The sequence below is a fragment of the Neopsephotus bourkii genome, unplaced genomic scaffold (assembly GCF_033783945.1).
Source record: "Neopsephotus bourkii isolate Nb327-2 ecotype Australia unplaced genomic scaffold, CSIRO-AGI_Nbou_v1 NB_30, whole genome shotgun sequence".
Classification (NCBI taxonomy): Eukaryota; Metazoa; Chordata; class Aves; order Psittaciformes; family Psittacidae; genus Neopsephotus; species Neopsephotus bourkii.
The window spans coordinates 503,102-791,459 of record NW_026900547.1 but is presented as its reverse complement, the minus strand read 5'-3'; the positions used below and the strand labels follow the sequence as shown (position 1 = coordinate 791,459).

At 38.5% G+C, this 288,358-nt stretch overlaps 3 protein-coding genes and 1 long non-coding RNA gene across 7 annotated transcripts; all 4 read right to left on the bottom strand.

The window, feature by feature from the left end:
- Positions 1-37,754: 37,754 nt before the first annotated feature.
- LOC133224709 (uncharacterized) lies at positions 37,755-42,753 on the bottom strand. 2 transcript variants are annotated; one of them, XR_009728948.1, is made up of 4 exons: positions 41,949-42,753; positions 41,393-41,503; positions 38,237-38,375; positions 37,755-38,159 (listed from the first exon to the last, which is right to left on the bottom strand). It is a non-coding gene; the product is annotated as an uncharacterized LOC133224709 (long non-coding RNA). The 2 variants fall into 2 exon arrangements; XR_009728942.1 differs by having other exon boundaries at positions 37,755-38,375.
- Positions 42,754-94,805: 52,052 nt separating this feature from the next.
- On the bottom strand, positions 94,806-100,531 carry CTXN3 (cortexin 3). The gene is made up of 2 exons (XM_061376398.1): positions 100,028-100,531; positions 94,806-95,546 (listed from the first exon to the last, which is right to left on the bottom strand). Exon 2 carries the CDS (start codon positions 95,500-95,502, stop codon positions 95,260-95,262), a length of 243 nt encoding a protein of 80 aa, XP_061232382.1. The 5' UTR covers positions 95,503-95,546; positions 100,028-100,531; the 3' UTR covers positions 94,806-95,259.
- Positions 100,532-129,952: 29,421 nt separating this feature from the next.
- PRRC1 (proline rich coiled-coil 1) lies at positions 129,953-158,217 on the bottom strand. 2 transcript variants are annotated; one of them, XM_061377120.1, is made up of 9 exons: positions 152,454-153,111; positions 150,612-150,740; positions 149,111-149,218; positions 146,706-146,848; positions 142,786-142,888; positions 139,856-140,019; positions 138,421-138,524; positions 136,303-136,405; positions 129,953-132,306 (listed from the first exon to the last, which is right to left on the bottom strand). In XM_061377120.1, exons 2-9 carry the CDS (start codon positions 150,718-150,720, stop codon positions 132,097-132,099), a joined length of 1,044 nt encoding a protein of 347 aa, XP_061233104.1. In that variant the 5' UTR covers positions 150,721-150,740; positions 152,454-153,111; the 3' UTR covers positions 129,953-132,096. The 2 variants fall into 2 exon arrangements, with proteins under 2 accessions (XP_061233104.1, XP_061233192.1); XM_061377208.1 differs by lacking the exons at positions 149,111-149,218; positions 152,454-153,111 and adding an exon at positions 158,079-158,217.
- Positions 158,218-163,665: 5,448 nt separating this feature from the next.
- On the bottom strand, positions 163,666-261,460 carry MEGF10 (multiple EGF like domains 10). 2 transcript variants are annotated; one of them, XM_061377409.1, is made up of 25 exons: positions 261,339-261,460; positions 235,082-235,213; positions 232,456-232,557; positions 230,940-231,040; positions 224,021-224,113; positions 211,395-211,641; positions 210,661-210,781; positions 208,654-208,790; positions 205,017-205,229; positions 199,152-199,326; positions 198,210-198,330; positions 195,615-195,778; positions 193,204-193,306; positions 183,266-183,412; positions 180,946-181,080; positions 180,448-180,576; positions 177,335-177,463; positions 175,552-175,680; positions 173,445-173,573; positions 172,679-172,915; positions 171,132-171,259; positions 170,859-170,982; positions 169,763-169,807; positions 165,714-165,920; positions 163,666-164,748 (listed from the first exon to the last, which is right to left on the bottom strand). In XM_061377409.1, exons 2-25 carry the CDS (start codon positions 235,195-235,197, stop codon positions 164,588-164,590), a joined length of 3,393 nt encoding a protein of 1,130 aa, XP_061233393.1. In that variant the 5' UTR covers positions 235,198-235,213; positions 261,339-261,460; the 3' UTR covers positions 163,666-164,587. The 2 variants fall into 2 exon arrangements, with proteins under 2 accessions (XP_061233393.1, XP_061233314.1); XM_061377330.1 differs by having other exon boundaries at positions 261,335-261,451.
- Between the last annotated feature and the right edge of the window lie 26,898 nt (positions 261,461-288,358).

Genomic DNA, 288,358 nt, shown 5'->3' with positions numbered 1-288,358 from the left:
ATATTATCTATGAGACGATTCTGGAGGTGTGAGGAGAGGAGGGAAGGGTGTGCTTCTCTCTGTCCCTGTTTCTTTGAGATGGAAAGCTCCAAAGCAATACTTTTCAATTTGGAAGCTTTATGGTGTTCTACATAGCATTTATAGTCAGAGGTTAAACATTCCCACTTTTTTCCTAAAGACAGCTTGGGTTTCATCTTCAGAGTAGTCTTCCTTCTTAGGAAAAAGGTTCTGGTGGTCTCAAGGCCACTAGGTGAACAGTGAAGTCAGGATGGGAAGCCCAGCACATAGAAAAGTCAGCATGTTTACCTAAGCTTCAGCTCAGACACTAGCCAAGCATTTCCCTATGTTAACTTTTCCACTTTGATAATGGGATGTTTCCACAGGCAGCAGATATTTTCAGAAGCAAATCACAAATCATTTCCCACTGAAAAACAGTGGAAAATTCATAGAGGATTTTTATTTCGTCATAGTAATAATAACATTAATGGTAAAATGTAAGCATATAATACATGCAGGTATCAGTCCAATTAAATGAGTATTCACGTTTAAAAGAAGCAATAGACCTGAAGTTAAAAGGTTGAAAAATGCTATTCTTGGGTTTTGGCAAGAAAATCTTATACAGCTATTTTTACTTGGAACATAGCACAGAAATTTCAGTCTCAGCAAGGGGTTAGGGGGACAGAGGGAAGCTAAGGTATTTTGTCGAAATGCATGTTTTGTCTTCTGAACATCATGAATGGTTAAAATATTTTTCATTCATGTCCCATGCATTCAAGCATGTATAAAGCCAGAAAATCCATAATTTCTAATATGCCCTCAGATTTGGGGAAAGAAGGTTATAATCAGTTACAAATAATACGGTGTTCAATAGGGTGGAGCACCATCTTACTGAGTTTAGCCTTCAGAGGGTTTTCCCTCCTTCAGACGAAAACCTTTGATTACACATTAATACACTGATCACTTATAGTTTTTGGCATATATTAAGGTGTTTTTTTTTTTATAAAAATGTAATAACACTCTCTTTGTAACTCAGATATTTTCTCCTTTCTTCAGAACCAAGGAATATTTTAAATTTATGGGATATTGGCTTAGTCTTTCCACTATCGTTCAAAAAAAAAACCCACAAAAAATCAACCAAAAAAAAACCCCCACCGCACAAACAAAAGACCTTTGAATTCTTGTGTATAGTTACACCAAGAGTGTCCAGTCATTAATTAGTCTCACGTTGCACGAACATGACATGAAGAAGCAATACAGACAGTCCTTGCTGCAAAGCTGACAGTGGGAGATGGTTGACTAGAAAATACATGTGTTTAAATAAGGCTGGACTGGCTCAGGAAGAATACAGTTAAGGTAAGCAGGGTTTTTCTGTATTTATAGCAAATGCAAGTACTCTGTATTCAATTTAATGCACCTCATGCAACGAAAGAATAAAACAACATACTACAAGAGGGAAAAATACTGTGTAATAAACAGATTACCTATTAACAGAGGTTATCTTGATCACAATCATCTATAACTTTTGTTAATAAACCTCTGTAAAGTATTTCTTAATGCCAGATTATTTTGAAGCTAAATGACATTGTTCACAGCTGCATATACTTTATCACCTAAATGAATATTAAAGCAGATTTGAAAGCATCATTATGAATAATGCATTGTTTTCAAGGAACAAAATGAATGATGTAGTTAGCCTGTATAAACCTGGAACAGGAAATTTTTCAATCAGTTGTACCATTCTTCACAAAAACAAAGGACAACAGTTTCTTGAGATGGAGAGAGGTTGTGACTATGAATGGGTTCAATTCCTTAAAGGCTGCCAACCAGATACAAGGAGGGGAGAACACTTAAAATTTTTGTGGAACTTTCTCAGGTGGCACTGTGACTGCATTGTCATGCAGACTACATCTTCATAAGTGTCATTCTTAGTCAAGGATCAGCAAAAATGGGAAATGAAGTAAAACTAATGATAAAGTTGAAATAAAGACACAGAAAATTTAATTTTCACAATTTTCTATTCCAGAAAGTCTTTCCATTGTCTTCATAAACCTTTTTACTATATAAGAATTTTTGAAATAAACACCCTCCAAAAATCCAGTCTGAGTTTGTATTGGTGGTCCTGTGTTTGCTGCATTTAGAGGTTCAATAACACCTTGAATATTAGAACTCTGGATATTCTATGAATAGTATCTTCCTTTTAACATTCGCATCTAAGAAATATTTATTTTCTATGTGAATCTTCAGTCTTCTGTCAGGGAAAAGTCTATTTTATACCTAGAATAAAACAAGTTTATTTAAATAATGTTAGTGGATTAGGTCCTTCCGTTTGAAAATACTATGCTTATGTGTGTGTAATTCTAAAGCAAACATATATAATATAAATATATTAATTATATATTTGTGCAAGTGCATTTCTTTCATGTATACAACAATATGTCTAGCTACATACATACCTATATGTTTATATAGAACTTATGTATAATCCATATATGTTACGGTATAGTGACTAGCATATTAGAAATAAGACCTTAAAAGTGTCTTTTGCAATCACAGTCGCGCAGTGTATATTGTAATGAAATCGTTTGACCAATGTGAATGATGTGAATGATGTAAAATTCTATGCATAGTTTCAGTTGTTTTTCAAATAATCTAGAGGTCTGTAGTCTGCAGAATAGACATTCCATCCCTGTGGCAAAAGTAACTGTGCCACAATATTCTTCAGGCATCTGAAAAACAACCAGCACAATAATACTGATTTGCTCTGAAACAAGATACTCTTTTCGTTTCAAAGCCAATAGTTTTTGAAACAATACAGCTTGAGGTAGCTTCGTTAAAATTCTGCATCAACATACCCAATGCCCTGCTGTAATTTAGAGAAGTATCGTGTGCTACAAATCACATCAGTATCTACCATGTCATTGATCAGTCAATGATCTATGTTAGTAATAATGTCCTTAGACCTTTTCTGTGAACTCTGAAATTGATGGCTGATTGCATAACTGCTAGAGAATAATAACTAAATATTCTTGTCCCAGGCACAGCTACAGGTTGAGCAGAAAAGTGATTTAGAGCAGCCATGAAGAGAAGGACTTGGGAGTGTTGGTCGATGAGTAACTGAACATGAGTCGGCTTCAGCATGCGCTCACAGCCCAGAAAGCCAAATGTATCCTGGGCTGCATCAAAAAGAGTGTGACCAGCAGGTTGAAGGAGGTGATCCTGCCCCTCTGCACTCGTGAGACCCCACGGGGAGTACTGTTTGCAGTTGTGGTGTCCTCAACATAAGGACATGGAGTTGTTGGAACAAGTCCAGAGGAGGAGCATGAGGATGATCAGGGGTCTGGGAGCACCTCTTGTACGAAGACAGGCTGAGAAAGTTGGGGCTGTTCAGCCTGAAGAAGAGAAGGCTGCATGGAGAGTCATAGCAAGTCATAGCAGCCTTCCAGTGTCTGAAGAGGGCCTACAAGGATGCTGGGGATGGACTCTTCATCAGGGACTGTAGTGATAGGACAAGGGGTAATGGGCTTGAACTTAAATGGGAGAAGCTCAGGTTAGCTATAAGGAAGAAGTTCTTTACTGTAAGGATGGTGAGGCACTGGAATGGGTTGCCCAATTGAAGTGGTAAATGCTCCATCCTTGGCAGTGTTCAAGGCCAGGCTGGACAGAGCCTTGGGCAGCATGGTCTAGTGTGAGACGTCCCTATTTGTGAGAAGCTGCAACTAGATGATCTGAAGTTTTTTTTGTAACACTAATTGTTCTATGATTTTATGGTTTTATGATTTTATGATTATTGTCTAAAACTTTTATGTTAAATAGTTAAACCAAAGAGAAAGGATTACTGTCTAAATACCTAAGGCCATGAGGGCCAAGTCCTGGAGTACTGCATAAGCTCAGAAAAAAACCACCTTTCGTAGACCTATGCAAAGGACATTTAATCTTATCACCCTGCTGTTTCTGAGATAAAGGGGTTTTGTATATACAAAAGTTATGCTATGAAGTGTGATAGCTTAACCATGTGTCATGCACCTGGTCCAATATTTGCAGTTCTCATGGCTAAATATGATGAGTGTTTTTAGAATATAAAATTTCATAAATTCAGGGGCTGAGATGTTGGCAGTTGGAGTCTAACAGGGTGTGTTTATGTGAAGAGATGAAAGAAGACTTCATAAACACTGTTTAAGGAAGTGGAAAATACATTGTTGTGGGGTTTTTATTTTTTAATCTTCATATCATACTTATCAAGATCCAGATCCAAGGACACAGGCTTTTGTGTTTCCCTCTTTTATGTTTTCTGTAAATCACTGGAGATTAAAACTTCCCCCCTATCTTGCTCTCTTTTTTTTTTTTTTTTTTTTTGTAAGGGGATGTTAGTATTCTTTAGAAATCACCAATTGTTCTTCCACTCACAAAGGCTGTTGTGCCAATTTGGGAAGTTGTGCTGAAGAAAAGACTAATGGCTTCTGTCTGTTCTTTAGAAACACTTAACAAGTAGTTTCACTAGATTGGTTTTCACTGTACTTGGTAAATTTATGGGCCATACAAAGTGAATGAGGTTTGTGGTTCTGAAACAGGTCAGGCATAGACCTATCCAAGTTTACCCCAGATTTTGATCTCCCTTTATGCACACCTTATCCTCTCTCTCTCTGCCTCTTCCTCTCTGTCTCCCTCTATGCCCTCTCTCCCTCTCTCCTTCCCCCCCCAACTTTTTACCCATTTGGTATGCCAAGGCATCAGTGCACATTTATTTCTAGGGAAAACTAAGTAAAGATTTCAGGTTCTGCCTAGGATCATCTTTATTTCAAATGTCAAAGCTTTAGAAATTATTGATCCATGTGTTATTAGGTACCACAAAACAGATTTTTTTTTTTTTCATGTATAAAAGGGAACAGATTTTCCTTATATTTTTAAATTTTAATTGTAACTACTTAAGTTAGGGTGGGTTTTTTTCAGCTTCCTCTTTGCTTTTAAAAGAAAACAGGTGTTATTTAATGATGTCAATGATAAGTCAGTGTTCCCTACTCCTCCATATCCAGTAACTCGGAACAAAAATTCTACAGTCGCCATGTTCTTTTATAATTGAGCTCTCCCTGAACTCTTTGTAATCTACAGGATACTTTGCCTATGATATCCACTATTAACATGATGGACAGGTGTAGAGCAGTTGATGTCATCTACCTGGACTTGTGTAAAGAGCTCGACACTGTCCTACATGACATCCTGGTCTCTAAATTGGACATCAGTTTGATAGGTGGACTACTTGGTGGATAAAGAACTGGCTGGATGGCTGCACACAAAGAGTTGTGGTCAATGGCTCAATGTCCAGCTGGAGACCAGTAATGAGTGGTGTCCGTCAGGGATCGGTGTTGGGACCGGTCTTGTTTAACATCTGTGTTGGTGACATGGACAGTGGGATTGAGTGCACCCTCAGCAAGTTTGCCAATGACACCAAGCTGTGTGGTTCGGTTGATACTCTGGAGTGAAGGAATGCCACCCAGAGGGACCTTGACAAGCTTGTGAGGTGGGCTGATGCTAATCTTGTGAAGTTTAACCATGCCATGTGCAAGGTCCTACACCTGGGTCGGAGCAACCCCAGGCACAGCTACAGGCTGGGCAGAGAAGAGATTGAGAACAGCCCAGCAAAGAAGGACTTGGGGGTGTTGGTCAATGGGAAAATAAACATGAGCCAGCTTCAGTGTGCGCTTGCAGCCCAGAAAGCCAACCATATCCTGGACTGCATCAAAAGAAGCATGACCAACAGGTTGAAGGAGGTGATCCTGCCCCTCTACTTTGCCCTCGTGAGACCTCACTTGGAATATTGCGTGCAGTTCTGGTGTCCTCAACATAAAAAGGACATGGAACTGTTGGAACAAGTCCAGAGGAGGGCCATGAGTATGATCAGGGGACTGGAGCACCTCCCATATGAAGACAGGCTGAGAAAGTTGGGGCTGTTCAGCCTGGAGAAAAGGAGGCTGCATGGAAACCTCATACAAGCCTTCCAGTGTCTGAAGGGGGCCTACAAGGATGCTGGGGAGGGACTCTTCTCTAGGGACTGTAGTGGTAAGACAAGGGGTAATGAGTTCAAACTCAAACAGGGGAAGTTTAGATTGGATATAAGAAGTTCTTTACTACGACGGCAGTGAAGCACTGGAATGGGTTGCCCAGGGAAGTTGTGAATGCTCCATCCCTGGCAGTGTTCAAGGCCAGGTTAGACAGAGCCTTGGGTGGCATGGTTTATTGTGAGGTGTCCCTGCCCATGGCTGGGGGATTGGAACTAGATGGTCTTAAGGTCCTTTTCAACTGTAACTATTCTGTGTTTCTGTGATTCTAACCTAGCTCTTTTGACCAGTGCAGATCTTTTTTTGGTGTTGTTTTCCTGAATAATTTTGTATAAACATTCTCATTTAAAGATGCAGTTTGGAAGCTTGATTAAAAAATAGTATCTTCCCACCTTTATCCATGGCATCATTTTAGAATCAGCAGTATAGTGCTCTCTGGACACTTGAAATCATAATATGGGAAAAAAAAAAATTTCCAGCTATGGTTTGAGAGTATTTGTGTTTGTTTACTGTCACCTGCTGCCATCTGAGTTTTTCATTCACATATTAAAAACAGTTCCCAGGAGTGTTTGGCCAAACAATCATTAGTTAAATCTCTGCTGTTCTGAGAACTTTTACCCTAAGTATAAATATTTTTGCTGATAAAACTGTTATCTTTCATATGTCCAGTGTTGAGCTGGACACCTCAAGTACAATATATCAGGTCCAGGAGACCGAAATTTTCCAAGAGCTTATTAGGTCTTTATTTTTCAACAGCAAGTGGCATTTCTTTATCACATTCAGCAGTAATCGGGCTTGTCCTAAGATTTTTGACCATCTGAGAGAAGCATTCAACAGAAAAATGTGGTTTTTTAATGAGAATAGTCTTTTTACTTGTTAAGCAAAGTTTGATCAAAATACGCCTCCATGGTTCGGTTATGTTCTTAGGTATGACCAGACTGTCCACATGGTACCTACTCACCCCAGACTCCCTCTTGCTCTATAAACTCTTCCACTGAGTGCCATTATGCCTGTTGCATAGAGACAAGTTGGTCAGAACTCAGGCTTCCTCAGTGCTTCTGAACTCAGTCAACAACCCAGTCATAACTCCAGCAAATATTACTGCTTCTCCAGCAAATGTTACTGCTGCTCCTGGCCAAGGCAACCTTAAAAAATGCAACCCAGGACTCCTGGAACAAATGTTAATAAAATCACTACTTAAACCCTTCTCTCAATGTCACGGGGAAATCTGGTTTTTGTTTTCATATGAGCTAATGTTTGCCATCAAAAATGTACTTCTTCCCCTCCTGTTCCTAAAGTACAGGAACCAAAGCAACTGCTTTAGGAAATTACAACTGTTAATCAAAACATTTAAGCCCTTGTTTAAATGCCATTAAAACCAATGTGAAATAGCTACATGTCTTCAAAAATCCAATCCATAGTGATTGTATTACAGTCAACACTTTGCTCTTTTCTAGGCCTTTGTTCATAAAGCAGTTAGTATTTGTCGGACTTCCGTCTCAGAGAAAACACACCAAGTTTCTTCTTTTCTCCTCTTCACTTGTATCATCCTTATATTTGGATTGGGTGTGGCACCATCAGTCTTTATAAATCAGGAGAACACATTTAACCCTTTCTCACCATTGTCAATGCCTCAAAATTGGTGGCTGGTTCAGCTAATCACTGATAGTTTTTGCAAACTCAAAGTAAGTACTGAATTTCAGATATGAAATTAAAACTTATGGGTAATATGACCACCTCTCCTTTAGGTTTTGCCCTTCACAACTTCCTTTAAGTTGGCCCTATATCCTTTAATGAGCCCAGGACTTGGGATGTAAGATTTCTGAGTTCATATTGTTTAATTACAATACACAAATATAAGTTTAAAATTCACATTGCTTATGCTGTCATGCTGTAGTTCTTTTTAGGCCTTTGCCCTATAAAAATAGGAGCTTGTGTTGAGGTTTCTTTAGTTTGATGCCTATTTTATTGAAAAACAACCAATGCAATTCACATGTTTATTTCATTGTCTGCGTTAGTTCTAAGATATTGAAGCTTAGATAGACAATTCTTACAGTCTACTTAGATCATATTTTGTCTCATAATCACCTTAAAGCTTTTATAAAATAACCTTGGTTTTTCCGTTTGGTAAAGAATGGGGTTTTTTTTGGTTGCTTTTGGGGATTTTTGTGTGTGTTTTGTGGTTTGTTTGTTTTGGGTTTTTTTGTGAACTGCTCTTGACATTCACCAGATATCAAAGGCAAATATACATGATTCTGTCAGCTTTCCCATTACCTGGGAATACACAGGACAGGAACCCGTTGCAAACAGGTTCAACTTCACCTACTTTAGTTACAACCTGGTTTAGCTAAAGAGAACTATGCTTGTCTGTCTATTCTTCACAACGATGAGCAAGAAGACATCCAGACACCAAAATCACATGCAAAGTCCTACAGTTCTTCCATTAAATGAGTGAAAATTTTCAATTTTCACATGGCAGCTCTAGATCTAAAATATCCTAGCACAAAAATTTGATTCTCTGTTTAGATAATAAAGATAACTGAGGGTTGCTATCAATTTCCTCATGTACCAATTTTAAACTAACATCACCTCTTTTCTCCTTTCTTACCAATGGAATGATTCATTACCTTAGAATTCATTTTATTGAAATCTCTTATAAAAAAATAAAAGCAGGCATTAATATTATTTTTTGCTTTCTTTTTCTTCTTTAAAAGAGAACTCAGTTTCAGAAGCTGTTATAATCTGTCCAGTGAAGATGAGCTTTTTTTCTAATTATAAATTTGCATTGAACAGAATGTATTCTAGATTTCAATTGAATTTACAAAGGAATAACTACTTTTTGGAATGAAGGGCCACCTGAACAAGAACTAGTTCAAATGATACAGCTAATTTAAACATCACAGAAGAGAAAGGTAACTTTGCTTCCTATTCACTGTGGAAAATGGTAACTGACATTTCTTTCCTGCTTCAATTTCATATAGGAAATACTGAAAACCTTAAAAGCTTCTATCTTTGTCAAGTTTCTAACTCTGCTCTCCATTTTTTTAATAGGTGCCAACTCAGACTCCAAATCTGTTCAAGGCCTACCCAAACAAGGGATTTCAGACTTCTGTGAAGCAGCTACATTCTAGTTCCTTTTCAGCATCAGAAAACTGTGACAGTGAAGACTTTCATAATAATTTTGGAGTTCTTTAAAAGGAGTCTTTTAAAGTCCTGCTTTACTCCCCCAGAACCTAGAATAATAAGCACTTGGATACTCTCTGGATTTTTGAAACATTATTTCACTAGTAAACATAAAAAGGGTTTGGTTTTGGTTGTTTGGTTTGGGAGTTTTTTGGGTTCTTGGGTTTTTTTCCAAAGAAAATAAATTTTTGAAAGGAGGAGGCTTGTGTCTCTTGTCTTCAACACTCAGAACTGTCTTTCAGCTCGAGAGAGCAGGTGTCTTCCCTACAACTCATCCCACCTTCTGGTGGGGACCAATATCCAAACCTTGGAGTACAGTGCTTTCACCTTTCTTCAGGTCTTGAGAATTAGTGGTTTGGAAGACTAGATCAGATGATTCAACAGCTGTTATTTTTCCCTCAGTTCCCGTGTAAAAGCATTGCTATAAAGTAAGCAAAAGGAATTGCTGTCCTGTGCAAAACAAATATTCTAATGTAGATTTATCAGTTTCTTACTATGGTAACACTTCTTTTCTGGATCGCGTTTTACTGTGGTGCTGTACTATCTAGCTTCTTGATTGACAAGATTTTTTTAGGGGTGGGAGGCAACTGAATAAACTGGGGGAATTTCAAGTACATTCCCTAAGGTCTTAGTCCCTAACTCTTGTTCTGTGCCATGAGTGCAAGACGGTTATCACAGCTGGGTCAGATGGAGTTTGATACAATCCATGCTTTTCCTCTGGGAGAGCTCCTGCAAAAACTGCAAAAACAAGAACACAATTAAGTTTCCTTTCTAAAAAAGCAGAGCTATAATATTTCTTCTACTCTAAGAGAACCTAAGGAATAGCAAGTTCAAGAATCTTGTATATTGCGCACCCTCACCTGTTCTCTCTCTTGGATGATCTGCAACCAAGTGGATAGCAGACATTGTAACAGCATACTTTTGAGATTTTGAGCCAGTGTGGACAACTTCTACCTTTAAAACATGTGTAAGACAAAACAGATTACAAAAAAACAAAGTGTCCAGGGGAAAATCGCAGCACCATCCAGTTCAGGGACTGATGGAACCATTCTGCTCACCTATACTATTAGTCTGTCTAAACACCCCACCATTCTGAGCTGAACAATGTGCCCTCTCCAAAACCCTGAATTTTCTGTCCAGATAAATATCTACACAACATATTAAAAAAGTGAAAAGCTAGGAATTTTCTCCCTGAACCTATTAAAAGAACACATTGCATCGGAGAAGAAGCTGTTTCTAACACCACTGAACGCTGCAGAAGTCCCAAGAAGAAATTCAGCAAACAAGAAAGTTGGACTGCACATGTTCAAGCAGTTGTACTGCCATGTCAGGGCTTTATTTTGACTACATAAGATAGTAAAGCCTGTCTTTCGGAGAAGAAACCTATATAGTGCTTCAGAACCAGCCACAGACTGAAAATTAAATAGCAGAGGTAGGGGAAATATAAATGTTCTAAAATTCAAGGACTACATCAGTGTGGGCAAAGGGCAGTTCTTAGATACTTGGATACACAAGTAAGACTGTATTTTCAAATCTGGAGAAAAGCTTGTATGCCCACAAGTTTGAGTACTTTTTCTATCTCTACTAACTAGCTAGACCAACTAATCTAATAAAGATACCACCTTACCAAGAAATTTTGCTCTGCCACATACTCTGACAGCATCATGGCTACAACAGCTGTCTCACTAAATAGATGTTATTCAAACCAATCACTTCATTTGTGCTCAAGGAAGAGTTCTATCTTTCCTCTCTAAAGGAAAAGTGGTTAGTGCAAACTGACAACACAAACATGCATTTAGATTAAACATATCTGTATCTGAGGGTAAACAGAAAATTCTCCTGCCTTGATTTCTTCCTCAACTTGAAAAATCCCCAGTAGCAGTTTCCTGAAATTCTCCTGTGTCTGAACAGCATCATCAGCGATGAGAAGAGGGAGAGAAAAGTGCCTGTCCCTGTCAGATTTGCCAATTTTCCACAATGTAGGTCCAGATAAACAATAGAGAGATGACAGCCTGCCCAACATATCTAATGCTATACTGGTGCTAGAGCAGTACTACAGAAATTACAGGAAAACCCCAACAAGCACAGATTCTAAATGATGAAGACTTCATAGTTTTTGTATTATCTAAGAACAAGTGGGATGAAGGCAGAAGAAATGGTAGAGATAAACAGAGCAGGAGCCAGTCAGCTGTCTCCTTGTCACAGATGAGGGCCACAAGCTCAGGAAAAATGGCAGGAGCAGCAGGTAGTTCTGAAAATCTTTCTGCCACTTTCCCACTGTCACTTGCTTGCTAGATCATTCTGTATGAAACAATAAAATACCTTCACAGTTTACAAGAAACACAAGTGTTCTAATGAAATAACCTGTACTAGCCACAAATCGTTTTGCTTTGAGACTTGAAAGACTTGACCTAAGACATGGAGGAGATAACCGCAATGTTTCCAGTGATTCTGTGGGCTTTGAATCAGCTTCATAAACTGTGGGAAAGAAGTGCACAGAAGAAATATCACCCAATGGCCTGCCTGGGAATCTACTCTCCCAAGCACTATGATTGTCACTGACCTTCACAGGGGCAAGCAACAAACCAAGTTGTCATACATCTGGTTTTGGTTGATCTGTTTTCGGTTAATTTACTTTTCTTGAGGGCAGACCTCTTGCAAAATAATAAAAGCAAAATGTGTGAGAGACTCACACAGGAGAAAGAGATTTCTGTAAGAATCACATATATGAAAAACTGTATTCATGTAACTGTGAAAAAAAAAAAAAAAGTGCATTCTGAAGTTAATTGGGAAAGTAGACAACTTCAAATTGTCTCAGCTGTAAGCTTGCAGGCTTACAGGCCACCCATAAGCAAATGTGACAGAGAAATTGTCTGCCTGCTTTGTCTCCCTACCTGGGCAATCAGATCATACCTAAATTTCTATGAGCAGATGGGCTCCTTGTAAAGAACAAATCATCTGGGAAAAATCAGGATCTAAATAATGGGGACACAGACTCTGCTGCCTGAGGCAGTTTCTTGTGTTGTCATATCAACAGCATGTTGCTTCTGCTTTTGCCAGGTAGACCTATGTACAAATTGAATTTTGTAGTTCACTGAAATCACTTTCTATTGCCTTTGTTTTTGTGTGCTTTACTCTAAATCCTCTCCTAATAGAACAAAGCAATTATAAATAAATATAGTTAAAATATAATCCAGAGTAATAATTATGAAGAAAATAAAGACAACATGTTGTGGTTTAAGCTCAGCCGTAAATCATGCAGTCCCTCTCTCACTCCCCCCCCTTTCCTTCCCCCACTCCCAGAGGGATGGGGAGGAGAATCAAAAGAATGTAACTCCCGTGGGTTGAGATAAGAGCAGTCCAGTAACTAAGGTACAACACGAACCACTGCTGCTACCACCAGTAATAGTAATGATAAGGGAAATAACAAGGGAAGAGAATACAACCGCTCACCACCCGCTGACCGATACCCAGCCCAACACAAGCAGTGATCTAGTCCTTCTGGGTAACTGCCCCCAGTTTACATAGTGGGCATGATGTGCTGTGGTATGCAATACCTCTTTGGTCAGTTTGGGTCAGGTGCCCTGTCTCTTCTTCCTTCCAGCTTCCCCTCCTCCCTGGCAGAGCATGAGACTCAGAAAGTCCTTGGTCAGACTAAATATTTAAGCAGTAACTAAAAACATCGGTGTTATCAGCGCTGTTCCCAGACTGAAAGTCAAAAACACAGCATTGCACCAGCTACTAAGAAGCAGAAAAAATGACTGCTACTGCTGAACCCAGGACACAGCAGAACCAACATAATGCTAGTTCTCAGAGAAAAACAGATTTGTGTTTTTTCTGAGACACAAGGAAAAGAGAGACAGCTCTTTCTATGATTTATAAATGCCAGTGAGAAGTTTGAGTATTTTCAAATGCGTGTATTACATTGTCAACATCATACATATATTTTTAGTTTTATAAATAAATTCTCAGAGTGCACCCTATAGTATATTAGCTAATATGTAGAGCACCAATTTACCAGCAGACATTTACAAAGATCTTCTGGACTCTTTCATAACTGAAAAACTGAATGAAAAATTTAAACTTTTAACTAATGTCTTTCTTTCATTCCATTTTATCAAGCAACCCTGCTAGAGGACCTAAAATAATAAGCACTGCATAAATGTCTGTACAAGGAAAGTGGACTCTGTTGGCAAAAAAGGCAAATTACTCTGTTATTTTCTTTAGCATGCTGTTACAGCACATTATTTTCTATCACACGAATATATAGAAATCCTGCTGACACTTATAGCTCTTTATGCATAAAAGGACAACATATACTACATTTTCAATCAAATGGTTTATGTAATACTCAGAACTAACATCTGTTGGTATAGTATAAAATAAATAAATATTAGGAAATTAATGGAATCATTCATGACTTTTTGCATTTTCATTGATAACATCTGTTCTCCAAAAATATTTCTACCTATTGTAAATAATAATTCAATCTAGCACTTTTTCCCTTCTTTCTAGCTGTTTTTTCCAAGTTCACATGTTGATCATGTCTTAATGCCATATTGAAGTGCTGTCAAAACAACTGTCTTGTCACAAGCAAATTACTTACCTTAGCCAAAAAAATGAGAACGAGGACAATTAATTTCTGAATACCAAAAGTTTCATTTTAAGTATATTTCCAGTAATGGACATTAGATTATTTTAAAATTCTATATTTCAAAAATTTCTCTGATGTAAACCTTTTCCAATATCATGCACTGGACCAGCTGTGCCCTCAATTATACCAGCACAGTCCTCTAGAAATCAGTATCATTACAGCATTGTAAAGCTAGGATGAGATCTGGTGTGGCCCTTCTTACTCTTTTTGACTGTATTACAAGACCTTCTGTTTCTTTCCTTCCTTCCTTCATTTTTCTTTTTTTTTTTCTTTTTTTTTTTTTTTTCCTTTAAACTCAGCTTCAAGTTTTTCTAAGCTCATTTTGCCCCGGGCTTAAGTTCAGTTTGGACAGTCTGATCTGAGAAATAAAAGCAAAACAAACACTGTTTGTCTCCTTTGGAAAGTTATTCAGGCACCAGGGGCTAGGTCTTGATTAATACCCTCTTTTGAAGCCATTGTTATCTAAGGTCTTATACAATTTGTTTTGGAATTTTCCTTGTGTTCAAAAGTTCTGTTGAAAACCTAATGAAGTTAACACAAAGAACTACTGTAATGAGGTAAGACTGTGTCCCTACTAACAAAAGGGTTAAAATGAAATATTTCATATCCTGCCAGTGACAATCAGTGTTAAGGGAACATATGAACACTGAAAGTTTGATTCAGTTGCCTAAACACAGGCATCTAGTGACATTTGAGATGCCCTACTACTTCCCACATGGCATTCATACGCAAATGCTAAAGGCACAGGCTTTCATTGTTTTCTTGGGTATTGTATCTGACAAGCCTATGCAAACTCTCCAGTGTCTGAAATGACATGAAGGAATTTTGCTGAGGCAATTGAATCAAGCACTAAGTGTCTGTGTATTCTGTCACTAAGTCACTGCCACAAAAAATTAGCTTTCACTTTGTTGATAAAGGACACACCTGCTAAATGCTTTGAACATACTTTGGAAAATCTGCTCAATATGAATTTTACATAGTCTGCAAAGCATGAACATGAGAATAGGGAAGTCCCAGTACCTTTATGCTCCATACTTTGTTCTCTTGGCTGGCAAATTATAGCACATTCCCATGGAGAAAAATCCAACCATGTTGTGGAATCTTAGTGAACCGTGGAAAAACCAGAAGGCCAAATCATCTGCTGCATAATTAGATACTTTGCAAATGACATTTGAAAAAGACATTTGCAAAGTTGCTCCTGTTTCATGTCATGGTGAGTTGGAAGGTAGTGAATTGATTTGGGTTTTAATACAGTTACTGAATGTAGGTATTACAGGTTTTGGTTCCATCAACATCTGCAAGATCAGAGCACAGCCATATCATAAACTGCTTCCCAACCATATGTATTGTAGAATGTTTACACACTGAAGTGAAATATTCTGAACAATTTAGTTTATATTATGAAAAATATTTTTGATTTAGATATATCATCTAATGCTCAGCTAACCTTGCTCTACCATTTGTTATGAATATTAGGAATTCATTTTGCCCTAGTCTTTCAGAATGAGTTTCAAGTGGTCTGTTTCCATTTAGTGTATGAGAAAGCTTCTTGCGAGACAGTGTTTGCAATACATAGAAAAAACACAGTGTCTTGCTCTGTAGCTGTCACTACTATAAAGGCTTCAACCATTTAATATGGATAGCAGATTCATTATGTATAGCAAGCTCTGTCTTCTTGTCTAAGTTGCTATGACAAGCAGTTTTTTTAGCTTATTTTCTGGTTAGTTTCCTTGTCCATAACCAGCTTGCTTTCACCTCAGCTAATGACTCCCTCCGTACTTAATACCTTACAAGAGCTGGCACGCTCTTCACTGCTCACTGCACCAGCCAGCCTGTTTTTGGAGACACTCCACCCCAAGCTGATCAATTCATTCCTTTCCTGCCTCTTTGCTACAAAGAACTCTCAGAGCTCCCATTCTATTTGACGTTATGTCCTGATGTACAATGATGGCTTGTAATTACAATAATTATTAGTAACATTCAGCATGGGTTTAGCAGGGTCACCTAAGGACAGACTATAATCTAAGTGCAAACTCCTTTCTATAGTTGTTTTATTTTATTCTCAATGTTACTTCAACTTAGATTTCTCTGTGGTAGTGTTACTATGACTATACTGACCTCTAGGGGTTTCCTTTCCATCACAGAGTCTTGTTGCCTACAGAATAGCGAGGTCTGTTGCCTGTTGGAGTTGTGCCAGTGGAATTATGTTCATTTTTTTTTTTTTTTTTTTTTTTGCACATCGCAGTTTGTTTAAAAAGTAAGACAGAAATGAAATGAACACTACAGTGACAAGACAGAAAAGCAGACAAGACAGAGATGCAACACTTTTATTTTCAGAGATGAAACAAGCCTTGGACGAAATTGGTACACTTTCAAGGCTTGCCAGATGCAATGTCTTGTAAATATAACAAAAGCAAATTTATTCTTAAATCTTTAATTGTAGCTCACAGTCATCCTGCTATGCTTATAAGATTAACACCGATACTTTTTGTTCCATAGACCTTGTTCCTTCTAAGAATCATTAACAAAATTTTTAGGAAGAAGGACTTGGATAGTCTTCAATGACAATTCACCTTTGTCAAAGATGGTCATTTGTCAAACTGGCTGCTCTGAATGATACAAAAATGACTTCTGAACTATGAGACTGATTCTTTATATCAAAATGCTTCATTCTAATAGTACAAATCTTTCTAAAAGTAATTCTGGTATATATATTTAATATTGTCTAGTAGTGTGCATAAACAACAGGGGTATTCAGCAAAAATATTATAGCCTTAGCACCTCTCAGTAGCATGAGTTTTCCTAGAAAAATGTCCATAACGTGAATGCTAGAGCAGTAAGATTTCATTTAAACACTATAGGTCAGCAAATGCAGAAGTGAATGTTTCCTACTGCTTGTAAATGTACTGAGTCTTAATTACAGGATTGCATATAGATGCATACAATTCTATGTTTTTAACATGGACACAATCTCTTCCTTAGCGTACTCTACTTCATATCTGCCCAAATAAACAGTCAGTTCACAACTCACCAAAACTATTAGTCATGAGTTAAAAACAAATTTCAAGCCATCATCACTTTTAACAAAACAGAAATGAGTTCTGAAAAACCTTAATGAATTCTAATTCTCACTGAATCTAAGTCTCATTGTTTTAATAAACAGTAAAGCAACTTTGACTCTTACAATTAGTGCCCACTTATAATCAGAACAGAGGCCAAAAAGCTATTGTCTAAATCTGGAAAACATACTGGCTTTGTGCCCAAAATAAAGCACTACCAATTTCTGCTTTTGCTTAGACATCTGGAATCACCAGATAATCAGGAAATCCGCAGAAAGAAAATGGGAAATCCTATATTCTTCATCTGCAAGAAAGGGGAATTCCACTGTGGAAAACCGTATCAGCTATGAACAGGACTAGATTTAGTATATAAAAATAACATTAAAAATTATACTTAAACTTGTATTTAAACTAGGAAGCTTAAGTAAAGGACAGAAACATAACAAGAAGGCATTTCTTAGCTGTCAGTTAACTTTGAATTTATTATAGTGTAGTATGACAAAATTCGTAGCTGTTTTATAAATCCCATGTAAAACAGCCTCAAGCAGTTATATCAGGGAACATTACACCTGGAGAGAAATGCTGAATTTCAGTCAAGGACTGGACATGTATAATTTTGTTCGTTAAATTTAAGTTCCTGGTTCTTCTTCTTTAGAATCTTTCAATGCTGTTTTAAGTTTTTGTTCTGTTTCCTCAAAACCTATGTAAACTTTGTATACTGATTAATTTTCCTTTAAATTTCATCTGGGAGCTTCTATTCCAGGCCTGTATTTACACAGCCTTTTCCTCCCCTGCCCCTGAGTTCTCTGTATTGAATTATTTTATATTATACTTGGGATGATTCAGGCCCCAGATTTGCATGGTTGGCAAATCCTTAATCTTTTTTTTTTGTTGTTGTTGTTGCAGACAGACTCACTTGTGGTAGGAAAACAAAGCACAAACAATAATTCTATACAAGCCAATATCTATACACGAATATCTATACACAAACTGTGATTTCTGATTTCTTCTGTTGAACACCAAGGTGTCCATGCATCCTATTTAAATTACAGCCTTTGAAATTCAGAATAATTCAGAATCATCCTTTTTTACTACCAGTGATCAATACAAGCTCCAATACTGCGTACCTTTTTGGTAGAATGTCTTATAGAAATAGATACCTGAAGAAGTAAATTCTGTCAAATTTTCGCCATGTCATCCTATGAATGAGGTGGATGTTAATTTTTCAGGAAAAGAGCTACAAACCTTGTGGCTCCTACAAGAATCTTCCTGATGCTGTCAAGTTTAGAAGCTTCTTTTAGAGAGCTGCTCTGTAACAGCCTACTACCAAAAAACCAGGGTTAGTAGGTAAATAAAAAAGATATTTCCTGATCTAAAATGGGCTGCAGAAGGAGTAATTCTGTTTAGACCTCATAGTGCATTGGAGCAGCCTAGAAATGAAAAAATAAAAATTAAAAAAGGCACAGTGATGGATGAACTGAAAGGCAGCATTGTAGAATCACAGACTGGTTTGTGTTGGAAGGAGCCTGGAAGATCATCTAGTTCAAGCTAGACCACAAAGCAGGCTAAAAGAAATAATACTGTTCTTAGCTGAGGCTTCATATTTTGGCATCCTTAGTAAGATATGATAGGTCTTGATAGGCAAGTGGAAGCAAACTTCATTAACAAAAAAAAAAAAAAATATAGAAAGAAAAAGAAAAAAACCTCGAAACCTGTGTGATTCTGTGAATGAAATTTAAACTTATATGGGAAAGGATTTTAGTGCTCTGGTGCTGTTTGCTTTGGCTACTATTACAGAAAATATTCCAGTGGTGAAATCAAAGGTTAAATGCAACTGGCAGGAAGTTATAAACGTGAATTGCATAAGATGTTGCTGAATAACAGGAGTTTGCAACTCCAGCTATTTCTTCTGTTCAGAGTGCTTGGAGGGGTTGTAAATAGTTGTATGTAAAGGACAGATTTTAGATTTTAGTGTGATAGATTTTTCAGATTGAAATGATACACATTTACAGTAGTAATTTTCATTTAAAAGTGTAAATGGAGGCATTTGATCAGTGTAAACAAGAGGGTATTGTATGTTGTTTTTTCTAGACTTGAGTTTCTTTTAAGGTCCTCATGTTAAAGCAGTTTGGGGAACAACTGAAGGAACTTGAATATGGCTAGTACAACTTGTTGAAATTGTGGAATGAAATAGCTAAGCAAATTTATTGATGCTGCTATATCTCTGTAGTTTGCATAATGGATATGTAGGACTGTTATTTTCCATAGACTTCTGTATAAAACAGTCTAGAGTTTAGTCAACAATAATTCAAATAATGAATTTTCCACATACGAAAAATGCCATGAGTATATTCTGAATCTTTGCTTTTATTATATAATGTGAATACAACATGACATTTTAAATGTATCTTTGTGAAGCGTTTTCAAATTAAGTGCACACAGTTAAATTTCTGTTTTCTGACATAAGACACATCACATTCAGAATTGTGGCCCAGTGTATGGGAAGAGGAAAGGAAAAGGGATAATCAGGTCACATTACTTTGGAAAAGGCAAAGGTGACAGGTTATAGCTTAGCACTGCCATCTCAAGAATGGAAGCCCTCACTGTATAACTCTCCTTTCAGTATGATATAGTGTAGCACTGCTTTGTGACCTGGCTATTCCATGTGACTCAGCTCAGGGTTAGTTAGTGGATCACTGATCAGGCCACATTGCGTGTAGCTTTGTTGAAAGGAGGCCACCACTTGTTTCTGAAGGTGACTGAGCCAGCTAATGGGCAGTGGTAAGCTGAAAAGCCACTACCTCTGTGAGCTGCAATCTCAGTATGTGAGATACATTAAGCTTGCATGACAAAGTAATTAAAAAAAATCAAAAAAACAAAAAAACCATGCAGAGATCACACTGTTAAAAGGAGCACCTTTCTATGCTATTAAATGCAAAATTGCACCTTTTGAGATGTCTGACAGCTATTAAAGAGCTTAGAAAAAGTAAGGGAAGATTTACCACTGAAATCAGTAAAAGGAATTCTAATAATTAAAAGTAGGGATGCAATATTACCACTGTTTAGCATCTGGTTTAATTCCAGCTATCATGGGCAGCTTTAGTCTATTGCATTTAACACCTTTTTTAACACTAAGGCTTTGCAAATCCTCCAGCAAAACAGTGAAACAACCCTTCTTAGCATGAGAGATCACACTGTGGTAGTATTAAGATAGACATAACCATGCAAATACTACATTTCCTATAGGATTCTTCTTTCAAATTCTAAGCACATTGGGTTTTCAACTTCTCTCAGAGACTAATACAGACTTCGTGACTATAGAACAACCATTTTATAATAAGCAAGACAAGAGCAATTTAAAAAGTCCATACAGAAGTAATTGTAAATAGTTACAATGAAAATTATCAAATAAGGTTGTCTCACAATTGTTAGTTCAAGTGCATCATAATTTTAAGTGTCCTAAATGTCTTTTGATGCATTCATTTATATAAATTTCACATGGGCAGAATGAAACTAAGTTTCATGTCAGTTCCAGTGATGATATTACCATAGCTGCACTGTCAGGAATTAAAATTTCATTTAACAAGCTCAGATTCTAGAGAGGACCCTTCATTTAGAAACTACATAGTGGATGCAATTTCATTTAGAATACCGCATTTGTCTCCTGACAGGATTGTTTCTTATTCATTTCTTTAAAAAAAAAGCCCAAAACCTCAACAACAAAATAACCCCAAACAGACAAAAAAACAACAAAGAAACCTCCAGCAAACAACAAAACTAACAGTTGTTAGTTGTACAGAATTTAAATGCATACATTGCTGTATCAAAGCATGACTTGCTGGAGACTGAGTACTGAAAGGAGGGCTGGAATAACAGACATTTTGTAACTAAAGAAACACGCAGTGAAATAATTCTCAAGACAGTCATTGTCCATTCTTTTTTCCCACATTACATATTCTATATGTACGTTCATTAAGCTAAATGTGTTCAGAACTGGCATTTATCAACAGTCATTAACTAGAAGAGCTGGCTGGTAAGTACTTACCATATGCAGTCTGCTTACATAGCAAAGTGTGGAATATGAAAATATAATTTAGCTACTCAAACAAAACTGATATTTATAATATTATATATTTGGTACACAGATCTTATAGAAATATTTTTATTGTGTTTAGAATCATAAGGTTTTGTTCCTTATTCTGTTTTATTCCATTATCACCATGACTACCTTCTAGTTTTCTGCAAATGTATAGCCCACTTTGTAAAGGTGAAGCTGTGAAAGCACACACTTCCTTCATTTAGCTCCCCAGGCAGTGTCAGAGAACAGATTCCAGGCTGTTCATTAAATAGTGTCTGCTTATTACTAATTCTAATTTGGACCACAGCAACACAGAGTTTTAGGCAGCACCTATTAACATAATGCTTAGAAATACTGACTAAATTCCTCCTGTGCCTACAGGAAGAGTAAAAAATACCTATGCAAATCAATTCTGAGTGTGCAGTATTTGTGCTACTTTCTACTTCAGCCTTTGGATAAGCACAAGAGTATGCTATATGTAGTTACATACAAGTATGCATACAAGTTACATATTATAAAAGCAGGTCTAGTAGGCCTATCAAATAAAGATTCTGCATGGCTGTGTCATTTTTTCCTACGTTATGTACTGTAAACCATAGAAAAGTTGCAATCATTGAGAAGTTGAATACATCTGCAGGTCCTGAGAGAACTGGCAGATGAAGTGGATAAGCCATTCTCCATCATATGTGAAATGTGGCAGTCCACTGAAGTTCCCAGTGACTACAAAAGTGGATCTGATGGATGGACCACTCAGTGGATAAGGAGTTGGCTGGATGGTCACGAACAACAGCTTGATGTCCAAGTGGAGACTGGTGATGAGTGGTGTCCCTCAAGGGTCTGACACTGTTTAGCATCTTTGTTGGTGACATGAACTGAAGGACTGAGTACACCGTCAGCATGTTTGCCAACACCAAGTTGTGTGATGCAGTCAACATACTGGAGGGAAGGGATGCCACCCAGAGGGATTTTGACAAATATGAGAGGTCCAAACCTCATGAAGTTCAACAAAGCCAAAAGCAAGGTCTTGAACCTGGGTCAGGGCAATCCCAAGCACAAATATGGGCAGAGACTGGATTGTGAGCAGTCCTGAGGAGAAGGACTTGGGGTGTTGGTCAATATGAACCCCAACATGACTCAGCAATGTGCTCTTGCAGCCCAGAAAGCCAGCTGTATGCTGGGCTGCAACAAAACTATTACAACCAGCAGGTTGAGGGAGGTGATTCACCCCCTCTACTCCCCTGTCTGGAGTACTGCTCTGATGCCCCCAACATAAAAAAGACATGGACCTGATGGAGCAAGTTCAGAGGAGGACCACAGAGATGGTCAGAGAGCTGGAGCACCTGTTCTATGAAAAGAGGCTGAGAGAGCTGGGGTTGTCAGCCTGGAGAAGGCTCCAGGGAAACCCTGTAACAATCTTCTAGTACCTAAAGGGGGCCTACGAGAAATCTGGGGAAATCACAACAAGGGCATGTGGAGATAGGACAAGGGGGAATACCTTTAAACTGACAGAGGGTAGATTTAGATTAGATATTAGGAACAAATTCTTCCCTGTGAGGGTGGTGAGGCGCTGGCGCGGGTTGCCCAGAGAAGCTGTGGCTGCCCCATTCCTGGAAGTGCTCAAGACCGGGTTGAACGGGGCTTGAAGCACCCTGGTCTAGTAGATGTCCCTGCCTCTGTCAGGGGAGCTGGAACTAGATGGTCTCTCAGGTTTTTTCCAATCCTGTTCTGTGATTCTATGATGCTGCATTTCAGTTCATTCATCTACTGGACATTCTGCAATTGAATGACTTTGAACTCTGAAACTTGAAATTGGCAGTTTATTAATCTGATTTGCTTTTGCTTAATTACTGCATGTACGATTTTAGAAAGATTCATTAACCTCCTGAAATGAATGAGAGCATACTTAAACATGTGTTGTTGTTTAACCCCAGCCAGCACCTAACCACCACACAGGCACTCATTCACTTCTGTCTGACCCCAGTGGGATGGGGGAGAGAATTGGAAGGGTAAAAGTGAGAAAACTCATTGGGTTGAGATAAAAACATTTATTAATTAAAAAAGTCATAATAATAAATAAACACCAAGAAAGAAAATTAGTGCAGATAAAACCAGTTGCCCATGACCAGCTGACCAATGCCCAGCCAGAGCAGTGATCTCCCTGCCAACCTCCCCAGTAGTGTTATTGCTGAGCATGATGTCATATAATACGTAATATACCTCTGGTCAGTTGAGGTCAGCTGTGTCCTCTCCTAGCTCCTTGTGCACTGTTAGCCTATTCATTGGTAGAGTGGTGTGGGAGGCAGAAAATGCTTAGACTGTGTAGAAGTACTGCTCAGCAAAAACTAACACATCCCTGAGTTATCAACACTGCTTCCAGCACAAATCCAAAGCATAGGCCTATACTAGCTACTATGAGGAAAATCAACTCTATCGCAGCCAAAACCAGCACAATTTGCATACATTGTTGAATCAAGGTTGAACTAAAGTGTATGAAATGAAAAAGGTTTAGTTCTGATCATCTGAAAGACATCTGTGTGATCTCCCTGAGCTACTTCAGTTTGAACTAATTGCTTCTTTACCTGGAATTAGAAAGGACTGCTTTGCAATGTGTTCTTTGCCAGTTCAGCAGAGCCCAGGCTGGATATACTTTGACTACTTACGTAAACCAAGGGCCTTCCCTAAACAGTGCTGGAAAGCCCTTCAGCAGGCATCTTGCTTAAGGATGGAATACAGTATGAACTAACACATTTGTGTTGCATATTTTAGAGTTCTATGATGCCAGTGGCACTTAGAAGTATGTATTGTCTCAGAAATTGATCTCTGACAATTTGTCTACTGTGCTGCAGTAACAACACATTTGGGCCAATTTTACAATTCTACAATTAGAAAATTCTTACTGAATTCATTGTGAAATTATATATGTCCCAAAAGGTAGTGAATGAGAATGAAGGCTTCCATAGTGTTAGCACTTGGCTCTTCTTTTCTTCTGTGCTTTAAACAGAGCTAGAACCAACAGATAGTAAAGAAAACTCTTTTCCTACCTTAGCAAAATCTTTTTGACATTTTTGGAAGCATCTGACATGTAAGTCAATCATTCCAGGTCACAACTGTGGCAAAATGAGCAAGTTCCACTTTTAAAGTCTCTCGTGCTGATGAGGGGAATAGTATTTTTTTCCAAGAAATACAAAGCCCTTCATCAGTAGCCTCATAATTGCTTGGGCGGCATTCTTTGTACTACTTGAGGGATATGAATCTAGCATAAGTTAACTGAAACCCTATTAGAAGGGATGTCATATCAAAAACTCTGACTGTTAAGATAGAAAAACAAGTCTGCATGAGGTACCTACAATCTGTGTAGGACCCTGAGTCTGAGTGACTGAAACTGTTTTGCTTAGACAACGAAGAACTATTGAACTACTTTGCTGAACTGATGTTATCAAACAACTCAGTGAATGGTAGGAGTCAGGAGGGGGAAATCAGAACCAATTTACATGTGGTTTAACCTATAATTATTGTTAGAGTTCATACTTTGTTTATAAATTTTTTATAGAAGAAGGGAAGGAAATTACTATAAATTCATCTCTCCTGTTCATAAACTATGATCGGCCTCAGAGTTGGGTTTTTTTGCTTCCCTTTTTCACTCAAACTGCCCACACTCACAGGCCATTTTTAGAACTTCACATTAATTAGCCAAAGGGTAAAGGACATGAAAACAAACCCTCTATGAGTGTATAATGGCACAACTAAATTAATGCCTAGGTTAAAAACATCTAGTGCCTTTTCAGCTGGAGGGAAAACTAACCTGAAAAGGTCAGGTCACTGATAAAGGTTGTTGCATAATTGTGTACATTCCTGTTCTAATGAAAGATTTGATCTATCTTTGCTTGTCTGGGTCCAGCATGGAAAGTAACAAGCCAGGCAGTGTTGATGATACTTTGCAGCCAAACAAGTTCTCCTAGCCTCACCTAATTCTTTTACAGTGGTTTTTTTTTTTTTTTTTAGAAGCAGGAGGGTTATATACCAACTCTGTTCATAACTCTTTCCCATCTGCATGACACTTTAAAATTTGTTAAGGCTCAGAAGATTTTAAGTCTAGTCCCTCATCAGAATAATAAATACAAACTAAACTCCAATGTTGAAGTCATGTCTATGGTAGACTCTCTGTGACACCCAGACTTTACTATTAATATAACTAATTAAAAAGTGTCATGTCATTCGGCTTTATTTTTATTTGATAGGTCTTATTATACAGTATGATATAGAGCAGTGGGAGGATTGTGGTGTTATACTACTGGCAAAGAACCATCTTATAATGGTCTTGGTTTAGTAGAGAAACATAAAGCATTATTAATCTTATTTAACAAATCCCTTAAACATGTAAGTATAGAACAAATTTCCAAAACCACCCATAAAGACACTACTCTCTGCATTTAAGCCTGTCTTTAATCAGGCTGTGTTACAGTGAAGTGAGCAGAAGGGTACAGAAACCACCCTTGTACCCATTTTATTCATAACTTCAGTGCTGGTTCTTGTAATAATAGCTATTCCTGAAATTGAATGTAATCTTTTGCATATAGTAAGCACTGATGCAGATCAAGGCAAGTAATGATTTGTGGCAAAGTTTAAGTCTACTGTCACAAGACAAAAAGGGCTTTGATCTGATTTATTCCTGCTTTCTTTGAGACTGAAGAACTTCCCGAACAGAGGAATAGGAGCAAACAGAAGGAGGTTCAAAAGCAGGAGTGATGGTAGTTTAGCGGATACATTTCTGGGATGGATGGGGAATAGAGGCTTTCCTTATTCTTTAAAGTTAGCAGAGTAAAAGTACACAGTACAATCCAGTAAAGTACTTTAGCATGTGTAGCACTTTAAGAATGTAAATAGTTTAAATTGATGGAGCTTGCGTTCTTCAGATGACACAAATGCATAAGGACTTTCCTGGAGTAAAGAAGATGTTGATTATTTTTCATGTTGACAAAGAGAAAAGTTATGATTGTCTCAAACAGCAAAAATGCTAACCTCGCGCTTTAGTCAACAATGGAAAAGTCATGGCAGTGTTGCGCTTAAACTGCACACTAAAAGACATTTATGTCAACTTGAATATTTTTGCTTGCAACAGATTTCAATCCAAGTAGTATTTAGCATAGTACTATCGCAAATCCTTACTCAAGCTTCTATGCACTTTGAACTGTGATAAAGTCATGTTTATGTCCATTGAATTCTACTTTGTTGGGAATGGAGTAGAAAACAAGAACTTCTAAGTAAATAATTCCCAAATGTATGGTCCTCTGTGCTGAAAAAAGACAAAAGATCCAGTATATAGATATTATACAATTGGACATAGAGAACTAAGTTGGGCTAGCCTCTAGGCCAGGTTAGGACATCAAGAAAAAATTGGGCAATAAAGGTGGAAAAGAGTCCTAGTGCCACGCTTTAATAATTGGGCAACTTAAAAAAAAAAAAATAGAAAATTGCTAATGGTCTCTTCCTAGTTAAAAAACAGATCTCTTCCCAGTTAAATCAGCAGAAGAGTCTCAATGATTTCAAAGGCAACTGGGCCAATCTCTTTCCTAAAATCTTGCAGGATTTTTTTTTTTTTTATTCATGCTGTTACACCACTAGACCAGCTCAGGCTAGCTCCTATGATTTTGTTGCTGGCAATTTTTTCCAGACATTCAATGCTATTGAATATCTGCCAAGAAGAAACTTCACATAAAAATTAATGCTTGAGTCAGACTTAAGGAAAAAGAGTGAAGGCCAGGTATTTTATTAACACTGTATTGTAGCTCTTTAGATTTAACAAGTCATGGGGTGCAGATCCTACCTCTGAGATCCCTGCTACTACCAGCAATTGCCCCAACACATAATATGTATGTTAACTCACTTAAATGAGATGTTAACTCTGACTTTTTTTGCTGCAGTTTGGAATAGTCACCTGCACCCACAACCTTAACTTTGAAAATTCAGAATTCCCTTACATTTAGTAAAACATATAAAATATTTTTAGCTACCCTTACAGTTAGTAATTAACTGTGGTTGTTTCGATTGCTTGATTTTTTTTTTTGTTTTCAATTATAAAAAAATCAAGTGGGCTGCTCAAAAGGAAGAACCTGTAAAGGTCACAGATACTTCACCATCCTGTTCTGACAGTGCTAGCTTTTAATTGTAAAGTGGGGTTTTCCTACTATAGGTAAAGTTCCCACATTTACATAAGTCAATATATGTATACTATATGCAGTCCCAGTGAAATGAGCTTAATTGTGCAGGCATCAATATATCTGCACAAAGATTAATTTTATTTCAAATAAAACTGTTTTCTTCCACCATTCTCCTTTCTTGCACTGGCAGAACCAAACAGTGGTTAAAGCTGTTGCATGATAAAAATTTCCTACTATTCACATTGCTCACTGTTTGCTCAGCTGTGGTGCTAGCTAACAAAAGATAGTCATTGTAATCTGTGATCCAATGAGAGTCTATGGGAATAACTTTTTCATTCTGTTGATACTGTTGGAGATCTTGCCCTTTTGTTTTTCCACTGCCAAATAAAACTCTCATATCCAGATGAAGTAGCATTGCAAACTGGGCTGACTGGTCTCACTGGCTGTATGACACAGTGGTTTCTTGCTTTAACTCTGCCAAATGTGCAGTAAAGATGCACCATAAACCCTTCAGATAAACAGATTTTAAGCGCCTTCCCAGTTTCCCTGTCTTCAACAAAGCAAAAAGCTTCTCTGACCAGTATTTGAAAAATAATCATGAACAAATCATCTTACTAAAGTGTGGACATCTATACTGTATGCTGCATATGGTAGTGACATACATTCCATAGAGTAAACTATGTAATCTGATAACTCAGGCTTGGCTTTTGTGTAATTTACAGCTTTGAAAAATTTTCTAAGTATTAGCTGCCTGCAGTAACACTGAAGCATTCAAATGTTTCAGCCTCAAGCACTCACTATTAGACAGGTGCATATTTACTGCAGTGATTAAATTGCATTTGCAATACCCTCGGTGTCAAATGACGAAGGGCTGAGGGCTGTTGTACACAGCCCCTCCAAACTCTAACAAAAGTGTTGCTCAAAATCAAATGTCAGCAGTACTACAAGTATGTGTAATATGACTGTTTTACAATAGCATGCCTCTGTCTTCAAGCAAGACAGAAATGGCTTGGCAACAACCTGACAGCCAAACCAGACTCTTTGGAATTTCCTTGTTACAGCATCATAGCTCTTTATATTTAACAAGTCATGGGCTGCAGCTCCACATCTGAAAACAAATGGAATTTTTTAAGCAAACTCTAGCACAAAAGGGGGTGTGTTAGACACAAGAGAAGTACATAACCAAAGCCTGAAATCAGAAATCTTAGCACTAAATTATATTCTATACTTTTTTCTCCAGTAAGCTTTCCACAGGCTGAAACTTTGCTTTTCTTCCCAAAGAGGTACTTCTATGGCAGGAGGTACTTCTAGGGCTACATAAGCTACTTCCCATAAAAAGCTTGTGGAGATAAGGCTGTAGGTTTTGACACAACATAGGTAGGTCAGTTCAATAATTAATGCAGATATTATGTTGGATATAATGTTGAAATTGCCCATTTATATCAAGGTAACATGACTGCTCTACCTTCAGAAAAATCCTAGTGGATTTTAACAATTCTTGTAAATTACATCATCACAAGAAAATTTGTTAAAAGCACGTTGATCAGTTACATAGGTTTCCCTTCCACTAGGAGCATGTATGTTTTGGAGTCAAGAAAGAGTTCATATATTTTGAAAGAAATTGCGTATAGTGTCAGTCGGGACAGAAAGTGGCCTAGTGTATTATATGTATCTCTTTGTCTCATATACTTGCTTAATGACCAGCGGAGATACGAAAGTATTAACGATATGCAGCACTCTACATGTATAATTATACCATCTTCTGAGCATTTCTGCATGACTGTTGTTCTGGCATGACAGTGGTATTAGTGCTCTACTAATTAAGAGTAACTTGTCTAGTGAAATGACCAAAGAGTCACAAATAAACACTGTTTTACTAATTGCACAATAGACTACCATACAAACCCCATCAAATAATAGCAAAAGTAAGGCTCACATTAGTTCTGCATGAGAGCTCTTTACAGAGATCTTTTTAGAGAAAATGAGTTCCTAGGTCTCACTCAGCATGGTCTAACAAACAGATAGATGGTAAGAAAGCCACACAGCTGCGTTGTAGGCCAAAGCAATTTGAACAAAAACAGACTGAAGAACTTTTCAGTAAGGAAGATAATTGTCTGGATCTTTTCCCAAGAAATATACCAGTATTTTTCTTGCTTGTCTTAACATATAGACGCTTAATGCATGACAGGAAATGGTGGTATAAAGATAATCCTATGCATATAAACTCGACTGGAGGGTGTATTCATTCCCTACCTTATCTGACTCGTGTTTTGGAAGTAGTTAGTTTGCTTTCTTTTTGTTATGAATGTGCTTAAAGTGAAGTAACAAAAGCATGAAGTGCATATCAAGTTTTCTCTCCTTCAAGCATGGGTTTTGAGAGTCAGGCCACAGATCTGACTTCTGCTTTCTAAGAGTACCTGATCAGAGCAGGCTGGTAACTAAAGCTGTTGGAAAAGCCAGTTGTATATCCACACCTGTCTTTTTTATTCTTATTACTATCATAGCAGATTGAAGTAATAGTACCTAACCTTGATTATTGCCATGGTACTACACAAATGCAGAACCAAAATCAACTACTACTTTCTATTTAAATTAGAAAAGCAATATCTACTGACTTCATCTGTGGGCAAGAAGTATTTTTCAGGGTGTCTGGTACAACCTAAATAAGCTTTTTATCTGAGACAAGCTTGTATTTGTATTCTTTACATACAGTTTTGCATTCAGACCCTCTAGGCTCATACTCTTTCTCTACTAGGGTAGACAAAATAATGCAAAAGCCAGACTTCTAATTGTCGCAGTTGCAATGTCCCTTTGTTCTAAAAACAAACATTCCCCTTTTCCCCAAGTAGTCCACTGTACAATTTTTACTTCCTGCTGGGCAGGATTCCTTTGGCTGCCATTGAATCTAGTTTAAAAATCGATGCCCAGAACTTTGACTATTTCCTGAAGTTCTGGGGTCTTTAGATTTGGATATCAATGAGATGGGCAATTCTGTCCATCACGGCTTCCAGCATTTGGTATTAAAAACCTTGTCTTCTCTATAAAGTTACAAGGTCAGCAGTGGGTTATTTGGTCTAGCCACACTCTAAAAAAGAGCAAATGCATGGCATAACCTCTGTTTATGAAAACATTACAGTATGAAAAAAAAATAATCAAAACTTTTATGTATGTTAAGGTACTAAAGGAGACAAAAGGATGCATTTGTAAGCACTTTTCCATTTTGGAAGCTAAAACAAATGGCAGTGATTTCACACACAGATACCTGAGCTAGTGGCTAAAAGTCCCCTTCCTTGCCACCAATCCACAAGAATTACAAAGCAGCACAGCAGAGAAACTTGACCTTCACAGAAGAGTGGTTGAGAAAAGGATGTTGCTAGGAAGGTGAGTTCTGCATATTGTTAGCATATGAATTTTCATATGCATTCGAATTTAATGCAAGCAAAACAGATTATTTATAGAGCATTGAAGCAGTATCCAGGTCTCTAGAGATTATATAGAAAAGGGAGAAAAATGACTGGATACAAAGAAGACTTGTTTCTCTGAAAGTCAGTTCCGAAAGTCTAAGCTTTCCATTTGAAATTATGGAGCAGCTGCAATAGTGCAGTTTGAGGGTTTTTTGACCACTGATAGAAGTCATATTTGCTAGTCTGGAAGTTTGCTGAAACAAATACGCTTTGTTTCACTTTGACATTATTCTGTCTACATGAGCTTCTACAGTGCTTCTGTCAAAAAATAGTTCAAATTCTGTATTTGCCTATTCTTCTCTTTTAAAGTTAATATTCCTTACCCGTCTCTTCTATACTGTGGCATGCAATGACAATTAGGCCAAAGAGGCATTGTAATGCAGTATGAAAACAATAGGCACACAGAGAACCCTTTTTAGTGGATTTTTCACAAGACAGTTTTGATACCGTTCTGATGTAAAACCAGTTATTAGTGCTCTAGACCTGCACAGCTCTGAGAATTCTCTTACGGTTCTCCTTGTTGAGCACTCAGTGAAAAATATGAAGTTAATTTCCTTGTAAGACAGAAAAGGAATTTGCCCTCAGGACCTCAAAAGAATTTTAGATGTGACAAAAGGCCACGCAGGTACAATCTACAAACATATCAAAGTGTCATTCCTCTCAGCCAAAACATATTTCTCTCTCTGAAGTGACAAATTCTGTGAAAAATGTCTTACCCTTATATCTCAGAATAGCATACTTTCATTTATCTTCTGGACAATACCGCATGGAAATGAAAGACTACCTGCATTTCAGGATAACAGAGATGACCTTTATAGTTTGCATTAAAAAGCCCTGCCATTCAGACTTTGATGCTTTTCATTTAGGAGTTTCTATATGGTAGAATTTAAAAAATGTGGGCTACTGTCATATTATACCAATGTATTTGATGGCTTGGGCTTATCATCCAGAAAGTTTAGTTTAAAATTTAGTGTTTGATGATTTCGTTAGTGACTAACATTACAGAACAGTTGAGCATGAGTAAAACCATACAGGAAGAGAAACTTCAGAATATGGAATATAATGGAAATAAAAATTCATTACCTTGAGCTGGTGTGCACTGATATAATCACTTTGCCCTCAGTTTTTATATTAAATTTTAGCTACCATAAAAATTGTAACTGTAGATTGCAAACACACAGAATAATTCAATTTTACAATTTTAAATTTCTGTATAGTAAAAAACTCACAAAACTATATTGTTATTACAATTATGAAAATGTTATAACTACAGGGATGTACAACTCTACACTCTAAAACAAAAAATCCCCAAAATTATTATCAAAATGTAGGGGCTAAGATATAAGGCATTTACAAGGGAGAATAAGAACTATATTTTCATATATAGGCATCTTGAATTAAGAAACTAAAATCTACTGTTCAGCACTGAAATATATGCTGTAATTTTAAATGCCATGTATTTGAAGCTGCTGTTTGATTTTAATGAGTCTTCTTCTATCTTTTACTAGCAAGATCAGAACCAGTTTCAACGGTATGCTCTTAAAAATGCTTCAGGACTCAGGCAGCTTCGATGCCATGAAATTCAATGGGAAAATTCTCCCATCTTTTTCAGGGAAGGAACACTAAGTTTAGAGTATTTCTAGTTTTCTACCTAGGGATTGCCAAATACAGGCAATAGAAGTAAAGACATACCTCATAAAGATTATAACGTGGCAGTGCAAAGCAGTATATTGCTGCAACCAAAGCAACTTCAACCCATCCTTAGCCTCTTCTTTATATACATTACTTACTGGTCTGTAAGCATCCTCTTTTCCCACCTTGCAAGTGGAAAGCAAAAGCCCTAAACTTGGTGTCCTCTTTGTGAAGATAAGCAATACTGCTCTGAATAGAAAATTAATTTTCTCCTCTTTACACTTACTAAAACTTGAAAAGTTTGGATTTTCTTCTGCTTGTATGCTTTAGAAATCATCTAGTTATTTACCAGAGCTGAATAAATGGTAAGAAGAATTTGAATACTTAGTTTAAGTTGGAAATGTAATTCCACTGTGTACATGACCTTTAAAGACTTCTAATTTGTAAGAGGTTATATCAGGGTGTATGAGAGAAAACAGATTCTTATAGTTTTTGTGTTAAGTTTAAATCATGATTTTCAGCGTTAGTCCAATGCAAATTTGAATGAAAACTTTAAAAATAGTTATTCAATGCTCTAAACATTCATTATTCATACAATCAGAATTTATTTGGATTACTTAAAAGTTTTAAAGCTTTTTAAAGTATTGCACCAATTATTGTGAAAAGACCAGTTCTTCCCCGATTCTCCTGTTCATCTACTGTTATGTTTTTCATTTCTAGGATCACTAAGGTTTCTTAATGCCAAGTAGATTTCTACTTTCAAAAGCTATGAGACTAAAACGTAAACCAGTTTTCTCTGCTAAGGCAGGAAATCTTTCCAGGATATAAATGAGAAAAAAATGTGAGGATAAAAAGATCCCAGTTCTTTTATACAGTGACATTGCACTGTTTACACAATACATGATCTTTGAATACACATACAGTAAGGAAAGCAGTAAGTGTTTATGGTCACAATAAAACTTCAAAGTGTGTTTTGCATCAAACACTTTAACATTTGAGACTGTTTGAAGTATGGAATCTTTTATAACCAGAGATGATTCCCAGAGACATATTGATAGAATTACAGATTTTGGTGGCTAGATAAGGTTTCAGCTCTTGTAAATTTTCCTTTAAAATTCATGAGCATTAAAAAGAGTATTTAAACAAAGAAGAAATGTTGATTTAGGACCTGACACAACCTTCACTAGGTCTGATAACCACTCAATTTGCAATGACATTGTGAGCAAGTTACTCAGTGCTGAGAGACTTCCAGTACTTTCTCCTGCTGGGAGCTCATGACAACAGAGAAATATCCCACAATAAATTCGTAAAGAGTTACAGATAGCTTATAATGCCATGAAGAAAAGGCGTATGTCCTAATATCATAGGACAAACTATTCAACATGTTAATAAAATATCTGAGAAGACCAGTGATACTGAAGTGGCAAAGTTTTCTGCTTAAACTACAGTTATCCAGGAGAATAAAAATAAGCTATAAGGAAGTAGAGAAGGAAAAGGGTCACTGGGTAATAAAATAGCAGAGGAAATGCGGTTTAGATAAAAGCAAAGTGAGGCACAGGAAAAATATAATCCTAAATTTACATGTACAGCATGTGACTGAAAGTTGAGTAATAACAATCAGGATTGGGATTTTAAGTTTATGATAGGTTATATAGTTCTGTGAAAACATTACGTCAGTTCTTGATGATAGAAAAACAAAGCAGGGAACAGAACAGAAAAATCTCACAGTTTTACCATATATAAACACAGTATTACAATACCTACCATTTGAACATTGTGTGTATTTCTTATGATTTGAAGATGTTAACCATCTTTAAAGGATATAGTAGAACCAAATATTATAGAGAATTGGGCAAAAGAATGACCAAAGATAAGGAACAGTTTTCTATGTAAATATATCATCTTGGAAAACAAATAACTAAGGAGGGGTATAATTAAAGAGTATAAATACATGCATTAAACAGAAAAAGCAAATAGAGGATAATAATTTAATGTATTTCCTAACGTAAGAGTGAGCGTGCAATAAAAGCAATTATTAAGTACTTAATAAAAAAGAAGCAGGTAGGTTTTTTACACAGCATGCAGTGGAACTCATTGCCACAAGATGTTGCACCACCCATCTCATATTAGTCTGAAAGACATTAGACAAATGGACAGGAAATATCTCTCAAGGACAATTAAAGAAAAGATATCACCTTTTATAGTGCATCTGAACAAATGCCACTTGAATTAGCTGTTACCACTAGCTGGGAAATATTGGAGAACTGTGGCTACAGTATGCTGTCATACTTTTCCCAAATATTTCTCAGATTGTGGATACTGAACATAGGACTCTGGGCTAGATGAGCCATATGTCAGAGTGCAGACATTTCTTGTTCTAACAGTGATGACAATACCAGTAAGAACACAATGACTTCCATACAGCTTTGCAATGTGGCAGACCACAGCTGTCCAAGCTTAGTGGCACATGACCTAAGTTAATGCAGCAATGAAGACAGCCCGAGAATCTGATGAAAGCTTCATCCAAGAACTGCCATAAAGTATCAGCTTACATATACAAGGTCAGCTGAGAACTTTAATAACAAGGCAGTAATGTTATAAAGTGCACATTATATAGCACTGCTGTTTGATTTTAAATCAATTATAGATAATCAAAAGATAGTGTCAACAGAATGGTTGATGGTTCCAGAGGCTAACTGAATGCTATTATTTTCTCATAATATCATAAAACAACCCTATTCTGCTCTTAAAAAATTATCAGAACAGCCAACACTAACCTCCAGCAACACAAAGGCAGGAACTTTGTACAGTATGTTCTGAAATGATAGCAGCCTTCCAGTATCTGAAGGGGACCTATAAGGATGCTGGGGAGGGACTCTTCATTAGGGACTGTAGTGATACGGCAAGAGGTAATGGGTTAAAACTTAAACAGAGGAAGTTTGGATTTGATATAAGGAGGAAATTCTTCACTGTGAGGGTGATGAGGCACCGGAATGGGTTGCTCAAGGAAGTTGTGAATGCTTCATCCCTGGCAGTGTTCAAGGCCAGGGTGGACAGAGCCTTGGGTGACATGGTTTAGTGTGAGATGTCCCTGTCCAAGGCAGGGGGGTTGTAACTAGATGATCTTAAGGTCCTTTCCAACCCTAACTGTTCTATGATTTTATGATTATGTGATATGTCACAAAAGCCTCTCACCATAATGTGAGCCAAAACAGTCACTTTTAATCCCAGGTACAACTCTGATGTATTTTTAAGAATGATATTGCCATAACAGTAGAGAGACTAGACATAATCATTCACAATTCTGCTACATCTTAGGTTAGCAAGAAATTTGGTGCAACAGGATTCAAGCAGTAACTCAAAGGTGCTGCTGCTGAGATCCCCAACCCTCAACACGGTGAAGCTTACAAGTTTTACTTTACACTAAACTTACTCTGCCCCTCTGAACTTAACATTCACAATGCCCATACAGCCTAAAGCTGCACAAAGTTGTTGCTTTGAATCTGACATCCCCATTAAAGGCTGGTGTGCATCTTGAGCACAACTTACAGTTTAGGTCACAGTATCACAGTATCACAGTATGTTAGAGATTGGAAGGGACCTCAAAAGATCATCTAGTCCAATCCCCCTGCCGGAGCAGGAACACCTAGATAAGGTTACACAGGAACGTGTCCAGGCGGGTTTTGAATGTCTCCAGAGAAGGAGACTCCACAACCTCCCTGGGCAGCCTGTTCCAGTGTTCTGTCACTCTCACTGAGAAGAAGTTTCTTCTCAAGTTTAAGTGGAACTTCTTGTGTTCCAGTTTGTACCCATTTCCCCTTGTCCTATCATTGTTTGCCACTGAGAAGAGCCTGGCTCCATCCTTGTGACACTCCCCCTTTATATATTTATATACACTAATAAGGTCACCCCTCAATCTCCTCTTCTCCAAACTATAGAGACCCAGTTCCCTCAGTCTTTCCTCATAAGGGAGATGCTTCATTCCCCTAATCATCCTAGTTGCCCTGCGCTGGACTCTCTCCAGCAGGTCCCTGTCCTTCTTAAACTGAGGGTCCCTCTGAAAAGACTTGCTGTTTGTGCATACCAGAGCCACTTGTGAAACAAATTGGTGTGTAGTGTAGGTGGCTACAGCTAGCGAATTCTCTTTATTACTGCTCCACTCTTAACAGTCTGTAATACAGAGAATTCTTTAACTGCTCATGAAAACCAGTTAAGGAATTTTATTGGTTAAGTATGAGAGAATCAAAGAATTGTTGATGGTGGAAAGGTGAAGGTCTCCTTTCCAAAACCCCTGCTCCAGCAACTCCATGTACAGCTGCTTACTTGGGACTTTGTCTACATGCTTACTGAGTATCTCTAAGGTTGGAGACTCACAACCTCCCTGGGCAACCTATTTGAGTCCTCGGTGACCCTTACAGCAAAAAAGTGTTTTCCACTGCTCATATGGAACACCCCGTGTTTCACTTAGTGCCCATTGCCCCTGTCCTGTCACTGTGCACCACTGGAATGAACCTGACTGTCTTTTTTGCAACCTTTCTTCAGGTATTTATAAATATTAATATGAATCCCCAAGGAGCCTTCTCTTCCCCAGGCTAAACAGCCTCAGTTTGCTCAGCCTTTCCTCATATGTGAGTTGCCCCTGTCCCTTAATTATCCTTGTGACCCTTTGTTGAACTCTTTCCAATATGTACTTGTACTGGTGAGCCCGGAACTGGACATAGCTCTACAGGTATGATCTCACCAAAGCTGAATAAAATGGAAGGATTACCACCCTTGACCTGGCAACACTTTGTCTAACGCAGCCATGGATACCATTCTTCACAGCAGAGACATATTGCTGGCTCACATTCACCCTAGTGTTCACCAGAACTTCAGGGCCTTTTTTGACAAGCTGCTTTCCAGCTACATGCCCTCAGCATATATTGATACATGTGGTTGTTCCTCCCCATGTGCAGGACTTTGCATTTCTCTTTCTTGAACCTTCCTGTCAGCTCATTTCTCCAGCCTGTCAAGGACCTTCTGAATGGCAGCACAACCTTCTGGCATATCAGCCACCCCTCCCAGTTTGGTGTCATCTGCGGGCTTGCTGAGGGTACACTGCCCCATCATCTATCTCATTAATGAAGATGCAAAACAGGTCTGAACACAGTATTAACCCCTAGGGTACAGTACTAGTCACTGGCCTCCAACTAGAGTTTGCTTTGCTGTTCACCACCCTCTGGGTCTGGCCATTCAGCCAACTTTCCATCCACTCCACCATCTGCTCATCCAGCCTGTATGTCAACACCTTGTCTATGAGGAGCTTATGAGGCATAGTGTTGTAGGCTTTTTTTCCTGTCCCTTCATCTATGAGGCCAGTTACTTCATCACACACTTTTATCAAGTTGTTCAAGTATGACTTCCTCATTTTGTGTTTGAGTTTGCTCAGGAGCTACTTTTTTTGTCTAAAAAGGACATCTGGCTTTTTTTGCCTGGGTTCTAATTTGTTGGGATGGAGTTTTCTTGAGCTTGGGGAGGTGATCTTTGAATATTAACCAGCTTTCCTGGGCTTTTATTCCCTCTAGGGCCTTATTCCACAGGACTCTTGCAAGCATATCCCTGAATACACCAAAGTCTGCTCTCCTGAAGTCCATGGCTGTGATCACACTTTTTGCCCTGCTCACTCCTTCCTCTCTGGGTCCTAAATTCCATCATTTCATGGTCACTGCAGCTAAGCTACTCCTTGTTGTTGAGTCCATCACAGCACCTGTCCTTGTTGGGTCCTCAATCACTTTGAGTAAGTTATCGTCAATGCACTCCTGGAACTTCCTGGTTTGCTTATGTCCTGCTGTATTGTCCCTCCCGATATTAGGGTGGTTGAAGTCCCCAGTAGGACCACCTGTGAATGTGAGGCTGTTACTATTTGTCTGTAGAAGGCTTCACCCACTTCTTTCTGTCTAGATAGCAGAAACCTACTATGCTGTCACATTTGGCTGTCTTTTCTCTGATCCTAACCTATAAACTCTCCAACAGCTCCTTTTCCATCTTCAGGCAGAGCTTCGTACACTCCAGGTGTACACTCACATAAAGGGCAAATCTCCCCCCTCTTCCTTTCCTGTAACAAAAATGATCATAAAATTGTTATGATGCAAGAAAGTTCAATAGCCTCAGCCTATACTTTCAGAAATACCTGCAGCTCTCAGGAGCTTATATTTTCAGATGGCAGCTGTTGTCTTCAGACAAAAAAGGGAGTAACAGCACAAAATATGATTCTTGTCACTGTTTTATTATGCATCTTCTTCCTTGTTCTGGAGTTTCCAGTACATGACCAATCTGGTGAGAAAAGAGTTCCTTCTATAGGTTACATGATGAATCTGCTCTTGGTTTGGGTTTTTTTTTTTTTTTTAACTCAACATGGTTATGAAAAGCCACCTTGCTTCCTGCTGCCTGTAAGTACTTTGCTGTACTTACAGGCAAGGTTTGGTTTTGTGGGGGTTTTGTGGGTTTTTTATTTCCTGAGCTGCCAACTGCCCATGCATGAAACTCAGGATATTTGAAGATAAGACTACAGAAATTCCTAGCTATTTTGTCTGTACATTTCTTCTTTTTTTTTTTTCAGCTTTCAAGACAATGCTGCATTGCTCAGGGGAAAGATGTTTACAAAACTGTATTGATGACTAAAATGATAGCCAAGGCTGCTGGATGAGAAGGGAGTTATAAATAGGTGTCCCTGAAGAAAAGCAAAAAAAAAAAAAAGAACTTTGTGTACCAAATTCCGTTCTTTTCTGTGCCACATGACTCTTGAGCTATTAGACTGATTTCTGTGGCATTCCTCCAAGCTTGAACCAATATAGCCTGATCAGACTTCACCTCACACTAATTAACTGGTTTTCTTTAAATGTCATGTTCTAGGGAATGCAATCAGATGAATACGCAGTTATTTTCCCAATTCTTTTACGCCAGTTTTCAAGAAATATATAATCTATGAAACCTATGGTATTATAGTTTTCCAATAAGGCATGTGTGAAATATTTTGTACTGTCATATTTAATATCACATATCCTCATGTCATATTAAACTTTCATTTGTTGAAAACCAAGGGGTGATGTCAGGCCAGAAACTTAATAACATAATATCTCTTGAGATCTCTACTATATATTTATCTTGCAGAAAGTTTTGTTTGGGAAAAAAAAAAAAAAAGATAAAGAAAGGAGGAAGTGGTCAAGGAAATTCTTTTTTAACCGCTGAAGTACTATTAATGATATGGAAAATTTTTCCATCTCCCCCTTGACAGACAAAGGTTGCTGTAGTAAATAAACATCTCTTTCCAACTCTCATGTGCATGTGTTTTTTCTATGTCCAGTCACAGCCATCACATAAGTTAATGAAAGTCATATTCTGCCTAAGATTCTGCAACTGTCACAATTAAGCCAGTTCTCTAAAGTTTCCTTTTTGCTGCAATTAATAAGCAATACTTTTTTGTTTGCTCACAGTGAGAAGCATCTTTAGTTTCTAGTTTTATTACCATCCCAAAAAGAGTGCACTGCCCGTTCTTATTCTGTAGGTAGCAAGATATATTTTACCTTGGGCTTTAAATCAATTGTTTTTCATTTTTAACTTACTGTTTAAATTCAGAAATTAAACTGAAAAGGCTTTATGCTTCTCTGAATCTAAGGACTGGCTTTTTAAGGAATTTATATCCCAGTTAATTACGTACCTTGATTTAAAGCAAGCTGTCTGCTTATTTCGACTAAGATTCAGCATACAATTAAGTTTGCAGTATAAAGGATCTGATTTGATTCTCATTAATGCCAGCAGTAGTGACTGGCTGGTATCAATGAAAACACACACTGATTCTGCAGAAAGGAGTAGTTTTAAAAAGAGTGTGATTTATTCATTGTTATGTCACAAAAGATCAACTCTATTTACAGTATTGAAGTAATGAAGACTTCAGTATTTTTTATATTTATATGTAGATTATTAGATAATTTAAAAGAAAAAGAAAACTTATATGATCTTCAAACTCTTCCCATGAAATTTTCAGTTCATTTTATCGCTTTATATACTGAAAAGACAGCAAGTCAAATATTGACTTCATGCTGAACAATGACTTTTACATCTGTATATATTTTAGATAATTCAACTGTATGCTTGCCATGGCACCTTACAATTAAATGGACACATTGTATTTCTTGAAGTTTTATGTCCCTTTGCATTGTGTGTAGTTTCACTGTGAGAACTACTTTATGCTTGAAGATCCCCAGAGACTTTTAAGTACTATTCCAGCTTTACAGATGGGCAAATTGAAGTCAGAGCTGCTAAAATTATGCTAAAACCATACTAAAACCATACAAATACTAATCAGCAGAGCAAGAGCTAGAACATACTGGTCTTGACTGCCAGACTTCTCCTCAAACTAGAGAGAATGATACAAAAACCAGATTGAAAATAATAAGCTAGAACAAAAAGGCAGAAAATAATCTGAATAGATGAGTAGTAGCACTATTGACCGGGTAAATTATATTGTACATGCACAGCCAGAAATCAGTATGTGCAATGAATGAGTTTATCAAACAGACAGAACAATCCATTGTGGTATGTCTTGATTGTTAGTGGTGCTGGCAGCTCAGCTGAACCTTACAGGGTAATTAGCTAAGGATAAATTAATCTGTTCTCAAATGCAGGCAGCTGATCTTTCCCAGGTTGTGAGCCTTGCTGAAAAGCATGTTTGTTGGGTTTGGTTTTTTTCTTTCTTTTAATGATTCATTTAGTCTTCCTTAGAACTTGAGTAAATAGTTGCATCTGCAGCTATGAAATATTACTTTAACATTTTAAAAGATTTTTTCTGAGTAAAAAAGCTGCATAAGTTGGATTAATGTCAGACCATTTTCCAGTTAATACCGGATCTTTAGATTCTTTGTGCTGCAGGAAATATCACATAGCTAGTCTCAAGGAAGACAAATATTTAGTTTTTGCAATACTGTCCTTAAATGGCTACATGTAGCTTAGGCAAAAATGATTTGGCACAAATTTCTTTATTTTACTCAAGCTGCCATAAATGAGGTTTATTCACAGTTCTCTGGTTTTTTGAAAGTTGAGATCTTGTTTCTTTTAAGCTGTCCGGGAACATACCTGTTTTCTGGCATATGTTTCTGTTTCAATGGTTCTGTTTTAAAGGAAGCTATTTCCAAGTACTCTTTGTGACACCAGCTCTTCTAGCTCTGCCTTATTAGAGCTGACAGGCTAAAAATATAATTGATATTTTAACTTTCTGCAAAGTATTTTTAAAAGAATAGGAAAAAAAAAAAAGAGAAGGGAAAACCACATTCAAGATACTTATTTTCTTTTAAAACCTATTGAAATCACTCACTACTAATCCAAACCAGAAATGATGCTGTTCTGCACAAAGAACTAGTATAACTGCCACCCTCTTTCCCCCCTTCATTAAAAATTAAGGTTTATTTAAACTAATAAACATTTAAGCTGATTTTTTTTTCACCCCATGAATTCTGTTGTGCATCCCATAGAAACCAGATTTTCAAGTATTTCAATTCTTAAATATGGGCTATTTTATTTGAATTGAATACACACTATACACATAACCTGCTGGAGATACACCTCCTGTTATGTGTCTGATGATGGTGGATGTAGGACAGAGGAGATTGACCTTTCCTGTAGTGCTTCATACCTTGGGATGAAGATTGTTCATGGTTGAGGAAAACTGAGGAGGGGCGCATCAGGGCCTGGCCTCACAGAGGAGTACACCATCTCACCTGTAGTCGGAGCAACTCCCAGCTGCACAAGGCTGTCAAACAGAAGAAAGAGAAGTAAAAGCACCCTGAACTGATTCTCTCACCTTGCATTCCAGACCAAGTCTTTTCTTGTGGCTTGTTCAAGTCCAGCCGCTCAGGGGCTGGCTGGATTGTGGCAGATTCAGTGCCGCTGCAGCCAGGTGCCCATGGCTGTCTCCTCTCCCCTCTGAGGCACCTGGCTGTGTACCTGCTTCTTCCTCCTTCCTGTGGGTTGGCCAGCTTTGCTGTGCCTCAGGGCTCACTCCTCACTTGGTCATTTCCTCACAGTAGTCCCCCCAGCCCCTCTGCCAACCCCTTACACAATGCTCCCCCAGGAGGAGGGCTCAGCCCCTTGCTCCATCAGGAGCCTTCGACCTTCGCAGCAAGGACAAGCCGAGCCTATGGCCTCCTCTACTGACAACCCACAACCCTGGACAGGAACACAACAGGCTACATGAAAGAAATGGCGAACAAACAAAATAACAGATACAGTCTTTCACAGCTGATAACTCTTGTGGGAACTGCAGCACCAAGGGGCCAGGGGGTGGGAGAAATTCTGAGGTGAGACAAATACCCCCAGGCCTCAGCTGCTGTCCCCACTGCCCTGGCAGGCAGTGGTGGCTCCGTGGTGCTGGTTAGCAATGAGCTGTGGGGAGGAAGGCATGTCTGGACACTAAGATGTCCATCTCTGTGTGTGCTACAGCAGACCCTGTGGGTGCTACAGCTATGGGACTGGAGCACCTCCCATATGAAGATAGGCTGAGAAAGTTGGGGCTGTTCAGCCTGGAGAAGAGAAGGCTGCGTGGAGACCTCATAGCAGCCTTCCAGTATCTGAAGGGGGCCTACAAGGATGATGGGGAGGGACTATTCATTAGGGACTGTAGTGGTAGGACAAGGGGTCATGGGTTAAAACTTAAACAGGAGAAGTTTAGATTGGATATAAGGAGGAAATTCTTTCCTGTTAGGGTGGTGAGGCACTGGAATGGGTTGCCCAGGGAGGTTGTGAATGCTCCATCCCTGGCAGTGTTCAAGGCCAGGTTGGAAGAGGCCTTGGGTGATATGGTTTAGTGCAAGGTGTCCCTTCCCATAGCAGGGGGGTTGGAACTTGATATTAAGATCCTTTCCAACCCTAACTATTCTATGATTCTATTACTTCAGCCGCCTTTGGGAAACCTGTCAGAGTATGCCTGTATGATTCAGAAGACCACCCCAGCTCCCCTTGCAGCACCTCGTCCCTCACCTCAGGTGTGGGTGAGATGGGTCTCATGGCAGGACACCTGAGCCAGAACAAGCAGGACATCACCATCAGTGGCTTTTGCACAGGTACCCCACCTCTGCTCTTGGGTAGGGGAAGAGCCCTCCACACTGCCTGATTTGAGAGAGGCTTTGCACATGCTCATCCAGATTTTTAGAAGTTGTCCATTATTCACAAGTAGCTTTCTGGAGTTGTAGCTCAAGCCCTGAGATCCGTAGGTAATTTTGCTCATTGATTTTGCTGTAAGATAGATGGTGCAATAGTTTCCAGCTCCCCTGAGCAGTGTGCACAAATCAGACATCATGTTTTTTTCACGGAAACCAAAACTTAAATGAAAGCTACTAGTGAGTTGCAGGCTTGGAAACTTACCTCGCCACTGGTGGTATGTCTGCCTGAATGACCCCTGAGTATCTCCTTCAAATAATTCACATTTTTATTAAGTTTACCATAGCCCATTAACAGCTTCCTAGCAAGGCACATGGCTAGGCTGTTGTCAGCCACAAAACTGGTTTTCTTTGAAGTTTGTGTTTGTTCTGACAGATCAGCTTGATTAATGGTGGCCCACTGTCACTGAACATGGCAAGGCCAGGAAAGGCAACATGCTCCTTTGGTTCAGGTTTGACTGATGAATGAGAAAAAGCTGCAGTGAATGTGATTTTCCTTTTACATGGGGCTTGCAGTCAAAACTGTTTCAATGCATATTGACTAATAGCAGCAGGTCAGGCAGTTAATAAAACCTTTGCATCAGAGGAGAGATTGGATTAGAAAACAATAGCACAACCTTAGTTTTCTTAGCCTGCAAAACCACTGCGAAGCTCCTTTCATATATCACTCAAGATCTGTGAACTGAGATATTAAGCATAATCAACAAGGAAAACTAGATATGTGACTTGTAATCAGGATCTTCTACAACAAGACTTATGAGATTTATTTTTTCTAAGATATGAAAAGGGTTTATTTAGAAATGTTTAGTTAGTAATATGAGTTTACTATTATTTCTTAATAATTATTATTTCTTAAATAGAATCATCATGGTGACATCGGGTAAGAGGGTAAAAGGTTAATTCAAGCTGGGAGGGAGCTTTAGAGGTCTCTGTTCCAATGTGCTGCTTAGAGCCATAGTCGGATCAGGCTGCTCAGGGCTTTTTCCAGCTGGAATACATAACCCTCTGAGGACGGAGGGAACCTACACAATTCCCTTGAGCAGCTGGTGACACTGATTGCCTGGGCTTCTAATGGAAGGGCTTTCTTACTAGTCTTCACTTTTCTTGCCACTCACCCTCCCACCATGCCCTTCTAAGAAAAGCCCAGCTTCATCTCCCCTGTAGCCCCTCACAGGCAACTGTTAGGTTGTTACCTGAACCAGCCCTTCTCAAGGCTGAATCAGCCCCGTCTTTCCTGTACTGGGGCCTCAGAATGGACCACAGTATTTCAGTGTGCTCTAGTGAGGGCTGACGAGATGAGGAGTTTCCCCTGTTAACTGACTGGCCATGTTCCTGTTCATACAGTCTGGGACACATTTGGCCTCTGTACCTGCCAGAGCACACCGCTGGCTTATGTCCTGCTTGATGTCCGTCCTGACCCCTGGGACATTTTTATCAGAGCTGCTCCCCAACCTGGCAGTCCCTAGGCTATATCACTGCAAGGGGTTATTCAATCCTAGATCAGGACTGTGTGTCTGTTCCTGTTGATTTTGTAAGGTTCTTGTTGGCCATAACTCCATCTTGTTTAGGCCCTCTAAGTGGCAACTCTTGAAATAGAACTTGGTTCAGGGCTACTGAAAGCTAAGAAAATTAAGTGTCCCTTGCTGTAAGAGGATTTTAGCAACATTTAATGAAGATTATGACTTAAAGAGTGTATGGGCCTCCTGGAATTGAGCTTTAATTCACAAAAGCTCAGAAACCATTTTGGATACAATTTCTTTAAACTGAAAATCAATCTTTGTGCAGTAATACAAGCAGATCAATGTCACCTCTGTTCAAAAGCTTTTTAAATTTAGAATAATAGGAATAATTAACCTGTAAAGAGATCAATAAATACATAACATTGTATTTCTTAGCCTATGAAACATTAGGTTGCTCGGAAATGAGAGACAGAGTATTCTTTCTCATAGTTGCATTTTTCCTTTAATTTTGGAGACATTACCACATCTTAATGTGATAAGCTGTTTGATATTTATATTCCCTTTGATCTGCACAATGATGCAAGTCTGTAAATATCCTCAGGTACCGAAGAAGGACCAAATCATTAAAGAACAAAGAAGAATATTTAGGTATCGAGTTCCTTTTTATTTTGCGAAACAATTTTGATAATTTTCTTCATTGTTGGCAGACAAAAATCTGGTCTGTACTGTGTCTTCAAAATCAGATAAAGAGAAGGCTCCAGGCAAGTCTGGAAGATCTTACACCACAGGGAGGGAGCGGATGACTTCTGAGACAAATACAAGTCTCAGCTAAATCATACAGAGTTCACAAATCTTACCTAGGGTTATGTTACAGTAGTAACTACCCGTGCTGTTGGCAGTGTAACAAATAAAAGAATTTAAAAAATACTGGTTGAACCCCTGCATAGAATAGGTATTTCCAGACACAGAAATATGTAGAGTTAGTCAAACTAATTTAGGTGTTATGCCTAATTTATGAAAACAGCAAAAAAATATTTCTTTCCCTTCCTTCCTCTTGTCTTCCTCCCCACTTTCTTTCCTCAGCAAGCTGCTTTTAATTTCCTAGATGTTTTAGGTTCAAATGCTTCAAAGTAAAAAAGGACAAAGTGCAATCTAATCAAAAGCTGTCATGCAAGGCACAGTTTCCGTTAATTCCACTGATAGCTGAATATTGTTTGTGTTTTGGCTAAGCATGAACAAGTCAAAGAATCATTGTGGAAATAATTTTAGTAGCTTCTAGCCTTTACTTGTGCCTTTGAGAGACATAATAAAATTTCTAATCACTCCAAATGGATGCCTACATCAGGAATCCCAAAAGTCAGAATCTAGAAACCAATGCAGCCAAGACAAGATCATCTGTATTTCTTTCTCCACCATGATTATTTTCAAAGAGATTTTTTTTTTTATTACCGTATATGTTATTTCTGTTATACTGAATAAGAAGTTTTGACTGCCTGTCCACTTTCTATTTTGTCTCTCCCACAGTCCTCTGTGTTACTTGTTCTTTCATGGAGGTCTCTTCTGTATCTTAAGTGTTATAATTTATAAATGGAAATCTCTATAGGGTTCTCATTATAAAAAACATTCTTGGCAAAGTATTTTTAATGGTGAGTGTGGCAAAGTTGCGTAGTATCCTGAAGGAAACTGTATCTCTGTGTTAGATCTACCTGAAGTGCATTAGTTCACCCACATGGAAACAAGGACATCTCTTACCTTGAGCACTGAACACATATCTTCCTAAATTTGCACCAGGGGAAAAGATGACAATACTCCAAGTGGTAATATTGCTAGTATAAGAAGATTCAATGGTACTGGTCTCTGTCAAACATTACGTTTTACTTTGCATTAGCCAACCTAGAGAAACATTCCTGCAGTGTGAATATGCTTACTGTATGAACCTGCATACTGTATGAACCTGCATACTGTGCCTGAAATACTAGATTCCCTTACCCTGTGTCTTCTTAAGAAAAACCCTAAAACTAACATTATTTGTCTGTGTTCTGTTATCACCCCAGTTACTGAATCTTAGCACAGGATTATTCTCACTTGCACCATATGACCAGTTGCTACCTGGTTTAAAAATCAAATTCTGTCTCTGTTTATAATCAGCAAAGACAAGTCCTTAATAGTAAAAACAGAGTAAGATGATTGGACTTTTGGTTCCATCTGGATCTTTCCATTGACTGCAGATGGAAACTACATAGATAATATGAACTTTCATATCTACCTTTCAGGCAGCTGAAGTTAGGTGAGATTGTCTTAATTGATTTCTCAGTGGATTAGTCAGTTTTTTAATCTGTAAAAACTGTAGTTAGAGTTTCTGTTTTATTAATAAACCTTGTTTTATATAATCAGCCTTTTTAGGTGTATGACTACTAAATGAAGTTAGACTTACTTGCTAAAACTCATCTCTATGAATCAGGTAGGTACCCGAAAGATTATTTTCTTTAGTCATTCCACTCTGAGTCACATGTCTGTGGCTTGTGTTTTAGTCCTATTTATGCAATATAGGTAAATGTTAACACGTCTGCAATACCTTAAGAACAGTTGTATGTGATGGAAGTCTCTCAATGCAAGTGAAAAAACAGTATTATTCTGAAATAAATGCTAAATCACTGTTTATTAAGCATTACAGGATGTTGTGTTCTAGATCAGCTTTCAGATCAACATCAAAACTATGATACTTATTATTTATGGACATTTAAGTTCTTACTGTTATCTTTTTTTCAGAGCTATAAGGTACGCGTATGTATATCCTGGTCTGTCATCATTCTATCTCATTCTATTTGCTAAAATTACTTTTCTAGTTCTAGTAACATGTCTCAATTGCTATTATGTAGCATACAAGACACTGAAATTATGCAACAGCTGACTGCATACAGTGAAGTGATATTTAATTCTTGTAGATGTTATAAAGATAAATCGGTAGTTTTATGATTCTGTCTTTACTGCGGCCTTTTGCCTTAAAATGATCTGTGTCTACCTAGCCACCATGCCCTGATGTCTAGGGCAGACCTCAAATTACTGTTCCTGAATACTGATAGCAAAAGATAATCACTGTGAAAATGTGCAGACACAGCAACCACAAAACCTGATAACTTATTTTCCTCCCAACCCTTCCATAAGTTTCTCCAAGTGGATGCCCTCAAACACATGGTCCTCACATCTTGCCGTACTCTGATTCATCCTAGCTTGCCAGCAGACCTTAAGTTCACCATTGTCAGTCCTGTCACCATCTGTCAGTTTCTCTGCTTGCACTCTTCTGTCTGTTATTGAGTAAAACAGAACTGATACTCTGCCTCAACTAAAAAAAGCCATTGATCTGGATTTTTTTTCACGTAAAAAGGAAGATTGTATCAGAATCTAGGTCAAGCACTAGCCTGATATGAAGACTTTAATTCTTTACGGAGAAATTCTGAACTGTACAGTGTTGTGTCAGTGTAGCAGGAACTGGTAACAGGATCAATCAAACCAGCCGGCAATGCACAGAAGTGACAAAAAAGCCAAGGATGACAGTAAGTGATCAGGTGCTACCACGCTGATCTGCCTTTTCCTGACAGTCTGATCAATGTGGGCACCTTCAAAGGGTTGTCACACATCTCCAACCAAGAGGTCTCCTTGCTTCTCCTTATAACCCCGCGGTCTCTTATACATTTGGTACCAGACAAACCAACAGATACAGCTCTGGTAATAGCTGCCATTTGGTAAAGGCAGTCAGATAACTGCTGCCTAAAAGTTTAGTAGATGTCAGTTCTTTAGGGAAGAGCAGATCTCAATAGTAACTGTTTAACAGAACACAGTCACAGCAGATTTTCAGTCTAAAGTCAGTTAAAATAGAGCCTGAGGGTCAGCTTTAGCCTTTTGTCTGATTGTCTCCAGCCACGCACCTTTCAGCAAGAGAAGGAAAACAGCTGTTTAGGCAGGTAACAGGCCTTCCTCTTTCTACTTGTCACCCTCTGTACTGAGAGAAGCAAGACCCCATTGCCTGTGTGATTCCCAGCCAAACTGACCGTTGCCATGGGGATATGGCATTCCACAGCAAGAGTGGAATATCTTTGGCTGTTGAGAGCAGAGCCATTCTGCTCTAGAGCATTTGTTTCTTTAATCTCTTGATTTGACAGGCAGGATAGTTCATCATCTGCAGAAATGCATGGAATAATACAATGATTTGCTGGTTTAGAAATCCTGAAATATGCTGCCTGTTCTACTGATCACAACCAAAGGTCAATGGCTACATGGGGAATGACACCAACATACTTACATGTAGTTCTGTTGCTGCATGTTGAATCACTACATACAAACTGGCAGTTAGTTACTTATGACTATCCTCATTTCCTATGAGGATAGAGCCTACATACCCCTCTGAAAAATTTCAGATGGAAGATGATATAAATTATTTGTTCAACTGCAAAAATCTGCAGGAAAATAGAAAGAAACATAAACTATACTGTGTGTTGAAAGCACAAGCGTATCTGTGTGCACCATTCACACCACTGAAAGCATGACATTTAAGATTAAGCAAAGCCGTTGGTTATGTAATTAGTTAGCAGAGGCAAACATCCTGCCTGGAAAAACAAGAACAAAAGCTGATCTGTTATATCTTTGCTATTCTCTTTAAGCCAGCATGCTGCTCCAAATACAGCCCTGCTGTACCAGTGTTCGTGTTCCTTCCTCACTAACAAAGCTGAAGTCATGCTGCAGAACAATTCTCTTGTAGTGACATCAGATACAAATGGGCTGAGAAGTAACATATTCGTTTGAAGAAAGTCCCAGATGCTAAAATTAGCTGTACAACTGCATTTACCATGAAAGAGATTTTGTGATTCTGTGAGCAGCCAGGTTATGACACCAAATTTAAGTGCGTGTTCAGGCACAACTAGCTGTAGAGATGAAATTTCACTTTTGATTGCATGCACTTTCACATATAAACACTGCTGCTAAGGCTACCTTACCTTCAAATAAACTTCTCATTAGATCCAGTGTTCTATTTAAACACTAAAACACAATAGCCAGTGCATATTTGGGCAATCATTGCATGCACTGCATGATGTTTAACCACCCATCAAGTACAATAATCTCCTAGAAATGTGTCAGCTGAAATACTGTATTGCTTTTATAGACCTGAAATCACAAAGAAATAGAGGGAAAACAGTTTACATGGGCACTGGTCTGAATAGGGTACATCCAAGCACAAATTGCTGTTTATAGGAAGTATTCTGGAGCCATTACACAATTGGATGAAGTGTCTGAGGTATGCTCAGTTAACCTCCCTATGCAGGGCTAGTTCAGCAATATAAGATTATGGCACAGTGTGTTAGGCTTTCAGTATTTAACTACAAATCTAATCAGTCTGTATTTATATGGATTCCATAATCATGTGGAAAGATCTGCAATAGGGAGCTATATTTGCAGGAGTCTGGGAGAGACAGCCTGGTTTAAATGTGGAGACAATTTGTTATTGCTAAAGTTACTTTTTTTTTTTCTTATAAACTCAAATTGCATCATGAATTCAGATCAGCAAAAGAGGAGAAAGGAGTGATCCTACTCAGATGTCAATAGGGACTTGACCTTGAATTTCACCATTGTTTATATTGACACAGAAAGAACAGTCAACATAATTCAAAGGAAAAATCAGTTGAACAGCTCACAAATCAGGCAGTTCTCAAGTTACTACTGAAAAAGAGTTCTCTGTGTTTGTATTCATTTGAACTAGCAATAAGCTCAAACTTTTAAAAAAAATAGTCTTGGGTTGAAAAAGACACAATAGAGAAGTACTAGATAAATATGGGCTACAGTTGTCATACTGATAATACACATGTATGTGGGCATATTGATAGCCTTTAATGAATTACATACATTCCACATGTAGATATTACTGCCTTGTATCTGTTACCTTGTACCAGGGCCTTGGTTAAGACTTCAGCAGTCTGATGCAGGTCCAAATTCATGATAAAATCAGAGATAAAGAAGATTCCATCATTACTTTTCTTATCATTTACCTTCTGTTTGACAGTGGTCAAAAATTAACAGGGAAAAGAACCTTCTTGGATGTACTTTCTGAGGCTCACAAACAGAAAAGAATTTATTGGAACTGGGTCTGCTTAGATCCATTAGACACAGGCTGGAAACAAAGTGGATGATACAACCCCATGCTATTTAGTCATTCTGAAGGAAGATATATATCTTGGTAAGAAATCATTCCCCTCATTCTTTTTATTATCTTGCCCTTCACTAGAGGTGAATTATTGGCCTATTAAAAAAAATCAAACAACAAACAAATGGCAAAACAAAACAAAAACCACTTTTAGTTTGGTTTGGACATTTTCATAAACATTAATGTTAATTAAGAGTGAACAGGTACACAGGACCAGCTGCCTACAATAGCATGACGTATTTTAGTTACAACCTCTATTCTACATTTGGCAGAGTTTTACAAGTATAAAACAGTAGAAGGATTTCAGGACTAGGACACATGCTATTCCAGGCTTTCTTTTTCCTGGGAAAATGTACTCCCAAAGAGATAGTCCCTTTATTTTCCTCCTCAGGCTGTCCATCAAGATTAGAGCTCCAACTACTTCTCTCACCAAATTGCTTTTACGTGGGAAATATCTGATGAGACAATGCTGCAGTTTACTAGATTCAGACCCAAATAATATAAGGAAGTTATCAACATGCTATCAAAGACCTTTAACAATTTTTTTTTTTGAGGAATAATACTTGTGTGTATATTAGCAATGTAGAAATAAATATTAGAAATATTTAAACAAGTATCAATTATGGGTACAGATTGTTGTTTCTAAGATAATTATCCTGTTTCTTGTTGTCTGCCTTTTATATGATAGCATTTCACCTTTTATTACTTAGCAATCCAAAATATAAGTGAGCCCTTCTGGCAAGAAGTGCACTCAGAAATGCACAAGGAAAAAAGGCAAAATACTCTTTTTTAGTGTGACTTAAGTTTGAGTTTAGAGAAAAAGCACAGAGGTTATAAGCTGTGCAGAAACAGTCACATAGTACTTATTCTTTGCATTCGTTCTCTGCTGAATGGAAAAAATGGGACACTTGCTTAAAATCCTCAAGAGCTCTTCTCTCACCACTTCTACAATGACTCACAAAGACTTCACTACCTAATTATACCTCTGAAAATGCCTTAGTGGCAGCAGGACCCATTCTGTCATTTTAGAGAACCCAAGGGTAACACCGGATGTAATGCTCAGATCAGTAGGTCATTTCTGATCTGAATTAGACTAACAAGGCTGAGATCAGAATTTGGGATTATGTAATAGTAATGTCTCTACAGTGGTGTAAAATTAATGTGAGGAGAATTGAGCTCATTGATTTCAACAGAGCTTCTCATCAGAATAAAGCCATCAGGATTGACCCTGGGAATCTTGTGACACAATGTTCCAGGAAGCAGCCTTTGTTTGCACACACTGTGCCTCTTATTTATTAATATGCAAGTCCAACAATGACTTTTGTCTCTTTTCATATTAGAATGTTGTCACATGAACAGTTCAAGTGACACCAAGGATTGCAAAGCGAAGACAAGTGGTTCTATCTGGATACAACTGGAAGTCCTGTATATTTGAATATATTAATACTCAACAAATAACCCTTCAGATTAAATCAGTCACAGGTTTGGAGTTCTTTTAATTAAAATCTACACAAACAAAGGAAGTTTACCCACCTTAACGAAGCAAGATTCTATTACAAAAAACCAGGCACAGTAACTATATTTTAAAAAAATACTTAACTGCATGATCCGAGTACCTGAAATTAGGTTACAGGTAATTTAGTATGATAAAATTCTGAAAATACCCACTTTGTTCCTGTGCCACTTGGAAATTTTAAGTGCAGAAGTATAATTTTCATGAGCAGTTTTGTTTTGCTGTTTGTAAGACTCATCATTTTTGTCCTCTTCTCATTAGTACAGTTTAGTTGTATAAAATCAAAAGCCTGTAAAATATTTAATCTTATTTACATAAAATGTTTAACTTTATTTATATAAACCCTGTTATGTATGGTTTCATTAGTTTCTTCACTCCATAAACTTAGAACAATTCTTTCTTTTTTTGACTTACAATTGCCGCTTTCTCCCCATATTTTAAGTGAATCAGTTTTGCATAACTGCATCTATTATTCTGTTCAAGAAAGATATGAGGACTCCTGCAAATCGTATCAGGCTAACTTGAAAATAATACAGCTAAGCCTTCATCTAGTGTAATGGTGCAAGGAGTAACTGGGCTCCTATACATTTCAGGATGGAATAAATGAAGAATAACAAAAAGGAGACAATGAAATACAGAAGAATTATATCTGGATTGTATTTGAGACTATCTAAACCATTGACATACACTCAGGAAATACTCTGTCCTGGGAAAGATAGGAGCAAGTACATAGAAAGTATTTTCAGAAATGTTGAAGTACATTCCCTTTTGTAAAAAATTATTAGACACATAGACTCCAATTGCCATATAGTCCCCAGACACTGCTATTTCAATAGCAGTCATACACCAATTATTTTTTTTTAATCTAAACCCTGAAAGCCTAAACCATATTTTTTATACTAAAGGCTAGATTCAGAAAGTATCTTAGACTTAAAAATTGAATGGAATCATATCAAACCAAATGGAATTGAATGGAATGGAAAAGCTATGTCCAACATTACCATGCCACTGAAAATTTTGAAATCCATTACGCTTGCCTTTTAACTCTAGTGTTCCTGCATTTCTGGCAGGAATGTATAGAACTTCCCAAACATCCAATATCACCAGACCATTTGCTCTAAACCCTAGTAAGCAAGAGAGACAGGACAGAGGAGTGTATGGAAGATCTCTTTTTCAATGGCTATTCTTTTTATTCAAATTAGATCAAATTCAGTTAACTGTTACAGAAATACAGCCCAGCAATAAGAACACTAGTTCTGTATGGGTATTACCTTGCTTTATATAAACAGATGCTTTTGAGTGGGCTGAGGCACCCATCTACTTTTGAGAGTTGAGACGTTTCGTCAGTATTTTTTGTGGAGTCTTCTTTTCTGGAGGTGTTCAAGTGCCATCTTGATAAAATCCTGGGTAATGTACTCTAGGTAATTGTGCTCAAACAGCGAGGTTGGACTAAATGACCTCTGGTGGCCCCTTCCAGCCTCAGCCATTCTATGATTCCCAAAGCCAAATTTAAGCAACCTTCTACTCATTTTATTTACTTCTGTGAACCAGTTCTCAGTTGAAGTCTCCTTGCTGTGTCTGTTGCAGATGTTTATGTATCTAGCTTGGGATAGATAATTGCTTTACACACAGGATCCCCAAACGCTGGACTTGTCAATGCCCAGTAAGTTCTGGATGTAACTATCTCCCATTGACCTTAAAGCATTTAAAAATCCTAATATTAAGTTTCTCAGGCATTTAAAAATCTTTGCAAATCTAGCCTTACATTGCTTAGTTGCTAAGGTACTTCTGAACATTGTATTTCTAGTTTTGCTGTACTATTTAGATAATATTGCATAACATACAGATCCAGAAAAGATCTCTCAAATACCAAAGGAATTTAGCATTAACTAGATTTTAAAAACTTAGGACAATGCTCTCCCTTTCCCTTTCATGACCTCGGGGTCTGTGGAGACAGAGAAAGGCAAGGCATAGAGCCAGGAAACAGCTTATCTAAGTACTCTGAGTCTTTCATAAATCAACAGTATTACCACTGGAGAATGAAACCGAGTGAAGAATAATGCCAGCATGACTAAATTGCAGCCACTGTGCATCCTCCTTGATGGGGGAGGTAGTATTGATGCAGGGCAAATACTGCAGCTTAGAATGAATAGAAAGCAGAATTTCAGTTTCTAGTGGATCTTCTGAAATGTACATCTCTCTGAGTGAAAGGAGAACTTATAGCTTCACTATACATATGAAGAACTGTTTTCTAAGAGCATGTGGTTCTCTTAAGCTGAGCAGAGGATTTATCATTATTTTCTCAGGAATTCAGGACCAGTGAATTAATTTTTTTATATACCAAACACTCTCTAACTTCTTTCCTAGAAGCTGCTACTGCCAAAAAACATGTACAGCAATGGAATAAAATTCCACAGATTTTGTTGCCTACCATATTTTATAATAATTATGCAACAGGCATATCTCTGTTGAAGGGCCATGTTCTTTTACATTCTCATCACGTGCTGTTGAAGTTTTTTTGAGCTTTGCCACTGACTGAATGGGCTCTGGATCATGTCTTTGCTGCTAAAATATGTCTGCAGTGATAGCAAGATAGATGGCAAGGAAGAACAGTGGCACCCAGTGGTGATTTGCTTTTCTTTTCAAAATACTTTCTCTTGAAAGGCCTTTTCTTTAGCTTTTTAAGCTGGTGCCCCTACATAAAGTATAACCTAGTTTATACAAGTTTATACTTTATGCAGCTGTTATACAACAGTATACCTACATGCACATGCTGTAATTCATAAAGTAAAGGTGCCTTTTATAATTATAATGTAATTATAGTTTTATTTTTAAAAGAAATAACCAAATTAATTGCACTTTAGAAAAAAATCCCTTCATGTAAACTATTTAGTATGACTTTACTTGTTTAAGGGTAATGCCTTTTCTGCAGCAGTTAAAGAAACTGTCCTAATGAAATATTAAAAATTAATACAAGTTGAATATTTAAGTGTAGGCATCTACCCTTTATCTTTTACCTTATTACAATACATAAGTGGTGAACATGCCGTCACTTACTCTGGGTGCCAGCTTCCATTTCTGCTTTTCTTTTCTCCAAACTTCGCAAATTTTGCGAAGAGTTGTATGCAGCTTCTTGTAACAGTGCAATACTTGTTTAAAAAAAAAAAAAAAAAAAAAGTAATCTTCTTTGGCAGTGATTCATACTCCAGGTTTTTAACTATTCAGTACAAACTATGTTCATTTGCTAGCCACTTAGAAAATTGAAAATTGTTCTTTGGTCTCAGCTACTGTAGCCAAACCAAACTTCTCCAGAATATTACCTAGTTTCTGCCTGCATTCACATGGTGTACTGCAGGAGGCGCTGGGTTGTCTACATTTTTTGTTACATGGTCATCACATTAATGTTATTTGTGGAGGCTGAAGTATGAAAAAAATGAGAAGCCCTGGAGCAGAAAGCTCTAGACTGGTAAAAAGATAGAATAAATTGTTTGACCCTTGGTTGAGAGATAGAGCTGTAAGTATCAAAAAGCCAATGTAATATTTAATTTTAATTTTGTGTTCTGTTATAGTTGCAGCCGTTTGCTTAAAAATCCCATGGGTAATAACATGGAGAAGATATATTTTTGAAAGAGTGCATAAAGTGCATAAACTAATCTATCAGGGGGAACAGCAAATTGACTAGCACTTAACTTCACCAGTACATTGCAAAATCAAAGAGGAAGAGGAGCAGCTGCCTGGACTGGACACACAACAGCTCATAGCACTGGGTCAGATGCAGCTTATTTGGTCTTTTGCCATCCAGCAAGATAGATAATAGAACCCTGAGATTTGATACCTACATTTTGTAACTGGGGCATTACTAGAAGAGGAGGAGGGGAGCAGACAGCTGTCCAAGTAGATTCATGACCAAGATTTCAGAGGGCAGAGTTTAGGAAAAGAGGTGGCACGCCGCTTTGCTTTTATAAAGCTAGTATTGTAAAAGATGTAACTATTTTTTAATGGTTTAATAATGACGGTTTGTAGTTAACTGACCACCAAGACAGTCTTTCAATTTTCTAGCAGTTTCAGAAGAGGAGGCTCAGCTGCTGTTTGTCAGAAGCCCTTCACTGAAAATTGTCAGACCCTATTGAATAAAGTACTCATTGAATGAGTAGACCGCTAGCAAAGTAAATTTATGTGATTTCTTTGGCAAAATTCTATGAATTCGATATCAGCTTTTTAAATGTTGATTATGTTAGTAAGAAAAGCAACCCTTTGTAAAATGTTAAACTGTTGTAACATTTTCTGCCTCATATGCCAAAAGCTGCTATGTTCTGCAGCATAGATAAAGTACATCAGTTCAGTGAGACATTGTTTATTTGAAATGCTAGGCTTATTGTCTAAACAGCAGCACATAAGGAAAATACCAGATTTGAGTAGGACATGCTATGTCACATACGTATTTTCAATCGCAGTCTTACAAGACCTGGTTCTTTTACTTACACAGTACTACAGACCTGCACAATATCTGTTACTCCACTGTGCAGAATACCAAATGCTAGGTAATTGTGCTGACAGCTTGTAAGAAGGCAGTGCTGTTGACTCACTACAATCTGATTAAGAAGCAAACAAAATGAAATTCACTTACAATCTAAAATTTGTAATCTCCTGTCAGTGTGAATTAACTGATGCCAGCCATTCTGGCTAAGGCTGCTGTAAAGCATTCATGTTCAACCCAGAAAAACCTCTTTATGAACCTCAAAAATGAATCTTAAACCTCTTTATGTAACATTAAACTTGTCATCCTGACACTGGCTTGGTAGGTTGGGATTTCTCATACCTTAATAACATACAGCATTCAAAAACAATAAAATGTCCAAAAATATGCAAAAAAAAAAAAAAAAAAAAGTAAAAATGGCAAGCTTGAAGGATGTATGATAGACACCTAATCTCGATAGTAAAAAAAAAAACAAACCAAAAAACAACAAACAAAAAACAAACCACTTGAAAGTAAGATACCTTCTAACCTAAAAGATCTTATTAGAAAAATCTGAATATTCCTCTGGTTCTCTTGGGCTTTCTCACAGCCAGTTACATATTTAAGAGTTTCATTATGCTCAGACAGAATTCCAGCTTCCAAGAAAGCCATGAGCTGCTCTTCTTTCATTGCTGCTGGGGATAGCTAGCTTTAGTTGACTCCCCTACATCCACTAAATACAAACAAATCAGTACTACTAGTAAGGACTCACAGTGAAGAACATCAGCCCTACAGAGAATTATTTTCCAAGCCAAGTGCAATGTCAGACCCGTGGACAGAAAGACTTACCTAGCCAAAATCATATCTAAAGGACCTAAGCTATCAGTTTGCCAGATGCCAGTGTCTGAAGTTTCTTTCTTCAATGAGACAAAATATTTAGATATTGGTGTGTTTAAACCTTCTGAATGCCTCCTGAATATAATTATCCATGAGTTCACAGCTTCTTCCCAGAAATAATTAGGAATACAGAATACATTTTTGAAGGAATGTAAACAACATGGAAGTTTATGAAATAGGTAAGGCATTAAATATTACAGAATGATCTTCTAGGAACACATGCAGTAATTTTGTATTACTTGCTGCTGTATTAGTAAATATTGAATAAAACTTGATTTAAAAAATCTATTAAATGCAAGGATTATGCATAAAAAATAACTCAGTAACATACAGCATACATTCTAAATGAAAATTTCATACCTTGCTACAAGATAGAATGATAGAATTATAAAATTGTCTGGGTTGGAGTGGACCTTCAAAGATCATTTGGTCCAACACCCCTCACCATAAGCAGGAACATTTCTCACTAGACCAGGTTTCTTAAAGGTCCCTCCAACTTGACACTGAATATATCCAATAACGGGATATTCATGACTTCTCTGGGCAACCTGCTCCAGTTTCTCACCACCCTCATCATAAAAAAGTCTTTCTTCTGTCAACTCTCAACTTATGCTCTTTCATTTTAAACCATTGCCCCTTGTTCTGTCACTACAGACACTGGCAAAATGTCTCTCTCATACGCTTTCCCATAAACTCCCTTTATACACTGAAAGGACACAATAAAGTCTTCCTCGAGTCTTCTCTCCCACAGGCTGAACAACAGCAGCTCTTTCACCTTTCTTCACAGGAAGGGTGTTCTAGCCCTCAACAGGAATACATAATATCCATTAACTTTTTTCTTTAAAATTAAGATAAGTGGAAAGATTGATGTTTTCACAGCTAAATTTTTGAGTTTATAGGACTAAATTGCTTTAGGAATTGAAGCATATATATTAATAAAATCAGACAATAAATTTTCAAAGTTTAAATTCATCAACTATGTAGGAATATGTACACACTGACTCTCAGTTCAAAACATCCAAAGTCTGAGATGTTCAGGTCAGCCCCTGAATTATTCAGATCTCTCATTAATAAAGTAGATTTAGCAAATATAGAGCATGGGCCTCATCAGTGCAGAACAGAAGCAATACTCCAGAGCTGGCAAATCAACACGGTATTTGAAAATACATGCATAAGCCAAACCAAAACCATGGGAAGCTTAAAGGTTACTGAAAACATTCCCTAAGGGACTTCACATCACTAAGGGATTTAAAGACTGTCAGTTCTGTAAAGGGTGGCCAGCTGAAAGTTTGTAACAGTAAAATACCCTTTCTAGTCCTTTTAAGACGGCACCTATCAGTAATTTCAGCAAAGGAGGCAAGAAGATGGAATGTACTTTCACATCAAAGGAATTCTATTGATCTAGGAATCAGATGAGGTGGAAGGAATTTGGCTGCATTTGAATGACACACTCAGAAACTCCATGTTTCAGTGAAGAAACAATGCGCAGAGTGGAATAAATTTGGCCTCTTTACAGGATTATGGACAAAATCAAAGGATTCACAGGATTCAAATAGACTTGTTGTGTATAATATTGTCACAACATTGTTGTCCTCCTGCTCAAATTTTTCACAGAGCTGGGACAGTTAACTCCATGTGGAGAAATATATTTCAATGTTATCAAAGCACAAATACCCATTATCACATATGCAAAAAGAGTGAAATTCTTCATGCTTGGTAGAACATGCTGAAGAAGAGTTGAACTGAATCAAATAAAGGGGGAAAAAAAGAAGAAATAATAGAAGTTACACATTTTAAGGCATAAAACGTTTGGAAAAATTATGACCCAGGAACAGAAGAAAGATTAGAAATGAGCCATAAATGAAGCACCTGAACTGCCTTGATTGCACTGTGGCAAAGATGGGCTTCACTGGGAGTAGGAACCCTCATTTCAAGAAAAAGTTAAGGATCCTCAAATCTCCCCAGTTAATCCCTGTAATTTCCTCAACAAATAAAATAGAAAACTAATATAACATTCCTCATTATTCTTCTTCTCTGGAGTTCTCCATTGTTGTCCCTCTAGCCCCTCCCTACCTCTCCAAGAAAATAATGTGCGTACTGCTATCTTGTCTACCATATTAAATGTTATAGTCATTGTAGTTAGAGGGTATTTTGCCTTCTGTAAGTCATTAAACAGTAGACAGTTTGTTCGACAGATCCTCTCTGGCTGATAAAGATGTTGACAGAATATGCTTAAAACTCTTGATGCTGATACTTTAAATTCTTGAAGCTGTACAACTTCTTAATACAAGGCAGTCTAAAATATAAAAGGCTGTACAGGACAGAGATGGAACATACTGCTCTAATATAACTTTCATTGTTAGTGAAGAACAATTCACTATTGACAGTGTTTCTGTTGAATTAAGACCTATATTGTCTTGGGACTGTTGTTAAATTTCTTACCAATAATAGAGTACATTTTTTTGTTGATAAACTCTGTCTCTCAAAAGCAACTCTCTTCATACAGCTGAATAGAAAATGTCTATATTTGGAGACAAGGGACATAAACTGCTGTTATTACATGATGAATTATACCCTCATCAGAAGATCATTAAAGGAACTAAGAAAAGCTTGCAGAACTGAGTGTGGGAGCTCTGTATCACATAGTATTCATATTATTCAGGTATTTCTGTTCTTTAAGGTACCTATATACCTGACTATCCTGAATAATGAAGAGCTAACTATAGTCTCTTTATCACAGAATCACAGAATCCCAAGGGTTGGAAGGGACCTCAAGAGATCATCTGGTCCAACCCCCCTGCAAGAGCAGGGTAACCTAGAGTACATCACACAGGAACTTGTCCAGGCAGGCCTTGAATATCTCCAATGTGGGAGACTCCACAACCCCCCCTGGGCAACCTGTTCCAGTGCTCTGTCACTCTCACAGTAAAGCAGTTCTTCCTGATGTTAACGTGGAACCTTCTATGCTCCAGTTTACACCCATTGCCCCTTGTCCTATCACTGGATATCACTGAAAAAAGCCTAGCTCCATCATCATGACACTCACCCTTTACATATTTGTAAACACTGATGAGGTCACCCCTCAGTCTCCTCTTCTCCAAGCTGAAGAGACCCAGCTCCCTCAGCCTCTCCTCATAAGGGAGGTGTTCCACTCCCTTAATCATCTTTGTGGCTCTGCGCTGGACTCTTTCAAGCAGTTCCCTGTCCTTCTTGAACTGAGGGGCCCAGAACTGGATGCAATATTCCAGATGTGGCCTAACCAAGGCAGAATAGAGGGGGAGGAGAACCTCTCTTGACCTACTAACCATACCCTTTCTAATGCACCCCAGGATGCCATTTGCCCTCTTGGCCACAAGGGCACATTGCTGGCTCATGGTCACCCTCCTATCCACCAGGATCCCCAGGTCCCTTTCCCCTTCGCTACTTTCCATCAGGTCAGTCCCCAGCCTGTACTGGTACATGGGGTTGTTCTTCACCAGATGCAAGCCTCTACACTTGCCCTTGTTGAATTTTATCAAATTTCTCCCTGCCCAACTCTCCAGCCTGTCCAGGTCTCATTGAATGGCAACACAGCCTTTTGGTGTGTCAGCCACTCCTCCCAGTTTAGTGTCATCAGCAAACTTGCTGAGAGTACACTCAGTTCCCTCATCCAGGTCATTGATGAAAACATTAAATAGCACTGGTCCCAGCACCGACCCCTGAGGCACTCCACTAGTCACAGACCTCCAGCCAGATTCTGCACCATTGACCACAACTCTCTGCCTTCTTCCTTCCAACCAGTTCTTGATCCACCTCACTACCTGATCGTCAAGCCCACACTTCCTTAGCTTATCTATGAGGATGCTGTGGGAGACAGTACCAAATGCCTTACTGAAATCAAGAAAAACCACATCTAGCTGCTCTACCATCATCCCTTCACCTAGTCACTTCCTCATAGAAGGCTATAAGGTTGGTCAAACATGACTTCCCCCTCATAAACCATGTTGGCTGTTCTTAATAACCCACTTATCCTCGATATGCCTAGAAATGGAGTCAAGAATAAGTTGTTCCGTCACCTTTCCAGGGACGGAGGTAAGACTGACCGGTCTATAATTACCCGGGTCCTCCTTCTTGCCCTTCTTATAGACTGGTGTGACATTTGCCATCCTCCAATCCTCAGGCACCTCTCCCGTTTCCCACGACTTACCAAAGATGATGGAGAGTGGCCTAGCAATGACCTCCGCCAGCTCCCTCAGCACCTGTGGGTGCATTCCATCCAGACCCATCGATTTATAGATGTCCAGATTGTATAGCTGATCCCTAACCCAATCCTCATCTACCAAAGCAGACTCCTCCTTTGCCCTGACTCCTTCTGGGGCAATAGGAATCTGGGGGCCCCAGGGAGAGTCTGCAGGAGTAAAGACAGAGGCAAAGAAGGCATTCAGCACCTTTGCCTTCTTTATATCCTCTGTCTCCAGGGCACCCACCTCATTCAGCAGTGGGCCTATATTGCCTCTTGTGTTAGTTTTATTTGCTATGTATTTGAAGAAACCCTTTCTATTGTCCTTAACCCGACTAGCAAGATTAAGTTCCAAGGAGGCCTTAGCTGTCCTAATTGCCTCCCTACATCCTCTAACAACTGTTCTATATTCCTTCCAAGCGGCCAGCCCCTGTTTCCATAATCCATAGATTCTCCTTTTCCACTTTATTGTCTTTCTCTATTTCTCCAGTCATCAGGGTCACCAAGAAATTTATGCCTTCTTTCCAATTTCTCTTGCTGGGGATAGAAAAACTCAATTCCTTCAAAAATGTATATTCCAAATGTCTTCTGACACAACTATCCTAACATTTTCTCAATGTCGAACTCTTTATACAATGTCTTAAGCTGGAATTGTATGTAGCCAAGACATTGCCAGAACAAAGCGTTGTAACCCTTCACACCTTCCAGGTAGCAATACTGTTAATACACAGGAAATGTCACCTCTTTTTTAACTAACACTTTTCATATTTAGGCTCAATTTTTTTAGTAATCCACTATGTCCTGCACGTTCTTTCCTGTGGCACTTCTACCTAGGCAGTTGTTTTTCATTTTCCAAGAGTGCTTCCTAATTATAGTATTGTACATTATGTATATTCAGCTTCTTTTATTAATATCACCTACCTGATTTTAGAGCAATTTGTAGTCAATCTCTGCCTTAATTACACTGTGCTTGTGACTCCATGTATCTTAGTTGCTCAGAGATCATAAATGCACTCCTCTGTCATTGCAGCAGTTAGTAACACCATGAACATGACGTGAAAAAAAAAAAAAGAATTGTCTTCCAACTGATCAGACTGTCGCCAAAATCTATATATCCCTATAAACCTGAGATGTCCCCCAGTCTGACAGGAAATAATTAAAAATTTGCTGAAATGCTCTTTTACAATGAGGTATAGTTCTGGTGTATCGTAATTTCATTTTATTTTAATCTTCTTAGTTTATCAGGAAAATGTCATCAAAAACCCTGTTATAAGTCTTACTAAATTCAAGGCAGATTTTCTCTTATTGTCTTGGGTAAATTTTTCACCAAGAAGAGCACTGACTATGATTTTTTATTTTATTTTTTTTTTAATACAAGTATGTTGACTATCTTTTATGCCTTTATTATTCCCTAAATGTTTGCAAACTGATTCATATCTTTCCAGTGTATTTCTGGGTAGCTAAACTGATTGGCTTGTCATTCCCAAGATATTTATTCTCTTCTCAAAGTGTACTGTTTGTCCTTCTTTCATTCAGGGGCAGCTTTCTCTGACTTTCCTGAGTCTGGAATGTCTCATCCAGTTCTTTAAATTTTCTGACATAAATTTTGTGTAATCTTTCCTTTTGCTTTTTTTCTCACTTTTCTTATTTTTGCCTATATCTCCATTGAAGATTATGCAAACGTTAAGCTTTCGTCCTAACCTACATTTTTAAAGACACATCATAAATTGTTACATTTTTATTAGATAAATTTTATTTAGGCAAATCTGAATGATACATTAGACTACATGTAATAGTAGATCAGATACCTTATCATAAATGTGATTGTATTGAAAATGTTTACAAGCAGAATTTTAAAAAACCAAGCTGTAGACGGTAACTACTACAGTGGCTAACTACTGTCCCATATCTAGACTTGCAAAACCAGTTCCCTGCCTCCTCACTTGCCTTTTCTTTTTCTAAAGGTCACTCAGATGGTCACAGTCAGCCAGAATCAGGACACAGAAATATTTCTGACTTATTAATCTCTTTTGGCTATCTTTCCCAGTCATGTTATTCTTCCATCCCTTTCCTAGTACAATCAAAGTGTAGGCAGCTGGGTAACACAATCAGCATCCACAAATACACAGGGAACTTAGCTCAGAGGACCATATGACAAAGACAAGTTTTGTTATGTGTTTGTGAATGCTTGCATTTTGGTCTAGCAGTGGGCACAAGGACCTAATTTTTGGAACAGATACACTTCTTTCAAGCATTTCATTGAAAAGTATCTAAAGCAGGAGGAATAAAAAAATTTTGTGTTTGTTCAGCTGATGGAATTACAAATATCTTCTTCAATAAATCCCCTTTTTTCTCTGCTACTATTCTTAAATCATTAAGAGTTTGGCTAGAGCTAAAAAATCAAGTCATTACTTTGTGAAAAAATGTTCCTGGCAAAATAAACTGTAAATGAACAGCTTACGTAATTTGAGATAATGAAGGTTTATACTTACTTATTATTCCACTTATACATTTTTTCCACACTTTCATGTCATTTAAATGCAACATTCTTTATAGAATCTGATGAGTTGAAAGTTAGCACTGCTTCACACAAACCAGTGACTCTTTGTAACTTTAGAAATCATATGATAGGATTACTTTTTGATAAGTTGTATGAACTATGAAGGGAGAATTTTCACCTGATCAGGAAGTAGTGGAAGAATATCACTAAGCAGAATTCATCTGTAACACACAGTTGTGTCAACCGCAAAGGTACACAATTGATGGATAATTCTTTTAAATGGGAATCATCCTTTCCTTCTTCATATGCCAATAGGAACAACAAAAGAAATATCTTTTAACCATCAAAAATCTGTCTGCACACCCATTTATACAGAAAAAATACTATAGCAACTCAAAGTCAGTGATTTAAGGATAGACTCGTTTCCTGTATTTGCCTTGTTTCTCACTCTCATACAGTAATCCCAGCAATTCAAATCATTAAAGTTTAAGCTGAGTAAGTGTCTAGATACAGGCTGCTATATGGCAGGTCTATACAAGAAATGTCATTACTTGGCTACTACCTAGAGCAAAAAGGAGGATGTACCCACAGTGACCGTAGCCTCAAGACTGCCACCATATGATGTACTTGAGCATGATAGAACAGTAATATATTTCTGAAAACCCATGTGTTCTAAGCAGTGTGCATGCATTTGACACATTACCTTGTATAACATTAAGCGCAAAACTAGCTGTTTATAGCATCCATCACACTGAGCTTGCAATGGTGAGTTTCCAAGTATTTTTGTCAGAGAATTTAGAACAAAAATTTTTTCTTTCTTCAGTAGTATGCACAAAAAGTCAGCATTGAGACTGAATAACAAAGAGGATTAGTTTATAATGGGTCTGGTCCAAAATAAATAAATTTCAGTAAGATGCTTTATTTACCTTCCACAGTCTTTGGATGAAGTCTGCTAGACCACTAGACAAATGAAATTTGTTTTTCTCTGTTGCCTTGTTGTAGTTAGCAGCTGTATCTAAGGAGGGTTCTTCCCACTGGTGTCATAATCCCTTTTTAAGATAGAAACTATTTTGTTTAGATTTCCTAGACTGTTCTATGTCCATTGTATTTATGTGACTCTATTACTCAAGACTTCAGGTTTTAAAACACACTAAAATTTAGCATTGTTGCCTGAAATCGTATACTTAAGGGCATTTTTGTAATTAGTTATAGCAAAGCATCATAATTAGGTAAAACACCTATCAACTTTCTTCTGGCATCTTATTTTTATGGGGCAAAGAGTATTTAATCTATTCATTGCTTTACTTTAGTATAATTTATGGAAGCAGTACTTGTATTATATTGACATACCCAGAGTTCCCCTATAAAAGCCTAACTTGCACTGTTAAATTATGTGGGTTTTTTGTTTTTTTTTTTTTGTATGGTAGATTGTGCTACCTTTGAACTTCATATCTACAAAAATGTTCCTTAAGTAACTGAATAGTGTGAAATTCTTTTAAACTTCAATTTTTTTTTTCCCAGTTGTTCTCTCTACTCTCCATCCCTTTCCTGTGAAATGATAGACAGTGGACCTGAAAGAAAGCTCGAACTATTTTAATCCTGGAAAGTAATTTTGGCTTTTTTCTTTGGGCATCCACAAAACTAGAGCGATGAACTATAGAATTTCTCTTACTACTTTTAAACAGTAAATCTCCCCACAAAAGGATTTAGATCTCTCCCCACTCTTTTGTGTTCTTTTTCACTTACCTTCAAACAACCACTCTGAATTACATAAATACAGCACTTACAGCATATGCACTAATCTCTGAACTTTCTGGGGCATTTCTTTGAAAACTAATTTTTTTCAGAAGTTTAATTTTCTTCATTTTCTTGAATTTTGTGCTTTAATGTTCAAACAGTAAACTGTTTACTACAAATTCAACTGTTATAATAGAAACAGGAATGAAAATAACTGGAAGATAAATGTAAAATTCAAGAGAAAATAGAATAAATCCCAGAAACTTTTTTGGTTCTGTTTTTGTTTTGATTGTTGGCAGGTTTTTTTTGTCAAAAGAAGTTTTCTTTCAGGGTTACATATATAATTCTGATGCCATGGAGTGAAGGGTGAGATATGCCACATATTCTCTAACATCTAGATAAGACTAGACGCCAGTTTATTGGTGTGCCACATTCCGTTTCAAGTAGGTAATGGGAATCAGATTTATTTTGTCCTTAATAAAGACATTACTGTCTTTGGGTCTGTCAGATCATTAGTGTACTCTGAGTGGATCTTTCCTCTTCTAAGCAATATGGAATAAAGTAAAACTATAGAAAATGGTGGCGATGGTTATTGTTAAACCATTATCACTTCACCTTTAGAAGACCACACAATTGAGCTACACAAGAAAATTGAGAGATTTGGAAAGCATTGTGGATAGCGACTGAGAGCCATTCTTAAACATGCCACGACTGATTATTAGACTCTCTAATGGTATAACAAACAACCCCTTGAAATCCAGCCACTTCACAACACAACAACAGCAACAACAACAACAAATCATGACCACCCAGTCCTGGGTTATGTAAAGCACCTATAGCAGGCATGCTGGGCCTAACTCTTGGTTGTATTTTGTGTTCAAATGCAGAAGGCAAAGGAATCTTTTGATGACAGCTAAGGTATGTTACGGACCCACAGCTGTTTCCTCTCTCTGTAAGTAGCAAATTTCACACAGGGAGCTCCAACTGCCAAGCAGCTAGTTCTGACAGTATGTGAAGGAGAAGAGAGATAGCACTTATAATGGCTAGAAGTAGAAAACAGTGGTCTTCAAGACATACTGATTCTATACCTAACAAACAACAAAACTCAAGATCTTCCAGCAGTCTATGAGACGCACATAGGCCAAATACTGATTAAAGCAGGACATTACACTCTAAGGAAAACTTAAAGGTAAAAAATTTAGCTATGTCAGTCAGTTCTGTTCTCTGGGAACCAACAGAGCTATGTCAGCTCTGCAGCAGCAAGGAGCTAGCTCTAAAACTTTATTATTATATTTAGTATTACATTAAAAGCTAGATTTCCCATAAACTCCAGTGGTCTGGTTGTCACAAAGCTATCCATTTTGACTTTTTCCCATGAGAACAATTTATTTGTGCAGATTGTTTACAAGGCAGGACAGTATTTCAGACAGGAACACGGAGTATGGGAGCAATGACTGTCCTCAGAAGACAGTGTTCACTTTCAAATTGAGCGAAAGCGGAGAAGACATGCCAGAAGGCAGCTCTTAAATAAGTTACAGGCTGTGAAGTGTGAAGTAAGACAAGTGACTTTTCAGAAGTCTCAAATATCATATACTGAACATATGTCCTGTTATTTTTGTCTCCTTCACACTAGCTACTGTAGCATGATCACTGGCCTTGACTTATTATCCATATTGGAGAAGGGCGGACTGATTCTTAAGGACAAAGATATTATGGCAGTACTACATGCTTTTAAGTGAGGGGGTTTGCCTTTAAAAGTTGAATTCCATTCCTTATCTTAATGAATAGAGTATGAGGTCAAAAAAATGCAACATATCTCAGTTTATCTATCCCATGAGTTCCCTCGTTTAAAGAGATGTCAGTTCAATAAGAAAAATAAATATATTTGAACTTCTTTTTTTGCTGATATATGCACAATTTGTACCATCAAAACTTACTCATGCGTTTCCCTGCAATTTCAATGGCTTTATAAAATTTCATATATTACCTGATACCAACAGTGTACCAACGATTACAATCGATTTAGCCTGTGACCTTCCAGGGTAAAAATAAAGACCACCCTTTATACCTATCTGCAAGAGCCAATTGACAAAGAGAAAAATTCAGGTTAAACCTTTTGAAATGTATGAAAACATTTCATCTTTATGTAATACATGCTTTCAAAATATAAAGCAATTCTACCAGTCTCTGTTCAGCCCTGAAAAACATAACTGTTAGAGCAGCAGATTAGGATGAATCTTTTCGCAGACCAACTCCACTGCTTCTTGAAATTGGCTAATATCAATCTGACTCAATTTAGATCAAATGAGGAGGTAGAGACATTTATTGTAATTATGTAATAAGGAGCATTTGCTGTCCAAAGAGTCTCTAACAAACCTTTTTCCATTGTTCAGTAGCCTGATTACTCCAAGTATCTAGGATATTATTTCTTAATTTTAAATTATTAGAAGGGTCATATGCCAAATTAAAAGGTGGTGAGGGATAGTACACTGAGGTGATATTTCATATTCATGTTCCTGAGCTGAACTTGCCTTGCCTATGCATAAAGCAGTAACCTCTGTAAAAGGACTTAATCAGTTAAATATTCAGATTTAAAATTCCATCTCAGACAAAGACTTAAGATATCCCAAATGAACCAAAGGGTCAGAGAGTATAGAGGTCTCTATAATTTGTCTTCATAGTTTAATTATCCTTCAGCGTACAGCTGTTCAACCTCCTGGAGAAAAGCAGAAGGCAAAAAGCAGAAGTGAAAAGCAGAAACTTTCAGAGAAGACATGCATTTGAAAAGTTATTTCAGTCCTAGGATTTTTCTGCCCTTAGGTTTAGAGGACTTCCTCAGATAATTTTTTACTGCTTTAGTGGGCTAGTGAAAAAAATACCCTGTAACTTTTAAGGATTTTTCCTCTGTTCATGGACTGTGGGAATATCACAAGACAATAGAATGGCACTGGCATGAGTGCATGAAATATTGTTTCCCATGGGTTGCTGGGTGAACAAGGACCATGCTGCTTTAGCCAAATACCCTGTAAGCATACACATTATTGCATCACATGGATATTTGCTAGTGGTTTACTGTTCCAGCAGCAGCTTGCATGTTTTAACTCGCTTTCATGCACAAATCTTATCAATCTATAATATAAACATTACATAAATACTGGCTGTGTTAATTTATTCTGTCCTTGTGAAGCACTCCCTAACTGGGAAATACTTAAGACTATAATCTTACAAACACTTTGCTGCAGACTGCCTGTGGCTTACTTAAGATGGGTTTGGGTTTTTTTGTTGTTTGGTGGCAGAAAATTAAATGCAGCATCAGTTCAGAAGGGAGCAAAGCCACCACACTGCTCACAGAAAGTCAGCAGGGCCCTAGGATGCCGGTTTGGGGGTTTTGTTCTATTTGTGTTATTGTAGTCCATAAACAAAACATTGACAAGTTTATTGAACACTTCTTAATACTAAGACTTTTCAGAATTTTTCCTTTGATAGATACCCTCTTCTACTTATTTCTTCCAAGAGAACTGCTGCAAGAATGATGCTTTCTCTGGAAAAAACAGCTTTTTTGGTGAACGCTTCAGTAGCAAAGTCAAAACATATTTTCTTTCAGATTTTCTTAAAAAAAATCTATCTATATCTCTGTTGACTCTGAATCTTCATAATATGTACTTGAACTTGTACTTGAACAAATCACTTTAGTGATTTGTATATTTTTCTTCAAAGATCTGGATAAATAACACTGCAAAATTTGAGCAGCTGTAAAATGATTTTTTAAGTTTGGGGTTGTTTGCATCTTAATAAGCAGATTGAATTCAAACTAATTTGAACTGAAAAAGTGAAAGTTTGTATAATAGATTCACATGGAAAAAATAAGGATTTGAGAGGCTTTTTACTTTATCCCTGCCCCTAAGCAGGATTATACCTAAACTATTTTTAACCTGTATAGAAATGAAAATTACTGGGAAACCATTGCTGGAGGCACACTTTTTACAAAGTATTTTTCAAGTTATCACACTTCTCTGAGCTTTCTGAATCAAGTCTTTAGCAGTTTCAAAGTATTTCTTGTGCTGGTCTGAGTCAACACAACTGGGTAGGCTACAGGGATTCACTTGTTTGCAAGTCATTGCCTAAATTTATAGCTCCATCAAAATAATGTTAAAGGGAGACAAGCATTTTCTCAGGTAGACTTAGTTCAGTTAATTGCTAAGAGGGTAATTTGAAAAAATTCCACACTAGAAGCAATAGCAACTAATTTCCCCTTCTTATTTCACTTCCATATTAAATAAGTTTCCTTTCAGGTACTCAGAATTAGTTTATTATCAAGTCATTTTAGGCAAAGACTTTTACTTTTTGCATGTGTTCAATGCAGGATATGCTTCCCTATCTGTTAAACGTGTGTTTGTTTGGTTTTTAAAAACCCACATCCTTACAATGTTGTGTACATGCACTTGTCTGTTGTGGACCAATTTTAAGTAATTAACTGGTTTGCTTTATACATGGAGTATCTACAACAGTTCAAATGAAATAATATTTTCAGATAAATGAAAGACGATAGAAAATAAAGCAGAACTTAAATGCATCCAAGTAAAAAACCTAATGCATCCACTAATTCTTAAACTCTCTTTCTGCAACTAATATTGAATCTATCCATAGCTTACCATCCTCAGGAAGGCAGCAGATCAAATTTAGTGACAGTTTTGTCTTTCTAAATCAGGGTAGCAGTGAGGTCTTGGCAACACCTTGAAGACATTTAATTCCTTTACCCAAAGGTTGTAAACATTTTTCTCTCTTAGAAGTGCACTCCACATATTATGGAAAAACTTCTGTAAAGAAAGAGGTACTAAAAAATTGTTTGCATGCTACTTCAACTGCTGCAAAAGACTGCTATGAAACTAGATTTGTGCATGTGAAGGGCTTACTTTTAGCTAGGCATTGCTCTACACAGAGAGGCAGATGGACAGGAGCAGGATTTTATTTGCTTGTAAATAGCAAGGTCTATTTAGAGCCATAGCAGAGATGTCTTTTCCTCAAATAGAATTGGCAGATGTTGTAGTAGCCTATGCTTCAAACAGCCCTCAGGTTAAAAATGTGAGATTTTACGATATTCTTTCATGTTAAATATTAAGAAGTTGCAAGAATTGACAAATATGAATTTACCTGAATTGTACTCTAAAATAAACCTGGGACTGAACTAGAAAACAATCTTAGTCTACAGCTTAGACCAAGCATAGAGAAAATCACCTAGTATTTTCCCTGAAATCTAGATACCTATAAGGATAGGTATCTAGACACCATCATTTAAAGCTTCTAAAAGAACCAGTCTCCAAATCTGAAATTAGATTTTCTAAAGATTTACCCTCCTGTTCATGTTCTGGAATAAGCGACAAGATTTCTCAAGAGAGAGGTATCTGGCATTTGGTCACTATATTAGGTCATATAAGGAAACTCGGTAAGACCTGGGCTTCAGGAAGCTCGCTGAAAGTTCCAGACAAAGATCTTAATTGCAGTAAACAATTAAACCATATTGGGGGAAGAGTTGGTTGGGAGAGGGGAACATTTTGTCTTTGTAACTGACAATGACAGCACAGTACTAAGTGTGCTATTTAGCTGCCAGAGCAAGTAGAAGAACATGGGATGATGATTGGTCATTATTCACACCACCTCCAGGCAGCCCCTGAAATTCATATTTAACTGACCTGGTATGCCACAGCTAAGATGAAAATATGCTTTTACAGAGTGTAAATAAGCACAGAAATAGAGAAATACAGTGTTCCTTTTGTCAGCAACTGAATCCCAAATAAACTTAAACAATAGCTTCTTTGAAATTTGGCTAATGCCTGTGAAGAAAAAGAGGAATGCAAGACCAAAACATCCATCCACAGTCTCACAAGCTGATAATTAAAATCATACTTGTTTACCATTCCAAACTGGTTAACCTTTTTGTTTTGCTTACCCCTCCAGACTCCCACATATTTTATTGTAAATACTGCTCATTACAAAGCTGATATATTAATTTAGATTTACATGGTTCTACCACCTTTGAACTCAATATAAAATTTTCCATTTCATTCAGTGAGGGCAGGATTTTCCCTAAATCTGAGCTATCTTCCTTAAAATGTGATTTTTATGTGTGAATATATATATTTATGCAGTAACACATAGCCACATTCCATTGTTTTTTTTCCAATCTAAATACGTAAAAAAACTGTCCCTTAAGCTAATATTACAGGAAGTCAGACATATATATTGCACTTGGTGGTGCCCAGTGTAAACATGACTGAGGTTGTCCACTGAGGTGACTGAGAAAATATTTCATTTCTCAGAAGAAATTGAATTATATATAGACATTCTGAACTTCCTCACCATGTTTCTTCTCCTCTCTGAATGAATAAATTCATACTAACTTCAATGAAATCTTAAAGAGACTAAGAATTCACCTTTTCAAATATACTTCCAGACAACATATGATGTGTAATTGCTGTGTAATATTTTTTTTAAGAAAGAAGTGATAGAATTAAAATTGTGTATGAAATGGATATATCCACACTTTCAGCAAAGTCTGTAATGTAGTTGAAGGCTCTTGATCCAAAAGTTAGATTCCTAGTGAGTTACCGTTTCTCAATTTTACCCTAGTACAAGCAGCCCAAGTAAATAGTAAAATAGAATTCCTTCATATATTAAAAGGCTCAGGAACCCATTATAACTCTGCCTTGGCTGGCACAAATTTCAGGGACTTTGAGTTGGAATCTATTTATATGAGATGGGTATAAACCTGAAAGCAACATCTGCTGGGTGGTAAATGATCATCTGAAAAATGGTTCATTTCTCATCTGCTAGTGCACAGCCTTCAACATGCACAAGTAAGGCAAGACAAGCTGCAATTTTGACAGATAGATCTAATTGGAGCGTTATAAAATAGCTTCACTGAAAAAAGGATAAGATAATAGCACACTCCAAAATTAGCCAGAAAGACTGAAAGAAACTGAAGAACAATTTAATGAAATCAAAATTGACTATTATTATGCCAGTGAGCAGAACTTCAGGCAAACAGCTGAAACTATTACATTTTCTGCTTGAAATTAATAATTATCTAGATGTGATTGGTAGATGGCTTGTTTATGCTGAGAGATAGCACTTTAGCACAACCATAAATTACTAACATTAAAAATAAAGTATACTGAACACAGCAAAATAAAATAGAAGTTTAAATGATTGATTCAGAAAAGCTGCATTTTGGGCTTTTTTTTAATCTCTTACTGTAAAATGTTATTCTGTTATCATTTGCAATAGGTGTTTTAACTTCTTTTCATATATTTTACTATCATGATGAAAGTAATTTCCCTTTCCAGTTAAAATTAATTTACCAAATCTGTGAATTGGAATCTTCTTATACAAACTGTTTTAATGAGCTTTTTATCTTGTCTTCTGTAAAAGAAGAGTAAAATATGAGACCGATGTAGTTCCAGGTTTTGAAGGGATAATTATGAAGGGTATTTTACTTTCTTCATTTTAATAATAATCTTTTGTGTTCAAGAATAGTATAGCTATGGCCACAGAAGCCTTCTGCCAGTGAAGTAAATGAGGAATATTGCACCATGGATTGTAATATTTTTGATGGGTTTTGGATAAAGCCCTCATTTAGCTGAACAACCTCATAGCCTGTTCCTAGAAAAATAGGCTATTTTAGTAGGATGAAATCAATGGTCATTTGCACTGTCACAGCTACAAGCCAAAAAGATCACTGAAAAGACCTATTTTATTAAAACGATACTTTGCAAAATGTGAAACAGTTGGATTCTTGAAAAATTATTTCATTAGTGCTCACAACCTGACAGCATGACAATTCCCAGAGGAATTAGAGCTCACCAACTCTTTGACAGAACCTGATTTTATATACAACACATTATGTGCACATTACAGGTATCTAAGATAATGCTTTACCTCTTGGGTCTCCTATAACAAGAAGCTAAAAGGACACTCTTATAAATATTTACCATATCTGAGATACTGGACAGTGGCATATTATCTGAACAATGACTTTGTTAGAATGTTAAGCGAAACATTCTCAAACGAAAGGAAGGTTCAATCTTTTAACTATTTTATAATCATCTCCTCTTGCTTTCTGATCAGGGCTTTGCTTTTGGTGTCTGCGTTTTTGCTATCACGGTGACCTTGCAATTAACAGCCTGTTATCATTGGAACTGCAGCTCCCATGCAATATAGCCAGACATGTCTGGTTAACAAGTCACCTTTGCTTTTAATTCATTGTTGTTTCAGAGTGTTATGGTAGTTTCTGATCTCCTAGTGGACACCCAAGGGAAGACAGCAACTGTTACGCAGCCAATGCAGGGTTCAGGTTCTTAACAGTTAAATGTTTAGTAAGAAAAATGTCTTTCACAGTTCTGGGAGACTCAGCGTTTCCTACAGAAAAAAAACCAAAACCAACCAACAACCAAAACCAAGCAAACAACCCCCCAAAAAAACCAAACAAACAAATCCAACAACAAGTAAACAAACAAAATGAACAAACAAACAAAAAAGAAACACAGCCCAAAAATGTTATTTCCTTGTTTAATGATCATTCTCCAATCCTTCTGGCTACTGGAGGTGAAGTTTTCTTCATTTATCTCAGGATATTGTAATTTTAAAACTCAATGCAAATTGTCCTCAATGGGTGATAAGATTATGATTTTAAACCAAGCAATACTTTGCATGAATCTTTTCCCTGTGAATCTGGGCAGAAACTATCTCCCATCTGTTCAGAAACAGAAAGGAATCAACTGAGGCTATGGCTTTCAACCTAGCAGATGTCTCAGCTCCTCTCTTTCTAATGCGTTGCAAAGGGTAAGATAATAACTAGGCCAATTGGAAAGGTATTCTTATTCCACCTGGGTAATGAAAACCAACTTCTTTCCTATGTGGTGGAAATAAATTGGAAGGATAAGCAGAAACTGCTGTGTATTACAAATGCATAGTACCTCCGTGGAGTAAGTCATCCTGAAAAGGATTAGGAGAAAAGGTATCATGAGTCAGAAATATAGCCCCAAAGGCAACCTGAAATTCAGGCAAATGCTAATAGCCAAATTGACTCCAAAACACGATTTATTTAAAAATCAACCCATGGGAATAATATGCCAAAAGTGATTGTTTCCCCACAGTAGGTACTGAGGGAACATGAATTTTCATGAAGCAAAATATTTCTTTAGAACTGTTTTGAGCTTTCATAACAATGAGAAGAACTGTCATGACTCAACCCACACACACTCATAGATGGCAAAGCTCCTGAAGACATTCAGCTTCAGTATTATACCATTTTGCTTTCAGGGACAACATACTTAGGACTGAATATTTAATTTTGGCTGATCAGAGCCATGTGTCTTTGTTTGATTCAGTCACTGATCTGCAGCATATGAATTCTCAAAATATCTTAAAATGAAAAAGCAATGTATCTGTTTCCAGGCGTGTTTCCAGACAGAAAATTTTTCATCATAGGTCTGAGGTATCTCCTCCTTCAAATAAATTATGTAGATATGTTAAATTTTTATAGAATTGGGGTGTATTTTTGTATATTTTGTGTTTTGAAAAACCTTTTTTAATATTCATTTCTATTTCCTGAATACACTTTTTAAAAATTGTGCAGCTACAGTCTAAAAAAAACTGTAGTCCAAAATCTCACCTATCTTTAGGTTGCCTATTCCATCAGTTCTGGGACAAATTATATGCAAACAATCTACCTTAAGAATGCTGTTGTGGAAAATCATATTCTACCTTCTGTTGCTGTGGAAACTTATTTGTAAGTTTTTTTGTCCCATTTTGAATTTCATTGAAAATTTAAATCTGATTTGAAAAGTCAAGGGACAGGGATAATTTAACTGCAAAAGCTTAGTTTCTTAGCTTAAGGTTTCTGCAATAATCAGGTGTATTCAGTCAAAACACTCTCCAAATGGCAAGCAGCCATTCTGGTTGTGAAACCTGGATTAAGCAATGTGTTAGCTCAACAGAAAACTTTTTTTCTGAGTTTCTGTCTAAGGAGAGAATTCTGGCAAGTATGTGTGATGGGCATAGTGTTTTTTCCATGTCTTCATAGAAATTTCTAAGAATACAACATTATTTTGTTTCCCACCCTTTCCTACCCCTTTTTGGTTGACTTCTCAGGGGGTTTGTTGACATTTTAAGGAATTAATATTTCATTGACTTATACATAGTTAGGCTCTATTATATTGTTCTCTCTAATTAATAGTTTCTCCCTCCAGCTTCAAGGAAACCAGACTGAAGTTCATTTTTAAAACAGGAGTTTATGTAATAAATTGCATAAAACACAGGCAATTTATATAATTTATCTGAACAGTTAGTGTCTTGATCAGCAATTCTTTCAGTCAGGTTGCCTTCCTGACCTACCTAGAACACAGGGTTCCCAAAGGTTCCTCACATGCAGGCTTCTTTTTACTTCACTTGAAGCAAATCTACGGTCTTAGCTAAAAAGTATCAGCATTCTTACCTAGATTACAGGTAAAGAAGCACAGCCATTTAATTGCCTGCTTTGATGGCTGATTTTCTTAAATGACTGGAAAGAAATTATAGCAATAAAACCAATGAAGTCTAGTGATACAAAGGAAGCAAGCTGTTGTTTCACTTGGTAAGGACAAAAGCAGCACTTACCTCCTTCCTCTTTTTCTATGTCATTGTATTACAAACTTTTCAAAATCAGGTTTTCAGTAGCTAAACCACAACCTCTTACAGCAGCAAAACTGAGATTGAGCCTGCAATGACAAGTTCACAATTTCTTTGCAACAGACAGGCATTTATAATATGCTTTCACAGCATTATTATTATTGCCTTTTCAACTTTAGAAAACAAGTTTGGCAAAGTAATTTTACCTGCGGAATTTTACATACGAACAGAGTTCATGTGAAAAGTAGTCAAAACACCAGGTGACAGATAGAGCTTTAGCATGGCAGTCTTCATTGCTACATAACACTACTTTAACTATTGTTGAGATACAGCTCCAGTGATTCATTGCTTTTCCATTTCCCTAACAAGTATATTTACGAAAACTATAAGCACACGTTTGCAAAGCACAAACAGATTACAGGCCATATGGATGGGCATTCAATGAACCACCCTCCATGATGGTTAAAAAAATCACCTAAAAACTTTACTAATTTCAGTAGGTAAAGAGCCCAGAAGAAATGGTTTTACAATCAAGCATTAGTGTTTATATTTTTTTATTGAAAGGCTTAGAAAATTATGTGTCCTCTTAGACTAGCTCGTATGCATAGAAACCCTCTAATTTAAAAATGGCCCTTATTGTTTGCAAATCAAGCAGGGATTTAAAATGTTTGTTCATTCATACCCCACCCTTGGAATTAATTATTTAAGCTCTCTAGAGAAGCATCCTAACATGAATTATAAAAGTTCTTTGGCTCTTCATTTTAGTTTCATATTTTGGAATAGAGGAAGACCAATAGTTAGTTACCACACAAACACACTCACTCACATACACCAGTTTTGCCTGTCCATAGGACAACATAAATAAACTGGGAACTCTGAGATGGAGAGTTAGGCACAGTAAGATTGAAGCAATTTTGTTTGCTTCAATCTTACTCTAGTGCTTTCAAGCTGCAAAAAAAATCTCAGACAAATGTATATACATATGTGCCCAGAATCCTGCCTGTTCCTGATGGCTGTGGTCAGAAGGACCATTTTCCCCTCCAGCTTTACCTATTTAAGATTTACATAACTTATTAAGAAGTGAAGGAAAAGGATGGTCTCAGGAGCTTTATGTAGAAACCTGACGATAGAAGTTATACCCAGTAAAAGGTCCATATATGGCACATTCCTTTGACCCAAATGCAGAATTCCACAAATGTGAAGTTCAGTGCTAAAAATGGCTTAACAATTACTACTAATAGTTCATTAAATAAAATTAAATATGTGAAGGGAAAGATAGATTTTGTTTTAAAATACTATTTGTGCTCACATCATCCTGTTGTATCTTCTGACATCTTTAGGCACATTCCTTGCTGAAAGCTCTCTTTAGGTGATTTGCAACATTCCAGCATCTAGGTGACATTCAACATTTCAGCATGTCCAGTAGAATATGCATGTGATACATCTATTTTCTTTTAGCATCCTCATGAAAAAAGGATGCCCCATCAAATTCTTTATCACTCAGCTTTCAATCTGAGGAAGATAGAAGAAGGATTATGTAGGTAGATAAATATTCAATGTTAAAAGAGTAGAAAATCTCTACAAATGTTTTAAACACAAAGAGGCACTTCTATAGTAATCACAATAAAAGTTAAAAAACAGCTTGAAGACAAGCAACAGGACACTGCTTGAAGAAGACAGAATAGAACAAGTATTTAATAGAATAATAAAATGAGAGAAGTTGTAATACACCACATAAGAGAAATATTGTACATTTAAACTGAAGCACAGTGTAGAAACCAGTGTTGAACAGGACCAAGTAAAAACCTCAGCAGACACTCCTGAGTAAAAGTCATAGCAGAGGCACCATAAATGATCTTCTACAAGATTGTCTGCTAGTAATCATGGTAAGAATGTTGTGCTAAACAAAGCGTGAAAGTTGTAAGTCGATTAAAAAAGCTAGAGACCTATTCAGTTGTGAAGAAAATCATAGAATCATAGAATAGCAAAAATGGAGACTGTGGGCAGGTAAAAGAAGAATAAAATAGCATGGAGCACTACCCATGCACATCACTTTTCTACCCCTAAACCAACTGGGATTCGCACTGTTCTCATCTTTAAGGATAATTTTCACTGTTTAACAAGTGTTCACAGCTCAGTGGGGGATCAGCCACTCTTCCCCCCCTAGTAAGTTCTTTTCTGTGGGGTTTATTACTCTGCCAACTGCATTGTAGTTATGTGCTCCAACAAAGATCTTTCTAAATCATCACCTACAGAAACTGTCTAGCTTTTCAGTAATTTGAGACAGGCTATTGCGAAAAATGTAGCATCCTTGTATAACAGAGAATACTCCTCACATAGAGGAAACAAGGATTCATTGCAGACAAGGCAGAAGAACAATAGAATCACTGTTGAAGAAAGGCATAAATAATTGAGAACGTCTGCGAAGGGACTAAGTTCTGAAAGAAACTGGCTTTTAGCCACTTGTAAATTAATTGTGCAGCACACAGAAGTAGGAGGCAAGCAAACCTGAAATAGTTAGGCAAAGAGCAGCCAAATACTAGTCTTGATCAAGCAGTCAGCATGTTAGCCCTAGCGGTATGTAAGGCACAGCAGACATTTTGTATGAGTTTGTAACTGCAGGCTACAGTCTTGTTTCACTGCATGACCTAAGTATCCATGACCTAAGTACATGCATGTGAATACATACACACACAAACGCATGTGCACACAGATGTATACATATAATCAGGTACACTAAAGAATCTGTACATCAGTACAGGACACTACTTATGGTCTCCAGATGGGTGAATGCCAAAATGTCCTACCTAAAGGAACACACCTCACAACATACATTCAGTATTCAGAGTTCCTTAACATAATGCAAACCCTCAAGGTCCCATAGCCTTTTTCTTCCAAAAGCTGCAACTTGCCTAGTCTCTAACGCAAGGAACCATTTGCCGGGACTTTCATCACCTTAAGCTACAGCAAATACAGGACTGTCATTTCTCCTGGAGTTTATACCTCTTTTGCTGATGCTATGAAAATAAAACCAAACAAGTGTAGATCAGTTCTACATTTCTCAGGAAGATTCTTTGAGTGGGCAAGTCCATAAGCACTTTCATTTGTCCTTGTTCTGCCTCCCCATGTGGGAGGGAGGAGGAGGAAAAAGAAAAAAAAGCAGTCTCTGCCATCTCTGGGGTGACATATCCATTCTGTCTGTGGACCACAGTCCTGCTACAGATGCTGAGCTTCTATTTTACAAGAGCAGGTGGAGCTGCAATGATGAGAGTGATCTTGCAGTGTAACAGCACAGTTTCCTATCGGTTTTTTTGTATAGAGGTATACTTCTTTTTTTGTGCGTATACGTCTCAGATTTGGTCCTGTTGCACACTTCTTTGTGTGTAAGGTTGATTGTTTCCCTTTTCTTTCAAGCTACATTTTGTTTCTGTTTTTTGGGTTTGGTGGTTTTTTTCCTGACATAATGACATGGACTTTTTGGCTTCTGTCTATCACTTTCCAAAACTTTGTAGTCCTTACTTCTTGAAGACAGGACACTCACCCCAGTGTGTCATTCTGATGATGCTCACGTTCCAAGTATGATTGCAGGAATTGCTAGCACTGTTCTCTGGGTTGTGACTGGGAAAATAAACATTTCTTCTTTTTTCTTCAGCTTACCTTATGTGACATATTTACGTGCCCCCAGAAGAGATCATGTCAGAGAATTAACCATTTTCCTAAAAGCAACTCTGAGCAAAGGACTATCCTTCTCCTGGGGTTTCTAGTATACTCCAGCCAGCCAGGAGGCAATCTGTGGCAACATTGTTCCCCTTGCACCCAGGAAATGTATGGTTTCAAATTAATCAGCCTCCTGTCAACACACAGAAATCTATTTCACACACTGCTATGCATCTGCACCAGAACCTAACTAGTTCAGCATCTCATTGTTTAATAGAAATGCATGCTTCTGAAGTGCTACAGACAAGACTAGCATCATTGTTTAGGAGGATACTCCCATTCACTTACTAAGTTCAGCCACCTTTACCATCAGTAAAGCCTAAGTAGTACTTCCAGGAAAGGTCACCAAACCAATCTGCATGAGCCTAACTTTTTCCTCTTTGCATCCCACACCTAACCTACTGCCAAGAGTAATTTAGGTGACAGTTACACTAGCAAGTAATTGCACCACTTTACACTGATGTATCTATCTTTCTATTTCTTAATTCATTATTGCAACCTTTTACTGAATCATAAGTTGAGCCAATTGTTGTGTTTTTATTGAAATTACTGTACTGCTGATGTAACTATTTGGGTTTGAATACGGAATCTTCTGCTCAGGAAAGACTGAATATTAGTTAATCTCATAAATGTCGATGACAGGCAAAGAAATTTTGTCTAAAAAAGAGCATTAAATGTCTCATACTTACAGTCTAGATGTAGCATCATCAGTTTTATATTTTGTAAGAAGAGGCTGAAAAACAAGGAGAACATGAGGAGAAATCGTCCAATAATAGCACATATACAATACATCCACCCCAGACAGCATAACTACCTGTGGCAGCTGATGCCTGCTGCCTTGTCCCTCAGGCCAAGGTTTCCCTTCAGTGATTTTGTTTTATCTTATCCTCAATAAGCTTAAAAAGATAATAAAAAGCTCAGCGTGAACTCAGAGTATAGGAAACAAATGTTCAGAGAAATTGCTGACATAAACACACAGAAACTATTCTCCATGGCACAGTGCTACACTCCTTTCTGCAGCAGTTAGCAGCAAGGCAACATGCCTGCTCTGCCCTCCCAGCTGCTCTGCTCTCCTGTCAGCTGAGTAATTCTAACCTGTTCCTGCAGGTCTTTCCTCCCTTTCTTCAGGCCATGTTTTCAAGTGCGTCCTTTCTCTAGCAGGGGCCATGCAGAGGAATACTAGTAGCAGCTGTGAGCCTCCTGGGCCTGATCCAGGCATGACACATTTGATTCACCACTTCACTGCAGCATTCCCTTCACATGGGAGGATTAAGTGGGCGTATGGGCTCTAGCCATTTTCCTCATAGCCTCAAGGGGAAGGTGTGTGTCTGACAGTGAGGCACAGCTGACGCAGTATAGCATATGCTGTTCCAGCTACTTCTGACTGACAAAATTGTTCCTTGGGGCTATAGAGAGCTGCAGAGAAACTGAGGCAATCTACCTGCACTCCTGTGCACCAAAAGAGACACCAGCTAGTTCCACTATTAGAAAGATACAAGAAAAGTCTTAAATCACTGGTATTTTCCAACCCAGGTCTTAAAATATTTCTAGTTTCAAAGGATAAATCTGGAGCTGTTAAAAAAAATACTGTACTCAGGGACTCGGGGACTTTACTGCATAGTTAGCAAGAACAGGGAAGCAACTCTCAAGGAAATAAGAAAGGGAGTCAGTCATGAAATAACAGTGTCACAGAACAGCCTTAACATTTACACCAAGTGAGGTGAGAGCCTCCTCAGAAGTCAACTGGGAGACAACAGATGATGGTTGCAGCACCCTCATGTCTGTTATAAGTGTGTATTTAGTTTTTCAAAGTCTGTCCCAAACCCAAATATGATCCCACAATCAGAAAAAAAAAAACAAAACCAAACCACCACTCAACTTTGAAAACCAGCACTGTGAAGATTGAAAGTTGGGCAACATTTATAGATTTATAGACCTATATTTTCCAATTTTTGCACAATATTCTAAAGATAGAAGTTAGTCACATATAAGAACATTGAACTTTTTTTTCTATTTCAGCTTCAATTTTACATTATCTAATTAGAATGGGTATATATAGCACACCAAACTAAACATTGCAGAGGTGAAATATTCCAATGTGGAGGGGAAATGCATAAACTAACTGACAACATCATGTGAAATAGTTAAATGGTTCAGATATACTGGAAGTTTGGGGTTTTTTTTCATCTTGTTTTCCAAGTTATCACCAATGTCAAAAGAGCTGTATTATTTGTAAATTTTTAGAAGCAGGAAAAATCAAATTACTGGGTAATAACTTACACATTTTAGCCACCTAAAGTGATTCATTATGGCTGATACTAACTTTGATCTTCCCTGTTTACTTTCCACACAGAATTATTACAGTAGAAATTGTTTAGCTTGAGATTCATTATATACTGCATGTCAATTCAGCTAATCATGTATGTTAAACAAGTGTGATATAACAGTGTTAAGAAAATAAACTGTACTTTGAACTGAATTGTTAGACAAGAACAGGAATGATTTCCACAAATTATAAGCTTTTTTTCTGCACGATTTTTACTAGTAAACTGAATAAAAATAGATGGTCTGAAATGGATTCCACTGAATGTGGAATGATCCCATTAATTTTAAATAAAACAGACAGTTGTTTTTTTTAAATTACACTTTATATTCTGATTCCATCAAATATTAGCACTGTAATGAAGTGTCAAAGGCAACTGTATGTTCCTGAAGTCTTAGGTCAGCTAAGAGCAAATAGTTCCCTTTTCAAAGGTTGAGTATTGCATTCAACACCAACAGTTCTCTGGGATGTACCAGGTTGTATTGATCCCTGATGCTTAACACCTCTGTAATGTCCATTGTGTGTAGGAAGCAAGAGTCAGTATTTGCCTCTGTCTTTCTCATTTGTATATGCACGTCAGAAGAGGTTTTCAATTGTTTCACAGAATATTTTTCATCCTGATTCATGCTGCTTCTGATATGTCTGCTTTAAGTTGGCAGTTTGATAACACACTCCAGTAGAGCTCTGAAATCATGGTTTATTGATATAAAGCTGGTAAAAACAAGCAATCAAATAATTGATACTTTGCAGTTATGAAGATGAAAAAACGATTGCTTGATCTGGTATTGAAAGTTGAAGAAAGGGGTTTTGCCTTAACAGTAATGCTTAGCTGCTTCAAATGATACAAAGCCTTAATTACCAAGTTCCCAGCTGCTTTTGTAGGCCAGCAGTTTGTATTGCCCTCTATTCTATCATTAAGCACAGACAGATATTTGTGGAGTCCAATTTTGTTTTATTGTACGTAACTCAAAGGAACAGATGTGCGAACAAACAGAACAGAATATCAGTGTTCCCACCTCTACAATAACCCTGACAGAAAACACATGGAAAGCTCTACTGTATAAAAGCCTGAAAGTATCATAAACGTCTTGGCTCTACAAAAGAGTAACCCTTGGCCACTTTTTAGAAGATAGGCAATCCTATCTGAAAGAAACACGGTACTCATGTCTTAGAGTCCCTCTTAGGCTTTGTATGTCCTATGAATTTCAGGTCTGTAACTCCCAGCATGTCCAGCTCTTGAGCCTGTATCAAGCAGGGCTCAGCTGGCAGAAGGTGCATTTTATTCACCAGCTATCTTGGGTAAGTTGCTTACATTCTCCCTTCTCTGCACATAGTCTCCAAGATGGGAGTTCAGCCTCTAAAACTACAATTTGTATTCAGTGTGTCACTGCCTGAAGCTGAGGGCATTCAGCCTTAGCCACTCATAACTGATCTTATGTGAACTTTCTTTACCCATAATATAACCGCATTAGTTATATTATTAAAAATCAGTCAAAATCAGATATAGCAAAAATCAGACATAGTCCTGAAATAAGCAAAGTCAAAATACAGACCTTAAAGACTCTTACTGATTTTGGAGCCAAATTTTGACAGTTAGAAACTTTTTAAAAATTGTCCAATGGTCTAGATCAACAATAACAGTTAAAAAAATAAGCTTAATAAAATTACATCAGCAGTCCACAGCTCATGAGCAGACCACACGCTATTAGCAGATTCTGCTTCACAGTGTATTTGCTTAGCTTATTGATTTTCCTATGATTCTACAGAGATTACATTTTCTTGTCAATGGTGGGCTTGCAGATTTCAAAATTCCTTTCCCAGTGAAATAATGGATTTTTACAACCAATGAGGGAGAAGGTGGGTCCTAACTGAGACATCTCTCTTCAGCCCTGTTCTCAAACCCATGACGGATTTGAGAAATACCCATCTCTTTTCTCTTCCCCTCCTATTCCAAATTTTTGGAAGAAAAATAGCAGAAAATGACAGCTGCTCAATAAAATACATTGTTTTCTCTGACAAAAAATGCATGCTGGAAATCCATAGAGCAAAACCAATTAATTCTCCTAAAACTCAGGTATGTGGACCTAGCTTCACTTAGCACAAATCTTTCTTCCTAGTAAATCTGCTATTAGAACTATAGATGGTAGCTGTATTTCTTCACATTCAAGAAATGGCACTTTCTCTGGGTGCATAGAATCTTTGACAGGGTGGGGAAAACAGCTTTATGGTTACTTCTAGGTGGATTTACATTCCAGCAGAGATAATGACTTGTCATTAATCCTTGCTCTCAAAATCTAACTCCTGAAATGCAAAGGTACATAGGCAACACCCATAAAATCATTACATGGGAGACTCTGCTATTCTGCTGTGGAAAAGATCACTTCTGTCATCAGTTGCTATGTAATACCTTGGCATTTGATAGCTTTAATGTTGTTTATGACAAAATGGTCTAAGCATGTGCGGAAGAATACAGAAAGAGGTAATAAGCTATACTAAAGTAACATAGTAAAGTACTCAAGTTTTTTGAAAGAATTTAGCCAATAGCTTTATGAAGAGGGAGTAAACTATGAATCAGTCCTCCTCCCTTTTTCAGCTACCAATACTAAGATAAGAACTATTTTTGCATGCCCACATGGTCATGGCAATTGATTGCAGAAAAGATACTTTGTTGGTTGTTGTTGGAATTCTTTCTGTGTTTTGTTGGTTGTTTTTTTTTTAAATGGGTAAGGACTGCAAGGAAGATTTGAAAGAGACTGTAAGTAAAAATGAAATATATTTATTTTCTTACTGCCATTATCAAATCATCAAATAAGTTCTGCAGTACTTTTCCACAAAGAGAAAATCAGAGAATTTAGATTACCTACAATTGTTTCTCTGGATTTATAATTTGAAAACTTGTACATGAAAATTTCAAAGAAAAAATCCACCTACTATTTCATTTTGCCTGTGTGAAAAAATAAAACCTACCCAGAAAATAATCTCCATGACAGCAGACCACAGGCAGTTGAACTTCTAGTGTGATCCTTGCACTGCAAGGAAATGCACTTGAAATTACAGAACGGTGTTGCTGTGAAGAAAACATAAGCCATCATTGTGCTCTTATGGTGAAGGCAGCAAACCACATCCTGGGCTGTATTAGTAGGGGGGCAGTCAGCAGGTCCAGGGCACTGATATTTCTCTATTCTGCACTCTAGGGAGACCATGTCTGGTGAACTGTGTCCAGTTTGAGGCTTCCCAGGAATGGCTATACCGGAGCAAGTCCAGCAGACTCCAAGCTGATCAGAGGGCTGGAGCACTTGGCGTGTGAGAAGAGGCTAAAGGAGCAATTTGTTCAGCCTGGAGGAGGGAAAGCTCAGCTGCTTACAGCTGACGCCCCTGGTGGATGCAGACAATGGAGGCACACAATTGAAGTTTGATAGATGGTAACACACATTTCAGCATGGAAAATTCCAACAGGATTTCTCATTTTGTTTTGATTTGTTTTTTAACCTGAGGACTATCAAATAATTACATGATTCTAATCGGTCAGGTTGCCCAGAGAGGCCTTGGGAACTCCATCTTTGGAGGTACTAAAAAACCAGCTGGAGACAACCCTGAGCAATGTGGTATAGCCAGACCTTCCCTTGTTCTTTTTTAAACTTTTGTGATTATGTAACTCTGCATGTTTGCCAACAATTTCTGCTAATGCTGCTACTGACATTATACATATAAAAATCCTTGCTTGATCTCCTGTATTGATGCATCCTTTGTATGTTAGCATAACTCTGTAATTCTCAGACCCTCTTTTTGTTCTGTGAGGAGAATGAATGGATCTTTTCAAGGTTTTGTTTGTTTGTTTTTACATAATGGCAGTCATCCAAATATACAACTATCACGGAGTGAAGGCACAGAGATATTTTACTCTGAGAGTTACGTGGACTAAGGCGATTACTACAGTCCAGAGCGATGGGGATGCTTGTGAGGTTTATCCCATTTAACTGCAAACTCTGTGTCTTGGTTAACAGTATCAAATAATGACAAAACGCTTAGGAAGGCCTGCTGAACCTATTCATGATCTGTTCAGAGCTGAGACAAAACACAGCTTTTTAGTGCTGTGGCTGGGCTACTGGAAGTATTTGAGCTTGTTACTCCGGAGTGTAGCTGTGTTTTCCTACACAAACTGCAAGCACAGTAGACATACTATATAAGTCTATGTAATGCAGGTATAGATACAAACTCCACAATGAAGAGAAGAGGAGAGATTTCAAGTAGATATACTGAGGTAGCAGGCATTGTGCTTGTTTACATTAGGATTTTATGCTGTTCACTACCTTCTTAGAGAAACATAGAATCATAGAATAGTTAGGGTTGGAAAGGACCTTAAGATCATCAAGTTCCAACCCCCCTGCCATAGCGGTGGTTGCTTCAGGTAATACTGTCACATGTTTAGTTACATGTGATTAACCATGTCTTTCTTCATGTAAACACAATGGATTCTTTTTTGCATTTATGCAATCAGAAAAATTTAGTCTTTCAGTAGTGAGTTTGAACAGATTAAGAATTTCAATATGCGTAAACTAATTTCAGCCCATTGATGTCAATGGAGTGCTTACATACCCAAGATGATAACAGTGTTTTTTTTAATGTAGTAACTAGCAATTGTGAATAATTATTTTCTAAACACACAGCAGACAGCCTAGTCTTGATATGTCATTCTATATGGTATTTCTATATAATCCATTTGTTTTAGGCAAGAACTTTCTCAGTCCATGTCTTAATCTCCAGGCTATATTTAGCACATTGTGATTTTGTTTATTATTTCTGTGTCTGCTGATATGTAACGAGCAACACATGCACCAACCAGTACTTATTGTCAATTAAATTTCACAAAATTCTACATTGTACTCATCTCAAAGCTTTCATTTTAATTGTTGTATACATAAGCAGTGTCCTACTTTAATCACATCCATTTTCCATATGGACTAGAGAAAAGCTCCAGAAATGTTGGAAACATTGCGTCATATGGCAGCTTTACCCTGTTCATTGCTAGTGAGTTATGTAGGGACTACATATTATAACACTTCAGGGGAAGAAGCTACATTTTTGTACAGAACCCACCATCTTGCCTTCTGAAGTTAAGAATTAATGGAAGTTGTCAGTCAGTGTTCATGGTAAGAGCTATAATGGCTAAAAAGAACACACTTTACCAGGTAGCCCATAAGCTAGGTCATGATGATATGGAAGACAGAGATAAAAATCACAATTCTTCAACTGTTTTAAAGCTCTGATTGATTGCTGCAATTTTTTCACTGTATATTTTGTTACCTTTGCCACTGCGGCATGACTTCTTGTTTAATTACACCTGGCAATGACCCCTTCTGGGAGAAGTAAAGCTTTAGCAAGAAGCAGACAGAGGCATCTAAGCTTGGAATCCCAAACAGAATGAAGAACAGGAAAAAAAAAAACAACACTAAGGCAGAAGAAATCTGAAATGACAAGGTAGGAAGAGAAAAACTTATGCCACTCATTTGTAAGAAAGAGAAACATCAATGTGTAATGCAGACTGTTGGCATAAAGAAATACAGATGGTAAAAAGACGTCTCATTTCACACAACTGCCACAGGACTTGGGTGATATGGTTTAGTGTGAGGTGTCCCTGACCATGGCAAGGGGATTGGAACTAGATGATCTTAAGGTCCTTTCCAACCCTAACTATTCTATAATTCTATGATTCTATATACACAGTAATGTTTTAAGGCAACTCCTTTCTGGTTATCAATCTTGGCACTCTGTCATTCAACATAAAAACAAAACACAGAAAGTTTCAGCAATTTTTTGCTTGTAACAGATAAGATTTAAACAGGTGTGACGTTTTGTATATATCCAAATTGATTAGAAGGCAGTATTATGTTCTAATAACCTTAAATCAGGATTCTACAGGAAACAGAACAATTTTTAAGTCTCTGCCAAAAACTTTCCAAAGTGTAAAGAAATAAAATGCAAACCAAACATCTCAACCAGCTGTAAAACTTAACCAAAAATAGAGTGAAAGAATAGAAATGGTGTTATCAATGGTAAATTCAATGTCTGCTTTATGAGACTTTGCCTTTAATTAGCACTCAGACACCAAGAACAAAGATATGTTCTGACACATCAGGAAGCCCTCTCCGTATTAATGCTGTGGCAGTTATAGGACCTGTTAAAGCTTAACAACCAATGATGTTGCTACTAAAAATTAGTTAAAAAATAAGTAATAAATTGACGGCACATGTATTAAGCATCAGTGCAGCACTACCAATTCTTTGATGCAGCTGTATGAATTTAGAAATTTGGGGTCTGATTCTTAGTTACACTGGTGTAAATCTAAAGTAATGCAGCTGAAGTCTACTGTATAAAGCCAAAGCCATAGAGAATCAGCTCTTAAGAAGGTGACCCTCCAACTACAAAAACTTCATAAATACACTTACTTTTCCTGTTGTAAGGTTACTGTGGCTAATGTCACATGATTAAAGTCCTTTAGGTCTGCTCTGATTTACACTAGAGTCTGAAATGATTGCCAGCATTAACTATGGAACTAGGAAGATAAGGAGCGTCATTATGTCTGAGTCTTTAGACTGTCTCAGGCTGGGGCTTATTAAACATACTTTAAGACGTAGTCCCCCAGATGTTCTGACTCTGGACTTTGTTGTTTTTTCCTCATATGGAACAAGTAGTCAAAAATATTAGTTTGGTTTGGTTAGTTTTGGTGGGGGTTTTTTGCCATGGCTTCATTGTGTAATTCTGAGTATCACTTTTCTGTATTCAAAACTGTAATACCAATTGTAAAAGGCAAGTGAAGAGTTTAAAGCAACGCATATAAAAGTAGAGAATCTCTCTGAAAATCAAATCAGTAAGACAGAAGTACATTCTCGCCCAAGCACTGGTTATGAAGTTGGTGGGATAGCAGCACTGCACCAAATCCCCCAGTTCCCTTGGAGAACTTGCACTGGTCTAAACAGCAGGTTGGGTGCATCTGCCTCACCACCAGCTCTCCTACAATAAAACAGCACTCATACAAAGTAGAAGGAAGTGTGACAGGACTTACTATATTATAAATTTATACCAGAAGTGAAAGATGCATTTTCTACTCCTGTGTTAACTAGCACAGTGATCTCAACACAGGACACAAGCCTATGCTTCACAGATACTACCTTAGCACTGATAACTTCAGAGATGAAATCTCCTTTGTCTCTGCCTCCAAAATGACCTTTCACTCTTTGCTGTGCCTTCTCATGAAGTTAACAATGCATGCAGCACATGATGGGGATTGATTAGTTATCATGCCAAGAGGGAAAAAAGAAAAATTATTATAGTGTCAGCTGCTTTTATTGTGATCCTGACAAAAGAAGAGCCATGACAACCTCACATATCAATGCCGCAGAAATGATATCAAATGTATAAAAAAAGAAAACAGTCCAAAACTTTGCTGCAGAAATCCAGAAGCACTGAAAACAGGCTGCAATATGTGGGAAATCAATAGCTTTATCTTCACACAAATTACATCAGTATGAGTAGACACTTGCCACATTTTACAGACTAATCATATTTCAATAAATCAGGATCAAAAACTGAAATATTTTATGTTGGAGAAAATTCCAGTCATGGCCACAGACCCAGTCATGCTGTAGATTAAGGGATTTCAGTTTCTTTTCTGCAGTTTTGGAGGTTTTCAGGCTGCTTCTCAATGGTCACTGACATAGGCATGTTTGTTGACCTTTGAACCAGGTGGAGTATAAATTCCTACCAAATAGTCTACAGATCAGAACAGAGGTTGCAACACCTAGGCTAGACTTCTTGCAAGTGTCCTAAAAGACCACATCTGAGACATGTAGGCCTAGTATCTCTATGTAGAGCCACAAACCTACAAAACCCCTGTGTAACAATCTTATTAGACTCACAGGGCCATGGAGCCACACATCAGATACCTCCAGGCATTCTGGGGGCATTGCAAGGGGTAATGGATTAAAACTTAAACAGGGGAAGGTTAGATTGGATATAAGGAGGAAATTCTTTCCTGTTAGGGTTGTGAGGCACTGGAGTAGGTTGCCCAGGGAGGTTGTGATTGCTCCATCCCTGGCAGTGCTCAAGGCCAGGTTGGACGAGGCCTTGGGTGATATGGTTTAGAGCAAGGTGTCCCTGCCCATGGCAGGGGGGTTGGAACTTGATGATCTTAAGGTCCTTTCCAACCATAACTATTCTATGATTCTATGTGTGGTAAAAGCTGACTATGCTATGCTCCACAGAAGGCTCTCTCAAAAACAAGCACTACACATTTGCTCAGAATACATAGCAGGCAGAAAAAAAAAAAAAAAAAAAAAGAAGTAAAACCAAGGTGAGTTTCTATTTACATTTCCTCTTATGTACACAAAAAATCCTCCTCTTGGAAACTTTAAACTCCATTCAACTGTATAAGCCCCATCTCTAGCAAGTGAGAAATTTGCTCTGCTGCCAACTGCATCAGTTGGTTGGTGGTTCTTTTTCTCTCTCAGCACAGCTGTACTGCTGGATCCCAACTTCACCTGCCTTTAAAAGAGAGCCCAGATCCTGCTAGTTGCATGGCAATGACAAATAAATTTCACTGGAGGTCCAGCACGTGTGTACATATCCAGCAGTAACCCCTACATGGCTCTTGCAATGTGCACAGAACTATGAATTTCTGTGGCTGTTTCATTCCTGACACCCCAGCTAATCTAAAGATAGTTCATGTTTGCACAAGTTGTACACAAACCTTTGATTGCAGTGGAGAAGCCGTGTTGGGGCTGTTCTTGCACATGTGCACCCCAGATGTCACTGAGAACAGACTCCCAACTCAACTCTGTGCTGTTAGGTCAGCACTTTCATATAAAGGTCGTGTCTAAGATAAAAAAGTCTTGAAATCCCCATTGGAGTAAAACAGCTTTAGTCTCTGACGTCTACCAATAGAGTCTTATCTCTGTCCTTATTAGGCTTTATCTCTCCCCAGTAGCCCTTCGATTTAAACTCCTTGTAGCTAGATTGAACAAACTAACATAAATGTATTTATTAAAAAAATACACATATTCCTTCTTTCAGTGCAGTATGTAAGAGTGTATTTGCTTAAAATATATCAAGAAATATTCTTTTGAAAGCATTTTTAAAGACTGTACAGGATTTTCTGCAGAAACTGATATATAAAAGCCTATACTAGAGTGATACACAGCTGCAGGGCTGACTGAGCCGATCTGCATTAGCACACAGACCCTCCCTTTCCAGGCTCATTAATATTTCAGCTCACTCCACAGTCAATACATGTTTTTCTGAGGCACAGTGATATGCCATAAGCTACATTGTGGACTGGAATAATAGTCTTTCCATTTGAAGTCTGGTCTGGTCTCTCCAAGCAAATGAAAAGTGAGCTATCTCGAAACTAAATCACCATCATGTCTTTAGGAATCATCTGTTAGCCTTTGCGAGAGCAAAGGAAAAAGTCTACTGCAGGGGGAAACTGGTGTGAACTTCCTATCTTTGCTATAGTCAATTTAGCAATATCCCCAGATAGGCTGACTTAAAGTGACTCCCCAGCAGTATTAAATTCCCCTTAACGAACTGACTTACCCCAGTGGTTTACAAAAATATCTCCCTGGAATGCCTCCAAACATACCAGAGATGCTGGCTGGCTAAGTATCCAAAATAGTCCTCAGTTAGCAACTTCCAAACTCCACACAAGAATCAAATTGCTTCGTATTACATTCCCTTGATCAAAGTCATCATCTCCCTCTTTGGGTGCAATTAGGGAGGAAAGTCTTTTTCTTTTACTAGAAAATAAAATTTATGGAGTCTTCAACAGACCCTGACACAAGAGAGAAAGAACCACAGAATCATAGAATACATACCCTTTCAGTGTGGCCTCATACTCAAATTCTTATAGGATCATAGAGTACTTAGGGTTGGAAAGGACCTTAAGATCCTCTCGTTCCAACCCCCCTGTCACGGGCAGGGACACCTCACACTACACCATGTCACCCAAGGCCCTCTCCAAACTGGCCTTGAACACTGCCACGGATGGAGAATTTACCACTTCTTTGGGCAACCCATTCCAGTGCCTCACCACCCTCACAGTAAAGAACTTCTACCTTATACCTAACCTGAACTTCCCCTGTTCTAGTTTAAACCCATTGCCCCTTGTCCTACTGCTACAGTGCCTGACGAATAATTCCTCTCCATCATCCTTCCCAGGTCATACACATAAACGCAGTTTCTGATGCTTCATAAATACTGACAGCACACTTAGAGACCACTGGTGCAATAGGAACCTGTCGTTACCTTTGGGAAGTCATCTGAAAGTTTGATTTTGCTTTGATCTAGGTGCCATAGGACTGTAGATGAGTAGCTAAAGCTGATACCTCATGGCTTCTAGAGAACACAGCTGTGATCCTGGTCCCTTCTGCCCAGCCTACCTCAAAGGTTACCACCCCTGAAGCTGCACTTGCATTTCAGCAGTGACAGAGCACAGCCAGTTTCCTTCTGTGAACTGGTCAGGGAGCTGTGTTGGGGGATATGGTTGCCCTCCTGTGAACTGTGATAACCAGTGTGCAGAGCCACCCCTCCTTCCACTGCCTCTACTACAAATAGCTGCAACCTTTAACCAGTGGACAGGACAAGCAGCAAAGGGAAACAAACAGCTCACAGCTAGAGTCAGAGCCTCAGCTCAGATGAGTCAGCACAGTCCCAGCTGTATTAGCTATGGGCTGGCTTTGTTTCTCCACTTACAGGCTGCAAGCCAAAGCACAAAGGAAACTTCTCAACTGCTTGTCGTATTACAGTACAAGTAAAAGAGCTAAATCTAAAGCCTTATCTGAAAACAGGCAGCATGCACCTTCCCTTCCTCACTCCATGAGATGTTTAAGAAGCCTGGCAGCACTAGACTTTTTTCAAGACTCTTCTCTGTTCAGAAGCGTGGCCTTTTCCCTCCTGGCAGTACATCAAATGTTCTTGCCACTATAATATTTCAATGCTGCTAAACAATGCTTGCAAGCATGCACTTGGACTCCAAGCAGCTCTACCAAGTTTTGTGTAATCTTTAAAATCTTTCTTTCCTTGATCAATCACATAGGTAGGTTTTTGTTTACACTGACTTCTAGGCATGGATTTTCATTGTACAGATAAAGACACAGGGTAAAGAGGGTGCTGGCTATTTATTGATTCTTAGCACCAATGTTTCAGTGAGCCAATTAGAAAACAAAACCAGGCAGTGTAACCTACATACCAAGTAAATAGACTGAGTGAATGCTGGAAATCATAGCATCATAGAATCATAGAATAATTTGGGTTTGAAGGGACCTTCAAAGGAAATGCAGGGTGTGAAATACATGCAAGACTGAAACCTGTTTGCAAAAGCTGTTGTAAGAACAATGCAAAAACCTACCTTAATAGAAATTAGTTTTAGCACAAAAAGACAAAGAAAAGGCAAAATCATTACATATTTTATTTCCAACAAAGATTACAGTCAGTTATTTCTCAGTATTAAGATGTTTAAGCACTGGTTAATGCTATGAAAGGTCATCTTATTGAATATCTGGGAAAACATGGAGGAATTTCTTTCTCCTGAAGTTCTCCAGCTCTTTCAATCTTATGGTATGGGAAACTTCCTCATTTGTCTTTAGAGCAAAGGACATAGAGTAAGAAGAGTCTTGTGGAGCTTGAAAAGCTAATTTACCACATTCAGATCATAAAAACACATTCTTACATCCTTTGTAAGACATGTTCCTCCACAGACTCGTGTTAATGATAAAAAGGCTATGAAGGAGAAGATGTGCTCTTGTGTCTTACACTACATATTGTTCCAATGAATTCTGAAGAAAAGTTCTGCTAGTGCAGCCTTCATCTTTTTTCCGAGGGAAGAGATCCAAAAATTTAATTTTCCTTGGTATTTAATTAAAATAAAAATCATTACGTGCACATTTGTATGTTGCAACTCCTGTAATATTTAAAAACTACAAACCATTAAAAAAATACAGACATTCCTGGATTTTTTTTTTCTTTATCAGAGTGATAAATAAGCCTACATACTTCTAAGTCTCTAAGCAAGAGCATAGTCAAACTGGCATTTCTCCAGTCCATCAAGTCCCTCAGTTCAGGTTGAGGTTGGCATACTCCTGTAGGGGTCAAGGAGAATACGGAAGCAGCGAGCAGTGAGGATTCCCAAGAAAATAAATAATAAAATCACAAAGGCAAACGTTGTTTTCTGTTCCAGGGTCATGCTGGAATTTGGTGTCATGTTCCCAGATGGCACAAAAGTGGCAGTGAATACCTCTCCATCAATCATTAAGAGAAGATGAAATGAATAATCCCACAGTTGCCTTCTTTTCATCATCATTTTGCTGAGGTCAGAGTAGAAGCCATTTAGATGCACTCTGCTATCTGTAGGGCAAAAGGGAAGCAATGTTAACTGCAAATAGCCCTTTTGTTTATTTACTTCAATACAACTTTCTCATAATGAAGAAAAATTAGATGAAAAGAACTTGAGAGCAGGGTCTGTTTGCCTCTGTGTCATATTTGAGACAAGTTTGAAATCCTGCAATGTTCTGTTGGCAGTACAGAATCCAGCAACAAATCTTAAATGTCACCCGACCAGAGCTGGCAGTAACTTCTCTCTAACCTACCATGTAATTTGGACTGGAGCAGAACGTTTGTTTCCTGCAAGGGGAAAAATGAGGGATTTAACCACAGTGGATAGCACAGAGAAGAGACAAATTTCAAGCCTTGCTGCAGGACAGGCGAGCTGTAGTTGATGCTACTCTAAGGTGGGTGAGAGGGGTCTAAAAAACACAATCAGTTATGGTTTTACACAATGACCAAAAATGTTTTGAGGTGGGATGGACCAGGACAAGCCAACAAAATGTGTGTGTCCCCACAACAGAAAGCAGCAATCATTCAATGCCTGAAAATATTGTAGCACTGATGAAGAAAAGCCATAAATAATTTGTGTTTCAGAGATTTAGAAAGGCAGCTTGAAGTAAGTCAGGTAGAAATTTATCTCAAGGGCAAACATTTCTAAATGTTTTCTGATGTAAAATCAGAATCAATCTTACAAACACAGTTAGGAAGAAAATGTTTTTTGTGTTAGCAGCTCTGCCACATCAAAAGAAATGCCAGGACTGGGGATTTGTTCCTAGACAGCAGCATATATGCTGTGCTACTTCCTGCCTGGCACATCTGCTCCCTTGACTGTCTATCTGGGTGTCTGTCTACCATTATTTCCTCCTCCTTTGCACACTGGATTTTCCTTCCAGCAGGAGGGAAACTGGATGCCACAACTTAAGCCTGGTCATCAAAATCACTGAAATTACCTGTGAAGTGTCCTTAGGAAAAGAAAGGCTTCAAAACTGGTTGAAAGACAGCACTGTATTGGCTGAACGCATTGAGTTAATGGAAAGGGAAAGAAAAAGAAATAGAAGAACATAAGCAGTATGTAGCACACACAGAAAAAAAAACTTCACATCATTATAGCCTTCATATCAAATATGCTTCATATCATTTTATAGATGGAATCATTATACTGATTCCATCACTGGACTGGGATCAGTAATTAGGTGTAAGTAGATTAAGAAAACATGGCAACACTGGGATATTTCTAGGATTATCCTAAAAACTGTACCTTAAACAAAATAAAGTATTAAAGCAACAAAAAATTGGAACTGTATAGCTGTTATTGACTGGTGTAACTTATGATGGAAAAGATAGCAAGATCAAAACTGTTACCTTCGTCTTGAAAATGTGTCTCAACTACCAGCTGATAAAAAGGTGATACAGAGGGCTGTAACAGAGAGAGCTAAAACTTAGGAACAACTGGTTTAATAAAGCCAACACACATTTGGGGGTGGGGAGGGAGTAATATCTGGTGAAGGAAATAATGAATTCTGGCAATAAATAATGTGACTGTAAAAAAGAAGAAACATATAAACTGAGACAGAGTGTACCACTGTGGCACTGATGCTGCAGTGGAGGCCAAAGGTGATGGTGTCCCATTCTAAAAGACCTTTGGCATTCTGATTTTGGAAAGCTTTTCTGTACATACATTATGTCATAGTTTTTAATGTTTAAGCATATGTCCTCAGCTAAACACATATTATACACATGTAACTTTAGTCTTTCCTAAAACTGTAATTACACAATACAGTAATTATGCTTGCTTTTACAGTTCAGAGTGTTTTAGGAAAGGTTTTCCTGACATTTTTCTAGGCATTACCTGAATACTGTTAGCAACCATGGGAGAAAATGAAAAAGATGGAAAATCTGTGAGTGTCAGGAAAGATGAACTTTTGATACACTGGTTTTAAATGCCAAATCTTAGAACAGACAAAGTATTATGTACACAGTTTTGAAGGAACTTGATTTTGAAAATGGATGAGCTTATTAACCACTTCTTTTATGAGAAAATTATGTTTAAATATCCCACGGATATAAGCACATGAGCACTTGAAAGGAGAAGTTAACTAACTAAATGCGTTAATTGGGCATATCTACAGAAATAAGTAATAAGGCTTGGAAGCATTTTGGCCACACTCCTGGCTTCTGGTCATTCACCTGGAGCAACTGGTATAAGGGAGTCCACAGGTCCCATATCTTTCTCCCTGCCCATCATTTTCTATTGTGTCAGCAGATCTGCCCTGGCACTAAGCATGGGAGTTTCTGTCCAACTGGAAACATTCCCTGTACCATGCACACTGTACATGGCAAACTGTATTTTCTTGTATGAGAACCTCTGCACACCTTGCAAGAGTTCCTCCATCCTGCCTGAGCTCCATCCTGCCTTGATGGTACTTATAGCAGGCTGACAGGGAGGGCAGGAGCCTGGAAAAGGGTGTTGAGGAGCTGCAGAGGGAGGCAGAAAGGCTCTTCCCCATAGCATGAGAGAGATTTCTGCTACAGCTCTAATGCAGATCCCAAGAGGCCAGAGACAATAGCATGAGTGAGATGCACACTATAAATATCCCCATTACAGCACAAAAGTATCCATGCAGCCAAAACAAATAAATAAAAAATACAGATCGTAACAAGCAAAGTGGTAGAAAACAAATAATAGTAATAATAACACCACAACCTGACTGTGTTTCTTTTCAGCTTGTTCCAATCACTAAATGCTGAGCCAAGTTACAACAGGAGTGGTAGCACCTCAAGCTTGTTTAAAAATTCATTGATGTAATCAAGATTCCTGTAGGTGCAGACCTGCTGCTTTCTTTCTGATTTCACATCTCATGTAAAATCATAACTGACAGAAAAAACAGGTTATCCTTCATTTAAATGTCTAGCCCTGATTTTATTTCTTGTTTGTTTGTAGTTTTTGTTTAAGGAAGATGTGCCCCCTTCAGTTAGTTTCTGTAACGGATGCCTTGCAGATGTGTTTAATCCTTTGTTTAATGAGTAAACAGTTGCACATTACTCCATCCACATCAGGTGGTTAATATAATTTCTCCTTGCTAGTGTGCACACTTCCATTAGTTAGTTCAATTATAGCTCTCCTTGAGGTGGTGCTTACAGTCTAATATAGTAAATTTATAAGGAAATAAAGAAACAGAGTAAAACTTTCATATCATTAATGGTGTTAAATTGACAGATTAGCCTTTGGCACATCCTAAACCTTTATAGCCTTCACAAAGTTTCAGGTATTCACCTGTAGCCCTGTAGCTGAACTATGACCACAGGGCCTGGGCAAATGCCACCAAAACATAACTTTTCTGGCCAAGCTACTAAGATATTTGAAGTTAAAATATCACCAGATTAATTAGTTGATAGAGCTATCTGCACATTCATCTGAAAGATACAAATTGACAGGACCCTGAATAGTTTATTCAAAGATCCTTTAACTGGTTTTTCAGTTCTTTTTTTAGCATTTATTTTGTTTCAAAGTTGACTTTAATTGAAAATTGTTGTACATTAAAAGGATTTCCTCAGGGCTCACAGTTTAAAGCTTCTCACTTTGAGAACAATAGGACCAGCCTTTAAGATCTGTACCTCTAGGAATAACATATTTACAGTTAAATGTGGTTTTGTTCTGCTGTTTAAACTGCTCCCTTTTTATAACCATGTACAACATAAATTGAATTTTGCATTAATACCCATATGTTTATGTTCTTACTATAAGAGATTTGCATGTTGGTGACTAGTCACAGCCAAAGAGACTGTAGGAAACCACACCCCAGTTTGCTGAATAGAATCTTACTTCTATCCATTTTGCCAGGTTCTGTATCCTACCTGCTCATAAACTTGCATATCATCCCATCCCTGTAGCTGCAGTACTCTGAGACACAGAGCAGCTCTGGAGCTGACCTTCAGCTGCTGTAAATTGTTCCAAAACAGATGGAGATATACACAGATTAGAATTATTGGCCTTTTGTCTTTCAAAATACTGAGGAACTGGTAATTCAAGAAACCACTGATGACTTCCAGGCTGAACTGTGACATCCACAATCTATGTGTACATTGATTCAAAGCAAATGTTTTAACTAAAAATATTAACAATCAAAACACCATATAGAATGATGGAATCTGTTTACTGCTATTTCTTGACAAATCGTTCACTCTCTTCCATGTAAATCACATAAAACAAATAGAAAAGCCTCTGAAACAAGCAAGGTCAAAGGACTAATTTAACTAGCAGAAAACTCTTTGACTCACAGAGGCCTGCAGCCTTAATAACTAGACACAAGGCCAAGTTTCCTGCTACTGCAGCAAGCTATGCTGTTCTGTCAACTTAATCACCATCTTTCCTACTTAAACCTTTGGTCCTGCAAAATTTGCTTGATAAAAATTATAGTTAGGCAACAAACAGCAAGACATTAAAGATCAAGACATTTAAAGAGATTAAAAAAGATATTTTTATCTGTCTTTTAAGTCAATACCCAGGGATTTTCTTTCGCCCTTCTTGTTCACTCAGGATTTACTGACCTGATCTGTAAGGTCCTGTGACTTAACTGGGTGCTTCACCCCATATGCCTGATATGCAGGTATCCTATATTAGTGGAGCAATTGGTTTTCCATTATGAAATATCTCATGGAATGTAGCAAGCAGACAGCTGTGCCAAGACCATGTGCATGATTTTCCTATACCACCCATACTAGTTTCACTGATTACTCACTTCCTTAGCTACAAAAACACATGGCAAGTTTCTTCAGGCTCAAACATCTGTACACACAATATTTGAGAAAAGATATTTCCATGCACTCACAGCTCAGTTGCTGTGATTGACATTTTAAACCTACCTTAAATAAATAAAATTTGATTACAAAAAGTACCAGGCTAGCAGATTAAATTCCACGTGCAGTTCTCTTGTACCCTAATGCTTGTTAGGTTCCTTCATACCGTATCCTGTACTGTCGCTTGCTGCACCAGAGTCTCTTTCCAACTGTATATATTGGATATATTAGCAATGCCTTTTTCACCTATACTTCATCTTTTTTTCTCACAAATTTGATACCAAGATGCCATTGGCCTTTCCCTGCACACACATATACTCATCATCTCTCAACGGCTTTTAAGGACAGATCTTTGAGTGCAAAGAGCCCCGTGGTGCATTATTCAGTGGTTAACATTGCTAAAGCAAGTTGGCAGGGTTAATTTTAGCAATAAAAAATCCTAGAAAGGGACCTGTTACTTTGTTCCATAGACCCTCTCTAATACCATGCACATCACTTTTACTTAATGCACCATGAAATGTTTAAAATGCAAGCTCACCTTTAATGTGCTAATGTACACAAATAATATTTTGAATTCTTCTACATAAGCTAAGGATGATTTATACAAAAAAAAGGTCAAAATTATTCTAAAAACTTGAATTACTCACTGCATTTTCTAGAGTAATTGCTAGCTTTTCAGCAGTTACTGAAGGCATGAATCTGTGAAACATCAATATATTTACACCATTCAGGGATATGTGAAATTGTTTAAATATGCACCCAACAGACTGTTCTCCTTCCTCAGTATACATTCTTCTTTCAAAAAGAGGGTGTACAGATACAGAGGCAACAGTAATGCAGCCCTTCTCCACAGTGAATATTTTAAAGGCATAGCAGTAACAAGCTAACCAAAAATGCTAAAGCTTGTAAAGCCAATAACATGGCTAATATCCTTATGGGCTGCATCTTACATGAATCAGCAAGTTGAAAAATTGTCATCATAACAATCATAAATCCGTACCAAAAGAAATATTTCCAGCTCAAAATGACAAGAAGTGGTTTTTATACTAGCCTGACATCAGTAAAACATGAAATGTAATATACTTTTCAGAAAGTAAATAGGAATACATAACAACATAGTTACTATATAGTAATATAATTATTGTTATGTCAGTATTCCTGACCTGGTATGGAGGACGTAATAGAGAATATTAGCCAGTTGTATGCAATATAAAGATTATAGCTTTAGTAAATAAATGAAGAAAATTAGACAGTCAATTTCTGTGAAACAAATACCTTCATCTAGAGAGGAGGAACTTGATCCATTTCCCACTGCAGCAGTTACAGGTTGTTACAAGTATCTTTAGTTTCCATTCTTCTGCACCTTTCTTGTATTTCTAAGCATAAAGGATCAGGGATGGCCAAGAAACTAGCGAATGCCCAAGTTCAAAAGCTGCTGTTTGAAGGCTTAGAATTTTACATGAAAAACCACAAACTCGACTGAGAATCCTATTTGTGTGTTAGAAGCAACAGCTGGAGACCAGTAACGAGTGGTGTCCTTCAGGGATTGGTGTTGGGACCGGTCTTGTTCAACATCTTTGTTGGTGACATGGACAGTGGGATTGAATGCACCCTCAGCAAGTTTGCCAATGACACCAAGCTGTGTGGTTCGGTTGATACGCTGGAGGGAAGGAATGCCATCCAGAGGGACCTTGACACACTTGTGAGGTGGCCTGATGCCAACATCATGAAGCTTAACCATGCCAAGTGCAAGGTCCTACACCTGGGTCGGAGCAATCCCAGGCACAGCTACAGGCTGGGCAGAGAAGAGATTCAGAGCAGCCCTGCAGAGAAGGACTTGGGGGTGTTGGTTGATGAGAAAATGAACATGAACCAGCTTCAGTGTGAGCTTGCAGCCCAGAAAGCCAACTGTATCCTGGGCTGCATCAAAAGGAGTGTGACCAGCAGATCAAAGGAGGTGATCTTGCCCCTGCTCTACTGAGACTTCACTTGGAGTATTGTGTGCAGTTCTGGTGTCTTCAACATAAAAAGGACATGGATCTGTTGGAACAAGTCCAGAGGAGGGCCATGAGGATGGATCAGCGGACTGGAGCACCTCCCAAATGGAGATAGGCTGAGAAAGTTGGGGCTGTTCAGCCTGGAGAAGAGAAGGCTGCATGGAGATCTCATAGCAGCCTTCCAGTATCTGAAAGGGGCCTATAGGGATGCTGGGGAGGGACTCTTCATTAGGGACTGTAGTGACAGGACAAGGGGTAATGGATTAAAACTTAAACAGGGGAAGTTTAGATTGGATATAAGGAGGAAATTCTTTCCTGTTAGGGTGGTGAGGCACTGGAATGGGTTGACCAGGGAAGTTGTGAATGCTCCATCCCTGGCAGTGTTCAAGGCCAGGTTGGACAAGGCCTTGGGTGATATGTTTTAGTGCGAGGTGTCCCTGCCCATGGCAGGGGGGTTGGAACTTGATGATCTTAAGGCCCTTTCCAACCCTAACTATTCTATGATTCTATGATTCTAAGTAATTAGCTGACAGTACTAATGTATTTTTTTTTTAAAGTGAGGCTATAATTTCAGCTCTGCCTCAGAAACGCTTCAATGGATTCTGCTTGGCTGAGTACAGCAGTCGCCTTGCAGCCTGTCTGAAACCATCTTCAGCAGAACATTAACATTCAAAAGGTGTGCCAAAAAATAAAACAAACAAAAAAACCCTTACAGGATACTCCCATGCCTTTGCAAAGTCAGACCTATAATCTGCTAGTGCTTCTTTCTTCTCTATAGATTGTTGTCACTAATGTGCCTTTTTAACTCCAATTAACACCCTTTTTTCAGTCATCCCAAATAATGATTATAATATCTTAATATTATGATATCTTAACCCTTCATACATCTCAAAATGTAGTGGATTCTATGAAGGCCGGTGGTATACTTTCTTTAGAAACTAAACTGACATTGCAATGGGAGAGGATATAGTCAGTAACATTTAATGCTTAACTTATGAACTTGTATCTAGGGATTTTTGCCCTGGGAGTTGTACTTGTTTCCACATACTAAAGCTGCCCTTGATATAGTTGCTTTTTATTTTGAGGGAAAATATCTAACTAAAGCAAGAAGGTTCCTGTTTTCCTTTCCCATGAGAAAAATGAAGTCAGTTTTAGAATGTCAGTCAGATAGGCTGATTAAAAAGTGTAAGGGTTGTTTTTCTGAGAGTTTTTACTCCAAAACAAGCAGGAACACACAGGCATACATCCACACCAAGACCCCCAACCATTTTAGTGTGACAGAATGCCATTTGTTTTGATTTCTTACAGGGAACTTTAGTTTTCAGATATCCCGTATTTTCATACACCAGAAAAAGAATATGGGATATTATTCTGCTCTCGTATTTCCTTCAGGCTTCTGTTATGGACAATAGATTTAAAGCTCACGAGAATTATCTTCCTTTCTCTACCCCTTGAGAATTTTCCTGTGCAAACATCTTTTATCTTAAAACATTAACCTTGCCAACCACATTGTCTTTGGCAGGGTCAACACTGCGGTTCATGAGGCTATCATTATGTGCATGTAGTAGGACAAAATATGCTTGCAGGGATGAAGCAAAGCTGTCAGCCAGATTACCACAATGCAGAGATGGTTATTTTGTAGACACCCATGCAGGCAGCCAGAGACATCTGTGCACCCTGGGGGTGGCCTGCCTTAAACCCATTGACAGTCTGGCTTTTCACGCCTTACGACCAAAAAGAAAGAAGGAAGCACCTCCTCTTGCTGTCACATAAAAGTCTCCATCCAGGGCTCCCTCAGCACCTCTCTCATTGCAGGGTAAGCAGGTAACAAGGGTTATCCAGGGACTTAGGACTGGCACACACAAATATTCTGTATGTGGCAATTAGTTGCCAGCAGGTTGCTTTGCAGAGTAGCTATACCTCAGGATAAGCCACAAGCCAGCCTGCAGTATGAATGCATTATGCTCACACCAGGGTGCACCTCTGCCACTGCAGGAAAACATTTCAGGAAGGTATTTTCACCTCCTTGTTCTCCTTTGCACACATGGGCACAGGTCAGCCTGATGCTGTGTTCTTCACCCTCCAAATCCCTCAGGATCTATTCCCCTAGACAAGCTTTAAAAGGGTGTCCTAGAACCCCTTCTTACACTTCTTTTAGTCCTGTCAGCATCTCTTGTTCTGTGACTTTAAAGAGCCAACTTGTAATGTCCCTTTTCAAATCTTTGGGGATTTTCCACTTTCCAAACTTGAGCTCCACACAGCTAGATTAGATCCACCCCATTACTGTACTCTGCAACTTTTGGAATAATTGACAAGGTTTAGTAACCCCTCCTTGTCTGGAATACTCACGACAAGACTTGGCAAAAGAGGCTGGATTAGATTTCCAGAAGTTTTCTGGTGTAGGAATTTCATAACATCTGCCAGAAACTTTATATTTTGTGTGTAAGTACTCTCAAATCAACCAAAGTCTTACAGACCCAGTAGCACATTACTGCAGCAGCAGTGATCTGTGATCAAGGCAAGCTGGTGTGCTTTCTTGAGGTGTACCTTTTGTCATGAAGAAACTCTTCATCACACTTTTCCCTTTAAACAATTCTTATTTTAATAGAAGTTGTCATCCACTCAGCTCCCAGAAACTGAGCAACTGTGCAAGAAAAGAAGGAATGATTCATTTCTTAGAAGAAGACAGATCATTAGAGTGTGAATCTGTAATTCAGCAATAAGGGAATTCCCACAGAAGGGGAGGTTTTCTCCTATCACTCTATATGCATTTTATGTTAAGTAGACATTAGATAAAAAAAAACACAACACCTGAACCTCAGAATAATCCACCTAGGTTAACACATAAAAGCTCAATGCTCAGTGCTGTTGCCACACTGTGTGAGTTGGATTCCAGAAGAGGCATATGCACTGTTTTTGCTAGGTTTTGGTCCCAGTAAGGTTAAAGCAGGAGCCAAGAATTAAGTGGAAAAGCTTAGGCATGTCTCTGACCAAGTCAGTCAGGGAGGGAAGACAGGAGGACATCCTAGTAGGGCAGCTATTAGCCAGGGACTGCTTTGAATGTAAAGTTTCAGAATTAGGTTTTGGTAGTCCCCTTAATGGTGCTTTAGGCAGCTTAAGTTTTTGGGTATGACTTTCAGTTTAATGGATGCTACAGGGTCAGTTCTTGTAGGGCTTGCAACGAGTGCATCATATCCTGGCTTCCAACCCTAGAGGTTGGAATGGTATGCTTCACATGTGCCTTTGAATGTAAGTGATGTAAAATTCTAAATAAATATCAGAAATACATTGGTATTTCAGCTAATTTCCTACAGCACTAGTAATGGAATGAATTTGTATCTCCAGCTATTTAATAGGGAAGTTCCTTTAATTCTCTTCATAGGGAGTGTTTCTCAGCCAGTATCATTAAAATATTTTCCACAGCCTTGGCTTGCTTTGCTGTAGGTTTGTGTTTTAACAACTTTTTGAAACAGGAAATATGAATATAATTATATATAATATTTAGTGCTTCAGTTCCAAAATTGCTGTCAACTTCAGAAAGTGTAAATAAGGGCAGCCTTTCAGAAAAATATCAGGTTTTGATTAAAAGCCATGAAGGCAATCCTGAGACATTCACTGCAATTCAAAAGAGACTCCTGCTGACTTTTTTGTGTGCTTCTATTTTTGTCTACTCACAGGTCTGTTACCTACTTTTGAGAGGTGGAGATGGGGACCCTGAAGTCCTGCACTGTACAAAGTCCATCATTATACAAAGCAGTGACATGCCACATTCTCAGTAGCAGACGTCTGTCTTGCAGGTCTTCTGCCACCATATTTAACACAGATGGAAAAGGATAGTGCGGACTTTTTCCTACGGTTTGCTCTCACAGATTATACTGAGCTCCTATAAACCTCACAGCTAATGCCAAGAACTGACTTTCTGAGTCAGGTCTGTAGAGATAAATTAAGGTAGAAAGATTTCAGCTGATTCAACAGGATTTGCAGCCCAGCACAGCTTCCTCTTCTCTCCTGAAGAAAAGTGCGGTAGGCCACGCATGTTTGGGCCAAGGGTCATGTGTTATATTGCTTAATACACTGAATCTTTATTTTCCCCTACAGGTGAATTTAATTGCCACCAAATTCTGGAGGCATCCTTCCCTATGACATGCATTCGGCTGGAAGTATGGGCTGATTCTAGCAGGTACTGTGAACATTCTGACCACAGAGTCAGATCAGGCATCTCTTAAGCAACATAGAGTCTCCCATTCCCACTTTCTCTCTCAGGCCCTGCAGTTTTACCACTGGCACTCCACCACCTCCATCATGAAAGACATCCTGCAAAAAAAGCCCATTTACTATATTCATGCCCCCACTGAAACCACACTGTGTTTTCGGGTAACTCCAATGATTTTCTTGCTTTCTTTGGCAGTCATGTGACAGTGCCTGAGTATCCTTCTTAACACAGGTCATTCAAAATAACAATGTAGTTTAGATATCTTCTGAGAGCAGTAGGGAAGCAACATGACTGCTAACTTCTTCCAAGTAAAGCTATCTGGAGAGCACATGGGTTCCTTATAGTAATCTCAGAAGAAGACTTTGGCATGGCACAATCTGTTTCCCTGCCTTCTCTATTTAGTACAATTCTACACTGCAATTTCGTCTCTGTGAACCAAGTATTAGCCAGCGTTTTCCATAGCAATTACTTGAGCTCTCACACATATGTTTCATTTGGCACATCATTAAAACTATTTTTGTGGGATCAAATAAACTGAAAAAAATAAAATCCTGGAACATTTCTAAATGGTGCCTCAGCCTAGACAGCAGGTATTTACCATTGCCAGGGCAAAGCAGGAAGCATAAAATGCTGGGGAGGGTGAAATATTCAGATGTCTGAAGGAAAAGTGGTATTATAAATGAGATTTACTTTGGAGACTGTGTGGCTTCCCTGCTTTCCTGTCTTAACATAAGTGGTTATCTCATGTTTGCATCTATTGCTGTAAACTTTAGCAACAATGGGTGCACAAACCGATGAGGCTGGAATCCTGGCTTGGCCAGAAAAAGCAATGAGAGATTTTGTTTTGCATTCAGTGTAAGTATTGTACATATTCTGATGGTCGACGCTGACAAGTTTTATGATCCTAACTTAAAGAGACTTCTAAAATCTGGGTAATAACAAAGTGAAAATAACAAATGCTGAGACAGGGAGGGCTGTTGTATGTGGAGAATGGAGAGAGAAAAGGGAACAAGGATAAGTTGTGGGCTGACAGCACCTTCCCTGGAGAAATCTAAAGAATCCTAAAAAAGTAACAGATTCCTAAAAGGAATCTAAAGTATGATACAGATAGCTCTAAATCGAAAGCTCTCACATTCCTATTTGTGTTGTTTACTTGTATGCAACCGTGGTCATAGTACTCATTTCAGGCATTTCATCCTGAGCATCTCCATCATTATTATACTCTGTTTGATTTGATGAACTTATGGGTCTTTTCCAACCTAGTTGATTCTAACTGACATTGAAGGATGCAGGAATGGGGATCAGCAGAGTGCAGCAATAATACCTATAAAGTGCAATATGCCATCAACTTAAACCAGAGGTGGCATTCACTTCATTAACTCATTGATATTTAGTACCTCAGAGCTGTTTGCAAGTTATATTGCATTAATATTGATTTTTTATTTGTAATTCTGGTGTGCACCACAGCAATACCAAAATAGGGGAAAATCCCTAACAAAATTTGCATAATTCACCATAAAAGCCAAGATTTCAAAATGAATTTACCTTCTCTGCATTTTTCACTACTTCCCATTTTTCTCTTAATACAGCCTAGATGTGATACCTAACATAACACGACAGCACTTCTGCCAAAACATAAAGGTTTGCAACAACTTCTATTTCTCTTCCTACAGCTGATTTATGCAGGCAGCTGTGTAAAATTCAGATGGTGTCTGAACAAAAGAAAGTACAAGATGTCTTGTGACTGGCAGCTCCATAAGAACACTGATTTTTTTAAACAGCTCCATAGGAACACTGATTTTTAAACTTAAACATTACATGGACACAGGAGAATAAAAGTATATGGATAGTTACAACTTTAGTTAAATCTATGGTTATATTTTTAATCCATAGGTTTATTATTCATTAAATAAGTGACGTGCGAATTTACTGCTATAATGCTGAAGATTAAGAGACTGGATTAAGATGCCTTTCAAAAGACATCAGTGCATTGTGGTTTGGTGTAATGCAGTTCAGTAATGTCAGTTAAGGCACATTTTATGTCTAAGTATCATTAAAAAAAACCCTGGTAGAGTAACATCACTGAACAGATTTTATTGTTTAAGAAATTATAAAAGCTACCTAACATTCCCATTCCCACATTTGCTAGCTCACCTTAAGAGTCACCTCAGAATAATGTAAAGAAATTTAGAACAAGGAATATGAAGAGATATGTGAGAACTTAATGAGCAAGCTGCTGGCTCTCTTGCTGCTTGATTTTGTCCTGATTTTCAATAACTTTGCAGAACTGAGAGCTACTGCTGAGAGGGAGACAGGATTGTCTGAGCAGAGAGGTTGAATGTACAGGGATATAACTGCTGACCTTTAGAGCAATTTGGGATGGTGAGTATGTTTTTCCCTTTCAAGAGCTCTGCTTCCTTTGTAAAAGCTGCCTCTTTTTCAAAATTATGTCAGCCTTTGAGAGTGTGTCATGAAAGGAAGAGGTAGATCCCTTAAATAAACCCATACAGTTAAAATTTCTATACGTGTTACAGAATTCCAGCCAAGGAAGCTGGTAACGCCCAAGTGATTCTTATCCTCTGTTTTGGTTAAATTAGGGCCTTAAAGGAATGAAAGTCATCTTGTTGGCTAACCCAGAAATGCCAAAGGCAGCAGTGCTTTTTCAGTAAAAACCACAGAAGTTCCATAATGAATGTTTTACACACCCAGAAGTGCAACAGGTCACACTGACACAACCAACATGGAACTTTTTTCCCCACACCTAAATGTTGCCATTGATCTAATATTATACACAGAAGTTATGTATTTGCATCAGAAAATAGCAGAACATATTATCAGGTAATTTAAGGAAATGTTCATAAAAGCAGTTATTTAATGCAAGATTATTTAATATTATTAGCCCTTGCGCAAAGGCTGGAAACAATACGTTTCAAATATGAGCATAATGATTTCATGTGACAAAAGATTAGTTACGCAATTCTCTTTTCCAAACAGCATAATAACTAGCATATTGTAATGCTACCTCTTGCTGTCCTGTCTCATGGAATTTATAATCCTCAAAAAATAAAATTGGTCTCCTTAGTTAAAGCTAAAAGCATGTGAGACCATCTGAAAAGACAGACAATAGAGCTACTGAATAGTGCAGTTACTTTACATTCAAGCTATGTTCACATTTTACAGGATCGGGGCAACTCATTTAATCCTATTTTAAAAGGTGGTAACAAATATAATGGGCTTCATTTGAAAGACCCTTAGCACATCAATTAAAATTAATCTGAAGGATTCTGTACAAAAGGTAGCATGCTTTTGACCTGTGACAAACCAGGCAGGAGTATGCCAGGTCCTCAAATGTGCATAGAAAAAGGTAATTCGAAAGCATGAAAGCTCCCCAAAGTAGTTCTGCTACATTTTTTTCATGTCAACAAATTTGTCATTTCCTAATAGAAATATACCTAAACGTTCATAACCTTTAATTTGAACCAATCTATATTTTTATTTTGGAAAGTGATCGGTTATATAGCCTTCACTTTTTTTATGCTGATATTTCACAAATCATGAACTCAAATTACACTGGGTTGGGTTTTTTTTCAGCCTCTTTCCTTAGTTCTGAAACATTAAGGAAACATTATCGGAATCACAAACAGAATCTAAGTTATTGTAGACTGCTTTTGGACAGGCAGCAGTGAAAGGGAGTTAACCCTCCTCCTTTACACGCCCTCCTACATTCTCATTCAGGTTGCACATACCCCTTGGCACTTTCTTCCTCTAGCCACCAGCTATGAAGAACTGATGACCGTTTCTCCTGGGAAAATCTGTAGCCAGCCATTTATCTCCCTACTTCTTGATTCAAGAGAGACTTTTCATACTGCAGCGAAGTCAGTGTGTGAGCTACTGCCAAAAAGGGGCAAACCTGCACATCCCCACTTTCCAGCCCTGAAAGTTGCCACCCCTCCCTTTGCATCAGACACAGCTATTGTGCAACTACAGCGTAAATCAGGTGTGGAAAAATCCATTTGGGGGATAAAAAATTAAACAAAACAAAAAAAGTTCTTAATCAGATCAGTTAGCATCTCAAGAGAGATGGGCACAGAGCGGGGAACCTGAAAGCAGAGGAGCAGGGCTGCCTCTTTCAGCAGTAGCTTATTATTAGATTGGCTTAGCCACAGCTTGAAACTGCATCCTAAACTTATCTGCAAAACTGAGGAGGAAAATCACTATGCAGTCATCTCTCCCTAGAGACAGACAAAGGGAAAGATTAAAATACATGGGAGGGACCGCGGGTGTGCCACAGCTGTGGTTACCTCGAGGAGCAGATATGCAAATAGAACTGTAACAGATAAAGGTTGAAAGGGAGGTGGTTACAGATGGACCGGGGTGATTTCAGCAGTTCACATTTAGGCTGCACATATAAGGAGAGGTGAAAGCATCTGTAGAGGGAGATAGGGAGAAACTGTAGGAAAGAAGGCTGAAAAGAGGGAAGATTTGAAGGACAGCTAATTGCAAAATTATGGTTTCAGTTAAGTGCACATGAAAGCAAAGAGAACAGTCTAATGACCGAAAAGAGGGAACAGGATTTTTCTGCATAACAACATACTGGGAAAGAAACCACAAGACAACATCAGCTAATAGGATGTGTGCATACATGCAAACACAAATATATATTGAGGTATTCAGATTGTAATCATACCATAAACTGAAGACATTTCTGGTAAAGGAGCAGAATTCTTATGGCAAACTACAAGACCCCCAGCCATCCGTGCCCACACTTCTCTACACTATTTCTACCTGCCCTGTCAGCACCAGCTCTCATATTGCCAACTGTAAAGTGCCCTGGTCCTGGTGGAGCTGTCTGTACACCAGTTGTCATGCAAAAGAGTGATAAGATGGAAATTCACCTTCTCCAAAGGCCCTGTTTTAATTATATTCTCATTGTAAGGTCACAAATACAAAAGTGAGGGGAAATCTCCAGTTTTTTTGGGAGTTGGCTTCTCTATCACATACCTTCAGAGTGAAAAATGGGATGTTTCTTAATTTAGTATGCTAAATCTAAAGCTAAAGAAGGTTACTTTATCCATTTGAAGAAAACTAAAAGGTATACCCAAAGGTTTTCTTCATTTCTCTATCCTTCTTCAATTACTTTAATAGGAAATGGAAACCGTTCCATCTGAAAATGAGTAAGAATTTTTCTACAGTGAGAACAATCAACAACCTCCCCATGGACATGGTGGAGTTCCCATTGCTGGGGGTTTTCAAGATGTGCTTGAACAGGGTGCTGGATCATCTCAATACTCCCTTTCCCATAAAAGGATACACCAGATAAGTTTCTAAGGTCCCTTCCAACCTGGGCTAGTCTGTGATTCTGATTCGTTCAACACGCCTGAGGTGTCAAAGATGTAAAACAAAGTTTAAAAGAGAGAGACAAGCCTTGTTCTGAGATATTGCAGTACACATCATAAAGCTATAAAAATACCCACAATATTTTTTAAATCTTTTCTATGATTTTAAATTATTCTCATTAATCTCAACCACTGCAAGATATAGTATTTTGAAAACCAACTCCCAGCATCTGGGCGTTCAGCCTTATCAGAGGCAGACTGCAGTATCATTAAAGGCAAGCACAGGAAAGGTACTGGGGTGATTTCTAACTGCAGATTGCAGCAATGAACACTGAAAGTGCTACCAAAACAGCATGTCATTGCCCTCATGAGCACAGCCTTCGTGAGTACAAGCATTTGTCAATAAACCTTTCTGGTGACATTAGGCCTGTATAGCCCTTAAGGCTTTCCAGATGATAAAACCCCATTTAAAATGCATTGAATTTAAACCTAAGATATAACAGTAAAACAATTGTAAAGCTTGTGAATAAAGGTGGCTTAACAGAACTGGAGGCTGTGACCTTTTGTCTCTCAGGCTCTGCAATGGTATGACAGTATCTCTCCCATGCTGCCTAACAAGGTAACTTTGCTCTGGTTTCATGGGACATCCAATGGAAACAAAATAAATTAATACTGATTCTTTAACTCTAATTCACTCTTTATTGACAGCAAACAGTGAGACAAATGAGATAATGTGCAAAATCCTTCTGTGACTTCTAATAGAGACTTCTGGCTTTTTGTTTAAAACAAAACGTTCATTGGGATACATACTGTATAACTAATACCATGAATGTCAGAAGGCAGTACTGCTACAACACTAATCATCCAGTTTGTTCTACAAATTTAGTCTTTTGTCTGCTAACACAAATTCCTTGAGATATCCTTCTAAAGGGGTGAGCAATAGAAACTAACAACTTAGCTGTGCCTGGTCACATACCATAGCCTCTTCTCCTAGACTGAAAGCACAGTCAGAGGCAGTACTTCTCTACCTTCTCTGAATAGTCTACATGCTCTGAGATCATTCCTCCACGGGTTTTGTAATTACTCATTCAAAGCAACAAACCTATTGCTTTCCATTTTCTCCTTTTCCCCAGTCATTCTGAAAATCTGCGTGCTAGACATCTTGTCTCATCCTGCTATCACACCTTCCCTGCCATCTCAGAAGCACTGCCTGGTACAAGTCCTATAAGAAAGCACTGACAAAGCTGCCATCCTTTACAGCAGTTTGCCACTCACAATTGCATCTTCTTCTAGTCAGCAGAGACACCTTAGCACCCTCTTAATTTATACTTCTAGTACAGAATCTGTGCTAATTAGCTGGACTAGAGTAATAATTTTCAAGTTAAGCTTAGCATGACAGAGAGCAGCCATCATGTAAAACAACCAATCTGCTATTTGTTCGTCAGTATTGCACTAGGATGTGTGAGGCAATGAGGATGTCTTTGCAGGACTGACATGGCAATCCTTCTTGCAGTGTTACTTGAACTTTCCCAGGAAATGCACCTAAGGAGCTAGGACAGCTACTGCACTGGTTGCACTTCACCTGAACTATGACTGTCTGCTTTTTAGCAATGCGGTGCTCTTATACCACTAAATACAGCCTTTCTTTGCTACAGCTGTAATAATTTTAGATATTAGAAACAGCTGAAAAAAAAACCATTAATTTCTGTTGTTTATCCTTCTGCGTTGCTTCCCTAAGTGTCTTTCATTTCAGTGAATTCTGACTACCCGCATATGTTCTCTTTGACTTAAATTTAATTTCTTTAAGTTTCATCCAATTACCCATCACAGCTGAAAGAACATGTTATTACATTCTTTCTGATTGTTTTTCAGCTGTAGTTCAGAAAAATCTGCTGCACGTTTCTTGGTAGACTTCAGCAATTTCATTTTTCTGCAAATGATACTAGCAGAATGTTACAGAGAGAAGGCCTCTTCAGTAAGAAGAGGAGGAGATTCTATTTAGTCAGATATTTATAATGACAAAATATAGGGAGGGAAGTGATACTGCTTGAAAGAAAGGAGAGCCCACCCTGAAGCAGTCTGAGAAGGATCCCAGGTCAGACAGAATTCATCAAAGAGCAGGTATGTGGGCTGGAAACCTTTACTTCTCCAGAAAGGACATCGTTCTTTGATGGAAAGCTGGCTTGTTTGGGCATCACACCTTGGTTCTGCATCAGACTCAGACTTACTGCACAGTTCTGGGCCAGCAGCCTTTTTTCTGTTTTGGTTTTCTGTCCCATGTGACCACCTGCTTAGTTTCCTTTTCCAGTCTATTGAAATCCACCAGGTATTTTGATCCTTTCAACATCCTGGACAGGACCCAAAGTTCCCAACACTGGAGAGCCCTCCAGGTATTTGTCTCTGCTCACACCCCAGCTAAAGAAGATATATCAAGATGACAGAGTCCTGCCCTGCCAAATCGTGACCCAAGAAAGACAGTATCTTGCCTTTGTCATTAGTCAAAGGTGAAAGGATGATCCTGTGTTCTGTGGAGTCTACTCCAAGATCACATGTAGATTACATCAGAAGTTATAGATCTATTTTTATCTTTAGCTCAGCTATCACATCCCCGTGGACCTCTTGTTTGGTCACTGCTGATGCAGTCAGAAGACATAAGATATTCTTTTATTGTGGCAGCAAATGTGGGAGCCCAGGAGTCACAGGGATTCAGCCAGTAACAGAGAATTGGCACCTACAACACAGTCAGTCAGCACTGATAAACCGTTCAAGGCAGGAATAGGTGGGACTTGGTTCCCCTTTCTCCAGGAAACACTGTTTACAAAGAAATTCTTTTGAGCCATGAGGAGAGAGCTGTGGCTGGCATTGGCTCTGCTGCCTTTTCCCAATGGACAATGCCCTTAGAGTCTTGTGTGTGTGCAGAGATGCAGAGCGCCCCTGTGCCATGCAGGCTCAGTGGAGAGCCCATGGGGAGCTGCCACTGAGTTCTTCCTCCGACCCTCGCTGTCCCTTGCCAGAGAGTTGGGGTGGGCTCAGAAAGGTATTCAGAGATGACCGAAAGATGGGAGGCAGAGCCTGCTACACACCTGGGCTTCTTGACTTGATGGGCCTTCCTGCATTTTTGCAGTTCCTGTCTTCTTCCGTCTTTCCTCTTTTATTTTCTCCTTGGCATTGCCTCTTCCTCTGACCAGGCCTCTTGTCTTTTTCTTCTGTTTTCATTTTGCTGGGGGGATCCTGCAAACCTTCCCATCCTGGAGTGTGACCAGAAAGGTAAAGCCAGGATTGACTGGAATGCATGGATTTAGCCACAGCTGACCCGTTTCACCTTCTTTCCTCTGAAAGGCTCTTTGACACATTCCAGCGAGCCTGTCCTGCTCTTGAGGGTGGTGGGAGGCAAAGCAGCGGATGCCTAAACCAGAGACACTGGTGTCAGCAGGTGGCTGGGGATGCACTGGGGTGCTAAGTGATGGTTTGCCAAATTGCTGCGTCAGCTCTACAGAGAAGAGCCCTTTGGCTGCTTTGAACAGCCCTTTCTCCCGAGGATGGGCCTGGCTTTGGCACACTGTGTGCACACAGCGGGGTGATGCTCCATTCCTTGGTGGGGGCCATTCAGCACGGAGCCTGCAGGCCCTCTCCAGGCCAGAAAAGGCCGGCACGCTCCTCTCTGCCAGGGTTTCTTCTGCTCTCCGAAGGCACAGCCCTGAGCTTACCTCTCTGGTGCAGCACCACTGCCTGTGGTGGCAGGCTTTGCTTTTGAAATCTGTGTCTTGTAGGCGCTTTGTTGGTGTTTGCTTTGGTGAAGTACATAAGTCCTATCAGTTGTCACACTGGTTTTTCCTTATTTGCTACTTCCTCAGAAGTCGATGCAGCTCTTGGAAAACACAAGATCACTGCAGGAAAGCAGCAATGCAGCATTAGGGAAGAGCCATCCTTTCTCGCTCCCAACAGTCTGTCCTAGCAGCCTCTGCTTAATAAATTAATTAGTTTATTTTTTCCAGTTTTACCTATGAAATTGGTTGAAATTCAGATTGTCATAATTTTAATACATTAAAAATAAGCTAATGTAAAATTTAAGATGAGATGAAGATTGGTGCATTCTGATTTTATACTCATTACTGTAATCAACGGTTGAGAGATCGAAAATTCTGTGATGTCATCATGCTAGGTATAGATAATTTGCTGTTGCATACTGATTCTTTTTTTCTTTAAGATTCTTTTAAAAAAGTTTCATTTTCATATTTCCCTATTTCAAAGTATTGGAATACTTCCTGTTTAGCATTTCTTACCATTACTTTTATGAAACTGTGATATCCAAATTCTAATGACAAACTGAAGAAATATCCAAAAGGGAGTAGGCTGAATTCTTCGTAATGTTGTTTCTGGGCTGAAAGAAAGTGTGCGTGACAGGGGATATACAGGTTTGCTACTGGAGATATATAACCAGCAGTAGAATGAATCAACTCATGGTACAAATTTCTGTCAGAATAGGAAATTTGTCACAAAATTCCTCTGCCTTCATGTATTTCACTTTTATTTTGGAAGATTGCTGTGAAATATATTCTTCTTCCAAAACTTCCCTCTGTGGAGAATTCAGAGTCTTTGGTTTCCATTCCTATCCAAGACAACATGAGATTCTAACTTGAAAAAATGCACTGGGGTAGGATGTGATTCCCATCTTCCTTCTCCCATCTTCCTCTGCATTCCAACAAGGACACATGAATCTAAAAAAAAAAAAATTAAAAAAAGGCCAAAATTTAGCATGTACTTAAATTGTGTGTGTTGGGCATGGGTGTTCCCAATGGAGAGATCCATTCTCAAGCACATGATCACCGGCATTTTCCCATAAGGATGGTGTTAGGAATAAGGTTTCCTCGCAACCGCTCTGGGATCAGGCAGCACCTCAATGTTTGTCGGGAATGGACAAGAGCCGCGTACTTCCTTGCTGGCTGTGCTTGGATCCAGGTGTTTCCCCTTGTTCAATGACTGTATTGTGACTTTTCGTTAGCCATAGCTTTTATTTCCATGCAGTGACAGGATGGGAATAAATGCCACAGATAGCGCCGAACCATTCATTTTTGTGTTGTTTCCCAAGAGTCCCAGTCCACATTGAAGGAAGTGGAAGTTTTGTATCAAAGTGTGCATTCCTGAGCATGAATAGGCATGGGGTCAATAGCAACAGAAAACCCAACATTTACTTTCTGATAAACAGAGAAATAATTAGCCTAGGCTAATGACTAAGCTCTGAATAACATTACCAGATACATCTGTCAAATGAAATGAATGGGCTGTCTGTAAGCTAAATGCACACTATCTATCTAAATATCCTTGCAAACAGCCTCAACACTAAGTAGACTTGCTTTTTCCCATACATGTTTCTTAAAAATACTGAAAATTATGGTATTTTCTTTTCTATCTAGTTCACAGTCTAAGAAAATAAAGTCCCTGTTGTAGGAGAGAGGAGAGTTTTGCAAATTTCTGTGTATTATTTCACTTACAGGAGAATCACTGCTCATGTAGTGAGCCTGCCATTGTCATAGCAGTTTGGAAAAGAAAGAAGCAATACTGATCAATATGGTAAATATGATATATGATAAATATGGTTAGGGGAAGTAATGGGCATGAATTTTGTCTGCTACAAAATCTATTTAAGAGCTCCCACTAAATAAGCCTTATCTCCAGCAGTTTCTCCAGAAGCCTGAAATGATGGGCTATATACTCTGTTGCTGTAGATTAGTTATGCTTTCCTAACTTCATGCATATAAATTTCCTAAGGTTCTACAAGGCAGTACTTTGGAATGGATTAAATCTGAAAAACAGAGGGCTATTAAAAACAGCCTTTAAAAATTAATTTCTTTAATTTAAAAATGCCTGTCTACCACTGTTGACACAGTGTGAGTTTAATTCTTTGAAACTACATGTTAAAAATTAAAAAAAAAAAAAAAATCCAAGAAGAAAAAAGGGCAAGCAAAAAAACTTCCGAGGCCTTGAAAACAGCTGAATGTTTCACTTGAAGCAATTGACAGAAAAAAGATTCCCTCGTGGAAGGAAGGGTAAGAGACTGAAAGATTTCCTACAGGAGGGAAGTTGTATCATCTTTGGGGAATGATCTTTTTCATTTATTTAAATAAAGGAAAAAAAAATCAGAGGTTTTGGGTTTGTACAGTTATAAAGCAAAACTGACTGAACACCCCCAGTTTTACTTATAAAACCTTCATGCCCAAATGATAATTATCTGACCAAATACTTTAAGTATGTTAATGTATCTTCTCAGTAAAACTTACTCTCTGGGCATTTCCAACACATTTAAGAGAAACATTCCATAGGGTTTTACTACATTCCCCTCAAACTGCAAGAGTACTTTTTACAAGCAGTTGATCTTGGTTCCAAGCTGAAGGAAAGGGTGTAGATACCTGAGTTAGCTTCAGGGTAATGTTTCAGGGGGCAACAACTCCAGTGGGAAACAACTTTTGAACACATGAAAATCTTAGGCAAATGTTACTGTAGTGCTAGCATTAAAAGAGGTTAAATTTACTTTTCTGTTACCATTATGGAGCATTTCTGTTCATATTCGTGACTGACCAAGGAGATCTCAAGCTTTTAAGGCATGGTTAGCATACATTTGTCACATTGCAGACAGCTCTTCGCCTTACTAGCTGGTTAATTAAAGTTGTTCATGCTTCACAGGGCAAGACCCTGCTGTCCACTGACATCTAGTGCCATCATGTGGAGACATGAACTGTTACTCTCTGACTGCCAAGATCATTGAGGTGTGTTTGTCCAAAGGCCTGCTGCTTTGGGTTGTAGATGCAGAGATCCTTAAGAAGCATATTTGTGTATGGCACACCTCTCAGATGTATCTTTATTACTAGCCAAGACCCCAGGACAAAGTAATACATCTACTTAGAAACTTCTCTTTGCAAAATGAAAGCAAGGTGGGTGGGGAGGGAAGTTGGGGGAAGGGGGGAGTGTTCACATTAGTAAAATACTGGGCAATTAGGATCTTCCTTGACTATTAAGATCATCCTTAAGCCTAGAGATCTGTTCAGCTAGCTGCCATATCTTCCCTCTAGATTAAACTACAACAATCCTTTCTCAAATGAAGATGGAGTCTCTTTTGCTCTAATTGTTTAAAACAGTGTGAAAGCATCATCCTCTGGAGTTTACTGGGTACTACACTTTTCAGTGGCTTTCCTCAAGGACAAGGCTACAGATTCCTTTCTCAATAAGAAAAACACAAATCAGTTTTATCTTTCATTTGTATATAAATATACACACATATATACATATGTATGCATACATAAACACCCATGAAAAAAATATTTAACCTTCAAACAGAATTTAAGGGAGATGCTGGTCTTCTTGTGATGACCAGCCATTTCACTCAGACTTTCCTGAGCCAGGATTTCAGCCTGTGTGGGTTCCAGAATAAATGGTGGCCTAAAAACATATCCATATGAAAAAGTAGAACTAAACTAGTAGGAGAACTAAAATAGTTTATGCTCACTTCTAAATTGTCATAAGTTTTAAATGATCAGCTGAAGTGCTAACAAATACAGGTACAGTTGAGTGTCCTATTAGCAAATGTCAGACACTGCTGTAGACTGACTCTTTTTGGCCCATGTGTTTTCTGGCAAAGAACATACACCTTTGGCTGATAGCAAAGATTTCTAGGGAGGTCAAACTGACCTCCAGACAAGCAAGATACCAGTATTTCTTTAAAGTAGATCCAAGATGGGTTTTCCTGTCAGAATCCACTACTGAGAATAGCAACAACACATTAACTCTATTCAAGCCAATAGTCTGTGGTCTGCCTCCCTACTATGTTTCAAACATTCAATTTGAATATATAAAACAAAGAAAATGAGTAGCTGTTTCATCATGTGTCAAACGCCCTGAAGATAACCCTGATTTGCCATGTGGTTTTAGCAAGAGTTCTTTCAATTAACTAGGGACTGAATTAGGGTCCAATCCATATGTTGGGAAAAATGAAATACTAAATTCTTGCTGCAGTGCTTTACGCTCCCCCAAGTGCATACAGCTGCTACGCAGAACATGGTGTTTGCTGAGGGACACCACTTGTCCCTGGTCTCCTGCCATTTTTGCCCCATTTCCTTCTAGTCAGGACACAACACTCCTGCGTGGAGCAGGTGATCCTTTAATATCAACCAGCAGCCTTGGACTCCTCTGCCCTCCAGGTCTCTATCCCACAGGACCCTACTGAGCAGGTTCCTGAAGAGGCCAAAGTCTGCTCTATTGAAGTCCAGGTCAGTGAGCTTGCTGCACGCTCTTCTCACTGTCCTGAGGATCTCAAACTCGACCATCTCATGATCACTACAATGAAGGCTGCCCTGAAGCGTCACATTTTCAACCAGCCCTTCCCTGTTGGTGAGCAGGAAGTCAAGCATGGCACCTCTCCTTGTTGGCTCCTCTATCACTTGCATCACTTCCTGATGAGAATACAGTTTCTGCTCTGTTTTGCCTAAGCTTCTATCAGTTGGGCAGTTATAGCTTTTTCATTTGTTGGGCCAGTTTAAACCAGGCCAGTAACTACCAGTTGCCAAGGGCTGTGTCAGTGGTAAATAGATTGAGAGGATTCTCTGTTAAAGAAGCATCGGTAAACTTGTCTGTAGGCAACAGTTGTATTAGTAAATAAGCAGAATTGAGGAAGATGTTCAAGCACAGCCCTGCAATGAGTTTAACCCCTAGAACACCCACAGACATCACTGGGTTATGCCATACAGTGCTCTGCCTCATGATGCCTGGCACAGTTTATATCTAACACATGGGAGCCAAAGCAAAGAGAATTTTTGTGTGGATGAGTTTCATCGATGAACACTCTGTGTCCTGTTGCCTGCAGGAGGCAATCCTGCCCTACTCATTTTGTTGTGGAGAGGAATAATTTGAGCCCATAACACTAGAACAACTCAGCAAATAATGATGCTTCTCATGCTAATACCTCCAATTATCTGACAGATACAGTTTAAAGATACTGTTGTATCTGTATCTTTGTGATTAATGGCATTTTGTACTCCTCCATTAGTCTCCTTTTGACCCGAATTATACTTGCGGATTTACTACATGATTTAGGTCACAAAGGACTATTTGTTTTGACTGCAGCTGATATGTATGGCTGTTAGTCCTGCTGGCTACTCAACAACAAAACAAAACCGCAATTTTTCCCTTTGTCTCACCCTTATTTTTCAAGAATGGTACAAGAATCCCCCAGGAAATAACAATAGTTTTTCTGCTTATGTTTATGATATAAAGGACACCGTTCAAAAAAAACCATCTAGAGAAAGACATACATGCGTCTGCTCTGGACATCCTCAGGTTTTATCTTCCTGCTCACTTGGCAGGTTTGAAGCATGGAAGCCAAATGCAAGTAGAAAATGGGTGAACGTAGTAAAAACTTTCAAAATATTACTTTTTTAAATGAAATACATGTCTTCGACTAGAGCCTCATACTATCTCCTATGCATACTCTGCTTTGTGGTTACACCCTGAACAACACTGCCCTCCTCTATATGAAATCACAACTCCTTAGGTGTATGTCCCACTCTTGCTTTAAGCAAGTGATAGTGGTTCCTTAAAGACCTCCCCATGTAGATGACAAAAAAACCCAAACAAATAAGCAAACATCACACAGGAAAACAACATCAGGACAACCTGAAGCTCTATTTGTGACTGTCAGATCAAACCTCCTCATTGGTGTTATAAGATAAAGGCAAAGGCAGAGGGCCAATAGAGCATGAAGCTTTGAGTTGAGTTGCTCCCCAAGGTATAAGGGTACAGTAAAGCATTGTCAAAGATTGAAGGAATCAGAAAATCACTAACAGCATCCAAGGAGAGGATGAGGTATACCACAGCATTAGGACTTCCCTAAAATGGAAGAAAGCCAATAAAACTAGAATTAAAAGAGAATTAAAAGAAGAAATGGAGGTGAGGTAAGGAGCTCCAATGAACCAGACTAGACTGAGGAGAAATCAACAGAAAGATAAGTATGTTTGGGTACTGAAACACAATAGGATGAGTATAAATAAATATATGGCAGATACAACTTCTCTTTGTTCTGATAATTTTGGAAGCAACAGTCACTTTTATATAGCTACCTAGGTAGACTGTGCAAAACCAGATGGTGTTTGTGATTGCTGACAGACAACTGTTATGTTTTCTGCCTCTGAGCTGTTTTCCTACAGTTCCTACTGCACTGCAGATGCGAAGGATATGCAATTAAATTCTTTACCAAGAAATGTTTTCACCTGACTATACAAACCTAAATAAATAAAAAGATTTGCACTGAAACTATATTACTGTAACTGTTTTGTTCATACCAGCCTAGTAGGAATTTGATCGAATTTCCTCTACAAGCAGCAATTTTGTGACTGGTGACTTAAATGGCTTCAAAACATTCAACAGAAATATGCCTTTCTCTTAAAAACTGAATTTAAACATAATTAGGAAACCTCACAGTTAGAAGGGTATTAATGTTGGTAGAGGCAGGATGTTCTGCTCAACACTGACTGGAGACACCTGCCCTCACAACTCTCTGAGTGTTTATTCAGCTCTACTTTTTAATGCCAGATGAGTTCAGCTAGCAGTAACTAGAAGGGTGGTTTTGATCACAGCCAGTGAGTAGGCAGATTCATTTCTGAGGCTGCAAAATAATAGCCAGAACATGAACTCTCTTCAGTTTCAAAAACTATGAAACATTTGCAATCTTAGATTTCTCTGGGCTTCATCTGACTTCTTGATCTGTGGATTCAAATGCACTTTGTTTTGGTTTTGTCATAACACAAAAGTAAAAAAAAAAAAAAAAAAAAACCCACCAAAACAAAACCAACCAGCCAAAAAAAAAAAACCACAAACAAACAAAAAAACCACTGCAAAGAGAACGTTTTTCCTATTCAATTATATGTATGGAAGCAATAGTTTGGTATTACTGAGTTCTGCGGAACTCTGGCAAAAGTATCTTAGAACCTGCCATCTTCCAGCAAAACCAAATCAAAATCATGAAAATGGGGTGCTGTTTCACCAACCTGCATGAACTGATATGTTTCCACTTATGTTAAGAAAACAATATTGGTTTAAACTAGCAAAGCATTGAGAGTTTGACTAAACCCTGCTCATGCAGGGGCTTCCAAAGTTGTTTTGAATAGGCACAGCAGCAAGAGAAGATAAGGCATCATCACGAGTGGCTGGATTTTGCATCAGCTCTGACCCCCATGCTTACACTTTAAACTCAGTTCCGAAAATACATCTTCAGCTCCTCATCCTTACTGTTTTAATTTGGCTTATATTCCTCCTTCTTTCCTCAGTTTTATGCCACGTGCTTCATCATCAGCTAGGTCTTTGGCAGCTTCCTATGGCAAAAGTACTGTTCCCACCTTGGATGGATTGCTATAGAGCTACTGTGAACTAGAAACAAACTCTGAAATCTACCTGAAGAGAGCCATGGCATCCACAGGAATCACCTTTTGTATCTTACTTGCACTTAAGAAAGTAGAAAACCAAAAGAAACTGGGAGCTCACTCCCAAGTTTACAGCCATTCAGAGCTGCTCACTTACTAATTTGGCTGTCACTGGCAGTAACAGAACCTGCTCATACAGATTCATGGGATTTGTAGCACTTAAAAAAAAACCCAAACCAAAAGACCTTATCCCTAGTAATAACTTTAATGTCTTAGATTTACCAATTTAAGAGACCAAATTGCATATGTGTGGTATTACTGAGTTCCAATGTCCAAGAAAATAAGCTCTGAAGATACAAAGGATTGCATCTATAGGACATAAAGAACCCATAATGCTCACAACCTTCTAAGTACGGGTATGTGCATTTTTATCAATACTCTGAGATTCACAGATTAAAAGACCCATGTAACAGTGGGTTATTAATTTAATTATTAAGCTATTAATTACAGTAGCTCCCATTACATTAAAACCAAATATTCTCCTGTCCTGTCCTCTTCAGGCACATTTTGTATACTTTGCTTTGCTCTTAACGCATTTTATGGAAAACAAATTGCAGTGTGTGACTTACATGTGCATAACTGTACTCATTCATCCCACCACAATATATCTCAAGTATGCTGTAGATTGCAGGATAACTGGCCTATCTGGAAACACTTTCTAAACCTGTTGCTCTACAAGATACTGGGGTTTATTCCTGTTGGGTGGCATAGCTATTTGAAAATCCCACTACTGGTCAAAGCACTCTTCCTTACACAAGCTAAAAATTCCTGAACTTTTCCAAGAACTCATGGAACAATCACCACCTGCTTGCGATAGTTGTTCCTGCAGCTGTAATGAAAATGATCCCTAAGTACTATGAGTTCATGTGTGGTTTATTGCAAAAGCAAACAGAATAGCTCTCTGTTTCATATCTGAGGAAGAAACGAATTAGGGTGGTTCTCACTGCAGTTAAATGCTGTTCTCTTCACGGCCTGTCCCAGGTTGACCGATTTGCCAGTCAGGGGAGTTTAATTAAGTCTATATCTCTTATCTACTAATTTTCTCACCAGAAGACAGACTTTTTCCATTTTCAGCATAAAGCAGGGTTACAGCTATAGCCTTTTTTGTTACCAAGCTGATAAAAGAGACCCCCAAGTTCCCTCTAGTATCCTGTTAGGTAAAGTGTTTTCTTCCATTAGGAGATAGGCCTATAACATTCAAAGTAGAATTGACTCAGGTGCTCACTATGGAAGTCATAAACATACAGACACTGAACTATGCAAAGTGAAAACTTAAAACTCAGAGATTTTGATAGAATACAAGAGAAAATTGAGGGCAGAATTTGACTTAGTGGTTCAATGCATTGCTCAGAACAAAGCTACTAGTTAGTTAATTTTAAGTTTGGTCTTTACCAAATACATGTTGTTTGCATTGATCTGACAAAAATAAAGAAGCCTGAAAGTCTTGATGCATAATTTCTAGCACCAGATCTCCATTAAAAGAAAAACAAAGAAAAATATAACATTCACTCCTGTTGTGGGGAATACTTTTACACGAAGCATGGTTTTGTGATTAATAAAAAACTCCAAAACCCAAACATTATATAGAATTCTATGTAATTTTCTATTAAAGAAAGCCGACATAACTTTGGAAAGCCAACTCATCTGCTCTCTCCCCTACTATATGAGGTACTTCCCTATTTTACAGAGAAGTCCATGGGTATGTTCACTCACACTTGTAGAATGCAAACAGCTGGAAATCACTTTCTCAGCACAAAATATTTTAAACTGGTCTGTAACCTTTTTAAGCTCCATCTACTTTGATTCTAGTATATGAAAAATCACTGTGTTAGCTCAGAAGGAGCAGTTAAGTGTTTTTGAATCTGTTACTCCTCTGCAGCACTGTGTAGTCACAATTTAATTGCCAGGTCATAGTCTGGCTGCTTTACAAAGTCAACTGGCTTGAATATCTAAAGCTTTAACAGAATTCTGAACAATGAGGCGATAAATCAAACCAATCGGCATTTTTTCCTTTTATGAACTGTAGCTCTATACACCATTACTCTTAAGCAAATAGTTTTTCCTTAATTGAATAACTATGGATGGAACAGAGCCATAAAATCAAAGCCAAATGGCTCCAAGATCCAGGATGTCAAAATGTGAGTTCTTGATAGATTACAGACAGGTTTAATTATTAAAGTTAAACTCCACACTGGAAAATTAACCAAGTTTGAAGCTATTTTATTCTGGTTTTCAAGTCTGTTGACAGCTCTTGGTCCGGTACAGAATGTTCTCATTTCCTACTTGTCCCAGTGTCTGCTAACAGTAGGAAATGAAGAAAAGCTTTTTAGTTTCTTCTTTTTTTTTTTTTTTTTTTTTAAATTTGCTTGGTCAAAAATTATTATTAAAAGTAACAGTAACCTAGACCCACAGAGTTCCTTCAGACTGAACACCATCCAGCAGTAACCTTATTTTCCATCTGGAAACACTACATCAGGCCATCCTACTAGGAAAAAAAGAAAAGTTTACTTTTACAAACATCAGTAAGAATTTTACTAAAATTCTCTTTTTCACAGATTTAAATATGTAATTCTTCAAAATCCTCCCATTTGAAAACCTGCTCACTGAAAAACCTACCTTGTGCTGCATGCAAGGGTAAACTTCAAAGACAACTTGTAAACTTCATTATATACTAAACTACTACTGCAAGGCTTGGCATGGATGTGTTGGTGGTCTAAAGCTGGCCAAAGTCAGCAGTAGCAGACACACACAAGTTATTCCGTATTCCCATACAATTTTTCAGCTGCCCTCTACCATCTCCTGTGTCCAGGACATTGAACAAAAGACAGTAAAGATGCTGTTCTTCTCCTCCACTGCTCGCTAGACATTCTGACTTTTGTGGTACTCTCCTGGTTGCTTTCACATCCTTTCATATTTCATTCTTTTCTTTGACTGACTTCTGCCATTGTTCACTCCCTTTGCCAAATTCAGCATGCATCTAAAAGAGAAGACTGGTATTAGAAGGCATTTCTAAAATGCTTTTGTTAAAGGAGAACATTCTGGAAAGTACAGAAGCAGCCATCAAGGCTGTTTTGTTTCTCATTTTGATCTATATGTTCCACCAAACTCCATTTGCTGTTTTAGCAGGCCCCACATGATCCATCCTTTTTTCACAGATGTTCATGGCAAACCCTGAGAGGGGCAGCGGTGTGAAAGTTATTGGATTAGTTTCAACAAATATGTGGGGAATTTTCCTAACAGAACTGTGCCATTCTGAATGGTGCTGTGAGGAAAAAAATGAGGCCAGGCCCACAGCAGCAACTTTTCAACCCAGCCTAGCTATGGCCAAAACAGAGTGTGAGAGCAGCCCTAGATCACATCAGCTGATTGTGAGTAGAGAGCTTATTACGCTAGAGCATCTGCACGGGCAGAGACCTCCACCAACAGGGCTCTTCACCACCCTAAAGCCACCACAGCATAATTACAGTACAGCTGCTTGTCAAGTCAGTCTGACTAAAGCCACAACATAAGAGCTGCGATAGGGATAATTAAATACTTTCTAAATCAAAATCTGTCTAGACCACTGACTCTATGCAAATGAAATGCAGGGAAAAAAAGGTTTCATCTGAGCAAAGCAGTCTTTGCACATTTGAATTTCCAGCCCTTCTCTACTGATAACCCTGTCACACTCTCCTTTAGAATCATTATCAGTGACAGAATGCCTAAAATTCATCTATCTAATCTTGTAGAGAGCGCATACCAGTGTAACTGTGGTAGAAAGCACTTCTATATTAAGGAGATGAAAAGAGTAATATTATTTGCTCTTATTCATGGTGGCAATGCAGAACACAGCCCCACTTCTGCCACCTGCACCTTGGCACAATTGGCAAGTGTTTTGAAAAAGCAGCGCCAAGGGTTTCATTGCAGAGTATCAACGAGTACAAAAGTATCCAGAGCCAAAATATAGCCCTGTCTTCCTTCCTTTCATCATCTACACTAACTAGAATAAAATTAGCACACGTAAGCTCATCTCTGCTGCCACCCCATGCCTACTTTGTTGCATAGGTACACCTGCAGCTGGTAGGCACTTGTTCGTCTTTTTGAGGATATTACAATTAGGGTTTTTTTTTGCACAGCTTTCAGCTTGGACCTCCGTTGCATTACGTCTAAGCAGCCTACAGATATTTCTAAAAATACAGAGCATACTTTGTTGTTGTTGTTTGTTTTTTTTACGGAACAGATATACTGACTGTGGGACCAGAATACTGGGAAAACACAGCAAAACCAAGTCTAAATATTGCAGTCTCTCCTTAACACTCATTTTTGAACCACACGGGCAGGCAAACAGAGTGAAATTGAATGCTTGCAGCACACCTTTGAGAACCTTCCTTTCTCAGTTCTGGCATCCCAGCTTTCCAGTCATGCAGTCAGGTCCAACTTTCACAATTAATTCATCCTGCTTCTAGGAACCTCTCAGCCCATAAAAGTTTTCAGCCTTATCACTGCATAGGAATATTTGTGGGGGATATTCCTTAGCTGAGCCATCCTATTACATTTTCTGCTTAGTTTCTTTTAAACATTACCATCTCTTGAGGGGGTTACTTCTTGTGAATTGGACCAAACCGAGTACTCTCATTAAAAAAAAAATAAATACAATCATAATTTCTTAAGCCCACTGATAATGAAAACTACCCAAAGCTCCTACGACAAGGGGGAAAGCTTGATAACGGCCACTAGGAATAACTTGTTACAGAAAGTCCATGAGACAAGTTTTTAACTGGATGGCAGTTGACATAGCACAACTTAAAGAGTCACTGCCTTGACATCTACAAATGTCCTGGGTTCAGCTGTAGCAGTCATTTTTTCCTTCTTAGTGGCTGGTACAGTGATGTGTAAGGAGGGGCACAAGAAGCCAGGAGGAAGCAGAGACAGGACACCTGACCCAAACTAGCCAAAGAGGTATTCCATACCACAGCACATCATGCCCACTGTATAAACTGGAGGCAGTCACCCGGAAGGGCTAGATCACTGCTCAGTCAGGCTGGGTATCGATTGGCGGGTGGTGAGCGGTTGTATTCTCTTCCCTTGTTATTTCCCTTATCATTACTATTATTGGTGGTAGCAGCGGTGGTTCGTGTTGTACCTTAGTTACTGGACTGCTCTTATCTCAAACCTGTGGGAGTTACATTCTTTCGATTCCCCTTCCCATCCCTCTGGGAGCTGGGGAAGAAGCAGGGAGAGTGAGCAGCTGCATGGTTCTGAGTTACCGGCTGGGCTTAAACCATGGCAACAAAGCAGTGCTTTTAACACTTAGCATGAGCCGGGCTGCACAAAAGCAGCAAATGTGGCTACCCCAGGGCACCAGGCAACAGCAGAGATAATGAGCTGTCCCCAACATTTTAAAGACTGCCTCTGTTTGAAGATCATGGAGATCTGCTTCAATTTAATGCAAACACGGAGAATTTGGCCGTGTCTATTTACAATATACTTTAAAAAAATGGTGGTCTGGGGGACAAAATAGATATTGTGGCTTGCACGCAGGCATGTGAAGGTTTTTAACCAGAACATCTATGTCAGAGTCATGAAATAATGATTAGGCAGTGCTGAGATGCGCTAGTGCAATCATCTGTCACATTCCAGCCCCAAGGAAATGAACTGCTCGCACACTGGCAGTGAATGAAATTACAGGATCATTACAAAGATGTGCAGCAAAACCCATGAGCATCACCAGCACTATAGCAGAGCATTGCTGTTATTACTGCATTTTGGCTTACCTACAGTTGCAAACCACCTCTCACAGCCTGGCCTTCTGCTCCCTGACAATTACAGTGCTTTTGCATTTGACTACTCCTTCTACTATTGTAGAAACTACAATAGAAGTGGGTCAGGCCAAAATATGTTAACGAAAATATTTATCAATGTGCACTTCCTTGCTGAGGCAAGTACCTCTAAAATGTCATGAGAGTACTGAACTAGCCATGGTCATGGGAAAACCGCTCAGTACCACTTGCTACAAATGACACGGTAAACAAACCAATTAGAACAACAATTAAAAAAAAAAGACTACAAGTAGCAATAGCTGGTCAGTTTCCTTATGGAAGTATCCCCGTGACCATTCTTAGCAGTCCTTGATATCCTCCATCTTCAAATGTGGAAGCTTTCTTGATTTTTGTTCATGCTCCTATATTTGAGCAAATGTACCTATTCATAAAGCAGAGAAGAAATGGCTTCTGCAGCTGTATCCGCAGTGATGACTAGCAGTCAATTGTCCTTACATTTCCAAATGTGTTCTGATACCTACTTTTCTAAGCTGATTTCAATATAAACAACACAGGATGTTAGTGTCCTACCTGCCAAGTTCCTTCCTCCCATTACACCCCACATTACAGCCCAGCAGATGGTAAAAAGCTGAATGTTGTCTTAACTTGCTCCAGAATTCACCCATGCCAACTCAGACCCTAAGAAGGGCCTTCACTTCGGAAGTAATTTCAAATTTTATTAGCATTCCAGAGCGTACTGCAGACATTTTCCCTTTCCTTGGCCTCTCAGAGAAGAAGCTGAACTCCTGGCTTTTAGGTGAGGATGGGTGGGTTTTTTTAATACATAAACAAGAAATGCTCAGCAAAGGAAGGAAACTCAATAAAATTATCAAGATAAGCCATTTTAATTCTTGGGTGAGCTGTCAAAACTATATCAGCAGATCTTTATTGAGCCAGAGATTCTGAATGGAGAAAGACCGCTTCACTTGACCAGGTCATATCCCAGCACCCAACCACATGGAGAAAGCATGCAGAGAGAAGAGTGTGCAGACACTCTCACTTTGGCATAAAGCAAACAAATTTTTACAGGAGAAAAGAGATGTAAAAGTTCTCTGAGGCAGGCTAAGGCAGCCTTGGAAAATGCCGCATTAGCAGCCATGTAAGGTATCTGGAATGCTGGGCCAATGTCACCACCATGAACCAGATGCTGCAAAAATGAGAAGCTGCCTTCTGTCTCTACTCTTACCACCACTGAAAACCAGGGTCAGGAAACAGAGAAAGAAAACACAAATTCTCCTTCAGTTTCTTCAGTTTTAATTTTAACTTGGGCCAGGGCATATAAACCTATTGATGATTCCATGTCCTCTTTAGTTGCATCATGGAGGATGCTGCAAGCAGAGGATAAAAGAGCATACTCAACATATTATACACTGCAAACTGAAATTACAATAGAAGTGAAGATGCCTTCAGCAAAAAATGACAAACACAAGTCCCTGTATCATCCTTCTAGTTTATGATACCAACAAGAGATCTCAAGACTACAAGAGTCATATTCTGTTTGGGGTTTTCTTCAGACAAGACAGGCATTTAAGTATGTGCCAAATTCATAATTTAATCATGCAAAAATCATTTCAATAAACAGATGTTCATCACCTGTATTAAAAAAATAAACCTCTAAAATGGATTCAATCCTGTAGGAAAATCATTTATTCAACTGATTTATGGAGTAAACCAATTAAGGCAAAATATATTACTTGGAAATAGGCTTTCACTGGGTACAAATATGAGCTGGCTTAACATCTTGTTATATATAAAAATGTCATTTGAAAGCATCAAAGAGCAGTATAAGATGAAAAACTGCTTCAAGGCAAACAAAAAGTATTTTTTAATTATTTGTTTCTTTAAAAAGTATTATTACTGAAACATTTTCTTCACAATTACTTCCATATTTCTAAATACAGGTTTAAGATTATGCAAGCATGGACAGAGGGCATTTGTAGCCATGAAAAAAAAATCAGGCACCACTGAAGCCTTACGTGAGAAACAATGAGCTCATGATACCAGGAAGACATTTAAGATTTCAAAATACTTAGAAAACCCAGGAAAGCAAAGCTAGTGATACAGTTCTTACCATTTTCACATCAAACTGCTTACAACCGTAACTTCATAGAAGAAATTACAGAATTCCATAAAAAAAGATGAAGTTTGGAAGCACTGGAGTAAATTACATTGTTGAAACTGCTGAGATCATTTCATGTGTATGGGATACCAGATCTGTGACCCACTAAAGCACTTGAAATTTGTCTAATGTTTTAACTGGACATGCATCTCATTACTGTTACCAAAAAAGAAAAAAAAAAGAAAAAACACCAGAAAAAAGATGAGGCATGGAACATGAAATTTCAAAATAATTTAGCAACAATTTCAACTAATGAGGAACGGATTTCTGCTTTTTTAGCAGCTGACTGGTATGTGTTGAAAGAGCTACTCAGCATCACTCCTGAGAATTTCTACACAGACATGAAAACATATCATGTGTTAAAGTATCATCTAAGTACATGCTCCAGGAAACCACCTAATACAGAAGACAGACTCTGGATTGAAATGCATATATAACATACATTTTATGCTGTCGACATGTGTATATTACTAATATAATAGAAATAGCTAAACAATTATCCCCTTCTTTTAAAAAGTATACTAACTAAAGTATCTCAGCAAATGCATAGTAAGGTCTCAAATAACACATTCACCATACAAACTGTAATGCTATTTGTTCCAGTTATAAATATATATCTGTTCTCACTTCCCATTTTGTGAATCACGTTGGAAATCTTATTAGCTAAAAACTGCAATAGCTCACTTCTGCTATTGGAAATTACCTTCACTTCTTAAAAAGTAAAATTCAGTTTAAAGTTAGATTAGAAATGTGTGCTGCATCCACTGAGAATTAGAATGTGTAGCTTTCACTTCAATTCTAGAATCACAAAGCCAGTACTGTTTAGTGTCATGGGTCAGCCTTCTTTCAAACAGTCCTGGGTGGTAACTGTTGTTTGTACATTCCTGCTAGAGCCTTTGCTGCGCTGTAGATCATCTGTCGACGGGACATGCCAGTGAATACCACGTGCCAATCAGTCCTGTTGACATTCTGTATGTTCTTCTCAAGCACTTCACCCACGGTCACCAACAGGCCTGACCATCTCAGACTGTAGTCCTCAGGAGTGAGATTCTTCGCCTGTGTAACATTTTAAGAAGTGATTATTGAAAAGTTTATAAGGACGCTTTGTTTCTATCTTCACCATTACCAAGTTTGATACATCAATAGAATGTACATAGCAAACTAAAGGGTATCAAAATCCAAACTTCAGACTGCCCCATAATTTGCCTAGCCAATTAATACTTTTTGGATTTGTATGTATCATGATCCAAACAGAATAGTGTAAAGCTAAAATATGATGCTTGAAAGAGTAAAGACATTCCACATTACCAGGAAGTAGTTTTCTCTTTTGAAGTAGCTAACAGATGGAACCAATTATATATATTTATACAACGGCTCTTACCTGCCTAAGGTTTCAAAAATGGTTAAAATGTCCCTCTGAAGCAGGCAAGTAGCCAAAAACAAGAAGAAAGCTGCAGCTGGCAGAAATGGAGGACTGAGCTATTGGCATGAGACACAGGATTGCACACCTGTAATTCCCTGAAGGTGGAAGCAGAAGGGAAGCAGTGAGGGAAGTATCACTGCACTTAATGGCTCTGATGCTCACCCTAGGCAAACACCTCTGGCCATTGTCGCATACAGTGAAATGTAGAAGACTTTTAGCCACACTAAGAGTGTTCTTAGTATTGTTCAGTCCTTTATAGCATTGCATGTTGGGCCAAATTCGCCATACAGACTTTATTTTGACAAACACAGTCTGTTTCCAGTGCCTGTACAGCTGGTGAAGTTCATCACTGTTTTCCATGCTTCCCCAAACTACTGTCTTGCAACAATAACAGGATACATGGATCTCTTAGAAAACACAGTCTACTCCAATATCAAAATAACTTGTGATTATCAAGAGGTATGTAAAAAGCAGATTTCTTGAGCAAAGGAAAAGGACTAGTCCTTACTAGTCGAAACAGTGGCAGCAAGAAGTAAAGAAGAGTGCACCTAGCAAGCAGGGACTGAGTATCTTGTATCTCCACTATGATCCACAATTGCACATAACTTCAAAATTAATTATTTGGTATTTTTACTGCTAAAAATTTGAAGTGAACTTCAAATAAAATAAAAAAGATCAACCTCGCAGTAGTTTCCCATCACAGCTGCAATTTCTGCCTCAGCTAAAAACAAGATGACAGCTGGTCTGTTAACAGAAAAAGTTTCTGAAAACAAGCCCTCTGGTCCACCTTTTTACCTTCTCAAACCAAGCAGTATTTTAAGAGTTATAAACAGCCATGAGTCCCATTTTATGTGCTCAGAAAACTCCATGCTGTTGGCAAAGACATTAACGAAAGAGCATCAATTTTACCGTTTTTTTTACCACTATTTCCTTATACAGAACAAAAGAGCACACAGCTAGCAAGAATTAGAGGAACATAACTGTTTTTAATATTCCCAGAACTGCAGAACGGCTGGAGTTGGAAGAGACTTCTGGAGATCATCTAGTCCAACTCCCCTATAATGCAGGTTCAACTACAGAAGGTTGCCTCTATTAAATCTTTTGTACTGTGAGTAAAAAAAAAATAACACTGCCTGTACAACATATTTATTCTCTGTTTGTAGTCTGAAATACAACTACGCAACTGCTGGGTTTTTTTCCCTGTTGTAATTTTGATATTGATTAAAGATACTGGACTGCATTTATACCAATGTGTGTTTCTTGCACGCCCCTGAGACAAACTCCCTCTTTAAAAGAGACATTGTAGGAACAAAGGTATGAAACAAAGCTATGTTTTGCTGTTGACATACACACAGAACAGTTTTCTTTAAATACAGGAATTCGATCTAATTTAAGTTTAAAAACTGACTAAATCTGTGCTGTATACCAAGCTATAAACCAAACGGGCCGCACAGAAGTTTTCTGCTATCACAGGGTAAACATCAATTTTCAAAGTTACAAAATATGTTTACATAAGATAAAAGAAATACTCAAAAGGTTACTATTAACTTATAGTCTTTAAATGAAACAACAGAATATTCTGTGAAACAAAAATTAAACATACCAGTTGTGCTTTATGTTTAAAAAAATCATTTGGCTCATATCGGTGCTCCACATAGAATGTGACAATAATTTAATTAGTAACTTCACATTCATTTCATAGCATCATAGAATGGTTTGGGTTGGAAAGGACCTTTAAAGATCATCTAGTCAATTAAGTTGTATCTGCATAATCAATATTTTTTTCCTTAGCTTCATATCTTTCCTGACTCCTTTCGAAAAGCATTCTGGAAAACTAAAGAGAGACTGAGCAAGAACAGTATTTCTCCTTTTGCCCCTTGTCAGCTTTTCAAAATTGTAAGAACTCTGAAATACAAGAACTAAAACCAATCCCAAAACGTTCACTCTATTGGAGTTAGTAGTAACAAGAAAAAAAAAATATAGAAACAGTTACTATTTGTTTTCTCAAAACAGTCCCCTGAGGATCAAACCCCAGTTTGTTTTGAAATTCTTCACAGAAACATTTACTTAAAAATAATTCTCAGAGCAGAGTTAATTCATTTATGACTCATATGTTCCTTCAGGCAACATGCAGTGACTGGAGTTTGGAATAACTCCTACTGCATGTCCAAAGAAATGTAAACAATCTCATGAATAACTTCTGTTGGTGATATTTAAGACCTGCATACTACTGCATTATTTTAAATGGGATGAACTTGACATTTCCAAGATTAAAATCTTTCCATTTAAGAAATTCTGGATCCCTGTCAGGATAGGATAGTCAAGAAAAGGAAAACAGCCTTGAATTTTAGGTAACAGTCTGTATGCCCATAGTGGCATTAAGTCCAAGCCCAACTCTGAAGAAGAGGTATCCTTTATTTATTTATTAGGGGTGACTTTTCAGAACACTAATCAGTACAGTATGCAGTCTGTTTGGTGGTAAATAACAACATAAATACAAGGCTTTATGAGCTTTAGTAAAAACTGCGTGGCAAGATCTCAGTTTAAAAATTTCTGCCTAAATGAAGTGTAAGGTATGTTACTGAATTGCTAACATGTATATGTATGCAGACAGACGATTCACTATCACGCAGTTTTGTTGGCATTAATGCTCCAATATATACGTGAAGTAAGTTAAGTAAGAAAACCGAGCCTTTGGATGATTAAAAGTGGTTACTGCACTTCTTTGTGCAGTTGATTAGTGCATTTTGTAAGCTGCAAAGAACTTCTTCCGCACCTGACGAGGAATGAGTATTCTTACATTATCAACATAAAGATTCATGAGGGTTAAGTCTGAGTCACTGAACCAAACTGATGATATTTCAATTATTAAAATCGTATTTCATTTTTCATGGAGTACTTCTTGGTGGTTAATTTCTCCTTAGATAATATTTCCTCTTGATTAATTTCTTCTTGGAATATTTCTTTTTTGTTATTAGAAAGGTAAAACTAGTGCTTTCAAGTGCCCTGTATTTCAGAATGAGACTACTCCCTTATGAGGAGAGGCTGAAGGAGCTGGGTCTCTTCAGCTTGGAGGAGACTGAGGAGTGACCTCATCAGTGTTCACAAATATGTAAAGGGTGAGTGTCATGATGATGGAGCTAGGCTTTTTTCAGTGATATCCAGTGATAGGACAAGGGGCAATGGGTGTAAACTGGAGCATAGAAGGTTCCACGTTAACATCAGGAAGAACTTCTTTACTGTGAGAGTGACAGAGCACTGGAACAGGTTGCCCAGGGGGGTTGTGGAGTCTCCCACATTGGAGATATTCAAGGCCCACCTGGACAAGTTCCTGTGTGATGTACTCTAGGTTACCCTGCTCTTGCAGGGGGGTTGGACCAGATGATCTCTTGAGGTCCCTTCCAACCCTTGGGATTCTGTGATTCTGTGATCAAAAATTGCTTTGCGACAAATGCCTGATGATTTTTAGGTAATATATAAATATGATTAAAAATAGTTTTTATCCTAATTTCATAAATTAAAACATTCAAGTGGAGTGACTGCAAGAACGAACATCATAAGTGAAATTAAACCTTAAGTCTTATGTCTCAACTGTTAATTCAACACTGGCAACAATAGTGAAAACTCACCTGCTGAACATACTGCAAAGGCACAGGTGTTGCTTGGGTAAAAGCTTCCAGATGAATTCCATGAATGGGATCCTCAATAATCAGACATCCAATGTCAAACCACCTGCAATAATATACAAGCTACTTTATTTCTGAGTACTGAGCATCACCCAATTAAAAAACAACACGCTAGCAGTTGAACTGTGACCATTTTACAAATTCTACCACAAATGTAGTATTAACGAGTTTCATCAGTTTTCTAGTATTTTTCAAATAAAGTTTGCACATAGCTATTTTTAGACATATAAAATTATACTGCACACATATGCACATGAAATACATAATATATTTTAATGTATATAAAATATATTTAAAATTTACAGATCAAGAAAACCACAGAAACTTGGTGGGGTAGGCATACATGCAGATGTATTCTTTCGGCCATATTTACTATGCTTTTAGAGAATGTTTCTTATTGAGATAACCCACCTTAACAATTAAGAGAAAAAAATCTATCATTCATGTTCTATATTCAGAAGATTTTTTGGTATGTGTAATTTTACAACAACCATTTAAATGACTTATTCAGAGAAACATTTCCACACCTTTCTGAAAAGATGGTGCCTGCTGTAGCACACACAGTAAGGGCTACTGAAGCAGTACTCAAAATGGTTCCCTGTTTAGCTTGCAAAAACATTAGATCATTTCTCCTATCAACAAACTAACAAGACTGACATAATCCAAATAAAAACAAGGACAATGCACCGACATTAACTCACTGTATTCAATTCCTGTAACAGCTTTACAGTTCAGTTGCCACAGGAGAAACATACTCCAGGGAAAGAAGAAACACAAAACCAAGGCCAAGTCTCAGACTTAAAAAGTATTATTGTAGGTTTTGTTTCATATATATATTATATACTGTATTTTGGGAAGTAAAGGTATTGTTCTAAAACAAAATGCAAGACTTCAATTTTAAGAAATGACTGGGTGAGCCATGTAAGTTTCATGTTAAGGGTTTAGTGGGGCATGACAGGAAGAAGTATTTCACTTATGTCACCTTTGTAGCAGACAACAGAGCAATGATGCCTACTGAATAAAAACTAAAGCATCCGTTAAGTTATTCTTTGCTTCTATTGTAACTAATATCAGAGATCAAGGTGCTCTTGGGGCCTGTAATGTGTGGAGAGAAGAGATATCATTCCCTTCAGTAACACTTCAGTCATGGTTGAGCTCTTTCATGTTGAATTCTTTAAGCAACATTTTCAGATTTAGGAATTACAGAATTCAAAGGACAAGAACAGCAATTATTCTGAAACAGAGGTTTCACTGTCACATTTAATCCTTCCTAGTAATATGACAAAACATCTAAAACTGGCTAGATGCAAATATATACTAAACAAAACCTAAACCACTTCCTAATTCTATTTACTGTAGAAAATTCACCATCTACCTTCCACTAAAGATACTAAATGTACCTTTAAAAATGCACAAAACGTTAGAAAAAAAAGCAAAGTTTGTATTTTAAAAAAAAAACATGGAGTTGTCCTTAATGTTTTGGAAATTAATTATAAAGCTACTTCAAGAACTGTCAAAAAGCATGTTATGAAATCAAGTTGTTATTTGGAAACACCATTGTTACGTCCGTGCAGTGCAAATTAAAAGCAGTAAACACACTCTCAGTGAAAGCAAATTAGATAATATATTATCTGATAAAATAATATTGCTACAAAAGAACTACAAGTAACAGAACATCTCCCAGTGTAATTTCTGAACTGAATGCAATTTTGGAGAAAGCGAAGAAACACGAGTTTTGCTCACAGGAGTTAGCAAACCACTAGCAAAATTCCAACTTTTACAGCTATTTAGTTTTGTCATTTCAGTGTAATTTCACTGTGTTTTTATATTGTGAATCTTGAAAAAATTGACGAGGATTTTGTATGCTAAAGTCTCAAGGACAAAAAGCTGAACATCATCACCAAACTCAAGCCTGCCAGACCAATACTGAAGGCAAACTCTCTCCTTTCTTCTGCTCAGAGTGATTCTGCCAGCAACTCCTTTTTAGGCCCCTTTGAGTCAACAAAGAATATTCCTTCCCCTGCATCTCAGCCTCCCCTAGAATGCATCTGAAGTTCTCACTTATCAGGAAGCAATTCCTCAATGAAGCTTTCTGCTGATACAGCCGGCTGTTTTTCATGTATTACTCCTGTCCGACGCAAGCTGTCTATTCTTTCTTGGGCTCCCTAAATGATAACACAAGCCGTTAAAGACAACATTCTCTTTGAATCACAACATAGTACTTGCTTGCAGATTAATGCAAAAAGAATATTAGAACATACTTTTCAAGTTAAACAGAAAACATGAAAGATTTTTAAAACTTACTCTTATTTCAACATTAGAAAAATAAACAAAAAAACCCCAAACCTCATGAAAAACCACAATGCAATTCCTAACAGCAACAAAAACTATGATAAACCTGATTAAATATTTTGAGTTTATTATTTTTCCCTGAAAAAGACCTAGATTCCTAACCTGTTACTGTGACAAGTTTCATCATTAGTTAAAGCATCAGTATATATGATTGTTACTCATATTGACATTTTTGCAGATTTGTTGGGTCATTTAAGAGCACTGGACCAACTTTGGAAGAGTAAGGGAAAGAATCCCTTTCCTGCGTTTCCTATCCAACTAAGATGAAGGTACCATTTGCTCCAAACCTCTCATTACTCTGAAGCTGTAACAGAAATACTACTACTACCCTGCAGTAGCTAAACAGTTAAAGGAACAGTATACTCCTTATCTCAACATAAAATTGTATCAAGCTAACATGTTGCTAGGAGGATAGGTTTTACTCATCTGCGCACACTGCCACAGCAGTTAGGAGAAAACTTTATTTTTACTGAGTAAATGATTTGCTTGTATTTAAGAAGCAGAGTATTAAATAATTGTTTTTCAGGGTTTTAGTTACTGGCCAGGGGGCAGTTACATATAAATATACCTGATGAACACATACATTTTTAAAATCTGATGAAACAACTTTTGATAACACTTGCAGCCAGCCCAACTGTTTGCAAGGCTGCAGAGTGAATTCTCACTTTTAAAACATACCACAGATCTGGTTGAGAAGATACCTGACAAGTGTTGATCAAACTATTACTGATCTACAGAATTAGTGGGGAGAAAACTCAGTTTATTATATAAACTCTTTTAATTTCTAGCATTTCCAACATGTGTGCTAGTAAGTCTAAGAAATGCCTGCTATATTTTGAAACTACAGTACTATCACAATGTATGACAGATGTGATGGCAATCGATGACAGTATAAGAAAACTGACATGAATATCATTTGTTGTGAATGTCTTTGCAAACACAAAAAAAACCCAAAAAACCCTAAAACTGTTTCATCAAGTAGCTTCAAACTGGTCTAATGACTCAGATGGCAATTAAAAAAAAAATAGTATACTTATCTCACAATTGCCCTCCCCTTTACAGAAAATCAGATTTTTGTAGGTGAACAATTCTATGCTCTCTCCTTGCATTGGAGGTACTTTAGTACTGTTACATATCAACTTACTTTTAAACCTGCAGCATAGCCCACAGGTTGGGGTGCAATGTTAGACTGTGCCGCCTCTCCAGTAACAACCGCCATTCCAAAGACTTCTTGAAAGGCATCTCGAATTGCTGCAACTTTTACCTCTTTATTAGAAGTAACCACTATGTCCAGTTCTCCCCCAGTTTCTGTAAAATACATATATATAGATTCATAGAATCAGCTAGGTTGGAAAAGACCTTTAAAATCATGAAGTTCAACCATTACCCGAGGACTGCCAAGACCACCATTAAACCGTGTCACTAAGGGCCTCATCTACATGGTTTTTTGAATACTTCAGGGACAGTGACTCCACCACTGCCCTGGGCAGCCTGTTCCAATGCCTGATCACTCTCTCTGTGAAGAATTTTTTCCTAATATCCAATCTAAACCTCCCCTGATGCAGCTTGAGGCCATTATTTCTTGTCCTATCACTTGTTACCTGTGAGAAGAGACCGATCTCCACATCACCACAATCTCCTTTCAGGTAGTTGTAGAGAGTGATAAGGTCCCCCTGGGCCTTCTCTTCTCCAGACTAAACAACCCCAGTTCACTCAGATGTTCCTCATCAAGACTTGCACTCCAGACCCTTCACCTGCTTTGTTGCCCTCTTCTGGGCCCACTCCAGCACCTCACTATCTTCCTTGTATCAAGGGACCCAGAACTGAACACAGGATTCTAAGTGCAGCCTCACAAGCGCCAAGTACCAGATGCTCACGTATTTTTTCCTCATTCACATTATAAACTAGTTCAAATACACTCTGTCTCTTACAAAACTATGCTTCAGTGTTGATCTCCTCTTTCTTTGCCACTGTACAGAAGTAACGTAGGAAGCAGAAGTTAGGTGAAGAACTAATTCAAGAATGAAAGACAGACAACAGCAACTGACGTTTCAGCAACTGAAAAAAAAAACAACCCATACCCCTCATTTAAGATGACAATGGATTTACAAGAATAACTTGGACATCCATTCCTGAAGATATTTTGGTGTTCTGGAAAGGGGTAAGGAATGTTTATGTGACACACAAAGTCTTCCTTATGAAAGAGATATATACAGATGTAGTTCATAAAATCCAGTGAACAGTTATTAACCTTTAAAAGAAAGGCTCATATTACTTTATAGGTGTCTGTGGACTGCGAATTTTATTGCCTCTCTGCCTCCCTACAGCTTTATCCCGATTTAGACATTTATGGAACAAAATTTATGGAATATCTATGGAACAAAAAAGTTGTATTTCTGAATTACTTCCATATGACAGTATCTTCATAAAGAGGGAGAGTTTTCACTAAGCTTCTTTAGAATAAAACAGTTAATGAATTAAAACATTTCTAGAAGGAAGTAAATACTAAGTTTACAAATCTCTGCCCTATCTCCACAACCTGCAACTATAAAAAAGGCAGTATTTTAATAGCCAAGATGTATACAGGTGCTTTCCCTAACAACATGACTTCAGAGAAGTTTGAGATAACTGCTGAATTCATTTACTCTAACTGCATCTTACAAGCAAAGCATTTTATTAGAACTACTTCCTCTAGGTAGTGTTATTCCATCCAATGAATAGTGTATCAAAACATCCAAACCATAACTGGATATTGTCAGATCCTATTTTAAAAAGGAATGGTCATGACTGCAATAGAAACCTTAAATACAGTTTGCCAGTTTGTGCATAATCAACATTTACTCTGGTTTTGCATTGCATCCTTCTACTCAAAAACTTTCTCAGTTGCTGGCTGGCCTTCTCACTGATTTCATATCCCACTGTCTCCTCAGTAGTCACTTGCTGAGATATTTTCCCTTAAATGTAACACAATTAACTATTCAATAATTTAGCTATCTTCCCCTTTTATGCCACATATTGTCCACTGGATTAGAACAATAGTGCAGAAATGTGGTTAATCAGATCACAGAATAGGTCCACCTGAAAAACAGCTTAGAAAACAAAATGCAAGAAAATTTTAATAGTTCGTTCTCAGTCTTATCAGCTTCATGACCAGTTTCACCTACATGCAGACAAGGGGCGGTACTGGCAGAACCAAGGAGGAAGACTGCTTACCAGACTGCTGGAAAAAACAAAACAAAACAAAACAAAACCACCACCAACAAAACAAAACAAATAAGTCACACTGGACAATTTATGTCTGTTGTTTCACCGTTATAAAGAAGTAGAAATTTCACATTGGCTATATGTCACATGTAATGTACTCTGGTAAAAAATGCTGAATACCACAACAAACTGTAACTGAAATACTATGCTATTCCTTCCTGGCTCAGTGCATTTCAGACTTCATGAGACTATTTTAGAATTTTAAAGTTCTTACTAACTGAATCAGAAACTGCTTCAAGTCAGGTAAATTTCTTAAAAATAAAGCAAATACTACTAGGTAGAAAAGTGCAACAGAAAAAAGAAAGTCTCAAAAGCTATGTAAATACCTCTGTTCTATGCCTCTCAGAGTATGCCTACCTTTTGGCTTGTTTTAGCTCTAATGTAACATCTTCCACAGTACTATTTAAGCACATGATCCAGCAGAATATATATGGTGTGTTTAAACTCAGCTCCATAAGGGTTAAACAGATACACAGTGGGAGAAAATAATATGCCATAGAGGGATTATAGGGAAGTCTCTTCACTTTTTTTAACTTCATCTTTCACTATCTGAATCTGAATTAAAGGGTATTACTGTGCCATTATCTGAACTACAGCAGAATACAAAAGTAAAATGAACCTCAAGACACACATACAAAGCCAGCCTTCAAAATGAGCTTCAGCAGACAAATCACTTGAGAAATCAATACAGTATTGTGACTGTGAGTTAACACATACATACACAAACTTCAAGTGTAAAAGTAGTGTGCTTTTATGTTAACCTCTCCAACATTTAAAGGTATTACTTAATGGTTTGCCACAAATACTTACTGATATATGGAACCATGCCAGGATCCAGTGTTGTGATCATGGTCTCCACTGAATGTTTGGTTTTATCAAGAACAGACTTCACCATGGGATTCTCAGCTACACCCTAAATTTAAGCAAAACATATTTCCATATTATCTTTTGTTTTGTTTTTTTTTTTCCTTGAGAAACTCAAAATGTTAGTTAAAAAAAACCCAAAACAAATAAAAAGCAAATATTAAGCTGCTTTGTGTTTTTTCTTACCACATTTACACTTCATAATACCTACTGTATCTCACTCCTCAGCACAAACACTACAGAATATGACTATCAATGCGTGAGTTTTCAGTTAAAACATTAAGTTCAAGTATCACCTTTACCATCCTTTTCTGCGTTAATGCAGAAGCAGTACCACCGGTGATAGTGGGCAATAAACTTGATCTAGTTCTATTCTGGAACATTTAAAAAAACCTGTAGAATCCTAATGCTGATTATAGGTATCATAAGACTAAGTACCTAGATTTAGACTGTGATAACTCAAGCTGAACAGTCTTCTTTTCTAATGTTCTTAAAGACAATAGCATCTAATTTTTAATGGCTCATTACTAACAAATATTTCTAGAGCAATTGAGCTGGAAGTCCTCAGTTTATAAATAGATTTTTAACATTGCTGGAAAAATGTTCTACATTCTCCAGCCAAGTCATAGGTTGACTTGCTTACAGACCTAAAAATTCATTAAATATAAACCCAAACACTGCCATGTTTCTTGCATAGTCTTAATTAATGTCTGTATCTCATCAAAAGTTTATTTGAATTCAGGTAAGACCAATGGGTGGAAGAAGAAAAATACCTATGCTGAATCACTGAAAGATAAAGCACTGGAAACTATTTCACAGAAATGTTTTAGCAGACTTCTTCAGTAAACAGGCTGTTTTCAGTCCAATATTAAAACTGCATATGCTTGTATCTGTTTCATTAAATGACAAACATTACACAGGACAGCACTGTGCACATACATCTTTCCACTTGCTTAATGTACTACACAGTACTCCAGAGAACTGTAGAATCAGAGTCGTTTTAATTATTTCAGAATAAGTTTTGCTCAGCAAGCTTCTCTCCCATAAACAATATAATGGTCTGGGTTGGAAGGGACCTTACCTATCACCTAGTTCCATCCCCTCTGCCATGGCCAGAGACACCTTCCACTAGAGCAGGTTGCTCAAAGCCACATCTAACCTTTGAATGCTTTCTTTGTAGCAAGCTTAAAAACAACCCCAAACGACCAACCAACTGAAAACAAAAAATCCTACACTTCTACAGACACTGTGACATTGTTTGGCTACTAATAATGATGATTATCTTATCCTATGTCTCACACTGAAACAGTTTACCACTGGGTTTAGGCACTCTTCTCAATGCTGTGCAGAACGCTAAGCCTGACTGCAGAATTTGGTAAAGAAAACAAAACAATTGCTCTCTCATACACAATTAAGCTTTTTCAAGCCAGAGCTCACTATAGCCACTTGTTTCTCACGAATACAAGACTTTTCTGAATGGTAGTATTCACTGAGTAATACATAAACTTTTGTGACTACTCATGTACCCACAGGATGCCATCAAGAACAAGGAAGTTTAAATTCCTCCTTCAGCTCTCCCAGAACACGAAATTTCTTTGTTGTTTTAACAAAACTGAGCACTACGAGATCCTCAGAAACATTTAAAGTATGAATTTCCAGTTCTTGTATCATTCCAATAATGCAAAGCCAAGCAGTACTTCTTCAATCAGCAGTCTGCCTGCCTAACTAACACAACGTCATTATACACCTTGCAAAGATAATCAGATTCCCGAGTGCTTCTACCTGTGGAAGATGTGTTTATGTTCATCAGCCTAGCACAAATAGGGATAAATAATCCATAGTTTTATACCAATACAAAATATTAAGTTATCACAACACTGAAACAGAATGCAGTTTAGTTTGGAATTTCCATCTAAATCAGTTCTAAGTCAACATAAATCCAAATGGTTCAAACAGAGAATCTTCCACAGACTGGCAGAGCACAAATACAAATCTTTCGAAAATACAGGTCCTGGCTGTCTTCATTTCTCAAACCGTTAAATACGCAAGCTGTCAGGTGCAATCACTGCCACAGTACCCAGATTTGCCTTCTATTATGTAGAAACCAGTCTTGGAACTGATACGAGACTACTCAGCCATGTTTGATGATGTTTCAAAGGAACTGAAACAGTCTCATTCAATTCTAGACAATTAATTTGTCAATTTTAAATTGTCAGAGATATTATCTAGCTTGAAAGAAATCTGCAAAAAAAGCTGTATGGTTTCTTAGGAACACCTGAGGAAGAAGGATAGCTCAAACTACTTCAAGAACAGAAATAAAGATAACTGCTGCAACTACTGTGTAAGCTTTTCCAGGAAATCCAGGATGCATTTCTGTAATAATTACCAGTTAGTCTCCCAGATCCTGGCTGATCTTTAAGAAACACAGATTCTGATGTGTGCTTGCATACACAAAGAACTTGATGGTTTCATATAATTAATGACTCCACATTCTTCTACCACAGCCATTCTCAAAAACAGGTCATCACTGAACACAGAGAGGACATGGAATGCTTAATACTTCAACAAAAATCTGTATTTTACTATTGAAATCAGTGATATGGACTTTCTCCATAAATAAGAACAGGACACTTTTTGGATCCTACTGGTATAAAGGCAACAGTAATATGGATCAGATTGGCTTTTCAAGTAATTTGCAATGGCAAGCTCTGGTACTTTCAAAACAGCTACAGAATCATGTTACCAAAAAAATGTTCCCTTCTGAAACATTACCATCTATTATGAATATTAAGAGGTGCATAACTGAGAGAAGGACATTATTTAAAGGAAGACAGAAGATGTGTTTCCATGATCATGAAAACACATCTGTCCTTCAAAAGGGCAGCATAACAACTTTGTTTTCACCATACTAACAGAGGATTATTCTTGCTTTTTAAGACTGTATCACTGCCAAGATGTGTATTCCTGGAGGAACGGAGGGCTCAGTCTGCCATAACACACACAACTTTTTCTCCCAGCTCTTCATGCTTGAAAGGGCTTGAAAGCCACTCCAAAATTCTGCAAATCCATTGAGATATCAATCTTGTCGATTATTCCTTCACTTCTAGTATGAGACAGTACAAAATAAACCTGTTGCTCTTGAAGAGCACTATTCATTCGTAGCCCTTACAACTCTTTGCCATAATCTTTGATTCTACTTACATGTAACATTTGTCACAACTCCGAAAAGGTTATAGGCTAATGAAATTCTAGTAAGTTGATGTTGCTGCTTATTTCCTCTGTATGATTAGATCACATCACAAGGAGTATCCGTTCTGCACTATATACTCCATGCCTTGCAGCAGTACAGAAAAATCCTACATCTCTTAAACACTTCTTTGGTAAACTGTTCTTTGATTGAAGAACTGAAGAAAATGCAGTTTCCTCTCCTTGAAGAGACATTTTTGTTTTATAACAAGCAAGACTGTATCCCCCAGAAATCAAATTCAGTTCATTAGGGAATAATAAAGAAACATGATATACAAAGAACTCTGGTGAGGTAAAACAAACTTTTTCTACATCCAGTCACTGTAAAGCAAAAATTAGCTTTCAGGTCTTAAAGAGGTCCTAAAGCTTCCCCGATTTTAGAACATGTGACAGAACTTGTTAGGTATGCATATCTTCCTGTCACAGCAATATATTAACCTAAAACACCAGCATTTGTACACTCCTCCATCTTGCATACAGAGGAAGAGCAAAAGCATAGTTTCAGCCACCTTGCATATGAGGCCAGAGAGAGATTTATAGCAACATGCATTTAAAATATATGTCTCCTGGTAAGTAAAACCAGTAATTCCTCATGAAGTGTAACAGACAAAACCCCATACCTTTATAAATCCCCAAAGCCCTCCCGTGGCAGTTGATACTCTGGGGTCATCATGCTCCTCAGGAAAAGTGATTGTAGAATCAGCTCCAGGAGCCAAAGCTGATGACAGATTTGCTTGTTGAGTAATAGGATCTGCCAAAGCACCTAGGAAGGGGGGAAAATAAATCACAAGTGTTCTCTTATTTTGCTGCATTTAATTTATCATACTGTAGGAACACACAATAGCTTAACAAGAAAATGAGCAGGAAGAACAGAACACTTGGCTGATTCACTTCATTTCTCGAAGGCCCCAGAACAATTCTCCTTATTAAAGGTTAGCAGATATAACTACTCTGAAAGACTTCAACCATATCTGCTATTAGAACAGAGACTGCCTGTACATTATGTATAAAATTAAACAATGATTTTTTTCTTAGTAAGTTAGTCTAACAGTAGTGCTTTTTATTGTATTGAAGTTTTTAGAATCCCTCATTAGAAGAAAAAAGAGGAATGGGTGTTGCTCTCTGAACAAAGAGATAGGAATGATCTCACACATAATAGAAGAAAAAGAAGGAAATTTTCTAACCCTGAGGGCTGGAAATCAGTAGCAACAGAAAAAGGAGCAAGCAAATGAACAGCTTTACATAATTCAAAGGAAAACAAAAGAAACTCAAAAAGTATAAAATTTAAGCATGAGCCTTTGCTCCCATTACTCAAGTCTATTTTAATAGATTTTCCAGTATGGCTCTCAACTGATTCTTAGATAAGCTAATTTTGCTCTCTAAACCAAGTTTAGCTAGAAAATTGAGAAAAATAGAAATTATCATTTTTTGTAGCAGTAACCTACTGGATCAGCTCAAGCATCTCACTAGTCTCAGCCTAAACACCAATGACAGTAAACTATATGCCAAGCTGCACTAATGCAGCTGTCTTCAAACTTTTATCTCACACACTTATCAGTAAAAAATTTGTGAGTGTGCAAATCCCATGCAATTTCTAAATTATTTACATATATCACTACAGTGTAGTATATTATGTGTATCACAAAACATACACAATACAAATGTTAAAAGGACATGATAAAGAGGAATTTTTTTTTTAATTATTTAACAGTACAAAAACTTTTTTGCTTGCACTAAAAATTGTTTTATTAATATACTATCAAATATAATAATATAGCATGTCAGTAGTTATTGACATTTTTATAATTATTATTAATAATATTTTACGTGAGCAATGTGATTGAAGAAGCCCCCTTATTTTTTAAACCTTGTTTTAACACTACAATTTGAAAGTTTGGTTTGATGTTCAGACAATTCTGACACAGCTTTAATGGCTGGAATTGCTAGAAAAGATACCTCACAAAGGTACAGAGATCTAAATGGAAGAAGTGCATCATTTTCTGTGCTTACTAAATCATGCTACTTATTTTCAACTCCCACTAACCAGTCATGCAAAGGTTTTCTTGAAATTCAGCTGGCAATTCCCATCTTCACTGATAGCAATCAATTTTCTTGCAAACTAATCAGAAGGTATTGCAACTTCTTATTTTAAGAAAAAGGGTTTAAGCCCCACTGAAACTCTTTGGAATGTTTTTACATAGGTCAGGAAGTCCTCTTTGCAATGTTATGTGTACAGATGTGACACCTTTTATATGACACTTGCATTGCTTATGGCAGTAGGACTGCATAATGCTGGAAACATTTCCAAGTACAAATTTTTAAAATGCTCTCTCAAAAGCATGACTTTCCTACAAAAAGTAGTTACTGCATCACTCCTTGTTAAAATATTACCTTTACCTTGAAGGGACAAAGTATGAGTGCATTTTTTTTTTTTAAAACAGATACTAGGCAGCACATTGGTGACAGCTACTTGTCATGACAGGAAACATCAGCAAATCTAGGAGACTTCTCTTTACGTAAAAGAAAATTGTTCATGCCATCTTTAAGTTCAACAACTCTTTTAAACACTTTGCCATATGGCAACCAGCAAACCCTTGTGCAATACAAAGAAAAAATAATTCATAGTCTCTCCCTATCTCAAAAAAAAACCCTACTATTTAATTTTCATTACATTAACTACATTGATGACGTCCTGTAGCACTTTGTGCACTTCTGGCTCTTGTTTCTTTGTTGCAATAGCTTGCTAAAGAATGATGCAACGAATAAATTTAACATATGGCGATATCTCTGTAACATTATTCCCCATAATCTATTTTTATCCTAGTCAGAGTAACTGCTCCATCTGTGGTTATAATTACACAGTTTTATTAAAAACTTTGCTTTTATTAAAGAAGTCATTTACTGTTGAGGATAAATCTTCTCTTGCACATCCCTCCTTTAGCATTTGACAATAAAATAGTTATTTCTATATTTTATTACTGTAACAATTTAGCAAAAGCAGTATGCTGAGACATGTTAGAAACACCTGTACTTCCAGGCAACTTTACAGGAAACCTGCCATGCTGTGTCATCTCTTCTAATACTTGTTTCTTCAAATCTTCAGCAACGTTTTCTATGCTTCTTCCAACAGTATCTGCTGATGAATACAATTTAGTTTGTCACCATAGTGTTTCCCATTTATTATTTCAGAAATTTTAACCATGTCAGGAAGAGCGTTTCCCCAATGTAAATAGCTTTTTATCTTCACTATTAAGTAAGCAATTTCCAAAGAGGCTTATAAAGACTTATGAAAATGCATACTATATGATTTGAAACATTAAAAAAAAAAAGAAACAACAAAAAAATAGGCTTTGGTGTTCTGCTTAGTTTTTAGATGTCCTGCTAATTATAGTGGCTTCATACTATCCTTACCTATTACCTCAAGACACAGTGTACACTTAGAGCAAGGTACATCATTAACAATACCATATATATTTAAAACAGTCCTCAAAAAACTGATTTTTTTTGCCAAGTTTATGTCATATCCAATTAGACTGATAGCCACACTACAAGATAAAAACAATGGCAAAGAGCTCATATTAGGAGTCAGAGAAGTCTCAGATGTTTCACTTTCTTCCGCTTTGCCCATGCTCACATTATTAGTAGTATTTTCAACGCACTGCCTCTTTGCAGGAACCTTTTTTGAGTCACTTGTCCATGTCGTGAGAGTTAATATAGTTAAAACTAGATAACGTAAACTATAAATTGTCTTGAGCAGGCACACAAACTGCAAGGCATTGCAGCATAATGAAAGTGATGGTGACGCTGTCAATCCCTTTGCATTGTGGAACACCCACTCTTCCCTGATGACACGTGAAATGTCCCAACATATGAATCGAGTGAAGACGCTAGCGTCAAGCTGTATATTAAGTACCAGCAAAGCTTGATTTCTTTCTTATTTTTCAAATAACAAGAAATACTAATGAAGGTCTAGTATTTTTTCCCCACACCCCTGTGGATTGCTTTGCACACCCCCTGGGTTGAGGGCACACCACTCTGGAGTCCACTGCACTTAGTGTGACTCATGAGAACACCAGGTGCATCACAAAATAAAGTATTTGGTGTTCAGATTCTTGAAAAATCAGGTAAAGTGTTTTGATTACCACCCACAATATTAAAAACCAAGTGATTATTCAGGTTTACTACAATCCCCTACAATACTGTAAATTTCTTTAGTTTTAAATTCCCTTCTACGCTGCTCGTCTAAATGTGCGCTGCAGTGGAAGGTATTATCTGCCTTAAAAAAAACACAGATGCATCCACAAGACTTCATTAAAAGGTTTCAAGAATAAAAAAATATTTAATATATTCTGTCAGATGCATGTCAGGTAATGAGCACACTTCTATGATTAAGAAACAACTGAAATTCTTCCAATTAGTCTGGAGAAGACCACTGTAACTATGCTGATTGCAGTGGTTTTGGATGAACTGCTGTGCTTCAAAAAGCATGAATAAATGTGACCAAGATGCTGAGAAAATTTTTGTACCTAATGAGATAGGTGTAGCAGCAGCAGCGGCAGCAGCATCCCTTGCTGTGCTTGTGCTTGGTGGGGGCGTGCCAGGTGGAGTCGCTTCTATACCACTCTCTTCCATCATTTTCTTTCAGCTACAAAAAGCTGTGAGAAGAAAAAAAAAAAAAAAAGACAAACAAAACAGCGTATCTTGAGAAACAAGGGAAAGATTTTAAATTAGAATGCAAAGGCCACAACACATTAATTTACATTCCTGAACAGAGCAGGTGATTAAAATACCAACTCTAGAAAAAAGAAAAAAAATTCTCAAGTACATAATTATCCACTATGCCTGATTTCTACTGTATCTTCCCTTTACTTTTAGCACCATAATAATACCTCAAACTCCAAGCCTCTTTCCAAAAACCTTATCGTGCGCGCCCAGTTATTGTTTCCAATATACACTGGCAGTACTTAGGTGGGAAATACCAAAGAAGTAATTATACTTCACAAAACCCATATCCCATTGCAAAAAAACTTAACTACGGGGTAGTATTTTGCTGCATTATTGAGTTGTCGTAACTCGAGGAACTGTTATTTTCAGAGCTGATTCATGACAGAATGCAAACTTGGCAAGAGGCAAGACAGGGGACAGAGGTCTCCCTCTTCTGACAGTGAAGAGCCACAACTACCCAAGAAGCTGTAGCCTGCTGAGGCTTAAGCACTTCAACAGATGCTCCTGAGCATCACACCTGAGGGCAAACACCTTACTGAACACCACAGACAGCAGCATAGATGGCAACGGCCCAGGCACTCAGACCCTGTGGCCTATGCTCTAACCATAACTTTGTCCACCTTCAAACAGAACTGTTTTGGGACCAGCTGAATAAGCCTCCAGAAAAGCTAAACGAAACCAGATGAAATTCACTTCCAACATAGATTAAATTACACTGAAATTAATTTACACTGAACAAGTTTTCCAGTACAAACACTTGCTGTAAAATGCCATACTGTTCTGGTGACACTACCAGAAGTGAAAGTAATTGAAAGCTTTGGTTTTTATTTTGAAGGCTGGATTACGTTGAAATTATCTTCTAAGATCTTTTGAGTAAACCTTTAAAATACACTGCTTCCAGAAATGTAAAGTTATATGCTTATTCAAAAACCTTAAGTACGCTTATTTAAAAACTAATGTAAAAGGGTATAGGAGAAGGGAAAAAATTGAGACTTTAATGAAAACATGGAGATTTTTGTTTGTGAAAAGGCAGCTAATAAAACCCCGTGCTTCCTCCCAAGTCTGTCAAACTAGACAGCAATGATTTGTACTACTCCAAGGTGACATTTCTTCATGAAATAACAATCCTGTATCAAGTAATAATATGTATGAAAAACAGATTCAAACATTTTCCACCATATCCATTACATTAGCAGCTACAGAGGACTGCCAGCTTTATTCTCTTTAACAATTTACAGAGGAAAAGGCTTAGATAACATGTTGAATAAAAATACCCATGTGTATATAAAAATAACTGCACTTACAAAAATACAGATTTTCCTCTTTCAACCCCCTCCCAACTGCCTCATTGTTGATTTAAATGTATATACAATTCAAGTTTGATATGGAGGAAAAATTACTGTTGTTGCCAAGCTGAAAAATACAGAAAGGATGTCAATGTTAATCTTGAAAAGCTTAGTCTCAAAACCAAATACAAGTATCAAAATCACAAATTATATCTCCCTCTGACAAACCAGTATGCTTTGCACAAGCAATTCAAGCTTAAATGTTTCAGCTCAGCCTCAGAAAGCAAGTAAATGTGGTTTATGTGTAGCACCCTTTATGAAAACTCTCATCACAGAGGGATTTTAGGTTCTGAGTACCTCTTCAATTCGTTTAAAAGCTTCTCCTCCAATAGGATGAAAAGGTCAGTAACTGCTTGGTGTGGCACTGACTGTCCTTGCAGAACGAGTACATCTCATCATGTCTTCGAAAAGAACTGCACGGTCTTCTGTTAAACTTCACTAAGTGAAAGAATTTGCAATAAGATTATGGTTTTAATCAAGCTAAATGAGTTTACATTCCCCCTTGAAGAAGTATTTCTAAAGTCATTCTTTCAATTATACTCTGCAAAGCAAGAAAGAACTTTCCATTGTGCAGCTGAAATAATCACTGATCAAAACCTCCCAGACCCATTTTATTTTATCAAGGCTCTTTCAATCTGCCCCTTTATTTCACCTAATGCCATGATTAAAAACTGCTGAGAGGTACTTACTACTTAAAATAAATACTGTGGCCATGCAGAATGACTGGAAAAGTTCCAGGCTTTTCAAAACACTCTGTACAAAGCTTTTTTGAAGCTTCGCAGAGCTATTGGAAGGACGAGGGGCAGAACAGGGGAGGAAGGAACAAGCTACCCCAAATGTAATCTAACTGACGTCTGCAAAGTAAGGAAATAGAATAAATGGAAGTAACTCTATAGTTGCTTCACTCTATTAACTCTATTATCAATGTGAAAAATGAAGTAGCTATTAAACAAATACAGCAATCCCAAACTTGCATAAAATGAGTCAGTCGCTGGAATATAATTACGCACACAAAAAAAACAAAACCAAAACCAAAAACAAACAAACAAACAAACAAACAAACATGGAGCCAACTTAAAATTTGAATCTCCTCTCACTTGTAAGCCTCTGGGAAAGCCAGTCATCTGTAAATCCATCCTGGACAGGAGATGGAAGCCCAGGAGGGGAACCCTGCCAGTTGTAAAGCTTATTCCCATTCCCTCGGTCATTGCAGGCTCAGGTACACACCATTAGGCAGTGTGTCTGAGTAAGCTTGATACTCTCAGAGTGATGTCCAGTCACAAGCATACTGCTATTTCTCTTGTGTCTGGCTTAAATTCATTCTATGACCCTAGTACTCTTTCATATATTGACCACTGTAATCAGCTGGCTTCTTACCACCAGCTGGGGAAAAGATGAACTCTACTTTTCACACTGAAATAGTAGACAAATTCATTTATCCTCTCACACAATGCACAACCACAATAGCCTGCAGTATTTTCCTCCCACTCTCAATTTTTCCTTCACTCTTTTCCCTTTCCATCTACCCATCCCCATACCAATTAGAGAACCCTGAAGCCAAAATGTCCCCATATTCTTTTCCTTTTACCCCCTCACACAACCATCAATCTCACTGTGAAGTCCTGACATGGTAGGGACTAACGTGAAGCCTCCACAAATAACAGCTTTCTACACACTTAGTTCTCAACATAAGCTAGTTGTAGCCTGCATGCCCTGCAGGAAAACACACAAATAACAATAACAATAATTAAAAAGAAGTTTAAGGATAAAGATAAGATATGGAAGAAGGAAAATACAGAAGGAAGAGACAGCAAACCGCTGAATAGGTGTAACTGGAAGCTAATAGCTCATTGTGTTGAAAGAATCCAGCACTACATATAATTAAAACTCATCCTACATAATGTATGGTTTAACACTTGAATCTAAATGGCCTATGAAACCAGTTATATGTGAAAAATAGGGAAGCATTATGGTGGAAGAACAACATGGCAGTGGAACTCAAGCAACCCCAGGCTTTTAACAGGATTCCATCCTCAGCAGTTTCCAATGAGAGTTTCTAACTTCTCTGCAGAGAGATGCACGAAAATGTTCCCCAGTACAATCAGCCTACCAATCCCTAATGCCTGACTGCTGGCTGTGGAACTGGTCTGTCTTCTCAGTCATTATAAACAAACAAACAACCCCCCCAAACAAACAAACAAACAAAAACCAAACGACAAACCAAAACCACATAAAAAAGAAAGTAATAATACTTCGTAGTCCAAGCCACAACCTCCTAATTTGCAGCAAGCGGCATCTGAAAATTTAGCCTAACTTCTTAAGAAAATGACTTTCGTGCCCTCCTCAAACTAGAACACTTTGTATTACTAAACTGAAGAAACAAAGGAGAAACTCTGAGACAGACAAGCACACTGAAGTACATTTAAGTGAAAATAACAACAGTACTGCCATCTAGTGATTTGTGACCATAAATTAATGTCACCAATTTGATAATCTAGCTAGAAGAAAATCCTGGCTTATGCAGATACGTAAAATAAAAACAACAAAAAGCATAGAAAAAAACATTCCCAACAATCAGTCATTCTCAAAATAACCCACTGAAGATGTACAAGCACGAATTTTGTTTGGCTTCTATCACTTGTTTGGTTTAAAAATTACTCTTTGTAAGTACGAACGGAGACACTAAAAGGATGATGTTAAACCCACATAACGCAAACAGGCAGCATACACAGTATGTCACAATCATAGACCAGTTTGGGCTAGAAGGGACCTTCAAAAGACATCTTCAACTAGCTCAGGACCACATCCAGCCTGATGCTTTGGGATGCTGTCTCTTCTCTGCTCCTTCACCACTGCACTCTGGGAATCTGAACCTAATAATGAATTCTTGGGGTTTTGCTCTTTTTAATTACATTGACCTGTACGTCAGGAACATCTCTATAGCTTTCAGTGGGGTTTGTTACTATATGAAACGTCAAGGCTTTTTCTGCTTTTTGACCCTGATTTTGTGATTTGCAAGGCATGCGCTTAATTTAAATCACAGAACCATTAGGTATATCCATAGCTGTCTAGTAACTATACTACACAGACTCCTACCAGCTGAATCTCATCCATTAACCTAATTCCCAAATGCAAGGCCTGTGTATACTGAAAGGAAACCCAGCCTAAGTTCCAACTGAAAATTTTAACATGACTCATGTTAAAATAGGAATAAAATGATTTGATTTAAAGATTAAAAGGCTGAACTGAAAAACTGTTTAAATCAGTTTAATAGTGGGTAATCACCTTTGCACTAGTCTTTTGCAATTATCTTAACAGCATAACCATATTCAAAACCATTCTTCAGGTTATCACTCCAAAATAAAGATAATCACAGTTAACAGTATGATTACCTACAAATTGAGATTAGCAAATCTCACATAGGTAAAAACATATTCTTTAGAAATCATTCATACTTTAGAATTTATAGTGGACATATTTTCAGTCACCCTTAATTAACCCCTTCTTGTATTTTTGTATTGCTAATTAAACAAAACATACAAACACACACAAAAAAAAAAACAACACCAACCCCCTCCCAAAAAAACAACAACAAAAAAAAAAAAAACAAGTAACCCACTCCACAATACTTCAGAATTCTAAAGAGGCAAAACTATTCTCAAACCTGAACTTAAAGTGAAAAAAAAGCCACAGCTGGAAAACTAAATTCAAATGCTTTTAAACTTCTCCTGAAAACAGCTCTACCTATTACGATTAATTAACTGTAACAGTACTGGTTACACAAATTGTTAATGGCTAGCCACAAGTTGAAGCTGTTCAGAATAAAGCACATTTATGTATTTATTTGAACAAATAAATTGTTTGGAGCCATTCCCAGTGCAACCACCTCTTCAAATAAAATGTTACATCAACCGATAGACAGATTCACAGGCACATACAGGAGATTCAACAGGAGAGACCAAAGGGGAGATAAAGCCCAACAACTCACAGAGATACAAACAAGAGGGAAAAAAACAGAATGACTAGAAGAAAGCAAGAAAAAACATGACAAAAGTCTTCAGCTATTAAGCTGAAGATGACACCTATCAAAAAGATAACGTTCTAAAACTAAACAAAACCAGAGTTGAACTGCTAGTACATTAAAGTTTCATCTGAAAAACCCTTCACATTGGTTTATTCCATTTTAGAAAGGGGGAGCACAAAGACAGGGATAATATTTTCATCAGATTCCAGCCTGCGAAATGCAGGCAAGTTCCAGAAGACAGAGAGAGTCTCCCTGAAGCCAAAAGAAGGGCATATGGGGATCATCAGTTTAATCACCTGGTGTTAAATGACTTGTTCTAAAGTCCAAAGCCTTAAAGAGGGCTATGCAGGCAAGGAAACAAAAACCAACCAACCGAAAAAAAAACCCTCCCACACACACAAAAAAAACCAACCAACCAAAAGCATAAAAACCACACACACACACACACACACACACACACACAAAAATCACAAAACAACAGAACTGTCCTATACCTGTTTTATATTCATAGCATACTGTTGAGACATTTTCACCTAAAAAAAAAAAAAAGATTAAAAAAATTTATCAAGCAGAATCTAGTAGATTCTGCTGCAGACCCTACACAGCACCAAGATACCTCAAAACACCAGACATGCCAGAAGTGGTTCGTCTTGAGACTACTGCAGACAGTTATCATAGTCCATAGAAATACTTCATCAGAACTAGGAAGTCCCACTGTTTTAAAAGCTTCCTGATCAATCCCTGAGGATTATTTTGTTTCCCACATTCTTAGTGCCACTCTCAACAGTCAGGATTTGTTCTAGACCACATGCACCCCTCCTATCAAATGCACGTTTTCAAATATCATGAAGCTTATATAGTTCCATGGACTAATGAACCTCATGGAACATCTCTTCTATCACATACTAACAAGATACTCAAATGAGAGGATTTCCACTACGATGCCAATTCAAGCTCAGACCACAAGGGTTTACCAGAACCAGCATTTCCATCCATAGCTGCAAGGCTGGAGCACAAGAGCCCTGAGGCCAGGCATCCAACTTTCTACAGTGCCTGGAAGAAGCTTGGTCGGTCTGAGAATGACTCAGAAGAGCTGAACTTAGACATGGCCTAGCAAGGCACTAGAACTAGCCAACTGTAAATTCGATGGAGTGCTGCCACATGCATTTGCTTGCAATGCCACCAGTGACAGAGGCAGCAATGAGTCCTGCTGTAAGGTCTCCTACCTGTCCATAATCCCTACCTTATGACAAGCCCCAGAGCATGTTCCTGTCAGTAGATAGGACAGGAGCCACTACTGCCCTAAAAGAGCAAGATGGCTCTAAACACGCGGAATAAGCTATGGTGCCCAGAGCACGGCCAGGCTTCTGGCTGCTCTCCAAGGCTGAGCCCGGTGAGGGGCATACACTACGCAGCCTAAACGTACCGTCCAAGAGGGAAAAGCGACAGGTAAGGGCGTGCCTGTGTATGGCTACAGGAATTCGGACGGGGGCCTCTACACGCTCAAACACACGCACACGCCCGCTGGGGCTGGCAGTGGGGGGGCACGGCCCCAGCGATGACAGCCCGCCGCAGCGGCGCGGCCTAGGCCGGCAGGTCAGACGGAGGGACACGGCACGCACCGGAAACACCCCATTCCCGCTCCGGGAACACTTCAGCGGCCCCCTTGCCCGCTTGCCATAGCCTCCCACCTCGTCCCCGGCCCCTTCGCCCTAACCTCCAGCCGCTTCGGACCCAACGACACCCTACTGCCGCAGCCGCCACCCGGAAGTTCAGGGAAGGCACTCTGCCGCCCGCAACAGCCCGGCCTAGCCCAGCCCTTCAGCCACTCCTTCCTTGCCGCCGGGGACGACGGGTGCCAGTGTGTACGCTTTGCCCGCCACGACACGCGGCCTCACCGAGCTCAAGCGCCAGAACCCGCCAGCCCTCCCGCCGGGTGTCTCCCCGCGCCGCGGCCCAGGCGGCCGCGCTCGTTTTGCAGGAACGCCACAGCCCCGGCCCTGCCGACGATGAAAGGCGGCACCGACGGGCGTCAACTACAACTCCCAGCAACCCCACCGCGCGACCCCGCCCCGTGCTGCCACGTCTCCTACAGAGCTGTCTAGCGGCAGTGTTCGTCCGTACCCCCCCCGTCCCGTGTATTGCCGCCATGCAGCGGGGCGCCCCGTGGCGGCATGTTCCTCTACCCCTGGCGGGGGTTGCGGGTCCGCGTTCTGCGTCCCGCAGCAGCGCGCTGCTCCAGACACCCAACACGGCGGCCGCAGGGAGTGGGACGCCTCTTTTGCCACGTCGGCGGGCTGCAGCTGGGAGGGGTTGCGGAGCTGGCGGTCCCTGACCGCCGCGGGGTAGCGGTACTGTTTCAGTGCGTGAGTTCATTTTGCCCGCTCTCCCCCCGCTACATTTGCACGCCAGGGCAGAACGGGGTTTAAGTGAGCTGGTAAAGGAAGAGCCAGGTGTGTGGCTGGAAGCCATCTGGGCTGCTGGTGTACAATAAGCCGTCGTTCTGTTGCTGCAGGGCTGTGAGCAGTGGGATGGTTATGGAGCTCCTGCATGGCGGCTGCTGACACATGATGCCGCAGGTGGTGTGACAACATGCGCCTCAAAGTCGTCATCAGCCCGCACCGAAGGCATGATAGAAACGATAGTCCTCTTGCAGAGGGGGCACTCAGGCTTGCTTTTAGCGCAATGCAGGATGCATGGATAGAATTGGTGGAGGCATGGCAGTACACACCTGGCCTCCTCCCAGCTCTCCAGGCTGGACAGCAGTTGTCCAGCTCTGCAGCCATGCTTTTCATAGGCAGAAGTGAGCTGGGGTTGTGGTAAAGGTGACTCTCATTGCCACTGCAGCATGAGGCATCACACTAGAAAGGAAGAGAGGCCATGGTCACTGACTGGCTTGGGGAGGGTGGAAGAAATGCCCAGGTCCCTCTAAAAAGGAAACACACCCAGCTCACCATCCCAGGTGAGGATTCCCCACCCAGCTCATCTCTGCTGCTGCAAGCACAGCTCTGGGGGTCTACTGGCTGCCTGAACCTGGCCGAACTGGTGAGAATCCTCTGACAGAGCTGGGGTCAGGCATGGAGAGCTGCACTGAACAGCCCCCAAGCACACTAGCACCAAGGCCTCACTCAGGGCTTCAAACCTCACCAACTGCTCAGCTGAAGTAAGGGCATAAGCCATCTGTGTGAGATTCAGCGAATAAATGCAGCGAGGGATACATGGTCACAAAACATCCACTTGGGGATACCAGAACCCATCGCTCAGAGATGTCACAGCAGCACATTCATTCCTATGGCACTCACCCCACTAACACTGCAGTCCCAGCACATGCATCTGGGGTTACTGCAGTGCCACTGACTACTCCATCCCCCTCTCTTTTGTGCTTTGCCTAAGTACTCCATGCCAATCACCAAGGCCTCGGTTGTGTCTTCTCAGACCATGTCAGGTCACTGTGGCCATGGCAGATGTCTCCAGGCACATCTGGTTCACTCAGCAACATCTTGTGCTTCCCTGGGTGACTGTAGGATTAAGTCCCACAGGCCCTCCATGCGCTCCAGCACTGCTCGCCAGCCATTTGGGCTCCACTGCTCACTCCCACAGGGTGTCAAGGGCTTGCATCACAGACTACCTTCATCTCCTTCCCATCCAAACCACTCTATGTTTCTAGTATGAGTTCTTAATGCCAGTCTCTCATCCTTAACCTGTGATAGGAAAGAAAAAATTCTCACTTCATCTACCTGTAGCCAGTGTTGTAGATCCATGTTTGGGGGTCAGAGTAATAAAAAAGGAATTATGTATGTTACCCCTTTTAAGTTGTGTTTGTATTTTGGTTAACTGTTTTTCTAAGGGTTAATCCAAGGCTAATGCACTAACAAAAAGGGAAAATGCCTTGCTTTTGGCAACACAGGTCTCCATCTTAATCAAGTATTCAAGGGACAGGCTGGAAAGCATCACCCTGTTTAGATAATTAATTCCTGCAGGAACAGGCAGTAATCACAGAAGTTCCATAGTTCAGTATCAGCCTTGAGTTTCTTCATAGCATCTCATAAACTACCTGCTTTCTAAAAAAGGGAAAATAAAATATATTACTTGGTGGTCCAGCATGAACAAGGGTAATATTTTCTATATTTACCATGCTATTTCCATCCTAAGGAAATGAAAAACAAAGAAAAAAAAATCAAAGTATTTCTTTCATTAGAAACTTTATTACATTAACCTACAAGTATGTGAAGTGAAATAAATGGTAGTGAAGGGCAGAATGATGAACATCAGTCATCTTTGGAAAATAGATATATTTTCACAACAAAACATTTTTTTTTTGTTACAGCTAAAAAAAAAAAAGCCAAGCATACTTGATAGGTTTTCTTTAAAAATACATTGCAGTTCAATCATATCAAAGTGAAGTCTTGTGGGCTAAAAAGCTGGACATAGAAGAGTTAGGTTCAGTGCTGTAGCACTAATAGGAGTGTACCAAATTACATGATTTTCTATACATTAATTAACAAACATGCACCCTTGTGTATTTAGTAATTTTAACTACTATATATAAAATTTTTAGTATAAAGCATTTTTGTCAAAATTAGCTCTGTATTCTTTAGTCTGGACTTTAGAGCTTCAGTTTAAGGGTTATTATTTGGACACATCTCTAATAAAAATTTCAATTGAAGTCACAGTACTTGAAAAATTCACTATATTTTAAATAACATGTTCCCCACTCTTGATTTCATCCCAACTTCAGTATAAACTTGACTTTGCAGATTGTCTCAACAGAAAGCATGAGTACAATGAAATCTTTCTCCTCTAATCTGCATGTACATCTCCAATTAGAATTAATTTGTGTTTTCTGAGCACGTCAAGATAAGAACAAAATTTTATGTGTAACAGTGTGTTGTGATTAAAAATCTTTGATATAGTAAAAAGCTTTGAGGTTTATGATGCTTCTAAATGACCAGAATTAATATGCCTACATTATTTAAAACCTAAAGTTTATACTCACTACTTACTTTAAAACCAGCTGTTAACTTTGTGCAGCATTTTGCACTTCATTAAACTGATAAGTTGCTAAGGGATAGCTATTTCCATTTTCAATGCTATGTTTCTTGTTGTAATGTGAATATATAGAGGCAAGGCATCTCTTTCGATTACTGTCTGTGGTGAAGCCAATTCTCTGAGTAGATGGTGTTTGCTAAAATTATTGTGTCTAGGACAGTACAGAATGTATGCTCAAAGATATTTAAGTTCTCTGAAGAGCATGCTGTGATATAAAGAGGGCTGTGTGTCAGTTGTGAGGACTGAGTTGGGGTTGTCTTAAATTGACAGCAGAGTATACACCCTCGCCATGCAGGAAACAGCAGGATTGCTAGTGTGAGTCCCATGCATTTTTTTCCTTTGGAGTGATACACTGCCATCATTTAACAAGAATACATTGCCCCTGCAGGCAGTCTGTTTTCTGAGTGTCTAGCAAAGATCATTAACTGAAATAAATTCACAAGCTGTTTAGTTGACCAATGTGTATTGCAAATCCTGCTCAGATATATGCATGTATTGCTTAATGCTGACTATGCAGCAGGAGTTTAACCCACAAATAGAAAGGCAGGCTTTAGTAATGTGTATATTTAGAACATACAAAATAGGCAAAATTGTCAGAAACTCATCTGTTTTCACAAATATTTGGCTGAATATATCACTTGAGGATATGTGACATACTGGAAATTTCCAAACAATTGTAATCAGCTCTTTTTCACATGAAAAAGGAACTGGTTATATTATGAAGATCATCTGTGGTCTCCAAATTTTACACAGGAAGAAAATAAGTTTTTTTGAGCTCACAGTTGCTAAATACAGCATTTGCTATTCATGGCTTGAGAGAAGAAAGGTTTTATTTTAAAGTCTGTTTCATAAGGTACAAGCACAAGTATATACCAGTAGCTCTACATGTTATCTATATGCACACAAACCAAATCAATACTTTTGCCTTACAGAAGAATTAAATTGTAACTGGCTTTTGAAATCTTGTAGTTAATTTCTGTACTTGCAAAATGCAAAGATAATCAAATTGTTTTTTTCCAAATATATATATAAGAAATGCCCAGGGAACTGCAAAAGAGCCAGTGCTCATGGCTAGAAAGAACCAAGTATGTCACGGTGCACTTCATGCAGGCATATACATTCTCAGGCTTGGACACATCCGCAATGATGTCTTCAGTGGCAGATCTCTCATTTATCACCACTTCAGTGACAACAACTAAAAGCAAACTGTATTTCCATTTCAGCTCTGGGGTTCCTTTTAATAAAAAAAAACAAAAATAATAATCCATTTTTTTTTCCAGTTTTTCTTCCAGTTGATCCTCTGTTGCATTTAGTATTCCAAAGGCAACTGGTTGTGATTTTCTTCAGAATATGTCAATGCTCTCATAATAGTGATAATACTTTGTCTCAGACTGTATTACAGTCCAGATGTAACAATAAAAATTGTTGTGGCACTCCCTGTGCTAAACTGGGAAGCACATACACCAAATTCTTAACCTATTGACTGCCTTTCCTGTCGTCATTATCACAGGTCTCATGTGCCAAAATGTGACCCCAAATGCAGAAAGAGGGCTAGTGCTTTCCATTATATGTCATACAATGCAACCACTTGTGTCCTTTCTTCATCAACTGGGGATACACCAACCCCTAGGACAAGCTATTCACAAGAAGCTACAGAGTACCACTAGACCATGTTTAGCAGGTAACATCACTGACAGCAACAGCAGCTGAAATAATACTTTGACATCATTTTTAGGTTTCTAAAGATAACTTTTCACTGAAAGAGAATGTCCAACCTATATCAACCATTTTTATTTTTTTTTTAGGCTGACATGTCTGGGCAACAATTTTCCCTCAATACATGGATACCTTGGCAAATTTAATTTCCACTGAATTGTGCACTTAAAAAACAAGACTCTTTTGAAGAGAGAAACAGGAGCCTTTTGGAAAGATTGTCTTCATCCATACAGTTAACAGAATGTGCTAAACTTCATAGAGGGACTAGTTTTTACTTTTTTTTCTGCATTCTTGTTATTACCCTCAACAAAAACACTTTATTGGTTTGGATTTATTTTTTTTTCCTAGTTAATTTTTTAAGTTAAACTACTATGCTAACTACCTCTGACAGAGATCAGTATGACAGGAATTCTTACTTTAGTACTGTCCTCCTGCACAGAGTTGTCTATAACCAGATAAAATAAAGTCCAGTTAGCAGAAATGCAAAAGAAGTGGACACACAGTGAAGTACTTTTGCAGTTACAAGCTAGATCACTAAAAACACAGACACGCAGCGTAAAAACGGAGACACAAGTTAATGAAGAATGGGGAGCACATTATTAGCAATGCAAAAGACCAGCTTAAGCATGTTTCCCTACATCAACTATAAAAAAGAAAAGGTGCCTTTTAAGCAAATATGCACAGAGATTGCTTAGTTATTTCTAAGAAAGAAAACAACACTTTACTGTTTTTATTCTATATTACAGTCATTATTACTACCTGTTTATAAAATGTAAACCCTTCCTTGCAGTTAAGATTTACAGCAGTCATCACCTTTGTCCACTCCTTACATAATCAGTCCACGGTGACAAAAATAAACTGATTTAAGTTACATATTTCTGAAGTGATTAGTGATATGTTATGGATTATTTGTGTACGGCAGAAACAGTGGTAAGAACTGCAACATATGAACAGTAGCAAAAGATTCGTTGAAGACTGGTGCTGCAGTACCAAGAGATATTGAGGCATGTAATATTGATGTACACAATGATTTTATCTGCAAAACTATTCAAGCGTGGTATGCCTACCAACAGTAATGGACAAAAACATGTAATGATGGATTTCCCAAACTGCAGAATTGTGCTTACTTATCCCCATCAGATCTTGTCTCTTAGTATGTCTTGACTAAAGATCAGAATGGAAGGTAAAATTTGGCAAGGCAGTTTTTCTTCTACATAACTAGTAAATCAGATCACCTATATGAAGTGGTATTTGGTAAATTGCAGTGTCCTGGGAGTACTTAAATGTGACAAACATGAAGTCTATATTTAAAACTGTTGAAATGGGTGGTTATCAACACTGATCTGCAAACTAATGTTTTAGTATACATTATATTTCAGTATAAATGTGTTGCATACCTGTTTCTATAAAATTTACTGTCATGAAAAAGAAAAAGCATGAAGAGGATCCCCAGAGTGTGGCATTTGTCCATCTGTCACTTGTATACACAATACAAACCTCATGTTGAGATTCTGTTTAATGTACAGCAATTGTCTGCTGGACAGATTAGGAGCCAAATATGATGGTAGAACTAGAGGAAGGAGCACAGCCATGCCACTTTGCCCCTTCAGAGTCCCACTGTGCTACACATCAGCTTTTGGAGTCATTCGCTGCTGACCCCTTTTGCAGAGGATTTGGGGCTATCTCGAACTGGTAGCAAGTCATAATGACACGGAATATGGCTGTTTTTTGGAAGATCATAAGGATCCTGGCTGAAACGTCCACTGCTGCTGAATGCTCCCTGGACAACACTCACCGTAGGTTCTGTGACAAAAGAAAGCACATACTTTTAACACCAGACATGGCAAAGATAAGGCAAATCCTGTATTTCATTTCAGTTCACATTTAAATATATCCCTTCCTTTCTGCATCAATATAGAGATTCCTTGTCTGGCTTAGTCCTGAAATACAGGTGTAAAAACAAAGGCTGATGTTTAGGGGTCTTGGCTTTCAAGTAAGTTACACTTGTGGGCTTGCAACAGGGCCCTGCCATGAGTATATTTGCTGACAGAAGCAAGTGGACCAGCATCTGGCTTTTATGTGTGGATAAACTAAAAAAAAAACAAAAAAACAAACAAAAAAAAAACCCTAAAAAAAAAAGGAAACAAAACCAAACCAAAATCAAACAAAGAAAAAAAAATCTAAAAATCCCAAAACACCCACAACTTTTATTCAAGATTTTATAAAAATCCTTAGAAACACCATTAGGACAACTACCTTTCCGCACGACCCCGAAGTTTTCTGTAACTATACTAAAACAGTAGCTGGATGGAGCCCATATCAACTAACTACTACATCTGTCGGTGAAGATGCTGTTTTTTCTGACCAAGGGGAGGAAACAGATCTTTCCTATTCCTCCCATAAACTTAATCCAGCTGTATTCAGTACTTGACAGCCTAATCTAGCATTGAATTATAGTGCAGTCAAATGCTAAGCTTATCTTAACACTGTTGTTTAAACAAGGCTTTCAAACCAGGGAAATTCAGAGGTAGCTCTAGGTTACAAAACAGCGCCAAAGGTATTTCAGACTCTGTTCTCGTGAACTATAATGCTTCTGTCAAAAGAATGAGATTGTTACAGCTTTTGAGCAGAAACGAGAATCTGAATGCACCATCTTTTTTTTTTTTCAGTGATTTTTCATGTGTTCTGTTTAGAATGATTCAAAGAATAAAAACCCTGTGCTCTTTGTTCTTAACCTCCCAACACCTAGAAGTAGATTTTGTACTCACCAACTTCATAAATGTTCTTGTTGGCTGAAGCAGAGCCGGCGATCTCAGCATATGGGGAGTCCCTGCGTGCTGGTGACTTCATTTCAACATATCCACATTCTGAACTTTTTGGTACAAGAGCTGGTGGGTCTTTTATAGTAGCATATGGGTTCTCAGAACTACTTAAAGAGCAATTACTTAAATTGTATTCTGAGTTCTTCACTAGATCTGCAAAAATTTAAAACATATTGTTCTCTCAAGCATGCTACATACTATGGACATTGCTGTTAACCAGGGCATTCTTTAATCTTGAGTTTAAAAAAGTTACCCATAAATGATTATTTAAGTGGAAACCAGTCATAACACTTCAAAATTATTATACAGCAAAGTACCTCTAATGGTATGCTTTTTCATGGGCTTGATCTTGCCAGCAGGAAATATCTTTTACAACATTTGACAACCTTCAGTTCTCATTAAAACAATAGCCAGAATTAACTACAGAAAATGGGTATAATCAGTTTTTAAGAGGAACTTCGGAATACTTTTTGCCTTTCTAATTGTTAAACTCAGGACACTATTAAATTAAGTGATCTAAGACTGTTCCCAATGGCAGTGTCTGGGCAAATTGTAAGATGAAATTAAGGATGGCCAGTTTGATGATCTTGGGAAACTGAATGTGCACAAGCCCATGGGACCTGATGAAATCCATCCACAGGTCCTGAGGGAGCTGGAGGGTGAAGTTTCTAAGCTGCTGTCCATCACATTTGAAAAATCATGGCAGTCAGGTGAAGTTCATGATGATCGGAAAAAGGGAAATATAACCCCTATTTTCAAGAAGGGGAAAATGGATGACCCAGGCAACTACAGACCAATCAGTCTCACCTCCATGCCTGGCAGGATCATAGAGCAGACTCTCTTAGAAGCCATTTTAGGGCACATGAAAGACAATGAAGTGGGTGGTGACAGGCGAATCATGCCTGACCAATTTGGTGGCCTTCTATGATGGGGCTACAGAACTGATGGATAGGGGCAAAGCAGTTGATGTTGTCTACCTGGACTTGTGCAAAGTGTTTAACACTGTCCTGCACAACATCCTTGTCTCTAAACTGGAGAGACATAAATTTGATGGATGGATCCACTTGGTGGATGAAGAATTGGTTGGATGGCCACATGCAGAAAGTTGTGGTCAACAACTCAATGTCCAACTGGGGATGAGTAACGAGTGGTGCCCCTCAGGGATTGGTATAGGGACCGATCCTGTTCAACATCTTTGTTGGTGACATGGACAGTGGGATTGAGTGCACCCTCAGCCAGTTTGCCGATGACACCAAGCTGTGTGGTTCGGTTGATACGCTGGAGGGAAGGAATGCCATCCAGAGGGACCTTGACACATTTGTAAGGTGGGGCCATGCCAATCTCATGAAGTTCAACAATGCAGAGTGCAAGATCCTGCACCTGGGAGCAACCCCAGGCACAGCTACAGGTAGGGAGGTGAAGAGATTGAGAGCAGCCCTGCGGACAAGGACTTACAGGTGTTGTTAGATGAGAAACTGAACATGATCTGGCATCAATGTGTGCTCACAGCCCAGAAAGCCAACCATATCCTGGGCTGCATCAAAAGAAGCGTGACCAGCAGGTCAAAGGAGGTGATCCTGCCCCTCTGCTTTTGTGAGACCCCACTTTTAGCACTGTGTGCAGTTCTGGTGTCATCAACATAAAAAGGACATGGAACTGTTGGAGTAGGGCCACAAGGATGATCAGGGGACTAGAGCACCTCTTGTATGAAGATCGGCTGAGAAAGTTGGGGCTGTTCAGCCTGGAGAAGAGAAGGCTGCGTGGAGACCTCATAGCAGCCTTCCAGTATCTGAAGGGGGCCTACAATGTTGCTGTGGAGGGACTCTTCATTAGGGACTGTAGTGATAGGACAAGGGGTAATGGGTTAAAACTTAAACAGGGGAAGTTTAGATTGGATATAAGGAGGAAATTCTTTCCTCTTAGGGTGGTGAGGCACTGGAATGGGTTGCCCAAAGAAATGCTCCATCTCTGACAGTGTTCAAGACCAGGTTGGATAGAGCCTTGGGCAACATGGTTTAGTGTGAGGCATCCCTGCCCATGACAGGAGGTTTGGAACTAGATGATCTTCAGGTCTTTTCCAACCATAAGCGCTCTATGATCCTATCAGAATTTGAGTATGAGGCCACACTGAAAGAGTAACCAGCTTCTTAAAAGTTTCTGTAAGGTGCACATAGAACTGAACAGAAAACATCAGGTGGCTTGTTATTTCAGGATGTAACTGAAGGACAGATAACTGTAGTTTAAGAGATGTGTTTTCTTATGGTGGAAAGAGATTTTGTGGTGTCCATGTTCCTTTGTTTTCTGTGTTGTTCTGTGTTATGCTGTATTATTTAAGCTCTAGAGCTGAGACTTTCTCAGCTTGTTCCTGACTCTGAATATGTAGTATGAGACCAACCTTAGTGAACCTGTCAGTGGGTAGGTGCTTAACTTTGTGACTGCTTTAATATATTTTTAATTGGGCTTCCCTTAGCCATAGAATTGTTCAGGTTGGAAAAGACCTTTATGTTCATTGGGTCCAACTGTTAACCAAGCACTACCAGGTCCATCCCTAAACCTTTCCATAAGCACAACATCTACATCTCTTTTAAGTATCTCCAGGGATGGTCATTCCACCACTGCCCTGGGCAGCCTGTTCCAATGCCTGATCACTCTCTCTGTGAAGAATTTTTTCCTACATCTAATCTAAACCTCCCCTAGTGCAGCTTGAGGCCATTACCTCTTGTCCTGTTGCTTGTTTCTTGGGAGAAGAGGCTGACCAGCACCTCACTACAACCTCCCTTCAGGAGCCTCCCCCATGAGCCTTCTCTTCTCCAGACTCAACACCCCCAGATCCCTCAGCTGCTCCTCGTAAGACTTACTCTCCAGACGCTTCAGCAGCTTCATTGCCCTTCTCTGGACCCACTCCAGCTCCAGCTGTTGTAGTGAGGTGCCCAGAACTGAACACAGGATTTGAGGTGCAGCTTCACCAGTGCCCAGTACAGGGGGATGATCACTGCCCTGGCCCTGCTGGCCACACTATTTCTGATACAGACCAAGATGCCACTGGCTTTCTTGGCAGACTGAGCCCAAGCTGGCTCATGTTCAGCTCCATCAGTCAGCACCCCCAGGTCCTTTTCCACAGAGCACCTTTCCAGCCACGCTTTCCAAGGCCTGTAGTGCTGCATGGGGTTGTTATGACCCAAATCTAGGAAATGTCAGGTATAATAAAACCACTCCTTCAGCTCAATTGTTCTGTATTATACACAAGGTGACAAACCATCTGCTTTTTGCCTACATATTTATTTTGTTTCATTATCCGTATTAAGGCTTAGCTACACCTTTACATTTGCCGGATATCCAGGCAATTCTAGTCACCTTTGGCATACCTGAATCATATAACAAAAATAGTGACACATACTAGTATGGTGCAGTATGAAATCTTACAAGAAAACCAGATAATTCAAAAGATGAAAATATAATGTCTACCCTGAATTTCTGAAGCTTTTAATTCCTCTCTATTCATATTTTCCTATCCCTTTCAAAGCCTGCAGTGAATGTGATGAAGCAGTGCAGGCTTGTAGTCATGCAGTCCTACCATACCAGTTGCAAGAGGAATTGCATCTCTTTTAAAGCCCTTCAGAGGCAGCGTGCATCCTTACCTGGCTCTCTAGGCTGAATTCAAGGGCCATCCCTGTTCTGCTGTCTACTTAGAATAGAACTATTTTGTGACTCAGCTGTTACAGAAACATTTGATGGATGTGACATATAGGGGACTTAAAAAGGTTTGTCTTGCTTTGATTTTCTGTAGTTTGTTGGGTTTTTTATTTGATTTGATTTTATTTGATTTAAACCTTCCCCTCAAAAGAGAAAAAAAATATCATGTATTGATTTAATGTCTAGGAATAACTTAGGCAAAAATTATTTTATGTTTTCTTCACACAGAAACCAAAGATAAATTAGAAGAGTAAACTGAATGTCTACACCATTCACTTAAATGGATCAGAAAATCACCTCACCTTTCAGGGACTTTCCCAAATATCCCCTATCAAGTCCAAAAGCACCTGAGAAAAACAACACAAATAAACAGAATAGTTTTAAAATCAGAGAAAAATTATTAGATAACAGCTTCTAAAGCTTTTAAAGTTGCCTTGGGACTAATTTCTACCTGAACAGAATAATTCTCTTATAAGCCCTGTGAAACTGCCTGATATAGGAGTACAGAAGCATTGTTACTACTTGCTTGCATGCTTTCAAACAGTAGCTTTCTGAACAGGGAAAAGTGGTTAACGTCATAAGGCACCATGGAATAAACTAGTTCAACCTCACATACACCATGGGCCATTACGCTTCCCCAGTTACTCTTGTATGAGCCTAATAACTGCTGTTTGTTTAAAGAGTAGTTTTACTCTGGATAAATATCTACCAGAAAGGCATCCTGTCTTGACCTGAAGATAGCAGGGTATGTAAAGTTTGCTCCATTTCTTGGTACTTTGCTTCCAAAGTTAACCACTCCCATTGTGTTGCTCAGTGTCATTCTGTTCCAGTCCCTTGGCCTGCACAAATGGCCTAAACATCTATTGTCTAAGTCTACGGCTTTGCAATTATCTGTTAGTAACAGATTTCTCTCAATATAAATCGCAATGTAAACATCAGCAATCAGCAGTGCCTGACAACTGTCTTCAGAGACCTGGCACGCACTTGGTTATTAATCCATATGCAACTCCTAATTTATTTAAAAAGAATATGTGATTTCTGTACAATGTAAAAACTGTACAAAAAAGCAGACCCTTACTGTACAGTACCCATTATTTTATGAAACTAATTGATAAGCAAATCTTTTTATAAAAATGAGATACTTTGCACATCTTGTCTCCATTGGGCATCAGGCTGATTTGCTGTGACTGATGAACTGTTCCTCAAAAGGAGTTACTTTTTTATCTCTAAGAATGCTGCCTTAATGGAAGGTCAAATCCGTGACCCTAAACCTCACAGTCTAACAAGCCTGGCATTACTCTAAGTGGAGAACCAGAAAAACATCCCTGCTTTTCAATCCATCCCAAACACACTAAGTAACATTCACATTCTCCTTACTGTTTTATTTTTCCTCCTTACCAAGCTCATTGAGGTAGCCACCATGTTTCCAGTCTGCAGGCAGTGTCCCTGTGTAGTCCATGATGTTGCCTCGTTTCCCAGGTTCCACATTTTTAAGATTCACAAACAGCTGGCTGGTTTTTGCCTGTATCAAAGAAAGATACTTTATAGAAACTGAAACTGATGGAAAGTTGCTGAATTTACATGTGATAATCAGGGAAAGTAAAACTAAACAGAAACATTAGCAAATTAAAGGCTAATTTGCACAAAAGGATCCAGATTTTTATGCTTTACCTTTGCCAGGGTCAGCCTGTCCATGTTGTTGACATGAGGTGGGGTAGTGCATTGAGTTAGAGTATGATAACTAGGATTAGAGAAATAGTGACTGTTTGCATTTCCACCACTACCATGAGGAAGGGTTTCTGAAATGGAAAAGAAGTACAAATAAACAAGTAAAAATAACATGGCATTTCTTTCTCAGGATATGTTTTTGACAGTACGGTCCTGATTTCAGAATCTGATATAGTTTCTTGGAAAAAAAAAAAAAAAGTTTAAAAATCTTGCATTTGAAGAAATTAGAGATAGTAACTGACTGAAGTTTCAAATCTCAAATTCTCTGGATTGGAAACAGATGGTGGAAAAGAGAGTATGTTAAAGATCTATAAAATCATAAAAATATACAGAAGGCAAAGAAAGTACTCACTGTTCTCCCTAATAAAAGCAAAGGTACCTAATAAATTTATAGTAAGTGAGTTTAAACCTAACAGAGCAAGCAGGTTTTCACTCAACATACAAAGGAGTAGAAGCGGAGAAACAGAACAGGTAAAAATCCATTCTCAATTACAGTAATGGTTATTACACACTGATGTAAATACAACTTTTGGTTGAGAAGATTTCTATGCTGATAATTGTATATTTAGGAAAGTACTGAAGGCATATCTCTATGCTTGTTAGATATGCCACATGGTTTCATGTACCCATCCACATGCACATTCATAGGTTGAAAACTCCTGTTTCAGGAATATTGCTCCTTCTCTTAATTTGTTTTAAACTGAAGCCACTCTCCTATCTGCCTCTCTACAGAATCTTGCCACAACTAATGTAAATTCTTGATTTTCTACAGCTGTAACAGTCTGTCTGTATTTAAGCTGTTGGCCTTGAATTTAAAGTCTCTGTAGAAACTATTTTTTGCCACACTTTTCAATTCTGTTTAAAAATAAGCAAAGAGGAACAGAAACGTCCATACTTCCACTTTTTAGTGCAGAAAAAACATTTGAGGGTTCAAAAGGTTACACAGTAAAGCAGGGTATATCGGCACTTGTTCCTTACAGTTAACGCATCTTAGCAGGGTAAGCCATGTTCATAGTATCAAAAGCAGAGATTAAAAGACTATGATGCAGAACAAGCTAAGCAGCTGTAGGTGCTGGCACAGACTCATTCTGAACTCAGGTGAACTGTCCCTGATAGCTGAAAGGTAAGCACACATGTCTACTATTGCATCCCACTGGCCTTGTGTGCCAGCTCACCAGCACTGCTGTCAATTCGGTCTCAGGGGCTTCTCTCCTGTGAAAGGCAGGTGAGAGCAGTGTCTCACTCTTTCCCTTCCTAAACACGGAGCTCCTCCCCAGCCTCCCCTTCCAGGAAAGCTTCCAAGGCAGAAGTGCAATCATCCTTTTTTTTAAATTGAGTATGTTCCTGCTCACAGGAGCCCTCACTAATGCAGAAACGTGAAGCATGCACAATTAAGCGCTGTTAGGGGCTCAGCTTCACTTCAGAGCTCAGCTAAAAAAAAACACAAGATCAACAGAGAGAGAAAAAGCCCTGTTCTAAATACCACTTACCTGAAATGCTGTAATCAGCATTGATGACCCTCATAGCAGGGGTATAGGTCACTGCAGGCATATTTGTTTCTTTTCCTTTCTGCTTTTGTCTGTAAATTATGAAGAGCACCAGCAGGAAAAGCACAACCAGGACAAGAATAATGATGCCTGCTATAGCCCCTATCTGGTAAGAATCAGCAGGGATGGCAGTACTGGTACGGCTTAAACTGTTCAAGTTTCCCACTATAATTACACCAGCTGAAATACAAGAAGAAATGAAAATATGTGGCATATATTCAGAGGCTTATGTGTCAGGAGCAGAAGACAATATTTCACTTCTAAACCTTTCTGCTAATTTAACTGCATTTAATAATGCCAAAATAGAACTATATCAGAAAGCAATATGAAGACAATCCTAGCCTTAAGGAAAAGCCTTCATCTTCTTCAAAGAAAGAGGTATTTTTCATGGAGTTGAAAAAGTAAGAACACTCACTACGCAAAAGCAGAGAGCAGGTAAAGCACATGCTCTGTCAGCAGCTTGGGACAGCACAGCACTGTAAAACATGTTATGAAATCTACACTTGAATGCTTTGCTTCAACAGACTATCACTGAGGCATTTAATATTTTAAAAAATCTACAGAACATGTATAATTTAATAGAATGGAACATTTAAACACACATGCCTTATCAGGTTAATTTAATGAATAATATAGATATGGCATTTGATATATTAATCCAAGTTTTATATAAAACAATTACAATAATTTTATTGCATCTAGTTTTTACCTTGATCACACCTGGCCCCTTTCCAGCCTGGGCTGCAGTAGCATGTTCCTGTGATGTGGTCACAAGTTGAGTTGTTCAGACAGTCACATATCTGCCGGCACCCATACCCATATGTGCCTTGAGGGCATTCTGCACAAAATAAGTGCAAATAAACATCACGCACAGTACTTACATGTTTTGGTATTACAGATCTACAGCACTTTACATGCTACCATGCATTTCTAACCTCATACGCTTTTATACATGACCAGTAGATGGCAATGTGTTATTAGTAGTAGACCTAACAAGATGTTCCTGAGAGGTTCTCTCTGTATAGGTGTGTATGCGTGTGAGATTGTATTAAGAAGTGATTTTCCTTTACTTGTACTGTTGCTGTCACCGAGGCAATGAAATTAAGAAAGAAAACAAAACAAAACAAAACAAAATAAATAAAACAAAACAACAAAATCTTACCTGTGCCCCAAACAAAAAAAAAAAGAACCCCCACAAACCCCAACATTTAAAAGGTAGAAGACCCTTTAAACTGGCAACAAAGTGCCAGTTTTACACCAGAATGTCAAGTCTCACAGGTTACTCAGATCCCTTCCTGAAATATCACATAATCATATGAGTGGAACCAGACATCTGGCCAGTGTTATGTCATATGACAGGTGTGCTGATGTGGTAAAAGAGTAAGAGTATGCCTACAGCATACTTTGGTACTGCAATGTTTACATTAAGGAACTACCTACAGGAGAAAAATGGTAAATTATGAAAAATAAGCTCACTGGAAGAGTTTTATGTTATTTTTTTCTCATGCAAAATGACTTCAATACAATAATTAATTACTGATCGAAGTGTCTTCTATGTCATGTAATCAGCATGATAGGGAACTATCCTACACTGGTAAAAATTATTTCCTCTATACCACCACCTCTGTTGGTGTGTGGCTGGTTGCATTACTGTAGTTTTGACAGTCTGAGGAATTTGTGATATTTCTTCACCTTCTGAGACTCAATTTTCTGAAATATCTCGAGTTTGTAACCATATTAATTTGGTTTTCATCTATAAAAGAATATACCTTATCTTTTATGTATTTCTAATTTAGAATAACTTACAAGAAAATGTAACACAGTGGGTGCCAGGTAAATATTCTTACAGTCTTGGTAGATCTAGATTCAAGTGGAATTTTGTGCTTATATACCTTCTCCTTCTCTTGGGTATACCCAGTAAAACAAGATCATAAGTAATGAAGACAATGTCTGGGCAAACCCCACCACACTATAATGTATTTTGGCATTTTGAAATCTGAATTGAAGGAAAAGTCCATTTTTAAAACTTAAATTCAAATTCAGAAATGCAAAAATGTTTAGTTTAATACTGTTAAATCATTATCAGATTATACTATGAAGTACAATATCTATAAAACTTAATTATAAAGCTAGATTTCCTGAAGTATTCAAAATTACTTTTTATAACATAGCAGGTTGAATAGATGGCTTTGCACTGCAATATAATGCATGAAGTGTGGGAGCACCATTCTGTAGTGTTAGCAAAACTTGGGACAAAAGTACAATTATTCTTTTAACATTGTACAACGTTGTAGCATCGTTTTGTCAGTGGTGTTATTCTTGTTTTCCTGGGGTAAATAATCATACACATATGAAAACAAAATGATGATGCTTTTATCATCAAATTGTTTTGTAAAACCACATCATAAAATTAATTTTATCTTCTAGGATTGATGTACTTCTTTACTTTTCTATTAGTTTTCATTGTGGTTTATGCTAATGACAATTACTTCAATTCAGTTGTTACACTTACATGACAGAGTTGTTGGGGGTTTTTAGCACTATGTCCAAAGAAACTAGAATGAAGTATAAATGCCTCTTACATGTAGCTATAAATTGAAAGAAACAGCCATTCCAGTTGGAACCAGTCTAAATAACTAATTCTGCAGGCTTTGATCTGTTTGGAAAAAGCTTAGGTCCAACTCCTGAAGCTCTTTCCCCATCAAAATTCCCACTGAAGTGAAAAGGTTGTATCACAACACCAGCCAAAACAACAGAGGTTCAGCTCAGGGTTTAATATTTGCTGTTATGCATGGACAATTCCCATCCTTACTCACTCTGCTCACAATGCTTCCCCATGAACCCTGTGCGGCAGGTGCACTGCCCACTGATGTGGTCACAGTCAGCTCCATTCTGACACTGGCATATCAGTGCACAGTCCTTCCCATAAAACCCCAGGGGACATCCTGCAATACAAAAAGAAGCAGGGGAAAATGAGTGAAACAACGGCTCTGGAAATGAAATGCAAATATCCTGGTTAAGTATGCTATTGAGAAGTCATATCTATAGCCATACTATTCAGCATGGCATTCTATAAACATAATAGATCAAGACCTACCCTATTTTAAGTAGTTTAAAATACATGCTAGGCAAAAACTACATAAAAATGAGGTTGGGAAATTGCGCAAACAGCAGATGTTCAGAAGAAGGCAGCAAGAAGGTCTCTTCAAAGAAGTGGGTTTAAGAAGATATTTGAAGGAGGAGAAAGAGGGCAGTTTGTGAACCAGAGTAGGGAGTCTGTTCAGTGATAAATGAACCCTTGGACATATTTTTGCACAGTTGATGTTGAAACATAAAAAAATAAAAGTAATAACATATTGTATCTCAGCTCCTTGCCAAGATACCATTTCAGCATGAAGACATGTCACCACAGAGAGATCATTATTCATCAGCAGGAAGCAAAATAACCATGATAGCTGACAGCTGAACCAGTATAGTGAATGTCTTCCGAAACTGCATCCATATGGCCCTATAATATATCAGTTATTTCCTGCCACTATGACATTATTCACTTGAAAAAGGAGAGTTCTCATTATATGAAAAAGTGTACTTAAGAACTGAATGAAAAACACAGCAGTCTTAATTTTCTTGAGTTCAAAATAACAGTTGTGCACAGATTACTGACAGCAGGAGTGCCCATATTGAAGGTAAAACAAATTGAAGCTGTAATGTGATAAAGCCAACTTTATCAATATCTATCTCTAATAAATGCTTACTTCTCAAACTTAGTATGAACTCTTACCCAACATAGAATGAGTTTGCAGGCAGCCACTGCATGACTAGTATTTTAATTTTAATGAAAAGTTCTTGGGAAAAAAATACCAGATTAGTGTATTAATTACATGAAGAAAATTCAAAAAATTATGAGTCTTGTGAAGTTAAGTTTCTAAGTTCCCAATAAAATAGCTTTATCAGTGTCTGAATTACAGGTGCTGAGCTAGAGGTGTTGCAATTGATCCTGGAGATAGCAGTTACAGATACAAGATGTACTGTATGACCATTTTGCAGTGACAACAGGGACTGTGCCTCAGCAGACCACAGCCACAGCTAAGGTAGAAGCTAGTCTTATGGCTTCAGTCAGCATTATGTTTTCTCACAAGTCTTGGTCATCAGGTCCCTGCTATTAGAGCACTTGCTAGGATGGTTTCAGAGAAGGAAGAAATTAAATGGTACCATCATCCCACCCTGTGGGGAATGGCTGAAGAACTGACACAATCAGTGCTTTGGACTGCAGCCAAACCACACATACGCAGTGGTAGCATCTGAATGTCAGAGTCATTCTGTGTGTGCACGTGACAGACTCTTCCACAGGGATGCCCAGATGCAGCCAAAAGTTGTCTTCTTCTGAAGGAATGCTAAAGAGGATCCCAAATGTAGCGATCAGCACTCTGACAGTGCTTATACAGGGCCTCCCCTGCAACCATGGAGGCAATGTGTTGCATCTTCTGTATCAAAAAAGTTCAGCAGCATGGGAAGAAATCAATGGTTAAAGCATGAAAATAGTAAAGAAAAATTCTGTCAATGACTATAGACTAAGGATGGATAACAGAAGTCACTTACTCTGTGTACAGTAGAGGCCAGTCCATCCTGGCGTACATTTGCACTCCCCATCATAGGCACTGCAGTAAGCTCCATTATGGCAGTTGCAGGTGTGGATGCAGTTTGGTCCCCAGTGGGAAGGTGGGCAAGCTAAAACAACAATTAATCTCAAATGACAAAGATCCTTGATACCCATGAACAGAGCTGCTTACATTCATATGTAAGCACTGCTCCATTCAGGGTCTGCTTTTCTTTTAAACATATTTTTTGGGCTGCTTCATTCTGAGAAAAAAATACAGGCTTTTTTTTTTTTTTTTTTTAACTAAGAAATCATTTTAGTCTAGATAGAAAGTGCTGAAAAATAGATAAAAGATTAGACATGTGAAAGAGACCAGTGATACATACTTGATACTCAGCACCTAGGACACTCGTATCAGCTTTCACATAGAGAAAGCCATGCAAGTTTCCTTTCTTAATTCATTTTTTAATCTGCAAACAGTTCAATAAGCACAATTAAGGGGATCAGCCTTTTAAGGCTCAAAACTGAAGAAGAACAGAGAAGACTGAAACGTTCTTACAGCCTTAGACCCAAGAGCAATAGACACATCTATTGCTTTAGACCCAATACTAAGCTTACTTCTTTTATTTCCACTGTATAGATTCTACACAGTTGCCTAGAGGTGGTACATATAATCAGGACCATACATTAATCACGTTAATTCAGTTGCTTCTGTGGGTCCATTAATCAATATAATATTTCTAAAATCCAAGTAATTCTCTATAAAATTGAGATTTTTTTTTCATTCACAATCATTTGGACATGTTACGAGATAGAATTTTACTGTAGATTTTTGACTGCTTGGAGAATGTCATGGTGAATTAATTTGATACTGTGTGCTGCCGTTAGAACAGTGAATGGTTCCAAAATGATGATTACTATTCAGACACAGCAAAAGATAGTATTCTTCTTGTCAGAATATCACTAAATGCAGACAGTACTCTCAAGAATAGTCCTTTTCTGCTGATTAGGATTCACATCCTGGGGTTTTTATTTGTTTCTTTAGTTAAAGAGATGCATAAGCTAAGAATAGCTTTATGGAAGTAGAAGAGATAAGAAAGAGATCAGACACTGAAGCCTTAGCTTTATACCTGCGTAAGTTTAAAAAGACTGGTAACTCCTTTTGCTGGTACTGATTTTGTTGTCCAGAGAGCTGTCTGACAGCAATAAGAGTTCCCGAATCCTTTAAATGTTTGCATAATGTGTAGGCTATATTTTTGTAGTGTTCTCTTTGTCCAAATTTCACTTTGTTAAGAAATACACTATGTTGTATTGGAAGAAAAGTACTAAGCTTGTTTTTTGTTCTTTCCATTTCAGTTGTGCCACACAATGATTTTTAGTATTGTTTTGTATTCAAAATTACTGGTCAATGAAGAAGGAACGTAAATCACATGCAGACCAAAGGTTAGAAGTTTCAAAAGGGTCGCTGGTTCCAAAAGAAATTAATGGAATCATTATTTTCCATGTGAACGAAAAGCCTTTATACAAAGCAAATAAACTTCCTCTGTTACGGTCCATGAGCACAGCCTCAATAGATGCTTCCATTCATATTGCTGGCACCATTTTCTTGTTATTGATTCAGTAAGTCCCTCCTCCTCCTAAATACCCCTATTCTGCTACTCTCCCAAATACCTACTTATTTTACCATAAAAACAGGGACGTTTGTTGCTATTGGCTTCCACAGAAACAGGTCCAAGATTTATTTTGGTATCTTATTGACTTGTGCATGCTAATCACTTCACAGAACGTAGCCAGCAAAGCTTTTTTAACAAGTTGACCAGACATTACATCACACTGCTACAGAGCCCGTTAACCTGGACCACTCAACCCACTAATGATATAAAACAATTTTATTAGACACGTTGTTAGGAAATGCACCTCCCTGGAAACCCCACCACAATGTCTTTTGAATTTTGACATATCAGTCTTGTACAGCTTCTTTTATTCATAAAAATGGGTTGGCTGAAATTATGGCATGTCATTGAGCCAGACTGTATGGATTTTGGTACTTTATGGATTTGGATATGTTTCTTGTGAGAATTTTGCTTCAGATATTTATTTCCTGTCATGAGTAATTTGCATAGACCAAACAAGGCATCTGGGAGTGCCTAATTATTTAATAAAATATGAAACAATAAAACTACCCTTCTTCTTTTTAAGTCAGGAGCAAAGTAGTCCCTGAGTTTAGCATACCAAGAGAATATTCAAGTGATGTAGAATGACACTAAAAATATGTACCTGTGAAACATTTATAAAAAGAAGAAAAAAAAAATCAATAAAAATGTTGTAAGTATTTTAAAAAGTCACGGTGAAAAATTTGTTAACAAGATGTTCAAATGTTTAACAGGAATAAGGATGATCTTGTAGCCAGAGCAGTAAATTGTATCTGACAAAATCTTGACTCTGTTCTGAGCCTTGCCAGTGGCTCTATATGCAACCGTGTTAAGAAAAAACACTGCATTTAAGTGCCTCAGTCCCTAATTTGTAAAATAATACTTCTCTCTGTCCTGAGAATACAAGCCCTGATATCTTCACATTACCATGGAAAGACTGAATAACTACAGACAAGCAAACTACAAGTCAAGAACCCTCTCTTCAATGCAAGATTCATCAAGTCACAGACTTTTTCATGTTGGAAGAGACCTCTAGCATCACCTAGTCCAACATCAAAGGATCTTCAACAGTGATAATTTCACAACCTCTTTCAGGCTGGAGACTTCAGAGCCTCTGTGGACAATTGCTGTGCTTGGCCATTCACACAATAGGGATTTATTCTTTTTTTTCTTTTATCTAGGACAAGTAACCTTTGCTGCCACTTCTGAAACAAATCTCATGCAGCTTCTCTACAGCTCTTCTTTGGACAGTGGAAGAATGAATATTGATCCCTTTCTGGTGCAGATGTGTTTCTGATAGTGCTGATGAAATGCAGAAAAGTTTAGGATCTCTTCGTTATATACCATAAAGTCCTCATTTCTGACTTACACGGTGTTTTTTTACCAAAAAAAAGTAGAGAATTTAAATAGCCAAACCTTGATCAATTGTGTCAAAAATAAAGGAAAAAAAATATGATACTTACGCTGAGAGCAGTCACTACCAATCCAGCCAGGGTAACACTGACAGGATCTATCAATAGGATTACACGTTCCATTATTGGTACAGGTGCATATGCCAATGCAGTTCTTGCCAAATCTGCCACTGGGACATACTGAGAACAAGTTGTCAGAATTAGAACTCCTAGTCATCAGAACAAGATTGTATTTTCCTTATTTCAAGAAAGCAACTGGTACTTGGATCAAGAAATGTGTTGCTTAGTATAATGTTAAAGTAAGGCATAAAAAATTCTGGTAAGACCGGTATGCATACTCATTATACAAATAATGCAAACAAGAATACGATGGGTTTTATACTTCAGGATCGAATGTTCAAACAGCTTAAACCTGCTTAGGATTTCTAATTTATAAGCTGCACATACTAAAACAAAAACTATTTTTGGTTTCATTATTTCCAAATTATGAAATTAAAATAATTACAGTGCTTGGTCTGCATCCCATAAAGTCTTTATTATAACATGTACCTTCATTACAGAGGGCTCCTGTAAATCCAGGTAAGCAGTCACATAAGCCAGTAATGTGGTGGCAGGGACCACTGCTATGTACACACTGTGGGCATGTCTGGCTGCAGCGGTGTCCATAAAACCCAGGGGAACAAACTGGAATTAGAAAGAACAAATTGTCATTGCTTCCTGTATTTTCTCTATGGCTGTGAGCTACTCTTCAGTGCATGAGTTCCTAAATTTGAATTAGTTCTCCTTTCTAAATACACAAGGATTGCAGTGGTGGTTGTTATTATTTATAAAGTCCCATGCTTTGCTCACAAAAGGAGATGTGCTCATCTTCCTGAAGGGTTTATTATATTCTAGTTAGTGATGATTTAGTTGCATTCTATTACCTGTCAGGCCTCAGTGCCTTTGAATTATGTTTGAAATGCATGTATACTATACATATGATATGTATTTTGATATACATTACATGTCCTCTGCAACATCAATGTCTTTTAAAGCACCTTTGAAGAAAAGTAATTTAAAAAAATAGAGTGGATAGTTTTATCTGTAGATGACTAGGGTCATCTTAGACCTTGACTTCTGTGTTTTCTAACTTAAAATAAAATAGCCATTACTTCACTGAGAAAAACATACAAATGTTTTCCATTCATCTTTTTATTTAAGTATTCACTGTACTTATTACATGGTACAGGCAGCTATGCATCATCTAAATTTTAGGGAACCTTAGAGAACTAGTACAGAGTCATCTACTTAATTCTTACACTAAAGTCACTGATTTCTTAAAAAAAAATGGAGGAGGAAAAAATTTAAATAAAAAAACCTGTTGCATAAAATCTCCTTTGTTGCTTTAATCCCTTTTGACATTTATTTCCTGATAAATTAGAATATTAGGTAATGCATCAAGAGAAATACCTGTTTCACAGCAGCAATTAGCACTGATGAAAACCAGCTTGGAATCTTTTCCATTTTAATTTCATTCAAGATTCAGTCTTTTAATTATACACTTGAGAGAAGTTATGTGGCCAGACCTCTCTAGAGAGATTAACTTTTCCAAGTGAAACAGTGCCAAAAGGCCTTCCTGTTTACTGAAAAGGCACTTTCTGACTGGGATCCAAATTATTCATATGACCTTTGTCTTCCCAGCCTCCAGACCATACATCAGAGAGGGACTCTGAGAGCCACTGGACTGGAAGCCTCTTGTCCAGGTTATAGGCACAGTTCCAAAACACAGGGAACATTTTTATATGTAGTGTTACACTTAGTCTGCATTTGGATTAACTGATTAACTGCTAGGCCTTTAGAGATTAGATAGTAAGAATAATTTCTGCATTTAGTTAAAAATGCTTAAGGAACGCTAATGCCACACTAATGTGGGATTTAGCAGTGCCATAGGCAATTACATTTTTCAGCTTGAAATCTTGCCATTCCTAGGCTTTTTCTTCCTCTGGTTCTCCTTCTACCTTCTAGTAACCATTTCATGTTATCTCCTGCCTTTAAGCCTCTTTTGAAGAGCCTATAAGCAACTCCACTTGGCCTACTACACCCTCTTCTTGACCCTATTTCTGGAAGACCTCTCAAAACAGGGTTACCCTCCAAGTGCAGAGGACTCAGTTTCTGTTCTCTGAACACCTTTTCCTCACACCTTCAATAATACAGACTGAAGGCAGCTAGATTGCTGACAAACTGTGACAAATCTTGGAAGGGTAGATATTTTGTGCATCAGCTTATTTTTGCCTCCCTGTTTTTGGTATCGTTTGCCTCAGTTCATTTGTGTCTCTTCTTATAACATTTAAATTTTACAGAGACAATTTTTCCAAATGCAGCTATGGGTACACATGATATCATCTACTTACCATAAGGCCTTGTCCCTCTGGCCATTCTTTGCTGACTCAAAATAAATGTTAAAAGAAGGTAGTAATTTAGCCAATGACTAGACCCAGTGAGAAGCCTGGGTGTCTAGCTGCTGAATCTCATACATGTTTTGTTTACCTACCAAAATATGTATTACAAAGTTAATGTTCATCAACAACATTTGGAAATGTTTGCCTTTAGAATGGAATGCCGTACTGAATTTGTTTCTTTGAAAGTCATGTGCATAGCAATGTCACAGCACAGACAGTAAACAAAAGTTCTACAAGAAGAGCACTACTAGTTGGAAGCACTTTTTAATTTCAGGTAACACTTATTTCTGTATATTCATACCCTTTGACACAATATCCAATGAAAGAGTGCTTCATAGTACTTTATACTACAATTAAAAAAGCATTATGGTATGATATTCCAAGTAAGGGAGTGAAAAACAGAGATTTTAAAGCATTTATTTTGTTCTTACTTCTCTGACAAGTGGTGCCTCTGTATCCTGGTGCACACTCACAGATTCCATCATCTGGAGAGCAGGATGCTCCATTTTTGCAGTAACACGACAACGAGCAATTTGGACCCCACTGTCCCTCAGCACACACACTGTCACAGTGAATGCCTGCAACCATAAATAAACAAAACTGTTAGCCTTTGTAAAGAACTCTTACATGTAGTTAGTTTAAACTTTGGTCCCCATAGGACTCATTTTAAAAGCTCACAAAACTTATTTATGAAAATATCATTAACATCAGAAAAATATAACAAGGTAAACTTGCATATCTGCTCCTGCTTTCCCCCAGGACAATTAATTTCTTTCATTTTCCAGTTTTGAAAGATGTACATAAGGGCTGATCCTGAGTTCTGTAACAGGAAAGCACTCCTGCAGATTTACAGGGAACATAAGAGCTCAATGGGATGCTATCTCCAGGCTTCCTGCTTGCAGATACTTTAATATCTACAAAGAAGAATGCAAACCTTTGAGTAGGATAAAGAGTTTGATAGTTTTCCAAGACCTTTACACATATAAAAATTTAAAAAGGTCTTTTATTTCTCTCACTTTCACGATTTGTATCAATAAGAAGAATCAAAAGAAGAAAGTAATTTAAATGCAGCAAAATAATGGCTTTTGCTTCCTCCATAATGGCTGTTTCAAAACAGCAAAAGCTCATTTTCAATTTTTATGTTAGGGAAATGCATGACAAAATGTTTTGCAGAAACTTTTCCTTCTCAATGTAAAAATACTTAAGGTCTGACATAATTTTATTTAATAATAGGGTGCAGGACATGGAATGATTTCTAATTAGTCGTGAACTGATTACTGCTTAGCCTCATACCAAATGGAAAAATGTAGCGCACACAAAGGATTCTGAAACACACTATGTGAACATTCCAAAATGCTTAGCTGCAACAGTGTTAAGGATGCTGGTCAGTCAGTGCTTTGTCTAACCATTTTTGGCACAAAATTTTTTATAAAATGGCCACAACCTGAACCTCTATACATAAATCATAACACAAATCATCCAGTCATGTGATGTTTTATTTCTTTGCAATGCAGTAACATTAAATATCACTCTCCTGTTTGCTTTTTCCACTATCTGCTTTCTAAAAGCACTCTGCATGTTAAATGCCAGCAGGCACCACTGTGGAACTCAGACTGTATTGTGTCTACAGTACTTTGGATTAACAGTTAAGTATTATTGTAATGCTGTTACTGAATGAAGCCCTTCGCTAAAGGAAAAGTGGACTGGATCCAGCCACAATCATGTCTTGCTTTGTAAGTATTTCCAGCAAAATATGCCACAGGTTCACTGGCTGCCAGTGTCGTAAAAAAGCAAAGCAGTTTCACGTGTGACACTTAAAAGTTCTTTTAACTTTGAAGAGCAAAACCTACCTTTTGTAACAATGCTGGAAAAAAAATTATGCTGTTTACTGGTAGACCAGACTTAGAGGTGATTCCTCAACCCTTGCAGCATTTGCTTTGTAAAGCTCCCTATATCCAAATACTAACTAGAGGAAAAGCTTCCTATATCCAAATACTGCCTATATCCAAATAGAGGAAAAGCTGCCTATATTCAAATACTAACTAGAGGAAAAGTGAAACTCTAGGCTCTCAAATTGTTTGCTTCTCTGCAACACAATCAACAGACTGAATAATCAAATATGTGGTTCAACAGGTTACACCAATTTATGCCAGCAAGGGAGAAAGGTACATGTCTTTTAGAATCCAGACAGCAACCAGCAACAGACAGTACATGGGCCACCTAAAAGCCCCAACTGTACAATGACCATTGGTTAATACTGATCAAAACCAAATTTATTGTCAAAAAATGAAAGCTCTCTTATATCACTACTTTTTTTTCTTTTTTTTTTTTGCCTGTGTAAGAAATGTCATTCTCCTATATTCATCTACATTTGAGAGGCACTGTAGGCTTGCTTCTCAGTACCCTGGGTCAACTTTTTCATTTATCCCTATTTGTGGATAAAAAGATAAAACAGAGTGGTTAGATTGTGAGAAATGCTGATGCACATGAGCTGGATGAGATCACAGTGCCTTTCTTAGAAACAAGACCACTTACATTGCAATTTGTAAGAAATTGTTCTGCTTTAGGTTCCCAAATTTGAGAACTCAGGTTTGTAAGTCTGTGAAAGCATAAGTAGACACATGCAGAGCATCTCAGAATTGAGCCTAGCATTCTGTTCACGTGTTATCTGTCATATCATACATAGTTTCAGTCACTGAATCCTGCTAGAGAAAAGACATTTTTCACAGATCTTTAATGGGTTTCAGTAGTGTTCAGTATACAATGGTCACTATTAACAAGTCAGCAGTTGCCAAGAGTTACCATAGTGCATTATCCAAGATTATGTAGACCACTGACATACAATAACACCAGGCTCAATTATATCGTCTTGATCTGTGAACAGAGGATGCTTTATGACAGCATGGTGTCAAAGGGTGATAGTGGGCAGACTAGGATAGAAAAGACAATAGGCCTCATCCTGCATAGACCCACGATACTTAAAAGAGCCAGCAATTACCATTAAAAATAAAAAGGAAAAGTTTCCTCCAGTACACATCAGGGAAAGTTATCCATTGGGAAAACCGAAAAAATATCTTTTTTTTCCCACTTTCACCCCTTATAGTCAGGTGAAGAATGGTATCCCCCTACTTAGCAAAGAAACAGTGCATCCTGAGTATCACTGGGCAGTAACTATGAGAGTATAACATACTACAAGTGTGCTGAATACTGTTTCTGTTCCCCTGCAGAAAGAATTCTATTCTATTCATTATTGATCACAAGCAAAATTAATTTCACTCCTGTGTGTGCATGCCAAGAACGTATGTAGCAAAGCCGAAAGACTAGTACATTCAGTGATTTACTGCATCTCTACTTATAAAAAGATTTTAAAATCTCACTCACTGTTATTTAGATAAGTTCACAAGGCACATAAAAAAAAAAAAAGAAACTGAGTTTCACATCTTATAGCTGTAAAAATCAAATGTGTATTTTTGAGAAAGAATAGGTTAAAATATTAAAATATTTAAAAAATTGAAAAAAGAATTTTCCAGACTGATGCTTTATATGGAATTTCAGCAAAGAAAGGTATGCTTTTATAGAACAGCTAAATGTTTTTGAGGAAAAAAAAAAAAACACTTTTACTAGAACTTACAAAGCAAAATTAGACTTAGCTTTTACAATAATGGCATCAGCATTGTACTGGCAATTGCCGCAATTTCAAGCAAGTAATAATCCCTTATAAAATTAAATTGGGTTTTATAAGTTTTTTCATGTTGATTTTGATAGTGATAAGGATATATGAGAGGAAATGTTTTTGCCAGAGCTATGGACAAAGAGCTCTTTGATGGCCTTCACAAGTTGCTAGGCAATAGCTGAAAGGTCATGATAAACTTCAGCTAAGCTACTCTGAAGAAATGCTCATGCATTTAATGCCCAGTGCTTTATGCTGGGGGCCTCACATCTAAATCAGCATTCCCCCAGCATTCGTAATTGCATGAATGAAGTAAATAAATTCTTTAGGTATGCCATAGTTTCTGCCCATGACAGCGAAGTGTTTACATACTCCCTATGCTATATTTGCAGGTTGAAACTCAATGATCCATCCAATTCTGATCAACAGAGAGCTAATTTGTTTTAGCACTTGAAGGGGGGGGGGGGGAAATCTACCAATTAATCCTTACAGTCTTCCCAGGTAATTTATTATTGGACTAAGTGCTGTTTTACAGCTTATTAGGTTTCCATTAGTCTGATAAGTAGCTATCCAAACTTTAAAAAGATATTTTTTTCACGAAGAACATGCATTTGCTATACACATCTTCACAACACATAGAGCTTTCCAGTATAGACTCTCAGAATTAAAACCTATTTGTGTATTGGTATAATTCCCCTATACTAGAGATAAACTGGATATACAACAGCTTAAATAAGAGAAAGATCAAGCCCTCAAAACCTGGGAAAATCTTTGTGTCATTAAAGCTAATGATATATTTACATTATGGTCCAAGACCTCACCTTTCATATTCTCTCTTTGTATGAGAGATACAAACACTAGATCACATCTGCTCAAGGAAACTGAGATTTCTGGTGGTGGCAATTACTCCCCTCCTTTTCTGTCAATTGATGAAGGAGCAGCTCAAAGAAAGGAGAAAAACACTACAGGGATATGGTGAAAAACATTGTAGGCACTATTTGGAAGTGAATTGTCTTTAAGGGAAGTACCTTGCCCACTAGCTGAAGGCAGCCAGAAGACTGAAGAAAAGTGTCTTAAATTAAGGAGTTAATGAAAGAATCAAAGATTTTTCTTTAGAAGTTCAGCCTGTTGCTTCTTTGCTGCCGCAGCAGGAGAATTTGTGCCCATGAGTTTTGGTAGGAAGACAGCTACAAAAGCTTGTAAACAAAACCAGCACTGTAACAGTTTGAAAGCAAACATCAGTATCTGAAAATTTTAGTAGAAGAATCACTTTTGAGACATCCCCAGTATCTTTTTGAAGGCCATACTGTTGCTATACCCTGTTACTCACTCCAGAGGTCTTCATCTACCACATTTTATGCAGCCACAAGAAAATAGTACTTCTCCTTCTCTTACCTTCCTGATACATAGAAAATAAATGTGTTTAATCTACTAATTTAAAGTTCTTCTTCTAAAAGACTGGTGTTTCTTCCACATAAAGATTCCCAACAGATAGGCAATAGAGATACGGACACAGTGAAGTCCAGATGTAAGGTAGGCCAAACCTCTTACTGAAGAACTCATCTCCCTAGGTTTGCAAAGTAAATATGATACTTATCGAGACACAGTGCCTGCATATAGTTGCATTCTGTGGCACACTGAATATTCATCACAATGGGAGGGACCTCATGCATCAAGAGCCATGTGCAAATCAGCCAAGGGGGAGGGCAACCCATGTTCTTGCAAAAGGTTCTCCTTTTGGGTTGACCAGGGTGTCAGCATCATGCACACCACTCTAGCAGAGCTTGTTTCTCACTCTTAAGGAGAGGAAGACCCATGAAAAAGTACTGGTTTATATCTTTCATTCTGCTATTTAAGAGGGGAAGAAAATGCATTAGACATTAAAAGCTAGGGACCAAAATAGTTGTGGTTAGCACTTCCCAGGGGACCCGGTTATTTGCATCAGCGTGGCAGGTGTCAGATGGCAGTCCTCCCCGTTATAATCCATCAACAAATATGCCTCTTAGAAATAATGTCAGGAGCACATGGAAAGGCACAGCGCTTCCTCACAGAAACAACACATCTGGTGATGGGCAATCTGACTAGTGTCAGCAGGTGTTCAGCACAGCAAAAAGCCACCAACACCCTATCTGCTGTAGCATATGAATGAATACTGTGCACGCTGGTAAAATGTGGGCTGATATTACTGCATCTGTTTTTCCCACAAACCAATGCTATTGTTTTCTTACAGTTAGCAGACTTGCGGTGTATAGTAATCCTTGGCACCACCTAACCTTTAAACTGATTTTAAAAATAACAAATGTGTTACCAGTATGACATGGCATTTCTTCACAGAGTAGTCCAGAAGAACTGCACCCAAAAAAGCACGACAGTAATGTGTTATCACACAGAGTAACAGCTACATTACTGTAATGTAGACTGGAGAAAAAAACTTTGTTCTTTTTGCAATGCTTTAATGTGAAATCTCAGTTTGCAAGAATGTGAATTTTCTAATCTTTTAGGGAATTTGGAAAGATTGTATTTTGACAGCTGCTTGCAGAATTAAGGGATGAAATTAACAGTTACTGTGGATTGTGGTCACTGAGAGAAATGGTCGATGTGGCTCTTCAAAGTTATATAATGTTTTGGTATAAATTTCTAGAAGAATTGCTAGAAAAATTAATTATCATTGCCTACTGCAGGAAGACATTTTCTGTGTCTTTTGTCTGATTTCTATTTTAATGGTTTGTATTCTTCCCCTGTCTAACTATTGCACTTGCTCCAAATGAAGAAAAGTTACTTATGAGATACCGTGAAAAAGTCAAGGGACAAGAGCATTTGGGGCAGGCATCATCCTTGGCATGGGCATTGTTTCTCGTTTGTGCCAACCTATCATGTGGCTCCTGGAAGATGATGGAATGGTCAGATTGCCAGGAAAAACAACACCCTTAACTCTTGCTTTTTTAAGCAGAATAAGGCTGTTGTACAGGGAGCATTTGGTGTAAACTAGAGAGTGTAGGATTCCTAACAAGAGTCCCATAAAGGAAGTCACTTTTGTTTAGATGAAAAAATCTAACTATCCTCATAGGCAACAGAACCTAAATTAAAAACAGAAACCCTAAATTAAAATAGAAATCAATGAAAACAAATTTTTATTATTTCTTTAATTTTATAGCAGCTCATGAAAACACAATAATCAGTAACTGAACTTACATGTTCCCTCATAACTAGGACCTAAGAAGCAAAAGATAATATATTGGGCCTCTTAAAAATAACACACTTAAACAGCTAAACTATATAGCATCTTATTGTTGTCCAAGTGGTCAGCTGCAGCTGTATCTTGAGATGAAAGTAAAGGGTAGGATATTGGATAGGCTACCCCTTTGGTAAATGGCAGTAGCACTTATGTCCGCTTCAGCAGTTCAGAGATCTCTCCCTGTGCAAGCGAGCATGTGCAGTACTAGGCCAGTGACCTCCCTCCCTGTGCATCATGTTTCCTGTTCCCCAGCATTATGGTACAACTTTGTCACCCAGCAAGGGAAAAAATCTTCTACCCTTTGCTTATTTTTGCAAAGTTACATAAACTATTCCCTCTGATTAAATTCCCTGGGGAAAGTGTAGACAACCGCTCTGTGCACAGGGCTGAGAAAAATACTACATTTAAAATATGTCTTTGGAAACTTTATGTAATTTTGGTGGCATCAAAACATCTGAGGGAGTTCACCTTGCACTCATCAATTTATTCTAGTTGAAACAGAAAAGAGACTCACTAACTACATTTCTAAGCCTCTTGAAATGTATTTATTTTTTAACATTACTCTCTCAATATATTTTAAACAACTAAATCCTTCATTTGGGTTAGATAAGCATCAGACTGATCCACAATCAGTTTCTTCCTGTCTTTGGTTCTTTTTGGTAGGTACTACTAACCACCAAAAATCTATTAAGTCTGATGTTTACTTCAACAAATTTAGCATAAAATACAATCTAAGCTATTCTAACATAATTTGTTTCATTTTAGTACCTTTCTATATTTTCACAAAGCCTCCATCTGATTCTCCACCTATTATGCATACAAATACACACAGCACCTCCCTTAATCCTACAATCTAATGCTATCTCTCCAATGTAATATTGCAATACAGCTATTTGAGAACCTGTTTCTAAAGTATTCTCTCCTTTTTTAATCATTCTAAATATAAGCACCTACACAAAGACCAAATTCCTCGTGGGTATTGCTCTGACATGTGAAGTGTGGGAGGAGGATTTTTCCAGACACCGAGTATAAAGCTAACTATGCTGTTTATGTTATATTGTCTGTCTAGACATCACCAACATGTTGAAACTAGTCTGTTACACACACTGTTGTGATGACATAATCCAGGGACTCAATTTTTATCTGAAATCATGCATGAAGTGTCTTTCTAGTGAAATCTTTTTCCTTACTAAAAAATGGAGAAAAAAAAAAAAAAAAAAGAGATTTCACAGAAGGCAAAAATATTGTCGCGTTTTCAATACCTGAGTTCAAGCATAGTCAAGATTTGTTCTATGCTTGGAGCTGTTGTCACATCGTAGGTTAGCACACTGGCTAGGTAACTTTTATACCTCTTATAAAGAGTTGCTACATATTTTGTATAGCCTTTCCAAATTACTTATTTTAATATGGCTCACTCAGTAACATACTTTTGGTCTCAGTTTTAGAACACTTGCAAGATGTCTTTTGAGAAGTACATCTGGAAATTGTGAGCAGCTCTAACTGCCTACACCATGGTTGCTCAAGATTAGCAACTGCTCACATGTGTTTCATGTGAGTATTCTGTGCTTAATATATTTGTTAATTTAAGGAATCATATTTTGAGAAGATCCAAATACAAGTTTGAGAAAGTTGTCCAAACACACACACACAATTACCTGAAACTAGCTGTGAGTAAGAACAGTCATCAAAGGCCATTAACATCATAACAAAATAAATACAAAGTAGTGTCTCACAAAATAGGAATAGATGGAGGAATATAATGCTAATAGTATATTTTTACAATTCATTCAGATAACTTTTATTATTTTTGCATTCTTGTGGTAGTAACTTACTAGAGGTACCTGAGTGGCTGATGTTAAGAAAACCTGCAGCTTGTGGAAAAGGATTAAAACCAACAAACTGCTGGCACGGTTAGGTGAGTGCTGGCTCTGGAAGCCTCTCTCTCACACTGGAAAGTGTGACAAGTGTGACAAGTGGGAGACCCAATGGTTAGACAGGCCTTCTCAAAGAACTTGGCAGAAGCTCAATATACAGACAAATTGCACAAATCATAAATAGGTTTGTACTTCCAAAGCAAAGCAGGAGCCCTTTCTGCCCACATCTGTATCCCTGAGAGATACTTCCGACCCCCTTCCCCCCCAAGTAATTACAAAAGTCATGTTTATCTGAACAGAAAGTATTAAAAAACACCAGGTAAGCTGTAATCAACTACAACTAATCAACCTGAACTGCAGAGTGTAAGTATTTTATACTTTGAACAAAATGCCTGTGGTCCATCTAAAAAGCTATGGGATTGAGGGGGAGAAAGGCATACAAAAATCAAAGTTGGTCAAAAAACTTAGTAAGGACTGTACCCAAGGAAGTCATAAGCTCTACACAAACTTCTGTGAGCACAATTATTTGTAAACTTTTCAAATAAATGTCTGGAAGCAAGCACCAGGGAAAGCAGAAAACAATTGTGTCATGAACTCACAAGTTACTTAGGAAAAATATTAACTTATAAATGAGTGGACAATAAGTAATAGTAAATGATATCTGAAATCACAAAAAAAAAAAACAAACATCTCTTTTCACGCAGAAATATGCTTTGTTCCCTTAACTTGTGTTTTTCATGCTAACTTCTCATTATTAAATGGAAGGAGTCCACACAGACAGGTGATATGAAACCTGACCTATGCAACACTAACAATATCCCAGTGAGACAAAGTCCTGAATGCTCAGAGAGGGGCAAAATTACAGTGTGCATTAAACCTTACAGAAGATGCAAGAGTTTTCCCAACCCGTATTGCTTAAAAATCTATGTGAGCACTAAAACTACCTCCTAAGAGATAAAAGGAACATTTCATGATAGCTTGCCCTTGCATAGATTCATCAGATTTAAAAAAAAATAAAAATGCTTTCTACAAATGAGTGAGGGTAACAACAGTGTTGAATTCAAATTTTGAATAATAATTAAATATATATAGTTCTTAAAACCACATGAAAATGTTTTCAGAAACTTTCTGAAAAAGTGCAACAATTTTACATACAAAAAATATGTGCAGAAAAACAAATTTTTCAACAGTTTGAGGAACTCAAATGGCAGCACAGCTTCTGCACAGTTTATCCTCTTTTTGGCTGCCTGAGCAAAGCTTTCTGAGTTCCTGGAGTGATGCTGTACTTACCAAAGCTTCCAGCTCAACCTTGAATATTTAGGTTATACATCACTTTCATAAGAAATATGGTAGAGGTGCCGAAGTGTTAAGATTTCCGCTTCTATTCCCAGTTATCTGTGGATCCCCTGCTCAACGAATTTTCTACATATGTGAATCACAGATGGGACACAGCAGCCACAGAACTGTCCCATTTCTTCTTCTAACCCCACATACTCCTCCATTCCTCCTCTATCCACAAAACCAAAATACAAGACCAAGCCCCAAACATGTTGGAAACTCTCTTGTCCTTTGTGACACTCTCTTTTGTACCTGACCATCCCGGCAGACAGCGACAGTATCCTGTGGTGGGATGACAACCATCCGCATGGCTACAGTCACAGCGTTCAGCACAGTCCAGACCATATGTGCCATCCTGTGGCAACAAAAGAAACCAAACAACCCAGAGATGATGACAACTGGAAGTTAGAGAAGAACAAGTTCTGGTCAGTGTGGCCTCGAAAAGCAACCAGTGATCGTTCCTGCATCCATAATCTGCTTTCTTAATGTAAAATGGCATTTGGAACATTTTTGTGGGCTACACCTCCATTCTCCATTTAAAAGGGGAAGGTAAGAATTTATTACATTCTACTGAAAAATCCCAGAGTAATGGACCTGGAGATAATGATCCAGAACACAGTAACAAGCTGCAATGAAAACTTTCTTGTGCTTATACTTGTCCCTCTAATTTCTCTTACAGCTGAGTTCTTATTCCAGGACCATGATGGAAAAGTAATTTAGTCTCCCTTCTGCCTCAGACCCTCAGCACTTCATGTGTTGGTCAAAACTACTATTGCATAAAGCCACAACTTCTAAACAAGAGTAGTAAAATATTAGATTACAATATGCCCTCAGTGTGAATTTTATTGCTTAAACAATGCAAACTGCATCACTTTCTATTGATTAAAATCCTTCCTTCTGCATTACAGCATATACTATGTTAAAAAAAAAAGAAGCTCTTTGGCTATGAGACAGTGTACAAAACAAAATTATTTTTTGGCTATGAGACATTTCTTGAACCACAAGAGGGATTACAGTTACAAGTCAAACACCCATCTTGGGGTATTCAGCTGTGCCAAGAAAACACAGCTGATTTTCATAGAACTACATCTAAACACTTAAATTTGCCTTTTCTGCTTCTTCTGTAGAAGATGGCACAAATGTTTGGGGGTAATTCCATACAAAATCGATCTGAGAAACTGAAAAGAGAAAAATCTTTATAACTGCATTCTCAAAACAAGGCAAAGTACAACACTAAATTGATTTTACAGAAGAAGTATCAAAATCAAATTAAAAAACTATGGAAAAAGCAAGTATAATTTAACATAATATATATAACATAATAATAATATAAAATAACATAATTTAACATAATGTGGGGGGTACCCACAGCAGAGGCAAAAAGGAAAAAACATATCAGGATTAAAACCCAATCATTTAAATTTGAGGCTAAAAATTGGTCTCACCCACATTAAAAAATCAGAATAAAACCTGTATGAAAATGCATCTGCTGTTTTGCAGTATTTTTAGTCTGCTATGTATTTGGATTGAAGTTCAAACTTCAGTCAAATATTGGGTAACAATCTGGGCAGTGATACTAATTTTCTGAAGTTATCAAAATAAATTGAAATACATTGATTTAAATAAACTTTGTTCAACAAGAGAAAAATCAGACAACAGCGGACACATCTGAGTTAATTTTCTGTTTATTCTCTTATCCTGCAGTTCTGAGGCAGAAAAGGCATTTGAAATATGTAAATGCTTGGGACACCATTTGGCACAGACAGAACAAGCAAGACAGTGGTATGGGCATGCTCAATTATATAAAATAAAAATGCTTTTAAGCATCATTTTGCTAAATTTGAAACAGTGAAGCCAATGTCATGAAATAATAACTATTTTTTCTTAATGAGGGAGCTTTGGAAGAGCTAATGGAGCTTGGGAGACAGAATCATCCTTCAGAATCAAGACACTAAGTGATAAACAAAGCTGCTTTAGGAAGAAGAAGAATTAGTCTTCTGATGGAGATGCGTTGTTGGAAACACTGCACCAACATGCACAGATGGTACTCTAATCAACTTTCCATAATATTTCAGAATTTTCTTGCCACTTTACTCACTGGATCAGTGTACACTATACCTCATCTTAAAACAAACAAACAAACAAACAAAACTCAAAGAAAATTATTCCTTCTGAGTATTCCAAGAGCAATTTGAGAGAGCAAATTTTCATTCAAAACAGAGATTCAGTTTCCAGTCTCACACTGTGCGTAGGTCAGCCTCTCCATATCATGCTACTGCTCAGAAAAGCAAGTTCAAAATGACAGAAGCCTGAATGTGATATGGGAGGGAAATTTACAGGGTTTATGTTCAGTTCAGGTAATTCCTGAATCCAATCCCTAATACAGTTATATTAAACCAACAGCCTGCTAAGCAGTGAGTATCGCAAAAGTGAAAAAAAAGACAGTAGAGAAGAAAAGGAGAGCCAACAGAAGTTCTCTGGCACACTGAACAGCAGAGTTCTTGCACAAGAATTGCTGGTGCGTGTCCCTGATCTGGAACCCAGTTGTATATGGGCTACCAACTGCAGTGCTATTAATTCCCATGACATCAGAAGAACAAAAAGAGCATGCCCCTGCCCAGCATTACCCCACAGTGCAAAATTTGGTGAAATTATTAAACTACCTGGCAAGGGAGTTCACATTTTTCTCCTCTCCAGCCTGGGGCACAGGTGCAGGTTCCATCCAGAGCATTGCAAGCCCCTCCATTAAGACACTGGCAAGTTAAGTTACAGCCAAGTCCCCAGGTACCACTGGGACAATTTATTGAGCAATCTACACCATGCCAACCTGCCAAAATTAAGAAAACAACAAATTAATCAGGTTTTGCCCCATTCTTCTCTGCAGATGTTTCCCTCTGCCTACACGTGGTACCTCTTGGAGCCTTCCAGTATCTTAAAGGGTGCCTATAGGGATGCTGGGGCGGGACTCTTCATTAGGGACTGTAGTGATAGGACAAGGAGTAATGGGTTAAAACTTAAACAGGGGAAGTTTAGGTCACATATAAGGAGGAAATTCTTTCCTGTTAGGGTGGTGAGGCACTGGAATGGGTTGCCCAGGGAGGTTGTGAATGCTTCATCCCTGGCAGTGTTCAAGGCCAGGTTGGAAGAGGCCTTGGGTGATATGGTTTAGAGCGAGGTGTCCCTGCCCATAGGAGGGGGGTTGAAACTTGATGATCTTAAGGTCCTTTCCAACCCTAACTATTATATGGTTCTATGATTCCATGTGTGATACTGGAGTAACACCAACTACAGGCTAGTATCAGCAGTTTCAGCTGAGAATTTGTCCAGGTTTGAACAAAGGTGCTCAAGGGCACCTTGTAACATCTGTGCACAGCACACTTTTGCAGATCAGTGCCAACATACAAAGGCAATTGATGGGACATCTGGAATGAAAACAGAGACACCTTGAAATTTCACTGATAAGCATTAAACTATACTGAGAGTTTTAAGGCATAGCTTGAAAAAAAAAAGTAGCACTATTTTCCTTAGAAACCTTCCACCAGTGTTCAATACAGACAGTTCTGCTATATGGTTTTAACAGAAATCTTAGACAAAAAAAAAAGCAAAAACATCAAAGTAGTGAATAAGTTGGATTTCTCTAAGGCTACGTAGAACTTTCAGATGATTCCTGTACTGCTTTCCAAATACTGAAAAAAGAATACAATGGAAAAAGGTTCTAAAATGCAGCATTCACCACTGATTATGCCTGATAGCAATGATTCACAGACTGCACACTGTATAGACAGACATGTAAATAGATTTTCTAAAATGTGATCACGTATTGGGTACAAGAGGAATGGCATGAACTGGTTGTATGTTATCATCAGGAATGACACATACCGAGTTTCTAATTTTGTACCTTGTTTACAGGAAGCAAAAGGAAAAATAATTCCACCCTGAGCCTAATCAATAGACGATGCAAAACACGTATTGAAATGAAGCTGCCTTGTACCCTGGCTGGGTAATTTTGAATTTAAGGGTCATTTCAAGAAAAAAATACTATACTACCCTCACTAAAAACCAGGCATTTTTTCTCAAGTGTTTTTCCAGAAATTATGAACTTCCTTCACTTACATGACAAATATCTAGATTTAATTTAATGTCACCATTTGCTGCCCTTTTTCATCACATTATGACTAAAACTGTGTTATGCACTAGAAGATAGGATTATGCACGGCTCAGAAAAGTTTTTCTCCTCATGCCCTAGCTACTTAGCATAGCTACTTAACAGAGTTGAATCAGCTCTACTGTCTATGGCAAAAGTAGAAACTGGAAACTCCCCATATTCCTACACAATAGATTCGTTACCAATCCCTCACAAACTTAATGGCTATTTGTCTAACTCTGAACTCCTCTCACCTACTCTCAACCTTTATGTATTTTTTAGAAAAAACATTTTTAGATGGGAGGGGGTGTCTGTAACATAGGCTGGGCAAGGGATTTGCTTGTCTCTGCAAAACCAGCAGTGGAGGGTGTCTGAAGTATCTTTGCCCCAGCCAAAGGCATGTGCTGCTGGGAGATGGAAAGGTGGAGAGGCACATACGGTTGCTAGTGGGAGGTACAATGACTATCAAAATTACTGTTAGGAGGAGAGAGCGAGGCAGAGGCATTGAGGAACATGAGTCCACTCGCACCAACAGTGGGAAATTCAGAAAATTTCTCATGGAAACAGGGAACTGTAGAGGGCACAGGCTGGGAAGGGGGTAGGCAAGGTTTTGTCAGAGAATTGATGAAAGAAAGAATATTCAAATTAGGAAAAAAAAAAGCGCCAATAGATGTCAACATCAGTGCCGGACTGTCAAGAATGTTTGCATCTCTGTAGTGCTGAGAGGGGCAAGGGTGACATCCAGAGGTGATACTCCCTGAGGCTAAGGTATTTTGACTAGGAAGGTTGACATCAGATAAATGGCGCACCAGCAACCTTCTAGCAGACCACGGTGTTACCACGACAATCAGTGATGTCCCATCTCAGATTAAGCACCAGTAATTTGCCCAGCCAAAGTGTCCAGGCCACTGAGAACTGCATGGAGGAAACATGAAAACGAAACATGCATACTCTTCTCTGAGCAGATGTTCTTGTTTTCACCCCCCCAGAGGAGCTGAAGCGTAAAGTAGCTAGGTGATATGGTCTTCAAGGTGGTCTGCTTTTTATTAAGTTTTTATTAATTTTCTTTCTTCTTCTCTATAGGAAAAAAAAATTAATCATAAGGGATACTTACCTGCTTTGCAGGCACAAGAACCATCTACTGCTGAACAGACGGCATCGTTTTTGCAGTTGCATACAGATGAACAATTTACTCCATATGTTCCCGGAAGACAAGGAGTACCACAAGTAGCACCCTGAATTACACAAAAATAAAAGTCTATTTAAGGATGTTCAGACAATGCAACTAATAAATGACCACGACTGACTGACATGCTCAAAAGCCAGAAAACATACAGCCCCTGACTGTCCTAGGCTGTCACTAAGTTATCCTGAATTTAAGGGACAGAGAGTCCTTAATACTTTTTAAGTCCACACTAAGCATTAGTTTAGTATCAGTTGCTGGGAGAGCTCAGGTCACATAGGTAACAGCACTTGGTTAATTAATGGACAACATTTTCAGCAATAAGGAAGCCCTTTATGAAAACAAAACACAATATAGCAGCAGTTTAATGGAAAATAATATAGACACGGGAAGTATTTTTAAGAATTAATTTGGCTGAAGTTTTCAGAGTTACTATTCCTAGAGGAACAGTGATACTGTTAAATGATTTCTGTGTCAGACTAGCATCCAGTGAAGAGGTAACAGTAAGTGAGTTATAAAAGCTTCAGAATCGTTTGTCCTGAACTATTAAAACAAATGTCTTTGTCCAGAGTTTCTCTGTATGAAGCATGAGGCCTTGGTACAACAAGAAAATGGTTGAAAGCTATTGCTCTTCCTCTTACTTACATCTCAACAGCACACCCTCATTATTCTCTACGTCTTTTAGAGCAACTAACTTTTCTTTCTTAAAATGGATTCCTTTCAGTACTGACAACCAATCACAGATTTTGTTTGTAAGATAACCATTGGTATCTAAGTGTCTTTACCTCTTTTACTGTGGTGGAGAAAGCACACTAACATCTTGAAGAATTTGGCAACTAACTAAAGGCTGTTGTGAAATTGAGACTTATTTACCTTAAATCCAGGGGCACAGGTGCATTTTCCAGTCACACTATCGCAGTCAGCACCATTTTGGCAGCTGCAGATCTGCTGACATGACTCGCCATAGAATCCTGGAGAGCATGTCTCATTGCAGTAGAGCCCAGACCAACCGGGCTTGCAGGAGCATTCCCCAGACATTGGGTGACAGCTGCCAGGGGGTATGAAAGGATAAATACTTTAGGACTAAACATGCCTTTTTTTTTTTTTTTTTAACCCAGATAAAAACATGTTGTTATAGATGGGTTGCGTAACAGATCTTGCATAGAGGTAGGTTTACTCCTCAAACCACAAAGCAAAGGGTTCTGTATATGTATGTATAAATGCATAATTAAAGAAATGCAACAACATACAAATTATAGATATTTTGGGAGGACTTGGAAAGAAAAGAAGTTTTTCCATAAAATAGCTATCCACGGTTGCAAATATAAAGGTGATGAAACCACTACATTTCCCAGAATACATTGTGACTCCAAGTATAATAGGATCACTTTCATAACACTCTTATGTTACATTCAGCAGCATATTGTCTGATAGATACAATGCTTTGAAAATATAGCATGGCATCCAATGCAAAATAACAACACAGCACCCAGTGAGAAGCAAGCATGCTCTTTTCTTTAAATTATTGGCCAAAATGATGACAACTGGCATTTTTTCTGGGAATGCCACAAATTCATTTGCATCGGGTGGAAGTCAGATGTACCATCAGAGCAGTGACCTTCTCGAGAGTTTTCCCCCTGTGCTGGCCATACCTGGTGGCAGACCAGCTGTCTCTACCTGGAACAGCAGTTTCATTGAAAGGCCAGACAGACAGCTGCTGTCTCATAACAAATGGACATCATCAGCTGTGCAAAGATATATGTGCTGGAAAAGTGGACACAATGGGGTACTCTGTAGCACTCTGGCAGACAAAGCACTTGCTTAATTTGCACCAAAGGAAAGCCTTAATATCCAAATCTAATATATTTACAATGGGAACACTGTTTAAAGATACTTGTCTGCCACTGATTGAAGTTCCTTTAAGTGTGCTGGAGAAAAGAAGTGCCTTCATCCAGACATATTAAGTAACCCCTGATAAGATCCTGATTTTGCAAGATTTGCTGACTTCTTGTTGGTGGGCTGTGTTTGAAACTGAGTATTTTTCTGACCATTTGAAAGTTTGAAAAAATACCTACTGCACATTTAGGTGCAATAACATAAATAACAACAGTATTGTTAGGAAAAGTTGAAATGTAAGATGGGAATACAGGATTAGTTGCAACTGCATTTGGACTCAACAACTATTCGTCAAACTAAGAGTTCCCTGATGCTGAGTACAACCAACTGACAACATACTTCTGATCAAGGAAATTATTAATTACAAAGGTTGGAACGTCATTCTGCATTCTTTTCACTATATATTATTGCATACGTTATAATGACTTAAGAATCTGGGGGTCTTGAAGATACTAAAATCTCTTTGACAGTAACCAGCTTGTTTATATAAAGTGAGAGGATAGGTCTTCTCAACTAGAGAACCAGATGCAGAAATGGTTCAAAACTCATGGTGTTCACAGTCAACACCCCTTGTCATTTGTTCCATTACAAAAATACCCGCCATGAAGTAAGTTGAAATGGAATTATTCTCATATCAAATACATGCAAAACTATAAAATAATTTTCCTAACTTCCTGTAGGAACTCACTGGCATTTTAGATCCAGTTCCCATGTTTCTTACCAGTGGAAGAATACAGAGCAGGGAACATAAAAAGATTTTTCAGTCCACAACTGAATAGTCACTAGGAAATGTATTAGAATATATTCATAAAATAAAATTAGGAGTACTGTCATTTTAAGGCATAAACCCCCGCATTTTTTGTTGTTGGGTTTTTTACCTTCCAGGAGAGGGGGAGACCATACACATGAGTAAGCATTGGGTATGAAGCAGAGGCATTGATATTCTGTGCCCCCCCAAGTGAGTGTTAATAAGACATACTTGCACATATATTGATTGACACCAAAATTAGTATTCTGTAATTTGTAATTAGATGTAGGAAGCTGAAGCACTTCTGAAGCTTTTTGATGGGTTCTCATGCAGTTATCTTAATTGCTGACAACATTTATATGTTAAGATGGGGAAATAGATGTTTGAGAGATACTGCCAGTACATCTGCTTTTATTCCTGGTCTTTTGTTCACACTTTCTGGCAATACAACCCTACTTTGTACAAAGACAAAATACTTACGGGGAGTTGATATTATATATTTGAAGGACTTAAAGGAAGGCAATGATTGTCATGTGATTTATATAGGTGTTTCACTATTACAATTTCCAACTAAATTATGTAACAGTCTTTGCAATATAAAATTTCCATGAACAGCTCTTGTGTGTACATACAAGATCATTAGAAAAATGCAAAATTGTAAGATGCCCTTATCTTGGCTTCAAAAACACACAGCTTCAGCTATACCAAATTAGTTGATAGAATGACTCAAGCTGATCTCACCTGCTACAAGTGTGAAGCAGTGCTGGAAGATCACCAAAAAAAAGCTTACAAGAAAAAAATCAGGGACATCTCAAATTTAGCTTGGAGATCAACCTGAAACCACTGTGTATGCTGTCGGTAACACAGGTATAACGAATATCCTTTATAAACTTTTCAGATAAATATACAGCTACAATCTGCCTTTTTTGTATTTTCTGAATGGTCATCAGTTGTCACTTGAGCAAAGGAATGACAAAACCCAGTCTAAAAGTGGTTTAGGCTGGAAGGTCATTCCTATACGAAACCAAGCGATAATGTTGATGAAGGCAGATTGAGGTCTTTTTTACTTATTCGTGCAAACTGAAGGACAAACCCTTCAGAATGACAAGTTTCTGTAAGCCCCACACATTGTGGATGGCAATGGTAGGACATATGGGTCTGCACATTCCGGTTCACAGCACTGTGGTTGTACCCCACTGAGGAAACCTGTTTTACACAGCCTTAATCTTAGCCAGCTTGCACTCACTCTATTTCTCTTGACTATCAAGTAAAAAGGGAAAATTTGACAGTCACCTAGTCATGGAGAACAGAGGTCTGTGTCTGACTTGTACTGTAGTCCAAATCCTTTCATATATATCAAAAGATGCAATAGCAAGGAACCATGTGTGAAAAAACTCTTAGCGCAAGAGGGTTGTTACCTGCCACTGTCCTCTGGAACTCTCAAAACGAATAAAATCTCTCAAGTGTATCTATACCTAACCCTTTATGAAGCTTTTAATAGAGGATGTTGATACCACTAAGAGCAAGAATGGGTTTGCTTTCCATACCCAGCAGCTACCACCAACCAATAACAACGGCAAAATCCCTGTAGCTTAGCCTACCCAAAATGCAAATTATGATTTACTGCCAAAGCTGTTTTGATACAATGTCCTCAATCATTAAATAGTAATAGAAATTTGTATGCATTTGTAAACTATAATGTATCACGATGTTTTTGTATCTTCAAGTATTTGAAGAAATTGGCTGGACATACACTTGTGTACTATAACATATGTACACATATATTACGACGTTATTTTTTGGTGCTAAGTTTGGGGTTTTTTAACTAACCTTTAGTTCACTTCCATGTCTATGAATACTAAAAACATAAGTAATAACATAGGGCTCTAAGTCTATCAACAGCTCCTCTTTGAGGAGATCTAAACTAGTGGTCATACCCAGATGAAAGAAGCTTTTGACAATACCAAGGCCCCCAGAATCCTAGACCTACAGATACACTAAGTGTATTTGAAGGAGTTGTACCCCCTTTTTCATGCCCTGGTGTTATTGGTTGTTACATTGCCACTAAATGGGTTAGCGCTATGAAGACAATCCTTTGGCTGCTATTAGCCCAAATACTGCCTGTAGTAGAGAAGTAAGCTATGAACATATTCCCTGATATGCTTAAACAGTTGTCTCCTAGCAAATTGATATTTAGTAAGAGATGAAGACAGCCTGGTTTCTCAAAAAGTTCTTAGAGATGTAAAGTGTCCCTTTTATCTTCTGTACCATTATTCATATGTCCTTTGATTTTTGTTGATAGTCTAAATCACTTCCTGACCCAGGGGAAAGGAACCCATATACGAAAAATATGAAAAATACACCTGTGAAATCATGAAAATCTTTGTTTTCCTTACAGATCATTGCAAATATGCTCCTGCACCTTCAGAGCTGTTAAGTGCCTTTTGATTCGTCATACAGAAGGGAAAATGTTCAAAAAAAGACCATCCATATGCAGCTGTTTACATGTGAACATTTGTGATCTGATTTGACCACAAGCTGTCTTCCAGTTGTATAAATGAAGGAACAGCTGTGTTGAACATGAATCAGAAATAATCCCTGTAATATCAGAAATACTATACAGTGTAATATATTCCTGTTAAGCCTGTAGGGCTGCTACAACAGTCTGCAGACGAATTTTCAGGAAAGCAGCTTGCCGTAACTTATGAGTTATTATTTGGTCTACTAGCATGATTTGAGAGCTAGACAGGTCAGCATTATGGAGTCATTTATTCTTAAACACATTGCCCAGAGAATCAATTGCTTGATTTTATGTCAAAACCTGTATTCTTTCGAAAGACATGTCAAGTAAATAGGATAAACAGAAGCACAAGCACACAACTGTAAAAGCATATGAATTGAAAGGGAAAAAAATTCAGTTTGCTGTCAAAATGGTTTGTCAATGAAAGGTATGTTGGACAACTCAATCCAAGAGGAATTTTTCACAGAGGCCTAACAGCATAGATATTTCCATGTATGTGCTTGAGTGCTTTAACATCACTGTTAAATTCTGGCTAAAGGCTTTTGGTTTATCTATGGGGAATAAAAAAATGCATTGTATATACAACATATAACAGTATTCTATGTGACAGTCAACAGTCCCTCCAAATTTCTTTCACAGCTATTTTCAACAGCAGAAATTTTAGATAATGCTCACAAACCTGATAAAAGGTACTGTGATTAGTAATGCAATTAAGTGCAAATGGATGAACAAAATATTTCATCAGAACTGCATTTCGTAACAGGAGAAAGCTGTCCAGAATTGGCCTATAAATATGTTGGATTGCCTCAACTCACATGTGACATTCCTCCCTCACAGCTGAAAGTTTGCCTGCAAAAAACTAGTATTCAGATTTTCATAACAACATGATGAAACATTGCAAAATCTACAAAGACACACAAAACTCAAAAAATAGGACTCTCCATCTGAATAAGGAGAGATAGTAAAAGGTAAGCTAGTTGGAAAACTATTTTCATTTGATTTCCAGGGATCAGATTTTACCTGTTTTCTAGAAAAATCACTGAAATGACAAAAAATATATTTTTCAAATCTAGATTTACAATTGGTAGGGCTTCAGAAATTTTGTGTTAAATCAGTCACCTAAACCTATTCTTATATATTTACACACAGAGAGAAAAAGAGAGAGAAATAGATTCTCTTCTCACACCCAACTCTTAAGGCAAGTTCTCATCTACAGTACACCAGAATATGCAAGAGACATATGATTGTATACTAACTTCATATGGTGAACAATATAATGATTTATTCATGTGGTAACTATAGACAAAGGTCACACTTTGTCTTCATGTTTATTTTATAGGCCAGAGACCAAATACAACAGTGAATATTAAGATCAAATGTAGATGCAAGCACTAAAATTAGGAAGCTCTTTTGAGCTGGTATTTTCTTTCTTGATATGGTTAGAGAATATCAAATACTGCTTCAGTTTGTATGAAAGTACTATAAAAATCAGGTAACATTTCTTTGCAGATTATATTCTGATTTCTATTCTCCATGTAGAAAAAGGAAACAGACTAAAGCCTGTAAAGCCTACCTCCAGGTATTAGACATGTGGCAGGGACACTTTTTATCACACTTGAGACCATAAATTCCTTCAGGGCAAAGCCTTGTTTCACAGTGCTGTCCAGTGTATCCTGGTTCACAGATACAGGCACCACTAATATGGTAACATTTCCCACCATTCAGACACTTGCAGGTCTCAGCGCACTGCACTCCATAAGTCCCCACTGGACACTCATCTTGGCATCTGTGAGAAAAACAAACAAAAATTAATTCTATTTCCCATAAACTACCACATTTGGAGATTTAAGGGGAATACAGTTTTTAAGGAATCTCTTATACTGGCCTAAAATGCCTCTTAGGTAGAGCTGAAATTTACATAACTTCATATTCAAAAGTGCCTTTCTCTGGTTCCTTTTCTGTTCAGCTAGACAGGCTTAAAAACATAGGCTTTGCAAATTCCTTTGGAAAAAGTCTCCTTTCAACAAATGAGACAACTTACATACGCAGACATTTGCACTTCGCATTCAGGAACCAGAACAAAACCAAACCCTTTAAAATCAAACCTGAAGTATGAAAGAATAAATTTTCAAGTATTCGGTTTCAAAAGCCATCCATCTGTAATTTTTTTAAGTGATCTAGATTCTTCACTTGGCAATAGTGTGAACAGCCAGCAGACACACGTGCTCCTGCAGATGCTTAGGCCAGGAAGTTCAATGGCAATCATGCTCGGCAGTCTCTGAAGAGAATATTTTCTAACTGTGTTTCCAAACACATGATGCTTCAAGAATACCTTTATTTTCAGAAATTCATTCTGAACATTTTTTATGTTTTTATTTTGGCCTTCAAAAATTCACAGCATAACATGGAAAAATCTTCAGTAACATGAACCCATTCTTTTCATCTGACTTTTCCCATAAATTGAAGTGAAAATTAGTAAAGACCTATATGGGAGAATAGCAGTGATTTTTGTTGCTTCATAAGAAAAATACATCGTAACAAAGAGACTTCTTCACCAAACCTCTCTGCTTTCATTCGCACAGATTTTAGAAGACAGCTACTTCGGGTAACAGTCTTACTTTCTTAATGTTTTACGTATGAAAGATATTATTTGAGTTAAAGGTCACACTGTAAGTTTAGCTGTATGTTTAGCTGTCCAGCCTGGCTTAAAGACAATTTTCAGTATCCTGCTTCTAAAACTTGCAACTCATTTACTAAAGAGTTTCCAGATAGCAGTTTCATTGACTATGTATTTAAGAGATACAACAGGAGCTTGATGTTTTCAGCTTTCTCTTTTTTTTATATAAACGAATTGTTAAAATTTGGAATTGCAGCACTACAACACACTACAGCATTACTAAAGGCTCCATCTCTAAGTGCACATAAAATGTTTTATTGTATGTATGAGACCTCTCAGCTCAACAGGTTTGTATCTCAGAGCTAAGCATTACAACATTTCATAGCTTACGTATCAGGGAAAATCCTCATACTTTTCAATATAAGTATCCTATAAGCTCTGAATTATGCTGACATGGACAAAAAGTAAAACAGCTAAATTCCAAAGCTTTAGGGCCAGAGCATGCTAACACTGAAGTCCTGAAATGTGCTGGGAAATGAAAGCGCACAAAACATCTTCTGCAATTTGGGTACCTGTATGTTTTGCCAAGTTACAGATTGTAAAAAAATACTGTTTAATAATACAGGACATTATTAATGGTTTTATCAGCTTATAACCTGCTCATTTCCCCAGTCCTATAAAAGAATTTCCTTGGTGGTGTCTTTCCATTTTTCTTAAATAGTTGTCTTTTTTTGTTTGTTTTGGGGTGGGTTTTTTTTGCATGATTGGTCATTTATTACGGGAGATTTTCCAATATGTGATACAAGTCACTGCAAAATGTACAGAATTTGGCAGAGCACTCTGACTGACATAAAATAGGTATACACATTAATTTCATGCTTCTGCAGTAACTGCCTCAATTTGATGCTGCTGTCCATAAGTTTCAATTTATGGACAAAGTTTCAACTCTGCCCTGGCTGAAGCCAGAAATAATATCCCCTTTCCTTCAGAGATGTAGCATAATAATAGAGCTAATAACCCTTTTTAAATGTTTCGTAATGAGGCTATACAAATAAAGCTGAGCCTGAATTTTCTCCAAATGACAATCAGGAATCCCAGCCAAATTAGACAAATTTAACACAATAATTTTTATTTTATTTTAGTTGTATCCTCTGGAAGATCCTTTTCCACTTCATGATGAGGACAGACATCAGTCAAAAAGTATTAGACAGAAGAATTATAAAGGCACTTTAAACCAGATTCGTTTGTATTAAACCTAGAAACTATTACATGCTTTAAGAGTCCTCTTTTTCTTCCTATATGAACCAGTTCCAGAATTTCACAACCACGCTGAAATCTCAGACAAATAATGTTGCAGTTACACAGAGAAGTGAACAGTTTAGCACTTTTAAAAAACATCCTTTTTGCTGCTTTATGTAAGTGCTAGCTAAGACAAAGCCCGCACATTTCTTTTAATCCTACCCTCCCTTGCCAGTCCACTGACATGAAATAAGAACCAGGTCTAAAACCTTGCTTCTGACCCATTCCTGCCCTTGGAATACCTTGAAAAACAAAGGACTTGCAAATATAGCCTTTTTTGCAGGAAAAGAAGGAGCTCAGATTTGCAAAAGTGATCAACATGGTGAAGCCAGTAAGGCACTTAAGATTAAAGTCAGATTTAAATTCCAAGTAAAAAAAAAAAACAAAATTGCTTCTAGAAACACCAGCTTAGTCCAGTGCATGGACTCTCATATGGATACTCCTTCGATTTCCCTGCTGCCTTGTTTGTGTCTCTTTAAATGTGTCTACTACTGTCTACTCTGCTTCTTCACAGATGCGAATTTTATTCTGGCATCCAAATGGCTCTGGACTAAATGTTTCCCTTCTTCATGAGTTTTTTTCCCCCTTATGACTGGTACAGCTCTTGCCATGTCCTGTGAACACTTGTGTGGGAAGAGCATATGGTTATAATGCCTATAAATTGTTGGCAGAGGTCCCCTGGCTGACCCCAGTGATTAAGCTGCTGCTGATTTCAGCAAATGAGTTGCGTGCTGTTTAAAATACTTGCAGGAAATCACTTCTTTTATCACTTGCCACTGCCTTCAGAGATTATGTCTTGCAATGTTACCTTTCCATTCTATCAAAGGTGATTTTTAACAATCAAGTCAGAAAATAAAGAAGTTTCAATTCTTCATTTGAATGAAATACTTTAGGTAACACCTCTCCAGCCTGCTCAGTCTGAAGAATTGTATGAGCCTCCACTCCTACTATGATTGCCAAACATCTGCACAAAACCAAGAGTCTCCCTTCTCATCCCTTCACCATACTCCAAAATGCATCACTCTGCAAACCACTCAAGTGAAGACACACAAGACACTGCCAGAGCATGGGCCACAGCAGGAAAATCCTGAAACCAAACAGCTCCCCACAGAAGGCTAGTCACATAAGCGCTTTTAACTCGTGACCCAGCATCAGCTATGTGACATGACAAATATTTCACAGGACTCTTCTAATAGTATCACAGGTATTTTCATTCTGCATTCTATCAGCCTCTAACAGCCACAGCGGATCCCTTGCAAAGTTCAGCAGTCCAGCAAAAATATATTTTCCTTACCGTTCCCCTGTGTAACCTGGGCTGCAATGGCATTGACCTGTGGCTGAGTCACAGGTCCCTCCGTTGTGGCACTGGCACTCCTGGGAACAGTTTTTCCCATAACGACCCTCAGGACAAGGCTGACCACAGACCATGCCCTGTGTGTGCACAAAACAAAATATCTTAATATTAGATTTGGGATTACAGCTTCAGTGGGCAAAGAAGAAATGTTTGTAATCAAGGAAGATCAGGGAGATCTCATGTCACTTGTCTAGCGCTCATCTTGGAAATGCCAGAGTCTTCTCCATCTTTAAACACAGGCTATGTCTCGGCACTGGGGGGGATAATCTTCTAGGATTTCCATTTGGAAGCATAAGCTAATGAAAAATGCTATCTCTAAGCAACAGTGAAAACACTTAGACATTTAAGACTAATTGATAACAAGATCTTCCCAATTTATTTATGAGGAGTAGTATATATCAAGACACCCGGAAATGCCCTCCAATAAGTAGAGTAGAAATCAGTAATTGCTGTAATGCCCCAATTATACTACTTTATGATAAGTTGTTTTTTTCTGATGAAAGGAGAAGCTGTTTGTAATTTAATTTAAAGGAGCATATCTTAATAGCTTACATAGGATGCCTGCTTCCCTTCAATGGGTTTTGAATTTCTGCACTGCTATTTACATCTTTGGAATTAATTACACCTGTGTAGTGAGGAGAGCATCAGATCTTAAGACTTTCAAGAAGCCATTTCAAGAAAAACATCTACAGGCATTTCATCAGACAAAAGACATGCAGGTATTTCAGTTAACATAAGATACTGCAGAATGTATACCTGCCTACTTTAAACCTTCCTTACATGTAAAGCAAAAAAGGTTACATTGACAAAATTGTGTTTTACAGAATCAAAAAATCTAAATCTAATGACCTCTGCTTAAATAACTATTTGGAATGGAAAATTAGTCAAAGGGCTAACCAGTAAGTTGTTAGTTAAGACACACACTGGTATAAAATTTCCATTGCAGTTTCACATGAACTCTCATTTTTCATTACCTGCATTTAGTTAAATAAAGGGCATTAAGAATTTATGCAAAACATTGTATTCTATAACAAATAATTTCATTCTTCTAACATGAAGTGGAATGAAAAATAAAAATGGCCATAATTCAAGTTAGGCAGTCAGGATCTGTGGTGCTATTCAAACACACAGAGACTATCATTTATAGCTATGCTGTCTAGTTGGTGAAGACCTGACCTCTGGTTTAGGTTATCTCAATGTAATATCTCAATTATCTTGAGATAATTAAAAGCTCAGTAAATGTGGATTTTCTCACAAAAAGACATTTCAATTAAAAATAATATTAACAAATACTATTGATCAGTATTATCTGTGAATGTATGTAAAGAAATTATTTGGGCTTTGATCACCTTCCAGCCCTTTGATCATATTCCAACTCCATTATTTGCCAGCTTGGAGTTGGCTGCGTGGTAGTAGAAGTGACTACTTGCAAATCTGAGGTCAATTCTTCTTTCCCTATCCACTGGTAAAAGACTAGAAAGTCTAAAGATAATGTCAAAGTTCTGATGCCTCATTTCCAACAGCAACATTTAACACAATATTTAAAGGTCTGGGTTTTTTTGTTCTTCATACTATACATATGAAAACAGGCACAAAACCCACTGCTAAAACATATATCAGTGTCACCTCCGCATAATATCTACTTCTATGCAGAAATTAATGACTTCCAGACAAGATCTAAACAATGTTGCCTCATCACAGTATGAATCATATATTTTGCTTCTCAGAAGCTGATAGTTAAAAAGGCAGCACAGAACTGGAGGATTTTCAGTAACAGATGGTTTTGCAAGTATTTTGTTCCAGTCCTTTAAAACACGTTTCTCATTACTCCTGGCAACAGGCAGACTGCATTTGTTATCCTCATTTGCTACCCTTTTCTGGTGCTGCCTTAAATCTACAAATATGGAAGTTTTACAGGGTTGTGTTGATTTTGGGAAGTGTTTTTACCATCCATCCTGGTGGGCAGGCACACTCCCCGGTGACGTGGTGACAGATGCCTCCATTCTGGCAGGGGCACCTCTCCTCGCACTGGGGCCCATGCTTCCCGGGGGGACAGAGGTCCTCGCAGCTGGGGAGGTGGTGGTGTACAACAGAGACAACTGTTACTTCAACACACACTCCAGTCTCCAGCCACCTCTCTATTTTTAATGCAACCATTAATTTTTCCAGCCAAAAGTATAAAAGAGAAAGCAATCCAACAGAAAGAGACTCATAGTGAATATGGTACTGCATCTATGCAACAAATCTAAGGAAACACACCTGGCAATCTAGGAATTATTTCTTCTTGAAGATATTTCTTTCTACACTGGCTGGTGCTCATTTGTTGTTACTGGCAAAGCTCAAAATCTATTCTGGAATGACAAAGCTAAATAATTCTATGTTTCACTGCTTTTTCCCAAACTTGTAGTCAAATCATTTTCATGTGGGCATGACAAAGCTCCTACTGCTACTTTCTGCAGCTTTTACTTAGAAGTACAGATTAATAGGGCTTTCAGCTACATATCTGAATATGCACTGCAACACAGTTTGCCCAACTACTTCTTAGCCACCAGTTCCACTTCCCTGCACTACACAGCAGCCACACTAACAGCGGAGTATTAAGTTAATCTCAACTTAATTTCTCTTGTTAGCACAATCTAAGACTTGCATCTTTGCCCCATAAATAATATACAAATGCTCACAAGGCACCGGTGTATCCAGGAGGACATCTGCACTCTCCAGTCATGTGGTCACAGGTGGCTCCATTTTGACACTGGCATCTTTGATGGCAGTCATTTCCATATGTTCCTTGATCGCAGCGCTCCTCGCAGCGCCAGCCTTTGAAACCTGATGCACAGTGGCAGGCTCCAGTGATGGGGTTGCACAACGCTCCATTCTTGCACTGGCAACGGCTGCTGCAGTGAGGTCCCCAGTGGTCACTGTCACATGCTGACAGGGTTGAAGGAAAAAGTTACAGCAGTTTTATAATAGCTCATGTTACAGCAATGAAAATACTATGAGTCAACTTCAAACAACCAACCAAAAAAGTTATAAAATGGAAATAGTCATGTAGTACATCCTCAGCTATCCTTGGTCCTCAAGAATCTTGACAGGCAGAAAGAACTTAATTTATGCATAAAAATGGACTTCTTAAGCTGTGAACCAAATGCAAGTTCTAGTTCCTTCATTGTCAAAACTCTGCATTATGACTCCCTATCATCAACTAGCAGTTACTGTTGCAGTGAGCTTCCATTTACACAGAGAAGTCTTGCAAACTTAAAAAATTAAAAAAATGCAGTCTAAATCCGTAAACAAATGTCTGAATCCACAAGGAAGTTTTAAAACTTACACAATATAAGATTATGATTTTATTTCAATTCAGAAGTTCCCACTTGTTTACACAAGTACAAGTATTTCCTTTTTAATATTGCAATATACTGATAGGGTGAAAGAAAACAGAAGTATTTCACCAAGCAACAGAAATTAAAGATTATATGGCTAAATTTCATCTGGATATTACACATTTGGTTATCCAATGTGTCTTCATGATCATTCAAAAGCTTCCTTTCTTCTCTGTCCCAATGAAGCCCATTAAAACCCTATGAGCAAACCACACAGCGGTTATTTCAGCATCAAAAGAAAAACTTTAATGCTAAGGAAGATATTTTTCTTAAGTGAGAAACACTGGAGCTCTCTAAAGAGTCAGAAGATGAAGGTCACCTAGAGTTCAGCAGGAATGCTAATCATATGGTCAAATGATCTGATTTTATTTTTATGTTCTGTTGATAACAGCAGTACAACAGGAAAGCCTCAATTGCACCAACTGACTATCCTCTGGGAGACTGACAACCATTGTTCTCTCAGTCTTCTCCTGGGGCAAAAAAAGTCAGGCAGAAAAACAGGCACACTTTCCTAGACTAATGCAGAGTAATTCAAGAATCCTCCTCAGGGCAGGCACTATTCAGCTATAGTAGCTGCTCACTCAGGCTACACAAATAGAAAGGGATTAAGTCTTTCAAAGAACCTACTCCTTAAGATTATTTTTTTTTTTCCAGGAGAGGTCACTAGAACATAAATCGATAATGGATATATTGCAAGCACCTAAAACCAATAAAATATAGAGCAACAGAAAGTACTGCATGTATTACAAACACCCAGTGATACTGTCAAACTGTCAGAACAACTGTCAATCTTATTATTGGCCTCTCTCTCTGAACACATTGTGGGTTTTGTTCTGGACAACACTACAATGCACTGCTGTCTACAGCACACAGTATCTCACAAGTTGCCTTTCCCCATAATAACTCACATTCATTCAGAATTGCTATATACTTATTTTCAACATGTCTGCATGGAATAGAAAGTGTAAGCCTCATGCTTAACCAGTCCTCAATTTATCAGGAAACTAGCTATTTGGGGATATATATAAATATACATACGGGTGGTGAGATGTCTGAGACATTCACATATTCTGTCCTGATTGGGCAGACACCCCTATATTTTATTCTGTGCTTAACACATTAGTCTGGTTTCAAATTAACAGTTGCCCTCTCACTTCCAGACAAAATAGACAATTTCAATTTCATCCATTCCTAGTGGAATAATTATAAAATTAAAACAAACAAACAAACAAAACAACAACAAAACCCACTAGCAACAACAACAACGAAACCTGCTCTGGCATGTCTGACAAACAGAACAATTCAGACTGACTGCCAGACCATGAGTATTCCAGTGCAGAGCTCAGTCAAGGGTGAATGTGGCCTGAACACACTTTAACTATAAAAACATAACAGGCAATGGACTTCATCTTGGTTGCTAAGTGCGAGTTTGTGCTCTTCCACCAGTTACTGGAAATGGAATATTTGGTGCTGTGCAACAACTTTCATATTAGTTGCTTGAAGACCCAGCATAATAAGTCTCAGAGCCACACAGACCAGAAACACTTACCACCATGCATCTGCTATTGCATCCAGCACCCAGGCCCCAAAACTGCCTTGCTAGAAACCTCTTCATTTGTGAAGCATCAGAGGCCTTTTACTCTCTCTGCTCCTTTTACAATCCCATAACCAGTCTGCCTCCCAGAGATGTGCCTGACTGTCTCCTAAAGATTTACTGACATCCAGGATGAATGACATTCCCATGCTGTGTTTGTAAACTTGAACCTTTCTCAACTATTTTACTGTAGGAGCATGTACCACAGAGTACATAATAATATATTAGTTTCCTGGTGTGATCTTCTCATGTTTGCAGGAAATCATTAAAATAAAAAGCATCAATACAGCTGCTGATAGGATTTCCAGTCTCACAACCATTCTCCTGGCAACGGCCAGCTGGATAGCAAATGCTGACTATGCAATTTTTCACTACAGCAAAACTGCGAAGCATTCCACCAGGACAAAACTGTAGTACAACCGCATAATAGTCTTTCACAAAATTCTGTCACCAGCCTGGCATCTATCTGTGAGTTATGGGAAGAACCATGGAGAAATTTGCAGCATTAATGGGAATAAATAATAATTTGGTACAAGATGGATAAATCACATATTTTACTTCTCTGTTCCCTGACTGATAATCAATAATGTTCCCCATAGGAAATTAAAGTTATTTGTCAGAAACCAATGCCCAATTTACTACTAAAAAAGAAGAGGTCAAAGCGTAGAAATGTTTTCTGTGGCAAGTTTGGTTTATTTTTAATTAGTTTTGGAGGCTAAATTTATGAACTATTATATCAGACTATTTCTATTGCTTCCTAGTATTCAGACACTAAGAAAGCTGGGCTGGAACTCACACAGCTGCTAATCTGGTGGAATGAGATAGTCTTTGAGTTAATGACTATCATCAGGTTACACACTGTCAGCTGGAGTTTAATCAGAATAGCTGCTCTGCCTGTCCTCACTGGACCAAGGTCACAGGCACACGCACATATGCAAACATTACATGCATGCACATGCAAAAGCGTCAGCTTCTGAACAGATTTGGTGCTGTAAATCATCTGTCTCAGGACAGGGTATATCTGAAAAGGAAGCAACGTATAGACGAGAGCCCTATGTTCAGCAAGGTTTTGACACCACTACAAGGGCAATGCATCCCAGCCTCAGTAACTCCTGGAAGTTGTTTGAATCATGCAGAAATGCAAAATGCAATTAAGTAAACCAAAGTTAACTTTCTGTATTGATCATACAGAACTGGCCTAATGCAGCCCTGTTTTACGCAGAGCACCTTCTTTACAAAAGTAATTCTTCCTCTTTTCACATATATTGATCCTCAGGTTCTGCTGTTTTAAACAGAAGAACCAGCTAACTGAAAAAAAATAATCAAATGAAATGTTTTACAAACACCATGGTATTAATGCCACATCTTGTCATTTTTCTTTTTATCTGTTCATCTGGGAATACCTTTTTTTGTAACCACGATGCATACTGTGCACATCACACAATGCTACAAATACAGGACAGAGGGAACTTTTCTCTCAAAAGGCTGCTTCAGTGAATGCAGAAGTTTGATTTGGGAATAAGGTCACTGCATTATATAAACCCTTATTTTAAATGAGCATGTATGGTATGGAACTCTAAGACAGTATGGTCTATCCTCATAAAGAAACGCTCACTGAAACTAAGGGCCAAACAACAACTTTAGAAACAGAGAAGCTCAAGGATTCAACAGTGCAAAAATACTCTTCATGAAGCAATTGAAATCTGTGATGCAAATTGCTATCATTTTGGGGCCTTCTGTAGCGTCTTTGAAAATGTAAAGTTCTGTACCTCCTAGTATAATAATTTCAAGGCACATTGTTATTCTGCTGGGCTAGATGTGGTTTCATGTATATGGTTTCGGTAAGCGGCTGGTGATTTGCAAATTAGAATGGTGGGAGCCCTGATATTTTATAGCACAAGGTATGAATTTTTATAATAATCTGAAACACATCTGAAGAATTTGTCAATTCTTTTATTTCTCCCTATAAACAAAGATATTTTTAATGTGTTCACATAACTGTTAGGTTTTTTCCTGCCTTTTTTTCTTCTTTTTTTTTTCCCTCATTGATTTCATTAAAAGGCAACAAAAAAAAAGTGCAAACGAGTTTGAGTTTATTCCTGACAAACCCACCTTGATCACCTACAGTTCCGTACTTCTCTAAAGAATGGCCTATAATGAGAACAAAATAAAGCTATCAAATCAAGTCAAAGAATATTTCAGAAGAAAAACCTCCTCACAACTTCTGATTTGCAACTACTACCTTTTAAGTGTGCTACAGTTTCCTTTATAACATGATATTAAGACTAAACAACATGTATTGCAATGCTTTCTAAAACATTTTTTCTTTTTGTCTTTCTTTTCTTACTAATGGGGAGGTGGAAGTAAAGAAACACAGCAAAACTAAGATTTATTTTTCTTGCTAACTTTTGTAGCTCTCTGAATGCAGCACCAAGACAGCAGGATGACATTTTATTCTGGCATACACATCTTTCTGTAACAAACACTGTGTGTTTCTGGAAATATGTACCACTGTTGCCAAAACAGAAGATTCTTATCACGGTATTAGGCTTATGTATTTTTATGGTCCTTTAGAACAACTGGAAACAAAAATCTGCACCACAGACAGCAGAAACATAGTGTACACTCCCTCACTTGTCATGAAATATTGGGAAGTACAAATTTAAAATAAGCAAACAGTGATAAGCATGCAGAATTCCTCCCTCTCTCTCCATTTCCTCACAACTCCAGCGTAATTTCCAGATAGGTTCAAGGAGCCACAGCCTTTGGTAAGTGAAAATTTTCCTTGCTACAGCACATATAACTGAAGCTGCCTATAACTTCAACATCAACCTTTGATTGACCTTAAATCCTTCCTATGTTGTCACATCAAGGACAAGTCTAAATCTCGTGTCTTCTTTTGCATTCCTCCTTTGACTCTCAGATCTCTATTGCCTTGTCCTTTTATGGCCTTTATGGTGTAACCGTCATCTATCATTTCTCATCTAGTATTGAAATATCAACCCCCACATTTACATCGCCCATGACATTAGCACCCTTGTGGCATCCTCAGACTATCATCTTCCTTGTTACTCCTCAAGTTGCCTCTACAACTTGGCACAACTCTCCATACCCCAAGCCATAAAACTGCCACGATGTCCTCCTCTACATCCCTACCTTATAACTCCTCCTTCCTGTGAAGTCCACAAAAAGTTGCTGCAGCAAGTATGTCAAACCACTACCTGCCATGATCATTTATCAGTGCTTGTTTCCTTCCTGATCGTCTCATGTGTTTCCTCTTTTCCTTCAATCACAGGTTCTCTGATGCAGAGGCAACTTTCTGTTGTGCACTTTTACTTACAGAAGGAGTCCACAAATCCCCAGCAGGGACAGACATGAGGTCCACCAAGGAGCAAGAATAATCATCACCTACAGCTAAAAGTAGCCCAACTGTAACATGTTTTGTTTAAAATCTATTCCAGTCTTTTGGAGCAGAAGATATAAATAAGAGTAACATTTCTAGGAGGGCCCACAAGTGACTTGCATTATCAGGGAATAACCACTGCTAATAGGCAAGCATAGTCAGTGCGAGTAAAATAGACCAATGTTGAAAATTACAATAGCCAAATAGGTCCTATATTACATTAAGGCATCACACACCTTGGTCTACACAAAACTAAACTTGTATAATACTTTATGGATCTTTAATTAATGATTAATAAGGACAGGAAAGGTCATAGCCATGTAGATGATACCTGTAACAATCTTGATTTCTGAGGGTGTGTTCAGAACAACATTCACTTATTCATTAAGCAAAAACTATTAAAAAAAATGAGTGTTGCCATTAACCTAAATCCACAGCATCCTCACTGGAAAGTTTAGAGAATATTTTTGAAACTACTCCCTGTTAGTATGATTTGCTTAGCTGCAGATCTAAACTGATGACATTTGTTTCCCATAGGATGTTTGTGCAGGACAAGAAACAGATAATACTACTCCAACCTGAAATTTAAGCCAAATAAAAGTAAATTCCGTCTGATTCTAAAAGCTATAAATACCCAAGTGTGTTCAAAATTTAACAGGATGCATTAAGCCTCTTGTGACATCAACCTGTATTGCCAGCCTGGATTGTAAGATAGTAAATGTGGATCATGGCAAACAATACTTTCAGGGATGAGTCAAGAAAGCCAGAAAAAAAAAAACAGCTATTCTGCAAAGTAGAATAAAAACACCCTTTAGAAAAAAATCAAAATCTTATTTAATGAAAAGATTATTCTCCATGTATTTTTTATCTGCTCAGGATGTGATGAAAATATGTGCACATGTGTATCAGAAAAAAAAATATCTTTTTCCTTTATAGAATAATTCATCATAATTATAAAACACCAGTTCCTTTTAGTAAACACTTATTTTACCTACATCCCAGACAAAAACGCTTAGTAGTGTCTGGGTTTTTTTTTCACAATGCACTTTCTATTAAATCTGGATTTTCTTTCAGTCTTTTGTTTCTATCTGACTTCATTTGTCATACTGTAGGCTTTTTACCCCGTGGCATATTTTTCATTCTTACTTTTTGTTTTGTGTATAAGAAAGGATTTTTATTCAAAATGTTAAGCTTTAATTTAATTTAGGGATTTTTCTTTTTTTTACTTTGTAAAAGCCTTTTGATCCATGAAGTGGAAGAACAATGAAAATGTGTTTTTCAGATCCTGTAAAAGACTGGAACTATATGCCTTTCACATGCCATAAATTTCAGAAAACTCCTTAAAGTGCTTTGGACAGCAGAACACAAGGTTGGATAATTGCTGAGGAAAACACACACAGATGGTTCTCGGTGTTCATTTTATCTTGCTGCTAAGATAATATCTATTAAAAATATTCACTATTTAAGGAAAAGTTACAAAATTGTAAGAATCTGATTACACTGATTATAAAATGGACTGCTGCCCATGATCCTGATATTTCACAGATCTCCTTGTAGGACCATAAATTAGCCTTTTTAATTATTTACAATGACTTGACGGTCATCTTAATTTAAAATTGGCAACAAATTTTATTCTTCACGTTCTTGAAAACCTGCTAAGTGAGCCATTGACAACATGTAAGTTGGCCAATATATAAAGCAGTTTGAAATTTAAAAAATGCTAAAAATACTTTCACATTTTTACCCAAAGGAAAAAAATTACATACATATCATGTAAGAAACCAACTTAGGTAAATACCACAATACTGAGTTTCTGAAATCAGAAAAGAAAAGCATAAATGAAAACAATCTCTGAACTGGAAAATGTTTACAAATGAGTTAACACTAACACTCTTTCCTGCAAAACTTTCTTTCAGTAAATCTCAACATAAGTAAATCCTACTTTGTAGAAAATACTTTTTTGTTTCTGCTTTTGCTTAAAGGATTGGAACTGTAATTCAGCAAAACACTGAATCTACAAATAATCCATAAAAATCTATTAACTACCATAGAACTTCAAAACCAAAATGCTTTATAGGACAGAAATGATGTTAAACATAAAAATATTGTAATTTCAAATACATCTTTGTAATGAACTTTTACTAAAGCACAGCTGCTATGTAGCCCTGAGGATTTTGATACCACCTACTACAGTGACACCACAGTTAGTGACTTTGCCAAAAATTATGGTGATGGCAATTTCCATTAATATCTATTTTCCCTATTTTCACCTGACTGAACCTGTTGGTGGGTTAGTTTCTCAACCTAAAGATATTCAACCTTGTTGAGAGGAGAAAATAAAGAGCTTAGCTGACAAAACTGAGAAGTCAGGTAGGGGAATTACAGAAGTAATAATTAACAGAATTAAAGGTAGTGACGATTTTGGGAAAGACACATGTAATAAGCTTAAATTTGAGGCTGTTTATGACCTGCTGTCACTTTTGCTAATAGGATGCATTTGCATGTGGCCATTTGAGAGCCATGGTGGGTGGCAGTTCCTCATTACTTGAATGAGCTATTTCACTGCATTTCCAATGAAAGCAAGCAGCTCTCATTAAGGATACTCTGCAGTTTCTCTTGTGTGTTCTGGGAATCAAGCCTTTCTGGTGCAAACTAGAACCTATTTCTACAGCCTGTTGGATGGCTTGGAAAACTTAAGGATGAGCTAGCTCTTCAAGCATATCTTGTAAGCACTGTTAGTCAAAATGCTTTCAGCAAATAAAAAGGAAAGCAACGCCTTGGTCACAAAAGCTCAATTCCAGATTCACAAACTGTGCCATGAGATTGTACAAGATGCTCCGAGGCACCTTGCCTGGTACCTGCACAAGGGGAGCTGTTTCACTTGGGAGTGCTAGTGTGTCCTGAAAAACAGTCACAAATCCATCTCTGCAGGGTTAATGGAAATTATAAACTCTACTGAGAAACTGGCAGTGCTTGTAACTCACGTGAGTGTCTCACACCAGCTGTGCCAAGGGATCCAGTTTCTGCCACATTCTGCATCTGCCAACTCCCATGAAGAAAACAGCAAGATTTTAATGGAATTTGTGAACTTTACAAACACCCATGGCAGTAAAGGAAATCCGACAGTAGCAGAGTGACTGTACTTTAAAGTTTCCTTAAGAAGTGCATTTAAAGGTAAGAAAATGTTCTTCTGAGATGCCAGCTTTAAACACTCTGCTTAATGTATTGAGGAAAAAGGCAGCCCTCTTCTGATGCTTTATAAAACTCTGGAGCCAAATTATGCCTTAATGCCACTTGTTCTACTCCCATTCCCTCAGATTATAGTCCCAATGAAACTCTATTAATCACCAACAGAATCAAAATACAAATTAAATTCCTAACATACTTGTCATAAACCAAAACCATGTCATTCCCTTTTTGCTTTACTACTCTGGCCAGCTTGGGGGGTCACAAAAGCTATGACTTTTACAGATTAGTCAGTGTAATATTGATTTTGGCCTTTTGCCTCTACTCCAGTTTATTCAGAAAGTGTCCTATTGATTTTGAAGGAATTATTTGTGGACTACTAGGCATGAGAAGAAAAACAAAGTGAATGTCCTGGTTGCTTAGTGGAGCTCATTAAGCTGCACTTGTTAGCTAGCTTGCACACACATTCAAAACTGACAATCTGATCCATATATTGTGTATTACAGCAAATATTGTTACATGAGTGCGAGTAGAAAAAAAAGCACAAAACAATCTAAAAATGTAAAATATGGTCTGGTCATCTCTTCACATCTCAACAGTCAACTATCACTATGTGTAGCAACATTTAAGGAAGACTGCTTTATACACAACCTTGTATTCACATTCTTGCAATTTCTAACAATCCAATCTGACACATGCAAGTTAAAAAATTGATATGAACAATGATCTAGTTTGAGAGGGAAAGGTTGTGTTGGCGTGTTCATTTCTCAATAAATTCTGTTTGTTTATATTTTAATTTAAAAACATACCTATCTTTACAGCTGTGTCCTTTTTATTAAATTTTGTCCTATCCCCAGCCCAGAACCAATCAACTTACACTCTTGAAGTTCACAGACACTTCTTCAAAGGGGTGCTGACAGCGTTTTAATTATGCTGATATGCTCACTGCAGCAGAGAGATTCAACACATCTTCTGTCCACTCATTTGTTGCTGACCTCGCTACTGTGTTCAGTCAATAAATCTTTATTAGAATAACTTGTTCTGTGTGACTGTCATCTCTCCCACTAGAACAGAAGTGTTCTGTATATGAGTGATGTCTCAATCCAGGTAGTATTTCTTTTGATATATGTACATTATCATAATCTCCATCACCTCCCTTTGAAATTCACTGCAAGCAAACACTGCCTTATACAGTGCATTTATCTAAAAGGAAAAGAACTTTCCTTTTAAAGAAAAAAAAAAAAATCTCACAATGGAAATGTTCCCCAAGGGGGTATTATTTCATTAGCCAAATTCCAAGATCACCACTCAGATTTTACTGACAGAAGAATACATCCAATAGTATTTTCCTCTCATGTGTGACACAAGGTTTACAGAAAGGCTGATGGAGAAGAGTTATGGGTTGAGCTAGAATTAAGCACTGAAAGAAGAAAGCCCTCCTCTTCCTAAATTGAAAACAGCCAGTAGCACAGGCTATTAGGAATGGGTAAAACTAATCACAAAAAGGAGGTAATGTTTGCTACAAAATCAAACAGGAGTCTCCTAAATAGTTTAGTCCCTGGAAAGGTTCTTAGGCAGTAACACACAGTGGTGTGCAAAGACACAGAGGAAGCTTGCTGATTCAGCTTTTACTGCACAACACCTGAATATAGTCCATGCAATCACTATGGCATTTTGGGAGAGAACACTACAGCATTTACGAAGCACTTGTCTGTAATTACCACCCAGAAAGTCACTGTCACATATAAGCTGTGGCATAGGGTTTAAAAATTTATTTTAACACTGTGAATAAATACAAGCAAGAAACAACTGATAAAACCAAGCTGGCGATTGGCAGGTGGACAAATGCTACAACAGGACTAACTTTGTCCGCAGATACTTATGGATGAAATTCCTTTGTAAGGAGAATAATCAGTCCTAATAGAGAAAGATAGTACTTTGGAAGACAAGCTTAGTTCTGCAGTTTTACAAAAAGTTTCATGCTTAGGTAGAACAGTTGCTTCCAACATGGTGGTGTCCATGAAAATAAACATATTCCTAAACTGGGAATTTGCCTAATATCTCACACTTTGAGAATAATCTCTCCCTTTCAGTCACTGTATTTTATCTGATCATCACTATCCATTAAATCCCCAAGTGTATGCCTTACAAAAATACTGGTCTGTTTTGTAATCATTGTTCTTTCCCCATTATGCAGCTAAATAGTTATATACTTAAAATGTTTATATGATAGACATTATTACAATATAGCAATTTGCATGTATTTTTCTTGTATTAATAATTTGCATATCAATAAAATTGGTATTTTTTTAAAAAGCATATCTTTATTTTAACTTATTGTACCTTTCTGTGACTAAAATTAATCCACTTGGGATCATGCAGAAAATACAGTTAAAGGCAAAACATGAATGTCTCCTATATAGGACAAGCACCAATAAAACTGAGTGTCAGAGTGCCCAAACCCTATCACTTACTGTCTTTCCAACATCATCCACTGCTCTTCAATTTGATTTGGTTTGTGCTATAGCTCTCAGACACATGCTATAGCTCTCAGACACACATGTAAGGAAGTCATGCACAGCTAGCAACAAACAGCCGCACCCAAACTCTGAAGGACAGTCTGGTGAAAGCCATGTTTTTCTTAAGTTTGTCCATACGGAATGGGATGAATTCCAAAACAAATGTCGCAGCAGCACATGCACAAAAGTATCCTCTTCCTCAGCCTACCCCCTTCCCGTAGGACTATTCTAGTGATCCGAAACAAATTTTGGCAGTTCCAGTTAGGTCTAATGTCACACAAAAGCCTTTAGAGGATTACCAGCCCCTCCAGAGATCATACTGTTTAAAGGTATGTGAACAAAGGCTCTTTCAGTTTTGGCCTGTTGTGTGCACACGCCAGAAAGTTTTTTTTGCAATTCAGGCTGCTGTTAAAAGCAATCAAAGTCAACCAGCTGAAGATGAAGCAGAGGAAAAGAGCTGGATATGCATCCAAAATGAATTATACCTGACAGGTAAGGGAAAAGGATTCTAGAAAATCCTGTGAGAGGAAGGATTATTTCCAAAGGCAGATTTAGAGGTTCCTGTCTTGCCTAAAGAGCCCTTTCAGCAAGTTTTGAACTTAAAAATCTCAACAAATAACAGTATCTCCCCATTCTATGTTGTCTAGTGATACACACTTCTTCACATTTGATTAATTGAAGAAAAGCTCAATACATAAGCTTTTTGAAAGAAAGATAACATTTTTGACAATTTCTTTGGACAATCCTGCACACTAGATTAAGATTGTTATTACAGTACTACTGCATTGCTAACTCCTTCAGTTTTATGCCTTACAAGAAAGCTGATGTTTCTTTAGAGCCGTTCAGGGAAAGAATCGCATTTAGGTATATACAAAGACTATACCACAAATGTAATCATCTTTAAATGGTTACATTTTCCCTCATGTAATTTATTATTATTTTTATTCATACACACTCTGTGTCAAATTTCACCAAATATGGTGCCTGAACAACAGATTTGCATTACCTGCATGTTTCTGAGCACAAATTAACTCGTGACATTTAGTGTTGCTGCTACAGGATAATACTGTTTACAAGTAAATGAAAAAAATCAGGTCACACAGGGGGAACCTGCCCCCTGATCAGAAAGCAGGAGCCCAAGCACAGGATCAATGCTAATCTGCCCAAAGGAGAGGCCAACACTGTGGAAAGAGGATGAGACAGGCAGAAGCAGGTGAAAACTCACCACTGGAGCAGTTGGGTCCTCCCCAGCCGGGCTCGCACTGACAGGTGTTTGGAGCAATACAACGACCGTGTACACATTTATCAGCGCAATGAGCTGTCACAGAAGGAAATAAAGAAAAGAATTAAAGAAGGACTATTAATAGGAAAAAAATATTCTAAGCTTATTACTAATCCAGACCTTTCCCGTCTCAAATATCTTTTAAAAGCGAAACAAACATTTGTGTATTAACGTTTGATGGCATATCTGCAAAATAAATTTTCTTAATACACCTGTCTGCTATTTCTCCAAAGTTTGAAGGCTCCAACTAAAACCATATTTGTGCTACTAAAATATTTTGGCATTTCATGAAGCAAAATCATCCACATTTAATGAAAAAAGAGACACAGTAGAACATAGGCTGGAAACCCATCTGAATATGATCCTGGGCACAAGGCTATAGGTTGTCCTGCCTGGGAAGCTAGGGAAGATAACTTCCAGAAGTTCTTTCCAACTGCAACTACTCCCTGATTTTCTCAAGCAAATTCTCACATTAAGAAAAAGGGGGACACTTCTGCACTCATAAAAAAAAGGGATTTTTTTGCAACAGCATGGATAAAATACAATTCACAACAGATCAGAATTTTAATATTGAAGCACAACAAAACAGTGATGTTGATTAAGGTGAGGCACAAGATATAAATCGTATGAATCACTGCAACCTTTATTCTAAGTGTTAAGCAGAGCTGGTGGGTTTTTTTGTTTGGTTTTTATTTTTGGTTTGGTTTTTGTTTTCTTTTTTGCAAGCATGTACTTCTACAGTTAAGGCTTACTTTGAAATAGAGCTTTTATCTGAAACTTTTAAGAACAATTTGAAATAGTTCTGATAGCTAGTACATCAATGTAACTATCTCAGAATACAACACACTGAAAGGAATAATCTGCAACCAGCAACAGTTCACTAGCGTCATATTCATCACAAAATATCCTTAAGCTTTCCAAAATATACACACTGTAATATTTTCCTTCTAGCTTGAACAACAATAAAACCTAAAAAATGTACACACTAGGAGAATTTTCTTTGTGCTAACACTTCCAGAGAAACTACTACAGGACCCTGATTAGTATGCCAATGAATACAAGGTGAATGATGGGAAAAAGACAAAGTTGGTGTTTACAGTAAGTTTAATGGAACTATACATAAATCAGATTGGTTCTGAACAGGTTGAAAATGCTCTACATTAATTAGGAAAAATACTTGAAAAATGTCCCATTTTTTTTCCTAATTAAACATGATATAGCACATTAGTCATTTATGTATTTTGTGCAGCCAAGAAAAAGGAAAGCCATACAGCAATCAATCACATATATTATTAAAATCTTTCATTACCTAGTATCCCAGCCACTAGTTGCAGAATTGATTTTTGTTCTCAGTTTTTATTTCTACTATTTTCCACCTATGCATTGGAATGATCTTCATTAGAAATGAACAGAGAGAATATGAATTTTTAAACGTAAGATGATACAAGAAAGCTAGTTCATTGTTCTCTATTATGAAAATAATGACTTTTAATAATACATAACAATTTTTAATTAGTCTTATAGCTAGACATGAATTACTTGTATCTTTGAAGATTCTTGCCTAGTAAGTTCTACCTTGGGAACTGAAGCTCTTGCTAAACCAAGCATGTGAAAAATCTCATCAATAAACTGTTAAGACATTCCATCACATAATCTGTGAAAAAGATGGAAAAAATATACAAAAAAAAAAAAGTTATAAGGAAATGGACCCAGTGCGAGGTACCAAAGAACATCTCCTTGCACTGCCCCTCATGACATGATGAGCGCAGAGGTCCTTCCTACAGTCCCTATGTTACAGCACATACTATGGAACTGTGCAAATAATCATCAATTCAAATAATGAAATAGGGTTGTCTTAGAACAAATGTATAACAGATGAAACTTTGGGTCAGAGTTTTCACCATGCGAAGTCATCTCACAAATCAGAGCTGTATTCTTTTCTCAGCCAGAACAGCATAAATCAACAGCAGCTGCTCTTCAGATACTGAAAAGGTATTTCAGTTTTCCGGTAGTAGAAGGTAAATCTAATACAGCTCTTCAAAAAAGGCTCTAACTACTAAGCCTCTACATAAGATATCTATAGGTAGCAATGCTGGGAGTTTTGACAGCCAAAACTCTGCTGACTTTAATGATGGAGAAATACGGGATAATGAGCACTGAAGGAAGTTGTATAATACAAATATTGCTGCTTCCAAATAAATTCAATGAAGATCAATTAAAATTTTGTACATGTGTGTATATATATGAGACACACAAATGCACTTTACAGGGTAACTGATTCATTGCAGCTGAATCATAGTTAACAACTCTAAGAGACAGCATCTGTAAAAAAAATTATTACAATGAACACAACTACACTGCACACAAACTATATTCAATCAGCTCAGAAAGACCATTAGATCTAAACTTTTTTTTTTGTTTGTTTTAAACTCATGATGACTGTACAGGGGTGGTCTTTTCCATAAAACTCTTAACAGGTATCTGTTTCTACTACGACTGTCTTCTTATCAATTGCATTAGTCAAAAGAAGAGGATGTTAAAATTTTGTATAAATTTGAACAGTTTACAGTAACACAGTTATCTTTAATTTAGAGAATAACAAACAAAACAAAAATCTTCATATGAGTGATGAAAAGGTCTGTTTGCATATTTTCCATATATACATATATATGTGTGTATATCAGCACATATATACATATTGTGTATATATGTATGTATGCATACACATATACACACACTGAATCCAAAGACAAAACACAAAAGGAATTTTAATCAAAAAGTGAAAACACAACACAAGTTTGACCCATTGGAAATTTTCAGGAACAAGTATGGAAGCCAGAGTCACAAGTCTTGTATCCTAAGTTAAATCCAAATTCATCTGTTCAGACTGGACTCCAAAAGACTAAAATTATTCCCACTTAAATTTCAGCTAGTGCTTTTCTCTGCTTGTTAGTCATTCTTTTCTCTTTGCAAATATAACATTTACAGACTCTAGCAACATGAGACTGGCACATTCTCACAATTCTTTATGCAGTGACAACTAATTCTCTTCCCACTATAGGCGGTGAAGTGGCACTGCCACTAGTAAGTACTACCTCTAGCGAAACAGTGAATGGTGAGTATTCACACTGTAGATTTCTGTTATTTTAAAAAGGAAGTCATAAGATTTCAGTGAACTGTTACGTCATATCAAAATCATCTACCAGTAGAATTTTCTAATTGAGCTTTCTGAATTGAGAAGTCAAATAAAGGAACAAACAAATGAAACACCAACACCACCATAAATATTTTAGCCTTTTAGAAGCATCCTACGTCTTCCACTAAGAAAATAATAATCAAAACTCCACAGAAAATAAAATTACCCTAATGGCAATGCTGTGGACATAGTGGAGCAATAGCAGCATAAATGAAGATACTTGCAACACTTCAGATGGCTTTGATTCTCTTCTCTTTTTGTGTATAAGAAAGGGGGAAGGTGAATATGTGTTTTTCAGTGCGGGTGCCCTTTTCTTGCAGAAAAAGATAATTGTGTTGGCTTTCTGCCATTAATATTTCTGCTATGATGACATAGAAAAAGAATCCTCCCCATATACTATCTCTTACCATTTGACTTCACCTGTCAGCATCACACTTGCTTTCAAAGTTCAACAGGATGACTAGTAATAATACTAGCAAATACACAGCAAATGCACGCATCATCTATTATGTACAAGTTCACTACAAAGAAAGCTGGTTGAAACAATGGAAAGCATGAAATATTTGCTGCCTTCCACTAACTACTGAGGCTCCTTCTCTGCCTTGAATCTTCAGTTGTACCTGAAGATCATGAGCACTGAAGGTCTCTCAATGCCTTCCAGGATCAACTGTTACAGCACCAAATAAATGTAAAGTTAGCTCCACTGAAGGATCTTTACTTCTAATGTAATTTGAAGTCTGAGGCATTCCAAAATTGTTTCCAAATTCAGAGCAGGTTATGTCCTGAATATCAGCATTTGGCATCTTTTATGAAATAAAAATTAAAAATTGCTCTCATGAGACCCCACTTGGAGTATTGTATACAGTTTTGGTGTCCTCAACATAAAATGGACATGGAGCTATTAGAGCAAGCCCAGAAGAGGGTCATGAGGATGCTGAAGCACTGGAACACCCCCAGTATGAAGACAGGCTGAGAAAGTTGAGGCTGTGCAGCCTGGGGAGGAGAAGGTTGTGTGGAGACCTCATAGCAGCCTTCCAGTATCTGAAGGGGGCCTGTAAGGGTGCTGGGGAAGGACTCTTCATTAGGGACTGTAGTGATAGGACAAGGGGTAATGGGTTAAAACTTAAACATGGGAAGTTTAGGTTACATATAAGGAGGAAGTTCTTTACTGTTAGGGTGGTGAGGCACTGGAATGGGTTGCCCAGGGAAGTTGTGAATGCTCCATCCCTGGTGGTGTTCAAGGCCAGGTCGGACAGAGTCTTAGGTGAGATAGTTTAGTGTGAGATGTCCCTGCCCATGGCAGGGAGTTGGAACTAGATGATTTTAAGGTCCTTTCCAACCCTAACTATTCTATGATTCTATGATTACTACAACCAATGTGATCTGAATTTACTGTTTTCAGTAGTACTAAGTTAATACAGAATTAATTTACTACATATACTATAGCTATGCAAAAGTCACATGAGTCTCATCATTATACTTCTCAGACGATCAAAGTATTAGATACTTCAAAAAGAATACTCCTTAATTAAAAATTAAATATGATCATTCAAATGCTGTACAATAACAAAATGTAGTTAGAAAATAATTATTGTAAATCTAATATATACACATTAAAAACAAAAAGGTTTTAAAAATTGCCAATATGATCTCAGATAGATGCATTTTTAATATATTTTTAAATATTTTTAAAAATATCATTTTGATCCTGCTTTTCCATGTGCAGAAAACAGCTTAAATCAAAAATCTTACTGTTGCATTTTTAAATTCCAGGAAGTGCTGTAAAGCAAAACTTTAAATGGGAATAATGTGATGTGTTATGACATTCACAGGTTACAATTGCCAGGGGTACAAATATATCCTGTTGGTTACTTCCAGTATGCACCTCACAACAAGCAGAAAGGTGTAAATTAAGGAACTATTTTTTATTTGTATTGAATAAATATATTTAATGTACATACTGATATTGATTTTCAGACATATATTGGTAAAAAACAAAGACTTATCCACTGCACTGCTGTCTGCTAAACTGTGCAAAATCCAGTGGCAATGACAAATCTCGTTATCTGCTATTACACAGAATGTTTTCCTGGACAAGTTTTGCCACACTTTGAATGCCGTGTTTCACCACTGTCATCATAAGGCAGACAATAACACAATGAATGTATCTCCATATTTCTCAATCTCAACTGAGAAAAAAAAAAAAACAGGTGAAGCAGTGTACCATAGAGAGTTACGCAGAGTCAGTCTTTCACATGTGCCTCGGTCTAGGTCCTGCTGCAGAGGGAGTCTGCCAGCAGGACCCTACACAGACCAGCCAAGCCAGGGTTTGACTCAGACATGACACAGAGCTTCAAATGCAAGGAGCTGGAGCAGCCACCAAAAGAGCTCACACGTGGTAGCTTTCCCAATAAACTGGGGGCTTCCCTTTTTTTCTCCTGGCAAGTCTTGCCAGCTGGTTGCTCTTCCAGAATCCAGGCAGCAAGCCCAAGGGCAGCCCCTGCAGTCCAGAGGCTCCAGCCCCTTTCTGGTCTGCTCTTAGAGAGACCCACATCTCAGTCCCTCTGACATTATTCATTAATGTTTCTCAGGCTTTTTGAATCTCTTTACTAGAAAAGCTGAAGCCAAGGAAAGGATACAGTATTTTTTTCATTATAATGCACGCCTTTTCTCTAAAATTAATGAAATTATATGTACAGGTCAACATCACAAATGACGTTACAAAAAAAAAAGTTTGCCCCGATGAGCCCATTTCTAAAAGGAGATGAAAAGATAAAGAGATTTCGTTCCCTGGCTTCTGGAAAACTTACCATGGCAGTCCATGCTGCACATTCGCAGGGACAAATAATTCAAAATACTATTAAATCATTTTCATATGTAGCCCTATACATTTGCCTACCTCCAAAGATGTGCTGTCCTTCTGAACTGCATGCCTATCACAAGCTCCCTGCCTTCAGTCCTGCTTACATGAGCATGTAGCTACCCAATCTGCTGTATGACTTTGAACAGCCCTACGTTAAACTAGTAATCATACACTTCCAGGGCTCTGGGTTCTATGATTCTATGACTAACACCTGCTCTGTTTTCATTCTGCCTTTTTTACTATGCTTTGAGCTAATACCATTTTAAGAATCAGACCTTCCTAGGTCTTTACAAGGCTGCACAAGAGAAAGAGCTGAGCACAAGCCACCACCAGGCTCCCGACACAGCTTTTCCCCCTTTAGACTTCAGAAGATACGGAGTAAGGGATATGTCACATGAAAAAGAGGTGCTACCACCTTTAAACAGTTGTTACAGATCTCTGTATCTGCAAGACAGATCAAGCACAGGGATCAACCAGAGCCCGCACTAAGGACAAAACCTTGTATTTCCCTTCTGGTTTTGAACCTTGCATTTATTTACCATGTTGGAAAACGTACTGACACTTGTGCTGTGCATTTTCCACGTGATCATTACTTAGAATCACATCAAGTCTGGTTACTTAGACATCCAATTATCCTGTCATTTGCATATGTGCAACATCAATTGACTTCGAGAGCTGCACATGCGCCACTGAGGAATAACTGAGCCCCTACAATAGCTTCCACAAGTCACGCATCAAAAGAGAGTCAAACCAGCACTGTGATAAATGTATGGAATTTCAAAACAACTAGAAGCTAAACTTACGGACACACATTTCCTTGCTTTCATAAAATCCAGGGCAGCACTGGGATTTACGCCTATACATCGTTTTTTCACCATGTCTGTAGGCAGTACGGTAACTGATCCTAGAGAAAAGAATGACTGGTTGTTACATACAATTCAAGGTTCAGAAACAAAATAATATATATTCTTATATATTTTAAAAAACATTCTGGTATCAGTAAGAGGAGAGAAAAAAAGGTTGAAGGAGACCTTGATTTATCTGTTTCTGGGCTCAAGAGTCCTAGTGGTTCCACAACAAGCCTTATGTCTGTGGGTGGCCAGACAACAGGGAAAACAGTTAAGGATTTTGACTACTTAACTAATATGCAAACCAGAGCATCAGTGCCTTTGCTATTAGCATTCTCTATGAAAGCTAAAAGCTGACAATACAAATCAGTTTTCTAGATCATTACAGGTTTTAGTTTCCAAGGGAAAAAAATCTTGGGATCATCCTTCCAAGGGTGAGTCAGGTTTTCTAGAAGAATAGATGTCATGAGAACAGTCCTTTTTAAGGCAAGAAACACGAGGGCTGAAGGATAGCATGGGCCCCCTGGGCAGCTGGCAGCACAGCATGCCTCTGGCCATGAGGATGACTGTGTTTTGTCAAATGCAGCCCTGCAAGGCTATGGTGAGCAGTACACAGGTATCAGCACATAAACCCATAATGAACTGCAGAAAATACAGCTTCCTTCTGACATGAGCAAGTAGTATTTATCAGAAGTGGTGTCTCTCACCATTCTCTCCTCTCTGTTCCTCACTGTGTCCATAAATCTCCAATCCTGTGTCTTCTGGCTGCTGACTACATACTCCACCAATGAGTAAACGCATCTCCACAACATCTGAGACAGTCTGAACTCCCAGTAAAGAACAACTTGTATATAAATGTCATAGGTAAAAAAAAAAAAAATAAAAAAATCTCTCTCTGAATGCAGTATCTGCTTTTTACGTACTATCTGTACTGATCTGTCTCCTCCAGCTGTTGTGCTCCAGGGAGCCTTTCCCACTGCTGACAGTTAATACTTATAAGGACATTCTCTGGAGAAAATGTTTTTATAGCTGTCACCAGTTTTTAATCATTTGCCCCTCTCTTACTTTCTGCAAGCACAAGGAGTTCTCTTTAACAAATATTTTATTTTCCTGTCAAGTAGCATACACTTGCCCCAGAACATAAGGTTGCAGGCAGCAAAAGGTCTCACATGGTATTTCTCTACAAATACACCTCACAGGGTCTGAGGAATTTAATTTTGTACATTGCATGCTTTTTCTCAAACTGTCTGTTTTCTGTTAGCACTCCATGGGATGTTACTCCCTAATCTGCTGATAAAACATATGTGATGCTGCTTGGACAAGTGTCTTCCAGTTGGCACAGACTGTAGCAGTTAGACAGACTAGTCACTAGCGCTAAAATAGCCTATGTCTGCTTGAGTCTGCCAGATGCAAAATCTTTACAAATATCTATAAGATCAGCAGTTGGACAATACCAACAGCTATACATCACCTGTGTCGTGTGCACTTAAACCAGTTTAGGATGTCAGTACAGCTGGTGTAGTAAATTTGATCAAAAGGATGCGGATATGACTCTTGCACTGTAACTGAGTAACTGGGGAGAGAAAGAGAGCAAGCACAGATTATGAAGCAAGTCTGATTTAAGTGTCTTTTACAGAGTAAAAGTACACAAAGGAATAAATATAACAAAATATTACAATAAGAGTAACAAAAACTCACAGAAAATTCAAGTAAAACACAAACCAGCTAACTTTATAATACAGAAGATATCAATTAAAAGGTTTTTCTTCCATGAAGCGAAGAAACAAGTTTTTGCAGGGAGCCGTCATGTCTCTACTGTGTAATACATTTGATAAAATTATATTACAAAGCATCTAAAGAAAAGTAATGTAAGCCTAAATCTAAAAAGCCCAAACCACCAGTCTCTCAAATGAGCAGCAGATTGAAGTAGCATGGAGTACATCTTCTCCTGCGGCAATAAACTCTTACTAATATCACTGGGTATCTGGAAAACTAGTTAAGAGCCAGAAAATAAGAATTCTCCTATTATACAACATACATATATGTTGTTATTATCATAAAAACTATTATTTTCTGACAAATTATAAGCATAGTGCCCTAGAAATGAAGCCACACTCTGAACTCCAGAGCCTCCAAAGTTGTCAGTGCAGGCAGAGGAACACAGCCCTGTTGCAAAAGGGAAAAATACTGAATCATCCTAGAAAACTTTTCAGCACACTGATTGTGCTGGCAATCAGTCAGTTCTTGATTGCACAAGAGGGTTAGAAAATAGAGGAATGCATAGCAAGTTCCTGCTGTAGGACTAATTCCCAGGACCAGCCAAAATACTAACTATGTAGCCCATCTGGCTTTCACTCACACCCTCTTTGACCTCTTATCACCTTTTGTGAGCTAACAGCCACAATCTCCTCTTCCTCCTGTCATCACCTACACTGAGTGAAAACACATCTAGACCCACTTACTCTGGAACTTACTGGAACTTACTCTGTTTTCCCTATGTGCAACGGAAGGCAGCAATGCTAATCCATCCAGCTGTCCCACCTAGTCTGACAAAACACTGATGGGGTGCCGATGCCTGCCTGAGGCTCTGTGCTCTCTGTTTGAGGCAGGGCACAATCTCCCCCTTCTTGCTGTGATCATGGTCCATTTGTAAAAAACAATTTATTACTGGCTGGGGTAGATTTATTTGAAGCATACAGCACTGCCAGTGACAGCAGCAGTAAATAGCTTGTAGCTGGGGTATACTTTCATACTTAGGTACGAAATATGTATACTTTCATACTTTTTTATGTATACTTTCATACTTATGTACCTTTGTCACTTGTTCTGAGCTACAGCATGATTGTTTCAGTAAGTTTACTTGGAGTTCCTCCCTATTCCTGAGAATCAGCAGAAGTAAAAAGTTCATGCAATAAAATGGGCCAGGTATATTTCACTTTCTGTACATCTTGATGTTTTAAAATACATCATGCAATGTAAATAGTTATATTTGGGGCTTTTCCCCCATTTTGCTTTTGCTACCTTATAGCTTCCCTCAAAACTGCTTTTATCACTAAAAGCAGTAAACAAAGCCTATAGGGGTGAATACTGCAAGCAACTGCTTGTATGGTTTGTATGATAACTACTTCACATACACATTGTTGTATAAACCAGATTGTACACAACAGTAGGGGCAGAGACTCCTAATGCTTCACATGAATCTCAAATAAATTCCTGCAGATTTGTGTGTGTGTGTCTGGAAAGACTTTATTAAAAAGTAAATACAGTTTTCCATTTTCTTTGTAAAGACTCAGCCATAACAATTGAAAACAAATGTACAGTGTTTTTGCAACACTCCCAGCGATTAAACCCAAAATACAGTTTACCGTAAATGCAGGAAATACTGATGTCCTCAAGTGAACAGTTAGACTGTCTCAAGGGCTAGCTGATCAATCATAATAATAATAATAATAATGAATAATAATAATAATAATAAGGCTTGACTTGACTGCTATAACCTTTACACAAGAAAAGAAATACAGCAAATGCTTGTAGCTCAACCTCTCCTACCCATTGTGGTGTGCAATTCATGTGAAACTAGGTGAAAGAATGGGCCAACTAAATTGATTCATTTCTTTCTGTGTGTCAAAAACCTCTGAACATTAAAAATAAAAATAAAATAAAATAAAAAATAACCCAAACACAGACCAGATCTTAATTCAGACTCTGTGAATGAGAAATTGAGTTAGAAAAAATCAACATAATCAGATTTTGGCCAAACTCCAATATGGTTAATTATCTTTTTGCATATGTAAAAGCTTCTTTTCACTTAAATTGAAAAATCTATTTTTATTCACTTCTTGTACCCAGGTGGTTGTGTAACACTGCTGGTGCCACTGTAGTGTTTTTTGCATCCTAACACCCTACTGCAAAAACCCAGTGTGAAATAGTCTTTTACTTCTCCATGACCTTACCTTGCCTATGCAGAAACACGAATTATTTTACCCAGTTCATTACTCAACTAAAAGCTTTAAATCATTTAAAATGTGCTGAGTAAAGCAAACCAAAATTATTACAATCAGAATTCATGTCATGTATTTTCCAGAAGAAAACATTACCTTTCCCAGTGGCTACACACATTGGGATCTTCCAGATTCAAAGATAAAGTTGTCCCCATCCAATGGTACAGGAGTACAACAGGAAAGCCAAAAAACCAGCTCAAGTGAAGAATCATCTTTCCAAAAAGGTGACTGTATGAAAAAATATTTATAATAAGTTATTATACAGATTATAAGGGAGGTAAAACTGTTGACCCATCTATAATTAATATATATGATATAAAGCAACAGATACTTCAAGAAACACACACCACTTATCCAGCAGTAGCAGCACCATGCCTATTCTGAAAGAACCCACATGGAGTAGTTTCACATGAATGGCAGGGCAGCCAGGTGGTGAACAAACTACATTTTAGAGGTCCCACTGTCCCATCAAATTGCAAGCAGCCACGCTCACAGGCTGTTTAGTGACAGTTTGTCCACATCAAATGACAGAGCTACGATTTAAAATAAAGGCTGGCATTTGCTGAAGAGAGCGAGAGTAGAAAGGTTCAGTTGATGACACACTACCGGAAATCCTGCACATCACTTACAAGGAGGGGTCTGTGCTACTCCATTGTCAACAGCATCCCCAACTCTGCAGCCTACACCGGCCTCCTGAAAACACCACATAACACTCCATCTCAAGCAGCATCTTTCCTAAACAGCTCTTCCCCAAAATTACACACTGCCTTCACTATGTGGCCTCCATAAGGAAGCGCTAGCACCTGAGACCCAGGCCACCAAGGAGGGGTAATGCCCATGGTCTCCTTGGAAAAGGCTGTACCCTAACACCTGGGCACTACCTTGACCTCAGTATCTCCATAAACTGCCTTCCTACAGGACCCAGGCAACAGCATCATATGGAGACATGCAAGTCAGAGCAACAAAATCCAGCATAAGATATTCCATAGGACTCAGGGAGTGGTGGTGTTCATTTTCTAATGCAAATGTATAAATTAAACTATATATGTGTATGGATACTTATCAGTACTTCAAGATGCTACACTACTGGAAGGTGCAATGCAAGGTCATGACTTGCAAACAATGGCATGGTTCTTTTATTAAATAACATTAATTTTATATGTGGTCATCTTCATGCAAACAAATTAATTAATCAGGTGAAGGGCTAAATGACTCTTTATTGTTAACAGCCTTACCATTATCCTGCTCTTTATAGATGAATTCCCCATACAGTTTTGCAAAAATACCCCCTCCTCTGAAGTTTTACAGTTTCCAAACAGACTAAACACTTTGCTAATAAAAAAGTAATAATATAAGAATCTAAAATATTGTCCTAACACTCTGACTAGGTCCATGTTTCATTTTAAGCAAACAATTTTAGTTTGCATATTGAAATACTTTTAATCCAACCTGCCATTAATCCACAAATGCCAGATTGAATGCTAGTAGAAGGTAATTTGTAATAAACTGCTACATTTCCCTTTCAGTGAACTTTTGACTTGATATCCTCTTTTTCACATGAAATTTAACAGCATGTGGCTACAGAGATTTATTAAAAAAAAAAATCATTGAGTCTAATTTGTAGTTAAGAAAATAAATTCTAATAAATATGTCTGGTTTTAAATAATACAAGTATTTTTAACAAAGTAAATTAATCAGAAGTAGAAATTTCTTACTTTAAATATTATGGAACAGAATAAAGCAAACCACACCAATAACTTTATTATAAGAAAAAATGTCTGTTGGGCCAGAATAAAAAAAAGGGGCCCCCCCCAAGACAAATGGAATTGTCTTACTTTACAATACTTTCTTCAGAAGTCAACATAAAAAAAGCTTACAAAAAGAAACCATTACATACAAGGTTACCTGAGTATACAGAGATGATCCCATTTTGCTAAATCCCTCTTGAAAAATCAGGACTGCTGAAAGGCATTTCATGGTCTATAACCATTTCTCTGCATGCACACTGCATAGCAAAGTAGTTAGTGTGCAGTTGTTCAAAAAGCAGTAAAAGCAGCTGTGTTTTCAGCTAATAATTTCAACAAAGTGGTGATTTCCCTCATTGAGAATAGTCACTTTGATTATGCAGACTGTAAACTGTATTTCCTTTTTTTCTTTAATTCTCAACTTCAGCAGCTTTCCTATTTGGATGCACTTAACAAAATTTAAGATAAAATTATATTTAAAAAAAATCATTTGCATGAACCCCCTAGTGTAAAACTTGATTGCATTCCAGATCTTTGGCTTAATTATTAAGGAAAATCAAAACAGAAAATCAGTACAACTGATTAGCATTGCTAAAGTGTTTACATTAGCAATAAAAAATGCAGATGACTCATTTAACTCTTGCTGTCTACAGTTTGCACCGCAATACCCTGTTCAGAGACTCACTTTTCATATTATATATTGCTTATGTCACTCAATAATGCATCAGTATCTTCACTACCTATATATACCATAGAACCTGTGGTTTGAGTACTGAAAATGCATTCTGTATGCAAATTAGTGACAGCATATGCATGAGAGAGTATATACCTCATGCTAAAACTGAAAACTACTCTGACCTCCTACACCACATTGTATAATTTATGTTCCTGAGCAGTAAACAGGAATTTTGCTACCAGGCATTGAGCTTTCTACCATGAGTAGCACTGTTAATCTCCATGAAAAAAAACTTCTAAGCAGCAAATGGTTGTCCCCAGAATACTTTCCAGTATCCAGCAACATGTTTGCATATACAGGGGGCAAAGAAAAAAAAAAACAGACGTTTTTCAAGCTTCATACTAGAGTGAGCAAAATACATTTTCCCATCATTTTGAGTGTTAACCAACATGTATGACCCCCTCAGCACAGGTGAAGTCTCTGAGTTTACAATCCGACTGAACACACAACAAATTCAAACTAGCCCACAGCATTTTACTGCCAGGTCTTTCTTCCACTAAAGTACACCACAAAACACATATGTCTTAACAGAAAACCAAAAATATTATCATCCTATCATTTTTTATACTATTCAAGGAAAAAACTTTAGTTGGCAAAGCTCCATCATTATTTTCATTTGGGCAGGATCTTTAAGGAAGGTTCTCTATTTGGAAGTTTCTGAAAGTTCTAAACTAAGAGGTCTGTTTTTACAGACTTCTCTGTTTCCCTAGACTTTAAGGCAGGCCCATGGTTTAAAAATATTGACAGGAAAGCACTGCAATTGCAAGAAACAAGCACAGACTACTTCCCTAAAACTCTGTAATCTGATTAAGGAAAATTAACTCATTATATGCTTATTTCATCAAAGAAAGATATTAATAGTCATCAGTAACTCATATAAAAAATTAACCTGAGCATCCTAGGGCATAATATAATTACTAACAAGCTCATTTTAAAATGGAGTAACAGGCATGCAGGTATCCCAAAAATATACTCCTGTAAGTCCCCCAAAATACATTTTAATGTCAGTAACTACACAAGCTGCACTTGTCTCGCTAGTAAGCAGTTGAAAAAGCCTGTATGTGCACCACAGAAACACAAACAGTTAACCATTACTACCCATCATCTGAACTTTGTAGGCACTTCCTGTGCCACTACTAAATATGTTTAACAGTTTTGCACATGTTTTGTTTTGGTTTGTTTCTTTTCCTATAGAAGTCAGGATCAAAACCCAAGAAAGAGTAGGTAACTATAAAAGGCAAACAAACTCTTCTCCTTTAACCAGTGAAAAGTGAGACACAGTTACAAATTAATTTCTCCACGTACCCACAGCAGAGCAATAAGCAAACTTCTGGACACCCAGCTCTCCCTCAGATTTGTCATAACAAAAGGTAAATACAAGTGGAACTGGGGGAGCAATGAGGACAAAACAATGAAAAATGTAAAAGAAGTGAATATTGCTCAAGGCTGAGAGCCAAGTACTTTTGGGTCAGCAGAATCAAATGGTGCTGGTGAATTAAGTAGGATTAGAACTGCATGAGCAACAGAGAATAGTATGATGCAGTTGCTAACATGACATAATAGACCCAAGATCAAGGGAAATGCTGATGTAGCTTTCTCATTACAGCCACAAAAGCATTTTTACCAATGCAACATAAAAAATGCAGCAGGAATATGCCAGTTAGTTGCAAGATGAACTACAGAATAGTACTTTCCGTACTCTGATGCTGAGGATGTTGATGATGAGTATGTTGAACAGCTCTCTGGGCTGTAATCCCATGGGCTGGTCTTAATTACAGTACATTGCATTCACCAGCACATACTGCAAATGCTAGTTTAAAAAATCTTCATTCTGCCCATCACAGTTAAATTTCCAGACCGAACTGCAAACAACACAGTTGTTACTGCAGAGCCCACTTGCTGATGCCCCTGCCTTCAGGCTCTCCAGATCATGATCAAGCCAGCATCCCATAACGGACTTTGTGATTGCTACCTTAAACTGGAAATCATGGCCCCAGAATTTTTTCTCAAGATTTTCTGGGGAAGATCTGTTTGGTCCTTCACTTCTTGCATGGTGTTTTTCATAGCACTGCATTCTTCTCAGTCCTGAGCTTCAGCTCCTCTATCAGAAGCACAGTTTGTTTATAAAAACATCCTATACACTACCAATGTCAGGCAAAGCAAAATTTGAATCTGACCTAATCTTGTCAAAGATGATTAGTCCCATGTTAACTTCCGTGAAAAGAACTGATTGCTTTTATCGATTACATCACAGAATTAATGGGTGGAGAGCAGAAGGCGTTTTTCCTTTGGAAATCAGTAAATCAGTTTGATGCCATGTCACATGAAACCTCACTCATAAGCCAAATATGAATTAAACTGAATAGAAGCATTATCATAAAGACCCTAGACTCGCTGATGAAGTACCTAAATATATGACTAGCCACAAACAATACTAACCCGATCACTGGGCTCTCCTTTAAAACATACTATTAATTTCCTTATTGCATACCCCACCACACAAAATAGTCCCTTCAGTTTTTCTCTTCATATGTTTATTCTTCTACAAGCTTTTTCACTCCTAAGGTCCCTTAGACGGTCGAAGCCATTTATGTCAATTAAGTCAAGTTTAGGCACACAAGGCAACCCAGTCGCATCTCAGGCTTCCCTTCCCAAGCACTAGCCAGTCTTGCATGAAAAACAAAGTACCCCTAAGTTGCTCAAAACCGGTTACAATGCAAACAAAGTCTCAAATTCGTTAGTTACTGAGATGCAAAGTGAAGCAAACTGACACATTTGAAGAGTCCAAAGGTATTTAAATGGCCTAAGTGCATGAAATGGGAAAACAATTTAGACTGGTAGCTGAAGAATAACCAAAACAGAGGCTAAGTGTGTTGGAGCAAATCTCTTTCATGGAGACAGATACACTTCTACTTTTTCAAAGTGCCATGTTACTAACAAAAATAAATCATTAATGAGCTGCCATTTTTCTTCAATTAGCAATTAGATCATTTTTACTTTTCTATCAGATATTTCTAAGAAAATTAGGTTTATGTAATCACAATGTTTGTGTATGTGTTCTGGCCTTATGCCCAGTAATTTCCAAATCCAGTGATCATTTAAACTGGAGTTTACAGAAGTGAAGAATTCTTGGACTTTCAAGTTCCAGTGAACCCCCTGATAACCCACAAGTATGGAAGACAACCAGGTTTATTCACTCATAAGTCATGGAAATACCTGTTTTGAAAGCTATGGCATCATGATCCTTTAAGCAATGTTATCATTTCACAGGTGGCGTATCTGTAGCATTCCTTCTAAATGAAAATGCAACAGCACATGATCTGCTCCTAAATAACAGAGAGCACCTGTTAATCTGTATTTTGGACTAGGCACCTTCTACTTGAACAGGAAAACTTTCAGAAGGAAGCCTGGAGAGACTGGGAGCCATTACACTATATACTGTTTTCTAAGTGTCAAACAACCTTTTGGACTGCAATTATAAGGACGGTTCCATTTACAAAATAAAATAAGGTAATTCCAAACAATGGACAAACCAGAAATCTCTGACTCTCAGCAAGCATCTAGCCTTATACTAGCAAGGCAACCCAGCACCATGGCACAGTCTTAGATGGCTGACCCTTCCATAGCACTACACATCCCAGCATCATGCTGCAGTACAGACCCAAAAGCACAGCAGTATTGCACAACAAACACAAACAGGGTCCTCAAGGACTCTGTATTCACTTGCAAGTCACTCAACAGTACCTTTTACAAGATTTTTTTCTTACTGTAAAAGATCAGATGAGAGTTTCCCCTAGGAACTTCTGGCCTCTTGAAAAGCAAGACACCTTTTGGTCCATCAATCTCACTTACTGCCATGCAACACTCTCATGAAACAGTGAGAGTTTCTATAGCCACTAAACTGGCAGGGAATATATATTCATTGATCAGTCCTCTTCTCCCTCAAATCAGTATTAAAAGGAGAAGTAAAGTTCGTTCAGTGGAAGTCAAGTTTGCACAAGGCAAGGAGGCATGGTAAACACAAATGCCAGCATGCCAGATCCTTTGCAGATGGACTCATTATTATTCATCAAAGGCAGGCTGCCAAACATCACAAGCATGGGGTCACTACACTGTAGCTGTCATTGTCCACTAAATCAGAGCACTGTTCACTTTGAAAGATTTTTTTATTTTTTTTTTTTGCCAGGCCGATAACTAGTATAAGTCTTGAACAAGCAAACCTATGATCATTAAGGTTATTTCCAGCACATGGTACTGTGTGTTTATTTACACGGAAGTCAATTGGATGAACTGGTAACAAAAATCTTTTGGCTAAACCAAAATATTATCCAGTTATTCTCCACCCTGATGAACAGTTACCAAATAAGACAGTTAAGGCTGTCTAGAATACAAATCAAAGTATCAGAAAAGCACACTTTCAGAAGATGAAATAACAGCAAGAACATAAACCCTGATATACTTCTTTTACACAAGACACTTTAAGTGAACCATGTAAGTATAGTTAGTACATATTTCTGGTCTAGATATTAGAAAGCAATATTTTATTGCTTCAGGCTCTCATACCCAAAAAAAAAAAAAAAAAAAAAAAAAAGCAGGAAATTCCTCAAGATGTTTAATGCTGCTTCATCCCAAGATAAATAACAAAACAAGAGTAAGCATTGGAACAGAAAAGCTATACATGAGGTGAGAAAGGAGAAACAAAAGGAAACTTTCTAAAAAGAGTTTATAATAAATCAGTTTTATAAAGACAGACCACTGAAAATCTGCACAAGATGTGTCTGTATTGTGGATGGTAGCATTGCCTCAGAGGCATATTTTGGGGTAATGGCAATGTTCTCCTTGTCCCTGCAAGGCAACTTGAAGCCAAGAGTAAATCCTCTTCCACACACAGGGAATGGCATACAACAGCCTGGTTTTAGAAAGGCCACCCTCAGTCATCTCTTCAGTGTGTGTAGATCTTTGGAGGTTGCCGTTCCCCAGATGACTGCCTGTTTGCCAATGAACTATTGCAGCTGTTTGTTGTCTGCACCCTCCAGTCAGACCTTCAGTGTCTTCATCCTCCCCTTCCAGCACCTCTTCACAGCTGCAGACTGCCCCGGGGCTGGCCAGCTGCCCCAAGGGAAGCCACAGGCCACATTTTGGAAGAAAACAGTGGTGGGATGCAGAGACATGCAGGAGCCAGGGGCTGCCTGGTGACTCACCCAGCTGGGACAAAGCTTACTGATGCAGGGACCAGCGGCCTTCATCTTGTGCACAGATGGCACCTATTAGCCCTGAGCATCTTTCCAGGGTAGCTGTTGTCATTTAACAGTCAGTAGTGAAAGCAAGTAACACATATTTTAAGAAAGGTTACATGATACAGGGCATAATATAAAAATCATATCCACACAGGCTTTTTTCACCCCTCTTGCCCTTTTCTTCTTAATCAACTTACGGAACAAATGATATTTTATATTAATTCCAGGGGTGTTTTAATAGTGCAGGTGAAGTCTAGAAAGCTTAAGAGTAAAAATGGCTGCATACATATGTTTGAGGAAACTTATTTCTCAAGTTAGATGTTAAGTGGCAGGACATGAGAAACTGGATTGATTTTTTACCATAGTTCCTTAAGCAGACAACACCACCAGACATCTGCTATTTCATTTTTTCATTGGCAGTCATAAGAAAGGATATTGTATTCATGGATACAGCTGTGAAAACTCCGTGGTTGCTGACAAGTTGCCCAGGACAATCCTGTGGTTGCCTAAATATACCAATGCCCTGGTTCCACTGATGCAGGAAGTCTCATTCATGGTTTTCCCCTCTCTTCACTGTAGCTTTTGTAACCCCTCTTTTTCTATTATGTCAAGTATCAGCCTTCCAGACACTGTACCACTTCCAGTTTATTGCCAGCACGTAAAGGAGTACAATCACCAGACTCAGACAATTCCTTTAGCTTGCTATGTAATTTAGGATCCATTTCAAATGGGCCCAACTTCCTTTACATATCTTCTACTTTCTTATTTCATCTCTCTTCAAAGACTGTCTCTGTTTCTTTTCTTCCCCCATTAAATACACGTTCTTTTTTTCCACATACCTTTCCATCATACATTAGATTCTTCCCTTTCCCAGACACAGCCTCCATTATTATTGGCAAATTCTTCAGTCTGCATCTCCCCACACTTGTCACAGCCTTTCACCAAACCCTTCCATTATGAAAATCGGACATATGAACACCTTCATTTGTTTACACCTTCTGATACCAAGTTGTTAAAATTTGTGAACAAATTTGTTGGTAACACTGTTTCAGTTTTTTTATCTTTGTATATAGTGCAAGGAAATGCCATTTTGCATATAATGCCCACAGAAAATATAAGCTGTTATTCCAGTTAGCTCCTATTTTCATGAATAAGACTGAGCATTTATTTACTGTGTACATCCTTATCATAATACTTTGTTAAATACTTCTATTTTCAAATTATTTTTTCTTTGGAAAAAAAAAAAGTTAATTAACTCTGATGCCATCTCATTTTAAAACTTCTGAACATTTCAGTACATTACTTACCAGCTTTTCTTTTCTACTTCCAGCAATCTAGTTCAAAGCACCTATGACTCATTGCATGAGCTTTCCCCTCCGCCCCCTCTCCCAGTAAATACAAAACATTCTGGTAGAAGAATGGGGAACCCAGAAGTGTTTTCTTTGACACTTCATTCATTCATTCACTCAATTCTTCCATCTTTTATTTTGGCATTTGCAAAGGTTAGAATGAATGTAGTATTCCTGCATTCTTTCCTCAAAAAATGCAGGAAATGGGAAAATGGAAAACCGTAATGCAAAACTGAGAAAGAGTGGTCATTTCTAGCTTTTTAACCACAGTTAAAGGGACAAATCCTATTCCCATTAAAGTTAAAGGGAATTCTGCACTGAACACCTGTTAGTGAGACACTATAATCTGCTGAGGCCATCCAATTAAGTGAGCAACATATAAGACTTTGTTTTGCAGTAAACAGGCTCAACAACATTGGAAGATCCTTTCAGTGCAACTCTTTTGGAGTTGCTACTAGTTGGCATAAATGGAAGGAGCTCTACAGAACAACACATGAAAGATCACAACCATCTTCCCACCGACTCACTTCATTTCTCACCCATCTCCCTGTCTCTCTCTACCGCAGTCGATTTACTATTGCCTTCAGGAGATGCCATCAAGTGATCATACTGTATCCATTTACACTTTTAGCAGCTGTATATTCATTGCTACTGCTCCAGGAGAACTGGGGCAAGACTCAAGTTTTATTCTAACTCTATACCTTTCATAATGATTCTAAGAATATGTAATTATGGAAACAATGTTTTTCTCTGGGAGCCTTCTCCTCCACCTCTACTTACCTAGCTTGTTAGATCTGCTCTGCCCCCAGACATTACAGGGTGACAATTTGGTCTCATTATCCCACCTGTGGCCTGTAATATTTACTGACATAGTATGATTAACAGGTTAAGGAGTAGCTGAACATTTAAGACATCTGAACTCAATCATAGAATCATAGAATGGTTAGGGTTGGAAAGGACCTTAAGATCATCTAGTTCTAACCCCCCTGCCATGGGCAGGGACACCTTACACTAAACCATCTCATCCAAGACTCCGTCCGACCTGGCCTTGAACACCACCAGGGATGGAGCATTCACATCTTCCCCATTCCAGTGCCTCACCACCCTCACAGTAAAGAACTTCCTCCTTATATGTAACCTAAACTTTCCCTGTTTAAGTTTGAACCTGATACCCCTTGTCCTATCACTACAGTCCCTAATGAAGAGTCCCTCCCCAGCATCCCTATAGGCCCGCTTCAGATACTGGAAGGCTGCTATGAGGTCTCCACACAGCCTTTTCTTCTCCAGGCTGAACAGCCTCAACTTTCTCAGCCTGTCTTCATACTGGAGGTATTCCAGCCCCCTCACCATCCTCATGACCCTCCTCTGAACTTGCTCATTAATAGCTTCATGTCCATTTTATGTTGAGGACACCAGAACTGCACACAATAACTCCAAGTGAGGTCTCACGAGAGCAGAGTAGAGGGGCAGGATCACCTCCTTTGACCTGTTGGTCATGTATGTTCCTTTTGATGCAGCCGAGGATACAGTTGGCTTTCTGGGCTGCGAGCACACACTAAAGCCAGCTCATGATAAGTTAGTCATCAACCAACACCCCCAAGTCCTTCTCTGCTGGGCTGCTCTTAATCTCTTTTCTGCCCAGTCTGTAGCTGTGCCTGGGATTGCTCTGACCCAGGTGTAAGACCCTGCACTTGGCATGCTTAAACTTCATTAGGCTGGCATCAGCCCACCTTACAAGCGTGTCAAGGTCCCTCTGGATGGCCTTCCTTCCCTCCAGCGTATCAACCAAACCACACAGCTTGGTGTCATTGGCAAACTTGCTGAGGGCGCACTCAATCCCACTGTCAACAAAGATGTTGAACAAGACCGGTCCCAACACCGATCCCTGAGGGACACCACTCATTACTGGTCTCCTGCTGGACATTGAGCCATTGACAAGTGTTTGCATGCAGCCATCCAAACAGTCCTTTATCCACCAGGTTGCCCATCTATCAAATTGATGTCTCTATAAACTCACAACCATGTTTGCATTTCTGTAGTTTTAGTGCTTAGTCACCCTGTCTGTTAGCAGAGAAAAAAATTACCCCTAGGGAGAAATTCAGCTTGCCAGGTGCCAATGGTGCCTGCAGGTTTTGCATGTGTGCATGTGTGTGTGCACGCACAGTGGTGCATATATATATACATGGATGTAACTGTACACAGAGACTGCCAGATTCCGTGTACTCCTAGATAAATAGTTGAATCCTTTAAGACAAGAAACTGCACTTCAGTGAAAAGATACTACTTCTATGAAATAAAAATGCTACCAACACTTGCGGTGGGCAGTAAAAAACATGTTCTTTCCAACAATGACAAAGAAAACAACTTTGTATTTCATGCATAAAACCCTTTGAGACTAAAAGAGTAAGTCCATATCAAAGTTTTCAGTTCTGATTTATACCAGCTTTGGTTTTCTTACCATAATTTTTAAGATATCTAAAATCATTAAATTCTTAAACTAATTTATTTTAATAATGAATCATACTCTCCTTTCAAAAGAGTGCCTTGGATGTCATTAAAATAAACTAATGAAGCCAAATGCCCTAGAAGCTCCAACTATCAAAAGAAGACTTTTTTTGGTTGCAATTAATATATTTTTTCAAGATGATTTCTCTTATTAAAATATGTTAATATACTTTGGTTACAGGTTATCTGAAACTTTCCTAAATGTCTGATGCTAATTCCAGCTGAAGGCAGTGTAACTTGAACCCAGAAGAATCAAGACCACATTTTTATTAACTTGAGCACAAGGCCCTAAATCCCTTAAAATGTTATCGCTCAGGACACATAAACCTGTACCTCTTTGCACTATGGGTTGTAAAAGGACAGCAGTAGCACAGGCAAGTATCTGTCGTTACAAAAATAGTCTATTCATAGCATTGTCTGGCAAAGCACATTTAATAAGTATCCTATTCAGAGATCTAATTTTTGCAGGCATTTTTATGCCAAATTTAAAAAATCTCTGTGATGGTGGGTTTAATGAGGTACTTTGTTATTCTCTGTAATAAAAATTAAAAGAGAGACAGAATTCTTCAGCTTAATTGCCACATCTGTTATTAGGCATTTTACAATGATTGACTGGAGTGTATGTGTCAGAGACTATGCCAGAAAACAGGCAAACTTTGTTAGTAGATGTATAACTTATAGCCCAACTGGCATCAGCAACATCTCTGTTACAACTTCTGCTGCCACTCAGTTAAAATTACAGGAACATTGTTGGCTGTGGTTCAGTTTTTCGTTAAAAATAAAAACAAGTATTGCAAATTGTGCATGGGCTTTTTTAAAGACAAATAAAAAGCATTCACTATTTTCAGAAGGAAATGGTCATCTGAATGTGCGAATGTGTCATCTCTCATTAACGGATGAGAGACATAAGCAATTCAGGGTTTGGAAATTGCACAGGACAGAATTTCACGTTCAGTAGCACATCTGCTGCTTTATTGTGCTAACAGACGAGCAACCAGCTAGAAGGACATTGAAGAACAGCATTTGCAGAGAGACTGGATGGTCACAGTGAGGGAGCTTCTGGGAAAAGCCAAAATGGAAAGGGTGCTCTCTTCTCATCTGTGCAGAAATCTGTGGTGAAATCTGAACTCACTCATGAAACTGCTTGCTCTCTCTGAAATTCAGAGCTACCCTACAGCTCAATGCTGCCTGCCTAGTCATCTTTTTGGCACCAGCAAGGACACTGAAAGCAGTTTAGCAGGGTGTTTCTCACAGAGATAGCAAACCCAACTGCAGCTCCCTGGCAGCACACAGTACAAACAAGGAGAAATCAAAGCTAATGTAAGAGTAAGAGATCAGAGAGGCCACCCCAAAGGATTGTGTAATGCCAAGAGGAGGCACATCTCTCCTCCTGCCCATAGCCCTATGCTGGGTGCTGCTGCAACCAACTTGATGACTAAAGACTCTGATTCATGATCATGACACCTTGTGAAACTCCATGCTTGGGCTGGCCAGTAACTACTATTGAACTGTTTTTACTACCAGTTAATCTTCTTTTGGCTCTAAACCCCAACCTTTTAGCATCTACCAGTCCTGACATAGCAAAACAACTCTGACCTTCACTCACATTCTCCCTTGACTAAGTGTTTTTTTTCAATTTCATAGAGGCTTTCTACTAAAAGCACAGAAATGTATGTAGCTATTGTCAGCAAGGAAGACAGACAGACCAGCTGCCATACTGCTTAAAACTACTTCTTTTCATCCATTTCACCCAGTAAGCAGCAAGGGATTACTTGACCTTCCTCACCAATTTTCTGCTGCTCTAGGGAGTGTGAAGGAAGGTAAGAATGTGTAGAAGAGCAACAAAAACTGTACTGATACCCATTGCATCGACTCCTGAAAGGCGGAAGGATGCCCTTCTGTTTGAAAGCCAAAGCAAAGCTGTCTACCAACGGCTGGGGCAAGCAACAGTCTTTCTGTCTGACCCAACATATCAACAGGCCAGTGAACTAATCCATGAATAAATATTTCTTTTCTCGGGAGGGCAGAGTGGGACAATCCAATTCCCTCCCTCCATGACAGCAAGTGACCAATTTTTTAGGAGTCTCCCTCGATGGGTGAGATGAGCCAGGGCAGATGCTATCTGTCACTGTTCAAGGGTCTTTGTTGTGCCCTCAAGAGTCCAAAGCTGCTCCATGCAGCAAGGGGTTCCAGTAAGTTTCCATGTGGCTCTCTATCTCTTGGCTCTCTTTCCTCTCATGTGCCTTTTGCAAATACCTGATCTCCCTCAGACTCTAATTCAGCAAAAATATAGACTTCACTTAATTAAGCACACTCATTTACATACAGTATTTTTATCAATGTCACTCCCTGTAAGATCTGCAGCACTTTTTCTAACACCATAGGGTTTTTTGGTTTTAATGCTACTCTTCAGAAGCACACTGTTCTTAGGCTTCTGTCTAAATGTTTTATCTCATTAAAGCAAAAACAAAAAAACAAAAAACAAACAAACAAAAAAAAAAACCAGCAGAGATGAAAACAGAATTTAAGTCTGCTAGTCTCCATTTTTAGACTACCCTTAAGACACACACCTCCAGCTCAATATTTTGCCACGGTGGCAATTACATGCACATCATGCTTATAGTACTTACCATGGGTGTAGTATTAGCATCATGAAACATGGACTTTGGGGTCTGAGACATTTACAAAGTACTATATCTGAGAGAATTTTTAACACATTTGAGTTACCTCTGAGGAAGCCAATAATGCTCTCTTCTCTGTCTGTTTTGTTTTTTTTTTTTTTTATTTATTTATTTTCCCATTGGTATTCTTGTTGTGAACTGCAATGAAGAGAAGCACACATATATGCTGAAGAGAAGACCTAGTTGTACTGAAACTTTGGTATTTCCCTGGAGATGGGTAATGCAACAGAAACTGGTGTAATTTTTGGAAGTGTAGCGAGAGACAACCACAGGAAAAGAAGAGGAAGCTTAAAGTACATCCTAGGATGCAGCCTCCAGAGACGTTTCTGAATGTCACTGGACATTTTTTGGATGACTGCAATGGATTTCTATTTAATTCCAAAATCTTCCTACTGCAGACCAAGAGCCAGTAACCTCAGACGTTTTATTCTTACATCTTCTCTCACTGCCATGTTCTTCCATCCCAGCACTATTTCAGCAAACAAAAAAAACCCTAAAATTTATTTTCTGAAGTTGATCCACTGTCAAAATAAAAATCAACTTGTAAAATGGTGTTTTACACACAGAAAGGTTGACAGTTTGTGAAAACACAAAGAAATTCAACCATATTTTAGTGGTGCAAACCAGAACCCCCAGTCACTGCATCCTTTGAGGTTCACTTACCATGAATGCATACCCTGGATGTTGTTATTCATACATAATGCAAATTGGCATGAACTAGTGTTCAGCAAGAAAGAATGGAGCCGATGTTAGAAGTGTATTAAAGTTGCAGAGGAACAATATTGTTCCAGAGAGGAGATTAAGTCTCCCAGCTCTCTGAAATGGGTTATGGAGACAGAAAAAAAATCTACTACACAGTGACAGGGATACTTCAGGCAAGGAAGATTCTCTCTTTCTGTGTTTTGTTTTTTGTTGTTGTTGTTGTTGTTTCATTCTTCGATAACTGCTCTCCCAATCTTCTTATTCAATAATGAAAAATTCACTCTGTTGCAGGATCAAAGTTTAAGCAACTTCCCTGGAACTTGTGAAACTTCTGTTCAGTACCATCTCCCATCTTAAAACAATGAAGACCTGTGGCATACCTGCATAGCAGTATTTGCAAATGGTAGTGCCTTATCCAAAACAATCCTAAAGCATAAAGAGCACTAATGCTACCATACATTCTCAGCAGAGGCCATTACAGAGCCTGCAATTCAGCTTTTTTTTTCTGGAAGAAAATTTAATAATCTATTAAAAGAGGCCAGTTGTTCTGGCTTTAATGGAGGCAGGTTTGGGATTGCTGGATAACAGAGACATATGTATGTTCACAGGTCCTACAATACATTTCCCAGGCAATGCACAAGGGATCTGTGTTCATGCACCTCACGTCAGTTACTCTGAAAGTCCCCTGATCTCACTTGAGTTATTCCTAGTTTACTCAATGCAAGTCTGAAGAACATACTTCTGTTCTCTTATGTCTTTTATTTTAAAATAAATGAAATTAGCTGTAATAATTCACAATAAAAGAAAGCACATTCTTTGCACACAGATAAAACCTTCATGAAATCTACCCCTCAATTTAAAATATGCATTTCAATCCCACTGACAGGTAGCCTTCAGAAACAGTTGTTATTTACAATATCAGTCTGCGGAGTGGAAAAAAAAAAAATGAAAGAAAAAAAAAGATTAAAAGATCAAGTTACTCTTCACTTCCAAACAAGCCCAGCCACAGCTGTACATCAGCTTCCGAGCAACTGCTGCACAAACACACAACAGGGCTTCTGTTTCACCACAGGGTTTGCTCGGGTCACCCGCATGTGGCGTGGATTAAAGCAGCACTAAAGCTCTGCTACAAGGCAGGCGGAGCCGCGAGTTCCACGAACCCCTGGTGAATGAATGCCCCCGCCCAGCCCTGTGGCCGAGGGGTCTGCGCCGGCGCCAGGAGGAGCCCGCAGTCGGCCTCGCACGGCCCACGAATGGGGCAGAAAAAAGAACCCAAGTGATTTTCTGCTTTCACCGTTTCAGTGTGTAAGCAGAAGAAAAATTGAGGGAAGGAGATGAGTGTGTTAAGGGGGCGGAGGGGGGAGATTGGGGCAAAAACACAATAGTGAAGAGGCGGCCTATGATTTTGGAGATGACAGAGCAATGGAGTCGGGCAGCCTGTGCAAACTGAGAAATTTTCTTTAGAAACACCATTGCCAAAACTGAAAACTAGAGGAAGGAGCAGTCCCCATGTCAAACACTTGAGTACAGAGTGCAGAGGTTCCCCGTCTGGGCATTACCTCCTCAACCCACTGGAAACAAAGAGCTTATCCCTCAGTCCCAGGCGGGCTACAGCTGGAGCACCCAAGCCTACATGAAGCCTATACCCTTGCCAAGGGCTATGACCTCAGTCCTCCACACAGCAGGGGAAGCAATTATTTTGACGAGGGCTGTTTGTTACACTTGGTAGACCACCAGCCTTCCTGCTTCTCAACAGTCAAGAGAAACAGCCAGCAGAGTGAGGGAGGTGTTTTCTTTGCTACTGCACTTAGAGCTCTTCTCTTCATAAACATGACATTGAGAACCTGCAGAGTGTTACATGCTTTCTTTTCCTCTGGGTCATGCCAGGAAGACAACACAAGCACGAAGCAGCAGCAGCAGCAGCCATCTGTCTACAGGTGCCCCAGATCTTTGACATGGCAGGAAAAAAATTCCATGCCTTAACTCACATCCTTATTCATAAAAAGCAATCATGTGGTTAATCAGAATCCACTAAAATAAATTACATAATAATAGTAATAATTACATCATCATAATAATAGTGTACTGCAGCCAGTGAAACACTTCTCAGCTGCTGTGTACCAAAAACTGCCACTAGCAGGAAAGCAACACCAGCCTGCAGGAATAATGGGGCCAGGCATTTTATTCTGCCTCTCTTACATGCTCTGTAATCAACATATACCCAGTGTGGACAAGTATTAATTTCTTAAATGCTTCACCTTAGCTGCTTTGGGGAATGTGGCCTCTGTCTGGCAGAAGGGTCTGTAAAGTAGCAGCAGGGGACATGCAGTCTCCAATGGAAGAACTACCCTGGGTTGGTAGGTATTCATTGGCATTCTCGTGAAGCACATAGGAACTCATAAAACACACGCAGCATCACAAAAATCACAGATACAACAATGGTACCTATGGGCAAATCAGAGTTGCATTTAGGGGCTGACAAAAACTTGGAATAAACAGACACAAGTCTGAACATATTACAATTATCTAGAAAGGATATAAGCTAAGACTTGCTGAACACAAGTGACAAAACTCCCTCCCATCTTTCCACAAAACCTTCTTCAAGTGGTGTTTCAGATTCCTGAAAGTGTCCTAGTTGTACCATAAAAAGCAAAATTTCATAAGTTTTAAAGTTCCCATGTTTTGTGTCATTGAATACCTTAATTTGGATGCATCAGAAAATACCAAAAGTATGGGAGGTCCTGAGAACATCAAACAGGACTGTAAAAGCTTACATCATGAGAGACAGCAACACCTATACCAAACCATATGTAGAAGGCAGGAATCACATAACACCATCTCTGCAATTAAGCCCTATCCATAATTTTTAAAATATATACTCAAATATCTATGTCTTTTGTGGTCCCCAAAACAAACATGGTACAGCAGCATGTGATCTGAACAGTAAAGCACACCCGTGACATGAGTTCATTTGTGCAAATCCAAACATAAGTATTTGGAAGCAATAATTTCCTTTCTAAGTAAAAGGGCAACATAAGAGATGGGATTTCAGATCTGGAGAAGCTGTTTGCTTTGCTATCTTCAGGAGACAACAATGTACTGTTTCACATGACACGTGCTTTTAGAACATTCATAGTGACTTTATAATCAAAGAGATTCCCATACCAAAAAAAAGTAATTACATGGATAATTAAAATCTACTACTGTCATTAAGCTCTTTAGTGGCCTACAAACATCCTTTAATAGCAGCACACACAGAGATCACAAGCATCACTTCTATAGAGCTTGCAAGAGAAAAGGAAATACTTCCATGCAGCCTAACAGAGTTTAAAAAATAAAATAAAAAATAAAATAAAAAAGTACCTATCCTTTTATTCAGTATTGTTTGTAAAAAACAGCTTGTCTGGCCCAGCTGTTCCCTTAGCAAGCATTTATTCATCTGATATATTGAAACAGATCACTGAATGCCTTAGGCTAACAGCTTTCTAACACCAATTGGGCTATATCCTTGGATTTTTTTCTATTTAAAAGATTTACTAAAATATGTAAAGTAAACACTGCAGGAAGAAGCTGGTCAGGAATCTAACTCTGCCAGCTGTGCTCCTGAAACCAAGCACCATCCTGGCTTTTTGCCAGGGGCAGTGAGACTGTTCGAACACACTATAAAAAAAAAAGAAGTAACAACAACCAAAACCCCATCAAGTGTCAGACCAAAACTGGCTGGAATTTTTACTGACATGTAGAATTCAGACAAAACCATTAAGCTTTCTAGTTTTGATCCCCAAGCACTAGCAACTTGGCATAAAAAAGAATTTGTGAGCAAAAGTGCCAAGTTCATGCAGAGCTTTGCAACAACTCCCACGAGTCATGTTTTTGGAGTGGTGGGGAGTGACCATGCAGAAGGGCTGGCTGCTGGAGGCAGCCCTCAGCACACGCTGGATGGAGCAGGACTGAACTTGGCCCTTCAATGGTGCAGGTGAGAGTAACGAAATCATCAGCTCTTCGGGCATTTGTATTCTGTATTTAAATAGAGCCACCAATATGCTGTACTGCTTGATTTATCACTTGTACCTCAAACACAAAACACAACCTGACCCTCTTCAGAATATTTCTTGACTCAAAAGTATAGATAAAAAACCCCTTCAAAGAAAAGCCTAATGGTGGAGTACTGAATAAATAAAAATACAAATTATTTAATACTACTCCATCACCAGTTGCAAAAAAATGCTTTCTGTTCTTCTTTACACTTCAAAAGCTTCTCTAAAATAAAATACTCACTAGGAATGTGTAAACAAAGTAGGAAAAAAAGTGTCAGTATAAACAAAACAATTGCAGAATATGAAATCATTCCATATTTTGGACTTCTGTATTCAGCAAGCATAACAGAGCAAAATGAAAAAAAGCGTATTTGAACCTTACATAAAATTAAAGAAATTGAACTCACAGTGCTTTGGTTTTATACCAATGCCAGTATATCAACAAACAAGCAAAGACTGCTCTGTAAATAATGTTCTTCCTGTAAGCTAAGTGTTTAGAAGTGAATGCCATTCAAAACCAAACACTAGTTTGGTAAGGTCCTCAATCAGAATCAGAAAAAAGAAAAAGGAAGAGAGAGAAAATAAGAGAAGAGGAAGAGCAAGAAAGAAAGAGGAAGAAGGGAAAAAAAGGGGGGGAGGGGAATACAAAGTGAGAAAAAAACGCCAACATACAGCAGTAGATGCGGAATGAGGCCAAAGCACCTTTGCCACCAGCAACTCTGGTCATCATCACTTGCCACCTCCTGTGTGCAAGAGAAGATGGCTCAGCTCTCGGGGCTGCAAAGGTGAAACTGATGTTTTTAAACAAATACATTTCTCATTGAAGAGCTTTCCACTCTAGCTGCGGTATCCTATTTTTAAAGTAGATTTACAATGGCTGACCCAAGTCTGTGGCCTCTGCTCGCAAGCTGTCAGGGACATTTGTTCATGTACCAAGTGCTCTGATTCTTTCCACTGGTCTGGAACCCTTTGAAAATGATTTATAAGTCACCAAAAAAATGCTTCCCACAAACACACATAAGCATTATTTGTGCTTAATTTCCAGTGATCATAACATGTGCACCGACAGTCCAGTGCAGTCCGAATTTTTGTAAACACTGTAGAGGAAACCAAAACTCAATCACACTTGCTCCAAAGCACACTGCGGCAATCAATCTTGTAGTAGGGCACAAAAGAACTTAAGATGTACTTGTTCTGTTGCATACTCTTACTCCCACCTGGTCTGTCCTCAGTGTAGCATTACATGTAGGATTTTCAACTTCCACAAAAAACATAAACAAACCAATTACATCATTTTATACTTACAACTTAATCAGACCTTGGTGCACACACACTTACACGCATGCGCATGCACATGCACACATGTTTTTCTTCTCTTTTTAACATGAAAGTGCTTCTAGTGTATTCACGTTCTCGGGGCGACCAAGCTTAGCCTGACTGTTGGCTTTGGGAAGATCTGATGCTAGCCAGCCGTGCATAATGGCCTCTTTGTCTGGCTGTCACATGAACAGCGTTGTATTACAATCACTGTCACTCTGGGTTTAAACTGCAAGGCATGCTTTCACACAAAACATTCACTTTGGGGGCCCTTTTTGGCAGAGCCCTGTGATCGGAACTCTTTCGCTCAGCAGTGCCAAAACTTTGAAAGTCAGGATTCAGAAGCTCTCACCCAAATGGACTGATTCTGAAATTTCTCTACAGACCACATGAAGAAAGGGGCAAGCAGCTAACATAGTCGCCATCTGAATCACTATACAAGAATCAACAGCAAACTCAACTGTTGAACAACATGGTTAATAAAAAGTAGACTGCCATAGTATAAAAGGTCTGAATGAAGCCAACAGTAGTGAAAACATACAAATAAGTTTGGTTTAGTTCATCTTTGCTGTATGTGATGTCAAAAGGATACTAGCATGGTGGTAGGATCCTCCTAAAGCCCATTTTAGGGGAAGACAAGCACAGCATCACAGCTGCAAATTCCTCCCTATTGTTCCACCAGCTAACAACCTCACTTTTCCCACCTGTATCTACAATGCAAGGGAGGTGTATCCTGTAGCCCTAATTGCTGGATGTGAATTATGACAGTCAAAACTGTATGTCAAAATGAGATTTCAGTGTAGAGCTTCCTGAAGCACACGCTGGCTCCCCACAAGAGTATGAGCAGAGCTGAAGTTGAGAAGCTCTCAGGCAGCTCCCACACCCCGACTACACGACTACAAAGCTTCAGCATGACTGCAGAGTACAGGCACTGCCATATCCACTGTGAACTGTGGATGAGGATCTCATGATGACTTTCCCTGAGCCCTGTGACAGCAGAGTATTTTGCTCCAAGTAGCAGTTGAGAATACAAAATATCCTGAGTCAAAGTTGTCAACACCTGGAGTATTTTAACCCTGTACTTCCGAAAACTGTCTGCAAGATAAAAGTCAAAATATCTCCATGAGATAAAGATGAGCAACTTACCAGGTGGCAATATTATTATTTGCTATGTCAATCCTTTAAAAAGTCCTGAAAAGTAATAAAACAAGATTTCTATATAGGAGAAATTTCAAAAGATTCTGCATGAACCCCGAATTCAAGACCCTGCACAGATGTCTTTGTTTTCATTAGTGAAAAATATTCTCACAGATCTAAGATCAAAATATTTTAAGAACAACATCTTCCCACCCTTACTGCCTCTCTGAATCATTTTCTGTTGCATGTATTTTTCTTGTACTGTTACTTATGGAACACAGCGCTACTCACTTTGAAGAAAGCTTAAAGGATCTACCCTTGAAGAGCATAAGCATGATGTGGCAAGGTCTCATAGAATAATGTTTTCAATGTACGGAAAACTTTACAAAGCAATGGCCTTTTTCCAAAAGAAATGGGTTTGTGCATGGAATAACTACCAGCTTGCTTCTTGTTTTGTGTTGTGTCCATTTCTAGAGAGAAAATCCAGCTGCAGTCCATCAAAGTAATATATCTTCTCTGGTTTAGTATTCCACCCTGCTATTACTCATAGATGTGCCAGTTGCCCAAAACACACATTATAACTTTCTTGATCATCTGTCTTTCTTGAGCAGCCCTGACCATCCCTCCTTCTGTATGTCCTGCACCAGTTTTGATCACACCCTTCCAGACCAGCACCACCTATGAAAGACACCACCAGGCTGGGCCAGGGCTTATGCCTACACAACTTCACCCACACCACAAAACCCTCTGAACTTCTCTTGTCCAGCCTGACAAATCCACCTGCTAGTCTAAAGCCATGACTTCTCTGAGCCTCCCCTTGCCCTTCATGGTCTCTTCCCATGCCCAGCATTTCTTGAACTTATCAAGATGTTGACTTCTTCTTCAGCAAGGCCATGGTACCAGCCCTCACTGGTAATACACTGGCATGTCAGAGAAGCAGTTCTACATTGCCTCCTATTTGAAGACTCTCCCCTGAAAAAGACCTATTATTAATCCCTTTAAGTATTTTACTTTCCATAATTTTTATTAATAATAATAACTCTGCTTGACAGCTGTTTTAACTAGTTCACTGTCCCTATTTGTTTCTTATTTTCTTTTGTCTTAAATTTTAGATTGTAAAAGGCAAGATTATTTTTGCTATTGTTTTGTGCTGTTGCACAGTCACTCCTGTGACGAGTGGTGGGATGCTAAAGCCATGCAACCTACAGCTGTCAGTGCTAGTATTTCTATTTTAAACATGGTACATTAATATGGAGTCTTTATATTCAAATTTCTTTGCAGGAGTTCATTCATCAGTGTTGTGCATTCAACAAAAATAATTTTGTAGGCTTAGGAGTGTTCTTGTACAGCAACAGAAAAAAGACTAAATTCGTTCCCTAAGGTCACACAGTAAGTCAATATCAAAGGTAAAATTACACTTTTTGTTTCCTAATTTATATTCTTTCATTGTCTTGCACATCAAAAGAGGTCAGAATTAGCATCTTATTGATGACTATTGGCTAATTTCTCTGACAATCAGATACAAAACAGAGATAACGGAGATGAAGAGCTAGATGTCTACATTTTAATATAAACCTAGTGTGTACATCCAAAGGCATGAACTACAAATCCTTACACAAGCAAAACATCAATTAAAGACCAGACAGTTTGGATAGGTTAATTAACAAGAACACTGACACAATCAATAAAGCTATTCTAGTAAAGCAAATCCCTCCCTAGAATACTCCTCCTGGTTTTTTGACAGATGGCTTTAGATGATATATATCTCTTTTATAAAAAAAAAAACACATTTGGAATATCAAGACACAGATTCTCCTCATAGATTAAAGAATAATGCAATTATACCCAAGTTCATGATATGCTGATTCTAGCCCATGTTTCAAATCTTTAAAGCTTACGAATTACTGTCAAACGCATCTCTTGATATTAAAAATCAGGGTCAAATTCCATTGCTGATAGTGAGTTGATAACTACTACGTAGTGAAATCCAATGCCACTGGCATCAATCATTAACAATGACACCACTTAATGGGAATAAGGATGTGAGAACTTTGACTCTAATTTCACTACACCATTCGACCACCAAAGAAAGGCTTACAATGGATTTTTACTGCCCTACACTGTGTTGTATTTAAAAAATTAATATACTGGATCACATCCAAGTTACACTATTCTCTATGGAATAATCAAAATATCTTTGTTTTGACTAAGATTGTAGTACATATTCAAAGAATCTGCTTATGTTTTTGCTTCCTCAAAAGCCATTTACTTCCCCCAATGAGAAGAAGTGAAAATACCTAGACAAGAAAAAGGTATGTAGAAACACATTACAAATATCCTGACAACTAATCTGAATATAAATTCAAGGCATCCTTACCAGCTGCAGCCAAAAGCCCACTCCAAATTCTATTAGATGTTAATCAAACTTAAGTATGTTAATCCATGGTTTCTGTGTTCTTTGCATAGATGAGTTAACTGCTTTTCTTAAACTGCATTTGTTTCCCTAGGTGTATGCCCCCAGACAGCAGAATACATCCTTTCATGGAAAACGAGGTTATGAGAATCACCGAAGGACTGCTCACTAGGTCAGAATCTTCTGTTCACCTGCAGGGCAGAACAGCTCATTTAACACTGTTAACCTCTGGACAGGTCCACCTGGGAGGACACAACCCCACACCACCAGCTGCATTTTGTTGGCATTAGATATGCATGTTTGAACTAGAGCAGCTAAACGGTAAAATTTTGGATAAATGAAGGGCTAAAGCATCCAGTTACTGAGGCAAAGGAAATGCAGGTTCTGCCTGCTAGGGGTGTCCATGGGGGGGAGTTGCAACTGGCATGCAGAGCCCTGCCCCTAGAGAACAGGGCAGACTCCAGACCTTTTCACCACCTGGTATTCGAAATAGGGTAACTCTGATACATGATTTCCAAGGAAATTAAATAGATATCACCAGCTTACTACACACAGGCCACTGAGCAGCCAGCAGCTGAGAACTTCTGCAAGATATGGATTGCATTCACTGAGATGGAGAAAATTCATTGCCAATCCTGTGAATGGCTTATCTTCTAGCAGAGACTTTTAACACTCCATACTTAAAACTGCACCATCTTAAGAAGCCAAACACAAAGCCATGCCTTCTCCACAGCACATTAACTATAAACACTAACATGATGCAATTGATCCACGTCTTGCGGGACTGATACCATCTAAATTTGATTGTCTGACAAGGCCACGTGGTGATTACAATCGTCTGTGTAAGAAAAATTAAATTAATTTTAAGAAATAAGGTCCCACATTTTGATGCTATGCAGGTGGCAACTTGCATGAGCAAACAAGTAGAAATGTGAGCCTAAATTATGCTGTTTGTCCAGCTTATTAAAAACCTGAAGCACACCTGCCTGTCTGACCTTTCTGTCTTGAGAGAGGAAATAAAAGTAGGCTTCCTAATACAGTTTCATTTGCAGAGCCACTGAGTAGCAATTCATATAGATAATTTGGCCACCCAAGCTGTTACTTTCCTAAATTCTGTCTCCAGCTCAGACAGTTGGATGCCTCCCTCCCCTTCAAGAGGAACTCACATACCTAATTACGTATGCTTTCCTCATGGTATTGTGTTATTGGGCACAAATGGCATTTAGGGGTGTTGACAAGGAAACTGAAGCCAGCTTTCAGCTTCAGTCTCACATAAGACATGCTGCTCAGTCAAGGCATCTAAGGCTTTTCACCGTAGGTCTGCAGCTTATCTGCTGGGAAACTCTCCAGACTTGGCTTTTCTTTTTCTTCCAAGTTGCTGGATAAAATCATTTTTCCTAAATAGAGTCATTATGTTAATCTGCTTTCCAAACTGCTGCTGCCAAAGCTCAGTTACAAACCTGAGGAAGTATGCCATGGAACATCTTCAGTACTGACAGCATTGGTCCAAACTGAGGTTTTAAACTTGCTCTGTAACTGAAAGTTGGTACTTGAGAAAAACTTCAGAGCTGTATGTGTTTCTGTGAAATACATGAATACTTGGACTACATTTGATTCTCAATGACTGGCAGCAACATTTAGGTAATTCGTAAGATTACCAAAAAGCCTGCATTATTAGCTCATTCTAGGAAAAGCAGCTGCCTATTTTTCCTAATTGATTTGTGCCTACATTTCCAGATCAAGCCTACTTCTTGGCTGGAACACAAAATAGGAAATATTTACACAACTATAACTGTCTCCAAAAGAAAATCTGTCCAGGATACTACACAACTGAGAATTTCTCTAGGCAGCTTCTGCTGAAGGACATAATGCTGGAACAAAGTCAAGTTATGTAACAGATGTGCATTTTCACGTGCAAGTCACGCTTATTTACATACATATACAAACATCCCTCTATATCAGTATCTGTGCTCGATCCAGTCTCTGTTTAGGACTGTCAAAAACTTTCCATGAAAACGAAAGGCAATCTTTAGAAAAAGATCTTTCCGCAGCACTACGGGAAAGACTGAACTGTTTCGTCCTGGGAGACGGCGGCGATGATGTCTGGGGAGAGAGGGGTGAGCCTGCCCGGAGCCCGCGCGAGCCCGCTCGCCCATCAGCCTCAAAACGGAGAAAAACACGCACGGGCTGCCGGATGCTCTGCAAAGGCGGAGGTACCGGCTTACCGGACGAGGGGGCCGGCATCGCACCGCTACCCCGAGGCCACCTTTCCCCAGGGCAAAACCCCCGCCCCGTCTGCTCCGCTTCGGGAGCAATGCCGTCTTTGCCACCTCCTATTAACAGGGATGCCGCCGCTCTGCTCCGCGGCATCCAGGCACCGCGGCATTCCGACATCCCGGCGCCGCACCTGCGGAGAGTGGAGCGATGGGACGGGGTGTGATGGGATGGGATGGGATAGGATTGGGTGAGACGGAAATGGATGGTCCGTACCTACCTGTCCCGCGGGCGCCCTCCCCGTCCGACCCGGCTCCGAGAGCCCCTCCGCCGCTGCGCCGAGCGAGGGGCGGTGAGTGCAGAGGGACCGGCGGGGTGCAGTTCCTCCTCCTTCTCCTCCTCCTTCTCCTCCCCCCAGCCCGGCGCGGCCCGACCCGCCTCCGACTCCGGCCCCGGCCCTGCCGTCACAGCGGACGGGGATTGGCGGCGTGTAGCCACGACGGCCAGACAGACAACTTCACCACTTACACTCTTTGTGGGGGCGCTCCCCAGGGCGGATGTTGCCTTCACCCCCTTCTCTCGACACTCTCCATGCACCCCAAAAATAGCCTTCCCCCCCAGTCACTTGTGGACTAAGTGAAAGTTACACAGGAGCCTCAGAGGTTACTTCGTTCATCCCAGAGAAGGATGGGCTCCCACCCAGCGCTGACCGAAGAATAGCATAGTCAAAGCTCCTTAAGTCCCGAGAGCAGGATATCCAGATCCAAAGAAAAACAAATGTCACTTGCTCCACTCCAGTACTGCTTGAGAAAGGATGGAAATCTTTGATTTTGCACTTACATACGTATTTTTCATGTTGGAGTAGAGGTGCACATTAATATTCCCCTAATATTTCAGGTCAGTCAGGCCTGTGAGCCTGTTTCATGACTAAACTTGCAGCATGGAGCAGGGGAAGGAGAATGTTTTGCGAAAGCAACCACTACTTAGAATCATAGAATAGTTAGGGTTGGAAAGGACCTTAAGATCATCTAGTTCCAACTCCCTGCCATGGGCAGGGACACCTCACACTAAACCACGCCACCCAAGGCTCTGTCCAACCTGGCCTTGAACACCACCAGGGATGGAGCATTCACAACTTCCCTGGGCAACCCATTCCAGTGCCTCACCATCCTCACAGTAAAGAACTTCCTCCTTATATCCAATCTAAACTTCCCCTGTTTAAGTTTGAACCTGATACCCCTTGTCCTATCACTACAGTCCCTAATGAAGAGTCCCTCCCCAGCATCCCTATAGGCCCCCTTCAGGTACTGGAAGGCTGCTATGAGGTCTCCTTACAGAAAGGAGAGACCAGAAGAGACTGACAAATGGCGTGTTGTGTGTACCCCTTGTAAGACAGCCTTTGCATGATAAACAAGTGTTAGTATGTTTAAAACAGTAAAAGCTATCACAAATAGTAAGAACAGCAGCTAATCTACTAAATTAGCTTTTCAAGGGGGAATTGGCACTGCACAACCAGTTAAGTATTATGTTGCTTACAGATCTTTTTTTGCTCTTTCTTGTAATGGTTGTGCCATTACAGCATCTTTACAGAACAGCATGTAGGGTCTATAGTTTATTGGCGCTGCTACCTCAGGAGGGGTGTGAAAACAGTGAGCAGGGTACGCAGGACGGGTTGGGGGAGCCGGAGCCGGGGCTAAGTCCGATATGCGGGAAAGCAGAGACACCTGCTGTTAAGAAAAGCATTGTGGGGCTGAGGAAATTCTTCAAGAACAGTACTGCAGCTACACATCTGTAATAGCTGTAATACTGCCTGTAGATAATATCTTCCTTTTACCAGAAAAAAAAAAAAAAAGCCCAACCCCCCTTTTTTTTTTTTTTTGGCAGATGTATTTCTAATCTGTGTATCTAACCTTATAAGTAATAATGGCAGTTTTGCTCTGATCTTCAGCCTAAATGATTAAAAACCACTAAGAAATAGCACTAAGATTGCAAATAAAAAAGGGGGGGGGGGAATACCGAGTTGATTCAAATTAAGTGTTCTAATTACAGACAGATTTTTAAGGCAATCCAGAACATAATGATAATTGTCTGAACAAGGAGTTGATCTAGCCAACTGAAGACCACCAGTGTCACTTGTATGCTTGTTGCTTAAATTTGGTTAACTTTAGTATCCTTCTTGGGAGCATGTATCTTTTCACTCCTTCTCAATGTGTGTGCCTTCAGAGTCACTAGAGTATTAAAAAACTGCAGTTTCTCCAAAGCTTGTAATTTATTCCAATCACTGTTCCTCCAGTTTTGATGGCAAAGATACATTCATTCTGAGAACCCCAGTTAACTTCATATCAAATGAAGAAAATTGAAAATGAGCAAAAAAGTTATGTTCATATCAAATGAAGTTATGCCAATTGTGTGTTACTCCTTTTTGACATCTCTGGCAACTTGAACAAAATCCTCTCTGTTTCTTTTCATCATTTGTTCATCTGTAATGTACGCATATAAATGTTAAAGAGTAAGATAATACATTTCTATTTCTCATCTTTTTTTTTTTTCTTTTTTTTTTACTGAGAATGACAGTCTTTTCTCATTTTCATTAAGGGAAGTTGTGGAAGAATAAGGAACTCTGTTACCAGAGTATGGCCCTAAGTGTTCACTTCAGGAAATTGTAGGACATTTGTAATGGAAATACACATACTAGGTAGAAAACAGACAACCTTATCAACAAATGATGCAAAGAGAAAATGTTGTGCCAATTTTATGGATCACCCTTGACAAGAATCATAGAATAGTTAGGGTTGGAAAGGACCTTAAGATCATCAAGTTCCAACCCCCCTGCCATGGGCAAGGATACCTCACACTAAAAGATTCACCCAAGGCTCTGTCCAACCTGGCCTTGAACACTGTCAGGGATAGAGCATTCACAACCTTCCTGGGCAACCCATTCCAGTTCCGCACCACCCTCACAGGAAAGAATTTCCTCCTTATATCCAATCTAAACTTCCCCTGTTTAAGTTTGAACCCATTACCCCTTGTCCTATCACTGCAGTCCCTAATGAAGGGTCCATCCCCAGCATCCCTGTAGCCCCCATTCAGATACTGGAAGGCTGCTATGAGGTCTCCACACAGCATTCTCTTCTCCAGGCTGAACAACCCTAACTTTCTCAGCCTGTCTTCATACAGGAGGTGCTCCAGTCCCCTGATCATCTTCGTGGCCTCCTCTGGACTTGTTCCAACAGTTCCATGTCCTCTTTACATTGAGAACACCAGAACTGCACACCATACTCCAAGTGGGGTCTCACGAGAGCAGACTAGATGGGCAGGATCACCTCCTTTGACCTGCGGGTCACACTCCTTTTGAGGCAGCCCAGGATACGGTTGGCTTTCTGGGCTGCAACTGCACACTGAAGCCGGCTCATGTTCATTTTTTTTATTGACCAACACCCCCAAAACCTTTTCCACAGGGCTGCTCTGAATCTCTTTTCTGCCCAACCTGTAGCTGTGCCTGGGATTGCCCAGACCCAGGTGTAGGACCTTGCACTTGTCTTGGTTAAACTTCATTAGGCTGGCATCAGCCCACCTCACAAGCGTGTCAAGGTCCCTCTGGATGGCATTCCTTCCCTCCAGCGTATCAACCGAACCACACAGCTTGGTGTCATTGGCAAACTTGCTGAGGGTGCACTCAATCCCACTGTTCATGTCACTGACAGAGATGTTGAACAAGACCGATGCCAACACCAACCTGTGAGGGACACCACTCATTACTGGTCTCCAGCTGGACATTGAGCCATTGACCACAACTCTTTGTATGCAGGCATCCAGCCAGTTCTTTATCCACCGAGTGTTCCATCCATCAAATTGATGCCTCTCCAATTTAGAGACAAGGATGTTGTGTGGGACAGTGTCGAACACTTTGCACAAATCCAGGTAGATGACGTCAACTGCTCCCGTTGTCCATCAGTTCTGTAGCCCCATCATAAAAGGCCACCAAATTGGTCAGGCAGGATTTCCCCTTAGTGAAGCCATGCTGGCTGTCACCAAGCACCTTGTTGTTTTTCGTGTGCCTTAGCATGCCTTCCAGGAGAATCTGCTCCAAGATTTTGCCAGGCACAGAGGTGAGACTGACTGGTCTGTAATTCCCCAGGTCATCCATTTTCCCCTTCTTGAAAATGGGGGTTATATTTCCCTTTTTCCAGTTGTCGGGAACTTCACCTGACTGCCATGATTTTTCAAATATGATGGCCAGTGGCTTAGCAACTTCATTTGCCAGCTCCTTCAGGACCTGCAGATGGATTTCTTCAGGTTCCATGCAGTTGTGTACATTCAGGTTCTTAAGATGGTCTCAAACCAGATCCTCTCCTACAGTGGGCCTAAGGTCTTCGTTCTCACAGCCCCTGCATCTGCCTTCCAAGACTTGGGCGGTGTGGTCAGAGCATTTGTCTTCAACCGAGGCAAATGTTAAGAACCTCAGCCTTCTCCAAATCCTGTGTAGCTAGTTCTCCTGATAGCTTCCAGAGGGGCCCTACGTTGTCCCTAGTCTGTACCTATAGAATCCCTTCCTGCTATCTTTAACATCCCTAGCCGAGTTTAATTCTAACTGGGCCTTAGCTTTCCTAACCTGGACTCTAGCTTCCTGGAGAACATCCCTGTACTCTTCCCAGTCCGCCTTTCTTTGCTTTCACCTTTTTTAAGCCTCTTTTTTTCCTTCAAATTTTCCTCAGTAGCTCCTTATCCATCCAAGGAGGTCTCCTGGCCCTCTTGCTGCACTTCTTTCTAGTTGGGATGCAACACTCCTGAGCTTGTAGCTACACTCCTGAGCTTTTAAATGCAAAAGTTTGTGTCGATTGCTGATTCTATATAGATCGCAGCGAGGGAGCTGCTTTGCTACGTATGAAACCCTGACCCAGAATCAGGTCATCTACGAATGATTTAGCGCCTGGTGCCCCATGATCATGCGGTACACAACGGGGGAGAGGTGGCGCTGCATCCGTCTGCCCCTCCTGTCCCGACCAGCAGCACTCCTCACTGGGTCCACCCCAGGGAGGTGGGCAGCCGGCTATTGCAAGCCCACCAAGGTGCCAGCGGCACTGTGGTATTGCTGCGTCTAGGTGGGATTCTGATTTAGAGGCATTCAGTCATGAACCCGCAGATGGTAGCCTCGCGCCAGTGGCCCCTCAGCCAAGCGCACGCACCAGGGGTCTGAACCTGCGGTCCCTCTCATACTGAGAGGGATTACTATTGCAACAACACATCAGTAGGCTAAAACTAACCTGTCTCATGATGGCCATAGAATGGTTAGGGTTGGAAAGGACCTTAAGATCATCTAGTTCCAGCCCCTTGCGATGGACAGTGACACCTCATACTAGACCATAGACCATGTCACCCAAGGTTCTGTCCATCCTGGCCTTGAACACTGCCATGCATGGAGCATTTACCACTTCTTTGGGCAGCATGTTCCAGTGCCTCGCCACCCTCATGGTAAAGAACTTATTCCTTCTGTCTAACCTGAAAAAAAGTTCCTTTTTTTTTGTTGTTGTTGTTGTTTTGTTGTTGTTGTTTGTTTGTTTGTTGGGTGGTCTTTTTTTTTTTTTTTTTGGAGGGGGGTGGGGTTAGTACCTCTTAAAACCAAACTCTTCAGAGTAGTCCGAAGCCAATAACCCTGTCTTACTATCAGAATAAGAATTAGTTTAGAGATGCATAAGACAAACAAATCAGGGCCAGAGCCCTGTTAAATGCTGTAGAAGCCAGTTTCCACATCTTTCTTTAGTCTAAAGTCCACACTCTTTCCTGGTTTTCTGAAACATTATCCTCACTGGTAACTAATGGTGACCAAGAGCATGTTTTCATTTCCACCATCCTAAACTAACCTCCTTAATCACACAAAGCTGAAAACACTGTTCAGTGAATATACTCTCAAGCAATCTGAAATACAATTCAAGTGTCTCTATGAAAAACTATGAACCTGTAGAGGATCAAATATTATACTAATATGTAGCTGTCCCTAAAAGTTAAGTATCAGATTAAGCTGATTAAGCATTAAAAAGGGAAATTAAGCTTATCGGTGGCAAGGCACCTGTCTTAGGATGGGGTGGACTGGCCTCTAAAGTTATTTGTCCACCACTACTGACTGACCATGACTAAGCTGTTGTAACTCTTAGACTTCCAGACAGGTGGTGAGAGGTGAAATCCACCCTATGGTGCATACTCAAGTACGTGCTAGGCAGTGTATCCAGATTGTTGGCCAGAAACAGACACTGAGCTGCAAAGCCTTTCTATGAAGAGGTTGCAATTGCAAGGTCATAATTCTCAACAACGAATTGCAACAATCAAGAATTCCTGTTCTGAAAGAAGGAGAGAGATATGTATCTTGAATACTGTGAGATGATAAAAATGTCTGACTTGTTAATTAAACCTGAACACTCTTAAAAATTCTGAGGACTACTGGACAAAGAATGACACTTAATATGTCTGTACTTTGCTGTTATCACTACTGCTTTTCAATTCACCAAATAAGGTTTAATTTCAAAATAAATATTTTAAAGTCTTATGATGCCCATATATGGTCCACATAATTCCATGTAAGTGTAGTTATTTCTGCACGCAACACCCTAAGTAATAACCAGTCTTTCTGTCTGACTCCCTAAGAAAAATTAATTGTATGGTGATGTCTTTGATTTAGTTTCTCTCCAGTATGGAAAATTTTTACATTAGGGTGTGGAACATCTGCTTTCTAAACACTTGACATTTGATAGCAGAGAGAAACAAGACAAGTGTAGAGTTAAAAAGAGGTATGTAAGACTGAAATATATTTAATGCAAAAGCATTAAGTCCATTTCATCAAAGTTCAGTATTCCTGAATACCAAAAGACATGCATTCATTTTTGCAAGCAAAGCATCTTTTAACATACTTCATATATTATTTTCTGTGCTAGATTTTAAACTAGTTTCTGTTGTGCAGAATAGTCAAGTCAATGTAAGCACAGTAGGCTTGTATAAGAAAGAAACTATCTCTAGCTTATGCAACCAAAAGAGTTGTGTCCTTTGGAACTATTAAGCCATAAATAGCACACAATCACTGACATAATCAATCAGATGTGCCTTACCACATGTTGACTTGTACTGTTGAAAATAAAACTGTCCTATCTTCTTCATTTAATAGCTGGGACTATGTCTGTAGTGTAATAGAAATGACTATCTATCAAGTCCAAACATTTACAATCATTTATTTTACTCCATCAGAACCCACAAATATATATAAATATATATATTATTGTGTATATATGTTATTTGTAATAGTATCTATTAATGTATGTGCAACATTTCTGCAAAGAATTTATCCCAACCAGTGCTACATCCATGGATTTCAAATATACCTTTGAATTCAGAGTCCTGATACAGAAAATAAATACAATACAATATCGCTTTCAGTGAAATAGCTACTTAAACAGCAGTTAACTACATACAGAAAAGAAAACCACACACACATCAAAAAAAAAAAAAAAAGAAAAAAAGAAAAACAAACAAACACACACACAAAAAAAAACCCCTCCATACAGCTGCCTTCTACCTTTTTTTGTAATCTTCTATTTTGAACCTCTCAGTTTTAAAGTATGGCTCTGAGGGTACTTCTAGTTAAAATCACCTTTTTTTAAGACAGGTTAGTGTACATTAAGAGACGATTGAGTAGAAAGAAATGCAAGACTACCATCATTGCAGAAAAAAAGAAAAATACCAAATTTTCATTTCAGAGTTTCCCAATATAATTTCTTTAAAATAGTTTTTATGCTCATGTCATGGTTTAAGCCCAGTCGACAACTCAGCCATGCAGCTGCTCGCTGACTCCCCTTTCTTCTTCTCTCAACCCCCAGACAGATGGGGAGGAGAATCGAAAGGGTGTGACTCCCACGGGTTGAGGTAAGGGCAGTCCAGTAACTAAGGTATAACACAAACCACTGCTGCTACCACCAATTATAATAATGATAAGGGAAATAACAAAAGAAGAGAATATAGCTGCTGTGCTTGGAGCTGGAGTACCTGAGCTGTCTGCTGAGGAAGGGGCAGGGGAGTGAGTGAATGGCTACACGGCTCTGAGTTACCAACTGTACTTAAACCACGACAGCTACATAAAGGCAAACAATTCTCTTGATCCCCCAAGAAGATACAGGCCTTCTCTTCCAGTCTTTAGTACCTTATGAGAATAGACAATTAAATTTTCCAGTTCATTGTGGCCTCTTGATAAGGTAGATCTCATTTGCATATAGAAGCAAAGGAAACCGAGATCTGGTGGCAGAAATATTAATGTGAAAGTTTTGATACACAACTCTGCTACAAAACCTCCAAGGTCGGCATGTTGAGTATTTTAACATTAAAGACAACTTAGAAAAGAGATAAATGAGGCAAATCCATATGTAAATTGGCTGCTAAGAATTTCTTCAGTTTATGCTCCTTTTTTTTCTTTTAATCCAATCTGTTTTACAAAAAAGTAAAAACAAAATAATAAATTATACCCTTTAAGACAAATTCATCCTCAGATTTCAGAGCAGAAAATTGAGATGTTCAGAGCCTCATAAAACTAAGTGTAGCTTAAATCAATCACACCTCTTATGGGCAGCAAACAGAAGAAAAGCATCATGCAATTATGTCCACAGTCTCTGGAGCCCTATGTGCTGCCTGGCGCTGAATGCTGGCCTACCAGCTTGCATTGGGAATTGTCAGAAGTGCCTCATATGTCTATCTCAGAGTTTAAATATAAAGATTCTGTAGCATTTAAAAGAGCGGAGGGTTTAATTAACCTTCCTCTAAGCATTTAGTGCTTTCTTACTTATTTTTTTAAGAAAATCCTGGTTTGGGATTACTTCTTTTGAATTGCAAATTTAGCTTAAACAGCTTACTAGTCTTCCTTACCAAAGGGATGTTCTTCAACGTTAATGTAAGCTGTATTAGCAGCTATGTTTTCTGGCAGAGCTGGGAATTTGAAAGACTAAGAAAGCCCGTTAGGCTAGGAAAACAGAAGTGGGAAATAATGCCACATTCCTTCCAATGTAATTTGGTAGCCTGAAGTTCAGTTAGAAGCCACTGGTTATTTGCTGCCAGCACTTTGCTTTATCTCAACTCCTGAACACTCATTTCATTATGCATGTCCTAGCTTTTAACATGGGCATCTGGAAGTGTGGCCTGCCCCAGTGAATGCAGCCTATTAGGGATGGTTGCATTGCAAAGGGCATATGGAAGTAGGATTGCCAAGAAAACATGCAGATGTTGCCTGCAACTCCAAGACATTGCAGGTGTGTCTGTGTTTAGCACAGCTCCCCTCTACTGCCACACACACTGATACCTAAGAAAAGAGAAATCAATAAGAAAATGATATTTGCAGCTATGTAGTCTTGCTATCAAAATTCTTATATTGTTGAGGACAATAGATCAAGCACAGAAGCTTCCGTGTGTCTCAGACTGGACACAGAAGCTCAATATGTATTTATAATATTATTAATTACCTTTGGATTTTATTTATGCTTGGTTTGGGTTTTTTCCTTCTTTGTATTTTTGTTGGGTTGTGTTTTTTTTTTTTTATGATGTAGTCTACCCTCAAATTCCACTGTTGCTTTCTTCCACATAATAAAGCAGAAATGACAGATTATTTTTACACTTCAGCATTTGAAAGATGCAGAAGCCGGTGTGGTATCTGTTAATGCATGGTCCATCAAACACGTTATAGATCGCAAGCAGAAAAAGCATAACACAGTAGGAAGGGAACACTTGCATGGTACTTTACTCTGTAGTTCATTGCAGTTTCAAGAATGATTGCAGCCACTCCAGAGAATGTAACGTACACATAGCAAGCTAGGTAAATGAAAACCGTAAGTCCTGGTGGCACAGGAGACTCTTTCTCTAGGTTTTTCTAGGCAAAAGAAGTCAAGACTATGATGCAGTTTTAGGCACTCCCAGAGAATATATCACTTCGTATCCATCAGTGCAATCAATCAAAAGCATCTAACAGAGGTAATAACATCAGCATTAATATCTTTAAGTTTTAGGTTGACATGCCAAACTTTAAGCTGAAATTGTTCTCCTGCCTTTGCAGTGCACACTAAGGAGCCTGCTGATTGAAAGGCAGAATAGTGATGTAACATGGACACTGTGTCCATACTTTCTTTCTCTTGGCCACACTCTCGATGTGAGTTTAGATGAGGCTAATGTAAGGCTATTCAGGGTATGACTGCACTATATCTTTTAAGCATTGTGTAGGTGTAAAGCAGCCTATGCACATCAGAACAGAGCTTTGTAAAGGGCATTCTCTGTAATTCTCTGTCTAAGCAGAGCTTCAGGTGAAAATGAAAATTATTAGTGTGCAAAAGTCTGCCTAGAACTATCCCAGGTAGGTACACACAGCCCTGAACTGACAATGAAGAAGATTCCTTGATCCGTGTAGCTTGCTAGGTGACTAATCAATGCAACAAGCATGGGTCAAGCACTTGCAATAGCACTTGCCTTGTAAGGATGCCAGCAGCACCCATGTACTCCAAGACTCATTTTGTCACAACCTTTTTCCATAATGTTACCAGAAATATGGATTTTAAAAGTTACCTCATGTCCTGGTCCTTTGAGCTGTATAGCTTCCAAAATGGACCTTGAAGGAGATATTCCTGTTTCACATGGAAACCATTGTGAAAAAAAAGTATTTGAGTACAAGAGTTCTTATTTTGAAAGACATTTATTTAGCATTTTAATACCTATGGCAAAGATAGTAACACAGCTTTAGTCTCAGTTCTCTGCAACAGTTTATGAACAAAAGATTGCTACTGATAAAGAAATACATAAATGCTTATAAAATTGCTGTTCTGGTGAAGCAGGAATGAGTCTATACATAGAATTATACTCTATTAAGCAGCTATTTACATTTGACTTTTACAAAATGAATTATTTCCTCTTGAAATTTCTGAGTTACAGTCTTCTACTGATTAAAACTCTTATGGAGAGATCTTTTAAATTAAGACAAGACTTTTCCAAACTACCAGAGTTCAAGGAGTTTTATTTTCCTCCTTCAGAAAAGTTTTCTATGCTGTGAATGTATGCAAGAAGAACAACTGCTTCTGCCTAAGATGTTTCTGTGCTTCACATGAATAGTTTCCATTGAAAACTCCACCTCTTTCGTGCAGTTCATTGTTAGCTTTCCTAAAACTGGATGTCCAGAAAGAATGATGACCTACTCTCCACAAACTAGTATTTGCAAGCATATAGTTTTTCCAGTTATAAGGCATACAACCCATTATAGTAGTATATATTTTTACAATCAAGTTGGTGAGGTGGTGATATTTTATATAGCTCAGTATTTTTTCTATAGAATAACGTGTTAAAAAACTAGCTGAGATTATCAAAGAAGCAAAGGTAATACTTTTGCAGTTCTATTATTTATTACAAATTTTTCAGAGACAACCTAAGAGAGTACAGTTTACAAGTATCCTTTCTATTATTAAAAATACTTGAAGGTTAGAAAGAAACTATTATGTTTATGGAACAAATATGTATATAAATCAGATTGTCTTAAAATGATCTTTTTTCCCTCAAAAAGTAAGTTTATATGTTAGACTGTTTAATATTCTTCATTTAAGTTTAAAAAAATTTTTGTGATAACCTGGCCAGACTCCAGGCTAGATACCCCTTACGTGCTGCACAACAGAGGATCTGTGCATGCTTTTAAAATATCTTTCAACATGAAACAACACATTTTACAAAAAATAGCATATATCCTATATACTGTATTTTGAGTATTTGGATTCTTTTTTTCTTTTTTTTTTTTTTTTTAATTAATTTCACTATCACCTTTATACATTTAAAAATAAATACACGCAGATTTGACCTAAAAATCTCCCTATACCACTTACAGCATTTTCAAACTTTTGTTAATATTCAAAAGACCTAATTATAGAAGGTCTTGGAACTGCTAACAGCTCCATCCAACACTAACTACAGACAGGTTGTAGCACAGTTACTGAAATGTCATACTGACAGATTTCAGTCATGTTTTCTTCTAATGTGTCAAAATCATTACTTTTCTTCTGCATTAGAACTTAAATGGATAAATGGGTGCAAATGTACTTATGAAACCTGACATTTGTTTCAGAGACCAAAATTATGCCTTTCTTTTGCAAATCCATTTGAAAGGCCAGGACAATGCAACATTTTCTCAAGATCTCATCATTGTATTTCCTGCTTTAGTTCCACATCATTCTAAAGGAGTTGGTTCCTAAGCCTTTGACAGAATATCTAACAGCTCAAACATGAAAGATATTATTGGCATCATTCAGTACTGATAATATGTACCCATTAGTACTATTGATAACAGCACTAATTAACTATTAGTACCTAAATGTGCTAGTTAAATTCCCATTAGGGCAAATTCCCCACTGATCTCTACAACCTGCTAGGTATTCAATGCACTTTAAAGCAAGCTTAGGTGTCTCTGTGTTGCTGTCAATTTTTTGCATGGAAGGATAATCTGATAGATAGCTGTAAAAAATTAAAAACAAAATAAGAGGATCTTCTTTGTTCGCATATGTACACTTACCAATCCGTTTCCTCTGCCCTCTTCCCTTTGTTTTCTTACATTTGCCTGTCAAGTTGTTCTGGAATTTCTTGCCTCAGTACTGTGGCTTCCATCTCAGCCACAACCAGACTGTCAGTTGCTCACTTTGAAACCGTAGTTCTAATTTGCGTATATATGAGAAATATTGACAGCTATTAGAGGCTATTCAGTTGTTGTTTCAATCTAGGGCAAAACCCTGAAATGTGAGTGCAAAATTAGCATGCATGGGATGTGGCATACGAAATGAGCACCTGGCATTACTGGTATGTAAAATGCAACCAACCAACAGATACTATTGGAAGTGTTTTGCAGGTTGGCCTGGTTTGCGGCATCATGCCCTAGTTAAGCCCTACTTTCACCTAAGTAATTAAAATGCTGCCCAAACTCAGTTCATCTAATATCCTTTATACTTCTCTGGGTGCTTTAGGTATACTTAATTCACCAAGAAACACTGCTTAGTGTTTATGTTGCATTGTAAAGCCTTGGAACAAAACCTATTACCTGAGATTTGTGTCGCTGAGTCCAGCTGAGCATAGAAAGTTTAGTGGCTAGCAAAACAGAACTACAGCAATGTTTTCATTTCCTTCTAGGTAGACAAGGAATATGATTACATAGGCTGTGAAACAACCTGTAGTGATACTAGGGCTGATTTGCAAAGAATAAATAAAACAATAAAGCAGGAGTGCAAACAGTGGCTTCATTGCCTCTCTTTTGTGACAGGGTTTTGTTAAAATGCCACAAGTGACACTCAAAGGTGTCAGAGAGCTCCCCTCTGTGCCGCTCCCCACCCAGCCCTGGTCCCAGCAGCCAGATGCACAGGGGCTCAGTAGGTGTGATGCTGAAATGTGCTCAGAAGACTGTCTCATATTAAGAGTACATTGCAGTAGTGGAAAAAAGGGGTACACAAAGCCTTCAGAAATTAGTAACAGGGCCCTTACTTCAGAGCGGAGTTAAAATTATCCATACTAGGTTTCTAAACAAAGCCCTGCTTGAGGCTTTACTTTAGGTCCAGGGTAATGTGATTCAATGTAACCTGTGCTGTTGGATATATACATACCTATATACATATAAATATATATATGTATGAGCTGAGAGATGGCTTCTAGCTTTCTGTGGGAAAAAAAAAAAGGGTAAAAGCTATTGGGTTTTAATAACTTTTCAAACATGAAATAACTTTTTAACTTTTGAAACATGAAACAACTTTTCATAGTCTTGCCCCAAATACATTCTATCTCCTATGCAGAAAATTAAGGTTTCTGAAACAAAATCGCTGTCTTTCATGAGCTAGCATAAATTACTTACTTTCACATGCATTATAATAATAACCAGCATGCATCAATCAAAGAGATTTTACTACAGGATTTTAAATGTTGCAAAATCAAGCAGAAGCCACAGGGTGCCGCTATTCTCACTGTCAAATAACCAACATTCCCTGCATTTTACTTGTCCAATACATTTAGGACACGAGGAAAAGTTGTAAAGATACCTGTAAATGTAGTAAAAAGAGCCAAGGAATGATTTTGTATCCTGATGACTCTCCTTGAAGAATTACTACGTAAGTTACAATTGCTTCACTGCAATCAGACCCACTAAAAAGGAATGAAATTCAGCAAGAGCATAACTGAAGGGAGTACAACACAGAGATACAGCCAGACAAACTCCAAATAGCTCTTTGCTTCTTTCCACCCCATCGTCACACAAAATTCTGATCAGATGCTTTAGTCTATGGTGTAATTAGTGTGTACCGTATTGAGACAGGCTCTTAACATTTTGAAGTTGATCTCCCAAGATCATGGTGCTCCACCTGTTATGGTATTATGCACAGACTTCTCACTAATTTAAAATCTGCCTCATTCTTCAGCTGCAAGTGCCTTCTGGCAATCTACTCCTTCTGTACCTGTGAAGTATATGAGTTTAAGTAGTTAATGGCTCTTTTCAGTGCTTGCTTCAAGAAAAACTGGCCTGCATTGATTGATTTAAAATCCATAATGAAATGGCCTTGGCAGAAATTAGATCTACTTGATCAATAGAAAGTTGTAAGTACTTTGTTAAAAAAATATAATGCTTTGGAGTTGCTTCTTGTAATAACCCCAAAGTGTTGAAGTCCCTGCTGAAAGGTATGCTGACTCTGTAATAGCTTGCTGTGATAATCCTCAAGAATTAACGGACTCTCCAGGATTTTAGTAGCTGCCTTGTTGCTTTCTTCTCCATCAGCTGCTGTAGAAACATAACGAACAGAATACTATCCTACTTTGGCTCACTGTAAATTTTCATTTATTGATTTCTGTTGTTTACACTTTTTGTCTTAGTTCTTAGCTAAGAAGAACTATTTTTGATGTTGTAATTTATGAATGGAAACCAGAGATCTGCATTTTGCATAGCAATACAAAACCAACATCAAGCAAAATAAAAAATAATACAGTATTTCCTGTATATCATGCTATAAAGCTGCCCAGACCTCCAAGTCTGCTAGGTAATAGAGTACTATGCTAATAATAATAATAATAAATAATAATCTATTAGAGTTCCTGTGTGCACACCATTTCACCATTGAAAGTAATCAGGAAGAACAATCACTCAGAAAAGTTTGGCACTGAGCAGGAGTGCTTACTATATTAGCAGACAAGATAAAAGCATCACTAAGGAAGAGTGGACTGTAGGATATTTATTCTTTTTTATTTAGTACATATGGTATGATATTCAGTAGATTTAGCATGCAGATTTAAAACAGCAAGCTTTCATAGCACATAGGCTCACTTCTTAGATTTTTAGAGTGTATGTGGTAATTCTTACTATACAGTAATCATTATATAACAAAAAAAACCCACGAAACATATGACTAGAAGAAAAAAAAAATGAAAAAAAATGAAAAAAAAAACCAAAAAACCCAAACAAACAAAAAAACAGCAAATAAATGATTAGGAAAAAACCCACACCAAAAAACTCTAATACTCAAGGAAAAAAAAATAACTGATTTAGAATGTCCTAGTTTCAAAGTGATCTGATTTTCAGGCAGTCTGTCGAATGCATTGTGGAAATCACTCTTGAAAACCTCCAGTTTCCAGCTCCACAGAATTCAGGAATTCTTCTTTGTGACACAGGAAGTGGGGGTTTTAATCAGTAATGGATAATCATTATCTGTAACATAAGATATCCACAGGCTCCCCATGAACATTGGGTGTCTCAATGCAGCCAGTGTAATTTCTGAAGATTGTAAGAGTTTGAATTAAAAGATTGTAGAAAAGCTGGGAATAGAGTAAAACTGACTAAAATGTTGTCCTGAACTTACTTTAAAGCCTTATGATGTCAAAAACATTTTTAGGCATATCTTTCTATATAATAATTTCGAAAGGATCAAGCATTGGATAGTTCATCAGGTTTGCAAATGCATTTAAACTTTCACTTCTGCTTAGGCTACTTCATGCTACTTTGGCAAGGACACAAATATTTGCTGACCAAATGTCAGGGTGAGAAGGCTTAACATGAATGGAAAATTATGAGACAGCTACAAACTTCTGCTACATTGCCTATATGAACTGAAGTATACAATTAATTTTTCTCAGCAACAGATTATTTTATCTTATACCGCAAAATTACCTTTCACAAGATCACCTGCATCACATACTGACCTGTAAATAGATTTGACATATAAAAACCATTATAAAGCTACTGTACAAATTCTGAAGTTGTAGTAAGTAAGTCCTGCAGCTCTCAATAAGAAAAAAAATAATCCTTTTGTAGTTGTAATTTAAAGATTTTGTTTACAAACACTTTTTATGCAAATAGTCTAATTTTAGTAGAAGAACAAAGTAACATGATGCCATCTATTCTATAACAAGCAGTGTTAGAGCAATATTCATGATATTCATGGGACCAACAAGTAAGCTGAAGCTCAGACTATCCACAGCTTGTCCAAAGAGAAGACAGCAAATGGCTAAAGGCAATTTAGGCGCAAGTAACAGTGATAAAAACCCTTGCTCAAAGAGTTGGAGTGTTATAGCCAGAATATCTTCTTTCACAAAACAGTTTTCAGAACTCTTCCTATTTCTGTTTATATAGCTATAATTTTTACATAAAACTGACAACATATCATGTGTCCAGTTAGTTTCTGAAATAATGAAAATAGTTGTTTCCAATACAAATAGGCTGTTCTGCAGAAAGTGTCAACTCCATCATTGTCTTGAGCAAAGTTGGGCTGAACAAAACCATACAGGTGACATTATGAAAATAATAGGCTGAGGACATTTTATATACATGGAGAATATATGCATAGGAAGCAAGACTTCGTTTTCCCTCTTCTCAAGGACAAAGAAAGGCTTTTGCAGCAACGAAGCTCTAAGCTGGGATCTCAGACGAGAATCTTAGCTCCATAAATAAGTTGGAAAGACCATAGATTAGAGATACTGTATGACAAGAGCTATATAGACCAGAGAAGTAACAACTGAAAGAGAGGTCTGAGTTGAAGATTTTGCCCAGTTATCGGCCTGAACAACATACAATATAGTGACATTCCACAAGAGACAGAGGAAAAAATATGGCAGTGAAAAAACAGAGGGAAATTAGTGTTGTTTTACCTCAGCAGAACTAACAACTAGACAAACAGACAAACAAAAAGTACTAAACCAGCTGCATTTTCATTTGGACAGTAGACAGAGGTCCAGAATAAAGAATTTTCAGGTTAACAGTTGCTGAATCTATGTTGGAGGATCACTCTCAGAGAAACGTGTTGTTGAGAAAACAAGGCAAATCCAGTAGAAAACTTCTTCCTTTACCTATTTTCAACTTGCTAATGCATGCACACTTGCGTAAACACACAAGTTGCTTAGAAGTTGAACAGCCCAATGCTGAAGGAGTGATTAGAAAACAATAAATTCTTTCGCCCATTCTTTCTAATGCCTACTGAAAAGTACATATTCTTGCTAAATACTTTGGGATGACATCTTGACTTTTGGGTAGATTGGACAAAAAGCCCACACTGAGTATAGGCATACTGCCTTTTTAAGCTGTAGGATCTCCAGTTTAACCTAACAGTTCAGAGAAAGCACTGAATGGAGTCTCAGAAATACTGTTAAAATTAAATCAAACAGAAAGTATAGAGCATTTTGATATATCTGCATTGATTAGGAATAGAACAAAAAGTTAATATTTGATAGCATCTGTGCACAGATTAACACAGAATTGCTTTAACTGGGCAATGGTGCTGAAATAAAGCTGCTATCCTTTCTGGCTATATATTTTATAAATATCCCAGGGCAGCTGATAAAGCACAATGAGAAGCTTTACATCAGCAGCAGTAATCAGATGTCACCATCACTGTCACCTTACAGTTTTTGTGCCATGGGATCATAGTTACAGCAAAACCTAAGATGTAATTAGCCCATCGTGTGTCGGTCTGTAGTATCACAGGCAATACTGCCCTGCATGCTAGGAAGATACTCATTATTGGAATTTTAGCTTTAAATATTGTTTGAGATCAAATCAACTTAGTGGTCCAAACAGCATAGTGTGTAACTGATTTTTGCTGGCATCAAACCAAATCCTTGAGATGTCTAGACAATGAAGATCATATAGCTCAACGCATTCTTGGTAAAACAAGCTTTACAGAAAGAGACCTCATCTATGAAAAAAATCATAGTAACATCATGTTCAGCTAGATCACATTATGTTGCAGAGCATGAAACCAAAAGCCTTTTCATGTCAGCATTCCAATAGATAATGAGTCTATCTGCATGGCTGTCTCCAAAGTCAAGAAACAGAGGAAACCAGAATGGGCTGAACTCATGCTAGTCTGCTACAAGAGCCAAACAGCATGTTTAAAGCTTGTCTGGGCATCCTTAGGCTAAGGAAACTGTTACTGTGCAGACATCCCAAAAGACAGAAATGTCCATGAACCTTGAAGCTAGCTTCTCCATTTCTAGTCTTCCTGACCTGACAACAATACATTAATGGTCCCCCAGATTTCTGCAAAGAGGCATCATCACCCTGAGATCTTAGCACACTAAAACAACTGCCAAAAAAAAGCCCCACCCAGATTTTACACAAGAAAGGCCAAGTAAAGGGCCCAGCATAGGATGATGAGACACTTTTCCATGCCTTTAGGTACTTATTTAAGAAAAGAACAGTAAATCCACAATGTAACCTTTCTCATGCCTCGGAATAGTCCTATTGAGGAGACAGGCTCAATATGGATTTTGATGTTGGACACTTTTTCTTTTGATTGTCTTCCATCTTGGTGTTGAAAGGAAAAACTTTTACCATAAAAAATATGTTTGTCATATCCTTGGACCTGCAAGGCCCTTTTGCAGCTAAAACACATAAATAAATGTGGTTTGTTCCCATTACTTCATTTGAAAACAAAGGACTGCACACTCCCTAGCTTATGTACTCACCTGCACATACTTAGTATTATTTAGAAAAATCCTAGATTTTTAGTCCACTGAAAAATTGAAGGGTGCAAGCTAACAAAATAGTATAGACACCAGTGTGCCAATACTTGCTGCTGCTGTGGCTCACTTTAGCTTAATGGCATAGCTAAAGCCAGTACCCTCACAGGGAGGCAGCATGTGTGGAGCTGGAACAGAGCCACGGCTCCATGATGCAGACAAAACTGAGTGACACATCCATGGATTAAATGTTGAAGCACTTTGGGAGGGGATTTGTCTTGTCTTGACAAGCATAAATGGAATAGTGAGAGTACACCCATCCCCTCCTAAGGATCGTGATCCTTTGACAGCTGCATGGTGTCTTAGTGACTGCAGTTTGTATAACTCAGTAATTTTATTACAAAATGGAGTACATGTTGGGTGAATGTTTTTCTGTATCAAACTCCATGTCGGTCCTCTATATCATGCAATTTTAAGTTTGTGGTCAGTTTTTAACGGATTTTAAATCAACACAAAACTGAACATTGCTGCTGCTGCCAACTTGCACAAAAAACTTCTCTAGAAAAGTCCATGGCATCAGAGGGGATGGGTTACAATACAGGTTATGCTATTAGTGAGTCAATTATTTACTGTGTAGCAAAGGCAACAGTAGTAAGAAACAAAACATCCTTGAAAAACTTCTGTGAATAGAACTTGTATGATGCATAGAGTTTTTAATCAGATAGTTAGATTTAAAATAATTATAATTTCAACTATAAGGCCACTTTTTTACTCAAATGGAATTCAAAATAGGGAAGAATTTTAACACTTTCTAACATTTCTTATTAGCTTCTTAGGAGAGGGATAAAATATGACTTTGTTGTGTTTGATTCTAAAGTGACTGAAGTAACTACAGAAATCGGCCTTTGCATGACAGTAACTACATTTTTTGTTAACAGTGTAAATGTATAAGGAGATTCATTTCCTTTAGAAGCCAGTATCAAGGAGGAAATAAAAGCAACACGTTGTGTATTAAATAGTACATCATCACTTAATACACCATTACTCTGATAAAGAACCCCTTTCTTTTTCATTTGATAGCTGAGAGAAGGATAACAGAGCCTCACATTCGGTCTTTTTCTTTTTTTCTCATTTTCTTTCAAACTCCAAATGTGTTTTTTTCAATCCATGGTGCTGCAGTATAATACAAGGAGAGGCTCTTTTTGTCTTAAGAGGCAAATTCATGTAAAACAATGGAAGACATTTCTAGGAAAAAGATACAAATATACTGATGTCCTTTACAGTATATAATAGCTACTTCTTCAGGTAGCTGAACAGCTTCCAGCAGTCATAGAACTTCTGTAGCATATTTCACAGAAACACAGAATCCCAAGGGTTGGAAGGGACCTCAGAAGACATCTAGTCCAACCCCCCTGCAAGAGCAGGGTAACCTAGAGTACATCACACAGGAACTTGTCCAGGGGGGCCTTGAATATCTCCAACGTAGGAGACTCCACAACCCCCCTGGGCAACCTGTTCCAGTGCTCTGTCACTCTTACAGTAGTTTTTCCTGATGTTCACATGGAACCTCCTATGCTCCAGTTTACACCCATTGCCCCTTGACCTATCACTGGGCATCATTGAAAAAAACCTAGCTCCATCACCCTGACACTCACCCTTTACATATTTGTAAAAACTGATGAGGTCACCCCTCAGTCTCCTCCAAGCTAAAGAGACCCAGCTCCCTCAGCCTCTCCTCATAAGGGAGCTATTCCACTCCCTTAATCATCTTTGTGGCCCTGTGCTGGACTCTTTCAAGCAGTTCCCTGTCCTTCTTGAACTGAGGGGCCCAGAACTGGACACACTACTCCAGATGCAGCCTCACCAAGGCAGAATAGAGGGGGAGGAGAACCTCTCTTGACCTACTAACCACACCCTTTCTAATACACCCCAGGATGCCATTGGCCTTGGCCACAAAGGCACATTGCTGGCTCATGGTCATCTTTCCAGCAGGTCAACCCCCAACCTGTACTGGTACATGGGGTTGTTCTTCCCCAGATGCAAGACTCTACACTTGCCCTTGTTGAATTTCATCAAGTTTCTCCTGCCCAGCTCTCCAGCCTGTCCAGGTCTTGCTGAACGGCAGCACAGCCTTCTGGTGTGTCAGCCACTGCTCCCAATTTAGTATCATCAGCAAACTTGCTGAGGGTACACTCAGTTCCCTCATCCAGGTCGTCGATGAAAATATTAAACAGCACTGGTCCCAGCACCAACCCCTGAGGTACTCCTTTAGTTACAGACCTCCAGCCAGATTCTGCCCCATTGACCACAACTCTCTGCCTTCTTCCTTTCAACCGGCTCCTGATCCACCTCACTACCTGATCATCAAGCCCACACTTCCTTAGCTTATCTATGAGGATGCTGTGGGAGACAGTACCAAATGCCTTACTGAAATCAAGAAAAAAATGTCAAAAAAAGCATGTTTAATCTGTTTCCCTTGTGTGTTCAAAAGTCCTCGTTCTGTCCAGATAGCACCATGTGCATGTACCACACCAAATGAGTATTTAGAATCAGCCCAAATATTTATCCTTTTATCTTTAGCCAATTCCAGGGCTCTTACTGACGCTATTACTTCTGCCTTCTGGGCAGATGTGTTCGCAGGTAAAGGTTTGGCTTCTATTGCCTGTTAAGTGGTGGTAATGGCGTATCCTGCCTTTCGTTCACCACTTTTCATGAAGCTATTACCATCAGTAAACCAAGAATCAGCATCTTCCAGAGGTTTTTCTTTCAAATCTAGTCGGCTAGAATATACAGTCTCTATAGTGGCAAAGCAGCTGCATGTTAGTGGTTCTGTTGATCGTTCCTGCAAAAAGGACGCTGGATTCACAGCGTTAATGACCACAATTTCTATATCATTGTGTTCCACAAGGGTGGATTGATATTTAAAAAAACGTGAAGGAGATAGCCAGTGGACTCCTTTCTGTTCTGCGACTCTTGATACAACATGGGACACTAGCACAGTAGTTTTTTGTCCCAAGGTGAATTTGGGAGCCTCTTCAATATTTATAACTGCCGTTACAGCCCTTAGGCATCCAGGCCATCCTTTGCTCGCTTCATCCAGATGTTTTGAAAAACATGCCACTGCCCTAGTAGGCTCCTAGTTTTGAGCAAGGACCCTCAAAGCTATTCCCTGTTCTTCACAGGAATATAGCCAAAAGGATTTAGTCACGTCCAGAAGTCACAGAGCAGCAGCTCTCATTAGCTCTGTTTTTAAATTTCTAAAAACCCCCTCTGCTGTATCAGTCCATTCTAAAGAGGGAGGGTTTCCTTTCAACAGTTCATATAGTGGTCTTAACCAGGACACCATAATCATGGATCCAAAGTCTGCACCATCCAGTCATTCCCAGGGATGTCCGGAGCTCCTTGACGGTCGATGGTTGTGGAGTCTGACAAATGGCTTCTTTTCTAGCAGTTCCAAGTTCTCTCTGTCCTCCTGTTATTTCATATCCTAGGTAGAAAACTCGGGTTTGGATTAGTTGGGCCTTTTGTTTGGATATTTGATAACCATTCAGTCCCAGAAAATTTAATAATTCCACTGCCCACTGGATACATTCTTCCTTCATTTCTGTGGCAATTAACAGGTCATCCACGTATTGCAACAGAGTCCGAGTAGGTGGCTTCCATGATTCTAGTTCCAGTGTTAACTGATTTCCAAAAATAGCTGGACTGTTTTTAAACCCTTTAGGTAATACCATCCAGGTTAATTAATTGACTTTCCCTTCCCGTGTCAGTAATTTCCCATTCAAAAGCAAATAAATTTTGGCTTTCTTTGGCCAATAACTGGATGGAGAGTGTATAGGAATTGGGAACAGGTAGAAAAGAGAAAGCTGGGTAGTGCTATAGCTATGGCTGTGGTGGTTGCTTTGAAAGTTGTGGAGGAAGAATGTCGGGCAGAGGTTGAGGAGTGGGCTCTTCCTCTGTGGAACTGGATTGGTGTGTGTGCTATGGGGAGTCTGGACGTTGGAAGTGAGACTGCCCTAGGGGGCAGTACCATGGGGTGGCTCCAGTGACTGAATTGTAACTAGATTGACAGGGACCAGGGGAATCTTCCCTAGCAGATCCACTAGTTAAATTAAAACTAGGGACTAGAGGAAACAAAGTGGAATTTTAGTGGATACAGGAGCAACTTTTTGGCTCTTAAATCAGAGAGAAAATGAATTTTGGTCTTAAATCAGAGAGAAAAGAATTTGTTACCTGAGAAGAAACTTCTTCTCAGTGAGGGTGACGGAACACTGGAACAGGCTGCCCAGGGGGGTTGTGGAATCTCCTTCTTTGGAGACATTCAAAACCCGCCTGGACACGTTCCTGTGTAACCTTATCTAGGTGTTCCTGCTCCGGCAGGGGGATTGGACTAGATGATCTTTTGAGGTCCCTTCCAATCTCTAACATACTGTGATACTGTGGGAGCTACTGGCCACCAAGAAAAAGAGAGAGGGAAAAAAAAAAAAAAAAGAGCCATTCTTTCTGAAACCCTTAAAGTACAAATTGGGAAAACAAATAGGAATGCATAAATTTTTATGCATGCCAAATTCTCTACAATCTTTATTAGGGCAAGAAGCAACATTTAAAGAAGGCAAAATGAAATTTAGAGTTAAAAAACCCAATCAATTAATTGCAGTTTTGAGTTTATTTTTAATTCAACAGAAAAGCAAAAAGGAGGACTTCCCTGAAATAGCAGAAATCCTTAATCAGGTAAATCTGGGAGTATGGGCATATGCTCTGAGATCTTGAACCAATCTTCAACTTCTCCCACCCTATCTCTTTATTGTCCAGATAGGAGTATTGCAATTCACATTCAATTAATAATCTATATTTTAAAATTTATAAATGATTTTTGATTCCATTTGATCCTCTAATTTTAAGGGATATTGTTTTATTCTAATTGGGCAGCCCCCCCCCCCTTTTATTACCACTTTAACAGGCAAAGCATTTTTCACCTTACCTGAAATTTCAGATGCCCATACTCCCACATAATACATTAATATAGTAATATACTATAATACATAGTTACAATTAATGTTGTTTTGAGGCCACAAGAAAAATGGGATGAAGTAATGTATGCAGATATGTTTTTCACTTTAAGAAACCACACGGAGTGACAGACTGGATGCAAAACTAATATAGCTCCGCCAGATCCCTTTATTTTGGCTTTGGAAAAACTGGAAGTTAAGATGGAGAGATGTTGCTCAGCCTGTGATATCAGGGAAAGATGTTTAAAGTTAAAAAACAGTGATCAGGAAGATAGGTTGGAAAATTATGTATCACAAGTACCTCCGAGAGGCATACTCTCTGCATCTGTCGTTATCTGATACTGATAAGGAGGAAGAGATTGCCATCACTGGCAACAAGCGGCACATTCACATTCAGAGTTAAGAAAGGGTTAAACCAGAAGTGCTGTTGCAGAGGCAGGCATCTGCAGCCCCTGCAGAGCAGGGTGAAAAGCTGTGAGAAAAAAGAAAAAAAAGGAAAACCAAGTGGAAAGGAGGGGAGCTCGGGCAGCTCCTGTGTTTGAGCATGGGATGGGTGCTGGGGCAGGCAAACAAGTGGGAACAGACATGTTGACAGACGGGACTGAGGGGTTGTTGAATAAATGTGGACGGGAGCGAAGGAGGAAGCAGGGACAGACACACATTAGGAGAAGCTATCCCCAGTGTCTCCCGGCGCCTCAGTAAGTACCTGCTTGTAAGCTTGAAAACTTTGCTGGCAAATTTGTTCCTGGAGTTTTCTCTGAATCAGTACAGAAGTAAACCAGAAGCTCTGCTATTTACTTTATAATGACAAACAACTGCTACTTGTTCACGTACCATTTAGGTGCAATCAAAGGCATAATATATGATGAGAAAATTTTGGTTAGAAAAATTACTTCTGAAACTTCACATAATTTACTGAAGACATGTGGACCAAAATTATATACCTTTTTTCACTGTCTTGTTATTCTTCTGTATGATCTCAGAGATGAGGGAAGTAAGATATTTACAATCACTGTATCAGAGTGGCTTTAATATTTGTTTGAAGATAAGGCTAGTGCTTATCTAGCTCCCATACAAACATCTATCTTCCTACAAATACTCTCCACTGAGCTAGAATTTATATAAAGGAAAAGTTACTGTTAAAAAGGTTGTTAGATGCAAACATACTCGACCCTTTTTTAGCACTTCAAAGAAATGTACAATTATTTCCTGTGCTGCATGCAAAGGAATGGTCTGACCCAAAGCTTTTTAAAGAGAAGAGAAAGAATGACATTTATTTCCAGTACTCTGTTGGTACTTAGTGTGCAGTTAATAGTCATCACAGCAATGTTCCAAGAGAAACTATTAGATATAAGGTCAAAGTACCATCCAAATCACAGTTACACAGTGTGTCATTTATGCGTCAGTACATAGAATCACAGAATAGTTAGGGTTGGAAAGGACCTGAAGATCATCAAGCTCCAACCCTCTTGCCATGGACAGGGGCACCTCACACTAAACCATATCACCCAAGGCCTCGTCCAACCTGGCCTTGAACACCGCCAGGGATGGAGCATTCACAGCCTCCCTGGGCAACCCATTCCAGTGCCCCACCACCCTCACAGGAAAAAATTTCTTCCTTATATCTAATCTAAACTTCCCGTGTTTAAGTTTGAACCCATTACCCCTTGTCCTATCACTACAGTCCCTAATGAAGAGTCCTTCCCCAGCACCCCTATAGGCCCCCTTCAGATACTGGAAGGCTGCTGTGAGGTCCCCACACAGCCTTCTCTTCTCCAGGCTGAACAGCCCCACCTTTCTCAGCCTATCTCCGTATGGGAGGTGCTCCAGTCCCCTCATCATCCTCGTGGCCATCCTCTGGACTTGTTCCAACAGTTCCCTGTTCTTTTTTATGTTCAGGTCACCAGAACTGTACACAATACTCCAAGTGAGGTCTCACAAGAGCAGAGGGGCAGGATCACCTCCTTTGACCTGCGGGTCACGCTCCTTTTGATGCAGCCCAGGATACAGTTGGCTTTCTGGGCTACAAGCGCACACTGAAGATGGCTCATGTTCATTTTCTCATCAACCAACACCCCAAGTCCTTCTCTGCAGGGCAGCTCTGAAATTCTTCTCTGCCCAACCTGTAGCTGTGACTGGGATTGCCCAGACCCAGGTGTAGGACCTTGCACTTGGCATGCTTAAACTTCATTAGGCTGGCATCAGCCCACCTCACAAGCGTGTCAAGGTCCCTCTGGATGGCATTCCTTCCCTCCAGCGTATCAACCGAACCACACAGCTTGGTGTCATCGGCAAACTTGCTGAGGGCGCACTCAATCCCACTGTCCCTGTCACCAACAAAGATGTTAAACAAGACCAGTCCCAACACCGATCCCTGAGGGACACCACTCGTTACTGGTCTCCAGCTGGACATTGAGCCATTGCCCACAACAATTTGTGTGTGGCCATCCAGCCAGTTCTCTATCCACCGAGTGGTCCATCCATCAAATTGATGTCTCTCCAATTTAGAGACAAGGACGTTGTATGGGACAGTCTCGAACACTTTGCACAAATCCAGATAGATGACATTAACTCCTCTACCGCTGTCCATCAGTTCTGTAGTCCCATCATAAAAGGCCACCAAATTGGTCAGGCAGGATTTCCCCTTAGTGAAGCCATGCTGGCTGTCACCAAGCACCTTGTTGATTTTCATGTGCCTTAGCATGCCTTCCAGGAGAATCTGCTCCAAGATTTTGCCAGGCACAGAGGTGAGACTGACTGGTCTGTAATTCCCCGGGTCATCCATTTTCCCCTTCTTGAAAATGGGGGTTATATTTCCCTTTTTCCAGTTGTCAGGAACTTCACCTGACTGCCATGATTTTTCAAATATGATGGCCAGTGGCTTAGCAACTTCATTTGCCAGCTCCTTCAGGACCCGTGGATGGATTTCATCAGGACCCATGGACTTGTGCACGTTCAGATTTTTAAGATGGTCTCGAACCAATTCCTCTCCTACAGTGGGCCCAAGGTCTTCATTCTCACAGTCCCTGCGTCTGCCTTCCAAGACTTGGGTGGTGCGGTCAGAGCCTTTGCTAGAGAAGACCGAGGCAAAGAAGTCATTCAGAACCTCAGCCTTCTCCAAATCCTGTGTAGCTAGTTCACCCGAGAGCTTCCTGAGGGGGCCTACGTTCTCCCTAATCTGTTTTTTATTTGCTATGTACCTGTAGAATCCCTTCCTGTTATCCTTAATATCCCTAGCCAAGTTTAATTCTAACTGGGCCTTAGCTTTCCTAACCTGGTCCCTAGCTTCCCGGACAACATCCCTGTACTCTTCCCAGGCCGCCTGTCCTTG

Bases quoted from the DNA above. Each gene is read 5' to 3' on its own strand.
- CTXN3 (XM_061376398.1), bottom strand. From the start codon at position 95,502: ATGATGATGAAAAGAAGGCAACTGTGGGATTATTCATTTCATCTTCTC.
- PRRC1 (XM_061377120.1), bottom strand. From the start codon at position 150,720: ATGATGGAAGAGAGTGGTATAGAAGCGACTCCACCTGGCACGCCCCCA. The intron at 142,889-146,705 runs GTATGGGGTTTT...GCTTAAATTTAG, and splicing joins GGCTTTGGGGATTTATAAAG to GGTGTAGCTGAGAATCCCAT. The intron at 132,307-136,302 runs GTGAGTTTTCAC...AATGTTACACAG, and splicing joins CTTTGCAGTATGTTCAGCAG to GCGAAGAATCTCACTCCTGA.
- MEGF10 (XM_061377409.1), bottom strand. From the start codon at position 235,197: ATGATTCTTCACTTGAGCTGGTTTTTTGGCTTTCCTGTTGTACTCCTG. The intron at 211,642-224,020 runs GTGAGTTTTCAC...CAACCCTGTCAG, and splicing joins AGGACCCAACTGCTCCAGTG to CATGTGACAGTGACCACTGG. The intron at 164,749-165,713 runs GTGAGTACAAAA...CTTTTGTCACAG, and splicing joins CAAGAACATTTATGAAGTTG to AACCTACGGTGAGTGTTGTC.